The 288,358-nt window shown below is 38.1% G+C and overlaps 1 protein-coding gene across 2 annotated transcripts; it reads right to left on the bottom strand.

The window, feature by feature from the left end:
- Positions 1-131,969: 131,969 nt before the first annotated feature.
- Tusc3 (tumor suppressor candidate 3) lies at positions 131,970-278,948 on the bottom strand. 2 transcript variants are annotated; one of them, XM_075986549.1, is made up of 10 exons: positions 278,413-278,948; positions 225,698-225,867; positions 209,709-209,826; positions 204,764-204,904; positions 200,615-200,755; positions 176,422-176,511; positions 151,776-151,839; positions 143,877-143,951; positions 140,509-140,599; positions 131,970-132,429 (listed from the first exon to the last, which is right to left on the bottom strand). In XM_075986549.1, exons 1-10 carry the CDS (start codon positions 278,548-278,550, stop codon positions 132,414-132,416), a joined length of 1,044 nt encoding a protein of 347 aa, XP_075842664.1. In that variant the 5' UTR covers positions 278,551-278,948; the 3' UTR covers positions 131,970-132,413. The 2 variants fall into 2 exon arrangements, with proteins under 2 accessions (XP_075842664.1, XP_075842665.1); XM_075986550.1 differs by lacking the exon at positions 176,422-176,511 and having other exon boundaries at positions 278,413-278,747.
- Positions 278,949-288,358: the final 9,410 nt, after the last annotated feature.

Raw genomic sequence — 288,358 nt, 5'->3', positions numbered from 1 at the left:
TTGTAAGAATGCCATTTTTACTATGTTAGTTCTATCTACCCAAGAGCATGAAAGATCTTTCCACTTTCTGGTGTCTTCTTCAGTTTCTTTCTTCAAAGATTTAAAGTTATTGTCATACAAGTCTTCCACTTGTTTGGTTAGAGTTACTCTGAGATATTTTATGCTATTTGTGACTATTGTGAAGGGTGATGATTTCTGTTCTCTTTCTCAGCCCATTTATCTTTGTGTAAAGGAGGGGTACTGATTTTTTGAGTTAATCTTGTATTCTGCTACATTACTAAAAGTGTTTATGAGTTGTAGAAGTTCTTTGGTAGAATTTTGGGGTTGCCTATGTAAACTATCATATCATCAGCAAATAGTGAGATTTGACTTCTTTTTTCACAAATTGTATCTCCTTGATCTCCTTTTGTTCCTTACTACTCTAGCTAGGACCTTAAGAACTATATTGAATAGATATGGAGAGAGTGGACAACTTTGTCTTGTTCCTCTTTCAGTGGAATCGCTGTGAGTTTCTCTCCATTTAGTTTGATGTTAACTGTTGGCTTGCTGTATATTGCCTTTATTATGATTAGGTAATGAGAGAGGGGAGCAGGATCTTTATCTCATCTCCTATTTTATAGAAAGTAATATCAGTTTATCTATTTAGCATAATGTTTGTACTATCTAGCCTTAATTATTTTGAGATATGTTCTATCTATTCCTAATGACCACAGGAATTTATAATAATGCCATGTTGCCCTTTGTTCAATCCCTTTTCAGCACCAATAAGAGAATTATGTGGTTATGTGGCTTCTATCCTGATTCCTTTCATTCATATGGCCAGTTAATGTTTCTAGCAAATCAAGAAAAATCACATGCAACTAAATTTCAATTTCAAACAATAAGTTACAGAAGTAACGTAGGTTCTGAATTTCACTATTCCTACATACTGAAAAGGGTGCAGAGGAATTTTTGACATATCAATGTGAAGCTCACTAATTTGCACCTGTCATACACACAGCATGTTGTTGTATATATGGATTGGAGAGTTAATAGTCACCATGTTCAAAAATCCATTACATCCTAAACTATTGCCTCTCAGAAAACTTTTCTAGAATCTCCATTTAGATAACACTTTTGATACAGTGATAATGCTGGTTTAGTAAATAACTGTATGTAAAACTCCTGCATTATTGTGAATGCCAGCAGGAGTTTTTACTTTTAGCACTAGAGCATACCATTTCATGATCATTGTGGTCTTCTGTTTTCACGCAGCAATGTAACAAAAACATTGTAGGTCCTTAAAAAAATAAACTGCATAAATAAATAAGGCCATGTTCCTCACCTATGAAAATACATTTTATGAAATCAGATATGATTGCTCAGTCAACTAATGGTTGTCTCGTACTTACTTATACTGTTTATTGGATAAACCTGTGCGGAAAATTCATCAAAGTTTCATGGTTTGAAGTAATGAAAATAGCAACCAGGGTCTGGAGAGATAGCTCAGTGTGTAAGAGGACTTATTGATCTTCCAAAGGACCTGAGTTCAGCTCATCTACATCATGTTGCTCACAGCCACCTGCAATGCCAGTTCCAGGGGATCCAACATGTCTGGATTCCACAGGCACCTATACTCACATGTTCACACTCATTGGGACACACAGACACACACACACACATACACAAAATTTAAAGTAATAAGAATAAACTATTAAAATAAAATGAAAATATATTTTGGTATAATTTTCCATGGCATAGTGAATTTATTTGTATTATATTGAATTCAAGTTGAGCTTTTATTGAAAGAGTTTGACCATGGTAATATTTAATAATTGGTAAGAAATGTTTTTGTATATTCCCACCTGCTATCCATCTTTATTTTCTGTTTAGTTTTCTTCGGTCTTGCTTCACCCAAAGATGATAAGGCTATGCTCCTTGAATAACTTACTATGTTAATAGAGTAAGAAATTTTAATAATGGGAAATCCTGAAGAGTTCAGACATTCTTTCTACTTTGAACTCCCGCTAAAGACTGTAATAGAAAATCATGCTCATTGTTGCCTTTTCCACTCAAGTCCACAACTTTCTTATACAATTGTCATTTTATGCTAACATGGGGGATTGGAGTACCTTATTTAGTCATCTTACTTCTGTTAATTTAGTTTGGTCTGAAGTAATAGATAAAAGAGTTACCCTCAGTGAGGGAAATTATCCTAAGAAACCTTTCTGCTGCTTCTAAAGTGAGGGAGATGATAAATCAGTATTGCTGTTCGGTTCTCACAGATACTGGATGGTCAAGTGAAGGAATAAGAGCCAAGAGGAATGTGACCCAACAGAAAAATAAACGTGAATTCCGTAAGATTCTGCTTCTCAGCAGAAACAAAAAAGAAGAAATTTGTTTGCTTTTGGCCTATTTGAAGGGACTTCTAGCATTCCATGCTATGCCTCTCTTTGGTCATACTGATTAGACATGCTTCCACCATTCCCTGACATCGGGGAGTTCTCAGAGCTGCTCTCTGCAGACCATACAGTCTACCCCAGACTATGCAACTGTGTCCCCAGTTTGCCCCTGTGCTCTAGGGGACTCTTGAATAACCTTAAGTCCTAAACACAAACACGACTGTCAGCTGTAGCCCCAGAGCAGCAGTTTCATTTTCATCTTTGAAAGCTTCATCTGAGAGTATTTTCAGAAAACTCCCCCACATACTTCCTTCAGAACGGGAATTGCAGATGTTATGCATGAAATATGAGGGAAATTCCAAGACATAAAAATTACAGAAGGTAGCTTGCACAGAATGGGGGAGGAGTTTCTGTGGAAACAGTTTTTTATGTATCCCAACTTGATATATTTATGCATTTTATTGAGATCTGTTACGTTTTCTACTATACACACCAAATTTTCCCCCACCTGAACCTAAAAATGAATTTAACCTTTTAATATAACAACATTTTGGCACAACTTAGAAACGGTTGCTTCTCTATCCATATGTCCTGCAAGCTATGTACAAAGAGAGTTGAATCCAGGTAAATCTGTGCCATGTCTTTTTAGGCATAAGATCTCTTTTAAATTTCCTTTTACATAATTTAGATTAAATGTCCAAAAGAAGCTCTGTTAACTCCCTTAGGCATCAGGATCAGGTCTTTGCTAAACACCTGAGAAAGGATGAACATCTTCTCTATTCTGCTTACCTCTAGAAAACAGCAAGGACACACACTAACATGCACACAAACACATACAAACACATGCACATATACATTATATATTTACATATAAATATGTTATATAATGTCTCTGTGTTATGAACATGTATGTTTGTATGTATGTATGTATGTATATTTCCAAAACCCCCACTGTCTCTATCAGTTTGGTTGCTACAGTGAATTTTTACACACACACACACACACACACACACACACACACACACACACACGCCATCTTCTTTAGGGAAGCACAATGCAAACGAAGAACTCAGGTGTGCAGTCAGAACTGGAGTCAATGCTATCAACACCAAGCTGTATGATATTATGAAAACTAACTTCTAATCTTCGTTGTTTCAGTCGGAAAATTATATGATAGTAATTACTGTCCTTTTAGGGTTGGCACAAAAAAAATTGAATGAGATAATATACCTTGTCCTCTGGGGACTTATCTCTAATTGAAGATACTGTCCTCCTCAACACCAAGATTCCTGCATTCCAGGCAGTGACAGTACCATAGACAAAAAGCTTTGATAGGCTGGCAGAGTTTTCTTTTGTAAACAATGAACTTGGAAAACTCTCTAAACTCAGTTTTCAATTTGTTGAGAAGGTGACAGGTTGGGAGTTAAAAGACATAAAGAATAGGACCAGTGCAGGAGTTGCATGTGGTGATAGCACTCTGTAGGTTCGCCTTAGTCGTTGAGGTGTGCGGTGTTGCTTTAGTGTACGTTTAGCGTAGGCATTCATACTCTGCTTGGCTCTGGCTTCCTGCTCTGGAGTGTAAATCTCTTTGTTCATTGTCGATAAACTCTATAACCATTATGGTCTTTGTTCTATATGTTCTATGAATGTACCAAAGGTTAAACATCTTTCAAAAATACACACCCCAAAAATCCTTATATCTCAGAAAAATGTCTTGTGAGCAGAGGTAAGCGGGGGTTGTACTCCAACCTTTGGTATTTGAAATGTTTTGCACTTTAAGCACTTTCCTAAAATGTTTCAAATGTTGGTGTGTTTTCCTCACGTGTCCCCAATGGGAAGATCTCATTTTGGTAAGCTGAGCATGGCCATCCTTCTTCCTGTTTACGTGGTTCCCTGGGCATGAAAAGACTAAGAGAAAGACACTGAGGTTGTGCTTGTTGCCCTTGGGCACCTCCTTAGAGGAATGTTATTGGACACTGGCACTTCCAGTTGTGAAGGTATCAAATTGTTCCTGACAACCTGGCAATTAACTCATAGTACTCACCCAACAGGAGATTGTAAGCAAAAATAAATATAAATAATTAACCATAGAAGAATGAGTTCTCTGACTAACAGAACCCTGTGCTTAAATGCATACTTAGGTTTTAGCATATAGCACATAAATTGAAAGTCCATTTACTGGTAGAATCAGGCCACGAGAACCTGATAATCACATGACATTTCAATATTTTCCAGACATATCTTTCCCCTGAACTTTAATATCACTGAATAAGTCTTTTTTTTAAGAATTAGAAAAAGCCTTGGGCATGTTACACAGATAATTATGTAATTCAGTGTGTGCAGAAGTAGCAGACGAATACCTTACTGAGTAGAAAACAAGGGCATCTCTGGCATGAGTGAGCAAGAGCAGAGTCACAGCCTGTGTGAGCTAAGAGGCAGGAACCTAATGAGGGCCGGAGAAGCAAAGGCTTTCCCATGTGCTCCAGGACAAATGGGTTTTCTTGTTTTGTACTATGAAACACACTGCCTAGGTAATACTGGCTGAGGCTTCGTTTCACCCTTTTTCTAGCTGTCAATCACAGCTGAGCTCAAACCCTGGGGTTTCGTAGGAAAGCCTTCCTTGATTGACTGTAAATATTTTATTTTCTAATGATTCTAATATTCAACACAAAGCTATTTCTTTGTAGGAACTTAAATTGCCATAACATTTGTGACATAATATGGGATTATTGTTTAACAGACTCCACCTGAGTAGGAACACTTTGATTTTCAGACTTGCTTTCAAAATAACATACTAAAGTAGTGTACAGACATATTTCCTGAAAGAGCTCCTTAGAGTAGAAGAGCAATATTTTTTTTCAAACCCTTTCATTTTGGTCTGTGACCTCTTTTGTTAGAGAAATGGCTCTCATCCTGGAGGTGTAGTGGGATTCAAGGGGCATAATTAGCGGCATTGTCGGAGGATGGCAAATTGTTAGGGGAGATTGTTTCAGATTTTGTGTTTCTATCCTTTATTCTCAGAATTTCGAATCATCAAAAAGAGATGGTAGAAATAATAAGAAATCATTGAGGAAAGTTTGATATGTCATCTACTGCCATCATTAACTTCTATCTATCTCTGTGCTTCATTGACTAACAAGGAGGGCATAGGCGAAGGCACCAGAACTCCAGAGCACTGTGCCAGTTAGTGCATGGTCACTGTTCATGCAGGAGGGCTCCACGGGCTGTGAAGGAATAACATCACTTGGGTCTCTAAGATCAGTGATTCTGGAGCCAAAGAGATGGCTTAGTGGGTAAGTTATCATTCCCAACATTCACATTCAAATCCAACATCAATGCATATTTCTGTAACAATACAGAAGGGTACAGTGTGGGGAGAGACATATGGACCCCAGACGCTTATTAGCCAGGCAGTCCACACATAGTCTATCTCATGTAATAAGCCCCTGGTTCAGGAAAAGACCTTATCTCAAAATATAAGGTGGAGAGCAGCTGAGGGAGGGGGACACTTGATATCAACTTCTGACCTGCACATTATTTTTATATACTCTTACAATACATAACATATATCCCTTATATATAATTAAAATACTCTAGCTTGCATGGTGAAAAGTAATAATTATAATAATTATAAATTAGTAGCATTTATGAGTTTAAATGGACAGAATGGTTATTTCTAATATTTTATATATGAATTTAATGTATCTTCAAACATGAGTGGGTTTTTAACACAATCACATGAAAATATCAATAATATCTTGCTATAAATATCCAGTCAGCATCTCATTAATGTTTTAAAACCGCACATAGCTGTTGGTTAATGCATGTTTCAAGTCTTGTTGTGTCTATAACCCTCCTATTTTTCCCTGGTGTTATTTCTTGGGGAAATTGAGTTGTTGTTCCTGTAGTTCCCTTTGGTCTGTATTGCTCTGATTGCATCCCTGTGGTGTGGCTGAATGAGGTGCTGTGTTCTCTTATCCTTGTAAATTGGGAGTTGGATATAGATGTTACATTGTGTTCATGCTCACTACTTTCTAACACATCCCTTTCATAGCCAGTGGTTTGCCCTTCTGTGGTGTTAACTGTGCCTACTGTGCTCGATAGGCTTTGAATACTTTAAACATGCTTTCAACACTACAGCCTTCTAAATGAATATGTCAGAAAAATCTCTGGATTCCAATGTTTACCAAAAAAAGAGTTAATAAATCAGCACTTTAACATCTACTCATATAGTTTAGCCAGGTATTTTTGGATTCTGATAGCCCCCACAGACCTCAATTCCTGCAGTTGCCTATGCCACACCACCTCGCTTGTATCCCCTGAAAAGTCTCCTGTAACGCTGGAAAATTGCAACATTTCATGTAGAACCCTTTGCCTAAGTGGAAACCAATGATAAAATGAAGAATTTTGTTTATGTGATTGAATTGAAACAAGAAATCTGAATCAATTAGAGTAAAACAATAAAGAAATGCAACAGGGGAACCATTTGTCTAGAAAAAGAGGTATTTCAGCCAGATAAGATCAGAAGTAACATGTTTGAGTTTCTATTAAACCATGTGTATCAAATACAGTTAAAGGATTTATGGTTCAAATATACACTGTAGCAGAATGGCAGATCAGGTAGAGGACAGCCCTCTAGCCAGAATGGAGTATTTTAGACGGTTCAGTATAACACAGTAATGTATTTCATTTACTCTACTAACATCGAAGTATCATTTTCTAAGTATATTTTCTGGCAACCTGTATCTTATTTTAGTCCAGCCAGTTTACTGCTTGACCTGGCTACAATGCCTTAGCTATCGGTTTCTAATAGTAAGGCGTTATCAGGTATTCACGGTAGGTTCTCTGGGGACCTGAATCTAGCTTATTCATCGATAAACACAAAGAAGTTTAAAACGATAAGCTATGTGACAGAAGAAAATAAAAGTCACCAAACATCACCTTAAGTCCTGGTTAGAAAGCACTGGAACCCATAGAACAAATATTTTCCTCTGGTTAGCCACAGTGGTAAAACACTAGGGTCACTTTTGAAATCATGAAACTACTGTTAGTAACCACCGCATTCTACAGCATGCTGGTGTGTATCTCCCAAGGTGTACATGAATAATAAAATCCTTCTCCTGGGTTCACAGACATCGGCGTAGCAGTTCTTTACTTCATGTAAACTAGACTTTCACTGTCAGGATTTGGGGGAAGGGAGAACCTGAAATAAAGAAAAAAAAGGCCACCCCAAACGTGTGATTGTCATGCTCAGTGTGGTGTTCTAACAATGTTCATTAGGGACACAGCAGGCAACTCTAGCAGTGATCTCTAGGGAGATTCTCAAGGGAGTTATTTGTACCACAAAGTAACTGTGGGAGCTTTCTGTTCATTTGTCAGAAAAACTCACTCAGCACAGCCTTCCCAGAAACAGAGAGGCACAGGAAAAGATAAATGTCCTAGTACATCATCGCATTTAGACAGCATAGTAAAGTTATCAGACAAATTGCCTATTAAGTGCCCTTTATGCACTTATTTTTTATAAAATAGAAATAAAACACAGTACCCATTTGTTTGTTTTCTCGTTTTATTCTTTATTTGAATACCAGAGTCTAAGACTGAATTGCAGAATATTTTCAGATACAGTCATAACATTAAATATCCATAATATGTTTCAAATTGGTATGTATTCCTTATACAGTGCAGTAGTTTAGATAAGGATATTTCCATCTGGGCAGATAATATACTTAGATCATATTTCAGCCAAGACTTGCAAACTCTTCCTTCATTATCCATTTCCTCTTGTGTTATTCCTGTTTATTGACCTAAATAGCATTGCTTCTATTTTATGTATATATATGCAATATATAAATGTAAACTATTTTATGTATATTTAATATGTACATAAATATACCTACATAAAATATATATGGCATTTATACAATTTTATGTCTCTCTATACAATCTAGGAGTAGCAAATAAGAATAAATCATTCGATATTTGCCTTTCTGAGATTGCCTTAAAATGCTTAATTTTCTCCAATTGTACCCATTTTCCCACAGATAACAATTTTGTCCTTTTTATGCCTAAAAATCATTCTATATATGTGTATACATCTGCATGTATAAACACATAGATATACACACACATATTTTCTTCAGCTGTTCTCTGTGAACAGATACCAAGCTTGCTTCCACAGCTTAGCTATCATGAGAAGGGCTGTCAGTGCGAGTATCTCTGTGATGTTTTGACTTTGAATCTTTGGATAGATACCCAACAGTGATAATGTTGCTCTATATAGTAGATCTATATAGTAGCTCTATATGCAGCGTTCTGAGGAGCATGCATTCTCATTTTTATAGTAGCTAAACTAGTTTTTCTTTCCTCTATTAGTATAGAGGGGTCACCTGCTGCCCACATCTTCACCAGAATTTATTTATTGTCTTAATGAGTCTCATTCTGCCTACCTGACCGCTGCAGGAATCTCACGGTTGTGATAATCCCCAGTTTCTGTGGCTAATGAAGTTAAGTATTGTTCATATTTGTTTATGTTTATTCTTGATCTTTTGAGACTTCTGCTCATTTCAACAGTCTATGTGTCTACCAGAGTCTCAGATTCCTTGTTAGTTTGTATTTTAGCTCTTTATATACCTAAATATTATTCCTAGCAGATGTATGATTAACAGTTTCTCTTCCATGCAGGCTGTCTCTTCACTTGGCGGTTTCCTTGACTGTACTCAGGCTTTTGTGTGATTTCCCCCTTTTATTGAAAATAGATTCTTTCCAACCTAATGTACATTGATTATGGTTTCCTCTCCCATCTACTCCTCCCAGCTCTTCCTCACCTTCCCTCCCATGCAGATCTACTCCTTTTTTGTCTCTCATAAGAAAATAAATGGGTGTCTAAGGAATAGTAATAAAATAAAATTGAGTAAAAAAAATGAACATATTGGAATTGAAAAAACCAAAGGACAGAATGAAAAGAACCAAAAAGAAGGCTCAAGAAACAGAGACCTACTCATTTGCATACTAAGGAATCCCATAAAAGCACGGAACTGGGAGCCATAATATGTATGAAAGGAGCTGGGGCAGAGCCATGTGTGTTCTGACGCACAAGCTTTTTTAATCTCATGGGGTCTCGTCTGTCACCTGCTGTCACTATTGCCTGAGAACTGGAACCTATTCAAAAAGTCGTTGCCTATGCTTACATCTTGAAATGTTTTCCCTCTACTGTTTCAAAATTTCTGGACTTACATTATGGTCTTTGCTTTATGCAGGGTTGATTTTTGTATGGGGTGAGAGACAAGGATGTAGCTTTTTGGTTTTACATTTGGATTCCAATTTTTTTCAGAACCACCTGCTTAGGTGGTTCCCTACTGAACACTGTTGGCACCTGGGTCAAAAATCAGCTGACTAAAGCTGCATGGGTTTATACCTGCCTGTTTATACCTGAGCCCTCTATTCTATTTTTTTGGTTGTGAGCCTAGCCTTTAACGACTGAGCCATCCCTCCAGGCCCCTCTATTCTATTTTATTGGTCTAGATGTCTGTCTTGTGCCAGAACAATGCTGGTTTTGCTTAGATAGGTTCTGTATTATAACTTGAAATCAGGAATGGGGATAGTTCCATAATTAATCTTTATACTTGCAATTGTTTTACCTATCTGTGCCTGTTTGCAATTCCACCTGAATTTTTGTTATATTTCTATGTATTATGAAATATAATATATATTATGAATAGTGACATGAGAATTTTGGTAGGAATTGCATTGAATCTGTATATTGATTTTAATTAGATAAACATCTTTACCATAATCGTTCTCCATTCATGAGCATAAAAGAACTTCCCATCTTCTAGATCTTCTTCAATTTTTTTCTTCAGTGTTTTAGAGTTTTCATTACGTAAATCTTCTACTTCCTTGGTAAGGTATATTTCAAGTTTGGTTTACTTGTTTGCTGAAGCTGTTATGAATAGGATTGTTTCTCTAATTTATTTTCCAATATGTTTGTCATTGGTATTTAAGAAGGCTACTGATTTTTGTGTTTTACTTTGTGTCCTGTAACTTTGCTTTTGTTTTGATTGGTTATAATAGTTTCCTGGTTGAACCTTGAGGGTTTTTTATACTGAATTCTATTGTATGCGGTGGGGGTTCTATGACCTCTTTCCTGTCACTTTTGTATAGTAATAGGAGCAGCGGGTCTGTGTCCCTGGCACCCGGCTGCCCCCACCGGCTAGCTTATGCCCGAAATAACAACACACAAACTGTATTCTTTTAAACACTGCTTGGCCCATTTCTATCTAGCCTCTTCTAGGCTAATTCTCGCACCTGGACTAGCCCATATCTAATATCGTTTGTAGCACCTCAAGGTGCGCTTACCGGGAAGATTCTAGCCTACGTCTATCCTGGGTCGGAGCTTCATTGCATGTGTCCTCCCAGGAACAGGGAGCATGGCGTCTCTGTCTGAGGCGTCTTACCTCACTTCCTCTTCCTCCCAGCATTCTGTTCTGTTTACTCCACCCACCTATGTTCTAAGCTATGAGCCCAAGCAGTTTGTTTATTACTTAACCAATGAAATCAACAGATTGGTATATGACACTCCCACATCACTTTTGTATCTCTATCATTTTTGTTTCTTTCACTTGTCTTAATACCTATGCCTTTAAGTCCTATGCTGAATAAGAGTGAAGATAGAGACTCTTGACATGTTCCATATTTTAGAGGAAATGCTTTGCTATTTTTGCCCACTTAGTATAATGCTGGCTATTGGTGGTTTATATATAACCTATATTACATTGAGATGGGTTCCTTCTATTCCTTGTTTCTTCAGGGCTTTTATCATGAGATGAGACTATTAAGGTGTTTTGTTGTTTGCTCTTTGAATTTTGCTTATTTATTTGTTTTCAAGAGAAGATAAGGAAAGTGCTATGCAGATAGTTTTTTAAACAAATCATCATTGCATCCATTAAATATTGAAGAACATATCCATGGAGAGAAATGTATCTTAAAATTTTTACCAGTGGTGGTGGATAAAATGTTGTCTGGAGTGTCCGTCTTCTAAAAGGCAAATCGGAATCATCAGCAAGTCCTTTCCATACTGTGTAAGCTTTTTCTCTTTTGACAAACCACAGTCAAAAGAGCTCGGCTTGGTATTTGACGTTCCTACACTACTGAACTACTGTTAAAGATGGGAAGTCACAGTGTGTCTCAGCATCGATAAGATGAAAACAAGTGAAAATCCACCTTCTTAAAAATATGTTCTTCAATAGAAACCACATTTTAATTTTCACCTCTTTTATAATAACTGGTGTAGTAAAGGGGGGAAAAACACAACCAAATTAAATTTTCTTTTACATTTATATCTTTTCCATATTATAGAATTCAGAAAAGGGCTAACCAACTCCATGTAAACCACTAACTTTCTAAAGGTCTTCCTGCTATAAATAGACAGAAATCTACTCTCAAATTAAATATCATTAACATTAATAATAATATCATTAAATAAAAGCCAAACTTCAGTCTATTCCCCTTGGATCTAGCATACATAATAAAATAAGTTGGTTCTTCTTAAATTACCAAATCTCACTTAAATATAGTATTCTATTTTATGTGTCTTTAAAAGCTGCAAGGCCGTTTTAAAAAAAAAAAGTCTTTAAGGTTCTTCACTAAAGTGTTGATTGTTAGTCTGTACAGCTTGGTAATTTGTCCTTTGTGAATCATTCAAATTTTTATAGATTTGGACAGGAGGAAAAAAACGCTATGTTCCTCCAGATTATCCCAGTGTGTAAATTACATCTTGGAACCGAATTCAGTATGTTGAACAGAGCACTAACTCCTCTGGCCACAGGGGTACCATTGAGGAAATTAGTGCTCCAGCATGGTGTATAGCACCATAGGGGCCAAAAAATGCTTCCGATATCTCCCCAACTTATAAAATCAACCCCTGGGTGTGATTTATGCAGACAACGTTGCTAATTTGCATTTTAAATGTTATATTTGATGGTAAGTCCTTGATCCCTTTTGAATCCTTTTGGTTTTAAAGGTTATTTTAAGTTCTTGATCCTTTTTAAATCTTTTTATTTTAAAGATTATTTTTTTGGTGTCTAGCCCCAAATTACTCAGGATTGGTGTGGATAATCATCAATTCTTTCGGTTGTTAAAAGATGGTGCAAATTTTTCAAAGCTGAAAGATCACATGAGTGAATGAGATCTGTAAGTTCAGTGTGATGAAAGGTCAAGCAGGCCTTTTTGGTGGGAAAAGTTATGTCCTTTGGTTATCATAGAATAAATTGGGACTTTCTTGAAACAAAATGTAATACATAGGAATTTTCAAATACAGTTTCCTTTGGGGTAAGAGAAGCATTCATTAGCATTTTGGAGACTCTAAGGTCTCCCTTTCAGGAACCAGTTTACTGAAAGCAGCTGGTGTTGTCTGTCAGAAAGCCTTTTTAACCATTTCCTTTAGCAGAGCACAAAGCACCACAGAGGGGGTGTTTGGCAAAGGCAAAGTCCATATTTTCCATTCACAGTCTCAGATGGGTAAACCAAAATGTTTAATAAAACTGGTCTAAACCTGTTTAATGACTTGACAAAAGCCACAGAAGCAAGTGTGGAAAATACATACATTCTTGATCTTCATAGCCTTAATATGTGTTTGATAGCATGAATATTAGCTTCTCATTTGATAGAACTTTTCTTATCTTACAACTATACAGAAAAATACCAAAATAATCCTAAACTATGATTATTTTAGTGCCCAGTTAAATGTTCTGATATATCAAAGATCATCTTTTAAGACTAATATACTGAACTACAAGCTATGACCTTGGACAGGTTCAAACTTTTTCAACACAGGCATTAAAGTAAAATCCCAAGATAGAAGTAATGAGCTTTTAAAGGTTTTTGTTGAATTGGGTTGCTAAATCATAATAAAAATGTAACAAAGCATGTATTTCTATATGAAATGTTGAGAAATAGGCACTTGAAGCCATGTAGGATAACTGCATTGAAGACAAAGGGAACAACTACATAAAGCTTTAAAATTACATTGCAACATTTCATCATAAACTTTCATCAAGTGATTTTTTTCTTTTATTCTCTCATGCTTTGCATCTGAAATGCATTTTCCCCTCCTTCTACTCTTCCCAGTCCTCCTCCTGGCTACTTCCCCTTCCCACTCATCTACTCCCCTTCTGTTTCCCTTTTTTAAAAAAAAGCAGGTCTCTCACGGATATCAACCCAACACTGCATAACAAGTTATAATAAGACTAGGCACAAACCTTCATTGCAAGGATGAATAGAGCAACCTAGTAGAAGAAAAATGATCCAAGGAGCAGGCAAAAGAGTGAGAGTCAGCCCCAACTCCCACAGTTAGGAGTCCTATAAGAGCGCCCATTACACAAACATGAGGTACATGCAGAGGACCTAGCTCAAACCCATTCAGGCTCTGTGATTGTGGCTTCCATCTCTGTAATCCTATATGAGGCATGCTTAGTTGATTCTGTGGGCTGTGTTTTCATGGTGGCTTCAACTCCTTTGGTTTCAGAAATCCTTCTCCACACTGCTCCCTTGCTCCCCACCCCAGTTCCTCTGGGTTTCCTTGGGTCTGTCCAGTATTTGATTTTGAATATTTTTTACTCAACAAATATATGCTTTTATTACTCACTGTATCAATACTAAATGGATGAAGAAATTGATCATGTACAAGTTTTCCTGGGTTCTAGGCTTACCTTTGCTTCATAGAAGAGATAACATATATATAAGTAATATTGAAAATAAAACTGAAGTGATCATAAAAAAGATTTCATAAAATGTGTTGTGTGATTATAGACATTGGAGAGACACATGTTGTCACTGGAATACAGTAGAAGTTAGGTACAAAAGAGACATAATAAATGAAGATACGTTGGTAATGGGCTAATTCTCAAGGTGCTTATGTAACTCTCTGGAAGCTCTATGTACGTCATGTGAAACAGAGCTATAAAAAGAAACCATGATTTAAAACCTCCCAGATTAAAATGATTTATAATATATAAAATGATATATAATGTATTTGTAGTTGAAAAACAGAGTGAACTGTGAAGATTCTAGATCGATGTAGTTTGTGAACAGATGGTTTGTGTTAATTGGAGAGTAAAATAGAGTATGAATACTGTGAGACAGTGGTCTGCATCCTGTTGCTTGCATTTTAAATAAATGCTAATTGGCCAGTAGCCAGGCAAGAAGTATAGGCAGAGAGACCAAGCAGGAAGTAGATACAGGGCAATGAGAATAAGAGAATTTTGGGAAAAGTCAGTCTGCAGTCATTACTCAGCCACAGAAGAAGCAAGATGTGACTGCCTTGCCAAAAAAGATACCAAACTATGTGGCTAACACAGACAAGAATTATGGGCTAATATAAGGAGCTCACCAAGGCCAGCTGGACTGGGACTGAAAAAGCATGGGATAAAACTGGACTCTCTGAACATGGTGGACAATGAGGGCTGATGAGAAGCCAAGGAAAATGGCACTGGGTTTTGAGCCTACTGCATGAACTGACTTTGTGGGAGCCTAGCCTGTTTGAATGCTCACCTTCCTAGACCTGGATGGAGGGGGGAGGACCTTGGACTTCCCACAGGGCAGGGAACACTGACTGCTCTTTGGACTGGAGAGGGAGGGGGAGAGGAGTGGGGAAATGAGGAGAGGAGTAGGGGGGGAGGAGAGGAGTGAGGGGAGGAAGAAAGGAGTGGGGGGAGGAGGAGAGGAGTAGGGGGAGGGGGAGAGGAGTGGGGGAGGGGGGAGGAGTAGGGGGAAGGGGAGGGAAATGGGAGGCGGGGAGGAGGCTGAAATTTTTTCAATAAAAAAAGAGTTAATAAGAAGCCTGAGCTAAGAAGCCAATCAGTTTATAATTAGTATAGACCTCTGTGTGTTTTCTTTGGGACTGAACAACTGCAGGACCAGATGGGACAGAAACCTTGGTCAACAAATGGTGCACCCAATATGGGGCAACAACATCCACATAAAGCCTGAGAGAGCTTGGAAAGTAATTCTAGACATAAAATAATAGAGTTAAACATGGCTTATTGAGAGCAGAACTTTCCTGGGTGGGCTCTGTTTGCTAGAGGCAAATGTTCTCATTTAAGAGAGGCTTCCTGACTCAGCTGTAGCAGCAAAACCTTGCAGTTATTTTCAGAGGTCCTGCCACAAAACACTAAAATGGTGTTGATGCAACAGCTTACCAGTATGCTTTTAGGTAGTGTCAGGGATCTTGAAACCAGATAGAGTTGTGGCAATAAACATGGTTCTGGCTGGTTCCGCTGCCATGAAGCTAGTCTCTCAGAAAAAAGCTAAGGAATGGGCTGGATCCAGCTGTCAAAGCCATGGCTTTAATCCTAGCCATATCACTTAGCAAATTAAAGACTCATGTGGTCAGAAAAAGAGAGAAATACAGTAAAGATAGATTCAAAGATGAAGAAAACCTATAAAGTTTACTTTGTGTTTAAAAATATGTGTAGGCTTGGGGGAAAAAAGTATAAAGTCCTTAAAAGAAAAAAGAGAGAGTAATTAGATGTGATGGTATACAACTTTAATACCAACATTTGGGAAGCAGAGGCAGGTGAATCTCTGTGAGTTCAAGGATAACCTGGTCTACAGAATGAATTTCAGGACAGCCAAAGATAAACAAAGAAACCCTGTCTCCAAAAGCCAAAATTTAAAGGAAAAGTAAATGAAATAGAGTTTAAAATAAAGCCACGTAAAGATGAAAAATACACAAGGAGACTGAATACTGTATATTATTGAGTTGTCTTTAAATTGTTTGATATCTGAGGAAGGAACAAAAGCTGTTAAAAGACATTTGATTATAAATGCTGCTGGATTAATCCAATATACATATTTTGAAAATGCTTTGACTTTAAAATTTAAGTCAAAATATATGTTACTTTGGAGAAGTTCTTGCTTTTGTTTCCACAGGAAATGAGAAACTGTTGTGTAGTAATAAGGGCGGCGGGGCTGCGTCCCCAACACCCCAGCCGCCTGCTCGGCTAGCTTATGCCCCGAAATAATTACACACAAACTGTATTCATTTAAACACTGCTTTGGCCCATTTCTATCTAGCCTCTTCTAGGCTAATTCTCACATATTAATTTAGCCCATTTCTAATCATCTGTGTAGCGCCCCTAGGTGTGCTTACCAGGAGGATTCTAGCCTATGTCCATCCTGGGTCGGAGCTTCATTGCTTGCGTCTGCCTGGGAGCTGGGAGCATGGTGTCTCTCTCTGAGGTGTCTGCTCCCGAGAGGAGAGCTGTCGAGTCTGACCTCACTTCCTCTTCCTCCCAGCGTTTTGTTCTGTTTACTCCTCCCACCTATCTTCTAACCAATGAAATGGGCCAAGGCAGTTCCTTTATTAGCCAATGACCTTCCTCCATCACTGTTGACTCATTCTGCATCAAGAAAAATAAGGTTTGACCAAGAAAGGCGCCCTGAGAAATCTCTGATAGAAGGAATGGCCTAGATGTCTGAGTTCTAATCCAGAACAGTTCAAAGACTGCTACCTGAGATGATCAAGCCTCACAGGATACTCCAGTTATGATTTTATCACAATTCTAAATTTTATTTAAGTCCCCATAAGATCATCAGGGCCCACAATCAGCAGTAAGTATCCTGAAAACCTATGTGCACATTCCCAAAAAATAGATTATGAATGTTTGCCTTTGTTTAGAATGTTGATTACAAGTTGTTGCGGATAATGGTCAGTAGAAAAGTTAAACAAAGGAAATTCAAGTCAGAATTCCTGTTTTAAAAAGGAGGGGAATGATGTGGGACAATAGTCTGTACCCTGTCACTTGTATTTTAATTAAACACTGATTGGCCAAGAGCTAGGCAGGAAGTATAAGTGTGCGGCAATGAGAACAGGAAAATTCTGGGAAGAGTCAGACTGTAATTGTTACCCAGCTGCAGAAGCAAGATATGACTGCCTTGCCAAAAAAGATACCAAGCCACTTGGCTAACATAGACAAGAATTATGGGCTAATATAAGTTATAATAGTTAATAAAAAGACTAAACTAAGAGGCCAATCTGTTTATAATTAATATAGACCTCTGTGTTTTCTTTGGGACTGAATGACTGAAGGACTGGGTGGGACAGAAACCTCGGTCAACAGTGTGAAGACACACGACATTAGAGGAATGGTAGGTATTTCTTCAAAAATTCTTTTGAATACCTACTGTTATACCACTCAGTTTAGCCATAGACACACTGAAATATGTGGGCCATGTTCTTTGACCTTGAGGAAATTATCCAATAGCAAAGAAGAAGAAATTACAATGATAGGAACATTGGGGAAAAAAGCATACAGATTTGAGGGAACATGGATAATTAAATTGAAATGAATTCAAGTGCAGAAGTATAACTTTAAAAGACTAGAATAGTAAGTTGTATCAATTTCAAATTCCATGCTAAAAATTTGGAATATGGGTTCTGGAAAATCACCAAAAAAAAAAAAATTCTGAGCAGAAAGTGCTCATTAAATCTAACAAAACCCTCCTTTTTGTTCCACTAGTATTTTGGGCTCAAGAGATATATTTCAAACAACTGTTCTTTTCTACATACTTCATAGATAAGTAAAATATTCTGTTTTAAAGGTACATAACTTAACTAGAACACACACTATGCAAACCTAGAAAAATATCAGGAAGTCTTAGAAAACAGATGATCTCATCCCTGCTCTAGGGTCAGGAAAATGACATGGGGAAGTTATTACCTGAGAAAACTATCAGATTTCAAGTTAGGAAAAAAATGTCAAAAGCAGAACATATTCTAGAAGTAAGATGAGAAAAACTGGGGAAACTAGAGTCAACTCAAAGAGGTAGTATCATCATTAAAGAGTTTCAACTTGAGGAACTTTGTATTTCACTGAAGAGTCATGGAGACCCACACCAGTTGCTTGTAGTTGTGCAATGAGAGAAAAGATGGTCCACATAAGCTTATGACTGGAGCAAGGAATAGAGTGTTTATTGCTCAAAATTCATATGCTGAAACCCTCATCTCTGCTGTAATGGTATTTAAGGGTGATTAGGTCATATGGATGGTGTTCTCACAAACAAGATTAGTGCTGTTCAACACATTTGTTGTGTTCTGAAAAAATAAATTAGTTCTTTTTTTTTTCCCTTGTGAGGACACAAGATGTTGACAATATATAACACATAAGCGAGCCCTACCTAGCCCTTGATTGTGTTGGTATCCTTACTCAAGAATGGTGAAAAGCAAGAGTCTGTTGAGTACAAGCATCCTGGGTTATGGTGTTCTGTAACAGTCGCCAAAATGAGGAAGATGGCAAATTCAAACTAAGAGTTGTAGGATATTTGTAATTTTGATTATTTTAATTCTTCATGTAATTTCATTAGTTAAAATATTTCTGCATGCATTTTTATAATGCAACTTGTATTTTTTAATACTTTTATTGATTCTTTGGGAATTTCACACCATGCACCCTAATCCCACCCATTTCTAAGTCCTTCCATGTCCACCCTCCACCCTTGCAGCCTCCCTTACCCAAAGGAAAACTTTATAAAAAAAATAATTAAAAAAATAAATTTAAAAACCACTTCACTCCTCTTGTCTTTCCCACCACTCCATCATATAGTCATAGTGGCCAAGGTGGATGTGTTTGCTTCTAACTAGAAAGGTAGAGACGGGAGAATTCATGAGACTCACAGATCACCAGTGCAACCTAAGCTGTGAAACCCAAGACCCAGTGACAGATCTTGTCTCAAAAGAAGGCAGGGATGCTTAAGAAATGACTGTTGAGATTGATCTCAGCCCTCCACATACAAGTGCATATGAGTGCACCTTCACATGAATGAATGTGCATATACGCATGAGTGTGCACATAGATACACATACACATGCATGTACACAGACATAGAAACTCCCCTTTGCTTATAGATGCATGGTATTCACAAGAACATTGTTCTTTGTGTATAGTTATTTGTCTTTTAGCACATTCAGATTTCAGATTCAGTTAAGGACACCCCATAATTATTTAGATAGTTCCTTTTGGTATAAAACTTACCTTTATTTCTGTTGCTTTGTTTTATTTTTTTAATTATTTTGTTCAGTTGTCAGACGAAGGAGAAACAACTGAATGAAAATCATTCCATATCTCTTTAAATCAGTGCATTATTGCCATATGTTACATGAAAACAGCAAAGAAGTGATGAATATTAAAGCTATCAGCAATAATGATATTATATAATTCTCTTAGGTCACAATTGAGTCAGGATGCAGCGAGGCCTATCCACTTCTTGGACAGGTCTGCCTGTTAGTAAACCTAATAGGACAGGGCCATCTCATCACCCTGCAAGATAGATTGGGCTCATCCCCTTGGTGTCTAGGAACACAGAAAATCCAATGTACATGGCTTTTCATGGTTCCTTTGCATCATATTTGCAAAATCAAGTCAATAAACAAGGTCAAACAGTGTGGGCATGTCATCATGCCAATAAGCATAAGCAAAGTGGGCCGAACTTTTGCAGACAAACACACAGATAGCCTTCTCGAGGCCAAGGGTGTATTGGAAAGCTGGAAAACATTTCGAACATTTAGTATCTGCAGAAGACATGAGGGTAGAACTGACAATTATGCATTCTATGAGCCGGTGTGAAAGGCATGTGTAGGGAAAATGAATCTTCCAGTACGCCACAGAAGTAACCGGTGAAGAAGAATTTGCCCATGTTCTCACAACAAAGAATGAACACTTCTCTAACCTCTAGAAAACTTAGAAAAGTGGCAGCTACCTTCTCTTTTTAATTAACTTATCTCTTGCCTGGGTTGTTTAAAAGGGCAGGAAAATTGGAAGAGTGGAATGCATCCTCATTTTCTAATTAACTCGCCTTTCCCTTACAAGCGTGTAAAGGACAAGTGCTTTTTCTGGCCATCTCAGCACATTTGGTAGAGGCTCTGCCCTGAAGCTCTGATGAGGTGGCCCATGCCAGGTCATAAGTGAGGCCACTACAATGTTGATGTGACCCAGGGGATGGTGTATGGCGAGATGTGTTAAGAACACAAAACATACTTGGTAGATTAGACCCAGTTTCGAGCTTTTCTTAGTATTTTCCTCGTCTCCTTTCCAATTGCACAACTCATTCCTTTTATGAAGGAAGAACAAGCTTTAGGCTGGTGTGATGTGAATATTAGTCGTTTTTGTTTGCTTGAGACACAGAGATTGTAAGGACTTCTGAACTAGTGATTCCTCTGGGGAACAGTGCGTTAAGTAAACGATGCTCTATGATAAACTCACAGATGATAAACATTAGGAATTTTAATATATTTGTTAGGCTAGTTCTGGAGTTCTGTGCCCACATGTGCCACATCCATGGATTCTAGTGACTGATTTATGACAAGGGCTGGAGAGATGGCTCAGTAGTAAAGAGTACAAGGTTTCCTTCCAGAGGAGCTGGGTTTGACATCCAACAACCCTGTGATGGCTCACAAAAGTCTGTAACTCCAGTTTCCGGAGATCTGGCAACCTCTTTTGGGATTTATATCTACCAGGAATGCACATGGTACAAAGAAAAACATACGGACAAAACACTATAAAATATCATATACATAAAATAGCAATAAAAATCTATTTGGGAAGAAAGTACATCAATACTAAACACATGCACATTTATTTTTCTTTTTATTTTTTTCTGAGACAATGCAGTATAGTAACTGTGTGTATTACTTACATTGTATTGAGCATTGTAGGTCATCTAGAGATGATTTAAAACATATGGGGATATGTATGTGCATGATACATAAATAACACATCATGTTATGGAAGGGCCATTAGCATCTGTAGATTCAGAATGCCAGGGTCATGGAACCAATATTCATGGATACCTGGGGACAATTGTACTTTGATGCCTATTGAGTTTTAATTTCTTTATCAAGGAAGTGTTTCATTCTTGTTCCTTGGCTATAGGAAACAAGAAGTTCACAGTAAGTTGCATTCTCGACAAAGAGTTGCCAAAGTTGCCTGCTTGAGATCTAAGAATGGGCCCATTTGTTTGAAGGCCAAGCCCTCCTGAAGTCCTGAAGAGAAATTAACCTGTTATAGGAGCAGCCAGTATGGGAGACACAAAGTCTTTACATTGTTTAAGTCCTTCTGTCCAGCTTTCCTACATCCAGATAGGTTTTTTTTCTTTGCTATCTGATTTCTGGTTAGATAAGACATTAAATGTCTCCATCTGCTCCCGCAGTCCAAACTGCAGTTCCTTTCAGAGGGAACTGAATTACTCTGATTGTCATGCCAGGATGCTACATAAGTTAAAAAGATTATGCATTCTGTGATGGGGGAATCTATGATTAATCCCTTTCTATTTACTTGAGTTTTTCATTCTTAATTTGAGGGAGGGGGTTCTAAGCTTTACTAGTCAGAATCTTTAGGACAGCCACATTCATACAAGGCCCCTGCCACCTCCCCAAACACTGCAGTCAAGGTAGCCTTTCTTGTTTACTTATGTATTTACCCTCACACAACACTGAAAATGCACAATATTATCTCAGCAGGAGTGCAGTCCTTTGGCACATTTGGTAATATTTGTGGGCATGTGTTTCTGGGAGATATTTCTCTTCTCCACATATTTCAGAAACTAAGACCCATTTATTAGTGCCCAGATTGCAGTTAACAAACTGAAGTGTCAAACAATCAGGTAGGAAATTCTCTTAAATACTGAAAATTACCTCATTTCATCTGGCATATTGTCCATAGGTTTTATTGTTTTATATAGCTGGTATATTTTTGTTTTGGAACTTAGCAATTATGAAATTTTTATGTGATTATATTGAAGTCTTGAAGGGACTACCTGCTTTATTTCCTTAGCAGTTTATACAAGCGCAATCGCCTTTATATATTATGTATGTGGGCCATATTTTATTCCACTCAAACCAGAGTGCACAGTCACTAAAACTGAAATGGCTGCAACATTTTGTATTTTCTAATCAGAACTGTATGAACAAGTTTGGATTTCTGGTAAAAGTGGCTAGGAAATAGTTTAAATTACACTGGATGAATAATCTGAAGCTGCATGATGTTTGATAAAAATCAACACTAGCTACCAGATGCCCACCTAGAACTTGACTGCCATTACTTAATCCTAGGTGACACAAACCTTGGGGGAAATTTCTTGTCAGTGTCCTATGGATCCTTCTGTATGTGGGCTGTCCATCGGTAAATTTAGTAATTTTTTAATCTTAACCTACTTTTGGTTCATTATATACTCTACTGGCATTGTGTATATAAAACCTCTAGTACTGCTACCTTTCTAGATTTTCCCCTTTTACATCAGCATCTAAATGAATAAGTTTTCCTATGCTGCTATTAAACATAGTCCTTTGGATTTGCAGGCATTTCATGAGAAGGTGAGTCACTATTGACCTAGGCCTTTTTTTTTATTGTTTTTATTGTGCTATACATTTTTCTCCACTCCCTTTCTTTCCTCCCCTCTCCCCTTCTACCCTCTCCTGTGACCCTTATGCTCCCAATTTACTCACGAGATCTTTCCTTTTTCTCCTTCCTGTCCCTTTATGTCTCTCTTAGGGTCCTCTTTGTTTTGTTTTGACTTAGGCTTTTAAAGTTAAATTTGAGAATCTTTTTTCTTAGTGTCCTGCTTGCTCAGCAGTTCAAGGACACCAGAACAAATTCTTTGCTGTTCACATGACATTATGCCACAGTCATGGTGTGGCTGCCCAAACTGCAGACATCTTTTATTTATTCAAAACAGAAAGTGGGATAGAACTAAGTGAGAAAACTTAGAACACAAGAGTCATTCATTTAATCCTCAGAGTGTCTTCACAGTCCTACTCACTTGTCAAAACTCCCCCATTAGTCCTAATGGGAAGGCCTTAGGTCACTCAGAGGGGGCTATGCCATCTCAGGCTCTCCCTCTTTCTGACTTGTCCTCTGCTTGAAGACTCACAAGGTTAGCAGTTTGCTCAGTCATTCATTCTTGCAGTGATGGGCTATTTACCAGTGCCCCCCAGCAGTGGAACCACTCTAAATTGATATCACCTGCTGCAGGCTCAAATATTTGAAAGAGATCCAGAAAGTTCTAAAACACAAAATCTGAGTATCTTGCAGGTCAACTACTTCCCTGAGTACGATCATATGAAGTGGTGCAGAAAGACTCTTTTCTATTCCCAGAGACTTAGAAATGGCTTAGAGTCACAACCCTTCATACTTTGAGATTTGTGAAAATGTGTGCCATCTTGTAGAAAGGACTTGAACATTTGTACTTGATATTTGCATGGGGTCCTAGACAAAAACATTGCCCTGTAGATGTCAAGAGACAACCTTATGTGTATCATATAATATCATGTTGTTATGCACAAAAGGAAAGTCACAGTGTGTTCAAATTAAGCTGATTACTTTAAATGCATGGTGATTTGCATACTAACTAGCCTCCTATATTGTCTTCCCAGTATTAAAGTCAAATTACCATTGCAAAAATGAACGTTAGACCCAGCAAGTGGAGGGGGAATGAGCTTGAAGGACTATATTCCTGGTTTGTAGTCACACTGTCTCTTGGTCAGCTATTTGACCATGGAATGACAGGACATAGTACTTATCTATGTACCAGGTACAGGTAGAAACCATAGGTCAACTTGATGGAGATAATTCTATCCCTCCACCATGTGGGTCCAAGCATTGAACTCAGGTTGTCAGGTTTAGTAGCAAGTGCCTTTACCTGTAAAATCACCCAACTCACCCTATCTTGGGGGAAAAATATTTTCTTTTTAAAAATCAATATTCAATGTAAATTTTTTTCTTATGAGATTTTTATACTTAATTGTTTTTGTTGACTACCATACCTCCCTACTTCTCTTTCCCTGTCTCTCTGATGTACCCTTTGGCCTCAATCCTCCCTTTCATTTAGTTTTATTGTCCTCCCAACTCCCTTCTCTTGTAGGCTCTTTTTCTCAGTCTCATAAAACCCTTTCTAGTTTTCTAGCCATTGCCCATATTTCCTTCCATCTGGGCCCACCCATTTAGCAGTTCAAGCTGGAAGCCACGTGTGAGAGAGACTGTGCGGCACTTATCTTTCCGAGCCAGGGTTGCCTCACTTAAGTTCCATCCATTTTTATGCAAATTTCCTAACTTCCATTTTCTTTATGGATGAATAAAAGTCCATTTCCTATGGCTGCCACATTTTTATATCTAGTCATCTGTTGGTGGACATTTAAGTTATTATGTTTCTTTGCTAGTGTGAAAAGAGGAGCAAAAACAGGGATGCAAGGTTATCTCTGTAGTAAGATGTAGAGTTTCTAGGATATGTGCCCAGGAAGTTCTGGTTTTGTGTGTTTGTTGTTTGTTTCTTTGTTTGGTTGAGAAGCCTCCACCCTACTCACCTTAGTGGCCACTCCCATTTACACCCCACCAACACTGGATGAGGGTGAGGTCAGAGCATCACTTAAGGCAGGAAGCTGGAGGCATGAATTGAAGCAGAGGCCACAGACGGCTTGGACTGCTTGTTGACTTACCTATGTGGCTGGCTTAGCTTGTTTCTTCTGTAACCCAGGAATGACTACCCAGAGGAAGCACTGCCTACTGGGTTTGGACCCTCTTTCATCACACATAATCAAGAAAATATTCCACAAACTTGCTTACAGGAAAATCTGATGGAGGCATTTACCTAATCATACTTTTCACTTCCCAGATGACCCTAACACGTATAAGTTGAAAACAAAACAAAACGAAAAGAAAAAAAAACCAGATATTTTCCATGTGTCCTAGTTCCTCTAGGACTTTTATCATAAACATATTTTGAACTCTGTCAAACACCTTTCTGCCTCTATTGGGATGATCAATAATTAATGTGTTCAAGTCTATTGATGAGACATGTTGTGCCTGTGAATCTGAGTATGTTGCACCAATCTCGCATCCTTTGTGATGTATAGTTTTCTTTTTTATTAGCTTGAATTTGGTTACTGAGTATGCTTTTAAAGACTTTTTTTTAAGTCTTTCTGTATCAAAAAAGACTACCTACCATTTTCTTGTGCGTTTCTCAGGTTTTGGTGTCAGGGCTGTATTGTATTCACAGAATGCTTTCTATAATATTCATCACCTTCCTGTTCTGTTTAATAGTTTGAGAAGTTTTGGTTTCAGATTCTCCTTGAAAGTATGCATGTATGGTAGAATTCAGCCATGAAGCCATCTGGTCCTGGGCTTTCCTTTGTAGGAAGACATACTGCTTTAATCCCCTCCCTTTTCACAGCTCTGTTTCGGGTGTTTGTATCGACCGGCCTTATTTTCAGTAGGCAAGAACAGTCTGAAATTTCTCCATTTCTTTCAGAATTTCCAACTTGAGGAATGTAAGTTTTCCTGGATGATCCTCTGGGTTTCACTGCAGTGTTATAACAAATCGCTCTTCATCTGGAATACTATTAATTTGGGTCTTCACACCCTTCTGATTAGTTCAGTGAGACATTAGTCAATATTGTTAATCTTTTCAAAGAACTAGCTTTCTGGCCAACTCTGTGTGGTGTCTTTGCCTCTCTCTCAGCAATTTCTGCCCTGTTATTTATTATTTCTTGTCATCTGCTATATTTGACTTTGGCTTCCTCTCACCTTTCTGAAGCTTAGAAATGCCTAATTAAGCCATTTATTTGCAATCATTCTGATTTATTAATGCAAGCATTTATAGCTATCAACTTTCCTCTTAATACTGCCTTCACTGGGTCTCACATGTTTTGTGGGCTGTGCTATTATTATTGACTTCAAGAAGTTTTAAAATTTCTCCCCTGAGTGTGTCATCGATCCACTGTTTCTTCAAAAGTTTATTCTTCATTCTCCAAGTAGTTGTCTGTTTTCTGGGATTGGTCTTTCTCTTGTTTTCTAGTTTTATTTCCAATGTCTGAAAAAAATTAAAAGAATTAGTTTTGATTTTTGTATTAACTAAAGCTTGCTTTATGACTTGCAATGTGGTAAATGTTAGAAAATTCCATGCAATATTAAGAAGAACATACAGTTGCTATTTGTGGGGTAAAATGTTTTTTTATATTCTTGTTAAGTCCAACTAGTGTGTGGTACAACATAGCTCTAAGGTTTCTTTTTTTGTCTGTTTCAACTACTTATTTAGATATGAGTCCAGTGCTTATTTAGGTGTGAGTGAAATTCTTATTTACATCTAGAATACAGAGCTGAAGATAGCATTATTGCTATGTCTACATCAATGTAGGTTTTCTATCTATGCTTCTTGTTTGTTTAATGACATTTCTACTCTAAGATTTGGCATATAAATATTTACAATAGCAATGTTCTCATAATCACTTGTTCTTCTTACAAATATGTGGGGGTGTTCCCCATGTCTCCTGGTTGATTTTGTCTGGAGTCTATTGTATAAGTTATGGGAAATGCTATGCCAGGGTGTTGAAAGCTTCTGTTTGTCTTGTTCTTTGACTTTCAGCTTTTAATGCTAAGCTTTTGGATATCTTTCCTAGATCTCTGTGTTTCCTGGAGACAGTAGATAGTTGAGTGAGTTTTTGTTTCTATTTTATTTGATACTGCAGCTAAAGTGGCTTTTTAAAATAGTATGCTGCTTGACAATTTTTATTGAGCAAAACTTTGCTGACCTCTCTTCATAGAAGATAATACAAGTGATGAGCAATGGGGAAACTTGGCTTTGCAAAATGTCCCTTGCAAACACTTTTTTTCACCTTTGTCTGGTGTTTAAATTATGAATTCAGCCTAAATAATTAAAAAAAAAAGTAACTTGAATTCAGAGAGATGGTTCAGAGGTTAGGAGTACTTATTGTTCTTACAGATGACCCCTGGTTCATTTCCCAAGACCCACATAGCAACCAGTAATTCTAATTACAAGGGACCTGACATTCTCTTATGGCCCCTGTGGGATCCTACAAGCATATGGTGTACTTAAAACCAAAGCTTACATGCATAGAATTAAAGAATCAGTAAGTAAATCTTAAAATATTAACAGACATAGTGCTTCCAAAACAAAACAAAAAAAAAGGAACAAAAGAAACATTATCTCAAGAAATTTCAGGTTTGGGAATTGTTCCTTTGATCTGGAGAGCCCAGTCCATCTGTTGACCTTCCTGTGACACCAGGCAGTGCATCACAGCACCACAGAGATGAACCACTGCATGATAAATGCAAACTCTGTCACCCACCCATAGGTGGCGAAAAGCACTGTTAGCTTTCAACTTATGGGTTAGCAAAGATGGTCTTGGGATCTGCGTCAGGCCAAATTCCGATCAGCTAGCTCATTCTTTTTCACTGCAATAAGTTCTTTTTCTAAAGAGCACTGGCCCCTCCCTTGGGCCCACAAGGTCACTAAGACAAGAAAAACAACTCTCCTCTTTTCCTTCACTTTATGTCTATCCATTTTACTGCGGATCACCTGCTTACCTCAGCAAGTTAGCATGTAATCATGCAAGGAGTGCTTGTCGAATCTATCCTATCTTCCTTTGAGGCTGAAAGCACAGAGGAGATACATCATTGTTCTCAACTTTAAAGTCACCTTGGATTCTAAAAACAAGTTCTTAGGGACAGGCCACATCTCCCTTAAAACTAAAAGCCACTCCTTAGGAGAGTGAAACTCTACCATAGAGCATAAGAGATCATCTTGCAAAGGCAGACTGATGTTCTCCAGTGATAAAACCATTTTGTTCTCCTTAGACCACCTAGACAAACCAGGACCAGAGATGATGATGGATGGGATCACACCTTGACCAGAACTGCCTGTTGCCCAACTCTTCTGTTTAAATCTAAAGTACTTGTTAATCCCCCATGTTGGACTAAGGGTCATGTACCCCTCGACCTTTATCTCTTCTTCCCAACAGGGGAATACTGAATCTTCAATCAGCTTTTCACCATTACTTATCTCTTTAATTGGTGTACTGGGACAGGTATCCAAGACCAGTTGAACCCAAGATTTCACACTAAAACCCCCAGTTATATTAGTCTCTGACCTCTCTGTAACCTAGGCCTAGCTTCTCTCCTGACTGACTACTTGGTGCAGGGGGCTGACAGAGACCAGACAGTAATGAGTCACTTGAGTTTTGCAAAAAGATAAAGCTTTAATGTGGTAGCCAATGAGCAAGGCTAGGACAACTTAAGCTCAGCTCTGCTTCAAGGATTCATGGGTTGAAAGAGGATTTGGAGAGGAGAAAGGAAAGAAGTTGCATGTTGAGTGGAAGGCATGAAGAGGGACTTGCTTTTTAAAAAAATATTTATTTATTACGTATACAATATTCTATCTACATGTATGCCTGAAGGCCAGAAGAGGGCACCAGACCTCATTATAGATGGTTGTTAGCCATCAGGTGGTTGCTGGGAATTGAACTCAGGACCTTTGGAAGAACAGGCAATGCTCTTAACCTCTGAGCCATCTCTCCAGCCCCAGGGACTTACTTCTTTAGGGGAAAGGTATTATAGGGGTGTGGATTTTTAATTTATTTTATCATGAACCTGAGAGGCTAGCTTTTAATGCTCAAATTTATTAAAAAAAAAACTGGCTCTTGGTCCTAGGACTCATTAGCTTTTCCTGGAAGACAGCTTAAGAACTTTGCTACCGAAAGAAGTAATTCACAATATGTTATTAAGGCTTGCACAATTCATTGTTAATGGCTTATATGCCTTCACATTGAATGAGAAACAAATCTACAATTAATAATATGACTTAAGTCCTCCTCTAACATGGCCAGTCTTAGTAATGTTTAAAATAAAGCTACAAAAAACAGAGTGGTTTTGCATTGCCAGAGCTTAATGTCAAGGCACAATTCTAGACCGGGGGCTGAAGGATACAGATAAATTAGTGATAAGTCACACCAATTTCCTTTTCTCCGTTACTGTTTTCTCTCAGTTCTGTAAGTGCATGCTGTTTTTCAAAGTTCACAATCAGAATCTGTCTGTGCTTTTTAATTTTTGGCAATTGGACTGGTGAAAAAAATGTTAGGTTTAATTTTCATTTCTATAATTATAAATGAAGTTAGGGTTTTATTTTTGCTGTTACAGTGAACAGTCTGTTCATGTGCTTTTCCAATTTTTAAAAAGGTTTTTAATCTCTTTTATGTTAAAACTCTGTATTTTAGGAACAGATACTGCTTTATAAATTTCAATTAATTTGGCCTCTTTTATCATTTGATTTTCTTTTTTTTATTTTTTACTTTGATTTTGGCCAACCTTATTTATTTATTTATTATGTATACAACATTCTGTTTGTGTGCATGTCTGTAGGCCAGAATAGGGCACCAGACCTCTTTACAGATGGTTGTGAGCCACCATGTGGTTGCCGGGAATTGAACTCAGGACCTTTGGAAGAACAGGCAATGCTCTTACCCACTGAGCCATCTCTCCAGCCCCTATCATTTGATTTTCAAAATATTTTATTTGAAGTAATTTTGTTAAGTGTTTCTATATTTATTTACATTGTGCTTAATGCATTCATATTAATTTTTCTATGGGTTATGAAGAACCTTCCGTATTTTGGATTATCCAGATATTTATCTGTAATTTCTTTTCATGTTTATAGAATGTATTCATATATTTTGATTCATTTCACTCATACTGTTTACTTAGTGAATCAAACATTATAGTTTAATGATGTTTTTCAAAAACCACAGCCTCCCTATATGCTTTAAATATCCCTATATGATAGATAATTTTTCATTATCTATATATTATTTTTGTTTGTTTGTTTGTTTTTGGTTTTTCGAGACAGGGTTTCTCTGTAGCTTTGGTGCCTGTCCCGGAACTAGCTCTTGTAGACCAGGCTGGCCTCGAACTCCCAGAGATTCGCCTGCTTCTGCCTCCTGAGTGCTGGGATTAAAGGAGTGCGCCACCACTGCCCAGCCTATATATTCTTTTTTATGTGTCCTCTGGCCAGTCCAGCTTCAACAAACACCAAAGTGATTGTCACTATGATTATCTAATCCTTTTCCTTCTGTTGTCAGTGAAACTGCCTTTCTCTACAGTCCTGGATGTTTCAACAGCAGAAGCACACTCTAAAGAATAATTTGCTAGGTAATTTCACAGCTGTGTAAACACTGCAACATGTACATTAACATCCTAGGTGACGAAAGGTGGCTGTGCCCTTACTAAGTGATTAAGGTTACTTTGGGATCAAAGTAAGTAGTACTTGGTGGACATAATGTTGACCACATTTCACCAGCCTTCATATTGACTTTTTAATGATGATTACCTTACAGCAAAACAAAACAAGCAAACAAAAATTAGTCAACAACTTCCAATACTGTTTTGATTTATTTAGAATTCATTCTTTTTTTAAATAAATTTACACTTTTCTGGATTTCCTCCTTCTCCCCTCCCTCTTTCTCATTCTCCTCCTTCTTCCTTCTCTTCTCCCTCCCTCTTCTTTCCCCTCACTCTGTCCTTCCATTCCTTCCCTCTTTCCCCAAATCCTCCTCACTCTTTTTTCTCCCTCCTACCTCTTATTCTTCGTTCCTTTTCCATCCCTTCTCTCACCCTCCTTTCTCTTTCTCTTCCCCACATCTTGCCTTATTCATCTACTTTGCTGTCTTCTTTTCTCATATGTGTTTTGAATGTTTACGCACGGAGGTGAGATAGGACTACTCTTCTGCCCTTGCTGTTTTCAGTCTCACTCATCCTGAATGCTGCATTTAACTGCTGTGCATTTGATTAACTTCCATATCCTATTGACTTCCCCATCTCCCTTCTTCAGGGCAGATACTTCTTCAGCGTTATAGATGAACAGATTGAAATTCTTGCTGAGTATTTTCCATCACACAGATACCTCATTTTTAAAACTGAATCTGTAATTTTCTAACACCTCCCACATCAAATCATTTCGACTTCTGTGGATTTCTCTAGGAGAAACATGACAGCATCTATCCAGTTGTCAAAGTCAGAAGCATAGAGTTATTACTGATCTCTTCTGTCCTCTCCAAGTTAGCTTTGTATTCTATCAGTATCTTCAGAACTCTTTGGAGTTGGTCCAGTTTTTTAATCATTCTCATTGTCTTCACTTGCTTAAACCATAAACCATTTTTGTCTAACATTTTTAAATGCCATAATATATCTCAGCATCCCTTCTCATGTCTCTCTTTAATTTTATTTCTAAAATCTAAATAGGATCATATTTAAAATCGTTCTGTGATTTTCAACTACCATTAGGATTAGAAATAGTTATCCTAAGAAAATAAAGAAATCCGCTAAGCTATCTACAGTTCTCAGATGTGCCATGTCTGCCCCACTTTCCTCCCTCCCTTATTTCCTTCCTATCTATTTTTCTCAAGCTGTTGAGCATGTTACTCCTCATGCTCATTCCAAAGAAAAACAAACTAGTGTGATCAGATGCACATCATTTAGGATTCCACTCTGAGGTCTTCTTTATTTTGAAAACTCTTCTGACCTTGAAACTATACCTTTATATTTCAGTTCATGCACCATATATTGAAAGATTTGTCGCAGTATGATGTGGCAGATCCCCAGGAAGGAGGAGAGACATCCCTGGGTGGGAGACAGAGAGACACACCATGTGGAGAGAGCTTGGGCATAGTGTTTATTTAGTGGGTATCGGAAAGGGAATAGGAGTAAGAGGATTATGGAGAAAAGAGGAGGAGAGAAAGGGGGAAGGGAGAGGCAATAGTTAACTCTTCAGAAGAAGGACTGACAGAGAAAGAGAGAGGATGAATAGAAGGTACAAGATCAGTTTGCCTGGGTAAGAAAGGGGCAGAGATTGGGACTGGGCAAAGCTTGTATCTTAAAGGAACAGGGTACTCAGGTGACAGGGATGGTCAACAGAGTGATAATATTTCCATATTTTTCTCATAATAAAAAGGCGAGGAGTTAGGTATGGCAGGTTAAGGGGATGGGGCAGTTGAGTTCTCAAGACTGTTTCTTGTTGGTTTGTGAATGTTGGAGTCTTGGGAGATCTGAGAAAGCTGGGTGCTGGTCACATCTTGGGGTAGCTGGTTGCATCACTCCTGTCCGGGATCTGTGGTGTGAAACTGTCCAGTGGATCTTGCACTTGGCAAGGTGTTGGCAGAGCAGAGGACAAGGTTAAGTTTAGGAAGAAAATTTTTCTGTTTAGGTTGAGGAGGAGGGTGTCAGTACCAAGGAATTGAGAGAGGGGTGTGTCTGGCCTGTTTAAGGTGAATTTTTCAATTCAGCTCCCTGGAACTCACAAGAATTTCTTGAGTCTGTAAAATGTAAGCTTTAGACATATACATTGTATAAACAGCATCATATTTATACCAGATTGACTGTGACAGATGTTCTTGCACAATGAAAAGTATCTTTAGAAAATGGACAAAGAGAATTATCATCTTTATCTTGCAGTAGTGGTAGTACTCTGCCAGAGTTAGGTTAATAGCTTAGCAGCATTTTGTTGATAATTTTAAGATTATGAACAGTAGCATGAGAGAGAGATTTGATAACCTGCATTTGCCTTCAGACATTTATAACTTACAGGTACACACCTTAATGACTTGCATTTGTGTCTCTTAAAACACTCTTTATTTAGAACATGGTAATTTCTTTAGTGAGGTTCTCCTTTTTTTAACTGACAGAACCTCTCAGCTGTCAAACTGCATCAGAAATCTTTGAGAAAAAATAAAATTTTACTTGAGTTATTGATTTAAAGAAATGACAGAGAACTTACTCTATTGGCTTCCTAGAGCTACTCCTCAGGGTCCTCCATGAGGGCAGGAGCTTTCAGGGATGTATTTGCTTTCTGTTAGCACAGGGCCTGCCAGGCTTCAGAAGATCCTGTGAATTAGGAAATCTGTAGGAAGACAAGCCTCCTTACACTGAACAGCTAGACTGTCGATTCCACTTCTCTCTCCTTCAAACCCTATCTAGAGATCTTCAGGAGTTCAGATGAAAGGCAGTTCGTCCAGTGGTTAGAGCTTTCACTTGCTGATGCGAATAGCAGATGGATGCTGTTCTGTGTCCATTCTGTGCTGGTTTGTCTTCTTTGGAGAGATGGGGTGCTGCTACTAGGAGCCAACCTGCTTCTCTTTTATGAAAAGCCTTTCAATAATTAGACATTTAAATGCCATATTCTCCAGATCTCTGAGCACTTGAGGGTTGTTTATCGGGTATATGTTTAAAGTTATGACTACAATGTAGCATTTGCCTGGAGAGCTGGGTTCAAGTTTGACTGTATTGCTTTTTGACTTAACAGGTGAAGTTTATACTTGTGAAAGACAAAGAAGCAAAAGCTGTCTGCAATAGAAGCCTAACAGTGAAATTGACGGTGGTGGAGAACAGCTTAATGTATTTTGAAGCAGGGTTGGATTAAACATACAGTATGTTGCAAGAGATTTAAAAGTACATGCCAACTTAAAATATTTGAGATTTATTGCTTTCTTAGTCTGGAATGAGATGCAATGAACAGACTACTTAAAACATTTAGCAGTAAGTATACATATATTTACACATAGTTAAATTTAAGTTCCGCATAAAGTTAAATGAAAACTGAGCAAGAGAAATCTGGCTTTTTTTTATCTGGAAATTAGCGTCATTGCAGGGGTGGAGACGCACTGCAGATGGGTCTCTATGTGTAACGAATGCCTCGGAGGACCCTGCCAAGGTGAACCATCACACAAATACACAAATTGCAAGAGAACATGAAAGTAAGTTTTTAAAAACCATAGCTAATGGCTTAAAGGTAGCTAGTGACAGGTCATGTAGCTGGGGCAGCCTAGTCACTACCAGAGGGCAGCCGCTTATTAACAGGCAAGCAGGCTGCCAGCACCCTTTGGTTAGCTGCAGAACCTCATGTGGGAAACCTGCTGCGGGCACTGTTCGGTTAGGAGTAGAAATTTACGAGTCTATGGCTCCTCCCTTTCTAAAGCTCAAAGAAAATGGCAGTAGTTGTGGTTGCCCACATGGTGTAACTCTTGACATTTAATCATCCGCTGGTAGAAGTTAGAAATGTATATGGTTTTGCTAGCCTGTTTCCCACGTGAGGCAGAAAAATAAACAACTGGTTCAGGACGTTATCCATTTGTCCACAAATAATGGGGGCTGAGAAACTGCAGTCACCTGAGAGGCACAATGCCGAAAGGGGAATCATATCCTGGAGAGGATCCATAGATCCGAGGAATGAATGCACCCAGCATTCAGGTGCTGCTAGGGGACACAGGGCCTGAAAAAAATGAATGCATCGCCCATGAGTGCAGTGCTAGGGCAGAGCCTGAGAATCTTGCTTGTGGGAAGTGCTGGAGGTGATTGTTGGCAAAAACTGACGGGGAGAAGGGGATCTTACCAATTTCTCCCAGTGTGGAAGAGAAACAGGTTATAAGGCAAACAGTTTAGCTGCCGTGGGAGGCAGCGGGCAAGCAGTGGAGGTAGGAGAGTTTAGCACTGTGATTACGCGCTGGGAATGAAAGGCAGACACACAAACATAGAGAAAGGAGGCTGCATTTCCAACTAACAATCACTGGAGGAATGTAAGCCGATGATAGGCAGCTATGTAAATTGATATCTGAGGCGGGAGTCTCATGAGTGTGGCAAAATGGTCCAGAGACCAAACTCCAGCATCACAAAGGTTCAGCATGGACCGCAGCTCAAGCTGCCTTGGGTTGTCACTCATAAAAGTCCAGGGGCTGTGAGAACGGGTAGGTACAAACCGAACCCCTATGTCATCACGTGGAATTAGGGGCTTGAGTAAGGGTCTTTAAGTCTGGTAAGTGATTGACCAGTACTGGGTCTTTATATGTGGGGGAACCACTACTGAGTGATTGCACACTCATGGAGGCATGACCTGATGTGTGGGAGGAACCTACTGTTCGATGTTGGGTGTAGAATTCCAGCGATTTTAAAGGTTAGAGGTTATAGGATCCCTAGAAGTTCTCAACTACAAGGAAGAGCCTGCCGAGTTCATGTTACCCATTCACGGCGCTGTGACCCAGGCAGGTATCCTGGCAGGTGAGAGACTCTGGCTGGTGGGATACAAACAGATATGCTATGAGCAGAGAGCTTGGGTATAGAGTTTATTTAGTGGATGTTGGGAGGGTTATAAGGGTAAGGGGATTACAAGAGGGGGGAGGAAAAGGGGGAAAGAAGGGGGAAAGGAGAAAAGGGGGAAAGGGCGAAAGGGAAGGGGGAAAGAAGAAGGAAAGGCCGAAGTAATAGGCAATTGTAGAACCCAGACATGGGTTTAATAGAGCAATAGAGGCAATACCTGGTTCTGAAAAAGACCACAAACTGAGAGTACCCAGGCACTAACCAGGAATAGACCATTCAAAGGAAATTCCTAGCATTCCAACTGTTGTACGTAGGATCACCTGTCAGCACACACCCATCGCTTTTCACCTGAGTACCCCTAGACAGTTCTCAGCCAATCAGGCATCCTAAACCTTAGAAGCCCATCACGCCACAGCCTGCTAATGTAACTTTTTTGGGGTTTTGCCTTTAAATAATGCCCTCTAGAAGGGAGGAGTACCTTCTCTTGCTGTTGCTGCGCCAGTTGCTTTGTCAAGGTTTCTGCCAATTGTATTGTGCATGCAATGAACTTTGTTTTTGCATTTTGGTGAGCTGGCCTTTCTAGTGTCTTTGGGGGTACCATGGACTGGGCACAACAGCAATAGTTAACTCTTCAGAAGGAGGACTGACAGAGAGAGAGGATGCAGAGAAGGTGCCCTGCTGGATCAGCTTGCCTCAGTGGAAGCAGGGGTAGATAGAGCATGGGCAGAGCTTGTCTTTTAAAGAGACAGGGTACCCAGGTGACAGGGAAGGTCAGCAGGATGATAATACAAATGATTATGATATTTTTACATCTGTACTTTTTTTATATACAATATGAAAATTTCTCACACCAAAGTTTTTTGTTTTTTTGTTTTTATTCCCTCTAACGCAACTTTCAAGAGAACCTACCCACTAAAGAGTCTTGGTGACTGTCTCTTCTATGGGAAATCTTTTGCTGTATGCCAAAGCAACTCCTTCTAAGACGACTTTCAAGATGCTCAAATAATATACCAAAATCAGAGGAATTACAAACTGCAATCAAAATAAACTAAATATATTCAATAAACTGTAAAATGTTTGAGAATACAGATGACTTTGTGAAAAAGTCATTGTCTATACTTTTAGCTTTTGGGATGAGTGGGTATTTATAGAACCAGACTCAAATTCAAGTAGTCTCTTCACAGAATTAAGTTCACTCCCTACCCCCAGAGTTCTATTTGACTTTTCCCACCATAGAGTCCAGACCTGTATATCCTCAGCTTCCAATAGCTCCTTTCAATAGCCAGGATTACCACATACCTGTTCCAACGTTAAAATGTAGTTGGTACATTTCCAAGAATGTAATTTGTGTACGTGTATGTATTTTAATTGAAAATAATTTTTCTGTCATATTCTATGAGAGAAATATCATCAAGACAACAGCTTCTCCACCCTCCTCTCCTCCTGGCTGCCCCCCACCTTCCCTCTTCCCCAGAGAGAACAGCTAAACAGGACAAAACAAGATGCAAAAACACAATGCATTTTTAGTTAAATCCATTGAGAAACAAATTAACATATGAGTGACTGGCAGCACTGACTCAGTAAGCCCAATTAATTTCCATAATCCCCCCTCTATTTACAGGAAACGGTGTTCCTTGTGCGCCTTGTAACAAAGGGTTTCTAACTGTTGTGTGAACAACTTTTTCTATGGAGATGATGCACACATGTATACTCACCCAAGATAGGAAGCCCACAACAGACCAAAGTACAGATACTACCAAAGTCTGGCATGGCGAACCAATGAATTTTGTTGGGATTGTTTGCAGGAATATGAGTAAAGGTTTATTTACAGGAGCAGAAATTACTCAAATCCCCAGTGGCAACAGCTCACAAATCTGGAGAACCTGGAGCACAGTGCACAGCCTGAGACAGCTCAGGAGATTGGCATGTCCTTTCTAAGTGCATCAGTTGGTCTAGACCTCTTCCAACTATGTGGGCTGGTTTCTACTTCCTCCAGGTGGCTGTTCTGATCTCCAAATTTTCCTTGCAGCTTCTCTGAGGGTGATTCTCATCAGGTTTGCTGCTTACTTTGAGAAAGAGGAGCATAGAGAAGTTAATCAATTTCAGGAACTTCCTAAAGCTATTTTAAGCCCTTTAACTTTTGATGTAAGGGGTTTCCCTGCAAGATAGAATGTTTCAACCTCAGAGGAAAGTGTTACAAGACACTATCTCTTCACCCTCTGTAACTATCTCAACTACTTTTAGGTCTCCAGCAATTAATAATTTGCAAGATCAATTGTGATTAAATTCATAATCTGGAAGGAACAGTTTCTTCAATCTACCTGGCTTTTACTCCTTTTACTCCTCTTTAGAGCCTCCTACATAGAGCTCCATCTGTGTGTGAACTCTCAGGCTAACAAGTCTACAAAGCTCAATGAGTAGTTGAGTATTTTCTAAGAATAATGGGAAATATATTACACTTGTATCACTGAGGAACACATTCTCATAATTTTTCCCCCCCTTTCTTTTCCTTCCAGGAAGAAAAGATTGCCGCACAGATTTAAAGTAGTAATTCTCCAATCTCAGTTATATGTGACAACAATTACATATATCATAGGTCTAACTTATTTTCTAAATTCTTATCCCCTCAACTGGACTAAAGCAAGGACTATGGCCTTGTCACTAAGGAAGGAACCAAGCTCTAAATAGAATTGAGTAAATGATTGGAAGGAGAAAGAGGTGCATCAGTCAAATGATCTGAAGATTTCTACCTATAAATAACATTATCAGTTTCTCCCTTTGCTTGGGGAAGGTATTTTCCTTTCTTCAGTATTATAGTTAATTCTTCACTTTATACTATGGTTTCCATCTCACTTTTCTTATTAGTAAGTTGGAATCGTCAATGTTCTTTTACTACACACACACACATTCATGTGTGTGTGTGTGTGTGTGTGTGTGTGTGTGTGTATGTGTGTGTGTGTGTATGAGACATATGTTATGTCATATATAACATTTACTGTCCTGGTTTCTTCTCTTCAACCTACATGCCCCCTTGCTATTTTCTTCTCTAATGCTTATCCTTCTGGTGTTTTCATGCACTACATCTAGCCTTTCTTTCCTGATGAAGAAGTAAATGATGGTCTGCCTCCTGTCTCCACCTAATTCTGGAAGGTTTTGCTGTTGTCTTTTTGTTTGTTTGGTTTTGTTTTGTTTTATTTTAAATTATTTGGTTTCCAGTACCATCAGAAACTCACTAATGAACAAATCCTGTGTGCGTTTTCCAGCCTTTTATTGCTCAAACTGCTCAGCAAGCTTTCCATCATTGGCCACTCTTATTCTTTTCATATTCTTTTCACCTGTGAAGTCCATGACATCACAATGTTCCAAGTTTCTGGCACGATTGATTCTTCCTACACCTCTGTCACCCAGGTCTCTCCCGCTGGCTAATCTTCAGTGTAGAGTCCCTGCTGTCCTGTTCTCACCGTTCTCATCCCATTCCTTCTGCCAGCATGATCTTACTGCCACTATATGTACTTGAGCCTTTCATAGAAATTGCTTTTTCCAGAAGTCTAGAAAATGTGTTTTCTTTCTAAAGTAGACACACTCCTACATTACATACAGCATTGTAAGTTCACTTTCTCTACAACTGAGAGACTTGAACATTTGAACAACTTGTTCTAACTCTTTTATCTCTCTGGGTTTTATTTGCTTGAAATTTTAAAGACAAAGAACAAGTTAAAATCCTCATCAATTCTAATTTTCTGTCTTTCGTGATCCCCTTCACTTCCATCCCAAATCCAGTAATCCTCTCTAACTCCCTGAATAGTTTTCACATGTATATCCCTATGGTTACTGCTACCATATTTCCCTGTCCTTTTTACACTGAGAAGGACTGCAAGGTTGCAATATCTACCTTTCTTGTTTCCACATTTACATCTTATCCTCAGTTTTTCACTCTTGTGTGGCTATGATTTCCTGGATTATAAATCTAATGATGTCATTTTAGTTAGGGTTTTTATTGCTGTGGAGAGACACCATGGCCATGGCAACTCTTATAAAGAAAATATTTAATAGAGGATGCCTTGCTTATAGTTCAGAGGTTTGGTGCATTATGATAACCAAGTAGAGCATGGTAGCCTACAGGCAGACATGGTGCTGGAACTAAGAATGGTTCATCTTGCAGGCAACAAGAAATTCAGTATTCATGATGTTCTATAAAATGAACAATACATACTAAGATCCATATTTAATGAAACTATACTTATTCAAAGCAGAGAATTAGTCTGTGCTGCTAAACATGGAGAGAGATCAAGGATGTTGATGCACTGTTTGTGTGCTTCTTTCTAATTAAAAAGTCTCATATTCATAAAATAAAATTGCCATACATTGCCAGGCAGTGGTGGTACATGCCTTTAATCTAAGCACTTGGGAGGCAGAGGCAGACGGATCTCTGTGAGTTCGAGATCAGCCTGGTCTATAGAGCGAGTTCCAAGATAGGCACCAGAGCTATAGAGAAACCCTGTCTCAGGGGGAAAAAAAAAGTCTTTCCTTTATCTACTTTATTTGTGATCATATGGGTTTCAGTAATATTACGTTGATCATACAGAGTTTGAAATGTATGGAAGATGCTTTGTCAGGAGCCAATTTCCTCCTAAAATCATTACAGGAACCATCACCCTGGGGAGTCTGCAGAGAACCCCACACCCTTAATTGTGTTAGTAATGGTTCTATTGACAGCCTACCCCACACCCAAATTGGCTGTTAATGAGAGCTATCTGTTAGCGGAACCCACCCCACATTCCAAACTATCTAGGGAGCTAGGTGTGTCAACTTCCAGGCCTACAGTGACCTGACTGAAGATAACCTCCTGCCTACGTGACCAACTCGGACCATGTGACCAACGTGAACCACGCTGCAAGAGCCCAGGACCCTGTGCCCATCCCCCAACTCTTTACCATATATAAAGCTGTACCACATCTGTAATAAACGGAGGCTCTGACAAACTTTGCATGGCCTTCTTCCTGTCTCCTAGCCCATATCTTCCAGGTAGTGCCTCTCCGTGACCCTGGAATAACTGAACTGCCAGGCGGGCTACTAACCCTAGACTAAGTAGCCCGCCAAGGCAATCAACAATGCTTAAGAAGCCAACTTGAGAGAAAAATAATAAACATACATTATTAATTTTGCTCAAGCCAAATTCTTTCTAGCTCCTTATGGATATACTGACTTATTCATGATTTATTATAGATGAGTGCACTAGTCATTTCTGCTGCCATAATAAAACATCATGAGTGAGATAGGATGATTAATTTATTTGAGCTTTATGGTCCAGAGGCTCAGGTCCCATCAGCATCCAGGTAGGGATCACGTTAGTCAGCAGGCCAGCGTGGCTCTGGAGCAGCAGCCTGGGAGCTTATATCCACGCTCAGGAAGTACAGGGAACTAGCTCAAAAGTGCATGCTTCTTTGGAAATAGCCTCAGTACCATACTACCTCCAGTGAGGCCACAACTCCTAATCCTTCTCAACTAGCCAGCAACAGGGGACCAAGTTTTGAAATGCCAGAGACTTTGCCGGCGGCTCTCCTTCAAACCACGGATATCATAGCACAATAACATCGCAGCATATGCCGCATCACTGCATGTTTTACCTCTTTCATTCTGCTTAGCTCCTCCTTAACCCAAAGACTCCTACTTTCATCTTTGACCTATTTCCACCTCTTGAAACATTACTCATCCAGCGCGTACTGCCTCCAGGTGCTATCACTAATTCACTCACTCACTCACCTTCCACCCTGTCAACGAATTATCGCTGCTTATTTGTTTGGTCTACTTTTTTCTTCATGACTTTAATATATCTGAAATTAGAACCTATTTGTCTTTTTATCTTTAACTAAAAAGGAAGTTTCCAAAAAGTATGACAAGTACTATTTTCCACTCACATATGTATCTCATTAAATATTTATTGGAATGAGTGAACGAACAGTCATGGTCAGAAAATTTGAAGCATGCTGCTTTGATAGCATAATTACAGAAGTGCCTCGGCATCATTAAGTTGTATATAATCAATTAAAGACAGTCTTCATTTGGAGTCAATGTATTCCATATGTAATGTGAATAGATGAACATAATGCTGCATTACAAAAGTTTCCAAAGGCATGTACCAATTTTCAGTCTTACAGTAAAGAAATCTGTGGGATAAATTGTTTAGTGAGTTACTTGACATAACATAGTGACAAATACTTTATCAATACAACCTGAGCATTTTCTCTCAATACATTTTAATCACCCAGAAGGGGATATATTTTCCTGTTTACATAATTTGAAGCCAATTCACTTTAAGTAATGAATTGAGATTCTTATTTAAAAATTCAGCCCATTATTCCCTAAATTGGCTGACTACATTCTCCCACTGGTCAATCAATCGAGTGATCCCTAAGGCAGACTAGTATAGTGAAAAGGAGCACAGGCCTTGGCCTCAAAAGGCTGATGGCCCTGGCTCATATTATCCATGAGACTATGAGAACCAAGCAGGTCTCACAGATCAGAGAATGGTGGTAATAATCACATGACCTAATTAATATTTGCTGCTTGTTTTCAGTAATAGTTTGCTTTTAAGTACTAGGTGTCAAAGTACTTTTATGGGTTGTATCTAATTTGGTTGCTTTTTCCTCTGTTGGGCATGTTATCATCCCAAGTATATTCTAGATGTTTAATTATTACCCTAGGTGTCTCCACAGTTGTTCATCCTTATGTCGGCAGGTGCCTGGGAGGAATGCATGATTACATGCCGAAATCCTGTGTCCAGCTCTTTACTAGGGTAGTCTGTCTTTAGATTCTGGGATTTTGCTCCAACATTATCTTGCTGCCCAAACTTGGGTTTAGAAGACTTTCTAGACAATTTTGTCTTTTGGGTCCTCATTAAAATGAGTCACATACGTGAAATTCAGCTCAGTGCCCAGCTCCTGGTGGAGGTCCTTAAATATTAATTTTTTTCGTTTTTTTTTTTTTTTGGCTAGTTCTAATATACAGCCCTGCTCTTTTGAGCTTATTCCTCAAAATATATACTTTCTTTCCACAAGTACTTTAGGTCTCAGTGGATCATTCCACTGAGTACAGGTTTGTAACAGGATGGGTTACTAAGTAACAGTGGGTGTTACTAAGAATAAATGCTACCATTTCTATAATCGTTTCTGGCAGTCAGGAGCTGTACCATGGTCCGAATAAACTCATTACAAAAGCTCAAATTCTGCTTGTTAGACATTTTCTACGAAACCTTTTAGAATCATGTGATAAATGTCTTCATACTTTTGTTACTGTATTGGACTTGATTATCAGGGGACAGGAACTTCATTTTCCACCCACTCCACCACATCGCACATCACCAAGTAACCTACATGATTAGCAAAAGATTGATTCATTCCTCATCTATATTTTTAAGCACAGAAGGCTTTACTTCTTCCTTCTGAGTTAAATAGGCATTTGTTTCTCACTGTCTATAGCCAAGAACATGTTGTATCTGTGTTTAGGTTTTATTTAGCCAAACATCTCTAGACACCTTTGACTCAGCTACTCCCAAGGAATAAGAGGAAACAAACCTCTCCTTACTTGGAGAAACAGAAGAGCAGGATTTTCTTATTTTGAACTGAAGTAAACTTGCACAGATTAGCTCTTGTCTTTTGACAGAGGAAATAATAGTTATTTCTCATTTATGGTATAAAAGAGCAGGGGGTGTGACAATCTGGAGTGTCTAAATACTTCGGCAAGAGATTCAGAGTCAGATGCAGAAACTAAATAGTCAACTCTGATTTAATGGTGTTTCTACCTAAATTGTAACTGCTAACCATACCCAGTACAGGGATTCTTCGTGCGTTTTCTGGGCATTTAATGTCGTGTTTATATTAACCATTCAAAAAAACTTTTAGCATTCTCACCAACACAAAATCCATAGGTATTGAGTACAAGCCCTACCATAGTTGCCTTTATGGAGTGGAACAGATGAGTTCGCCAGCCTAGATGCAGACATGCAGTTTCTATTTTAGCATGTAGCTTTCCACTCTGACATAGTAATCAAACATAAGTTTTATAACGTAGTATTTTTACCTAGATGACACAGTTGGACATGTTGTGCTTCTATAATATATCAATTGCATAAAAAGTTGAAAATGTTTGGTGTCTTACGTTTCTCTAGGCTGAACAAATTCCTTGTTTTATAAAAATGCTAGACTTCATTTCTCCTCTGAATGCCCTACTGTTTTAATTAGGGAACTAGAGAAATTTCTCCCATGCCCATTCTTCCTGTCTCATTTGAGTCAGAATGACTGGCTTGACGCTGCTGTCACAGGGATGATATTTGGTCCTGCCCTGTCACATGGATAGCTCTTTTTCTCCATGGCAAAGCCACATCCATTTTTCTTTATGCTCATAAGTAAGCCAATTAGGGGGCAAGATGAATAAACTCTCACTACAGTCAGGAAAGAAAACTGCACACTGCTTGCTTAAGCTGCACCAGCAAATTAAGCGAGGAGGAACTCCTGATTACACCAGAAGGAGAGGTGACATTTTAACAATTGGCAGGAATTCCTGAGATTGTAAATACTCTAATTTTGTACCTGGCCCAAATATGTCAGGAGTGATCTACCTTTCACATTTGAAACACCACACCGTCTAACTGTGGAATGGAGTGGGATGCATTTGAAGTCAAGTTCTTAAATAAAACTTTTTTTTTAAAAAAAACTGCTTAAGGCTCTGCTTTCTCACAGTATGAGGAGCCTGCTTTTTCTTCTATGAACTTTTTTCATCGCCCACACTTCCCTGCTTAGTATGTACTAAGAAAAGTAGACTCATTTTTCTATAGTTTCTTTGGTTCAAGTTTAAGTTGGTAAGGATCAGGTCAGTCCAATTTTTTTCCCTACTTGGCAGTCTGAAAGCAATTACTTGATAGTTGGGTCCTTTTTTCTAAAACTTGCATCAGAGATGGGCAGTGAATACCTGCAGCATCCATCCCTGAGTGTATTTGTGTATATTCAGACACGAGGGAAATTCTGTTGAACTAAATATAACTATGCATTTTATTCCACTAAAGTATTTCATACCAGTTTCTGCAACTTTTATATTCATTAAATTATTTCATTCTTTTAAAACAGAAAATGTATCTTTTTTATATAATTTTTATCCTTAAGTTTTCTTTTGTGGATATTCTTATAGGCTATTCCACACATATATTATCCTAGGGATAGCATCTACTCTGAGAGTAATGTTAGCTATACTTTGCATTTGAAAAATTGCAAAAAAATAATAACCCCTATTATCAAAGAATATTTAATGATTCCTATGAACATGTGACTCTTCAAATTGTTAAGTACTGGCATAGTATGAGAGAAAACTAAACTATATTATATCATTTAATTTAAGATTACTGATTCTTAAGATGCAGAAATATATATACATATATATATATATGTATATACATGCTGTAGTTGGATCTTTGTATTTGCATCAGTGTAATGGGAAGAATAGTAAAAAAAAAAGAAAATACTTTTCTAAAACATGTGCCTAGTAATTCTGGATATAAACTGTCTATGGGTTATTTCTTTCTTTCACTTTAACTTCATCCTGATTATGTGACTAAGAAAAATCCAGTATGAAAATTTGTATCAATGTATTAGAAAACAATTTTTGAACACACAGTTTTCAGGTCTGTAAGGGGTTGGAACTTTAACAAGAGAACACATGTGAGATCACTCATAAAAGAGCATGCATGATCATCAACAAATAATAACTGCAATTCCTAAATTAATATGTGCAAACATATAGGGTTGAAATAAAGAGGAGCTCCTTGCTCTTTGGGCCAGTCTTAGCTTGGGATTCTCCTTCAGTGGCTTCAGTTCTTTACAATTCTCTTTATATCTCACATCCATCCTCCTGCTCGAATGAAAAGAATGAGCGTTCCTTTTATTTATTGTCTTGATTTAGGAAATACTGCAAATCAGGAATGTGATAAATACAACAGAGAAATTTTTCTACCTTTTGAAGTTTTCATGACCTGAAGTCTAGAGGAAGCATTTTACTACTGTTTTGAGCTAGTGATTTACCACCTCTACTCTATGAGTAAGACATGTTGCTTCTGGCTATAGAATATTATCTAGCCTTCTGGGTCGCTGAAGCTTGCAAGAAATGAAAGGTGTATATACAGAGTCCTCTAGTTTTGTTAAACAACAAATTTTAATCTTCCATCATTGTGTGTGTGTGTGTGTTTTCAGAGGCTGTTTGTTCATTTCCTGGCATCCCAGATCTGAAATAATCACACAGAAACTCTATTATTAAACACTGTCTGGACTCTTAGCTTAGGCTTATTCTTGGCTAACTCTTATATCTTAAATTAACCCATCTGCATTATCTGTGCATCAACATGAGAACATGGCCTACCAGCAAGGTTCCAACTAGCAGCTCATGACTTTTTCCTCCAGCAAATACATGGCTTCTTCTTGACTCCACCTACTCTCTCCTCCTCTATCTGCTTGGACCTCCTGCCTTACCCTGTTCTGTGCTGTTGTGCTGCAATAGGCCCAAAGAAGCTTCTTTATTTACCTATGGTATTCATAGCATACAGAAAGGAATCCCACATTATTCATATATATATATATATATATATATATATATATATATATATATATATATTATACCAGCTTTAAAAATGAGATGAATGAAGAATTTTCTCTTAATTAGTCTATTCATTAGAGGTGTTCTATAAATGTTTGCTTTTTTTTGTGGTGTCTAAAGAAATTTTTTAAACTTTCCTGGAAGCATTCTAGAAACAAAATGATGACATTTTAGCAAGCAAGTTGGTAAATCAAAGTAGGTTTGAAGGAGTGTGTTGAAAATAAGTAAGCTATGTTTTAAGTGTGCTCTGTGCCCAGAACATGGGAGCCAAGTCAAATACTTCAAGCCAGCCAGTACTTTTCCCTTTCTGCAAACTGTTTTGCTTCTTTTGCTCTTTTTTAGAACTGAGTCCACAATTGGTTGGAGAAAAAGCTATTTAACTGCAAAATCTCAGTAAGCAGTATTGTTCTAAAATTGAAAGGAATAGTCTCTGAGGAGGCAAACTTAATATTGTGTGAAGAGCTTCTCTCTAGGGTGAATGTTTCCCATTTTCAGTTCCTTACAACTCAGCCCTCTCTGAGGAAGTTTCCTAATACTTTTATTTATAATCTGAATGACACCTCTGATAGCCTTCTCTGACCTGCCACTCATTCCTGCCTCCCTATACAAGGGATCACAGAGGCGAGCATTGTTGGAAAAGAGCTTTTTCTAATTTTGGATATAAGCTTCACTGTAGTGAGCTAGTACTAGATAGAAATAAACAATCATATCTTTCCTCAGGCATATTTGTGGATTTTCAAATAGAAATAGTAAATAAATAAATAAAACTTCAAAGAGCAACGTTTCCACTGAAGTATTAAAGGGTTGCTTGTGCCACCAGTGTTTATTAGTCTCCCTCTGGCTGTTTGAGATCGCTGCATCAGGAATTCTAATGATCTAGATTTTGTATTTAATTGAATTCTCACTGTAATGTATTTAAAAAATTTGCAATTATTTCAGAGTGTACTGAAGTAGCTTCATGTGTATTTGAGATACATGGGGTAGGAAAAGGATGTGGCTATTGTTCTTTTCTATCTGATGGAGGTTAGTATAAAAGCAATCCCTGCCATAATGATGGGACCAGATTTCAAACAGAGACTCTTTCACTATAAATTTAGAGTGATTTATGTCTTAAAATTATTTTTATGATCATATACAACTTGATTGATACATACAAAAATCATGAAAACATAAAAGGGAGTATAATTAATTTTCTGGGCAAAAGTTCCCAATGCATAAGTTTAACACTTGTTGAAAATACATTCATACTATCTTACTCTGGAAAAGTCACAAATATACCTGGGGCAAAATACAATCATTTATTATCATCCAGCATGTGTTCAAAAGTGTCTTTCCAATCACAACCCCTTGAAGGAAATCTAATATAATTCCTATAAGACTAAATGATGAAAAATTCCTTCTCGTTTATATATTACAACTCTGTATTCAGTTGACCATAAGTGATAAATCTGTGTGAAAGAATGCTAATTTATTCCATAAATCTGACACAAATATTCATTTTATTTAAAGGTTTGATTAGTTTTATTTATGTGTATAGACATGCATATCTGTGTATGGGGAACCCATGGAGGCAAAAAGAGAGCAATGGATCCCCTGAAACTGGAATCTCAGCTTATTGTGATCTGCCCAACATAGCTTCCGAGAATCAAACTAAATTTTTCTGGAAGAGCACCAAGTGCTCTTAAGTGTTGAGCCTTCCCTCCAGTGCCTGTCCTGAATATTCTGCATGAATCTGGCATTTCATTTTCCTGTGTGGATGGTTCAGAGAGATGGTAAATACACAGAGTAGCCTTCAAGAAGTACAGAGCACACCATTTGCTTCTTTGGAGACAAAGAACAAGCTATAGTTCCAGGAACTGTAGTTGCGAGAGAACAGATCATGTTTGTATTTAATTATTTATTTGTGATACCTTCTAAATTTTGAATGTGTATTTGTTATTTAAACTTTTAGAAATATTTAAATGTATATATGTGTACATGCATGCCCTTGTAAGTTATGCTTGAATTTTATTTGGAGCCTATTCTTTCTCTAAAGATAAACTATCAGTTGACTTTCCTGTGACCAATGACAGCAAACAGACAACCAAGGCTTTGAAAAGTCCTGAGATGATTACTACTATCACAGCAAAGACTTGGCAAGCAAGAAGGTTGCTGATGAAAGAGGGTTTCTCTGCCTTTTTGTGCCGGAACTGAGACATAAGAGAGAGCTGAGTATCATTGGTACTTCAAGCCCCACTAGGCAAAGTCCATTTTCCATCCAAGAAAACAGCATGTGTTTCTTAATCAGGGAATAGGTGGAGTGAAATTCTCATATGAGAATAAATTTGAGTTATTCATAAATTTGAATTCTATCCCTTTCAGACCCACATTTTCATTCCTGATCTGCTTTTTAAGACATTCCAACAACTATCTAGTTTAAATGCTCTTCATGAACAGAGCTTGTCATTGTATCTGTGGACAAAATTGCTACATGCATTTTTTTTCACTAAAAAATTAGCTGTTTCCATGTGTTTCCTTACACAGGGATAACAGAATAAATTATATGCAGGTATATTTGTACTAAAATAAAATTATGTCAAAATGATTCAACTACAGAGAATGTGTTCACTGAATTTTCAGAAAGCAAAAGTTCTCATGATTCTAAATGATGGGATTCTAGACCTGTATTCAAATCTAAAGGCAATAGCATGCTGCCTATAAGCTGATGGAAATTCTGCTGCTGTCCTTTACTTAGAGCAACATGACTCACCCAACATCTACGAGAAGTGAAAAACGTGAACATTACTTGCTTTGTGATCTCCTCACCAACTCTCTCCCAGTACCAACCAGAAGACTGGATTTACACAGGAGAGAAATGGGAGTAAAGAGGTGGGTGGAGAGTGGTACCATTGAATAAAAGGTCGGAAGGAACTAATTGTGCACCTAAGAGCTTCAAACTCTGAGTTCTCTCCTGTATCTGAATTAAGAAAGTCTCATAAACTCTGTTTATTTTTCTTTCTTTTCTTTTTTTTATTGAGAAAAGGAGGAAAAAAAAACAAGTTTCCACCTCCTCCCAGCCTCCCATTTCCCTCCCCCTCCTCCCACCCTTCTCCCCTTCCTCCGACCCTTCTCCTCCTCCCCCCACTCCTTTCCCCCTCCCTCTCCAGTCCAAAGAGCAGTCAGGGTTCCCTGCCCTGTGGAAAGTCCAAGGTCCTCCCCCCTCTGTCCATATCTAGGAAGGTGAACATCCAAACTGGCTAGGCTCCCACAAAGCCAGCACATCACGCAGGATCAAAACCCTGGGAGAGAAAAGTATGAACTCTGTTTAAATTAGATGCAGAAAAACAATCTTGTGGGTGTGAATCTGGGAAATTATTCTTTATTTTCAGATCTGACAGTCTTAAGTCATAGATTAAATTCAGACAAAAATTCACCCCATGGGCTGGCCTGAGGATCTGATTTGGAACTCCAGAACCTACACAGTAGATGGAAAGAACTGTCTTCCACAAGGGCTACCCTCTGGAGAAGCCCTCCCACCTCCCATAGACACACACACACACACACACACAATACACATGTGCCCACACACATGCCCACACAAATAAACAAAATGTTTTTTTGAAATATCTACTAGGGTTGAACTAAGCAAGGTGACTTAGCAGGTCAAAGCACTTGCTGCAAAACCTGTTTTAATGGATGATCATTTCCAGTGACATTACTTTGTGATACATCTTGGAATAGATTTTTATATGTTTATTATGTATTCTAAAAATGCTGATCAAATTTATAATCCAACTATGCAAAGTAAATTAGTAGTGAATAGATTAATTTAATACTGATTAGGTAGTAGACTGCGCTATTAACAAAAAGAGTTAAAATCATATCTGTATTGTTATTAGCCTCTGCAATGTAAATACAATTTAATACAAATTAATATTTTGCAGGAATGTTCCCTACAATATGTCAGAAGGTGTAATATATTTTCTCAAAAAAAAATCCATAGTCTATTTTCCCCATTTCAAAGACAGATCTCTTTAATGCAAAAGTAGACTTTAACTAATAATAGCTTTATGGTAGAGTGCTAGCTTATAAATATACTAGAACAAATATTGATCAAAACCTAATGAACACAATCCCCGTGGCAATGGAGCTGGGAAGACACTGACATTGCTGATAGATGCTAATGGGAGAGGAGGCTCCAGGTTTTCTAAAACCACTAATAGGACAGCTTCTTCAAAGAGAAAAGTAGTTTTCACCAAGAACTCAGAGATTATATTATTTGGTTTGTTACTTATAAAGCAGAGGTTGAGAATATCAAAATAGATACAAAACAAACAAAAATTGATAAGTGTGAGTTGGGGAGGCACAAGTGATGAACTGAGACAATTAATCAATTACTAAAGACTTAATAGCAACTCCAAGCCAAATTGTAATCAACAAGAAGAAATCCACTTTTGAAGACTTTCACAGGAAGTATAAGGAAAGGTCAATCATGCTATCTTTCCATTTATAGTGACAAAGAGACATCTGTACATCTCTGTGACAGCACTGGATGGAAAGTTTATCTCCAAAATCCTAAGAAAAAAATGTGCAGATACTCTGAAATAAAACCCATGAGCATTGGAAGATTAGATACATAGTATTAGCTGGATTTTCAGATTCAGTTTCTGAAATTTAGAACTAATCCTGTTGAAGTTCTGAAGAAATGTAAAACTATTTGAAGGTAAAATGTCTAAGATTTTAAAGCATACAAAAAGAAATTAAGGGCAAAAACAATAATAACAAAATGAATATGAGGACACAAAAGCATATAAATGCTTATTTTACACAGTGGTGTTTTAGTTTGACAGGAGAGTAATTCCTTGAGGTTTTCTATTCTTTTTTCTATGTGATCTAAATAGTAATAAGTGCATGAGAAAACAAATAACCCAAGTTGTATAATATAACTTGCATTAAGAAGGCAAGTGTCTAACATAAGCTGTCTGTATCAAAATAGGAAAGATGAGGAAAAACAAGTCAAAGTAGCCATTAGCTTGAGAGACTGGTATATGCTGGAACTTAGGAAAAACAAACCAACAGAAAAAGTTGTGGGTAGCCTTGAATGTGTGAAGTCCTGAGTGAATGTGTATTGTTGACATGAGCTGGTCATAGCAAGACCCCTTGCCTGAGACCCTTGGGGAAACTGCCATGTCTTCGTCACCATGATGCGGCTCAGTGGAAAACGACTTGGCTTTCTCTTCTGATCCATGTGTGATTATTGACAGAGTGTGCAGAATATGTCCAGCATAGCTTTCTCCCCCTGGATAATGGCTGTGCTATAGACACCTTTTCTACTGAGACTAACTAAATCTCTTTCTTTGATTCAGCTGTATAGCACAAGCACTGCCTCCTTGTTAATCTGTAATAGCCCTGACTCCTTGTTAAACTGTATACAACAACCTCACCTTAGCATTCAACTCCATATAATTGCATGCTGACCTTCCTGGGTACTGTGGTTTCTCTATCAGAGAGCCCAGTTAACCTGACCACAGCATTCTTATGTGTATGTGTTTCTTTATTCCCTCATGCACCAGCCCCATCAGGTCCATCTTTGGGAGCCATTGCAACAAACAAACAGAACTCTTCTTTCTTATTTCTTCTACTGGCAAATGAAGCAGATTTCTATTTGAAACAGGTGGGATAAACACTGCAAAGCTTCAAATGTTTCCTCAGAAAGGAGAAATAACTCTTCCAAAAGAGGTCAAATGTTTTGCCTCATCGTTCAGAAATGTTGATCTGAAGGCATTCTATTTATGATGTATTATGTAGAAATGGAATTTGACAAGCCCAGGAATTTAAGGACACTGCTGAGGTAAGCAGGTAGCTCTATATACTGTACCATGCTTATAAGCGTGGAGAGCAGTGGTTGGAGCTCATCTGATTGCATCGGTGATTTTAAGAACTTGCTCCAAGTTGCCTTTGTGTTGAGACTTCTCATGCAGAAAGGAAGGCAATAGTGCATAACAGGGGCTTAAGTGAGGCATAAGCCCACTGTCTTCTCTGCATTCTAGGCCTTCTATCCCTTCTTCTATACACCCAAGTGCTATTAATTTAGTGTTACTTTTTGTGGCATAGAAATGTATGCTTGGTGTGCACTGTTGTATGGGAAGCAATCTCAAGTCAGAGACATGGTAGCATTCATTTTCGTCAGGGCTTTGCATAACAAACAAACTTGAGTTACTTGCCACTATGACAGCTTTTCACTTTCTTCCCAGTTGCTGTCTTTGGTGCCACAAAGGAAGTTGAAAACTACCTGCAAGGATTTGGGGAAGAAGAGGAGGACACAGAAAGTTTCTCTAGTAACACTGTGGTCTCACTCTCAGTTTTTAATGTAGATATGTTGGCAATAGAAAAAAAAAAGATACAGGGAATCTGCACGTCAGAAAATTCTGGTCTAGCTTTTGAAACCAAGAGGAAAAGGTCAGTTTCACTATGTCAAGATATCAGTGATGACAACTGTCCAGATTCTGGGAAGGAATATGATGGGGAAAGTAAATTAGCAAAATTGCAAGAAGTCACAGTAAAAAGAGAAGAAAACGCTTTTCTAATCTACTAAATTTAGGAAGTCTTCAGATTTCTGAGAGGTTTTAGCAGGGTTCTTATTGTTTCTGGGAAGCAAGTTAGATTGAGAGAACTTACAGGTCTATCTAGTAACTACATTCTTGAGATTTTGACCTTAGAAGTGTTGCTAAAATGTATACAATGACCTCTAGATTTGACCTCCAATCCTCCGTTTTTTAATGCCCAGAACTGGACAAAAACGTAGTAAGTAGGTTTACCAGTTCAAGACTGATAAGAAGCTAGGTGGAAGAGAGCATACATTTTCAGACCAATATCTGAAGTACCACTGTAATATGCACTGATGGGTTAGATCCAACAAAGCTTGTTTTACACAAAAATTTAACATTTAAACCTTAAAAAGTCAATGTCATTTTAATTCAATAGAGATGACATAGCTCATTATTGATACATATTATGAAAACAGAATCATGTTAGCTGAGAGTAAGAACCATATAAATTAACAGAAAAGTTTTCAACTCGATACATCTTTAGGAGCTTCAGAGGATGGTGATTAATTTTTACCTCTCTCACTCTTTCAGACTGCCTAGAAAAACATAGGAAGGGGGTGGGAAAGTGTCCAGAAGAGACCCATAGGCTGTAATGGTTGAGAAATTAAAAATCAAAACTGTTCTTCAATTTGGATCGCTGATCCTAAAGGAAACTCAAGACACTCAAGTTGTCTTCAAATAGTCAAAGGACTGCAGCATTAAACAAAACTTGAGTTATTATTTTAATATCACACGTAATAATGAAATAAATAGATAGAAGCAAAGAAACTAATTAGCTTCAGTATTAGAGAGGCTACTGCAAGAGACATGTCAGAAAGAAAGAAAAAAAAAAACATGGTTTGGAAAGATGAACTTTCCTGGTACGAACGGTGATCAATCACAGACCAAGTAATTTGGCTTGACAAAATGTTGTAGAGAAGATTTAACACAGAGGGCTGTCAAATATGATAACCATTCCATGGCATTTTAAAATTTGTTCCCGATAATATCAGAGTCTCCAACAGTGGGAGGTCTATTTGTCTGTTTGCTTGTTTGGATGCTTGTTGTTTTAAGCTCCCTAGTTGAAACTATCACCCAAAATTGGCAAACACTAGGTAATGTCTAAAGTCTTTGACAAGCATTAGATTTGATGATTAAGGCAGAAAATCCTCCTAGTTAATTGACAGTAATTAAAACGGTAAAGTAGAAACTTTAACAAAAATGAAGATTAGGGAAATCAATAATTTGCATCCTAGTTTTCCTACAGGAGGTTTATACAGAACATAATACTGCTTTAGAAGCCTTTTTGATGAGTTTATTATGCCTACATTTGCTACATGTGCAAATAAGTCAACCTCAAATACATAAATTGTGAATCTGAGTAGCTGACTAACTCTCACGGATGTCCCCTCATCCTAAAATCCCAAATGACCATTCATGTACTCTGATTATTTTCTCAGCGTTTCACCCAAAGCTTTATTTGTTGCTCCGACCATGCCGATTGTTCCAAGTTTCAGAAATGCATGTGTTTTGTGTCATCCTTAGATCAGTAAGAGGAAATTCAACAGTCCAAAGAACTGTCCAACTCGAGTAGCTACTGCAACCGTGCCAGTATCTCTACTGAAACTGATCTGAAGACCCCATGGTGAGCAGCTCGTAGCCACTGCTCCCTACACAGTCACCGTTTAGATGACATTATACACACAGCCATAGGCTTTCCTGAGAAAGGATGATGCCATTTTGTTCATTCTGCTTCAAACTCCCTGGTTTGTGAATATACACTCCACATTCACACTCCCCTGCTCTGGCTTTTATTCTAAGTAAGTAGAAGAAACTATGGTCAGCCTAAGAGGCCTGAGAGATAAGAGGCTGCAGAGGAAGTTTTGAATGACTCTGTGCCCGAAAGCGGAACTTCCACCTGAGCAATATCAGTCCTCAGCATCTGAGGTTGCTGCAGAACTCCGGAGGCTCACCGCCAGCAAGTGTAAACTGATTCCAGATTTAAACCCACCGAGTCAAACAAATTATTCTGAGGTCTTATCAATAGCAGAAGCCCTGTTCAGAGAGACCTACTTTATCCCCTTCTTTCTCCTCTACTAATCTTAACAGCTTAGACGCTTGTATTTTCTTCTAAATGCGAGTTTGAGGCAGAAGGGTCAGTATCCATACCGCTGACTGCTATATATAGTCCTGCTAAGGTACAAATGCACAGAAAGATTAATGGAAGCGACTCTTTTTGCCGAAATTTAGTATCATAAATTTACCTGAAATCGGTTTTTCTTTTTCTATTCAGTGTAGAAGGGAGACTAGTGAGCAAATTAAAGCTTTTTCACAGCTGAAATACTTCCCCCTCCCTCCCTCCCTCCCTCCCTTCCTCCCCACTCCCTCCTTCTCAGACTCTAGTGGAGGAATGCTCTCTACCTGTATCATTGCTTCCAGAGACTGTGTTTCTCCCTAGCAAGGCACAAGAGGCTTCCAGCCGGCCCCAGTGGAGGAGCTCTGCTCTGGAGCTCTCAGCATAAGCGCGGAGGCTAGGCAGAAACAGTGAAAAGGGGCATATTGGGAAGCAGCTCCCCACCCTCAATGGAATCTGAAAGTTTAAGGCACACTGCTTTGTAGTATAAACTTTGTATGATGGGGGCCACGTTGAGACAGAGGAGTAGAATGGGGGTGATCGCTGCATTGTGTCTCTCCTAAAAGTAATGGAAGCTTAAAGGGGTGATGAGCTATAATCTCAAAGCTTTGAAACACAACTCAATGTAGGGGGAAAAAAGGCACAAATTTAACCAGTCACCCTATCTGCAGATAAAAGGAAGTATCCAAGTTAGCAAGCAAGAAAAATTTAAAAAACAAAATTTAAATATCCAGACCTGAAATTGATTGACTCCAGTAGGTAATTTAGTAATTCAGTGCTATGGGACATGCACACATGAGTTAATAAAAACTCAAAATATATAGCCAGGCATGGTGGCACATGTCTTTAATCTCAGAACTCAGGAGGCAGAGGCAGGTAAGTTTGAGGTCAGCCTACTTTACAAAGTAAGTTCCAGGACAGCCAAGGCTAATACACAAGAAACCCCATCTTGAAAAGCCAAAATAAATAATTAACTGTAAAAGGAAAGAAAGAAAGAACAGAAAAAGAAAATATCCTTTCATTTTTACAAAATCGTAGAATTGTGATGGACTTACCACCTATAAAAATAAATCTTCATAAGGTTCAAATTGAATCTGATCAAGAGTCTGTTTTGAACTGCTAGTTTAGAAGAAATTTGGAGAACGAGAATGTGTCAAATGACAACATAAAGAAAAATGACTGAAGTCCAGTGCACCTCATTGGGGACATGGGCAAGTCCAGTTTCTCAGCTTCTTAACTGCAAGGAGAGCTAAAATTAAGGAAAATTTCTTAAAAATCTCTAAGAGTCCAAACTAAAATTTCACAAACTAAACATTTAAATAATCTCATCATAATAATCACAATAATTATATTATATGCAAAATAATCTCATAAAACATTTGACTGAATATTTGAACCTATGGAGAAACCATTGAGTTTTAAAAGCATACTGGGTTTCATTGTAAGCTATGTTGTACCAAGTCCTCTCCTTCACCTCCTTCTTCTCCCTCACCCCTTCCCCTTTGGCTCCTTTCTCTCTCTGTCTCTCTGTCTCTCTGTCTATCTCCCTCTCTCTCTGTGTCTCTGTCTCTGACTCTCTCTCTTTCTCTATGTGCCTCTTTATTTGATCATCACAGTTCTGAATGTAGAAGCTATCTCTTAATGGGAGTCTTGTTTCATTGCTTCTCTGAGGGGCCTTTAATATTTGATCTTATGATATTGTGTATAAAGTGATAGTTGAGACTTAAAATAAGGCGTCTGTGTAGCTGTTGGTGCAAAGCAACGAGGGCAAAGATAATAAAACTTCTGGATAAGGGCTTTGCTGTTACCGTAGTTGAATGCAACTACTCATTAGCTACTGTTGGTTAGGGGCAGGATGAGACCTTTCCTTTGACTGGTCCGACCAGAGTGTCTCTCTACCATTTTGCCCATTTTCAGCCTTCTACTGGTGCTGGAGAGAGATACAGAGAGACTTGGTGCACTTGCTCACCTCTCTATCAGAGTTCAGAGATGTCCAAGGGACCTCCGAGCCTCTACTATATGCTCAGCCTTCAATGGCTGCATTGGAGCTGACCATCTGCCACGTGGACCAGGTTGTACTCTTGTTCTTCCATCATCAGTCAGATGCTTTTCATTCCATCTGTGAGTGTTTTTACTTCCCTTCATTGCTCTGCTCAAAGTGAAAGCAGCTTTGGGTTTTTTCTCTCAGTATGACTTACCATATTCTGAAGATTTGTGGTTACTTTTCTTTGTTAGATATAATTTTTTTAAAAGTCACTTTGTAGATTGTAGGGCCCTGGTATCCCTTATTCCTGTGGTGCATTCGCGGGGACAGTTTATGATCAACTAACTAAGCTTCCTGTGTGTTTCTGTGCTACGCCTGCCCCGCCTGGTGGTTAGCTGCAGGGCATTTACTCCATTGTTAATATGGTAATTTCCCACCTGCCTGGGCAGAGATCCTTGTGCTGCAGTCAGGTAGATAAGAACTCCCCCAATGCTGAATAAAGCGGCATTTGGCTGATCTCCTTTCGAATGACCCTGGTCTCTCTGTGTCTTCTTTTCAATCTCCAGGCCCTTGCCCGACTCGCGTTCGGTACAGTGGCGCGCGAACTGTACCGAGGGTGTAACACCAAATCGGGTGTTACAGTAGATAACTTTATTGTGGTTTTCTTTAGAGAGTCATACTGTCTTAGAGCTTTATAAGGAGAGTGCAAATTCCTTGGCTAATTCTTTATTATATACACTTCTGGAAGAGAGAGTAGTTATTAATACTTGATACTTGTATTAAATACAATAATCATAGTCCGTGTGTTTATACCAGATACCTGCACAGGGCCTCAAGAGATCAATTGATACAGATATCAGTCATAGTAACTAAACTTTGGTTGGTTGCTAGAAAACCTATGGCCAATTAACAATTGAGCTTGAATCGATTAGCTAGTTATACACAAAGTTGTAGCCAACTAAGTTTGTTTATATGGTCCCCTCCACGCTTCTATAAATTCTGTCTACCTATGGCATTGGCTAAGTACTGTTTGTACCTGTCCTGAAGTTTCCTGATACATGAACCACATGATGCTTTATTTTAGTTCATCTTGCTCAAACTCTATTTGACACAGTTGGCTTAAGGAATGTTCCCTTTTAATGCTTGCCCTGAGGATTGGTTTATACAATTATCTTAAGTTTTAACCAGGAATATTGCTTAGAGGTAGAGCATTTACCAAACGTGCACAGGGCCCTAGGTTCAGTCAGTTTCTCTCACTCTCTCCATCTCTCTCTCTCTCTCTCTCTCTCTCTCTCTCTCTCTCTCTCTCTCTCTCTCTCTCGTGCATGTGCGTGTGCAAACACACACACATTCACACACATTTCTATGTTTTTCAGTGACAAACACAAACAGAGAGACAAATATAAAATAAAATATATTCAATGACAAGTTTCAAAATGTCAATAAAAAAAGGCACAGGGGCTCCAGAATTTGCTGTTGTTTTCTCTAATTCAAGGTAGACCTCTTTACCTTTGGTTCTAATTAAAAAAACATTGGAAAACATAGTGACAACAAGAAATGTCTAGAATGGCCTTGTCTCAAAAAAAAAGCAGGTGAACTTTTCAGAAATGTTATTGTGTTATTATGGTCTCTTTCAGAACAGGTACTTTAACTACAACCAGGTAAATTTCTCTACTTGTCGACAACCGGGAAAAACACTCTGGCCCTCCTTATTATGCTCCATGTGCATACAATCAACTAGAAATGCTTAATTCCTTCCAACAGCCTTTTGAATCTCTCCAAGTTACACATCTGAGGGCAAAGTAGAGCCTTATGTAACAAGAGAAAAAAATGGAAATTTAACTGGCCTGTGGTCCACCACGGTGATAGCTCACTCTTGGCTTCTACATCGGGTGTAGCTGTGATGGTTCTTTAGGAGTTAGGATGACTTTCAAGCCTCACAGTGCTTTTCTCTTTATAGTCTTATGACTCGGTACGATACTCCAACCACCTCCTGCTTCCAATGGTCTGCCCCTTGGCTCTGATTAAGGTCCTCTAGTTCCATGTCATTCCCTGGGAGAAATACCAACTCTGTACATTTTAAACTCTTTTCATTTTATTCCTCTTAACATATTGGGTATTAAATAGCATGAAGGCATCTTTGAACAAAATGTTTTTTTTTAACATTTTTTTATTGATAAAAGAAGAATAAAGAAAAAAAAACAAATTTCCACCTCCTCCCAGCCTCCCCTTTCCCTCCCCCTCCTCCCACTCTTCTCCCTCTCCTCCCACTCTTCTCCCCCTCCTCCCACCCCTCTCCCCTTCCCCCCACTCCTCTCCCCCTCTCTCTCCAGTCCAAAGAGCAGTCAGGGTTCCCTGCCCTGTGGTAAGTCCTAGGTCCTTCCCCCTCCGTCCATATCTAGGAAGGTGAACATCCAGACTGGCTAGGCTCCCACCAAGCCAGCAGATTGCGTAGGATCAAAACTGCGTGCCATTGTCCTTGGCGTCTCATCAGCCCTCATTGTTCGTCATGATCAGAGAGTTCAGTTTTATCCCATGCTTTTTTTGGTAATAGTCCAGCTGGCCTTGGTGAGCTCCCAGTAGATCAGCTCTACTGTCTCAGTGGGTGGGTGCACCCCTCGTGGTCCCGACTTCTTTGCTCATGTTCTCCCTCCTTCTGCTCCTCATTGGGACCTTGGGAGCTCAGTCCGAACAAAATGTTTTCAGTAGATTTTCCTTCCTTCATACTCCTCCTACCCCTAACTTCCCTTTGTAACTTCTCCGTTTGTTTATTTCAAACAAAAGGACGCATGAGTCATGAAAAGATTAATCCATTGCGAACAGCTTTGTCTGTTCAAAGTGTCCACCACCTTTTCTGAGCCTTTCACCTGAACCTAAGGCCAGGTGGAGATGAGAAATCTACCCCCATGGTTTCCTCCCGTGATAGCTCTTCTGAAATGAGTCTTGCTCACTTGAACTAACGTTGTAAGTATATGGCACCATAGACCTTTGCAAAGCAGAAAGAAAAAAGCATTAATTCTCTGATCTACAACCAAAGCACTTCTATCATCTCTCTCATCTCCAACCACTGACCTCCCGGCTCCAGTTTAATTCTGTCAGGAGACAGGAATAATTCCGACTGGAGTGACTCTCCTGGTGAAATGCCTCATTCCCTATGCAGGAAGCATTATCATTGCAACCTTGACCTATTTCACATCCAACCTGTGTTCACTTTTGAAGACCTCTGCTCTAGTTCTCTGTGCCAGAGTTTGTCACTTAACACCTACTTTGAATTTCCTTAATCTGCTAAAGATGATAAAGATTTTATTTAGTAATTGAATTCTAAAATACTCCTGTAAATTGGGAGTCAGACATGCCTACCCATTAGGGTTTTATTCAACATTATATTGTTGTTCCTTGCTAAAGTAAAGAAATAAATACAAATGAAAGGCTAAAACTATATCTACAGATATTACTAAGAAAGAATCTATACATAAGGTAGGAAATTAACTAAGGTTAATATACATAATTAATATTATGTAATAAAGTTAACATACAAGGTTATATTTTTGAGGAGCCAGAAACTAAAAAAAAAATTAAATCTTCATTACTTTAAAATATATGAACGTGTCAATATATAAAATAACTGCAAAAAAAGCCTAAGGAGATATGATCCAGTCATCTACGTGAAGGTTGTAACATATTGAGTGAAATTCTAGGAAGGCCAAATGGAGGAATAGATCACGATCAGGCATTATGGGTCACAATAAGTAAAGATACCAGTCTTCTCAAGGGCATTGCAGTCTGAGGCAAATTCAGAAGCTGTGTGGCAGTTAATAAGCTAACTATAAATATATGTAAAGGGAAATGAAAACACTTTAAAAGGAATAAGAGTCTGAAGTTTGCCCTGCTGAGTGTCAATATAACAATGAACTTAGAGGCATCCATGTCAGGGTCCAAAAAAGACAGGCAATGGGCTAGTGAGCAGAAGCACCCCCATGTGTGCACTAACAAATTGTTTTAATGTATGAGCAAAAAACAGTCAAAGCTTTATTAGGGTTCTAACACCTTTCCAGAGAATATTGTTTGTACAGATATTAAGTGGACTTCCTGTCAATTCCTTACATGATGAGTCAGAGAGTTGATTATAAGGTTCTTGTGTAATTATTGCAATTAATATTTTGATTATGGTTATTTTACTCCACCATAGCCTGAGAATCTGCAGTCATTATGTCAAAAATACTTTATTTCAAATCAATCAAAATAGCAAATTGGGTAGAAACAAGCATTGCTCAATGTAACTACTGCTTTTGTAGTAAAACCCCTTCTTGAATGGCTGTCCCTACATGCTTCTCACACCTCTTTCCCCAGTAAATGTGGCTTTTACTTTGGACTGTGTTGCTCCATTCCCTTCCTCTGCCCATAAAACTGCTCTTGTGTCCCCTTCCCTCCAAAATCCATAGTCTTCTTTTTAACTATTACTGTTATATGTATATACAACCTACTGAACCTATGTAGCATTGTTTGTATGAACATGTGTTCAGCACTGACCCTGGGGAACTTGATAATCTATATAGGAGCTTGGTCCTAGAGAGAATTGATTTCCTTCCCAATATCCATTGACTCCCTGTTGCTCTTCATCTAGGGTGGGACCCTGTTGAAATTTCCCCGGGCACACAGCTTGTCAAGTGGTGTTGTTATTGTCCCAATCTTGTCCGGGCAACCGTATCATTAAGATTTTATAGGTGTATTTTCCCTGCTGTGTCTATAAAACACTTTTTAGCATCAAGGGCTTTGGGTCTCTGTATTTTAAAATGATTTTATGGGGACAGTGGCATTGCAAAACTGTAGACTGACAATAGACCTGTTAATGAACAAGCCTAGGATTGGTTACTATACATAAGAAGGAAACCCCAAAAATCATTTCCAGGTGCATTATCCACTTAAACAAAAAAGAAATAATTCAGAGAATAGTTTCATAACAACCTTTATTCTTTCTTGAAAGGAACATTAAAAATCTTTACATATAATGGAAATGACTGTTAGATTTGACATATTAAAATACTCTTTTACACTTAAAAAATGATCAACATCCTTAGCCATCAGAGAAATGCAAATCAAAACAATTCTGAGACTCCATCTTACACATATAAGAATGGTCAAGATCAAAATCACTGATGACAACTTATGCTGGAGAGGATGTGGGGTAAAGGGAACACTCTTCCATTGCTGGTGGGAGCGCAAACTGCTACGGGTGCTTTGGATTTTAGTACAGCAAGTTCTCAGAAAATTAGGGAACAACCTACCTCAAGACCCAGAAATACCTCTTTTGGGTATATATCCAAAGGATGCTCAATCGTACCATATGGACATGTGCTCATCTATGTTCACACCAACAGTGTTTGTCATGGTCAGCACCTGGAAATAACCTAAATGCCCCTCAACTGAAGAATGGACAAGCAAAATGTGGTACATTTACACAATGGAGTACTATATAGCAGAAAAAATAATGACATCTTAAAATTTGTGGGCAAATGGATGGATCTAGAAAACATCATATTGAGTGAGGTAACCCAGACCCAGAAAATAAATATCATATGTACTTACTCATAAATGGCTGTTAGACATAAAACAAATGTATATTTATATACATATATATGTATACACTCACACACACACACACACACACACACACACACACATATCCAGCCTACAATTCACAATCACAGAGAACCTAGACACCAAAGAAGATCCTAAGAAAAACATACATGGATCTAATCTACATGGGAAGTAGAAAAAGACAAGATCTCCTGAGTAAATTGGGAGCATGGGGACCATGGGAGAGGGTAGGAGGGGAAGGGAGAGAGAGTGATGGGAGCAGAAAAAAATAAGCTCAATAAAAGCAATTTAAAAAAAATAAAATAAAGTGCTTTCTTTTTATCATTACACTGAGTTAAAGAACAAGCTTCATATAACTGACACATGAGCTATATCCACAACTGTTTTAATGCAGATACAGGAAAAGACAATCCAATAATATAAGTCAAAAGATACACTAGAAACTTAACAAAATCAAGTACATAACAATTAGTAAACAAGAAGGAAAACTGAGTTTCATTGGTCTTCCTACAAACCCATATTAAACATCATTGAGTTACCACCATAGACAAAGCCCAGCACCCAGAATTGTTAATAATGAAAACTCATCAAACTAGATATTAGCAAAGACCTGGACATAAAAAGAACTGTAGTGAGGAGCTGTGGGCTGCGTTCCGCCCAGCAGCTTCCGGCAGCCAGCTAGCTTATGCCCCGAAATAATTACACGGAAACTGTATTCTTTTAAACACTGCTTGGCCCAATAGTTCTAGCCTCTTATTGGCTAATTCCACATCTTGCCTAACCCATATTTAGTAATCTGTGTAGCACCAGTCTTACCGGGAAAGATTCAGCATGTCTGAATGTCTGACCTGGTGGCTTGCTTCATCGCATCTGCCTCAGCGAGGAGAGCTATGGCATCTGAGCTCACTTCTTCTCCTCCCAGCATTCTGTTCTGTTTACTCCACCCACCTATGTTCTAACCTATCAGGCCACGCAGTTTCTTTATTAATTAACCAATGACCTTCCTCCATCAAAGAACAACTAGAATTTTGACAGAATTTCAAAAATTGTTCCTAATAACATGCAAAATTGCTTGATGTTATCTAGATGCATATACCATGTGATATATATGTGATAATGCAAATATTGCATTCATAAATCTACACTCAATAAATTGTATGGGACTAAAATAGAACAGAATTTTTCATAATTGCATCCTTTGTAGGCTACCAACAGAAAACAGGCAAGATATTCCCCTGCAGTAGAAGGAGGTGTATATGGTGTTATGGTTTTCTTTAGAATCTCATAAAAAAAATTGCATCTAAATTCATGATTGCTATCGTCATCTTAGGGAATAGATTTCAGAAATATATTATTGAGCAAAAGAAGCCTGCTAAGAAAGATCACATATTATAGGGTTTCATTTAAACATCACTACTTAAGAATGCACGTTTCAGAGGCAAAACTATTTTTAAAAGCAGCCGTGTTAGAAAATAAGGTGAAAAAAAAAGAAAAGAAGATGAATAATGATCAGGAAAGCATAGGAAGGAAGCCTATGGTTAAAATCTCTCTTTACCCTATAGACATAACGCAAATATTTGCTTTGTAGTAAAAAAGCGAGCTGTGCATTTTTATTTGTGAATTTTATTAGATGTTCATGAATAACTACATACATTAGAGAAGAACTGCATTGTTGAATGGACCTTTATAGTTTAATAGAGGATTTAGAATAGGAAATTGAGAGACTATGAGGTAAAAATAATGCAAACATTGATAGGAAAATGTAAAGTCTATTAGCTGGAATATCAGTGAGAATAATCCTGTATTACTATAGCAGAATAAAAAGGAAATTTGTTCCTGTACAGAGAGAGCAAATGTTAGATTTGATCCTAAGGAAGTACTGTATGTTTTAAATGAAGTCATTTATGATGAAAATGCAATTAAAGAACACTCCAGCTAGGATGTTTAACTTGCAGATGAGACTACACGAAAACTTCTCATACTGAAGGTAGATCTTCTAAGTAAGTGCCAAGCGAATCAGAAAGAATGGTTCCTGGATGGGGAATGAAAACAACCATGTGATGGGAAGTGTAAGTTTATTTTACTGGGGGGGGGGGGAGAAAGAGATGGTACTTGAAGACAACAACATTCTAAGGAAATGGAAATGTTCACTTTGATAGAACCTATCTGAAACTGTTCTTTAGTGTTGGGAGCAGTGAGACCCCAGATCCTGAATTTCTTGTAATCCCCTGATCTGAGTGCCTACAGCTGCTCTAAGCATGAGACCTTCAGGAGTTCCTGATGGCAGGAGAGTGGTTTCTGGTGGGTTTGGCTGGGGCTTGGCTAGCTCTATATAATCTGCCCCTGAACACAATAGTGGGGGCATTCTTGGGGAATTCAAGGATGACCCATGTCGCTCTCTCTCTCTGTCTGTGTGTGTCTGTCTGTATTCTCAACCTCCAGCCCCTTGCCCGAAGCTGGCGAACTGAGGTCTAGCACATAGAGCGCAGACAGGGGCCACGGTGCGAGGCACAGGGGGAGGGGGAGGGAAATGGGAGGCGGTTGCGGGGAGGAGGCAGAAATCCTTAATAAATAAATAAAAAAAAAAAGTAGACTGTACCAGCTATTCGAGGTCCCTCGGCTTCCCGAATGCTGCGGGACCCTGCCATGACAGAATTAATAAAAATCCCATGCTTTTGCATCAAAAAAAAAAAAAAAAAAGAACATCTGGCCTGAGCTCATAGACTGGGGAAAGAGTCAAGAAAAATAAAAACAAGTAGCAATACGTATATTTTTTAATAGGAAAAAGTTCAAGCTTGGGGTATGATTCAGTGGTATACAGGATGTTCAGCATTTCCAAGTCGTAGAATCAATCTCCACTAAAGCACACACACACACACACACACACCAATTAGAAAGACAGAAAAAATTGTCAAGGAAAACATTTCAACTGAAAAAGGTTATTATAAAGTACGCATACTTATTAGCTACAAAACATTTTGTTAAATACTGATGAGCAGGGTGAAAGATTACCTACAAACGAGTGTGTATACCATGAATAATCATCATAGAGCCTCAACCAGTGGTTCTCGACCTTCCTAATGCTGTAACCCTTTAATATAGTTCTTAATGCGGTGTTGACCCCAACCATTAAAATTGTTTTGTTGCTACTTCATAACTTTAATTTTGTTACTCATATGAATCTTGATGTAAGAACCTAATATACCAGATATCTGATATGCAATCTCCAAAAAGGTCACAATCCATAGGTTGAGAACCTCGGAAAGCCTTTACTGGTTCCATTCTATGTTCGAAATATACCTTACTGGCACTTGCCTGAGAGAAGCATAGGGAATTAATGTGCAAAGTATGATTAAGGCCTCTAGGCAATCTGATAGGGACTGTTGGTATTCTGGATTTCACAGGCTTTCCTCCCCTGCCGCCCTCTCTCACAACATTCTCTGAGCCGTAGATGCAGAGTTGTGATGTAGAATAAGCACAGAGGCTGAGTTCCCTACAACCTGTTGATGTCTGCATCGTGTCTAATTGTGCTTTTCTATGAAGGTCTCCATTTAGTGGACAGACAGGCTTCTCAGATGAGAACTGATACATATATTTATCTGTGAGGATAAGCATAAGATTTAGAGTGTTGTTAGGGATTAGGGCACTTTACCTAAGGTCCCCATGAGTTGTTGCTCAGAGACCTCTGTGACAATGCAGACCATTGTGAGACTATTCAAGAAGCATACTGTGTATGATCTCAAATCATTTTTTTTATTTTAAATATTTATAGTATTTTTTAAAGTTTCATGCAATGTAGTTTGATCACAAGAACTTTGTATCCATGAAATTGATAGTAAGACCCTGTTGCTGAAGACACACTACACACTGGTCATGAAACATGGAGAACTCAAGCGGAACTGATCAGGAACGTTTATATTATTTAAAATCGACCATGAGTTTCCTTATGGCCTAACTTAGTCTTCCCTTTTAAATGTAACATATGCTCTTGAAAATGGGTGCTGTGTGGATGGAAATAGAAAACACTATCCTGAGTGAGGTAAGCCAGACCCAAAAAGAGCAACATGGGATGTACTCACTCATATTTGGTTTCTAGCCATAAACCAAGGACATTGAGCCTATAATTAGTGATACTAGAGAAGCTAAATAAGGAGAACCCAAAGAAAAACATATAGGCATCCTCCTGAATATTAACCTTCAGCAGGTGATGAAAGGAGACAGAGACAGAGACCCACATTGGAGCACCGGACTGAAATCTCAAGGTCCAAATCAGGAGCAGAAGGAGAGAGAGCATGAGCAAGGAACTCAGGACCGCAAGGGGTGCACCCACACACTGAGACAATGGGGATGTTCTACTGGGAACTCACCAAGGCCAGCTGGCCTGGGTCTGGAAAAGCCTGGGATAAAACTGGACTCTCTAAACATAGCGGACAATGAGGACTACTGAGAACTCAAGAACAATGGCAATGGGTTTCTGATCCTACTGCACACACTGGCTTTGTGGGAGCCTAGGCAGTTTGGATGCTCAACTTACTAGACCTGGATGGAGGTGGGGGTTCCTTGGACTTCCCACAGGACAGGGAACCCTGATTGCTTTTCGGGCTGGGGGGGGGACTTAATTGGGGGAGGGGGAGGGAAATGGGAGGCGGTGGCGGGGAAGAGACAGAAATCTTTAATAAATAAACAAATTTATAAAAAAAATAATAAATAAATAAATAAAACCATAAAAAAAAGAAAGAAAATGGGTGCTGTGTTGTCAGGGTATACACCACAGGTGTCCATCACCTCTAGATGGCTCAGTCTTCTTTATGACTTCGTTTTTGCTGTTGATTTTCTTCCTAGTTCTTTTCTTCATTACTGAAAGCAGTGAGTTAAAGTCAACATTTCTTATTGTAAAATTATCATTTTAACTCTCTAACATTGTCAGCTTTCCTTATATTTTAGGGTTGTGCTATTGGAGGTATGTGTTTATCATTTTCATGTCTTTGCAATGGTTAGATGCTTTATATCCATGTAAAATAATTGATTTTATGCACTGAGATTCTTATACATCATAGTACTAGAATACTCCACTGCTTGCTTTGATGCATGTCTTTCTTTTAAGTTAAAAGTTATTTAAAATACTATCTTCATCTCATGGCATAGTTAATACTAAGTTAAATACTAAACTACAGTATTAACCTATTAGCAATGTATGAGTTCCCTAGAAATAACTGTGTGTGAAAAGTGATCATCTTTGTCCTTCTGGGGCTTTCACAAAACTTTATGTCTACAATACAGAGGTTGGGCTTCTCAGAAGGTACTGTGCAACACAATGAAAAATTCTCAATGGAAGAATAAACTCTAGAATCTGGGTTCTAATTCTGATTCTCTTATCAAATGTTAGAGGGATAATGAGAGAATCTTGTTCCATGTCACTCTGAGAAAATACACTAGAAGTTATTTCCTAGGGCTGCTGTTATGATACCCCATTAATTTAGTGTCATAAACAGTAGAAATTTACTGTCTCACAATTCTGGAAACTAGCAATTCAGTATCAGTTCTGCAGCCTGCTTATGACTTCTGAGGATTGATGGGAGTTCTGAGTCAGGACAGATAAAAGAACTAAACTATCATTCAATGAAGTACTAACAACTTCGTAGAACTAGACTATTGAGAGGGATATAAACCTATTATTCCCACTAGAGGAGCTACTTGAGTGTTTCTTTCCACAGCTCTGTTACTCACAAAACCGTAGGTTCTCAAGCCTCTTGTGATATAGAAGTGGAAAAAAAGAAGGTTAAATGGTTTATTCTCATTGAAATTCAACTGCTTTTATAAAAGACACACTCCATGACCTGGTAGATTTTTCAAAGTTATGAAACTATTGGTTTTCAAAATTTTATAGATTTTTTTAATGATTTCATGAAAAAAAATTCTAGTGGTTTTTCCCATTCTATGTTGCTTCCAACAGAACTCTTTTTAACAGACCCTTCTATATCATAATTACCTACAACTATTCTAGGGCTAACTTTAACATAAATTATATATATTTCCATAATATGAGTAAATTTAGTTTTAAATAATTCTTTCATTTGTATGAAGACTTATACATTTTAAATTTTGCATATATTTCTATTTAAATAATTTGAAGCAAAATGAACTCTTATACATCGTACTGCAAATGTTGGCAAGATTTTGGAGACAAGTACCATGCATTCAGAAAAAGTACCTAGTGTTACAGGTGCTTGCTTCTCACTGGGTAGGGTTGCCATATGTTATGGAATCATGGTGCCAAGAAACATATACTGTCTATTTAGAATGATTTTTTTTGCCAAAAAGCTAAAATTATCTCCATGATCCAACCAGTTACAATCAACGAAATATCATATTTCATATAACAAGAAACTAAATGTATTATGAAAATAATAAATTAAATAAAGTAAAATGTCAGTATAAGGAAGCTACAAATTAAAATATTGCTATTTTTACCTGTGAAATGGACCCGGATACATGGTTGGCACTAGTCATATTTGCTGCTAGTCAGTTACAGGTTTTTCCAAAGATGAGCATCAGATAAAGATGTTTGGCTAAAGTAAGGAGGTTGTGGTTACAGGAAAATAACACTTATGCTGTCTGGAATTTTGAGTTCAGCTACTTCCATATACTGTACACCCAACAGACACCCCTTTCCCTTTCCTGCCCCGGTATTTTATCTATTATAAATTCTAAACATTGTTGATAGTAAATAATACTGATAACTACATTAGCACTTGAACAGCCATCAACTTCCCTCAACATGCACAGGTATCACTGTCCCCATAATCTAGAATTCTTGTTATACTCTAATATCAAGTTCTCTGAAACAATAACACAAAGATGGATCTCAAACAATTACAGCAAGCTGAGAAAAATCTAGTATAATGAAAAAAATTATTGTCAAAAAGTGAAAAAAGGAAGACAAATGATATTTATGAAAAAAGTCAGAAATATTTTCACTATGTTTACAGCCTGGTTTTGTTGTTTTAAGGTAATTGTTTTACTTTAAAAGTTTATGTCTGGCTCTCTCAGTGATTTTGCAAATAAAGTAGCATAATCAGAAATGCTTTCTTGTAGAAGAGATGATCTTCATTTGAATAAGAATCATTAGGCATGTTTGATAGAATCTGTGACTACTTAGAAAAAAGATATGAATAAATAAGTGTTCAAGAAAGTTAATTAGTACACAAATTTTATAATTTTGTAAAGTTTTATTCTAGTGCAAAGATTAAGCATGAGTAGTGGGCTCAACATTATTAAAGTTTACCCCAAATTTCTCATAATTCACTGCAAGGAAGGAATTGAAGGTGTTAACCACATAGTCATCATACAATGCCTCTATTCCTTTATTTTTCTTTATAAAATAACAATATTAACTTTAAAGTGTATTATGCTAAGCCTCAAGTGAGATATGTTTTTATATAGTTTTGTAAGTGCAATTGACTGAACTTCTCGTTTCAGTTCACTAATCTAAAAAATGGAAAAGGTACTCAAGAGGACTTGAGACTCTTTATAAGCAGAGAATCTTTGTCATGGGTCTCTTGGCTGCAGATCAGAGAAAACTACATCTGTCTAGCTTAGACACCTCAGGAAGTATATGTTCGTATTTAATGAAATTAAATAGGAGGTTAAATGTTAGGACTTAAAAAGGGAAGAAGCTGGCCAGTTCCGAAGACTGTGAACGAAATTTATCTTATTGTTCTGTGTTTGAAGACTGTTCTGATTCTCTATCTTAGCTCAGACTCTTTTGAGAAAGAATCCAATGTGTTCATCTGTGTTTCCTTCCGTTCTAAGGGATATTGTTAGATTACCATTAAAATAGCACAAACATAGAGGCTGACTTTTGAGATTTTCATAAAATTTCTGAACTTGTACTATTTCTACTTTGTTCGCTAACTTTACAAAACAGAACATACAATGTAGTTTGGAGATGTATCAGTATTAGCACAATAGAAAATAAAGCCTGTGATTTCATCACCTCTAACTTGTCCTGTGGTATACTTACAGGAAAGGTGCAAAGAAGCATTTGAAGATGATTGATAAGAAACCAAGGGCTCACCGCTAGTAGCCTGTTATCTGAAATATCCACTGTCATAATAGTTGATCTTGTCAACTTGACTAGATAAGAAACAAATTCGGAGTAGTTAGGCACACCTTTACTTCTGTCTCTAGGGATGATGCTTGAGACATTAGAGCATGAAAGCTCTGATAAATCAGTGAGTTAATGCCTTAAGTGTGGACAACATGATGGCATATTCAAGAGTTAAGTAAAAAATGGAGGAGTCTAACTGGATAAAGTAGCCATAGGGGGTGTGCCATGTTCAGTTGATATCTCTGGAAGGCCTACTTTTTTAAAAAAATGGAAATGGAGGAAGAGAATGGGATCTGGCTGAGAGAGAGAGTGGGAATGACTGGGAGAAGCATAGGGATTGGGATGTAATATATGAAAGAATATTAAAAAATACAAACCAGGTTTTAAGGAAAAGAATATTTGGTTAGCCAAATCATTTGGAAATTTTTAAGCATGCTTGATGAGTAATTGTTAACAATAATACTTCAAAAATAATTCAAAGAAACATGATTTTATTAAAGTCCAAGATAGAAAGAGTGGGAAATGTAGTGAGCTGGGGCTGCCTTTGCTGCAAGAGAATGGAAGTTATGTAAACAAAGTCACAGGTCCTTCCTTAGATTTACTGATGAGCACAAGTCCAAAATGGGCTAATTTACAGACAGGAAAGAAACATTGCTTTCCATATGAGGACAGATGCTCCTCACATAGCTGGGTCATGCTCTCCATGTGAGGACAGCAGCTGCTCACATGCCTGGGTCTTACTGTCCATGTGAGGGCAGTTGCTGTTCACATGACTGGGTCATGTTTTCTATATGAGGACAGCTGATGCTCACATGTCTGGGATGTGCCCTATTGTGTGTATGGTGGGCAGAAAACCTTGTCAAAGTCAGAAATGTACTCACTCGAGGAAAATAAGCATTTGTGGTTGTTCTTGTTGTTGCTTTCGGCTTTGTTTCTTTTGTTTTTGTTTTGTTGCTGTTTGTTTGCTTGTTTGGTTTTTTTTTTTTTTCAAGACAGTGTCTTGCTATGTAGCCTAAGCTGGAACTGTCAAACTTCTATTGCTTCAGCTTGCCAAGTGCTTGGATAATAGACATGCGCTTCCACATTTGACTTCAGGTGAATGATATTAAGAACAAAAGCTGGTCTGCTTGTTTTTCACCCATAACAACAGGAACCAAAAATCCAGAAAGTTTATTTTTGAATTGCCTGAAGAAAAAACTCTCAAACTAAATTTCTATAACCAGAAAAAAATCAGACTTCAAAACTAAATATATTAAACCCTCTTTACACAAAAGGATCATAACTGTAAAGGAAAACCCTTAGTTGAAGATAAATGATCCCAGATGAAAGGCCAGGTCATCAGAAGAAATAAACACCAAAGCCTCAAACATACTAATCAGTATAAAATAGGAAGCATTTCAATGCTTCATTGAAAGAGTATTATAAACAGTTACTAAAAATAGTAACTCATGACACAGAAAGTTATGTCCTAATTCAATATTAAATAGCATAAGCAACAAAATATAAAAAGTTACTGTTTGTAAAGTTTTCACATTAGGTTTTATGAGATATGTATTTATATATATATATATATATATATATATATATATATATATTGTATGTGTTTATAAATTGGTGAGATATGTATTTAATCTATGAAGGTACAAAAAATGGAAGAATTAACGAATAGGTGGTACTAAAAATCTACGAGGGAAACTTGATTAACCGAAAACATTTGTTTAATTTGTAAGAAATCAAAACCATAAATAGGACATGGTGCACAGCCTATCGCTCCAGCCCTGGGAGGCTGAGTCAGAAGAACTGGGAATTGTAAGCCAGTCTGCATGAGAGAACTAGACATTTTTAAGTCAAGAGAGGAAAAACAATGGGGAAAAGATTAGAGAAGACAAATAAAAGGAGAGAAGAATGGCAGACCCATGTCCAACCGGCAGGATGTTTTTAAAATAGGAAGGTGATTCCCAATCCAGTTTGACATTGTTTTGTGCTGTTGTATCATTAATGAGCAATTAGTGTCTTTCCATCTATGTGTCCACTGCAGTGTTTTATTCTAGAAGCACAACTGTAATTGGGATTTTATTGTACCATCATCCTTCCCAACTAAGTGTTACCTAACTGGGTAACTGGATGTCACCATGATATTAATGATACAGCTGATCCATTGCCGCAAAATTGTCAAAGCTAAAATGTAAAATTTCTAAGCACATTCTGCTCCTTGCACCGGAAATTATACAAATCTAGGATTTGGATCTGTTTTTTTTTTTCCCAAAAGTACAGGACACAACTGTATTTTGATCATTAAAACATTTCTACACTTGGGGTTTGCATTATTAGTTCATTTTCAACTTATATAATCTCGCCAAGAAAGACTCATAAAAATAGCCACTACAGGAGAAGTGCTAACGACATCTCCCCTGACCGCCAAGCAGAAGATGAAAGCAATTTCATTAGCAACACATCTAATTCTGAATTTGTTACTACACGTATTAAAAATATATTTAATATGAATCATATTACTTTATAGTAGGAATAAGTCTATGTCAATAGCCATTAATCAAATGTCAAGTAGAAGGCACTCAACCTTTCTCGCCTGGAGACATGTACGAAAATCTAAAATGAGCAGGGCGTTGGTGGCGCACGCCCTTAATCCCAGCACTCGGGAGGCAGAGGCAGGTGGATCTCTGTGAGTACGAGGCCAGCCTGGTCTACAAGAGCTAGTTCCAGGACAGGAACCAAAAGCTACAGAGAAACCCTGTCTCGAAAAATCAAAAAAAAAAAAAAAAGGAAAGAAAGAAAGAAAATCTAAAATGAAAATAGCTCTTCCCACTATATCCTGCTTGGACAAACTGGCCTATACCAGAGCTAGTAACAGCTTGGTTGTTTTTCTCCACTGAGGTTTTCCATCGTTCTGAATAGTGCAGAGTAGACAATTACATGCTTTAAAATGCTAATATACCAAACTTCATTATTTATGAATCATTTTTATGAAATAGATCTTTTAAGGGCAGGGTCACTGATCCCCTTTCTAAACTAATGAGTGAGAGTAACCAATGATTCTATCCCAGTGTTGATGGGTACTTTGTTTCTCCATAAAACCGCAATGGACGTGATTAAAATACAGAGGCTAATGAGCAAGGAAAGAACACAGAGACCCAATTTAATAAAAGAATTAATGGCCACAATTCTAAGACATCAGTTCTAACAAATAAAAGGAACACATTGTATCATGTCAGAGTGGCTAAAAACAAATAAATGATGTGGATTGAGACTCAAATCTGATTGTTTGCAGAGGATTGTAATTGTGAGCAGGTGAATGACTGTAACTAGATCCATGTCCTCTACTCCTCCGTCCACCAATTCTAATGAAATGAAGCAAAATGGTTAAGATAATGCCTGACCCTTACAATCCCTCTAATATGTTCTGTGAAGCTGAGCATGGTAACACATTCCTATAATCCCAGATACTAAGGATGCTGAAGGAAAAGGATCACTCAGGTGTTCAAAACCAGACTGAAATGCTAAGCAGAACTCTATCTCAAAAATAAAAAGGAAGAGAGAGGCATGTCAGTGACAAAACAGTTTCCTAAGATGCATAAACACCTGCATCTTATGAAACGCACACACGTACAACACGTACACATGTTCTCTCTCTCTCTCTCTCTCTCTCTCTCTCTCTCTCTCTCTCTCTCTCTCTCTCTCGTAGCAGATGTACAGATAAACCAGTGCCCTGAATAACACTAGTGGCATACAGTGAGAACAGTTTAAATGAGTAGACTCTACAGGGTCAAAGGCTTGTTGTTCCTGAGTCAGAATTGAAAGCATGGAGAAATCTTTTGCTTTTGTGTTTTGTCGCTTGGCCTTTGGCATCTAATTCTAGCCCTGTTCTAATACAAGAGCTCTCTTTGAAATTCCAGTTAACAGAAATACTCTCTAGATATAGCACATTATCAAATATATTCCAAGAACCTGATTTAGATATCTGAAGACTTTTTAAATCATTTCTGGAATTCCCTCTGTTCTCATACTCCCCATTGCTTAACCACCAAATGCTAATCTTGACCAATGCTAAAAGTCCTCCTAGTATATAAGGCATCTTAATCATATCTGAGCAGAACAGCTTCACATAAAGCCACACAACTCACAGAGCTCCAAATATGTGAACAGAGCCGTGGTCACAAGCAAGCGTGTTATTCACAGCTGGACTTTCATCCCATGTACCACTTTCTCATAGCCATCATAATACCAGGAAGTAAAAGAAATTGTACAGAAATAGGCAAAACTCTACATGTGAGTTCAGACATCATTGCCATGGTGCAGAGGGCGAAGGGACAGTCAGGTGATGAAAGTATAGATGACACAGAGATTCAGTGAATAACAAGGGCACAACTGGAATTAAAAAGGTGAGGATGGCTGAATGCACCTTCCCATGACTTCCAGACCTCACTTCTCCCCAGACGGTGGTAAATCCATGAGGAGATAAAGACTGCAACAAATCTGTACACCCTGGGCTTAGTCAAGGTTTCTATTGCTGTGAAGAGACACCATGACCACAACAACTCTCATAAACAATTTTAATTGTGGCAGATCACTTACAGTTTAGAGGCTTAGTCCATTATCACCATGGCAGGAAGCAAAGCAGTATGCAGGCAGTATGCTGGAGCTGAGAGCTCTTTCATCTTGACCCAAAGGCCATAGGAAGTGAACTGTCTGTTTGGGCATGCCTTCAGCATATATGAGACCTCAAAACCTGCCTCCACAGTGACACACCTCCTCCAACAAATCCACATCTCCTAACAGTGTTACTCCCTTTGGGAGCCATTTTCTTTCAAAACACCACAGATCTCTTTCTTAGCATCATATAATTTTCTAATTAAACACTGTTGAGTAGACTTACTCCAGAATTGTATATTTTTCACAATAAAGCTAGAAACTACCTACTAATATGGACAGTCATTGTCATCTCAAGTGCCTGTAATCCAGTGGTGGCTAATGTGCAGCTGGAACCTTGAAGGGACTTAGATCAGGTCCGTAAAGATTACCATCAATTACTCTGCATTGTATACCTGCTTAGAGAACTTAAAATATCAGATTCCAAAATCTGTAGGCTTTCCATGATCTTATATTCACTAGAGCAAAAATCATAAAAATCAATATTTCAGTCACTTATTTAATAAATAGCATCACTGCTTTGGGAAATTAAATGTACTACAAATAATATGTAATCTATTATTTTACCTCCTATAATAATGAGTCATAGTTTATCATGAAATGTAGGGTTTTTTTTATTATGACTCTTCAGGGACCACCAATCCATAACTTCTAGAGAAGCTTTAAAAATGAAAAATTCAGGATTCAACAATGTAACTGAATGGAAATTCTTGATCCATGAGACTGACTCCCCACATTCAGGGACATTTGATAGGAATAGATATCTTTCATGTTCACTGATGAGGTATTGTCCAGTAGAAGAGAGTATCTGAGTACCTGATAACCTCTAGCTTTGGTCTGCTTGAAACACTTCAAGTGGTAGCAAGACAATACACCTTGAGTGCACACCAATGTCTGGACACTTCTTCACAAGTATTTGAGTTAGGATTCTCACCATCGCATTAGGGAAGCAGTTCCATAAATCCATTCCCTTCCATATTATCTACATTGTGATGTGATCTAAAATGAGTTTCTTAAGCCCATGAAATTTACTAGGGTCCATGAACTATAGATAAGGCCATCAGCTTAGTGTTTTCCTAGGAACCAGGCTGGTAGATCAGATGCACACAAACAATACAGACTCAATCAAATATCAAGTGCATCTAGACCACTTATTTCTAATTCGTTTTGAAATACAATAAAAGTTCATCTCATGCTGTGTAAAGTAAAAAGAAGGTAATTGCATATACTGTTCATGTATTAAAGTGTAAACTATCTCATTTGTTCCACAATGACTTTTCCACGATCATTATGTTATTACAATGGTGTGGTTGCTTTAAATGAAGATTGTGTACAACAGTAAACGAAGAAAACAACTACATATACTATTTATCTGTCCTTTGTGTTCATTAGAAAGTTTTGCTAAATGTGTCTATGTCCACTTGGCTATATAAAGGGAACATTAATATGATCTGTTAGTATATTAAGAACATTGAGACTGAAACAAAACTGCCTGATGTGTTTTCTCATATGTTTATGCAAATTCTAGCAAATGTTTCGTGCTGCTTTCTAATTCTCACTGTTATATTTATGAAAAAGTAATAATTTATTCATATGTGAATATCTATGAGCATTGTTCCCTCCAAAAAAAGGATAAAGGCTTCAAGGTCTTTTATCACATTTTTTTTTAAATTTTCTTACCTAGACATCTGTTGGTAAACCACAATTGAATTGCTTGTTGACTACTTGGGAAAAAGACCATGAAAATATCTTAAGAGATTTTTAAATTTTTATACCCTAAATGGAAGAGATAAATGATTAAAATTGTGCCATAGAAAAGACTTACACTACTGTTTTATCAACACTTGCACCTGTCTCTCTTCTCCTATCTACTAGATGAAGTCTTGAGCAAAGCTGCCATATGAACCAAGATTAAGGCTAGACTAGAGAGATGCCCTAATCCTAAAATTATCTTTTATGAATAGCAACTTTTAAAAGATGCAAGGTCCTGTGCCCAGAGAATATATTTAACATTAATCTTTCTTAGGGACCATTGTCTCTTACTTGGTTCATTAGCAGGAAATGACATCATTGTGAAATTGTGGCAAAGCAGGTGGTCAGGCAATCAGTTCAACTGGATAAGTACCTGTCTCAACCAAATCCCAAACCAGCCAGCAATACTGACTGAGGTCAACTGTGCTTAAAATTCCATAGTGGAATTTAAAAAGGAAAAAATAATTGCTAAGTCTTCAAAATGGTATTTCTATAGGTAGCTTTTATCACTACCACAAGAAAAGCTTATTTGGCCCACAATTTACCTGAAATAAAGTATGCAGGCACAGAGTACTAAAAACTCAACATCTCATGAATGATGGTTTTGTTTGAGTTTGTGCTGTCTTTTTTTTTAAACACTAGAAGTAGAACTGTCATTTTCTCACGCCTCAGGATATCCCATGACATGATGAACTACTCCAGCAAAGTGAGTATCAAGGACGTATCTCTCAGAGAACAGTGTGTAAACACCTCTGATTGTTACTTTTTCAAGAAAGCTTCCTGGGCATAGCTTGTCTGTCATCTAAAGTTCTAAAGATAGACTTAGATTCCTTCTTTTTTCCTGAATAACTTTAGCACATACAACCCTAACACAGGAGCTGAGTATTGACTCTGGGTACAAAGTTTCTGAAATTTCAATTTTTTGCTTAATATTTATAAAATTGAGGACAAATTTCCTAATCCTTTAATACCCACATTTTTAAGCTATACTGGAAATAATATAATAATCTGGTCATAGTTATAATTCAGTTAATAAGTATAAGATGCCCAAAATATTATTTGCTATACTGTAATTAAGTACAAATTACCAACTTCCCACTTTTTCGTTTTAACCTATAGCAAAAACAAACATTAACCTTCTTTGGGTGCTGTGTAAAGACAGAGTAGGGAAAAGCAAGAAGTTATACAGATTATTAAAAATGAATATTCACTCTGTTTTCCAAGGCCAACAATAATGAGACTTGAATTAGATTACTGGTGAGCTTGGTGCAATTGCACAGACCTGAGTTAATTAGATAGGATTAGGGTGAGGATATTAGAACAAATAAACAATGAACTAACAGTGAGGGTGCTCATGATGAAAGACTGAAAGAAAAGTATGACTCTTCCTTCCTTTTATTTATCCTCACTGCACTTTCCTTCAACTAGTGCTAGGGTGACTGGATATCACATGGGGGTGTCAATGCAAAACGGGGTTGTGGGGAGGCAGCATTGTAAGCATTGGGTGTCTAAGGAAAATGAAGAGGAGAAGTAAGAAAAGAACGAATTTCCTGAGTTGTCATAAACCTTTTAAGAGTGCAATGACAAAAACTCAGGACAGTCATGACTGTGGGCATTTCATGTTCCCTTTCTCTCAGGACTGGGTCCAAGTCTGGCTTATACAGTTTGATATCTTATTGTTCCTAAAATGGTATCTTACAATATTCGTCACAATACAAAAAGCATCACCTAATAAAATTTGGCCTAAGGGAGATTGCAAAAGTCCCTGAGAACCAGGATGTTTGAAGTTTTCATAGAATGGTGGTATTAAACACTCCTTTACATTTAAGTATAATGCATTTATGAGAAAAAAAACCCTACCAGGTAAAATTATTTTGCTGTATTAGAGAAAACTGAGGATAGTAAATTCTGAGTAAAATTCCTGAGTGTGGCAGTTGTAGAAAATAAGAAAAGGAGCACGGTTTGGGGAGATATTAAAGAGCCTTTGAGAACAACGATTACATTTTCAACAAACAACCAATGAGAAGCTCCTAAAATCGAGGAATGTATTAGGAAGTCTACATTAGAAACAAGAAAAAAATTCAAGGCCAACAAGCTCATATTTGCAAGATAACAGCAAAATGAAGCAAAGTCAGTATAGCATGTCAGGACTGCACAGATGAGAAAGTCAGCTAACATTAATCTCACAGGTACTCAAGACCTGTAGTTAAAACTCAGGATTTGGAGTCAGAGTGGTCCAGGTTCAGTTTCTGCATAAACTTCCTGTTCCTTGGCCTTGACCAAAATTACCTGTAAAATAAGGTAACCTCATTTGTACAGGTTTGTGTGTTTCTGTGTGTAGCTCAATACATATTTGCTGTTTTCATTAAAATTCCATCAAATAATTACCAACTTGTTTTTTCTCTAGGAAACGAGGTCAGTAAAACCAGAGATTTTTGTCTCCTAGGGTGAATTAATATATCCCCATCTCTAGAATAGTGCTTAACACATAATATTTCTCAATATTTAATGTGTTTAGCAAGTTATTATTTTAACAGACTCCAAAAATAACAGAGTTTTAGTCAGATAGAGAAGTCAAAAGGGGAAACAATCTGGAGTCTACATAATGAAGTATGTTTTTAGTTCGTTGAATTTGAGCTAATGTGTTACTTTCCAGCAAGCACTCATTCTCTGAACCACACATGATCCCGCTGCTTTCCAGACAGACTCAGTTTCCAAATCCATCACCCACTGAAGACATAAAATGTCATGAACTGTGTTTCCCAGTCATCATCACTCTGGGGGAGAATCTGATTTTGGACATGAGGACAGCTTCGATAACAAGAACACATTGGAGGGATATGGACGATGTTTTGATTTATAGAAGCAAGATATGGAGTCATCCTGCTTCTGAAAAATGTCCACTGCTTTCCTTCCAATACACCCACTCATTCTTGTCTCAGTGACTCTTTACGTAATACTCTTTAAAAATTAGGTGGGGATCATTCACTCATTATTTATTGACAAATTATTTCATTGCATTCTTTTAATTAGTTTGGGTTAGAAATTTAGGGAAGACAAGTGGATTTTTTTTTTAAAGTCAGCAATAATTTCAGCCTATGGCACTGAAACAGGAATAGCATTGGAAAAGAAGACCCCTTTTTTAAATTTATTTATTTATTTATTAAGGATTTCTGCCTCCCCCCCTCATCCGCCTCCCATTTCCCTCCCCCTCCCCCGATCAAGTCACCCTCCCTCATCTGCTCAAAGAGCAATCAGGGTTCCCTGACCTGTGGGAAGCCCAAGGACCGCCCACCTCTATCCAGGTCTCCAAAGGTGAGCATCCAAACTGCCTAGGCTCCCCCAAAGCCAGTACGTGCAGTAGGATCAAAAACCCACTGCGATTGTTCCTGAGTTCTCAGTATTCTTCATTGTCCTCTATGTTCAGCTAGTCCGGATTTATCCCATGCTTTTTCAGACCCAGGCCTCAGGACCGCGAGGGGTGCACCCACACACTGAGACAATGGGGATGTTCTATCGGGAACTCACCAAGGCCAGCTGGCCTGGGTCTGAAGAAGACCCTTTTTTATAGAGTCATAAGGCTGAATATATGATATGATAAGTAATCAAATGAAATAATATTAGTCTAATGAATATCTCAGGAAATATCAGTTAAAATTACAATTAAAATTATATGAGAAACACAACTAAATTGCAATAAGCCTTTATAAAACCAAAGTAGAGGAACAAGCCTGAAATAGATTCACAGACAACAAATACTCATCTTGCTATGAAAGACAGTGTTTGAGTGAAAGCATACATTTTATATGCATATTAAAATCATGCAATAATAACAGGCTTAACATTTTATAGTCCCAGAACACACCATAAACTTAATTGAGTGAAACAGATTAAAATGAATGTTTCAGAGATTTAGTGTTTGTGAAACTAGTTATGGCCCAACCCTCTTTCCCTACAAGGATAAACAAGATGTAAGAGCTTGATAAATCACTACAGTTGGCCAAAGATAACAGATATGGAGGCAGAGGCCCCATAGGAATTTGAAGATAAATCGTATCAAATGTTACCTTTAATGGAAAAATACTCGGAATGCTCTCCGCACTTTGACGGCTTCCTTGAGGCTCTCATGAAATCCTGGTTTGAATTCATTCAGCTCTGTGCAACTCAGCTCAAAGGTCGCACAGTCTGTTTTCAAAATGTTTTGCTTCCTTTCTTCAGGCTCTAGTCCATAGGTGCAATTCATAGAGACAGGAACAAAGTTCCAGTCACTGAGCTCATAAACATAAGGTAAAGGCTGGCTCCATCACAGATACCCTTAATCAGGCCCTTACCTATTCTTGTTCTGTAGGCTGGCTATCAGAGTTTATGGGTATGTAAGCAAGACTGAAAGAGACAGAGGACTCTGCCCAAGGATGAAGGGGTGAAATCATATTTTGTTGCAAATCTGATTATATATTCCTTTATTGTAAATTTCTTTGATCTAGACCTTATAATTTATAAAGCTTTTATTTTACTTTATCCTCTGTGGATTCAAAAGTATATTCCTCCAGAGTCAAATAATTGACCAATAAGTTTTAACTAAGTTTCTGTATGCTGTGTCGTGTGTGTGTGTGTGTGTGTGTGTGTGTGTGTGTGTGTGTGACCATGAAAAAGCCAGGGCAGGGACTCAAGGCAGGTACCAGGAAGCAGGTTTATTATTGTTATCTAACATTAGTATTCTTATAAAAATGTATTCTTTCACTATGACACACTAAGGTTGTATATTTAATATAAATGTGAATGTTTGTGTTTAGTAAATTTGTTTCAGGCTTGTCTCACCAGAGTCACAATTCTTAATTTATAATTCTCTCATGAGCTAGTTAGTTTTTGCTCAATTTGACCCAAACTAGGGCCATCTGGAAAGAGAGAATCTCAATTGAGAAATGGTCTCCATCACATTGGCCTATAGGCGAATCTGTAGGATATTTTATAGATAGATAATTTATGTGCAGAAGCCCAGACCACTGTGCAAAGTGCCATCTCTGGACAGGTGGCCCTAGATTATATAAAAAGCAGGCTGACAAGTCATTGAGAGCAAACCGGAGGCAACATTCTTCCATGGACTGTGTGACCTGAATGTGTAAGCCAATTAAATCCTTTCCTTCTCAAGTTGTTTTGGTCATGAAGACACCAATATAGAAACTCATTTCTATATTGAAATTAATTGTCTTACATTTTAAAATAGTTATAAAGCTGGTATAAGTATTCCAAGATGTTCAAATTTGTAAAATTTCTCTAGGAAAGGATATTGTTAGTATTTGCTTTTAGGTATAAAATAATAGATACAATATAATTAGTCTAGAATATTTTTAACAGAACTAGAATAAATCATATTTGTATACTCTACATTGAATTTTTAAAACTTGACCAAACAGAACTTTTTTGCTTTTTAAGTCTTCATAGAGTCTATTAAACAAGTCTGAAAACTTCATATTTCTTGTCCTCATTGGATAACAAGGACTTGATATATTAATAGAGAGAGTTCTGGGCATGGGAGGGAGGTGGAAACATTTGATTTTGATATGCTTACAGTTCATTTAGAGAAGACATAGCATAGTGATATTATATTTGTATTTTAATAAATAAGGCTTGCCTAAGGATCGGAGTGCATACCTAAGCCCTAGAGGCCATGGAGTGGTGGCACACACCCTTAATCGCAGGATTTAGGAGACAGAGGCAGACTGTTAGGAGAGTTCTTTAAGTGCAAAGCTACCCTGAACTATATAAGATTGATCCAGAAACAGATCCAGGTGGTGGTGGCAGCTCATCCCTTTAATCCCAGTGTTTGGGAGTCATATGCCTTTAATTCCAGCACTAGGGAGGTGGAGAAATGAACAATATGGCTGGGCAGAGAGAGGAAATTAAAGGAAAAGTGACAGGAACTCACTGGAGTGTGGAGTCTGAGGTTTGGTGGAGGCACAGTGCAGTCTAGGCATTCTGATGATTGCCCCTTTGATCCGAGCATTGGTAGAGGGAAGAGGTCTCTCTAGTGGCTTACTACTCTGCTTCTCTGATCTTTAGCTTTAATCCTGCATCTGTCTTTGTGTTTTACTATTTTTTGCTTTATCTGACACCCAGCATTTGGGATATGAATTCAAGAAAAAGCCATTTTTCTGTGCCTTTACAGCCACCGACGTAGGCCAAAACCACAAGCAGCCAGAGTCACCACTCTATCTGCTAGGTTTTTTTCTCTCCTGGTAGGCTCTCCCTGAACCAACCCCCTTCTCAGTCACTGCCTGTAAACGACACTGCTTTTTCATTACTGCCTGCCCAGACCCGAATAATCACATAGAAACTATATTAATTGCAACACTGCTTGGCCAATCAGCTCAGGCCTCTTATTAACTAACTATTACATCTTAAATTAACACATTTCTATTAATCTATGTATTGCTATGAGGCTGTGATCTACCGGTAAGGTGTTCCAGTGTCTTTCTCTTTCAGCAGCTACATGGCGTTTTTTTTGGCTCTGCCTACTCTCTCTGTAATATCTCTGTTCAGATTTGCTCTGCTAAGTCATTGGCCGAAACAGCTTCTTTATGGTAAAGAAACAATGGTAAGAAACATATTCATACCATATGGAGGGGAATTGCACCTCAGCTGCCAAACTAAGTAGCTGCCTTGAAATTCAGTCATGTGTTTACAGTTCTGCACAGCAACAAAAAAGTCTTATATCTTCAGCAGCAGCAGCAGCAGCAGGTTTGTTAAGAATCAAAAATTCTTAAACGGAAGAATTAGCTAAAGGACAGACTTTTATTCAACATTAAATAAGGGAAACACCATTACAATGGAGGGATTTGGGTCTCTGTATGATGACACACTGGACAGTTTGAAAATAGGATGATTAAATGAGAGGATAATTAATTTATATGGTATTTATATAATGTCATTTGTAAATATTATCAGCTTCTTTTTATTTTACTATTAAAAAGTTAATCTGAATGCTAAAAGACAAGTTTTAGAAAGAGTTACTGAAACAGATGATAGAGATATTCAAATCCAGAAAGAGGAATTTAGTGGAGAACCAATTTCAGTGTTGCATTATAAGAATAGAGAATAATAACCTAAGGTTTTCAAATGACCAGTAACTTTACAGGAATTGCCGAATAATAGAGACTCTGTAAAAGCTGAATGGACTCCTGTGTCAATGTTATAATCAAGGAGATTCAAGAAAGCAATAGTCTCATATGCCATGCATTTAGCTTGAAGCAAATGGTATAATTGTGGTCAGTTTTTTAATAGAATTATCCCTAAAGACTGGATACAGTTGATTAAAGTTGTTTTAGAGCATGGCCCTAATGAAGTTCTTAATTTAGAGAAGAGGCCAAGACTACTGAACAATGGACTAAAGGCAGAGGTATAGAAATCTCAAATTCTTGGAGAAGGAGATTATGCTACTATAGAAAGGTACATATACCTATATAATGGTCAAATCCAGGCTTTATGTCATGCAGCAACTTTGACTGCTTAGGACAGAATTGAAGAAGTAGGAAAGAAGATTAAATCATTTACTAAAGTCATACAGAGCCCAAAAGAAACCTTTATGGATTTCCTTCAAAGACGGACATCAGCAGTAAATAGAATAATATCAAATTCAGAATCTAGAAAAAATGATAATTGAATCTCTGGATTTTGAAAATGCCAATTCTTAATGCAAACAGAATAATTAGGCTGTCAAAGACAAGGTCAGCACCTTTGGAGGAATGAATCTGAGATAACAATTATTATTGAATTCCATGACCATAAAGATATTTGTATAAGAGGTAATTTCTAGAAGTTTCAAGAAAAAAATGAAATGTCAAGTGTTTCAATTGTGGCAAACAAGGTCACCTTAAAAGTGATTGTAAACAGGGTATTCCTAGAAACAATTATTTTTCTAGTGATAATCCATTCAAAATACCCCTTCCTTCTGGGTTGGACAGAAGGTGTGACAAAGTCAGAGATTGGACTAACAGACCTCTGCCATGTTGGAAAGCCAAGCAGGGTGGAACTGCTCTGGTACTAACAAAGCCTACTTAACAGTTTACAACAGTTATAAAAAGCACCAACTACTTCAAGAGGATGATGGGCATTGAAGAAACTCATTATAGAATTTACCTTCAATGTGACAAAGCTAGCCATTTGGGCAAGAAACTGTTCTTGCCTGGACTACTTGTTGGTGGTGTGCTGTATAAACTGGACTTGCAGGACCCACAGAGAGATGACTGCTTAACTTGTCTAAAGAAGCTGAGACAGTTATTCAGCATTCTTGCTTCATGAAAGAGTCTGCCAGACATTCTGAAGAACACAGAAGAAAGTGACAGACAAACTGCTAATATAGGCAAAACAGTCTTCAAAATTTCCTGCTTCATGGAAAAGTCTGCCAGATACTATGGACCTGTAAGCTGAAGATGGATGTACCAACATTACAGAAGAATTTTTGGTGATTGTCCAGGCAGCAAGATGTCTCTGTCAAGTCTATAACTGTGGAAGTTGTGTGCAATGCAGTTCTTGTTCACTTAGGTAATATTACACCCTGCTAGAGGATTTGATGGACTTGAAAATGGATAGTTACAGTTTTCCTTAGTTATGATAAAAGATAAATTATAAATAAAACTTGAGTCTCAAAAATTATTGTAACTATAATTCTTGCTTGATACCTGTTTTATTATATGTAGTTTTACTATGTTAAAGTTAAAACCTTTCATTTTATTTAGACAGGGCAGATGATGTGAGATTCCCCTCTGTATGCTGTGAATATGTTTTATTATCATTGGTTAGTAAAGAAGCTGCTTTGGCCTATGGCAGGGCAGAAGAGAGTTAGGCAGGAAATCTAAATTGATTGCTGGGATAAAGAAGGCAGAATCAGAGAGACACTATGTAGCTGCCTAAGGAGACAGATGTCAGAATCTTTCTGGTAGGCTACAACTTTGTGGTGTTACATACATTAATTAAAATGGGTGAATTAAGGATGAAAGAGCTAGCTAGAAATATGCCTAAGCCATTGGTCAAGCAGTGCTGTAACTAATATAGTTTTGTGTGACTGTCCGTTCCCCCTAAACAACCTCTTCCTATCACTAGTATTAAATATATAATTTACTTTGTGCATAACACTATTGTGCTGTTTATTTCAAAAGCTTTGAAGAAATGATAAGAAATGATAAATTTTTTCAGAAGATAGTATATTTAATCTGATGTATATTTAGACACTAGGCAGTTCATATATGCAGGGAACATACGTGCCCCAAGTAATATAAATATAATTTTGTGCTTTTATGTATCAGTTATGAAATAATATTAATAAACACTGTTCATATAATTGTTATACTTTTTTAAAGAACTAATGTATGCCAGGCTAAAATTCAATTAAAAAATATCATCCATTGGATAGGGTAAAGGAGTCAGAACAGGTATATTTTGACTGCTTAAGTGTTCCTATTTCCTATAAATATAGACTAATTCATAAAAGGAATGTTTCCCAGCCTGTTGACTGCCTTGGCTCACCCTGTCTGCCTGCTAACCATGTTTCCTCACCTCCACAGGGTAAACAGGTCTTTAACAAACTATGATTATAGGGATCTTTGAAAACCAGCCAAGAATATCTGGGAGAAAATGTCTGGGTGAAGGGGATATTTGATCTTGATCACTATACAATCTAAATCATGATAGCTTTTACATTGTGTTACCTGCATGCCTTCAATCTGGACTTCCTCCAGACCATGGGAGAACATGTCTGGGTGAAGGGCATATTTGATCTTGCTCAATATGTAATCTATGTTACCTGCATTCATCACTCTGGACTTCCTCCAGACCTCCAGTCAAGAGTGGTAGAAACAGGATGAGGGGTCCTGTCAGGTGAATGGCTTATTGTTCTCAAATGCCTGCCATTTAATCAGTCTTTTATTTCAAAGAGAAATGTTCCAAGATCCTGCAGGCACTCAGGAACCATAGCTTAACAATGCAGAGACGATGCAGGTAAGAGAGACAAGGACCTTTTTAGAATAAACAGGTAAATTGGAAGCTGTTCTGCCATGATGAGCGTCGGGGCTGGAGAGGAATTATTGTTGCTGTTTCCACAATTCTCATCCATTTGGGGTATAAGATGAGTCTCCCTAGCAGGTGTTAGATTATTAGGGAAATTAAGCAGATGGCTTTGGCAAACCACACCTCACTTTCCCTCTGTTGCCAGGAATTGCAACCCTCTAGCTCAGCTTCATACATCCTTGTTTAGAAAGTTCCTGCCATTCAAAGAAATGGAGTCATTGTCATCATTTCACCATGTCTATAACCGTGAAGAAACAGCGTCATTCTTAGTCTTTCAGAACATTAAGCAAAAACCTTTCTTTTCTTTTATGTCACTCATAATGTGATATTAGATTCCACGGTGGCAGCTCATGTCACTGGCTTAGAGGAAGAAAGTATATTGGGCAGAAGCTGTCTACAGGGCTCACACTGTGAAACAGATCTTAGAACCTATGTCATCCCACAAGGAAAAGTAGCCAAGCCTTGCATCTCCACATGAGGAAATAGAATATAGCATTTCAAGAATAGTTCATCATGTTTTGAAGCCCAGTCTATTTTACAGTCTTTTAACTATAAATTCACGTAGCGTACCAGCCAGTAAATCTTAAGTGACAGCTTATCAGACTGACAGGATATCACACAGATGCCTACTTGAGGCCGTTAATGTAATAAAGCTGTAAGATATGAATTAGAAACATTCAAAACATTCAAACCATCCCAACAATAGTAAAAATAATCTGTGCCTATATGTGTATATTACCTTTCTATAGACAGGGATAGCAACTAAAATAATTTATTTTAAATATCTTACAATGGGCAAAATGTATATCATTGCTTAAAAATATACATTATTACTAATAGGTATAATTACGCACCGTAATGATTATAATAGGATTATATTAAATCAGAATGTTTCTTGCATTTGGAGCGATGACACGGTGAATAAAAATACTTACTGTATAATCTAATTTTATATTTCATTTTCTACCAATATATTTTACTCAATCCTTAACACTTTTGCTTATACATAGAAAAACAAATGACAAAAAAATGAAGCTCATTTGAGCTATGCCTTTCACTGTTAAAAACATTCCCTACTTGGCTACTTTGGCAAAGGGTTTTTGCTGTGTCTTGTTTGTTTGTTTATTTATTTATTTATTTATTTTGTGAGCCAAAGTTTCACATGTAGTCAAGGCTAGTCTTAAAATCACAACCTCTGCCTTAGCCTTCCATGTGCTGTGTTTACAGGCCTGAACCATTGCCCCTGGCTTCTACCACCCCAATCTAACAGCATAGCATGAAAAGGATCTATCACTCTACCCCTTGAGCTTACAAACTCTGCTTCCAACTGCAGATGAACCCATTCTCATCACCCCTTTGGCCACCCTTCATCCTGTACTCTTTTTCAGTGAGAAAACTCATTCATTAAAAGAGAAATTCAATGTTGAACTCTACCTGTGACTTTTTTCTCTTTCTAGGACATAAAAATAAGCAGACATGTGTGGTAGCTTGTGGGATTAATGACTATTTCTTAGCATTACCTTATTCTTTCCAAATAATAAGTGAAATTCTCTTTAGCCAAAACCCATATCCACATAACCCCTGTATTGACATAGCCTTAAGGAGAATGAGCATTTAAACACTCACTATATACCAAGCACAATTTTCAAACTTTGCAGTGGGTAAGAAGCAAACACCTCTGCTCTCACCTTTCCATTCTACTAAATAAGTAGTTTCCATGTGAAAGAACATATATTGCTCTGAAAGCTAAGTCAATAACAACAAAATCCTTGATACCATGCTGTGCACAGAGTTAAAACAGCTCATGTTCTTGAGTGGTCCTTGAGAGTGTTAGAAGACAGTTCTCAAGGATGATATTCATGTTGACTTGCTTATTTCAGACCTGCAACTGCATTGAATTTAGCCTGGAGAAAAATACACTCCCTTGATAAATAGACTCAAGTAACTAATGATGGAAAACCTCCGGAGGACCCACCATATCTCTAGCAATAGTGCTGCATCTTCTAATCAACTTCCCTCTAGTTCCAAGCAATGCTCCACTGTTTTTCTCAACATCTACTGGGAGTTCTGATCCCTGATTTATTAAAAAAAAAACTGCTGCAATTAGAAGGAGTTTTCTGTATTCATTACCAAATCTATTCAAATCTGCTTACACTACCTTTCCTCCTTTTGGAAGACAAACTTCTTGTGATCCTCTACATGGCATCCCTTTACTTGTGCACTGGTTCTGTAGCCATCTGATTTTCCCTAAGAAAGTAAGGCATACCTAAAGCTGTATGCCTCCCATTGTTTCTGTTCTCCTTGGTCAGTCCAATCACCCATCCTTCCATCCTGTCTACTTCCTTTGATATATACCTATATTCTCTATAAGGACACTGAGGTTCGATGTGATTTAACCTCAGCACTTTTATAACTTCAGCTCCTCCCTTAGCCCTCTCTCTACCTCATATCTTCTCTATTCTTGAAGTTCATCATAGCACAGACCTCTGACTTCATTGGCCCTGACCTAGCTTCTTCCTACACATTACTTGTTCCCTATTCTTTCATGTTCTTTACTCTCATGTTACTTAAGAGATATTCCTCATATTTTATTCAAAATTTTCCTCAATTACCTATTATTATTACTGCCTATGGCTGTTTTAGTGTATTAGTCAGAGTTCCTTAGGATAGCAAAACTTATAGAATGAGTCTATTTATACACATAGGCACACACACACACACACACACACACACACACACACACACATAAATATCACAGAATTTATTAGAACGACCTAAAAGCTTTTGTTCAGGTAATCTAATAATGGCTGCCTATATATGGAAGGTCAAAGAATATAGTAATTGTTCAGTCCATTAGTCTGGATGTCTCACCTAGTCTTGAATATATACCAGAATCCCAAAGCAGTGGGATCTAATGCCAGTGAAGCAATGGGCAGAGGGAAGTAGGCAAAGAGAGAACATCCTTCTTCCATGTTCTTTATGTAGGTTTCCAGCATAAATTGTGGCCCATATTAGAGGTGTGTCTTCCTACCTAAAAAGATCTGGATTAGAGGTGTGGGTTCTTAATTTAAGACCCATATTAGAAGTAGATCTTCCTACTCAAAATAATTCAATTAAGAAAAAAAAATCCCCTCATAGGTGTGCCCAAGCATTTTGGGCCTTTAGTTAATTCCCAATGTAGTCAAGTTGGCAACCAAAACCAGTCATCAGAGTTAGGGTTTCTATTGCTATGATAAAAAACCAAAAGCAACTAGGGGAAAAAAAGCCTTGTCTCACCATCTTGGCTTTATGGGTCACTTCAGCAGAAGTCAAGGATCAATTTTGTCCCATTGTATCTAATTGGAGGACACCCAACATATAGATAACTGCCAGAGCTTGCTTATAAATATTGTGTCTAAAGAGAAAAGTAAGAAAGTCCCCACTTTACACCGTAGCATAGATTCTGTATAGGATATGGTACTCCTGGAAAGACACCACTACTTATACTGTGGCTGCCAAGTATTACCAATATTGTTTTTGCTCAAAAGTTCCTAAGACATGGCTTCCTAACTGCCTGACAGTGCTTGCTGAGAGATTTTATGAAGTCAGTCTGGTCTATCTGTCCTTTCTACTCATTCTACAAGTGGAATGGCATTTGTTTGCCAGAAATGATCATGTCAGAACAGCAATCATACAACCTGGAATCATAGCAATGAGGCAAACCTCTACGGGCAGGTCTGAAAAGGGTCAGAGGGTCTGTAGTTAGTCTTCCAGCAATGGATTTGGTCAACACCCTAATTAATAGCTAGCAGAAACCATAAGTCTAGCTTGGAATAACAGACTCTGCACCAAAAATGTAAGGTCTGTTGGTGGGCACGTTACAATGTCTGACAGAAAAAATTACAGTTCTGATAGAGCAGACTTGGTCGATGCTTAATTATAGTGGTTTCACCTAAAAGCAGGGTCTTGCTGTGTAGCTCCATCTCAACACGGTAATTTGTAGCTGTGAACCATTGCCCTTATTCCAGTTCTCAAGGAGAAGTATCTTGAATCTGCTGGCCTGTAGTTTTTTAAGTGACATGTCAAACAGTGAGGCCACTGAAACAGTGTAAGAGTGAGCAATAATGTAACAATGAGCCCCAAAGACTTACTGTCCAATGCACAGACACTGGCCATGGGTTAGAACCACGGATCTGAGTGAATACACGCATTTACTTCAAGATCACTGAGAACTGAGAGCCTCAGTCACCGAAGAGATGCTGTTTGGACTCAAATTAGCCCACCCATTAGTGTTCAGGGTCCAGATGTAGAGGGGAATCCCAGTTCTGAATTGAAGCTGCCTCACTATCACTATCATTTTAGTGATAGCATAGAGCCTGCTTCCCAGTACTGTCTGTCTGCATCCAACTTTTGAGTTTCCTCTCACCAGTGTTCAGTGACAAAAGAACATTTATGAAGGTAAACATCACACCTTCAGTTTAGTCAATATGTCTACTACCATCTCCATGCATTGTCCAAAAATCTTCACTACTGGTCCACAGTCCTCATCTTTTATATTCTCAAAGTACATACTCCATACAAATATACACACGGATCCACACGTGCCCAAATACATGTGAAAACACATACACATGGGAACAAAAAGAAAAGAAAAAGAAAAATGGAGTGTTATAAGAGGCTGCTTGTTTGTTTCCTGGCCACTCAAACTCCTGAAATAACCACACAGAAACTGTATTAATTAAATTACTGCTTGGCCTATTAGCTCTAACTTCTTATTGGCCAGATCCTCTGCCATGTTGGATTGGGTGGAGCAAAAAGGCAAAGTGTGTGGTTTTGTGTTTCCTTTGCCAACTCAAGGTTTCTGGCCACAGTAAAGAAGATGAGGAATTCCTACTGTGGGATTTTTACTTGGTCTCAGTGGTTTGGCCTAGAGAGATGACTGAATTGGCAAAAATTCTTGATGATAAGCCTGATGATCTGAGTGGGTCACATGTATAAAGAAAAAAGCAACAACCTTCCACAATTTTTTTCTCTGTGTCTCTCTGTCTTCTCTCTCTCTCCATCACACACACACACACACACACACACACACACACACACACACACACACACACTATATATATATATATATATACATACATACATACATATACTATACATGACAAATGTAACTTTTTAAAAAAGGACTGTGGATTCTAAACTGTTAGGGAGAGAGATGCTATGGCTTGAACATGAAATATTGTCTATAGACTCAGATATTTAAACAGGAGATTCCAAGCTAGTGGTGCTATTTTGGGACCTTGTGGAAGCTTTTGTACAAGGAACATAGCTGGTAGGCAGCATAGCTGGCAGAAGGGGGCTGTAGGCTATAGAGGTGAGATATACGTGTGGCAGCCTGACCCTGGTTCTGCCCAAGTTTCTCCTTCCTGGCAGGAACCTGGAACAACTAGTGGTTGCACTCATTCCCTTTGGCACTGCCAGCTGCCATGACGTCATCATCATGCTAGCTTGCATTCCCCCGTCAGTTACCCCAAACAGATCTTTTCTCCTTCAATTTGCTTTTTTCCAGGTATTTGTTCAAAGCCATGAGAAAAGTGACCAATAAGGGGGCAGGGGAAGAAGGTACTACGTAGAGCCTTGGGCTAAATAAGTAGTTCGTATATTATAGGTTTAAATTACGGATCTCCTGATACATATACACTAGGTGAGAACTATTTCCCCCTCTTTTAGCACATTGCAATAGAGAGGAGCATTTGACTGAATTCAGATGACAGCTCACCCTGCTGCCTTCTCCTATATGTTGGCAATGTGTTTATGTTGTAACGCTGTGCTAAGTGCTCTGAATACTCCATATGATTTAATTCTTCCCAAGTAGGCTTATTGTATTTCCATTTACTGGGGTGGGATACAGTGGTGAAGGATGGCAGGAAAAGGTCAGTGCCCCCAAGTTGTAGCATTTTAAGTCAAGACCCTGAGTCAAGACCCGCCAGCATACATGCAAAGATAACCATCATACTTCAAGTTCTTCCCAAACCCTATGACTAACAAATTTGACTTAAGTTATGACATATTCTGCCAAGCAGCTAAGTCTAATGTTTCTCATTTTTCTATCACCAAACCTGATTTTCATCAACTGGTCCTGTAAAGGCAGGGCTGGACTTCATCCACTGCAGATAAGACATTTTCTTCAGGAAACATTCCAACTTCCCTTCTTCCAAGTACATATCCCCACATGCGCCTCTGTCTTCTGACCTTCCAGCGTTTAGCAGATTTAAGGCCTGTCACTCATGTGTTCAGATTCTACCCTGAAATTCCCTGGAATAGACAGAGAAAATCCTCAGGTGAAAAAATAGAGAAGGTAGGCACTTTGCAGTGACAGAGACATGCTTCAAGCTTCCAAATCCACATGTGAAAGGCCCAATTTAGTAAGAGTTTATTTAAAGTGTGGTTGAGCCTACCCAAATTTCATTACATCTATAAGGATAATTTAAAAAAAAACTTGAATAAAAGTAAATATTCACAGTGAAGAGTGTGACTAAGCATGAATTGGAGTCTATCTGGTAAGATACTAAAATCACAGAACCAGGACCATGCATTTCTATAAATAAAGTCTGGCAGGCTGGTGTGGATTCATTTATTATAATGTTTGGGATGGTCTGAACTCATTTCATGAATTAAAAGGAGTCCACAACAATGTTACCTGCAAATTAAAACGACAGAAAATATAAGTATGTTCTCCAAGACTAACACAATTGCAGCTACAATAATTACTGAGAGTTCACAAGACAGCCATCAACTCCAAGATCACCGCAGAGACATTTAATGAAGACATTGGATTAGCCATGCTGTCTCTTAAACAGTTCAGTGAGTTGGACTGACTGCTGTGCACCTTAACTTTTAAGAGATAAATTTTTACTATTTTGGCACAGGCCACTAAACCTTGAGAGCGTATGGAAAGATTGGTAGAGAGATTTGAGGAGTCAGTGGGGTGGAACTGAGAGGCGATGAAGGGACTGGCTCTTCCTGTCTTACCTTTAAGCCCTCACTTCAGAGTAACTGTCCTTGGGGAAGAATCTCGAGTTAACACATGCGTTGAATGAGGAATTAGGGCCTGTGAGCTGCAGGAATACTAAGCATAGTGCTAGCATCTTTTAATAAAGTGTTAGAAGGTATGGGTGACACAGGGAGAAATCCCACAATGAGGGCAGAAAGAGTCTCAGGCAGTCATCAGAGCATGCAGGAGTTCATGGAATTAATAAATGAAGACTGGCCATGGCCCCCAGGTGAATACCATCAAGCTTTTAGTAAACCTGAAAAAGAATCATTATGCAGATTCATTGTTGTAGAAAAGAATAGAAACACTAGTATTTGCAAAAGCTTGCATTGTTTTGCAGTCCTAAGGTTGGAATTCAGGGCTGTCCCACATGGCAGTTAAGTGCTTCTAATACTGACATACATCTCTAGCCCTCACAAATATATTTAAACATTTATTTTATGTATATGAGCATTTATCTGAATGTGTGAATGTGAACGCCCCCCCCCCCCCCACATCTGCCTGTTACCTCTAGAAGGCAGAAGAAAGCATCAGATCCTTTGGAACTGGAGATATAGGAGGTTCTGAATGATTATGCAGGGGATAGAAACTGCACTTCAGTTCTCTGTAAGATCACCAAGTACTTTTAGCCACTGGGCCATTTCTCTATCCCCTCATGAAAATCTTCATAAAATGTTTCTCTTAAGCCAGGCCTGGCAGTACACACCTATATTCCTAACAGTTGGGAGTCTGGAATGGGAAAATCATCTATTTCCAACCAGTCTGGGCTACGTAAGGAACATTACAAAATATTTTCCTCATCCAAAAGTCACACTTGTTTATTTAAAAATTATTATCTGTTAGACTGCAGACAAGCTTACCCTTTTGAACCTTCTACTTCAAACTATAACAGCTCAAGCAAAGGGAGGAAGTTGTGAGTAATCTTGGAACATTTGAAGGAACAGTTAAGTTTATAAAATACAAATCTCCAGTACATAAAGGTATACACACACACACACACACACACACACACACACACAGAGTGCACAGGCACACACAGGACGATTTGGAGATCTTACTGGACTTAATTTCTAAAGAGAGTTCTAGGGATGCTGGGAAAGAAGAATTGCCATGAAGATGGCCCTAATACCTCCTCTCATGGGGAAATTTATCCCCGTCATTGCTACGGCACTGTGACCATTCCACCCGACCTTAATTACTACAAAGGTCCATCTTTTGATTAGATCCCATTAGGAATAAGGGCTTCAGTTGGTGAGTTTAATGGAATCAGTCTACGTAGATGTCATTCAAGTCCCATAACTTATTCCAAAATGAAATGAAATGAATATGCAAAGGTATTTGCTCCTCTCTGAAATCAGAGTTGCCCAAGACAGGGTTTCTCTGCAGCTTAGGAGCCTGTCCTGGAACTAGCTCTTGTAGACCAGGCTGGCCTCGAACTCACAGAGGTCCATCTGCCTCTGCCTCCCGAGTGCTGGGAGTAAAGGTGTGGGCCACCACCCCCTGGCTTATTCTTTTTTTGGGGGGGGGTGGAGTTTGGGTTTGTATTTTTTAGATCTAATAAATAATAAAAAAGAATATTGTATATTGTTACTTAGTGTATTATGGAAGCAACATATTTTCCTCGTCAATATTAAGAAATAAAAACTTCTTTTAATGCTTGACCCTCGTGTAGACTGTTAGAATGGGAGTAGTATTAATACTAATTTTTATAATAAAAACAATAACAAAACAATTTATAAACCTACATAGAGGAAGAAACAAATTATCCAAGAGCATTGCTACTGTACTTTTTTACTATTTCAATTATTTGCAGGAAAATATATGAAATCTAACTAGATCAGCCATTTGTGGAAATAAAGAGGCTGCAATTTTCCATAAAAATCAAAAATCTAAATACTGAACATTACATTCTATCATACAATATATTAATAATAAATGTACATCTAATTATCAATTATTTCATGTCCTTTTCTGAAGATTTGGTGTTTGCGTAGTTTCAAAGATTTATCTTGCTCAAGTCCACATTATTTATTTGGACCAAGAATTGAACCAAAAATATACACTAATACTCAAATGAAATAATCATGTACTATTAACTATTTTGGTTCATCTGTTTAAATTATACAAAGAGTTGCCTTATCTAAAAACACTTTCCCTGAAAACACCAAATATTCCAATGGCTGTTGAGATGGCTCAGCACTTGCCACCAAAATTGAAGACCTAAGTTTGAGCTCTGGTACCCATGAGGTGGAAGAAGGAAAAACCAATTCCTTTGACTTGCTTTCTGGCATCCACTTGAATGCCCTGGTCCATGTTCACATATACAAAAATAAATAGTAAATGTAACTTTAAAAATTTAAAGAATGAATAGACAAATAGATTTAGAGGAGATTCCAACCAACACTTGATGTAGTGATTAGTCAGTGGAATCTTATCATATAAGTAATTTATACAAAATTACTGGAGCTAATCAGAGCTCAAACTGAGCACGTACATAATACTTAATAGTAGAGTTATCTCTGTGCTAAGTATTGCTGAATATGAGAGGAATATAAGGTATGTGTTAGCTATAATTATAATTGAATTGATAGTAAAATTCATCACAAAACAAGTTATTCAAAGACACATTCAAATTAAATGCTACTCCTTTAAGGGAATGTTGGTATAGCAAATGATGCACTATACCATATTAATATATTAAAGTATTTTGGTTGAAGGATAAATGGCAAGTGCTCGAAACATGAAAACCTCTGAAGGAAAGTGATTGTGAGCCATGACAGAAGATATTACACATGAGATCATGTTGAAAAATGCAGAGATTATTTTCTTAGAGATAAAACCGTTTCTCGAGAAGTCCATGGAAACAAATTCATAGATGCAATCATGACTGTTACGGGGATGGGGAGAGAAGACATCAATGCCCTGAAAAAGATGTACTTTCTGAGTGAGATAATTAGAAAGAATCTTTAGTATTAAAGACTGAGTCTAAATTTAGAGACCCTTGAAAGTAATAGATATGCATTTGATTATTAAAAGCTACTGAAAATTTTTGAATGCGTCAGTACTAGTCTAAAGCTCAAACCTAGAAATATATACAGGTGACTCAGCCATGGCAAGGAGAGATATAGGGCAAGTAGATAAACCTCACGCTATCTGCTATCATTGCAGGGTGATTTTTACCTATCCCTAGAGCAAACATTAGACAGAATTGTGCATTCATATCACCGGGAAGATGCTGCTTCTTATGCCATTCTGGAATGCTCATTTGTTTTCTATTTCTTTGAACAGTGAGTTCAAATCTCTTGATTCAGATAAATTACAGCTTAGTCCCTTATAAGTCATTCACAGACAGTGTCTCTGAATGTTTTCTAAAGGTGAACACTACAAATTATAGAAGGGAAAACCTGGCATTTTTTCTAGGGGAAAATGCAGAATAAATTGTCTTATAGAATGCTTAATGTGGAGGATGTGCACTTTAAGTGCCATCATGGGCCAATACATTGAAAGGCCTGGGAAAAATCCAATTGCTTTTTATGGCAAGACTGTCAAAAGAAGTGGAGGACTAGCATACTGAATCCAACTTCCAACAAGGCAATTCTCCTCGTGCATCTGGCAAGCTGTCACCAGGAATGGCAATTAGGGTGAATGACTATGTTTGGAAAAGTGCAACCTGCAGGGAAGTTTAGGAGACTCTATAGGGCCTTATCTTTGATTTTGCCAATGATAATGAGTTATATCCCAAGACTGTCTCAATAGATTTAGATACTGAGTTGAACCAAGGGTTTTAAGAAGGGTAAAAAAAAAAAAAGTCTCATTTCTTGATTGGTCTACCTCTTGCATGAATGGAGGCTGGGGACACTTGAATTTTTAGGAAATAATGCAAGGAATAGTAATGTATGTGTTTTAATTATTCTATCAAACTATTCTACTAAATGGTCAGTTTAGGCTCTCTTATAAATTATTTCTAGCAGCGAACAGCAATAAGTGAGGAAAGGAGGCACCCAGTCATGGGTAACCAAAGGCAAGGGGCAGAGTTGTCTCTTCAATTCTAGAGATTCATGGAGTTGCTGGCCCCACTTGTTGGGAGACGTAATTCATATGGTAATTTCTTTCAAACTGGTATTGCATTCAGTACAAGATCTTAGGGCATAGCTTTAATCCACAATACTTATCTCTAGCACTTGCAAGAAAACAGACACTTGTAATATAGAACTTCCCCAACACCTATAAGTTCTTGGACTAGCTGCACGCTTTGGCACGAAGCATTTGTTCAACATCCTTCAAATCTATGGCATTGGGAGCTGACAGTCACAGTGGAGGCTGAGCTTGTGTTTATAGCAGGATGCAGATTTATAGCACCCAGTGGCCCTGGTTTTCTTCTGTTATTACACATGAAGGGGAACGAGAGTGAAATCTTTATTTCTATTTTGGCTGCACCCAATCTCTCTCTCTTTTATTTGGTTGGAAAATAAAACCCAAGATAGGAAGGCCAGAAACTGAAACTGCTAATTAGTATCTTGGAACTTGAGGTAATAAATCAATCTGTAATCCCTTTATAATCTTGTCACAACCTGAAAGGGACAGCTTTTCACTGTAGACTCCTGCAATTAACAGAGTTATGTATGGTGCTCCTCATTCGTAAAAACACAAGAGACTTTTTTCTGTTTGTTATTTGGAAGTAACCACTGTGAAATTATAAATGAATATTCAGGTGGCTCATGATGTCTCCTGGCTGTCCCGCCTAATTTCTTCTGCATGCATAGAACTGGAGAATAAAGAAATCAAAACTTGAAAAGTGCAACCTCAAAGGATAACAACACAATACACTTACAAAATCACATAAAATCCCCCTAGAGATACATGAAGAAGGACGCTTAAAAGAAATCCCACACTAGCTCAGAATTGAGAAATAGATGGTTATTTCTTTAGGGGTAGACTCACAAATCAGAATCCTCTGCTTGAACGAAGTTCAGAAACTGAAATCCGCAACCAGAACAGAGAGGCCAGAAAAGAGGCCGGACACGTGCTCTACATCGGCATATATAGTATAAGAGGCCATGAACCAGTGGGCAGGTAACCACTGGCTATAGGACTTCCTACAGCAATAACGTGAGCAGAAAATGTATTTATTTTATTTTTTGCAGTCTTATAAGTGATCATTCAGCCTTTATGTAACCCTGTCCACAAGAAAAAAATATTGCATTAAACATGACTAAATACAGAAGCATACAAAACATCAATATATATCATGAAAAAATAAAGATCAAAAAATATTGTGTCTGTGCTTATGTTATTAAGTTAGCCTGTTCTCTAATGTAGATATTCTGTTGGTAGACGATTCTATTTACTTTACTGATAGCATATATTTTGAGACCCTGATAAAATGCCCTATGCCATCTATCATTCACTAAACTTGTATTGAGTGTCATCTGTAGATCCTGTTCGTTAATGACAAGCAGTTTAAAATCTTTTCTGTAGCACAAACACTAACTAAAAACTTGATGCAAGTCCTCAATTTATTCCTTACAAGTCTGTCCATGAAGTATTATCTCTGTCTTCCAAATGAAGAAATAGAAGAGGGAAAGCTGAAACAATTTGTTGAACATCTCATAGCTGGTATACTGAGATGCCGAACTATAAGTTTAGATAACTCAAAGACTAAAGCCCTGGCTCCTAATGGCAGTTCCATCTTTTCTTTAAAGGTTGGGAATTTGGTGATCACATGACATGCTTCTGGGTAAGCATGAGATATTGTGGGTTTGGACCTAGCCAATAGGTTAATTTTAATTAATATGGTGGCCATTTTGCCATAGACTCAAAGCCATGGACCAAGTGTACATGGACTGTTCTCAGGTAAATACTTTGTCAAAATGAAATGAAAAAGAAATTAATACAGAAAGGTTGAACCGAAGGAATGGGGCTGTTTCCACTGTTCTTGGTGGTGTGGTTCTTAAGGTGTCAGATCAGACTTTAGGAAGGATTTGAAGATTTGGAAGAAGCCAGAAAGATAAGCCCTTAAAGTGCTATAAACAGAGTTTAGACATTCTGAATATTTGGCCACGATCATTTCCCTTGTAAGAATTTGAGAGTGTACTATGAACTGAGCTTTTCCTTCAGTAGTAAACGAAAATACATTTTTAAACACTGTAGAGATTTTAGAAGAGTTAATCATATGAGATGTAGTTGAGAGAGTTCTCAGTTCCTTTTCAGATCTGTAAAACTTTCAGATGTGGCTTTATTGGGTTCTGCTATATCGTTTTTTTAAACATTAATGTTTCTAAATTTAAATAATATTTAGTTTTACATTTATTTACTTGCTTATGTGTGTGCATATGCATGCCATAGTGGAAGTATGTGATGATGTTATCTATGCATATCATAGTGCACATGTGTCATGATGATGTGTGTGCATATCCATACTATCGAGCATGCGTGCCATAATGTGAACATATGCAAGTCATATGCATCTGGAGATCAAAAGAAAATCTTGTAGGAGTTGGAACATTCCTTCTACTGTGTGGAACCTGGGGACTAAGCTCAAGTTGTCAGTCTTAGCAACAAGTGTCTTTATCTATAAGCCATCTCACTGGTCCCTCCCTTTTTTTAAATACAGAAAAAATTCATAGGCAAATCTTAACTGTTTCATTTCTTTTCGTTGTGTAAAATTTTAATCTGTAATTGAATGTTACACTAATTTTATCAACAAAGTACCTGAAAATCAAGTCGCTTTCCTAGATTTCCAGCCAACAGTACTGAGATTCCTTTTTGGTCTGACTCTAATTCTCGAGATTCCTGTACATGGCCTTATATCCATATCAGACAGCCAACACAGAAGGAAAGAGGTCAGCTGAAGAAAGTGCTGTAGTGAACAAAGAAAAGACAGATAAAAAGGGGAAATAAATAATACATAGGAAGTTACTAAAGGGTGGAATATGTAGAAGAACCCGGAAAATTCATTATCTGAGGGATTAAAGAAATTATGACATGGAAAAAAGGGATTAGGCAACAATATCTAGTCTGTCAAGATAACCAGAAAATTATTTGTCTTATTATTATTTTTAGTCAACCCTGTACTAAAGTGTGTGTGTGTGAGTGTGTGTGCACATGTGTGTGGTGAACACAGATGTTGCCTGCCTTGGCAATAGAATCATTAGACAGGATGTAGCAGTTAGTCCATATAGGAAGCTTCCTCAGCTAAGATAACATCATTCCTGTCATTTGCTTAGAGCTGAACACTCAGCTAAGTCAAATGCAGTTGTTCTCACAGATGATGCTTATGGGGAGATATGTCAGATCTGCTTCATAATTTGTCTTGCTGAACCCACTTGCTTCCGCTTTCTTTGACAGATATTGATCCCTACTAAAGACCTGGTGTTCCTACATTGCGTTTCAGGGCCTTCTTCCCGAAATCCAATCTATACCTCTAAAGTAAATTGTGGAAGTGTGAGAAGCAGCAAAAGCAGGTAAGCTTTAGTGGTTCTAGGATTAGGTCTAAGCCCCCGACTCACGCTGGGCTGTGGCTCGGGAACAGAATGGAGAAGCGCAGCTTCAGAGTCTAAGGGAGAAGAAAGCAGAGGATGAATACCGGTCACGGTGTCTGTAACACCTCAGATATAAGTTCTCGCACCTTAGAGAAAAACAGGGATGAAGTTTGTCAAGATGAATTAGAAGTGTGTGGTGGTTTGAGTAAGAATACCCCCCATAGGCTCATAGAGTTGAATGTTTGGTCCCCAGGGAGTGGCGCTAGTGAAAGGGTTCTGGACGTGGCCTTGTTGGAGGAAGTGTGTCCCTAGGTATGGACTCAGAGGTTTCTAAAATCCCAAGCCAGGCCCAGTGTCTCTCTCTTCCTGCTGCCTATGAATCTAGATGCACTACTCTCAGCTACCTTTCCAAAACTATCTGCATGCCATCATGCTCCCACCGTGAGAATGGACCAAACCTCGGAAAACTTGAAGCCAGTTCTAATTAAATGCTTCCCTTTTTAAGAGTTGTTGGGTTCTGTTGTCTCTTCATAGCAACAGGACACTAAGACATAGTGGAACCAAAAATAATGAGATTTTGTCATAAGGTGATGTCAAGATAAACTTAGAAGTTTCTTTTCCTAAGCTGACAGATCATAGTCATTCATCTTTCTCAGTGACCAAAGAGCCTGTGCACCATGTAATGCTTCCGCATATTACTGTGTGACTTCAGTAGAAATCTCTTTTGAATTGCATTTCCACTTCTTAGAGCCGACTCTTGTACCAATTATTTTACCTTCATTGGCATTTTAAAAAATACTTCAATATATTCTATTTTTGATTTTCACAAAATTGGCAAAATGGAATGTTTTAGATATGCTGATTGTAACACTTCAATCTAATCATTTCCCTCATTCTTGCCACTCAACCACTGCCTTTGACAGATGGTTGAAAATGAGTTTCTGAAGGATGCAGAGATCTTTCAGTTCCCAAACTCCCCGTGATTGACACCAAGCATACGAAAAAGTAAATTTAAGCATAACAGTACCAATGAGACAATTTCTCCTTTGTAGTTTAGAGCTCTGAAAGGCAACAGTAATTATTACATTATTAATAGAACATATATTTTAAGCTATTTATAATTTCTCCTTTTCACTGAGAATTGCATACATACATATAATGTATTTTCATCTAATTTACCTACTATTCTCTCACCCATAATTCCTGTCATACATCCTTTTTTTACTCCTGACTATATGTCCATAGATGTAGGATCATTCTCTGGAGCATGAATAACCTGTCAGGGTCCACATCCATTTAGAAAACATATTCTCTTTCCTATATGTGCTGTATTTAGCAATAAGCAGGGTCTTATCAACAAGTCCTGGAGGGTAGCCAAGAGCAAAGCCTTTAATAGTTAGGGTTGGGTCTCAACACCACTCTGAGCAACAACTCAAAAAGATCTATCCTATACCTGGTGCTTGGTTTGTTATTTGACAGTCTATGGTGCCTGGTGCCTGGAAGAAGCATTATTGTCCTATTATAGGTAACATCATCTGATCTCATATATATGTGCATATGTGAATGTGTTTATACATACATATATATATATATAACATGTATATGTTTCAGGAAGCTTGTACTGTATGATTTTACATTGGCTTTACAAATAATATAATATAAAAAATATAATTTCTCCTCTGCCTTTCCCTTCTTTCTCCAAACTTAACTAACCCTTGTATACCATTTTTCACCTTTCTCCCATAAACCATCCTCCTTCTCACAAAACCCACCACACCACACCCCATGTAGAAGATGAAACTAGATCCTTACTTCTCACCCCACACAAAACTGAACCCAAGTGGGTCAAGGAAATCAATATAAGATCAAACCTCTGGACCTATTTTAGTATAAAGTTGAGACTATGCTTCAACTTGTAGGTGCAGCAGTGATCTTTACACAAAGGATTCTAGCACTTCAGGTCTTAAGACCAACAATTGGCAAATGGAACCTCATAAGACTTAAAAAACAAAAACAAACTGTTTGTATATTAAAGGACACATTCACTCAAGTGAAAATGCAGCCTACGGAGTGGGATATTTTTTTAACCAGCCACACATCTAACAGAAAATTACTGTTTATCATATAAAACAAGCTTAAAAAAACTTAGTGGGGCAGTGGGGGCACACACCTTTAATCCCAGCACTCAGGAGATAGAGGCAGGCAGATTGCTCTGCAGGACAACTTGGTCTACAGAATCAGTTCCGGGACAGCCAGAGCTACACAGAGGAACTCTGTCTCAAAAACAAAACAAAACAAAAACAAAAAAACCTCAAAACAAACAAAACCCACCTAAACACCAAGTAAACAAACTACTTAAAAGTTGGGCATGAAATTAAATGGAGGTCCTCAAACAAAGAAATACAAATATCTCAGAGACATTTTTTAAAAAGTTCAACATTTTAGTCACTGGGGAAATTAAAACTACTTTAAATTTTTATCTTACTCCAGTCAGAATATAGAAGATAAAAACAGCAACAAAAATCAAATGAGAAACTCTCCCCAAAACAAAATCAATAAAGGAAACAAAGGCCAAATGACAACCAATGCTGGCATGGATGCGGGGGAAGGGAAGCACTCATTGTCTGATAGTGTGAGTGCAGAGTGGTACAGTTGCTCTGTAAAATAAGTGTGCTGGCCCCACAAAAAGTTAGAATAGATCTACCACAAGAGCCAGCTATACCACTCGAGGGAATATACTCAAAGGATTCTCTATCCTGTCATAGGGATCCTTGCTCATCCATGTTCATCCCTGCCCTATTCATAACAGACAGCAAGCAGACACAGCCTATATGTCCACCAGCTCATGAATGGACAGCAAAAACATTATGTGGTACACTGACCTAATGAAATAAGATTCAGTTGCTAAGAAAGATGAAATCTGATGGTAAATGAAGTTTGAAATTATCATCCTGAGTGAGGTAACTCAGACCCAGAAAGATAAACTCAAAGATTCTCTTTTCACAACTAAATACTATTGCTTTTCTTCCCTCACAAATGTGCATATTTGTATTTACCCCATCTTCACTTGTATTCCTTCTTCTGTGCATAATTTCTAAGGTAATGGTGAAGGCTTTATGTCAGTGTAGGCATATGTTTATTTTTTTCCTCCTAAGACAAGTAAACGTGGAAAAATCATTCTGTTTTTTTCCTCAGTGTTTATTTCTAGTGTTAGAGATTGAACACAGGATCTTGTGTGCATGAAAGATGAGCACTATCCTACAGAGTTAATTCTTCACTCTCAGGACCTTATCAATTGCATGATGGAAATTCAAAGTATTCTTGGTTCTAAAGCTTATTTCTTTATTCCTCAACATCAAAATTCATTTGCATTTCTCTGAAAAAAAATAGGTATACGAATATTTTTGCATCCTCCTATATAGAATGTTATTGGGCTAGACATCAGTGATCAATTTTTAACTAAAGGAAACCAGGCTTTGCTAGCACACAATATTTCACTGCTAAAAATGACAGATTACGTTCTATCTGGAGCTCTCTTCTCTTACTTGCTTTTCTCGCATTTGATTACCAGGGATAAACAAGAATTAGTCACAAGTCTGCCAAAAATGTAAGTTGTCATTTGGTAAATACAAACTACTCGTGTTGGAGGAAATCATGGATATTATCAACTGTAATATTATGGGAAAATAGACAGAATTTTTTCCACTAAAAAAGACCCAATTGGCTTGCCACCAACTAGTCACTTGATAATGTAGACTTTATCTATATATTTTTGTCTTTAGCTCAAAAGGATGAAGTTCACTTTTTTTCTACAGTCTTAGAAGATTAAGCTATGAAAATAAAAGTGCTTATAAGCAAGATGAGAATAACAATACATGCCTATGTACATCCCAGACACAGAAGACTAAGGCAGAAGGATTTCAGATTCAGGTCAGCCCGGGCTATATAGCAAGACGCTATATTGAAAATAAAGTCAACTCAATATGACTAAGGAAGTAGGAGCCTAACAGAGTGATCAATCTATTTAAGAATGTGGGTCTGAGTTCACACTATTTGCCATTTACCAAGCTATTTCACCCCCAATACCTCATTTTTCTCAATTGTAGTGCAGTTAGAAGAAAAAGTATCCTCTTGTAGAATCACACTAGTGGGACTGAGGGGAAAATGTCACCTATTATCATGGATGACACTGCTACCTTTGCCACCTAAATTCATTTAAGACATCTAAAGAACATAATGGATCTAAGGCTCTAACAGAAAAGTCGCCTCTGACCATTTGCATTATGGGTAACAGTTTAATGGTTACAGATTGAGAATTGCGGAGACTATAGGAGACTATATTGTCTATCTATTGCTCCTAGGTACATGGTCCATCAAATTCTGTTTAGTACATTGTTAATGCTAGAGACCATATTTTTTTGTTCCTGGAAAGAGAGGATTAAAAAAGGCTAGAATTCTTGCATTTCTAAATTTCTCTTTAGTAACACTCTACAGACTGCATACATAGTAAATGATATAAAGTGTTAAGTTCCAGGGAAAACAAAGGTTAGTGATGTGGATGGGGGTGGCAGGAAATGGGGGAAAGAACTTTCTTTTTTAATTGGGAGAGCAGATTTCTCTGGAAATGGTTACGATTTTTTTTTTTTTTGAAGAATATTGTTTTCTGGGAGTGGAAAGTGAGTGAGGATATATTTAGTCTGTAACTCCTGCGTTACTCTCGGTACAGTTTGCGCGCCACTGTACCGTTCGCAAGCTGGGCAAGGGCCTGGAGATGGGAAGAACACACAAGAGAACTGGGTCATTGGAAAGGAGATCGGCCGAATGTTGTTCATTCAAGCTTAGGAAAATCCTTATATACCTAGCTGCTTTACAATGGAATTTCCCCCGAGGCAGGTGGGAAATTACCACTCCCAAAGTGGAGCACACAAAGGCCTATAGCTAACCACAAAGAGGGCAGAGGGAGCACAGGAACAAACAGTATGCGTAGCTGGATGTCTGGAAACTGTCCTCAAGATGGGAGCAGGAGACCCATGGGTCCTACAGAAGTCAGTGTTAAATTTTTCATGAAATTACCATATTATTGTAATTTTTCATATTTAAAATACATTATTTCGCCGGGCGGTGGTGGCGCACGCCTTTAATCCCGGCACTCTGGAGGCAGAGGCAGGCATATCTCTGTGAGTTCGAGGCCAGCCTGGTCTAGTTCCAGGTAGTTCCAGGACAGGAACCAAAAAAGCTACAGAGAAACCCTGTCTCGAAAATCCAAAGAAAGAAAGAAAAAAAAAACATTATTTCATCAAAGTTTTTTTTTTTTTGTTTTTGTTTTGTTTTTTTCAGTTATGTGCTCATTCCCATATAGGACTAGACTAGACTGGATTAGACTTGACTCTTCTCTGGCTTCCTCCATCCCATAATATTTCTCCCACTGTATCTCAGATGCATTTTTAATAAAGGAATCCTAACCTTCCATGCTGATAGTCTGCACAGGATGAAAACTATTCGATTAGTCAAAGCAATCACCCTTAGCCAGGTTGCTTCTACAGTGCTTGGATTTCTCCCGGCAGTCTGCTCTTCATTTGCATTGGAGAGTTCAAGGTCATTTTTATTTTCCTTTTATTTACTTTGATCTTTGTGCTCAGAATTTACCATTGAAATTTCTGGGAGGATTGAATTTAGAAGTACATTTATACCATCAAAGTGCAAGTCAATTCACAATTCCATTTTAGGGAAATCATCTTTGCTGTTTGATTAAACTTAGTCCAGAAGGATAAGAAAACTAAAAAACTATTATGAGACTATTGTACAGATGCAGTGAGAGATATGGCCAATAGCAGCAGAGATACATAAATATATGGACATATTATGAGCATACTTTGAAATGCAACAGGGTTATGTGCTAAATCAGATATGGAGCTTAAGCAGAGAAAAGAAACGATCAGTTACACCTCTAAAGGTTTTCATTTTAGCAACTGGAAAGCAGATCCAGTCTTTAACCAAAAGTGGAATTACTATAAACTGGTTGAAAGGGGTCGCTCTGTCAGTAGATTAGCTTTGACATGTAAATTTATATCATACATCTAAAATGAGATCCAATTAGCAATCTACATATAAATCTAGATTTCTATAGGACCCAAGTCACAGACAAAAAAGACAGAATACATACTTTTCCCTTGGTTCTAAGAGTTCAGACTCTAAGATCCCGGATAGAAATGTTTTTCACTTTATTACCAAATAGAATCACCATTCTTGTTAAAAATCACAAATTCTGGGTCTGATTAATTAGGTCTTTGGAGAGACATAAAATTTGCATTTCTTACAGGTTTCCAAGGTGGGCTGCTTGTAGATCCCAGCAGCAACTTATTTGAAGAGCCAAGGCCCAGGGGTGTGAGTTTTGTCCCAGAAATGGACTCTGAGGACCTGTGTTAAGAGATGAGAAATTAGATGAAGAACAGCAAAGGAATCAGCAAAACATCTCGTGCAATTAGAAAACCAGGAGAACAGAGTCCTAGAAAAGATGTTTTTGAAGAGAAAGTGGTGACCCACTCTCGTTTATTGTTGATTTAAGTGAAAACAACAACAACAACAGAGCACGACATGGCATATGCCACCTGGGAGGCTACTGGTGGTCTTTTAAAGTGTCAGTTTTACTAAAAAATTTTGGGCAAAAGTCTGCAAATTACCTTTGTCGCTCAGTAACGCTTGTCACAAAAGGCCCTCTTTGGAGAGTTACACTCCTCAGAGGCTGTTCACAGTGGGGTTTCTGCAGAGTGTAAGAGTGTACAGATCAGCCAATGCAGTTTCCTTTTGGTTTTCTAAGTAAAACCCTCGAATGTAAATTAATACTTGGAATTTCTGCGTATGTTACCTGTCACATAAAAGATGGTTAAACCTGGGTCTGTGCTCCAGATCACCATCTCTAGTTTTGCAGTGGGATGAGTTTCCAGAGCTCATCCTGACTCCAAACCGAACAGTGGGCCCTACTCACACCCCATCTTTCTGCAGCCCACTTTGATTTTTCTCTCTTTACTTCTTATGTAGCTATAACCCCAGCTGAATGTTATGCATAGTTAAGATTCTAGAGTGTGTGATTTCAAAAGCCATGTGCACTTAAAAGTATATGCTTTTATGCTATGATATCATCATATTAGCAAGTTTCTGTTCTTCCACATTGTATAGGATCCTTGTCTTATAGTGTTAGAGAGAACTCATCCATTATTGCAGATTACTCCAAATGAAAACTTGATGTCGAATAATCTTTTTGTAGACTGTGAAGATATGTTTTTGCCTAGGTGCCTTTGATTGGTTTAATAAAGAGTTGGATGGACGATAGCTAGGCAGGAAGACATTAGGCAGGACTCGGAACAAACAGAGGAGAAGAGTTGAATCTAGGACAGAGAGAGGAAACAAGAGGTGCAAGATGGAAGAGGGGTAAAAAAGCCATGAGGTAAAACACAGGTGAATATAAATGGATTAATTTACATTCTAAGAGCTACTGGGACAAATTTATGAACTTTCATAATTAAAAATAACTTTCTGTATCTTTTTTTGTGAGTTGGCAGCCCAAAGAAAAATCTATCTACAAAAACTCCAACTGCATATTGAAGCATTTTGTTTATCAAAATCTGAACTCTGGAACATTTACAAATATAGAATATCAAAGAAATCTAGTATATAGGTGTTTCATGGTTTCATGGTGACAAAGGGATTCCCATCAAGATTGCAGGCGACCTGCAATTCTCCCACACATTTCCTGCCATTCTTGACTTAGAATGAAAGGTTATAGTATCTGTGTCTTATCTGTCTCCTGCCCTTCTTGGCCAGAATTTGATGCTATGTGATCTAGGGAAAGGAGAGAAAAGTCATCTTCTCTATCATGATTCATGTGAATACCATTACCCTAGTAACTAAGCTTCTCCAAATTCTATGTTCTTGCTATTATGACCTCTTGTCTCTACTGTTACTGTTTCTAGGAATTATAATTATTGGTGTGGGAGAGAAGCAGAGGACAATAACAATTTTATCTTTATATATGGAAGTTATGACTTTCAGTTTAGTGCTTTTATGGGCTTATTGAGTGTGTCAACAAGCGGGCCTCCATGTCTATATCTGTTTCTTGTGCTTTTTCCTGAGCTCCTTTTCTTCTATCTGTTTGATTCTATTTTGTTATGTTAGTTTTTGTTTTATCACAATATATTGTCTTAGGGTTTCTCGTGCTGTGAAGAAGATACCCTTATCTTGGTAACTCTTACAAAGGAAAACATTTCATTGGTGTGGCTCACCTACAGTTCAGAGGTTTAGTACATTGTCAGCATACTTTTTCCTACAAGAGCACACTTGCTCCGATAAGGCCTTACCTCCTAATAGTGCCACTCCCTTTGAGGGTAATTTTCTTTCAAACTACAGCATACATTTCAATTTATTACTATGCCTTAGACACCTATTTGTTTTCCAGTGAAAGACAGAATGAGAGTAGATCTGGATGGGAATGGCAGAGAGAAAGGAAACTCTAATCAGGATATATCATGTTAGAAAATATATTTATAATAAAAGGAATTACACAAAGGATTACAGACAGAATCTTCCATTTATCTTTTCTGAGTATTCCATAACCATAAAGCCATCCTTTTGAATGAACAATATGTAATAAATGATGCTAATAAAATGATTGATAGCCATGAATTATTGAACGGGTTAATTTTTTTAACTCAAGATGCAACAAAAGAAAGAATTCAAACAATAAAAATCTCTTTGTCTTAAAAAAAATGAAGGTATGAATTAGACATTAAAGCAAAATTTTCTAAAGTTATTCTGCTTTGACTGTTAATAAAATGGTACCAATATGCCATCTTCTACCTCACGTTACATCTTAGGTACACCTTTGCTGGTTCTGAATTAATTAAGGCATGCCCACAACGTGCTGTGCATGTGTTTAAATATGTGCTTATATCGTCCTTGTAAAATTTAGGGAATTAAGAATGTAATGTAGGGAAATAGAATTTGGGGCTACATTGACCATGTTTAAATTGATGAAGCTCTGATTCATTTGGGTTATCTGACTCTAAAAGGACCCAGCCAGCTGTATCTCAGCTGTAATCTTCTTACCTCCCAAATAGCAAGCTTACGATAGATGAACATCTATTATAATAGTTTATCTTCTAACGCTTTCCCCATTGGATTCTTTCCTAAAAATGTAGGCCTCTAGGTTTATAAAATCCACAATCAATAAATATAACAGCTATTTATAATGCTCTGCTCGCCCACGTGGGGCATCTGTGTTCTGCTTTGCTCAAGAGTTAATGATCCTGGGCTTGGATTTTTATCTGAACCGCTTTCTCCTGCTTTTGTGGTGAAGTGTTGCTGAAGTGTTAATGAACATTCAAACAAGAGCAAGCTGAGTCACCTTCAGCATGGAATCTGCAATCATCGCTTGAGGTAAAAGGCTGGGCAGGATTTACTGAATAATAAAGCCTCTGATATGGTCACACCAAAAGCTGTTGACATACAAGTTGCTGGAGATTGAAAAAGGAAGGGAGTTGTGGCTCAGGATTGATTCAAAGGCCTTATTTGACTTTCACCAGTTGGTCTTAAACTGGAAATGGGAAGAGAATAGGGACCGTTCCATATGGGAACAAATCCTGACTATTCTGGTTTAACAACTTATTGTGAATGTTATGGTCAGAATTCTGTAGTCATGCGTGACTTGGAATTTGTCTACTGATGCATTGACACTCACCTTTTGAGTTCTTCCATACTTTTCTCAATTCAGTACCCTATTCTCTGACTATTTTTTTATATGTATGGAGATAAATTAGAGGCTGTGGATATACCCCTCTCAATGATGCTCTGCTGCCAGAGAAGCACCTCTGGGATTCAGTATGGATTCTACCTCGAGTGAAACTTGGCACACATTCTGAAGAAATGTCTTCTTTAAGATGTATTAGCAAAGTATTTCGCAAATTATTTTTCAATAAATTATAGTGTTACAAGTTATACTCATGAATACACACACATATATGTATATATTCATTCCTATGTAAGTAGTAAAAATTGGGTCTAAGTGTGGAACCTCTTGGGTAAGGTGATCTAATGCTTAGACATTCCTCTTACTGGGGTTCAAAAAACAGTGATCAAAGATTGAAAAGAGTTTTTTTTCTGTACTATTGAGATAATGTGCAAATATTGAGTGATGACTGTATAATTAAAGCCTGTATTTAGTTTAATCAAAGTAAAAATGGCTTCATTAAATTACACAATAATTTTCATTAATCCCAGATCCAAATTAAAATTGTCTTACCATCATAGTATGTAAAATTCACTTTCATCTGTAGATGATGCTGATTTGTAATTTAGTCTTGGACTTTAGATCTTTTGTATGGAAATGTTTAAAGAATTTTTTCCCTTGGTTCTATCATTTAGTCATAATTTTATAAAATCAGAGTGAATCACACTCTGAATTTTACCATAATTGATAAGAATGATGTAGATAGTGAAATTTTGGACATTGACTTGATGTTGGGAGTGTATACGTGAAACTCAATTCTGTGATGAAGAAGACGTTTTGGGATATTGGAATACAGTAGGTGTATTTTCAGCATATATGAGCTACAAATTTGGGAAATACAGGATAGACTATTCTAAGAGTTATATCACTTACCATCTAAAACGCATTGATATACCAATAGTGTTTAGAAGGACAAGATAGTATTTGTAAATCGAATCTCTATTCAAGTCACTTAGGCATACTTTGGTCCATTTGTTCCATGTCCTCCTAACGGGAGAGTGGGGACTTTGAATACAGAGGCAGAAAGGCTTGGAGTGGAGATGACAGGAGAAGGACTAAGCTATTTTCCAGTGAAGCATTATGAGAGGCAACTAGAAGCTTTGTAAGATGCCCAGGACACATCCCCTGACCCTAGAGAAAGGGCTTGATCCTCTTAACATTTGACTTTGGCCTTTGGAATTATGAGACAAGACATACAGTTTTTCTAGACCTCCTACTTATGACATCCCTTGAATACCAATCTATAATTTAATAACATTTTCAGTTTATAGTTTTATCTTGAATTTTATTCTAGCATCTGCAAATGCTCTTACACTTTGATCTAATTCTCTAGTTCCTTTCTTTGTTTAAAAATACTGTTGAAGTCAAGGATGGGTTGATGACTCAGTAAAATTCTTAGAAATGGGCACTTGAGTTTGGATCCCTAGTACACATGTAAAAAGCTGGGCTTGGAAAAGTCGAGACAGGGAGATCCCTGGGATTTAGTGATCAGTAAGTTTGCCTAATAACTGAGCTCCTATTTCATTGATGCTATATCAAAAAATAAAAGGTAAAGAGTGACAAAAGAAACCAAACATCAATATCTATTATCCACAGATGCAATACCATACACATCAACATATGTATGTATACACCATACTATATATAGTACACACACACAGTAATTAATTTAAGATTATTACTGGGGTCTTGTGTTTTCTACACATTGCTCTTGCAAATTTCTAATAGCTGGAGTGTGTTATTCAGCTTTCATTTTATGAAATGATGAACATATGCACATTTTTTTAAGAAAAACTGAATTAGAAGGTCTTGCTTGGCTATTGCTTTTGGTTTACATAGAAATTAATGTATAAGAAAATGGGAAATATAATGTTTTATTTTAGAAAAATACAGAGCAAGTCATAGTAAAAGCTAATACCTCAGATTCAACTCCCCCAGTTAACTGTATTCCAGAGACAGAAGGTTGGCATGCCATCTTGGCACTTATTTATAACTTGGTGGCAACCCTGCTAGATGCTGGCTGCCTAACAAACCCACTGAAGCTGCAACATTCTCTTTTGTTTCTTTCTTTGCACATTAAGACTTATTATGCCATTTGTTTTGTCACCGAGGGAGGAAAAGAAGCCAAGCAAACAAATGCTGGAGGGAAAATTATCACTACATGCATGTGTTAAATATTTAAATTGCCGTTTCCTGCTTGGACAAAAAGTTTGAACTAGAAAAGAATCTAATTCTCCTACAGCTCGTGTAAGCCTCCCAATTCTTGTTTGGCTTATCAATTTTCTACAAATTTTCATTTGTGTATTATTCTCATATTTGCCAATTCCTTATTAATGTTATCATATACTTGTCTATTGTGTGTTCTATAATTTCATTGTGTGGATACTGTAACTTATTTATCCAGTTTTCCATTAATTATGTACTTTTATTTCCTACTGTGTTTTTTGATTTCTCATTTTAAATGATACTTTTAATTATGATTGTACAAAGATGAATGAACATGAGTTTATATTTATTCCCATTCTTCTTTCTTTTCTCTGTTCTCTTCTACAATATATAATTTCTTGGCTGTAAATGCTAAGACATCCATTCAATTATGTAATTGTAGTTTCTGTTTATTTGGAATTTACAGATAGATTTAGAATCAACAACCACAGCTTTTTCTATGTTCAGCCAAACTATTCTGATTTTGTTTTAATTCTCCTGCCATTGTTTTACTGTGTATAATATTCTCAATTATTGCCATTTCCCTGGGGACTGTTTGGAAGCTATTGTCTGGCTAGTTTCTAGTTCTGGATGGTGGAGTAGGTAACTCTGGTTTGGGTAATATAATTTTTCCATTATAAGTGAATTTGCCTTTGCTGATATTTGAAAAAGGATTCTATGTTCTACAAAATTAAATAACTTTTGTGGTTTTTTATTGATATTCTTTTTCTAATGCACAGTGGAATTTTACCAATAGAAACCTTCAATTTCAAAAGAACACCACTGATTTATACACTTTAATACATTATAGGTTCTACTGTATTGTTGCTTCTTTTTGTTAGGCTAATTATACATATATAGCATCTTACACTCTACTGTATAATTCTATTCTTTTCAGTTTTGTATTAAATTCCACTTGGTTTTGCTATTTTATACTTCTGCATTCCCAACCCACAATGCCAGTTTTCTTTTGTGCTATTTCCAGTTCTTTCTGTGTTCTGGTTCTGCAAACACTCTTCTGTCTGCCAGGCCCTCTCATACTTCGTCCTTTTCTGCTACACTATTATCATGTGTCTGAATTTGTTTTTCTCTTTGTAGTTCTCCTGCTTTAGAATCAAATGAGTCCTCTTTCTTTTAAAGCATTGCAAGAGGGAATTTGATTAAAATTCATATCTGTTCTATAATAACCACTCTCTGGAGAGCATTGTTATACCTTAACACTTTTGCATCATTTTGAACATCATGGTTTTCTCTAGCACCTTCATTTAGGTATGTTTTTATTATCTATCGTTGAATAAAATAGTATTTTCTTAAACCATATTTTCACTCTAACTTCATATGAAAGAAAAGAAGAATTGAAGGTTGCTTTACAACCTGACACAGATTTTAATGGATCTATGGGAGAGGTTGTATGCTTTACTTTCGTCCCACTTGCTGGAGATACTACATTCTGTGGATGTTTATTTGTTAAGACTCACTCTGTTTTCACATCTACAAACCATTGTCTATGAATGTGTCTTGTCTCCTAGTCATTGCCACTTCTCTGAAGATATTTTACTAGCTTAATGGCTATTCTTGGTTGTCAACCTGACTATATGTAGAACCAAAACCCAAATATGAAGGACATATCTGTGAGAGATCTTTGTTTAGTAATAGGTAGAAAGATCGACTTCTAATCGGGATCTGTAGGAAGACATATCTATAATCCAGATCTTGAGGCAGGAAGACACACCTTTAATTCAAATCTTTAACCTAGATAGAAACTGGGCTATATCTTCTGCTGGAAGCCTATACATGGTCATAGAAGAACAAAGCTTCAGTTCTTTTCCTGCATGCCCTGTCTTACTAGAAAATACATTTCTTCACTGGCATTAGAATCTACTGTTTTGGGATTCCAGCATATACTGAAGACTTGCTGAAACATTCAGCCTCGTGGACTGAGTAACTACTGGATTCTTGAACTTTCTGTTCACAGCCAGACATTGTTGAATTAGCTGGACCATGGCCTGTAAATCATTCTAACCTAAATCCAATTTTTTCTCTATATAGATAAATTCATTCTATAAGTTCTGTTTCTCTAGAGAACCACAACTAGTACACTAACATTCTTACATATTCCATTATTGTAAGTGGTAAATTTTATTTTAGTGTCTCTGCAGACATCATTCATGGGTCATATAAACAAGTGCCTGCTCTCTGACCCATTTTCCTCCCCACTTATATCAATACTAGAAAGACATTATAAATGCTTTGCAGTTTAGATTTTTCTTTTTTAATCAAGCCACAATTACTGTGCTGAAAAAGTGTTTCATTTCGAGAACTGGCCATAGATCATAATCGTGAAGAGTTGTCTTCCTTCACTACTCTTTCCGGACTGCATGATTAAACCCTCACTTTTATGTTCAAACCCAAATATTGATCTATTTCCAGTTCCAGAAGGTTAAAGTGCTCTCATTGGAAAGTTTTGCTTAAGTAAGAAAAGCGCAATAACTAAAGCAAATAATGAAAACTCTTAGATACCCATGGCAAGCGAATTTCTAAAAATGACGGGCTTGAGCATTGTGTAGTTTACACAATTTTAAAATGAGAGAAAGCAAAGCATGGTTATAGTGTGGGGAAAAGAAGGCGAACAGATCTCTAAGTTTTTAAGCCTAATCTTACTTTTGGTCAATATGGCTTATCATAATTTCTTAGAAAGAGAGAGATCCTACTTATCCTAGTCTTACTTCTGCTACTGTGATAACATTTCCTTATCAAAGGCACCTTTGTCGAAAAACCGTCCTTTCAAGGAGGTGAAGGCAGGGACTTAAGCACCACAGTCATAATGAAGAGTAGAGAGAGATGAATGCGCCCATGCTTTCTCATTTCTTGCTACAAGCTAGCTTTTTGCAATTTTATGAAGTTCAGGACCTCTGACCTAGGTATGATGTTGCCCATCATGGGCTGGGTCTCCTGACATTAATAAACAAACAGTATGCTCTCACATGGCTGGCCAACCTGATGCAGATAATTGCTCATAAAGGCTTTCTGCCAGGTAAGTGTAGGTCGTGTCAAGTTTACCTAAACTACATTAAAGGTAGTAATTTAAGAATGAGCATCAAGAAAAATTCCCATCACTTCTATGATTTTGCTTTTTTTAAAAACAATGATAACGAATCTCTCCTTATAAATTAAACATACACCCTTTTGCATACAATTGCTGCCTTGCATACTAATTCCAAATTACTAATTAAAAATATGGATCGGCCCCATGAACTTAAGTTAGTGCTTCAACCAACAAGAACTAAGTTATTAATTCAATACAAATTAACCTTTAATAGATGGATTACTTTTAAATAAAAAGATGTTTGGGTCCATTGTTTTATTGAAAGCAGTTACTAGAGGATATTTATCTTGTGTGTTTAAAAATCTATTATTGGCAGCTCTAGGAGTCCCTCTAGCCCAATTAAAACCTCTGCTTATATTTTCCATTACCTGAAGTTGCTCCATAGATTGACATTAATTACCACAGTCATCTAGCCAATATCTAAATTTATTGTGCATCTGTTGTTTAGCTTCTATAAATTTTAGATATGCATAAAATAATTTACTCTCACTAAAATGTGCATTTATTTTTAAAATTATTCTTACTTTGTATATATTCCAAACTGTGGTCATAAACCTTATATTCTATAGATTCAATCAAAGATTTAAGTTTAACACAATTAATTGTGGTAATTGATTTTTTTTTTGTGGAGGAGGATTTGCAGTAAATTATCAAGTACCCAAAGTCAAATTTTTTCTTATCTATATGTAAATTTTGTTCATTAGTTGTATTATAGTAAGTCAAATAAATATGAATTTTATTACATTCTTAGGAAAAAGTTAAATTGACTGTGGTGCAAAGAATTAGGGATTATCATGTTACTTGCGATTAGTGTAATAACAACAAACACTTTTCATACATGCAATTTTGGTTGAAACATGAACCATATGTAACATAACAAATCCAAGTGTTTTCAACCTGGGTCTAAGGTTTTAAATATGTCTCTAAAATGGTCTTTGAAATCTATACAAAAATCAATGATAAAATTAAATCTGTCCACTTTGTTAGTGGTTATTTTTTAACAGAAGCTTAGTTTCCAAGTATTTTATCTGTATTCCTAACCCCTGAGAGCAGCACTGCAATCAGTCAAAAGAAATGTTTCTGGAACACCTACTGCGCAATGAGCACTTTAGTGATCCATCAAATGGCAAACAGAAAAATTGGTACCTAGCAAGAACAGCTACATCTTAATATTGTGATGATGACCCAGATCAAGTGGTTAGAAGGACATCGCAATGTGAGAAGGATATGCGACTTCCGGCTGATCACCTACCAATCTGCACCTCAGCAGCTTCATCTAGACATTAGTCCTAATGTTGACATTATATGGTTATTGTGAAGATAAATATGATATTGTATACATAACAATAATTGGGACCTAATAAATCCTTGATAAGTTTTTGCTTTCTTGCTTTTTCTTTTTCAAGACAGGGTCTCTCTGTAGTTTTGGAACTTGTCCTGGAACTCACCGTGTAGACCTGCCTGCCTCTGTCTCCCAAGGGCTGAGATTAAAGACATATGCCACCACTGCCTAGTTCTTGATAAATTTCTAATTACCAAATCCTGCTGAATTTGGAACAAACTGATTATCCTTCAAAATGAGCTTTATTAGCAGAGAGAAAAAGATTGTCACACAACTACAGGAGCTGTGTTGGGCCATAAGGTAGGACAATGTAGGAAGGGAGAGAGCATAGTACCAGAAGCAGCACAACAAGCTGCAATGTGGGAGGCATCAAAGATATTGTAAAAATAGTAATAGAATTACTTAAAGGGAAGAGCAGGTGTGATGGCCACCATGGAGGGTGTGGGATGGGGTCCTAAATAGGAGCAGAAGAGAGGAGAGAGCGTACCCTAGAGCAGAACAGCCAGACATGAAGAATGAGAGATGAGAGAACCCCTACTTTTATAATCTTTCCTCAGCTGGTGGGGAGGCTGACCACAGATAGAAGTCTGTTCAGGAGCAGACAAGAGTACCTTCTTCAGCAGCAGTGATAACTATATTCAGTTTCCCATTATTCCTTTAGACCTAAGTGGCCATAGGTGTGGCGTGATTTCCAAGAGAGAGGTGTCAGAGTGGGTAGGTAGGCTGGCACAGTCAGTCAGCATATAAGCATACAACACAGAATGAACCATTATGCCTAGTTGCTCATATCAGAACTAGACATTTGCCCAGCCTTCCCTCTAAGGAACTTAGAATTCCCTTGCTCTCTGGTGTAAACAGGTCCTCTCTAGCAAGAGACTAGATTGGTCTTCCAGTGTTTAGACCTCTTTGGAATGTGAAAAAAAAATGGCTTCAAAGAAAACAATACCCTTATGTACTTTCAGTCAATTTAACTTTCACAGTTTTTACTTTTCAGCTGGCCTTTCAGAAGTCATCGACCCCGAAGAAACACAAGTATTCAAGTTGACTTTGAATATGTTTATGTTCAATAACTATTAAAGGTCCTTTGTCTACTGCAAATACATCATAAGGATACTGGCATAGGCTCCATGTTCTCTCTCTCAAAGAAACAAAGAGGAAACAGGGCTTGGACATCATCCATCCTTTACAAAGCAAGCTTGTGCATATTAAGCAGCTCTTGTTTTTCTTTCGTTTCTTCAGGTACCTTTACACAGGGTTCTCCCCACTTAGAATCTTTCGAATGGTTTCTTCAATACTAATTAAAAACATACCTTTAAAAACACATCTGCATCCAGTTTGTTTGAAAATGCTGTGGTACACATCCCTCATCCTGTTTGTAAAACTACACTGCAAGAAATTTTGAAGGACGTTCATTCACTGCTTACAAAATTTCAACTGTAAGGGACTAAATTGAAAGAATAAATGTCCAGCAATGTGGTCTCTAATTCTTAGGCAGATTAACAGAAGAGCTAATTGTTAGAAAAGCCCCCAATATAACCTCTTGATACTGGAGAAGGAAAATTCTACAGACTTTTAGCACATATGAATATAGGATAAGTATAGATATATCTCAACAAAGTTTCACAGACAAACTTTTAAAAAAGCTAATAATTAAGAACATAGCTTATCTGGTAAAACATGTGTCGAACACAAGTGTGGCAAACCGAGTTTGATCCCAGGAATTCATGGGGCAAGCTTGTTGTTTTAGCACTGGGGAGGTAGAGACAGAGTAATTCCTGGGGCTCAACTAGCTAAATAAAAGAGCCACAGGCCAATAAGATTGTGTCCCCCCAAACAAGGCAAAAGCTCCTGAGGGATAACATTTGAGGTGTCCTCTGCACATATGCATGAACAACCTTGCACACAAGCAATCTGTATTAGTCACTATTTTATTGCTGTATAGAGACCATGACCATGACAATTCATAAAAATACACTCAATTGGGGGCTTGCTTATAGTTCCAGAGTTTTAACCCATTATCATCATAGTGTGGAACATGGTGAAAGGCAGGCAGACATGGTGCTAGAAAAGATGCTGAGAGCTCTACATCCTGATCCACTTGCAGCAAGGAGAGAGAGAGAGAGAGAGAGAGAGAAGGAGGGGAGGAGGGAGGAAGGAGGGAGGGAGGGAGAGGGAGAGAGAAAGAAAACTGTGTCTGGCACAGGCTTTTTTTTTATTTTTTTAAATTTATTTATTTATTAAAGATTTCTGCCTCCTCCCTGCAACCGCCTCCCATTTCCCTCCCCCTCCCCCGATCAAGTCACCCTCCCTCATCTGCTCAAAGAGCAATCAGGGTTCCCTGACCTGTGGGAAGCCCAAGGACCGCCCACCTCTATCCAGGTCTCCTAAGGTGAGCATCCAAACTGCCTAGGCTCCCCCAAAGCCAGTACGTGCAGTAGGATCAAAAACCCACTGCGATTGTTCTTGAGTTCTCAGTATTCCTCATTGTCTGCTATGTTCAGCTAGTCCGGATTTATCCCATGCTTTTTCAGACCCAGGCCAGCTGGCCTTGGTGAGTTCCTGGCACAGGCTTTTGAAACCTCAATGCTCACCCCTGTCATTTCTTCCAATAAGGCTACTCCTCCTGCTCCTCAAATTGCTCCACCCCCTGACTCAAATATATGCATTCAAACGTATACAAATATAAGCCTTCAAATATATGATCTTATGGGGAATATTCTTATTCAAACCACAATACAATCCCTTAGTAGGATGTATATGTGTATCTGCAAATGCACACACACACACACACACACACACACACACACACACACACACACGTACTATGCATCATACATTGTATTTAACATAGAAAAGGCAAAGAGTCTCAGGACACACAACTCCGTCTTTGAGATTTCTGACTTATCTTTTCTTAAGATTTCTCCTGAATGTTAATCAAGCCACCTATAAATACTGCATGAAGTCTCAGGACAATTCTAAGCCATATTTATGTCATTTGTGTTGAATAAATCAATCTCTGTGGTTTGCTGAAGGATAAAAGAGAAATCTAATTTCTGTCAAACCCATTAGATATCCTTTCTCAAATATCCTTATCAAGTCCACTGAATCTATAAGTTTATTACTTTCCCAATCTAATTTTCTCTAAAGGGGCAATGATTCCTTTTCTCCCTTTCTTTTTCTTTTTGCTAGTAAAGCAGAATTCACGTGACAAATTGTTTTAAAGCTGGCATAGAAAAAACTAAAAGAAAAAGAAAAAATTCTCCAGAGTATTAGTTCTTAGTAAAGCTTTTATGTGCTTCTTTGGTTATGCTTGCACTTCATGGAGTAGGCAGAACTTTGATGTCGATGCTTCTATTAGTCATCCAAGAGGTGTCCACTGAGCTTTTATTGTGACCCACTGTGTTTTGCTAGTGCAAGAGAACAAGGCTTCAGAGTCTCCTTGAGATGACAGGAAAATAAACCATAACAACAACTCAGTGCTTCCACGAGTCAATGACAAGGACATCAGTGAAGAACAATAAGAGAGGGAATGTTTGGCAACCCTGACTGCTACTTTGGAAAAAAGGAAAAGAGCCTTAGAGGGAGACCACACACACACACATCACTCAGAACTGCATCACACATTCTCTCTGATGTTGCTAAAATAACAAAAAGATAATGGATACATATTAATACATAGATAATCTTTACTATTTTGGCTATATAGTCTAATCTACAGCTGTCTGATCTAGAAGACACTTTATGTAAGTCCTTGTATTTAGGGTTTAAGCTAATAAGCATGGTATCTTGTTATCAAAAAATCTGACAATGCCTGCTTACTTTAGGTTATCCTTCCATGGATGTCAGTGGATACATTAAAGACTATTCTAGGATCTCATTTTACTCTAAACGTAGCAACTTGATGGAGCAGTATGAACATCTGATACTCAGAATTCTTTCTGCATGCTCATGAGTGATCTTAATATTTTTCTATTGTTCATTTTATTAAGAGATATTTTGCCTTGACATTTTAAAGCAACAATAAAACTTTTTTAAATTTTAATAAAATAGATGAGAAATTTTAATTATAAATATTATTATCTACTTAATATTTTCAAAAGTATATATATCTACAAATTTACTGGTGGAGCTGGATGAGGCATAGTCATTGAACCCTGCAGCAGGTGGGGCTAGAGAGATGGTTCAGTGGTTAAGAGCTCTGGCTACTCTTGCAGACAACCTAGGTTTGATTTCCAGCATCCACACAATGTCTCACAGCTACATATAACTCCTGTTCCAGGGGATCTGATGTGCTTTTCTGATCTCCACAAGGACCAGGCACACACGTAGTGAACAGATATACATGAAAGGGAAAAAAATCAGTCCTTAAAAGTAAAATAAAAAAAAGATTTGACAATTAAAACTGAAAAGAAATGAAGAGAAGAGAAAACAAAACCCTACTAGTTAACTTGAGTCAGAATTCTTAGGCCCTTGCAATTGCTGAGATAGGGTGATAAAACTCATGAGATGTTGATGAGAGAGTCACAGGCATGCTCTTTGCTCTGTTCCAGGATCAGTTAAATATTTCAAGCGGCTTGAACTCTAAGAAAGATGAATGAGAGAATTCTCAGGTGAGAAGAGGATAGAGAAATTCCCTTGACATCCTAAACCAAGGTGCACAGCTGTAATTAATATTCACATGTGCACTTTCAGCAAGCGAGCCCCTAAATTACCTCTGAGTCCCTTCATTGCCCCGAAGTTAATGGCAACAGTGCCAGATGACCCTGAATGCTTCTTTGGCTCTAAATACTTTGAAACTGTGATTTTTACAGTGGGACTCTTAGACGTATTTTCTGCAGATTTAGGAAGTGTTTGGAGTGAAGCAAGTTCTTTGACAGAACGGAGGCACTTAAAGACCCAAGTTATCCTTTTTAGGAGAAAGTAGTCGTATTTTGTTTTGCTTCAGGGGTCTGGAGAAATGAACACAATGGAATACTCCCTTTACTCATATCCTGTTGATTTCTTCCACTACTGGTGTATGTATATTAACACATCGTTGCCTACCAGATTAACACTCATTTGTAAGATAGTCTCAAAACTTCTCTGAAAATAATTTCAATTTCTTGTTACAATTTTTAATTAATTAATTGTTTAGGTGCTGGGGCTTGACCCCAGCATCCAGTATGTTAGGCAACTGCTACAGTGCTGAGCTACTTCTCTGAACTTCAAGTTAATTTGATTAGGTCTGAAGTGCCAGGCAAAGACCCATGACCTAATTCTTTAACTGGGTGTATTACATAAGAATGGAAAACATTAGCAAATAGCTCAGACATTTCAACAGGATGTAAAAAAAATTTCATAGTGCATTCTTCCTTTTACCACCACAATCATTCCCAGCTCTCAGATTCACAAGATTCTCAACTCTGAGCTACTCAGTGTAAATCCCAATTTATAATAAGCAGAGAAAGCCAGGCGGTGGTGGTGCATGCCTTTAATCCCAGCTCTTGGGAGGCAGAGGAAGGCAGATCTCTGTGAGTTCGAGGCTAGTTTGGTCTACAAGAGCTAATTCCAGGACAGGCTTCAAAGTTACAGAGAAACCCTGTCTTGAAAAACAAAAACAAACAAACAAAAAAAATAAGCAGAGAAAACAGTTCATAATGCCTGACATTAGATATAGTGTTATCTATTTTGTTCCAGGGATTCTTAGGAGACTTCCTGGCAGTTCAATGGATAGTAGTTATTCATTTCATAATAGGAAGGAAAAGCAAAGTATGTATCGGGGGAGGTAGGGTGCATGGAAGTGCAGGTGCCTACAATGACCAGAAGCATTGTGGCATCAGGCTTTGAGATGCACTGTACCCCATGAGAAAATAAACTATCTCCGCAGAGCAGGCAGTGCTGTTGAGCCAACCCATGTGGGTCTTGGGAAAAAATCTGGGTCATCTGCAAGAGCAAAAAGCACTTTTAATCTCTGAGGCATCTCTCCAGCTGGTAATCTGGAGAATTTTTAACTACCGGATTCTGCCATGTATGTGATGGGGATGTGTGACAAGATGGGGAAAAAAAGAACAAAACTATTTTTATGTGAATTCTGTAGTAAATGGAGGGACTGATTACAATTGATAATTTTTTCTTTAATTCCAATAGTTCTATACAATACCCGAGTCTAATCCACTGCCTCTCGATTTCTCAGTCTCCTCTGTGGGTACAAGTTTGTCTCAAAGTACAGCATCTGTTCTCCCACAACTATCTCCTGAGTTCTTATTCTGGGCATGCCGAGCATCGAGGCTTTCTGCTTCCTCTGTGACCCTACACCACTGTGTCCATCTTTACCTGCCTGGAATTTCTACACAAAGCTGGATCTAGAAATCAATACCACTTTCTCTACTGTTGGCCTGAGAATTGGAGCGGCAAGAGTTGTGGTTTTATGGTACTTTTTCTAAGAGGCTCTGATTTGAACGTCTGACTTTCCTTTCATTAAGGTTTGGTGTCTAGAAAAGGTTATTTAATGCTCTGAGTGAGGTGCAGCGGAAGATCACACGTACAAATTCTCAAGTCTACTTTCTCACAGAGTACAAATTGGGATCCCCTTTATAGCACTGTGTCTAACATAAAGCCTGATGCCCCTAAATCTGTAAGCATTTGCTGATCATCTTATTTTGTCATGGCATTGTAGAAAATAAGTATGCTTGTTCATCATTTCAGCAAATATTAATGGCTTAAAATCACCCACTGGTAAGGATAGTGGTCAGAAAGACAATATGTGTTCGATTAGTTTTGTTTCTTTCTCTTTTGCCTGACTTCTTGTAGTTGGTATCAAGGGCTTCCACTTGTATCCCAGTATGATTACTAGTTTTCCTTTCCACCCTGTTTTCCCCCCAAGTGAAATTCATGCTACCTGTGCTCAGCACAGGACAATGGACAACACCTGACCTGTTATGGCTGGAGAACTTACTTTTGTTACGTCCCCTCCCCATGCAGGATAGCTCTCCAGATGGCCTTTGGCTCCTTCTGGTTTCCTGATGTGGGATGTTCTTCTGTATATGTGTTTCTTCTACCAGTTAATGAATAAAGCTGTGTTGGCCTATGGCAGGGCAGAATATATCTAGGCTGGAAGAGTTATAAGTAGAGATGATAGGTGGAATCAAAGAGACACCATGTAGCTGCTGAGGAGAAAGATGCCAGATTGAACTGTCCCTAGATCACAGGAATGTGGCAATACACAGATTAAAAGAATTGAGTTAATTTAAGATTTAAGAGTTAGTTAATAAGAAGCCGGAGCTAATAGGCCAAACAGTATTAAAATTGATATAGTTTCCATGCAATTGTTTGGGTCTGGGAAATTAATGAGCTCTCTCCAATTATGAAGTGGTGCCCACTATCTGGGGCATCATCCCTGCATCATCCTTGAACAGAACCTTGCATGCTATGGTCATATTAATAATATTAATTTTTACATGCTATAAATGTAAAAAGTTTTCCCATTTATTTGTGCTTTTTCACATTCCTTCCTAATCTTTTGTGACATTTACTCTTAAACATTTAGTTTTTTATGCCACCTTAGAAGGGGGTTTCTTAATATCTGTTTTCAGAAAGTCCATTCTTAGTCTGTTAGAAGAATATTTTTTTCTTAAATTTATACTGCTGCTTAATTAATCTATCAGTTTTAAGATATGAGATTGATCATGTGCTTTTGTTTTATTTCAGTTTTTCTATATGGTGGATTACACTTGCTGATTCTCAGTATGTTGATTCATTCCTGCATTTCTGGGTTTGAGCCTACTTGGTCAGTGCTTTTAACTGCTCGGCCATCTATCCAGCCTACCACTGAATGCTTTTAAAAAGAGAGTGACATGATCTTATTAGGACTAATTTTGTTGCTTTGGGTACAGTGGAAGAGTGGAATAAATTAAAGCATGGAAATGGAACTGTCAGACAGAAAAATTAGAAGGTACTTAAAATCCAAGAGACAGATAGCTGTGATCTGGGGTGGGCTGAGGAAAAGTGACAATTTTATCTGTTCCCCTATTTTTTTCAATTACAAGCTATATATTTTTATCGGACTTTTAAAATATGCATTTAAACATATTTTTAAAAATATGCACTTTAATAAACACACTTTAAAAATATGCAGTACACAAATTAGAAAATCTAAAGTGTGTCCTTATGATTCTCTGGAATTCCTCAGTGTCTGTTGCTATTTCACGCTTTTTGTTTCTAATTTTATTAATTTGGATCTTCTCTTCCTGCCTTTTAGTTAATTTAGCTAAGGGCTTATCAATGTTATTGATTTTCTCAGAGAACTCACTTTTTGTTTTATTGACTTGTTGGGTTTTTTTTTCTTTTTTTTATTAACTAATTAATTAATTTATTAAGGATTTCTGCTTCCTCCCCTCAACCGCCTCCCATTTCCCTCCCCCTCCCCCTCCCCAGATCAAGTCACCCTCCCTCATCTGCTCAAAGAGCAATCAGGGTTCCCTGACCTGTGGGAAGCCCAAGGACCGCCCACCTCTATCCAGGTCTCCAAAGGTGAGCATCCAAACTGCCTAGGCTCCCCCAAAGCCAGTACGTGCAGTAGGATCAAAAACCCACTGCGATTGTTCTTGAGTTCTCAGTATTCCTCATTGTCCTCTATGTTCAGCTAGTCCGGATTTATCCCATGCTTTTTCAGACCCAGGCCAGCTGGCCTTGGTGAGTTCCCGATAGAACATCCCCATTGTCTCAGTGTGTGGGTGCACCCCTCGTGGTCCTTAGTTCCTTGCTCGTGCTCCGTCTCCTTCTGCTCCTGATTTGGACCTTGAGATTTCTGTCCCGTGCTCCTCTGTCTCTGACTCCTTTCATCACCTGATGAAGGTTAATATTCATGAGGATGCCTATGTGTTTGTCTTTGGGTTCACCTTCTTACTTAGCTTCTCTAGGAACATGCATTATAAACTCATTGTCCTTTATTTATGGCTAGAAACCAAGTATGAGTGAGTACATCCCATGTTCCTCTTTTTGGGTCTGGCTTACCTCACTCAGGATAGTGTTTTCTATTTCCATCCATTTGTATGCAAAATTCAAGAAGTCCTTGTTTTTTACTGCTGAGTAGTACTCTAATATGTATATATTCCATACTTACTTCATCAGTTCTTCCACTGAAGGGCATCTAGGTTGTTTCCAGGTTCTGGCTATTACAAACAATGCTGCCATGAACATAGTTGAACATGTACTTTTGTTGTATGATAGGGCCTCTCTTGGGTATATTCCCAAGAGTGGTATTGCTGGATCCAGGGGTAGGTTGATCCCGAATTTCCTGAGAAACCGAAACACTGCTTTCCAGAGTGGTTGCACAAGTTTGCATTCCCACCAGCAATGGGTGAGTGTCCCCCTTTCTCCACAACCTCTCCAGCAAAGGCTATCATTGGTGTTTTTTATGTTTTTGTTAGTTTGTTTCTATTGATTTCAGCATTGCGTTTGATTATTTCTTGCTGTTGGGTGTAGCTTTTTTTTGTTCTAGAACTTTCAGGTGTGTGATTAAATTGTTAATATGAGAACTCTCCAATTTTTGTATGTAGGTGCTTAGTGCTGTAACCTACTCTTTGAACCAACTTCATTGTATCCAATAGCTTTGACTATGTTGTAATTTTATTTTCCATCCGTTCTAAAAAGTTTTTAATTTTTTTATTAATTTCTCCACACCCAGTTTTCATTAAGTAGTAAGGTTTTCAGTTCCCATGAGTTTGTAAACTGCATGGTTTTTTTTCCCCATTGTTGTTGGTGCCCAGCTTTAAACCACGGTGGTGAAATAGGATGCAAGGGGTGATATCAATTTCTTCAATCTATTGAGATTTACTTTGTGTCTAACAATGTTCTTAATTCTGGACAAATTTCCAGGAGGGCTGAGAAGAAGATATTTTCCTTTGAGTTTGGGTAAAATGGTCTGTAAATATCTGCTAGGTCCATCTGATTAATGACATCATTTAGGTACAGCATTTTTCTGTTGAGTTTTTGTCTGGATACCTGTCTGTTGAGGAGAGTGAGTGCGAATGTTACCCACTATCACTATGTAAGCGTCAATGTGTGATTGTAGCTGTTGTTGCATCTCTTTTATGTACATCGGTGCCCTTGTTTTTGATACATAAATGTTTAGAATTGCAACATTAAATGTGTCTTCTGATTAGCTTTGAAGTCTGTATTTGAAGATATTTAAAGGGCTACCCTGGCTGGTTTTTTGCTCAGCATATCATTTTTCTTCCTTCTATCCTGAAATGTCTATCCTTGATGTTAAGGTGTGTTTTTTGGATGCAGGAGAAGGATGGGTCTTGTTTGCTCATGCAATTGGTTAGTCTGTTCTTTTTTCTAGGGGATCGAGATCATTCATATTGATGGTTATCAATGAGCAGTGTTTGTTGATTCCTGTTATATTGTTGTTATGGTGTCACTTTGCTGTTTTCTTCCTCCTTTGATTTATTGGTCTGTGATTATTTATTCCTTGTGTTTTCTTAGGTGTGTTTAACTTTTTCAGATTGAAGTTTTTCTTCTAGCGCATTCTGTAGAGTTGGATTTGTATGCAGAGACTACTTAAATTTGGTTTTATTAAGTGATGTTTATCTTTCCTCATCTTTTGTGACTGAAAGTCTGGACTGCATCTGTGATCTCTTAGTGTGTTAGAACATCTATGCAGTTCCTTCTGGTGTTTAGAGTCTCCACTGAGAAGTCAGATGTTATTCTAATGAGTCTTTAAACATGGTTTTTTTTCCCTTGTAGGTTTTAACATTCTTTCTTTGATCTGTATATTTAGTGTTTGTTTATTACATGTGTGGAGAATTTCTTTTCTAGTCTATGTCATGTTCTATATGCTTCTTGAAACTTGATATTCACCTCCATTACATTAGGAAGATGTAGATTTATTTTTAGTTTTTTTTTCAGAATTTTCCACACTCACTTCCATGTCAGTTATATTATTGATATTGCCATACTAAGGTAAGACAAAATCTCTAAATTGTTTTGATTTGCATTTACCCAATTGATAGGAACAATAAATATTCTTTGAAATATTTCTTAGCCATCTTGAAATATTTTTGAGAGCTCTGTTTAGATACATAGCACATTTTATTTTTGGGTCATTTGCTTCAAGTTTCTTTAGGTTTGTTTATTTTTTGGCTTGGATACACACAAATATATGTGTGTATGATATATATAGACTTTCTCTGCACTCAATTGTTGCCTTAGCTGTGCAGAAGCTTTTTAATGTTATGAGGTCCCACTTGTCAATTGTTCACTTCAATTTCTGAGTAAATAGAGTTCTACCTACTCATATCATATAGAGTACTACCTATGACTTTTTTCTAGAAATTACAGCATTTGTGGCTTCACTTTGAGCTCTTTGCTCCACTTGGATCAAAGTTATCCTAAATAATTTTGATAGCATAATAAATAGGGGTCCAATTTCCTTCCATACTTAGACATCCCATTTCTCAGCACCATTTGCTGAGGATAATTTCCTTTCTCCATTGTATATTTTTAGCATCTTTGTCAAATATCATATATTTGTAGAAACATGCACTCATGTTTGGGTCTCCTACTTTGTCCCATTGGTCTTAGCATCTGTTTATGAGCTGGTAAGATATATTTTTATTATTATAACTCTATAATATATTGTGAACTCTGGAATGATCATCACTCTAGAAGGTTTCTTTTTGCTCACAATTGCTTTGTATTCCAAGATGTTTTGTGGTTCTATATAAATTTTAGAATTTTTGTATATTTCTGTGAAGAATGTTGGGGATTTGGCCTGGGATTGCATTGTATATATTGCTTTTGGCAGAGTGATTGTCTTCACAACACTAAGTCTACCAATACATGAGGTTGGGAGGTCTTTCTACCATCTAGTGTCTTTCTCAATCTTTTTTCTTAGAGATGTTAAGTGTTCTTGAATAGTTCTTTCACCTCTTTGCTTAGGTTTATTTCTAGATGTTTTATTTTCTTTGAAGTTATTGTGAATTGGGAGTGTGTCCATGATCTCCTTTCTCATGTGTTTGTAGTTGACGCTTAGAAAGGCTACTGATATTTGCAAGATTATTGGTATCCTGCCACTTGGTTGAAACAGCTAATCATTTCCACAAGTTTTCTGATAGAATTTTTGAGATGTCTTATGTATAATATCATGTCATATGGAGATAATGGTAATTAGACTTCTTCTTTTCCTTCTTGTATCACTTTGATTCCTTGCCTTATTGCTTCAGGGATAGTGGAAAGCCTGTTTGAGTCTCAATTTTAATAAGATTACTCTGTATATATATGTAGGTTTGTAATGGGTGGAATGATGTAGAACTAGAACAATATAGAACAAGAAAGAACAAGAAAGAAAAATGAGAAATGATAGATTGAAGAGAAAAGCATAAACAGAACCCATTGTGAGTAGACTTCTTAACCCTCAGATTTTTAGCCCCCATTTAGCTCAGCCTGGCTTCTTTAATTGAAGCCTGAATGGACACTTTAAAGGGTAGAACTTTTAAGACTCTTATTAATAGTCAGATACAGAGGAAGCAAGATGAGAATGCTTTCCTGAGAAAAGGCACCAAACCACATGACTAAACATAGTTTAAAAATTATGGGTTTAGTTTAAGTTGTAAGAGCTAGTTAACAATAAGCATGAGCAACAGGCCAAACAGTTTATAATTAATATAAAACCTCTGTGTGTTTTTTGGGAATAAATGGCTGTGGGACTGGGTGGGATAAAAACTTCCACTTTCAAATGGCATACCACTCACCTGGTGGTGGCATGTCAGAGGAGCAGTAGCTGGCAGTTGACTTCAGGATATCAGCCCACCAGCTTGGAAGGCACTGATAGGTGAATCTTGGATAGGAAAGACCTTAAGAGCCTTGACCTCAGAATGTCTCTTGCTACTGCTGTGTTTTTATATGTTTGACACTGCCACTTTTCTTTGATATCTGGTATGGTGTGAATAGGTACTTTTGATGTGGTGTGATTATCGTTCTACTTGGGCATTTTTTGCCTGTGGATTATTATGAAGATGATTTCCTCTTCAGCTACACTGTTTAACTGAAGCAATGATTTTAGACAATAATAGTGTGAGCTTAAATAGGACTTTGATGATTAAGTGTTTTTAATAAATATAATAAAGGATTATGGTAAGGTTAGTTCAGTGGAAAAACTAATATAGGTAAAAGCAGGATATGGTTTTACTCCTGCCTCTGAAAAAGCAGGGCTGCAGATGATAAAATGTAAGAACAAGGAAATGTCACAAAACTAGTTTTTCTTGAGGAGCTCTATAGACTGTGAATTAGTGCGGCTCACGACACCCATCTGTGCTCTGTGTGCCGGCATACCGTTTGTGAACCGGGCAAGGGACTGAAGATTGAAACACACAAAGATTCACAGACAGCACAGACAGAGAGAGACACGGGTCATCCTTGAAGCAAGAATGCTCCAAGAATGCCCCCTTTATTGTGTCCAGGGGCAGCTTATATAGGGATAGCCACGCCCCAGCCAAACTCACCAGAAACCACTCTCCTGCCATCAGGAACTCCTGAGGGTCTCGTGCTCAGAGCAGCTGTAGGCACTCAGATAAGGGGAAAATAAGTTGTTTCAGGATCTGGGGGTTCACAGCTCCCAACAACTTAGGCTTATGATTAAGAAAAACAATTGTGTTCCAGAAGCTGAGTTAGTTCACATTTTTTTTTTTTAGTCTTAATTGTTAAGAATTGTGTTCATGAGTTTTGGTGTACATCATAGCTAAAACAAAGCTTTAAATATGACTGAAGGCTAGGTTAAGATGTTTTGTTAATGGATTTTAGCTAAAAAAACAACAACTTGGAAACAATATAAAGTTCAGAAAGGCACAAGGTTGAGTAAGGGACTCGTTAAAGTCAGGGAACAAGAACAAGACATTCCAATTATTATTAGTTGACATGCCTTTCTTGTTAGGATGGGTTGATGATCAAAGATGATGATTAATTCTTTGTGCCTATTTCTGCACTCATATCTCTATCTATCTATCTATCTATCTATCTATCTATCTATCTATCTATCTATCTATCTATCTATCTAGAGATAGATCTGTCAACAAATGGGTATGCAACCTGAGGATTTAAAGTAGGTTATAGAGAGCCCTGGAACTGGTTCTAAGTTACCTGATGTGGGTTCTTGTAACGAAACCTGACATTAATGTTTACCCAGCTCTTTGTCCTTTGTGATTCATGATCTACTTGCAGCAAGAATAAGACACACGTTTGTAACAGTGCACGTCCTTTATAAGAGAAACAGCAGTAAGAATGTCCACACAACACATTTCATGCATATGGTCTAGCCTTGTACAATACTAATAATTCTTTTACATACATTCCACGGATTCCTGTACTAACATGTGGTTCCTTTACTAAAGGGCAAACAGTTCTAAAATACATTTTCATAGTTACACTGTTATTTATTTCACTCCTGTAGCATACACTGAATACTGGAAAAACACTTGATGTTCCATTGTGGATTACTCAATATTACATATCCACTTCTATAAATTAAATTTTTTAGGAAAATCCACAGTTTAAAAAAATCATACAAGAATAAGCTAGCGTATCACAATCAACAGAGAATGAATCCAAGAATTCCAAATAAGAAAATGTGAGGAACAGCTTCTCGTCACAGGAAACTCACTGTATGTGAATCCCACTTGGCTTCATTTAATTAAAAAGCTGAAAAAGAAGGGAAATTATTACACACTGAGCAAAAGAAAAACACAGCCAGCTACTCACTCCATTCTAAATCAGTGTACATAAATGTAACAAAAACACCATCATTATCATCAGCTAATTGAAACTTTGCCATCAGGGTCTGATTGTGAAACGGGCTCCTGTAACGGTGTCAGGCTTACAGCGAGGACCGTGTCAGAGGTGACCCAGCATGTGCTAAGTGAGCATCAGTCAGATCAGCGTTGAAAATGCAGGTGTAGGGGAACTAAAGGGAACGGACCTAAATAATATCTGAGTTTGAATTTCCTGAAGAAATTTTACATTCTTACTGAATTTATAATTCATTTGTTTACATAAAATAGTAATTACTTGCAACATTGTATGCAAGCCACTTTTAAAAGAAATATTAAAAGCAAAAATGAAATTAATGGTTACTGAAGCAGAGGAGATGTTGGAAAACTGTTCAACCTAGTAAATTTAACATTTCAATATTTAAATTATATCCTGACATGTATGACTTTGCCTTTCTGAATCTCTCTTTACTTATCAGTGATGAGAACACTTGTGGATAATCTAAAGTTTTGTCTAATGCTAATGATTTATATTAATGCTTAACTAAAACACATTGAAAACAACAATTATAATTATATAAAATATAATTTACATATAAAGATTTTACAAATGAAACATTATACACTGCTTTGATGTTATTTTATAATTTATGACTATATAAAGGTAACAAACGTAACTGTTTTTACAGAATTGTTACAGATAGAAATATGTGCCGATACCAGTATGCAATCATACACTGCTTTTGTTTGGGGGCAGCTCCTGATAACTGTAGTAGACAAGCGTCACCTCTGCAAGGAGGGTGATTGGTCATCCTTGTGGGTACAAGCTGCAGTTACTGCTGATTCCACACAAACCTCCACAGCAGCTGGCAAGGTGGAGGGGCGCTGTGTGCATGCACTCACTGGCACTCAGTTACAAGCTTGTTCAAAGGGAAACGTCAACTTGAGGATGGCTAACAAAGAGAAACCTTTACCAAATACAGTGTGTATACAATACAGTAAATATGCGGGTGTATGGACAAGAGCATGTGGGGATAGAGGCCAGAGGCTGGCGTCTTCTTCAGCATTCGCTGTCTCTTAGTTTATTGAGTAGAATCTTTCCTTGAACCTGGAGACAATTAGCTCAACTGGCTAGCTCTGGGGATTTCTGTCTCTGCTCTTGGTGTGCTGGGTTTACAAGACACACTGCCATGTTAGGCTTTGTATGTGGGTGCAGCGCACACTCTGTCTTATCCACAGAGTTTAGTTACAATTGAACAAGTGGGACCCTGAATCTGGGAACTGGCAAGTTAAGTGTTCTCTCTTTCCCTCTTTCTCCTCCCACCTCTGCGTACAGAAGCCAGAGAACAGCCTTAGCATTCCACAGGCACTGTACACCTTTCTTGTTTTGTTCAATTGACCAGCATCTTTCACTGGCCTGTAACTTCCTGTAACTAGCTGGGTAGAGAACCTCACTGATTGCTTTTCTCTGCTATCCGGACCAACGCCTCTGCACAGCTGACTCTGGTCTTGCTGCCCACTTGACCTGCCAGAAATGGTCTCACAGGTTTAGAAGCCTGTATATTTTGTGCACATATATACATGTAGTAAACACTCATACATATAAAATAAATCTTAAAAAAAGTTTCTTAGCAAAGTACCAGCTGTTATTCTCTGGGTGCTCACTCAGAATCTCATGCTTGGAATGCCCAAGATCTGTTTTAACATGAAAGCAGCATACTGAATGCATCACACTGGTATCAACAATCAATGGTTAGTATAATTTCTGTCTAGCTTGATCTGATATATCTTTTTATCTGTGCCTGCCTACTACTGCTGATGCATTATCAAATAGTATGATAGTTTTTTATATTTATACTTTGAATAGTGCTTGGATATTTTCCTTTATATTATTTGTCATAAATATGTATGTTTTTATATTGTACTTAAACCTAAATTACCAAATATTGAACACATTTCTCTTATTTGTATTCTTCAGTGCTATAAGTTTTCTGAAGGAGCAAGAGGCTGCCTTGGGTGCTCCTCAAGTCCTGCTGTCCCCCTAGTACTCTCCATCAGGAACAGGTCTCACTGTGACATCAGGACTCTGTATAATCACAGTACTGACTCCTGGCTGGCTGGCAATGTCAGCTGAGGTAACAGAACAAGCTAGAAGCTGATGAGCAAGGGAGTGAACTGTTCATATGGAGACCAAGCACTGGGTGGGACTTGTACAGACATAAACACTTCCTTTCCTTTAGTCTCACATATGGACCTATGCCCATGCTGTCTCTGAAGCTTTACTATTGCTCAAAGTATGGAAGGGGAGCTGAGAAACGCTAGTTTATAATGTAGAACAGGAGGATGATCTCAAGTGTAACTTTACGTTGGCTCTTTTTTATCACATACAACATTCAGAAACAAACATAAACCACCGCCTTTGACTTCCTCAGTGTAACATTCCAGAAGCACACTAGCCAAGTCCATTACTTAAAATCCAAAGTGACTTTATAGAGCATGACTCAAATTTTCTCAGATTATAGCCCCTCCCCAGAGTCATTCTTAAGCAGCAGTTTAGCAAAGTGTCGGTCAACTGATGAGTGCTTGGCACAGAAGGGGCTATAGGACGTGGAACGACAAGCCGTGTTCCTTACACTTCTCTAGAGAGAAAGTCCCAGGTATAGAGAGTGTCATTATAACAGCAACCGTGAGAAAAGAATATGAGGGACCTAACAGTACAGGACAAGAATGTGGGCTGAGTACAAGGACTCTACAAATTCCAACTCCTTTGTCAAGGAGAAGTGGTAGAACTTCATTTTGGATGCAGAGATGATGCTGACTTGGGACAAGTAGAAGATGAACTGCTCAGCTAATTATTTAGTTCTGCATCTCAGGGCTAATATATCTGACAGTGAGATAATAATAATAAAAAATAGAGTTTGAAGCTTGAAAGGAAAAAACTAGTCAATAAGTGATAGAAAGGTCCATCCTGATAGATTTTTCCACCTCTCTGCATTCACTGTCTGAAATGCCAGGGAACAGTGGTATGCCATTCCTTTTTGTTTTCACCTTACTATCTCTTCCTGATGTTTGGAAAACCCAGAATGTGCATTTTGTCCAACCGGGAAATAGTGAGATGTCTGACTAAATGAAATTTTTTATTTCCTGTTCTTCATGTTCTAAAGCCTTGGGAAGAGTCGGGGAGCTCTTGTGGCCAGGCAGGAGTCTCTGCCAAGAATCACATGTGTGGTAAAAGAGACGCTGTTGGGGAAAGAAGGACCTCACTTCTCCACTAAGTACAATATGGATTTTTTTTCTTGTTTCTTCTTGTTCCGGGTTTTTTTTTTTTTTTTTTTTTTAATATTTGAGGCAAGGTGTAGTCAAGACTGGCAATGAGCTCTTGATCTTCTGGCCTCCACCTCCCAAGTGCAGGTGCGCACCACAACCGACCACTAGTTGAACCTGTACTCCTGTAGTTAGTGTCTTGCTGATTCACTTTCTAATAGTTAATCCCCTACATTTGCAACTGTAAAATGGCATGCTAGTGAGAGTAATTATCGTCCTTAGTGAGACCTCATTAACCTAAGTCCTGAGGCTCTTTCCTTACTAAGGGTCTACAGAAGCCAGGAAAGTCTTATCCTTTGAAAAGGTCAAAAGAAATCCTGGCCTTTATTAGGAATAAGAGACCCTGGGGAAGGAGTTTCTCTACTCAGAGTTATAGAAGGTAAAAGCTACTAGGTTTAATAACTGGCAAGGTCAGTTCTCTACACAGTTTGTACACAGAGGCATACTTAGGATGAATTTTCATGATATGACTATTAATAAAACCAGCACATGTGTGCTAAGGAACAGATATGCTCCGCGTATAGTGGAGTTCCATGAGAGGGACCAGTGCTCTTCCCTCTGCTTAATGGCACCTCAAGGTGGACATTGTTTGGAGGAAAACAGATTCAATTAACAAGCACAATCCTTTGTGATGCAAAATGTTGTGTCAAGGCCCATTCATTCCCAAAATAGTCTTCCAGAAAGGAAAGAAATGAAACATGTGGTGGCTGAACTGTACATAAAAACTTAACAAAACAGTGTAGCGAAGTGATACAAAGTAAATGCTAAGGTCCTTGGTGCAGATGAAGAGAGGCTAGGTGAAGTCACTGAGAACCAAGAGTACTTCAGGGACTATACATTTATCCACAGGCAATTCTAAGGTTGGTGTGCATAATCTCATATAAAGAAATAGCCTGAACTATATAAAGAAAGATACTGAACAGGTACAGAAACGAGACACCTTTAACTATATGTCTCCAACTCTTTAAAAGTCAACCAGAGCCGAGCAAAAAATGACAAGGCAGTAGCTAATTCTAAGACTATATTATATTAGTAAATAGATCTAAGATATTTTAACCAGATTTTGTGCAACTACAAAGTCAGAGATCTAACCTGGAAACAACCTAGATGCCCTTCAACGGAAGAATGGATGAAGAAAGTATGGAATATATACATATTAGAGTATTACTCAGCAGTAAAAAACAAGGACTTCTTGAATTCTGCATACAAATGGATGGAAATAGAAAACACTATCCTGAGTGAGGTAAGCCAGACCCAAAAAGAAGAACATGGGATGTACTCACTCATATTTGGTTTCTAGCCATAAATAAAGGACATTGGGCTTATAATGCATGTTCCTAGAGAAGCTAAGTAAGAAGGTGAACCCAAAGACAAACACATAGGCATCCTCATGAATATTAACCTTCATCAGGCGATGAAAGGAGACAGAGACAGAGGAGTACGGGACAGAAATCTCAAGGTCCAAATCAGGGGCAGAAGGAGACGGAGCACGAGCAAGGAACTCAGGACCACGAGGGGTGCACCCACACACTGAGACAATGGGGATGTTCTATCGGGAACTCACCAAGGCCAGCTGGCCTGGGTCTGAAAAAGCATGGGATAAATCCGGACTAGCTGAACATAGAGGACAATGAGGAATACTGAGAACTCAAGAACAATCGCAGTGGGTTTTTGATCCTACTGCACGTACTGGCTTTGTGGGAGCCTAGGCAGTTTGGATGCTCACCTTAGGAGACCTGGATAGAGGTGGGCGGTCCTTGGGCTTCCCACAGGTCAGGGAACCCTGATTGCTCTTTGAGCAGATGAGGGAGGGTGACTTGATCGGGGGAGGGGGAGGGAAATGGGAGGCGGTTGCGGGGAGGAGGCAGAAATCCTTAATAAATAAATATATTAAAAAATAAATAAATAAAGTGCAAAAGCAAGCCCAAAACTTTCGTTCAGATATTCATTTTCTAATATTATTTTCTCATTATGCTACTCTGTCGCTCTGAGCCAATTAAGACTCCTCAGACAGTTAGCACAGTGCTGGAATGAATACAGACATCTCATGCTTTCTCCTTCTGCAGTAGAGGCTTTGATGATCCAAAGATGTTTTTAAGAGACATCTGCAGAAAATACTGGTTAGCCTGAGTGCCAGTAGAAAAGGCTGAGAAGATCATTATCTCTAAGCAGAGACCACCATCTTGCCATGCCAACATCCTCTTCTTAGAAAACAAAGCAAGGGAAAAGCCAATTCTTATTTAATATATAAATGAAGTCAGTGCTATCAGAAAAATGTCTTCTGAATTATATCTCAGATGGTAATTAGATAAAATCTCTAGGAATCCTGATATTTCACTGGTAAGTTTCAAGGGACTCTGGAGTCCAATTAAATTCATCAAAAGGTTCAGTGAAAACCTGCTCTTCACTCGAATTATGTAAACATGAGCCAAAGCTACTTGGTGTGCACTGTAAAGGAAACTCCATTAGAGAAAAGTAAAATATGAGTGTAAATATTTATATCAGAATTAATGATAATTAGCATTAAACATTTATAGGGCAATTAATTACTACTATATACTGGTATTCTAAGACATTTACATATATTATCTCCTATAAATAAAAAGGTGGTATATCAAACTGTCTTTATTTATAAGCAAGAACACCTATGGTTTAAAAAGTTTAGCAATTTGCCTATGGTCACACCTAGACTGGGATACAGGGTAAGTCTACTTATTGAGGTTTCAAAAGCGATCTGTGAATTTAGTTGTTGTACGAACAGTGTACTACAGAATACTCTTAATACTAACAAGGAGAAGCCTTAAGAAAGCAAGACAGATAAATAAAGTAGACTTTTATGCTTTTAAGCAGGCACATACATAAAGATAAAGAAAATAGAAATTTTAAAATTTGTGTGAAAAAATGTGTTGTGTGGGCCAACTTTACTTAAAATACAAATGAAAATGAATAATCAGGAAAGGATCACCATAGAGGAAATCAAAGGATATAGAATATAATAGAGTGATTAAAAATTGTGAGGAAAGGAGATATTGCAATGAAAGTCAAAATCAGGTCTTAAAGAAGACACTGAAAGAAGAATACTGTAATTGGATGTTTTTGTCCTGACTGCCTGCTCCTAAATACCCAACAGCTGCTCCCAAATTACCACACAGAGGATTATATTAATTATAAATGCTTGGCCGATGGTTTAGGCTTTTTAATAACTAGTTCTTACACTTAAATTAACCCATAATTCTTATCTACATTCTGCCATGCGACTTGTTATCTTTTCTCAGTATGGTATTCTCATCTTGCTTCTCTGAATTTGCCAGTGACTCTCTGACTCTGTCCTTCCTTTTTCCAGAATTCTAGTCTGCCTCTTTTGTTTAATCTCTTCCTGCCCAGCTATTGGCCAATCAGCTTTTTATTAGCAAATGAAAATAACACACATTCATAGTGTAGAAAAACTGTCCCAGAGCAGAATATTATAACATAAACCAAGAGAGTAATTTCTTTCTGAAACATACACAAGTGGGGTGACCCTCCTCCCCATGGCATAGCACAACACAGGTCTAATCCTTGGAAAGGCTGCCTTCTGCTCCTCACTCTGAACCCTCACCATTAGAATACCCTGGTTCCCAGACTCTCATGGACAGTTTGCTAGTTTTCTTTCTACTGATTCTACTGTTTGCCAACAACTCCTCATGTGTTTTCATCTAACCTGTTAAATGTCATATTCACAAACCAATTCTTACGTATGATTCCCACCTCTTAGTTATTTTTAAGAGAGTTCATCTACATTTCTATCCACATGAGTCCAACACTATAGAGTAGAGGAATCTTCACAGGGAATGGTCACCTTATACAGACAAAGCTCAATTCTTGCCTGTGCCATAGAGTAATTAGGCGGGGACACAGGTTCAAACGGTCCTATTATGTGTGTACAGGATTATCAATAGGAAGGCTTATGTTTAGCATTTGAAAACCTTCATTGCTGGGTGTTTTATATATTTTACCTGGTTTCAGAAAACAACAAACCCTAGCCAACAACCATCCCCAATGACAACAACAAAAAAAGCCTACATCAAACAAACCCAGAGCAGTGGAGTTACTGTATTAATAACAATCCCTCAGAAATAAGTATGCATACTGGAAAGCTAGTCATAGTAAAAATAGTGCTGTCAAATGTCACACTCTTATAACAAACTAAAAAACTGTATTTTCTCTTGTTCATAGACATCACGTTTGTATCTATATAGGCTATGACCTTTGAATACAATTTCATGTGCTGATGCACAGAAAAGTTATATTAATTTTCCCTTTACATTTCTTTACTGTTAACTAAATAAAGTTGAGAACTCAACGATGACTTCTGCTAGCCTTTCTATTTTTATAAAACCAGAGAGGCATTCTGATTTCATATTTTTGGATTCTTTTTTTTATTCTTGATTTAACTTTACTGTATATATCAGGACTCCATTTCTTTTAGATTTTCTGCAATTTTGTGGAGTATAAGTTTTTAAGTATGTTTTTATGATTCTCTGGATCCCCTTTCTGTCTGTTTCTATGTCTACCTCTGTACTTCTAAATTGCTTAATTTGCATCTTTTCTCACAACACAGATAAGAATCAATAGCTGGTATTATTAGCCCTAATGAGCCACTAAAATAGTTTAAATGAAAGCATCAAGATTACTATAAATGTCTCACCTGTATGGATAGCCGTGATACTTTGAACGGAATATTGAAAGTAGGAAACTGAAGAAGAAGACCACCAGGCCTAATCCCACGAGGCATATTACTAGGAAGACAGACAACACTGTTAGGGGCTGAAAACATGCAAATGGTGCTTTTGAAATGCATCCAGTATACAAATACTTACATGTCACAGTTCAGGCTCACACAAGTACTACAAATCAGACCGTTCACTATACAAACACTTACATGTCACAGTTCAGGCTCACACAAGTACTACAAATCAGACCGTTCACTATACAAACACTTACATGTCATAGTTCAGGTACACACAAGGACCACAAATCACACCGTTCACTATACAAACACATGTCGCAGTTCAGGCACACACAAGGACCACAAATCACACCGTTCACTATACAAACACTTACATGTCACAGTTCAGGCACACACAAGGACCACAAATCAGACCGTTCACTATACAATGTATTCATTACTTTCCACAATCTTCTCAATGAGAATGTACTATTTGGGGGTATGAAGACAACAACGCTGACTTAAGACTAGTGGTTATTTTCTTCTCTTATAAAGGCCCAGAGGGATCAAAACAGAACCAAATGTGACAAGTCACAAACATGACTGTCAGTCCCCAGATAATGAAGTCTGGCTACAGCAGAAGGAGCAGATGATGGCAGATGCTCAGAAAATCCTCTTCTCAGATGTGCTTCACACAAAAATGTAATTCCAGCTATTGGTTTCATGATCGCCTAAGTAGAGCCCATTTTATTTAGAAACACGGCATCTCAGCAAACACAAAGCTATGAACAAAATCCTGTGCATAGGGAACTTGTTAGTGAAAGCCAACGAGGAGAAGACCACTCCAGAGCAGGTCTCGGTGTCAGACTGTTGTTATAGGAGGGCTGAGGCTACCTGTGGCCTGGGCTGCAGTGCAGGCTTTCAACACTGCTGCAGTAAGTAATAAAACTGGAGAGCAGGGACATTGCTTTCTTAGTTTTCATTTTCTTCTCTTATGATTGGGAATAGATGACTAATAAAACAGATTAGCTCCTCTTTTCTTATACATATGGTATTTAAGCAAGATTCACTGCTATTAGTAAAATTAAAACCTGCTTCTAAGGTTTAAAATATATTAGTCATTTAAACATAGACACACTTAGAATAAATAAATCATATTTACATATGTCCATAAAATTAGGCATTGGTGTTACTTAAATATCAGTTATGAATAAAACATTTGTAAGATAATTAATATAGATTTGTTAGTCTGAGGGAATATCAAGAGAGTGGCATAATTAGATTAAAACATTAAGTCAGAAGAACGCTGCGGTCAAACAGATCTCTGTTTCTAAGGTGGGGAAGGAGTGGGAGGAAAGGCCCGACAGCAATGCTGAAATGACGGCAGTGAATGCACTGCCTGTGGACACACAGTCACTAATGGGCGGTTGTCTGCGCGGTTTTGTCAGGCATGTCAACCACTGTCTACAGCTGAAATTATAAAACATCATCCTGCAAAGGAAAATGCCTTTCAAAAAATATATATAATACACAAATATGAGTCCTAGCAGACCCAGGATATATACTACGTAAATTTCTTACAACTCTCTTACTGGCTTAGTTTTATTTCATACCTCCTCAAATACAGTATTCTACCACATACTTTTTCTTTCATACTTTCTTATGGGACCATTTAGAAGAGGAACAGAGCAATGGAGAAGGATGCTTCAAATCTGTGATCAAGCAAAGCTGATGGACTAACGTCACTCTATGCAGTGAGAGCAAAATACTGCTAGCCCAGTATCTGAGGATGGGATTGGAGAAGCCCGTGAGCTAATAGCAGGGGAGGAAGACCTCAATGAGGCCCACACTCTTGCACAGGGAAGAATGATAACCACAGCAGTTGTGCAGGTCAAAACCATCTCTTGTTCCTTTTCACATGTATCCTATCCCTTCCCATGCATACACAAAATTAATCTGGAGGATTAATTAAGGGGAACAGATGTTACAACAGGAACATCTATAAGATGGAAGTTCAGGGCAAAGCTTTCATAGATTCTGTATCATAGTTGTGAGATTAAATAATTCATTACATATCTCTTACTATAATTTACATTGGAGGAAATAACACTAATATACTCTACATTAAGCATATGGGTTCATAAAAATGCCTTGTCAGTGCCAAGAACATTTGTTTATAAGCATGTGCCACTTTATTGATGTCACCATGCTCACAGCAATGTGCTCAGTTCTGAGGTTTTTTCTATTAGTGTCGATAGCATCAGAGAACATTGAGGCCAGGCTCAACTCTCTACACTACCTCCAAACATTTCAATACTTCATGCTTTTAAATTTCTAGAAGTCACAACAGCTCTTTTACATACTCATAATATTAAAAGTACAGTAAAAAACAAATCTAGGTTTTTAGTTTTAATAAATTAATATTCTTTTGGGGATCATGTGCTTTTTATATCTAAATTTTACGTTCTAAAACAGCTCAGGAATTATACAGTAAAATGGGTTGCTGCAAACCATAGCGGTATTCATTGAATGATCTGCTGTAGGAAGCTATAACATTAGGTCTGGAAAACTCGGTGGCATGAAACTGTACCCAAGCCTCACTCTTTCCTCACAGCCTTCTCAGGGCAGCAGATACTCCTACATACTCTGCTGTGTTTACAACATCACCCATCAATTCAAGAGGTAAATTCTATCTACAATCCTTTGATATGGAACAGTCCCATCAAAGGATAAAAGTTAACTCCCTTCAACCTAAATGCTGGCATCTAACAGGGTTGTAAATCTGGGGGTGGAGAGGAATAGGAGATAAGCAAAGACCCAGGAACCGGCAATTCTTCCCTTTCCTGGAACAGAGATCCCTGTGGTCTCATAAATGTCAGTAAAAGACATGGAGGGATTGGAAAGTAATCAAGTATCTGTGCACAAAGGAAGCCTCAGCAGCAGCTCCCCGCTTCTGCACCAGCTTCAGTGAGATACCTGAGTCTCATGACATAAAAATACATTACTGCCAATAAAATCTCTGCAGACTGACCATCTGTGCCGTGAGGATGTTCTAACTGAGACCGGCTGTAGCAGAAATGGGCCAGACAGCGCCGACAGAGTGTTGTTCCCTCCCTCCCTCCCCTGTGCATACAACTCACAGAAAGCAGTCATGTGCCATCCTGAAGAAATGTTTTCAAGTTCATTCTCACATACATCAAATAAAGGGGGAAAAATGTAAAACAAAATCTTAACCTCCTTCAACATAGAACTCTTCCTAGGGAGGTCTATGTTTACAAAAAGCTGTTCTGTTCCCCCTTTGAATTAAAGACTAAAACAAAACAATAAATACAGCAACATAAACTTACTCCGTCTTTTTCCGACATCCCCTTTGGAAGTTGCTGCTTCATTTAGAAGAACCATCCCCATGGTGATAGCAGCATCTACAGTAGTTGTCAAGGAAACCATAGACAGGTGCGAATAAAATCTGCTATTCTTTTTTCCTGGATCTGAATATAATGTTCCGGAATGGTTAAAGGACAAATGTGAACAGGTGAATGCCAATCAATTCTTTGCATATTAAACTTACCAATCTTGGAGTTTGCTTTGACTTTTAAGACTTTCATTAACACATATGAATTACAGTTTTTAAAACCAGTTATAAAGTTTCATATCTTACATAAAAATACGTGCTACTTTTAGTACAGTGAAATACACTGCTGGCAAGTTGAGAAGAATGTATTCATCAGGAATTCTGTTTAATTCTTCTCATTGTCATAGCATGCCTCTGCACATGTATATAGTTCTAGAATTTTAAAAGTATTACTTATAGATTCTTTAACTGTTTAGAGAAATACCTAGCTCAGGTACCAAGGACAAGACTTATACAATCAAGCCAGAATATTATGATACAATCTGACCACCTGAAAAAGACATTTTAAGAATGGAAAACAACCATGCTGTTGATATTCATACTCACTGTCAACTTGACTACATTTAGAATCACCAAATAGCCGTAGCCCACACACACTTGGGAGGGTGTTCTTCTGAGGTCTTTTGGGCAACAGAAGACCTACTCTGAGTGTGAGCAACACCATCCTATGAGCCACGATCCCAAACAGAATAAAAAGAAACGAGGAAGGAAGCTGGCCGAACAGCAGAATTCCCTGCCCACTTCTGGACTGCAGGTGCAGCGCGGCCATGCCCTCCTCGCCATAAGGGGCTCTACCCTCCAAAAGTGAGTTAAAATCATCCCCCCTTAAGTTATTTCATCACAGCTACAAGAAAGTGGAGACTCCTCACCTACTTACTGTGTGCTTATAACTGACGATTTACTCAGACATGCTCACAGAAGCCAGGAGCTAAAGTGACGGGATCAATCACCTTCACAAAATAATCTTGTCAGACTATCAAAACACTTTTGATATTATCTACTGCTAAGATTATAGAACTTATTAGTGCTGGAAACATAGTATGTATCTGTTCAAACGACTAATGAATTGTAAGAAGTTAGAGAAAAATAAAAAGAATTCTGGTTTGGAATGTCATCCATCTCCTTGACTATGACTTCCTTGACATCCTGTGATGTAGAGGAAATAGCCAGTTATACTATTTTTGTCTGAGTTTGTGCCAGACCTCATTACCCAGTGTCTGGATGTAATATCCAACTCTTCAAGTTATTTTTTATGTTTCACTGAACTCTCCATGTAAATGATTTTCAAACTATTCTAATTACTATAGCACTGAAACCTTTTCTGGAAAAATAAACTAGGAAGCAAATCTTTGTTGGAGGCTGAAAATGACCAGAGTTGCATCCCCAGTCCTGTGTGGTGCTGTCTGTCCATCCTACACAGTCGGACAGTGCATGCTCCCACCAAGCTTTCAAGGGAGCCTTAGCACAGAGGCCTGAGTCCACGGGAGCTTGAAGGTCATAGGAGTCCTGGCTGTTGGTCACATAGCTCTGATTTTCTTATGACAACTGTCTTGAGAGTTAATGTGACAGTAAATACAGACTGCAACAATTCATTATTTCTAAAATGTTTTGGACAATCTGCCTGTATGAATTCCTCACAGTCTGCTATCACAGAGTGCTAATAACACATAATGGAAACATGAATTAAAACGTGTCATTTTTGTTCAGAGACAAAACTACTAGTACTCAGCTCTACCTTTTGTTGTAATTACATTAAAAATACTCTTGTGACAAATGAGTATGACTGATGTTGATCTTTAAGGGAGTTTTACTTCAATTTTTTAATTTTTTCATAATACTTATACTCATATATAAATTATAACCTAAACATTCACATATACACATTTGATAAGTGATAGTTCATACAGAATTCTGAAGAATTTTAACCAAAATAAAATTTTGTGAATATTAAAAATGTAGCTAAAATTTGTAGTATTCTATAGGTACTAAAACCAAAGCCAATATTCATTTCACAATTATATCTGATAAATAGCTATCTCAAATCTATCAATAAAATTGTGGATAAGGTGGTACAAACTAAATCTTCAAAACTAAAACCATGGCAATTTTAATGAACATAAAGCTATATGTAAAAATAGTTCCAGGGTCAAATGATATATAGACCACACAAATGTCTACTGTGTTTATGAACACACACACAGACACAGACTGGTAATCATGGTGTAGAGTGTATCTAAGTGGTGCAAGGCAGTGCAGGCCTAGCTGGGCAGTGGTGCAAGGCCGTGCAGGCCTAGCTGGACAGTGGTGCAAGGCCGTGCAGGCCTAGCTGATCAGAAAGACTGTTTCTCAAAGGAATTGAGCAACAGCACTTGCCTACTATGCACAAGACCTTGGTTCATTCTTCAGTGAGAGAAAAAAAAACAGTATGTTAATTCGATGAGTTTTCATTTTATTTTTACTGAGCTTTCCACTGTTGAACACTGAACTGCACATCTCATCTGAAATGCTTTCGAATTTCTTGCAAATTTAAAATATCCTGATAGAAGGTTCTAAGATTATTTTGTAACAGTATAAAATATTGTATTGCTTTCTCTTACTTAAGGCACTGGGGCTGTTCCACCACCATACTTGTTCTTACAAATCCTGCTGCAAAGAATTATCTCCATACAGGCCTCTTTGCATGTGTGCACAGACCTCCTGCACCCAGCTGCAGTGCATTTGAGGCTAGGTATGTGTGCCTTCCCACTTGTTAGTTATAATGGTCCTGTTCCGGAGTAAGGTTGAGCCTGCACTGTCCTTACCTTGCACGGAGGACTGCTGCAATGCTAATCTCAGCAAGCTGCTAAGGAAGAAGCAGTATGACCACTTGAGTCTGGGCCTCTGGGCTATGCTGATTGTTTCTGTCGTTTTTCTTCTGCCCATTTAAAGTGTCTGTATATTCCAATTAGGTATGTCTCCACTGTTTTTCTGAATGCTAGTTGAATAATGTATTATACACCGATTCTTCTAATTTATGTCTAGCATTTATTTCATCATGCAGAAGTTTCTAGTTTTAATGTGAACAAATTAATGTTGTGCTTGTTTTCTTGCTCATGAAATGAGTCTCTATCTCTAGGTCTTCCAATATTCCCTGATCTTTTCTTATCAGAACTTTAAAAGGTAAGACACACCATTGCAGGTCTTGTCCATCTCATTTTGAGGAGAGTCACAGGGGCTCTCAATGAGCACAAGGTCACATATGACTGAGACCTCAGCCCACTGCTACTAAATCATTCTCTTCCCTTGTTTACCCTATTCTGGTCCTGTGCAGTGACGTCAAGTCAGATTAGCCCCTGCCTTGAGATCGATGAACATATTATTCCTACTACCTGCAATGCTGTGAACGTTGCTTGTGACCCCTTCCCTCGGTCTCACCAGGCTTCTCTGTTCTTATTACCCGACCAAATTCTATTGGTTATGTTTGTTCTTCGACAACTCCACACATTGTTTACTCTCACCCCACTCTCTCTTATTCCTTACATAGCTCCTATATGCACATCTTTCTGTTTTGTTTTATAACCCACTGGATCATTTATGTGACCACAGGTTTGGAACCCAGTGGGGACACAAATGAAGAAAATAACAGTCTCTCTCCAAAAATCCATCAGTAGCAAACAGTTTACCAGGAGGGGAGGACCTTATGATCCCTCCCAATCCATAACTGACCCCACCTTACTTCCTAACAAAACACATGTTCCTGGGCACCATTCAAAGCATTTCTCTGGGCATCATAACACGTGTTTCCTGGCTGACATCCTCCTCTGACTTTGAATAAAGTCTTTTTCTCTCCTCACATTGAATTTGCTTCAATTTGCCTTTAGGTTAACAAAATAAAAATACTTAGGGATAACTTGTAATGTTGGGATACTAAAAACATAGAGTCAGCTACAATATACAATACATTTACATGTGGAAGACTAAGTAGTCATATAATAAAGTGACAGACGTTATTACTACTAAAGCAAGACAATTTTGTCATGCTAAATGAAAATAAAATATTGATGAACACATAATCGCACGTCTTTCCATAGAGATTCAGAGAAATGATGAGGAAGAGAAAGAATTTTTTAAAAAGCTAATTGTATCTATTCTTGGGGTAGCAAAACTGTAGATCTTTGTTTTCTTGACTGACTACTGGTTTTCTATATGGTATAAGATATAAAGGTGTAAATAATATTGGCTATGCATCCTGCATAATGTCTGTTGCTACCACTCATCTACCTGTTGTAATACAAAAAATGGTCATAAAAGTGTTTCTGCGTTCCAATGCAGCTATATTAAAGGACTAGCAGGCAAGGTAGATTTTGATGTGAAACCCAATCAATTTTATACAATAGGAATTTAGGACCAATCTTTTTAATTGAATTTCAAGTGTATGCCTTAGTAAATCCTTGTGCATTCAACCCCAAAGAGAGGTTAACCTGGAGGGATGACTATTTCAGGCTTTGTAAAACCCAAAGGTAAACTACAGTGTCAGCAGTCAGGGCAGCAAAGAGGCACAACTGCCTTCTTGAGTTTGTTGCGAAGACTAATCTAGGCTTTTAATAGAACACAGCAGCCAGACTAAAATTTTCTGGTTATAATGAAGACATATGGATTTAAGAACAACAGGTATAGGACATCAAGCTATGATGTCCTCTCTACCAGAACAGTTCATAAAGAATAAGGCAGCTCTCACCCTTTTATCAGACAAACTTCTCTATCTGCAGGTGGAGACAATTACAGAAAACAATTCCTACACAAAACCACAGCTCTCATCTTAAAGGGAATTAAAGACAGTTTATTATGGAAACATTTTGGGTGACCATGGTCTAGGAACACAGATTTAGGTTATCCTAAATTCACTGTTCCAATGTGGAAGAAGTTTCATGGTTTTATACAACAAAGACAGTCATACCAAGATAACTTAAAAGCAAACACTGGGTACATCAGACTGACACAGCAAGATGGTTGGGACACCTGTATAGGATGAAGATGCTGCTCTATGACATTCTTACCTACTGAGTGGTGAACATTATTGTTCTGCTTGGTTAATAGATTCCAAGACAGTTTTATTTACTAGTTACAAGATACTCTAACAATAAAGTGGGCAAATAATAATTCCAGAGGATTAGAACTAGTCTAAGATCAGGTAATTAGCTCTGGCATGCAGTATTCCAGTCTCTCCAGAACACCGAAGTTCCAGTGCACAGATATAGCTTCTTTCCAGGATTTCCCACACAACCACAGCTGGTCAAATGCAAAGAACAGCTGAGAGTGGGATGATCAGCCCCAGTAGACACATCTACAACAGAACTACTGCACCAAGGCTCAAAGAGTATCATAGAAGAAATGGTGTTAAAAGCTGGAGGACCAGGAAGGCTGCTGAGATTGTGTCTCCTAGAAATGACAGGGAAGCTACACTCATGACACCTCAACAACATGACAGCCAAAAATGACTTGAAGAAGTATACCAACAGACACACTAACATGGAAGGAGGAAATCTCACAGTCCCCAGCCCTAGACAAAGAACATCAGTTAACTGAGGACACTGTAGAGTGGGAGAATTAGTTGTCCTCAGGAGTAAGCTGCGAACTGTGTTATCTGATACGAAGAAACACTAAAAGGACACATACACACACACACACACACACACACACACACACACACACACACAGAGTGAGAACTTTCACGCCCCCACCTGCTGTCTGTAGAAATTCTTTTTATACCCCAAAGCACAACGGAAATTGGTTCAGCTTCTCCAGGCCGGGTGTTGCTTGCTCTATCTGCTGTATCACGTGGAGGGACTGCAGCAGACGCCCCACTGCACTGTACTGGGAGACACTGAAGCTGACAGACAGCGAGCACTGTTAGTTCTATCACTCCATGAAGATGGAGCTGAGCAACACTGAAAGAATTTTTCTGGGAGCTATATAAAGCATATGTCAGTGATTCTGGGTGTTTCAGACACACACCCTATAAAGTGTCCCCATGCCATTTATTACTTCTCATATAATTTTCCCCAAAACACGACAGAGCACTGCTTCCCCTCTCCTTTCTCCTGTGTTAACAATGCACTAGTGAGATGAAGAACTGTGCAGTGACAGGACATATAAATCCTTAACGTGTGACCAGTAGATTCATTCTACTTTCTCTTGGGCATTCAACCAAACTTTCTATAAAGAAACCTTTCTTAATGATGGGTTTTATATTAAAAAGAAACTCATAAAATCATTGTAAAATACTGTAAGACAAAATCAGTAGACTATTATTGGTAGAAATTAACATAAGAAAAATTTCAAAATGGCTCTTAAACTTTACTATTAACAAGTATAAGCTAAATTTAAAATAGTAGCCCTCCCTTTAAAGTTTTCTCTGAAGTAGGAATACACAGGACTAAGAAAGAAAAAATTGCCACAAGAATAAATAGAATGGGGACTTTTAATTGATTTATGTACTATTGAAAAATATATATAGAAGACTTCATACTATTTACGAAATATCTTTTTGTCTTAAATCTCAGTTTGATACCAATGAACCAGGAAATGAAATCCCAGAGAACTCCTAGTTACTAAGAAGGAAGACTTCCCACTAGCTTCTCACTGCTTGGTATTCCTCGTGGTCAACAGACTTGATACTTATATGAAGCATGCTGTAAACATGCTGGACCATGGGGTGGGGGGAGAGAAGAAATGGAAAAAGTCCAATCTGTAAATAAACAACTTACCAGAAACAAATACCTAGGATTTCCTTTCATTTGCTTCAAGCTGTATACCTTGAACTTCATGAACATATGTAAATAATTAAAATATAAACTCTTAGTTTTTAATGAGGAGTTGGTCACATCAACACATTCACAACTATTTCACTTTCCCACCTAAAGCCACTATGGTAAACAGCAGCTTTTTGCTTATAAAATTATACATTACTAAGCCAATGAAAGCAACAGGCTAATTTGACATGTAATTCAATATACGGATCCAACTGTGTCATCAGCAGATGAGAAACCGTGACAAAACAGATGAAGAAGATGGTCACCATGGCTTGGTGAATTTCAGAAACACATGGTTTCAGTGCCCCGGAATAATAAGCTAAACATTTAAAAATTCTTTAAATCTCATCTCAAAGCTCAGGTCTATGAAGAGTATCTTTTTTTGAACTACCCTGAAAGTGAACAACTGGAAGAGTTCCATCTCACTATGGAAGAATTTTTCAGCATTTTCCAGTATAGGCTTTATTACTGTAATGATACCAGGGGCTGTATTTTCCAAGTCATCTACATCTTTGTCATTTAGACCAATAAAATGTATCTCAGTGTTCAGTTTGTGACTGGTAAAATTCCAAGTGGGAAAAAAATGGAGATTAAACTAGTAGGTTTTTTAATCCTATGCTTTATGTGTGCTATATCCAGTCCAAACAGTAATATATTTCTGTCCTACTGTATATACCAGATACACAGTTCATTCTTCTATTAAGCTCCCATTAGAGGAAAATTATTTAAACACACACACACAGATGACACAAATGCAGAGACACACAAAGACATATACAACACCTACGCAGAGATAATCAATGCTTTGAAACTTAATAGCCAGTAAATTAATAATAAATTAATATAATTATATAATCATATTTATAATCTGTAAATGATTCAGCATAACAGAAAATATAGTGCAACAGGAAGAAACTGCACGAGAATTAGAAAAATTAGTTTTAAAGTTAATGTATTTTAAAAGTCTAGGTATTTACTGCCATAAAACAGCAATCTGTTATCTCTTCTTTACCTGCTTCAAAACCTCATACTTCAAAGGATACTCAGTACCAGAATGATGTGTGACTCTGCCACAAACTGAGCCTGGCTGCTCCCATGAATGTAGCTCTGTAAATGAAGAAAATAAGCAAAGAGTCACGAATGGGGAGAAAAAACGGATTCACAGTTCTGTCAGCCATGTAAGCCATACCGTCATCTATCAAGTTTCTACTTATAATTCTTATGAATAAATCTGAGCTAACTGTGAATAGATTGAAGTTTTAATGATATTGCTACAACTGTAGAACACAACTTGGTAGTAAGTCATCCCACATGTGTGAACTTTACTCCTTAAAATGTTACCACATACACAAGCACATAAGCAATGGCTCTACTGGAGTCCTTGTAAAAACACCGGGCAGAGTAAGGTAAAGATCAAGCAAGCAAGTTTTCAACTTCTTATTGTTTAAATATTGGCCCGCAGTGTCCAGCCACTCTTGGCCACATTCCCAACACCTGGAATGAGGAGTGAGCCTTAGAAAGGCACACAGGCCACTTACCCTGAAGCACTCTCTATGACCCCTTATGAAGGTCGGTGGTTTTTGAAGATGTTTTATTAGTTTTAACGTTTTTAGTTAGCAAACAACACAACAGATTTTATTCTAACCATCTCATGCACACGCTGTTGTACTACTGTTCTTACAAGCCATTCCAAATGCCCTGCTCTGTTCTCTTCACCCCATATGAGTAGTGCTCCCAAACAGTTAGTTTCCTTTTCTGGGTAATTGCTTTAAATAACAGTCCTTGTATAGGTTTCTCATGTTAAAAAACAAAAACACAGCACCTTGTAATACAAATAAGAATCCTAATTTTTTTCTATTATATACAGTACATAACTGTATTATTTGAGTTTCAAAAGGTCCCGCAATTTCTTTTGTTCAATTTTGTCTTGTGACAATAAACAAAATTCTCTGTGTTTTAATGATAAGCACACTTAACTAGGACCAGATTATTCCTTCCTGGTGCTATCCTTGGATAAGTTATAAAATAAATTCAGTATTTTCTCATCAATAAAATATAGAACTCTACTATGTACCTCCTAAGGTCTTTTTGAAGTCTAAATTTTTGTCATCATTATTGCTTTTGGTACTTTATTAGAAAATTTCCAGTTTTTTTTTTAAAAATTATTAATTATGTGTGTGTATGTGTGCACGTGCACAGTGTGTGTGTGTGTGTGTGTGTGTGTGTGTGTGTGTGTGTGTACACATGTCAGGGAATGCTTGTGCAAGTCAGAGAACAACTCTATGAAGCCAGGGCTTTCTTTCCACCTTAGAGTCCAGGATGCAGACTTAGATCCACAGGCATGCTCTGCAAAAGCTCTTACTTGCTGAGCCATCCTATTCTAATTCTTCTTTCATACATTGTACCCCAACTTCAGTTTCCCCTACCTCCAGTCCTTCTAGGTGCCCCATTTCCCTCCCCCTCGGATACACACCCTCTTGTTTCCCTTGAGAAAAGAGCAGTATTTCCTACCTAAATCCTTCATTTCTACCTCACATTCTAAGCAAGTTTCATTTCTACCCCAAATTCTAAGCAAGTTACAGCAGAGCCGCCTCATGGACAGATGGGTTTGTAAGCACAGCCACACTGAAGTCCAGACATGAGTCTTCTAATGCACTCATGGGATGACGTCTAAACCCTGCTATTCATATTCTCTCCTGACTTTATTTAATATTCTTCCATGAAAACTACTATGACTTTAACAAAGATAATCTAACAGCTAATCAAATAGGATTCATCCTCTCTGATACATGACAAAATACATGCATTATGACTAACTCATGGTAAAATTATTTTTTAGAAAAAGCCAAGCAAATAAAATACTATAAATTATAGTTGACATCAATTCTAGGTAAAGAGTTAAAGAACCCACAAAGACTAAGATTTTATTCATTTATTAATTGAATCATAAAGATAACAATTATATCTATAATAGTATAGTAATAGCTATAATTGATGGACTACTCATTCTGTCTAAGGCACTTAAAAGTTCTACCTGAAGCATGCAGAGGAATCTTAACAGCCCTATAATATATGGTGGTTTATTAAAGCCATTTTATAGATGAGAGGTGAAAAAATCTCCAGCTTTTTAGAAGCTTTGGGAATTGAACTTTGGTCTTTGTGATTCAAAATTTGGGATTTTATTCTACTGTAGTACACTGTCATTTGCTGAATGTGTGAGAAGATTATATAATTTCCTACTTTAATCTTTTAACAACCAAATAAAATAGTTATTACCTGTCATCTCCCTATGATAAAATAGAACCTAGAAATTTAATTCTTTGTTCAACATTGTATAACTAGTAATTATATACGTAATATCAACAAAGTTTTTTTAATTAATCCTTACTTGGCAATCTGATAAGCAATTGTTGAAACTTAAAGGAATTAAAACCAGTATTTCTATAACTGCCTAAAATAACTGACTGTATCGATTTATGATAGTAAGCCCAAACCTACAGAACAGTTTCAAGGCACCATGTGTATTCTAAAATACAATCAGGAGAAATTCAGGCTTTTCTTCTGCTTGTTCTAAGGAAGAGAATCTTCTCCAATAAAGCTTCTGTTGGGGTCACCGAGGAGAAACGACCATTTCACATAGCCCTCCTGGGACTGCCCCATTGGATCGTCCTATCCTTTTTAGTGACCATTTCCCCTCATTTCTAGGTTGCCACTCTTGAATCCACTTCACTGGAGCCTCTTGCTTGAAGCTCATGGCAGTCCCTGCCTTCCAATACTCAGCTATCTCCAAACTCCCTGGTATCTCCGAAAACCACAGGTTTGGGCCTCTTCTGTATCTCAAGGCATTCTCACCCAAACTTAGTACTTCAGTGATTAAATTTGTACGCACGGCTCTCACATTTTCTTTTAGACCCATAAGATATCTATTCCACTTCCACCAATTGTCATTAACAGATCCCACCTAGAAATCTGAAACTTAAAAAAGGGCTAAATAGAAACTTTTGATACACCTTCATTTCTACTCCAGAATTTGCTGTTTCTCTCATTTCAGGGAACAACAACTTGATTTATCTAATTGTTAAGGCTAAAACTTTGAAGACATCCTTGCGTCCCCCCATATATCCAACCATTCAGAAAATCTGGGCTCTACTTTTAAAGTCCTTCCCAATTCAGAATTCGTCAGCACCTACAGACCTGGCAAAGGTGCCTAAGGAGGAAGCCGAAGACTTCCTGTCAATCAGGCCATCGTCACCTCTTGCTGAGCTTGCTGCAAAGTCTTCTTCACTTTGCTCAGACTGCCCTATCAGTCTGTCAGTCAGATTAATCCTGTTTAAAGCACACCAGATCCTATCATTACCTTGCTCAGCTTCGATGCATTCCAAAATGTGTGCAGCAAATCTTACCACAGAATGCACTATTTCCAGCCACAACACCAGAGACTTGTGTACTTAACGCCAATTTGTATGTACAACCGTAGTTCAGAGAGAGAGAGAGAGAGAGACCCAATACCCAACAGACTTCTGTATTTTTTCTGACAACACTTCAAAGATGTCAGTTCTAGTCAGATGGATGTGGAAAAATAGGTTGTCTTCTGATATTTAAAATCTTTGAAATTCACTTTGGTTCTTTGAGATTTTCTACCAGGAGGGCCACAGCACTGCTGACTGACCCCACAGCCTGTATGAAATGAAAGATGTTTTTCTTTATGTAATAGAATTAAGTTCATAATGTGCTTCACTTTGCTCAGACTGCCCAAACAAACAAACCAACCACCATGAACTGGGGAAGCCACATGGATTGGAGACTGAAAAGTCCCAGGAGAACTAGTATGTAAGGAGCAATTATCTTGCCTTGGTTTCAAGATAGCCACCTTCCCACTCTATGCTCACAAGAACTCCTTGGTAAACCGCCAGTTGCTTAGTAAGCTGTCAGTTGTAGGGGGTGGTCTACTCTCTGCTCACAGAATAACTGTATGCTAAGTTATTCAGAATATATAAATTAATAATATTTCTTTTCAGATTCTCAGAATACTAGAGGTCAACAATGAATACTTTGGTTTTTGTAAAGACTGGATTGTTCTTAATGTTAGTCCTATTAAAAACTCTAACGGTAGCCTAAGAGTGTCCCACTGTGTCTAACTATAATCCTGCCTAAGGCAGAACAACTGAGCCTTTATGAAAAGCATGTAAACATGAAGCACATTTGAAAGAAGAAAGGAAGAAAGATAGGATGGTATGCAAGCAGGCAGGGTCGAGGAGACATTCTGGGTCAAGAAGATCACTATGCAAAATAAGTGGAAATCCCTCACTGGAATTTTAATAAAAGGTTCCTTTATCTTGAATAGCTACACATTTCCAGTTCTATCCTTGGAGTCGTCTTTGTATTCCTCATGTTACCTCAACTTCTCTAGGTAGGATTAATTTTTAGTAGGCAGCCACACTGCAGAGCAGATGAGCTATAGATAATAAAATGGCTAGGTCAAGTCCTTCTGGGTTTGTTTAAAAGAAGAGGTACAAATAGGTATTATCTACCTTCAGTATTTGATTTCCCTAGAGGTTGTTCATACCCTGTGCTTTAACCTTCTATGCATTTCATTAAATAATTGGTGCAAACTGAAAGAGAGCTAAAATATAAAATCAAAGTTCATGAAAACCATGATAAATTTCAATCATTTGTAACTGTCAACTGTCAGGAATAGTCTCAAATCTATTGTTACCTAAAAGATTATAGGCATTTTTTATTATTTTTACCTGCTATATTACCACAGAAGTTAACCTGGCTCAGGCATACTCTCAAAGGGTTCCTTAATTGTAACATTTCCCTTGATGAATAAAAAGGCAAGTATTTCTCAAAAGAAGTCTCAAATTGTGTGTGTATGAAATTGACCTAAGATATTTTCTTAAAAAAAGACTACGGGTTTTTATAACAGGGTAATACATTTAAAAACAGTCGGTGATGGGACAGAAATAGCATTTCATTATGCGGGAAGTTTTCTGGAAAGGAGCAATGTTGTAATCATGTATTTTAGAAAGGTTAGATGCTCAGAAGAAACATTTCACTACTATGGTCTTTAACACAACGAACAAACTGTCATTGCAAATGTAGAAATTTCTAGTTCATATCGAGTAATGGCTGAATATTGAACCGAATCAATAGTAGGAAACTACATGACATAAATCAGACAGGTAATACTGTCTTAGGATTTCTACTACGACAATGAAACATCATGATTAGAAAGCAAGTTGGAGAAGAAAGGGCTATTTGGCTTACATTTCCATTTCACTGTGTTTATCAGTGAATGAAGTCAGGGGTGATAGTGATACCATCAACAGTTTGGTAGAATTCAAAAATGAAGATTCAGAACAGAATTACTGTACATACAGCTCTAGTGTTATTTATATAAAGTTACTTCATAGGTTAATTACACACATCTTTGTGCTTGAGGAAAGGGCTACAGAACAATGTGATACTTGATTTTTGGAAAGAATTACCTAAAAGAGAGACACATTTAAAAACACACCGGGAATCAGTATATGTGTCGTCCTTCACCTGCCTTCAGTCAGCAATAAGATGCAGATTGAGCCATGCAGATTTGCTGTGAGCTACTCTGGACAGAACTGCTGCAGCTCCCATGAGAAGGTAGAGAGTTTATTAGCAGAAATTTCATCAATAAAATTTTAACATGTAATTAGTTAAGTGTATTTTAAAGACAGAGCATGTCCAACTGAACCTGTAAAGTCCTGTAACAAACAGTTCAATGGACTACGAATATCGTGCTATGTACTGACTGAGGTGTGTACTCCCAGCAAATATACCTGTTGGAATTCTTAACTCCAACAACCTAAAACATGACTAAGTGGAAAAAAGGCATTCAAAGAATTTACTTAGAATTAAATTGTTATGTCATTCCCTAATTCAATAAGGGGAAGCATCCTTGTACAAAGAGATGATGGCAGACAGGTAGAGAGAGAGGCTGTAGTGATATTTCATTTGTATTTTAATAAAGAAATCTTGCCTAAGACCAAAGAGTAAAAGAGTCACACTGGTCAGCCCATATGTACCATGCAGTGGTGGCCAGCATTAGAGAGGAATATAAGACGGGAGGAGACAGATCTCAGCTCAGTCTCATTCTGAGGATTCGTGGAGGCAGGATCACCATTTCGGTCTGAGGCAGAGGTAAGAGCAAGTGGCTGGCTATTTTGCTTTTCTGATCTTCAGGGTGAACCTAATATCTGTCTCCGGGTTTTTATTATTTGTGCTGCATCTATAACCTCAGCGAAGGGAAGCAGAATCTTGCTTACTGACACTTACTGACTCACTTACTGACCTTAGACCTCAAGATTCCAGCCTCTGTTCAAAAGAATTTATGTTGCTGAAACACCAGCAAGTGTTCCTTTGTTACTGTAATCCAGTACACTAATACAGGTTCAGCTGGCAAAAATCTAGTTATTTCTTTTCTAGAAGTATATTAATTGATGACACTAATGAATAAAATTATTTTTGCTGGCTTCCAGGAGAGTAATGTTAATGTTCGACTTTCCCTTTAAAAGCATTCATATTGACTACTCCTGGAAGTATGTATAGGTGAACACACACACACACACACACACACACACACAAACCTGAAATAGGCAAATAAAACTGATAGAATGAAAGAACAAAGTGGCACTTTTTACTACTCACGGTTTATGTTGTTGTTTTAAACTTCTACATAACACACACATATACACAAACACCATAAAACGATTATTTGGGGATCAATTTCATTTTCTGTCAGTGCTGGTTATAGACCCCACTTTGTGCATGCCACAAAAACTCCTATCGAACTATATCCTCAACCCAACATACTCTGTCAGACAGATATATATTCTTACTATCAATAGTGACAATATTACCACATAATATGAATTGTTTACAAATGCACACAAATTACTTTTTATAAATTATGGAAAAATATCAATCAAAATGACTTAACATGGAAATGCCCAAGTATCAACTTGATGGTACTTTACAGGCTCCTAGAGAAAATAAAACCAAATAAATTGATCTTAAGTGAGAAATGGGAAGATGGACAGAAGTGTGCAGTAACAAACTTCAAGAACAAACATGAATGAACTGAAATCTTTACTTTCTCTAATATTTTACAAAAGACAGAAAAGAACACAACAGAGCTTAACAGGATGCAGGATGAGCAGGAAGGGAGGGTGAAATAGGGGGCAGAGGCTTTGGGGAAAGAATCTTAAGATTCAGTTAGTATCCATCTGAGAATGTTTTAGAAAAACAAGAGGACAATAAGAGAAATGTAAAAAACAGGTCAGGGCTGAAGATCGGAAGAGACTAACAGCAAATAAGACCGCACTAGAGAGCTCTACCTTTCAAGTGTATGTCCTGCTGTTGGAGAGTTACAGGATCTGATGAGTGTCAGGAGGCTTCCAACTGGGTATGTATAGTGGGAAGACAGGCACAGAATTTAAGGGGAAAATGTTAACACAGAGACACCATGCTAAAAGTATAAACCTACAGGTCTCAAACAAAGGGTAAGATCTGTTTAACTGAGAACGTATTAGAAATCTTTACTACTCGTTAAGAACCCTGGGTCATATTTTTCAAATAAGTTATTAGGTGATTCATTCAGATAGTACATAGCTCAATCACACTTTCTAATGTGAGTACAAATGATATAACATATATATTATTCAATCCTAAGCAATACAAAGAAACTCCAAATCTACTTATTTTTTCTCTAGAAAGGGCTGAACAATTTTCACATAACATTAAGTGGAATTCATATATCATCTGTTGGCTGCTGCCATGTTTTTCTTAAAGTTCATAAAATTAGCTTCTCATTTCTTTTTTCTTTCAGTTCCCTAAACACTTCAAAACATGACTATAGCAAACTGTGAAAAGAGAAGTATACTTTTTACTATATTTTCATAGTAGAATCACTTTAATCCCTACTGAAAATTTTAAAATGAAAAACTCCCTCAAAATATAGGTAAATGTCTGTAAGCAGCATTATATTTATTGATATACACCAAGGAAAATTATACTGTTCACATAAGGATATATTTTATTTTTCAGACAGGCTGTCCCCTCTTTAGGAATGTCTATTCTGTTACCTCGCCTGGAGAATAGGTTAAATAACTGCCCCAAATTCATCGATATGCAATAGCTTGCAATGTGATTTGATTTGGAAGCAGGTGTAGGTGATGGTCAAGTATCCTAGTCAGGGACAGCCAAGGACACAGCGAAACAAAGAACTGGTATGCTGATGGAGGCAGAGATTGCGGTAGTGTACCAGCAAGTCAAAGAATGCCAAGAACTTCAGACAACTATCAGAAAATAGGGAAAGTACTGGTAATTTCCCCCCAGAACCTCCAGGAGAAGCCAAGTTTGCCAGTCTACCTGCATTTGGATGTCTGCTTTCCTGACCTCTAAGCATTACACTACCCAGTGTGTGGACAGCTTTAGAAAGTCAATATACATCAACATCATTATCCACTTGCAAAATCTCTATAGAAACTTAAGGGCCTGAGCTCTCACATTTCTGTCTTCACGTTCTGTACTTAAATGTAGAAAGCTGCTGTTCCAGTTCTGCTACCTCAGAAGGTATCTTATCATAGCTTTCCACTCTAACACTGTGAGCGTATCATCCTTTCATGCCCAGTATTGAGAGGGGTTGGTATAATTGATGTTCAGCTATTACTTTCAGAAGTTAAAAAAATAGAATTAAATACGACAATCTACATATCTTAGAAATTCTTACATAAATTCAGTTGATGAAAAGAATATTTGAAATCATCATTGAAGGACTGAAGAAACCAAAGCCCAACAACTTGAAACCAACAGCTGCATTTTCAACATATATTTACAAAGCTCACTGATAATGTCTCAGGATGCTTATTTTCCAAATACCTGTAATTTATATTTAACTATCATTTCATTACTTTAACAGGTATTAGGAAAGTCACTGAATCTCAAAAATAAGAATAACATCCAAAATTAGGCTATCTGAACATACTTTAAGTATACTATTAAATAATAGCATTAGGCTTTTGGACGTAACATACTTAAAACCACAACAAACTAATTATTTGAGAATTGAAGTATAGAGCCAACACCCTGAAAAGACATATCTTAACTGTTTTTATGTTGTTCTGTGGGCATGAATCAATGCCTAAGCTTCCACATACCTTCATTTCAAAATTTAAATTGCATAAACTAGAAAACAATGTTCAGTTGAACAGAGGGTGCCTCAGTACTTTAGTTTCCAATAACACTAAAACTGTCATACCCAGGTCCTATTCTTGTGCTTTTAAGAGTACAGTGTAGCTGTATTTCATCCACACAATGGAAGTTATGTAATATTTACTATTGTATTCATATTTTATATTATAACCTTCATTTCAACATGAGCAATAAAAATTGTCTATTCTCTTTAAACAAAGATAACACAGTCTAACTTTTCCTATGTTATAATTTGAAGTGCCTGTACTGACAGCTGAAACTATTTTCCATTATCTGCTTGAAGAAGAACACAGTCATCAAGAACAATTAGAAAGGGCTGGAGAGTTGTCTCAGTGGAAAAGAGCATTTGTTGTCCGCGAAGTGGGGAACATTTGATTCCTAGCAGCTACATGGTGGCTTACAACTGCCTACAACTCCAGTTTCAGGGGATCCGAGGCCCTCATTTGACCTCTGTGGGCATCAGGCATGTACGTGGTGCACACACATACATGTATGCCAAATACTCATCCACACAAAATATGAAAATCTTTAGGATTTTTTTAAAAATAAAGTTTTCTTTAGTAGCTAATTTAGAACCAGAAGTTCAGACTCTAAGAAGATGTTAGATTATTTAAGAATTTTTTGTGTCATTTCTTGAGAACAGCACTTCAAAGCATGGTATTTTTCCTAAGAAATAAGATTTTCTTTTGCATGCATAACTGACTTACTATTAAAATCAGAACAATACTACTAGGCTAGAAGATGAAAATAAGCCAATATATCATTTGCATATGCTATACCTATATGCCTGACAGTCATCTTATGATCAACTGAAAATTCACTGGCGCTCTGATACAAGAGGGGAAATACTCATGTCTGCACTACAACCGGGTGCAGTGAGAGACCCAGACAAGAATTGCAGTAGACTTCATGTTCCAATTTAAGGCATTCACCCATTTCTGATATCAGTGAGTTTAGAAACCAGACATCTGAATCTAAGCTTGATCACGAGTGCCATTGTGTCCTAACATAGGAAGTGAAGTTTGTAGGCGGATTTCCCTAATAAGAAATAAGATTGAAGAGTATGAAAGAGGTGATCCCAGCAGCAAGAGAAGCTCCTCTCACATTAGCTGTCAATGTCCCCTCATGCAACACCACTGGCATGGAGCAGTGACTGCAGTTGAGATAAGCAAAGCTTAGTTTCTAATATATTACAAACAACTCTGCTTGAGAACACTTATAGCCAGTCTTCTGAGAAACTTTCTACCAGACCATGTTAGCAACAGTCTAGTAAGAATTATTTTAAAGAAATCTGTTAGTTCTAACATTGCCAAAAATAGCTACCTAAAATTTTTCATTGAGTTGATATGAAAGGGGTTTATGAAAATTGCATATATTATTTCTTGATAGCCAATTAATTTAGTAGAATACTATATTTCCTATATTCTCCCTATAAATAGCTTCATTATACTGAGATAATAAAATGGTTTCATTAATAATGGTTTAAAATTGCAATAATTACGCTTAGTGTGTACATGTGGAGGGGGTGTACATGCATGTATACAGGTAACATGGCCTATGCTAAGGTAATGGGACAATATGCAGAGCTCCTCCTTCCACCATTTTGGTCCTGAGGATTGAATTTAGGTTTTCAGGCTTGGTCTTGAGTATCACTCCCTTCTGAACCATCAAGCAGACCCTTTTATAGCAATAATTATGTCTATACAGCATGTACAAGCATAATTTTTAAAGTATGTGATTAAAAAGTATCAATAGCACCATGCAGCTCTATTCAACTTAACAGGTGAAGAGGCAATTCAGGCACACACCTCCTTGAGTCACCAAAAACACATCTCTACATTCTTTCCCTCTGCACTGGGTGACCACCACTCCCAGCCCTGTATTCATGGAGGGCACGGGAAGGAAGCATGGAAATGGGTCCCTTCTAACTGTCTGAGAAGAGATGGGTCATGAAAATATAAATATCAGTGGTAATGTAAATAACAGCATGCAACTGAAATAAAGACACAGGGATTCTAGATAGACCTAGGAAATTATGTAACAAAAGATAGAATAATGACTTAAAAAAAAAACCAGAAACAAAAGGGTGAAAGGCACCAGGTGTTATAACACAGAAAAAAAAACTGATTTGAATTAACTGTTTTGTGATCAACATGTTTTGTTAAAGAAATCACTTGATCCTACTAATATCCTGGAGATCTAATATTACAAGTGATTTAAGATTTCCAAACCCAAATCCTGTAGCAAAGTTGAATAATATAAGAACGAAAGGTGTGAGACTGTAGATACATAGCTCTTGTAGGTAAAGACACTTTACAGCTGAAGACCTAAGTTCAAATCTCAAGCACTCTCAGAAGAGTCTATCACGTCAGCCAAAGTGATTCAGATTCCAGGGAAATGGGAGGTGGAGACAAGATTCTCAGTAAGTTTGTGGACAGCTGGTCTGGTTTATGAGCAGGGAAGAAACCCTGTCTCAAACAAGGAGGAGTGACCGAGGTTTGTATCCATCTGCTGTCCTCTTGTTCTCATGTGTGCATGACCACATCCACATCCATGAAGTCAGCAGCACTGAGTGTACACATACATGCATTCACACATTCGTTGTGGAATAATCCTTATGTACACTGTAAAGATTTGTCACTTGGACTGGTTTAATAAAAAGCTGATTGGCCAGTAGCCAGGCAGGGATTATAGGTGGGACAACCAAACCAGGAGAATGATGGGAAGAAAGGTAGAGTCAGAGGGGATACCACCCAGCCAGCTGCTGAGGAAGAGGATGCAGAGAAAATGAGGCAAGAAACCACGAGAGATGTGGCAAAAAATAGAAAAGAAATATGGGTGAATTTAATTTAAGAGTTAGCTAGTAACAAGCCTGAGCTACCAGCCAAGCATTTATAACCTTTTTTTTTTTGTTGTTTTTCCAGACAGGGTTTCTCTGTGGCTTTGGAGCCTGTCCTGGAACTAGCTCTGTAGACCAGGCTGGTCTCGAACTCACAGAGATCCGCCTGCCTCTGCCTCCCGAGTGCTGGGATTAAAGGCGTGCACCACCATCGCCCAGCTCATTTATAACTTATTAAGTCTCCAAGTCAGTGGAAAGCTGATGCTGGGTACATAGAAGGAACAGGAAACACTGCCTGAATACAAGGTTGTCCCACACTATTATTTTCAGCATCACTAATAAAGTACACATACATTAAGAACACTAAAAATTCAAAATCAATAGTTCCACTATAATCCAAAATACATGACATTTGTAGAAATTTCCATTTAGTCAAGAAAAAGGTAAATGAAGGTGTAGTTTCTTTTACTTCTCTTTCCAAAACACTACAGGCTATACTGAATTAGGCTCAACGAAATCTTTAAAGTTATACATGTACTAGTATCACCTGTTGTAGTACCCGGGGTGTTTCTTCTACAACCCTGGGTTCACAGAGTTTAGAAGGCACTTCCTTCTCTACTATGAATGTGCCCCACAACTATATGGAGATATAGTAGTCACTTGGGAGAATCTACATGCGGGAACTCGTTTATCATAATGTTGAGGTTCTAGTTAAATAATGGTGGCAAAGTCTCAGGGTTGCCTGTTTTGAAGAACTGTGTTCAGTTTCAGGAGCAGTAGAGGGTTTATTTCTCCCTGACTAAATTAATTACCAAGCACAGGACTCCCTTAGTAGGGCTAACTAAAAGCTACCTATGAATTTGCTGATAGCTTTTTCAAGTATAGTTCTGAAGCCACAAGGTCTTTAATAGATGATTACTTCAGGGGATGGTTTCCGGTTCTAGGGTACAGAAGCCTTCTTGTCCCTTATACACATTTCTCCACTCACTTTCAGACCATGTACACATGCACACACACAAATGTACACACACACACACACACACACACACACACACACACACACACACACTCTTTCCAACACAGAGCTTTCTATAGCTGTGCTGACTGTCTCATGAGGAAGGAAGTAACCTACCATCTCAATGTCAGAGATGGATCACCATTACTGCTTAACAAGGGACTTTGTATATGTGTTTTGTAAATAAAGTCTGATTTTTGGTAGCATAGAGATTTCTACCATCTATTAAATGTATTTTAGAAACGCTGAAGGATGAATGCCAAAGTAGGCAAGTACAGCAAGTGAACCCTAGGTGGTCATGAGAACACTGACACGGCTGCTCCAGCAATAATGGTTCTTCTCTTCTCACAACGGCGCTGTTAGTCTGAAAAAAACTCTGACAACCTGAAATCCATCAAAAACCTCCTGCATTATCACTGAGAACTGAGAACATCTGTGTCAACATGACTGAATAGTTTGTTTAAGGAAATCTTTGCCTGACAAAGATAAGACTATAAGCCAAAGAAATAACAATAGTGTTTGCTTCAGGAAATCTGTACAAATCAATTTAACATGAACAACAGTCCACACACCTGGTACGTAGCTCACTGCCAGAGCCTTGCCTTACAGTATCCAGGAAAAACAAAATGGAGTGTCATAATCTTTTCCAAATCCTATCAGCTGCCTGCCTTGGCATGCCCTTTTAGACCACGTAAGCCCAGTTCCAAAGCTCTGGGAAGATTCCATTTCTCTCTGAAGCGCCACACAGCCCTTCTTCCTCAGTAAGTGCATCCTCAGGTTCATGACATGCTCCTACATCTGTCCTAAAATGTCAACTACTGCCCTCACTCCCAAACACCTGCAAAAGATGTTATACATTTCTTACATTCCCAACTACAGAATAATAAATATTTATGTAATTTCCTATAGAATATACAATTTTATATATAAGAATTTAAACAAGAGTCTAGCTTAAAACTTCTCATAAAAAACAGTATAGTCAAGCAGCAGTATATTTTGTATGTAACATGTGAGCTCTTAGCTCCATGTTCTTTAAGACTCCTGTGTTTATGCCACACGTCGCATTTCTTGCTAGAAACCATATGGTCCTCCAGTTTCATTACTGGTTAATAGATTAAGTTCTAAAATGATGGGTTGCCTTCAGCAATGGTAAAACACTAAGTTTATTAAAAATGCTGCATGACTATAACTAGAAATCCCTGACTTGGAGTCACCTTCCATGTTGCATTATTTATGACACTCTTGTTCCTAGAGACCATCTTTGTCCTAGGATTTTCAGGCAACATTTTGTTTTCTTGTAATTACTGACTATGGATGAGGAAAGTGTGGAGATCTGAGTGCACAACTAGACTGCAGTGCAGATGGGTCCTAGAGAAAGAACAGAACAGTGTGAAACAATCCCACAGAAGGAGAGATGCATTTTTAAAGATGGATAGTTACATTCTGAAAACATAACCTAATATTTACTAAGTATATAAACTGAAATCTAATATATCTACACAATATACAGTTATTTCATATTTGAAAAGTTTCTATTACTGGGAAAATGACTTTTCATTCTTTCAGTGGAAAGGACAATACATAATTTTGCCTAACATTCTTGGCCCCTGACAGAATTTTACAAGGCTTGATGTAGGACACTGCCATTTTATTTAGTGAAGAAAATGTTTCTTTCACAGCAACTGTTCTTTTTTTCGCACCATTCACACTGCAGCTTTGCTGTGTCGTCCACTACACGGCTCACTGTTGCAAACAATGACTTTGCAGACTGCACATTTCAACGGTGTTTATTTGAAGTATAGGTTGATTGATGTGGAAGAAATCAGTATTAGATAGACATTTAAACATGGTATGTCACATATTAATTATAGTTTGACACAAAGCCTCATTTAAGTCTGAACTGAGTATCTTAGCTAAATATCAAGCTTTCCAAATGGATGAAGTTTTAGGACATGTAACAATTATAAACTATGACAGATAATTGATTATGCAGGATCAATAGTTAATGTTTCAAAGGTAGAAACAGTTTTGTAATAATAATCTATAAAGTCTGTGTAGTCAATGTTCTACTAAGTAAACTGTAATATATGTAATGCCATTACTTTTCCAGATTATTCCTAAAAGAATTAAAAAAATCAATCAAAAAATAAAGCAAAGTTCAAGGAAATTTATGAATGCACAGGTTTTATATCTAGTCTAGTTATTTTGGATGCATCTATTGGCACATTTTTCACTCAAGAGGAGAATAATTACAGCTTCATGAGAATTACAATGAAGTATTCTGGCATAGTGATCAGGTATTTTTACTTCATTAATGGACATGATTATGAAATGATATATGCTAAATTAAAGAGTTATAGCAAGCAAGATAATACCACTCAGAATAATATTCTCTCAAGAAAAACAAATACCTTTCACAAAAAAGTTGTATGTGAAATGTGTTAGAAAAAGAAGAGCTCAGGGAATGAAGGAAAGAGGAAAGCCATTATAAAACCACAGCAATAAGGAAATAAAACATGTTACGTGTTTACTGTGAACAAGAATTAAATTAAATACAATATATTGACTTATTCTTCTATCTCCATGGATTCTAAATTACTTAGTTATTTGAACATAATGATAATAATGGTTTAACACTGGAAGGAAGAAGGGAGCAAGTGGTGGGATGACAGAAGCTGAGAGAAATCTATTGACACATGAATTTTGTCAAGTATTCTTTAAATGTGAATTTTTCCCAATGCATACCTATTTATTCCCACAGTAGCATTATTTTGAAATTCTAATCATATATAAACCAAGCCTATAGGATAAGCAAATTGTGTTGCTTTTCATAGTTATTTGAATAGAAGGCAGTTAACAAATATTTTTGTTTTGATAACATGTGTAGCATATAATATGAGGTTAAAGTTTACAGAAGTCCTAAGGCATATAAAACACTAAAATTATATTATAGCAAATATTTAAAACTTACTCTAAGTTTTCATTTTGATGTATACAGAAGTAACATAGATAATACGAATACTAAAGTGACTGGTTTTGAATGTTTATTTACTTCAGATTTCATTACTATTATGAAATGTCAAATGGTATTATATTTGGTAGCATTCATAGATTAATGTCAATTAGTGAAATTTATAGGTCTTATTCTTAAATTTAATGATACACATTTAAAATGCTTTTCCTAGATTTCAAATTATATGCCAAGGCCAGGTAGGGAGGCAATGAAGTCAAAAGTAACAGGCAATATAGGGAAATATGTGCAAAAGATCAGACAGACATGGAGTTGACATAACAACCCTGCAGCATAGTAAGAAGCAAGCTTCTACAGATGAGACTCTCTGCTGACCCAAAGAACCGTACGCAATTCCTTTCTGGTTTATGAGGTGTCACAGTGAAGCTGTACCAAACATAACGTCTGACATTAGTGCCCTCTCAAGAAATGTTCACTGCACTGAAAAGTAACGGGATGAATCAACCAGGCCAGAAAGAAACCTGGTTCTAATCCCTAATATAAATGTTCTGCCCATCTTTTGTACATTAATTATATTGAACTTTCTGGGCTCTATTGTTTTTTAATAAATGTAAGATCAACATTTTTGTTGTAGATGATACCGAACAGCACTGGTAAACATCTCTACTCAAAATATCACAACAGTAGTTTCAGTACATACAAACTCCAACTTATAATTGGAGATGGCATTATACAACTAATAAGACCCTCAGAGATCTACCATGAGTATAACCTGAGGCATGAAAGTGATGAATGGCGATAGACATGGACCTATATTCATTCTTCTAATGTTGACATCCAGTTATGCCAGCACCATTTGTTGAAGATGCTTTGTCTGACATGGGGTTGGTGAGGATCCTTTCCTACTCTGCAGGCTGTCGTTTTGTCTTGTTGACCAAGTCCTTTGCTTTATAGAAGCGTCTCAGTTTCAGGAGGTCCCATTTATTTATTGTTGCTCTTAGTGCCTGTGCTACTGGGGTTATGTTTAGGAAGTGATCTCCCGTGCCCATGCATTGAAGGCTACTTCCCACTTTCTCTTCTATCAGATTCAGTGTGATCAGATTTATATTAGGGTCTTTAATCCATTTGGACTTGAGTTTTGTGCATGGCAATAGACATATGGGCAGAACACGAGGAATATTCATAACTCAATTGCAAAGCAGTGACAAAACCTGGATTACATATGACCAACAGCAGCAGTCCTAGGCAATAGCTGACATCTAAATCTTTTTTTAAAAAATATTTATTTATTTATTATGTACACAATATTCTGTCTGAGTATATGCCTGCAGGCCAGCAGAGAGCATCAGATCCCATTACAGATGGTTGTGAGCCACCATGTGGTTGCTGTGAATTGAACTCAGGACCTTTGGAAGAGCAGGCAATGCTCTTAACCTCAGAGTCACCTCTCCAGCCCACTAATGTAGTAATAGGAGCAGCGGGGCTGCATCCTGGCACCTGGCCGCCTTCACAGCTAGCTTTACCCAAAATAATTACACACAATCTGTATTCATTTAAACACTGCTTGGCCCATTAGCTCTGGCCCTTACTGGCTAATTCTGATATCTCGATCAACCCATCTCTAATAAACTGTGTAGCTCTGGTCTTACCGGGAAAGATTCAGCATGTCTGACCTGGCGGCTTGCTTCATCATGTGCGTCTGCTTGGGAGAGCGGAGCATGGCGTCTCCCTGAGGCGTCTGCTTCCGAGAGGAGAGCTGTGGAGTCTGAGCTCACTTCCTCTTCCTCCCAGCGTTCTGTTCTGTTTACTCCTCCCACCTATCTTCTAACCAATGAGGGCCAAGCAGTTTCTTTTTATTTAACCAATGACCTTCCTCCATCACACTAACATCTAAATCATAAAAGGAACAATATATTCGTTTACAGTGGGAGCAATAACCTAAATATAAACTTTACTGCTTTTATGCATTTTTCTTTAAGATGACTATCAACAGAAAGGTTTTGTGCCCCATATAACTATGAGTTGTATAGTTTCCCTTTAGCTACACAGTAATGATCACTTCCGTGATGCTTTCATGCTGTTAAGTGGATCATTAGTGCTTGACTTGTGCAATTACAGAGCATCTTAACAGTGACAAACAAACTCGCAATCAGCTCAGCACTCTCCTCCTGCACTATTAATTCTCTTACATTCCTCATATCATTTACATTGAACTAGAACTTTGTTAATAGTTTCAGCTTTTTAAAGTAGTGTTATTTCACAATTAATATGTCGTAATATGGAGAAAAACACTGTACTACAGATAGCTTTTATGTATAAAGCATTGAAATCAAATGAAAAAGTCAAAACAAATCGCAAATATGATTTTATTTTTATTAAGCTTGTTTTGTCCACTCTAGCTAGACTAGTTTGAAGCTTATGTGATTAAAGACAGAATATGATGTTCAGAACTGACACGTCATCTATCAATTACACGTACTTACTTTATATTACATACTGCTTTATCATGTGTGTGTGCACATGCATGTGTGTGTGTGTTTCAGTGAGAAACCACTCCACACATATAGAGATTTACAAACAAACAACAACAAAAACTAATAATAGCACTTGACTGGTCCTGGCTAATGCACACAGAAAACCAGCCTTAAACTGACAGTTTTACCGGCATATATGGGCTTACACACAAACTATCAATACATCTCTTTCAGGTCCAGGCCCCCGGTTATACTATGGACAACTAAAACAGAGATTGGAGACTGCAAGTCTGCCCATATGGGCTGATGATATTGTCAAAATTACTTCTTAAGCACAGCAGTATAGTTCTTTTCAGATGGTTGTTACCCAGGCTCAGCTTGCCCACCTTGGAGACTTATGATTCTCCTGAGAAAGGCTTAACAATATTTCCAATGCAAGTTTATTTGTAAAGCCATGACAGCCTCAATTTTGTGACTGTAAGTTCCTCCTGCAGCAAGACAGCATGTATAATATACTCTACTGATGGCCCCAAATCACAAGCAGTTATTACCAGTGTCTCTACAAATTTGCACTGGTGAGTGCAAGGGAAACGGGAAGGCAGAGCTTAGAGGACTGGACACCGATTATGAAGAGCGGAGTTCAAACAGAAATCCTACAAACTATCAATGATAAAAGTTCCATAAGAGAAGAAACTTTCCATCTGCATAAAACACTGATATGTGTAATAAATAAAATTAGAATAGAGATAGATCGTGTATACACCTACAATACTTTTCTCTGTAGGATTATTTATAAGACACGATAGTTTCTTTAAAGCAAAGAACTCATCATGATAGATACTTTTAAGTATTATTTAGCTAGTTTTTTCAGAGCATACTAACTTAATAAGATGAAGCTCTATTTTTTTCTTATCCTATTCGCTTTTATTTGGAATCTGAAGGGCTGAAGGAAGCATTGTTTATGAAGCGACTGACATGTGCAACCCCAGTCCCTCACTGCCCCCAGAACCTGTTCCTCTGTTTGCTTGGATTTCTTCTGATGAAGTTCAGCAGTGCCAGGAAACAATGTTTTAGCAGGGGACAAGCACACAACAAATGACTGACACGAGAACTAGCACCGCTCCCAAAGGGCTCCAACCACACCTGAGGGACGGCTCGCACACAGGCACCAAGAGCCAGTGGCTCACAGGAAGAATTAACCTGGCAGGAGAACATTTTCAGCTATGCTTCCTTTGTAGCTCGGCCACTTAACAATTCTGTTGTCTTCACCTCCAATGTGAACTATTTTCCACTAAGTCACTCCGGCACTGTTAAACGTGTGTGCACAGCTGCTCCCCACAGACTTTCCTGGGGGCCTCTAGCTTGTCCGGTTACTCCCTCCTTCATTGCACCGAGAATGAACCTTATGCAGGCCAGTCTCTGGTGAGGGTCTGGCATCGTCTGTTGCATCTTTCCCTCCTTGTTCCATAGCTCTGCTGTTCAGCAGGTCTATACTGCTTTTAAAAAAGTCAAGCACCATACTTTCTCAGACCGACAGGGAACTTTTCCGTTTAACAATCACACAGTGAGTGTAGAATTGGTCATTTTCCTATATATGGCTACAGTTTGTATTATGGGACATTGAGCGATGGCGTGTCCTTAAGCTAGCTGGCATGAGAGCTGCCATTGCAGTTATAACAGCCACAAATACACCTGATCATTCAAAAAACCAGGCTAGGCTGCAAGACTTGACGTCTACAGTCTAGACATATGTTCACGAAATGATTTCTGCCAGGACAGTGAAGTCCAGCATATAGTGCTTCACCTGTTCCCAGGGTTCCACACACTGAGGAAAAGTTACACCCTGATGATGGTCACCTACTATTTCAGATTCCAGAGTTACCAACTGTGGAATACCTAGCATCAATGGTCAGTGTATGATTCTGAAACATCCCTTAGTGGTGCTACATGGAAAGACTGTGCTGTTTATGCTGGGATCTTCTAGAAGGCTAATGTATGAGTTCCTAGTGTCACAAATACAGCAGCCTATGAAAGCAGGAAGACAGCACAAGACATGGCATGTGAACTCAAAATACTCCATGGAATAACAGATAGAAGTACACTGTTGAAAACACCAATTAAATTTTGATAAGTTTGCAATCCACACATTTTAAAACATTTCTCTAAAGTTTATTTATTTATTTATTTATTTTTTGAGATAGGGTTTCTCTGTAGCTTTGAAGCCTGTCCTAGAACTTGCTCCATAGACCAGGCTGGTCTTGAACTCACAGAGACCCGCCTGCCTCTGCCTCCCAAGTGCTGGGATTAAAGGTGTGCACCACCCCTCTCCTTGTAATCAATGTTTTTAAAGGACACTTGTAGCATGGTATGCAAAAGAAAAGTTCATAATTTGTAAATTTATACTTAGATGTATTCTCACTATGTGTTACGCAGATTAAAATATGCAGCAGAAGCCGCTAGAAGACTTCCTGTAGTTCCTCCGCCCAGCATGGAAGCAACTGCTCTTCTAAGGACTAACACACATTAGCTTTTGAGCATCAATAACTAAAATCTAAACACGGATACATCTCTGTGTTAGCCTTATTTTACGTGGTAGAGACGTGACTTTATTGTTACATGTAAAAGCCCTACTCTCTCATCCTGTGGTTTCCTTATTCATTTTTCTGCGAGACTGTTCAGTGGTTGTTAAGGGAATTAAGAATGGAGTTTATTATTATTATTGTACATCTTAAAGTCATACACATGTGTGTAAAGCTACGGTTTAAAAACACATGGCCATGGAGTATGAGTGTGATCGGTATTGCTACCTAATTTCAACCTTCCAGACACAAGCGCTAACATCTTACCTGGTTATCAGTCCTACTTATTTTGGTGAGTGTAGAGAGCACCCAATCACAGTTCTAATAGTTACACAATGGAAACTCACTAAGATGAATTTATTCATGTTAATGGTCGATTGCAAAACTTTTCTTAAAAAAAAAAGAAAAGCCACTTATTAGGCATTTTGGTCTGAGCAACACAGAAGTAACTGATATATGAAATTAGTACCAAGAATGTGTCGTTTCTCTGGTTGTACTGACCACATGACTCTAGGCTCTTGGAGCACATCAGTAAGAATGTGGCAATCTGAAGACATTAAGATAAAGGAACTCATAAAACACTGAGTTTTACCTCAACTAAACAGAAGACACTAGATTTCAGAACACCAGAACACTGATCAAACATAGACTGTAACTGTTCCTGAGGTTCCAGGTGAGAGCAGATTCCATCACGATCTGGACTGGAGGCCAATATGTTACATTTTGTCCAAAAATTTGCCTATGAAATTTGTGTGGGAATAAATTCTAAAGTAGCAGACAAATGGACTTGCAGCGCTCAAGCTTTAGAATGGTTATTTAAAAGCAAAACAAAAACCTGGGAGCAAAAAATCGGAGCAGAGAAATGTAAGATACATAAAATCTGATAGGAGTGCATTTTATATCAGAGGCAAAATAGTACAGGAAATAAAGCATCTGTAAACCCGATGTAAGGGAAACTCCCAAGAGTCTACAAGGATGGCCCCAACTATGACTCCTGGCAGCAAAGGAGGCATGATCTGAACTGGCCATCCCCTGTGATCAGATTGGTGACCACCATAAATGTCAGCAGGGAGCCTTCATCCAGCAACTGATTGGAGGCAGATTCAGAGACTCAAAGCCAAACACTGGACCAAACTAGAAGAGTCCAGCTGAGAAGAGGGAGAAAGGACAGCATAGAAAACCTCACAGAAATGGCTAGACTACCTCATGGGAATTCAGAGTGTGAACCAACAAGCAGGGATCCCTTAGGGAACCACTTAGGTCCTGTGCATACACGTGTCAGTGGTGTAGCTTGATCTATATATACGTGGGACTCCCGGCAAAGGGAGCAGGAGCTATCCTAGGTGCTTTGACTGGCTCTTGTGCATCTATTTCTCATGCTAGATTGCCTTGCCCAGCCTGAATACAGAGGGGAGGCACTTGATCATGAGACAGTTTGATATGCCATGCTTTGCTGGTACCCATGGGAGGTTTGCCCCTTTTAAAGTGAATACAGAAGAGGGGAGGGAAGGTAAGCTGTGGTCAGAATGAAAAATAAATAAATTAAAATTTAAGAAAGCATCTGTAATCTTTAAAGAGTAAAAGTAACATCAGTAAGGAGAAACTATGCTGTCTACAATAGGGCAGGAAGAAAAGCATCCTGAAGGCAAAACTCCATCCACTGAAAAAGCCAGGGTATAAAATGAAAAATCCATTTCAAAGACTTTCTTCATAAAGAAGGACAGCGGGCTGCTCTACTATCAGGGCCACTCAGGCAAGTGTCTTCCTGCTACGCCGCATAAGCACAGAGAGGACATAAAAACTAGGGCCCAAGGAAGCCTAGATACTTGTGCAGATGGGAACAGAACCTGGCATTGTTTATGTATGTTGGTTTTGCTGTACAGGATTTACAGGACTGGGAGGTTTGCACCTAGGTTTCCGAGATAAGCTGACGACATTCCAGGTGGAAAAGTCCTTCATGAATCAGTGCACGGAGATGTGAGCCCAAGACAGAACGGAGAACGCAGCATGGCAGAGATGCCAGACATATGAGAAGCCAGCCAAAGTGGATGGCCCAAGAGAAAAAAACACACATGAACTGAAAGCAATAGGGCCATAAATCTGAGGATGCCCAAGCTAGTGACACTTCACATGGCTTGACGGACAGATTTAATGTTAGCCTGCTAGTTTTCAGTTGTTTAAATTCTCCCATTTGGAATTGGAAAATTTACTCTGAGACATTGTATTTTACTTTTTTTATGTTTTTAAATTTGGCTGGGGCACACATCTAAGAGATTTTCTTGAATGTTCGTAGAAACGTGGTACTTCTAAATAGTCCAGGAAGTAAACCACCAGGGACTGCTGGTATTGAATGAATGCATCTTATGTTTAGAGACAATCATAAGACTCTGCATGGCAGAGGATGAGCACCATGCTTAGATGTCTGCCATAGACTCATGCTTTGAGCATGTATTTCCCAATTAGTGGCAGTCTCTTGAGAGGCTATTGATTTTTAACATGTGAGTGGTTTGCTGGAAGACATCAGGTCACAAGAAATAAGGTCACAAGGACCTTTGAGAGGTCCAAGTGCCCCTACTCTAGGGCCTACTTTCTCTGTTTCCAGGTCTGCTGTAGTGCACACAGACTCTGCCTGATGTTCCTGCTCTCATGGATTAGCATACCCTCAGATTGTGAGCCAAAGTACATATATGTCTTCCTTGAGATGCTTCTGCTGGGTGCTCTGGTGACAGCAGTACAACAGGAACCATAACTGGCTCCACATTGAAACGTTTACTCATGAGATCAAGAGTGAGCGCTGTGGAAAGATAACTGATCACAGGAATGGGTGGGATGAGGAGATAACTGATAGCAGTCTGCTGACCTGAATGGCATCCCTATGTAATCCAGTAAAAATCCTTCTATTTTTCCAAAAGGACAAAAAAGAAAATGAGAAAATAAAGCATATCTCTAAATATTTTTAAAACTCAGAAACAATATTAAACGTGCAGGGGGGGAAAGTGGATATGTAAATCTATTACAGTATTTCCTTCCCATCTAAATAAAGGGAATCTAACAGGCCAAGTCATATGAATTTGTAAGCTATTACTTATATAAATTCCACTACTTATTTTTAATAATTCATAAGTTTTTACAAGGTTTTCAACTCTACTTTTAAGTAGTAAAGGTTTCTTAATACTCTAATATGATGTCAGAATTCTTAATGATATTTAAATTAACTTCTGAAGGTTAAACTTATTACTAATGGGACACTAGATACTTGTTTAATTTTTCTTATGTTGTATTTCATGTTGCTGTCACAGTAATTTGCAAACCTGTAGAATACTGTAAGTATATGTGTGCATTCTGGAGTGGAGACAGTAATGTTTAGGATGATAACATCAAAAAAGTCTTTATACTACGTAATACATATTATATGTTTATGCATGTGTGTGTATATGGGGCCGAAGTAGTAAATGAAAAAATGTGTGGTTTTATGAAGAAAACCTGCTCTTACTTGAGGATAATCATAGCTTCATTTAAGAGGGATCTTGTTTATAGTATCGATTGATAGAAAACAAACTTACCACTTGTCCATTGTGTGGGTTCTTATGAGCATATGGAGGTCCACGGATATGATTCCACATCTGGCCAGACGTCATAGCAAAGACTATACACTGAAAACCAGGGTACAATATTTCAATACATAAGCCAGGGAATGGCAGAATAATGCATTTAAAAAGTAACACTCACCATTAAACTACCATTTAAGAATCATGTTTCAGCACACACAGTAAAAAAAAAATCATTTACTATAAGATTCTGAGAATTACTTTCTGCATCTTCAATTCCACAGCTATGAACCTGACTAATTTTCCCCGAGAGATACGGTGATGGCTAAATGACAGAACATGTTATGCCCCTGGCAGAGTGACAACCTGAGAGCCCTTGTGAAGCTGCCAGTCCAAAGAACAGCTGAGACAGGAGGCAGAGATAAAGAGCATGAGCCTCTCCATCTCCTAAACTTCCGTTGCATGCTGGCTGGGGGGCTGTCCAAAGCTGATGTTTTTGGGTTACCATAGCTCCACCCCCACTACTACTTAGCTGCTTTTGGCAAAGTGCCCACAACAAATCTAAATCTGTACAGATGGAAGAAGCTATGAAAACATACATTCAAGAAGAACTCCTAGAGATTATTTTTATACCTGTTGGCTCTATGCCAGAAACGTTTATTTGGAATATATTCTTGACAGTAACAAAGCGTTATTGGGGGGGGGCGGTTAATGAACAAGAAGTAACAGATTGGTCATGATAATTTATAGGTATGTGACTAATACCAAAATACTATTTTAAAAATTCATAAACTCAAAAACACCTCTAGAACAAAATGTGTGCCTGGGGTCAGAATGTTCCCTTTGGCCCTGTGATCTGACCTATCACTCTGCAGTTCAGCGGCCATCTCTGGAACTGACCTGTCTCGATGAGGTTAAATATAGCAATAAACAACTAGCCAGGTTTGTGCGGTTTGTTCGTTTTTTGTTTTGTTTTTAAAAAGAGGACACGAAGAAGAGCAGGATGTGGCACATCTTTAGAGGACAGAAAAACTCAGAGAACTAAGATGATTATGTGCGATAACTGCTTTTTGAACCAGAGTTTCAACAGAAAATGGAAAACTAGTTTAGAGATGTTAACTCTATCTTCTATTCGCCTTGCTGAAAGTAACTCTGAAATTAATTTGGTCTTCTTAGAAGCCAGAACTGACATGGGCAGAGTTGAGTAAGACATTTTCTGAAGCCAGATATTTATAAATATTTGTACAAAACTTAAGACTGTATATTAGAATACCAGTTCTACTATAGGTAGAAAACATATTTAACCATCTAAAACTACAGTTTATGATGAAATTATGTGAGGAAAATAAATTCTATATTTAATTCACATATTAGTGCCAGTGATTAGAGAGACTGGTGAGTTAAAATTTTGTGCTAAAGACATACAGTTCAGGTGAAAGGTATTTAGAAATCCCACAGAGATATAGTAGTGAAAAACACATTTAGAGTAGAATGGCTGACCTCTGCTACTGTCATAGACAGCCAAAGATACCAGAATCCTACTGGTTTGGGGCAAGGCCTTCAAAAGAACTAAATCTGCAAGTGAAACTACCCTGATGCACCTTGCCTTCTTGTACTGACTGCTTTGTTAATCCTACTTCCAGACATGGCCAAGGTTAGACTTCATGAAGAGACAGTACTTGCACTATGGAGAACAGTTTCGAGAAATTAGTAGGAAGAAATAATAGTGGCCTCTCCCCATGGTACTGATAAGACCTGACAGAAGGACAATCATATAAGAGGTGGAAACAGTGGGCCTTGACAGTTTATTGACATGATAGAAAACATACTCAAAGCTAAAACTAAGAACCCAGGTATCTGGCTTCTTCTTTATCTTTGAGGCAGAGTCTCGTAGTCGATGTATAAGCTCTGTTTGCATGAAAATAACTGCGTGGTCCAATCTGACTTGTGAGCTACAGTTTCCACCTCCTGGGGTCTAGGATTACCATGAACAAAATGTATGGGTAGGTTACTGGTTTCTGACTAGAGCAATAGGGTAATTTAAAGAGCTATGTAGAGATACTCAGAATGAGGTTTAGGCATGCAAGAGTAAATAAGGAGAAAGAAAAACTTGGAATTCAGTTTAAAAGAGTAAATACAATATGCCCATTTTGAGGAGCTGAAACAATGGCTCTGCAGCTAAGATCAACAGGCACTCACATATACACATAAAATCAAATCTTTAGAAAATTCATTTCCAAATGCACTACACATTATATAACAGCAGAAGTAAAGGAAAAGATGACTAGAGATGACTATGAGAAGAAATTGAATTTCTCAAAAACACAAGGTACGGTGAGATTAAAATAAAGTCTAAGAAGAACCCCAGAAGGTGACTCAGAAATACAAGTCATCACAGACGTTGGAACCTGCTGTGGAATAATCCTTCTGTATGCTGTGAATATGTATTACTCTCATTGGTTAATAAAACAATAATAGGCCAACAGCAAGGCAGGAAGTATAGGACAGCCAGAAAGAGAGAACTCTGGGAGAAGGGAAGAGTCAAAGGAGCAGCCAGCAGATGCAGAGGGAGAATGCGATAGATGTACTATGCTAATAAATGTATCATTACTTGGCAGAGCACAATTAAAAAATATGGATTAATTTAAAATACGAGAGCTAGTTAGTAATAAGTCTGAGCTAATGACCGAACACTTGTAATCAATATTAAGCCTCTGAGTAATTATTTGAGAGTGGCTGTGGGACAGAAAAACTCGATCAACAGGAACCCAGAGGTCTGATGTAGTTGGGAAATGCTACATAAATAGCAGGCAAACACAGTATTTTAAAAAATGAGGTCATAGTGGTCTGCAAACATCATAGTGGGGAGGGGGGGATCAAATATAAAACAACCTGACAAGTCTCAACATGGAAGTAGAAGGTATTTACCTGGGACATTTATATCAATCACCTCTCCAATACTCAGGACACATCACCATAAAGGGGTCAGAAAGAACACAAGAGCTCAAGGACAGGAAGGAGTGCTGTGAACAGCTGTGTGCTGGACACGACAGGATGTTGTACCAATGAACACAAGAGCATGGCTGCATGCACAAGACCTACATCCTCTGGGCCTATCAACAGCCCATCATAGGATTTTAGAAAGGAAGCTATTATTATACTCCGGCCGGCTGCACTGCTAGAGAATTAGTTACAAAGAGAAGATTTTACAATGATACTGAAGGAAGTGAGGGTTGTTAGAGTACTACTATTGATAAGTAAGAAGGGGGACAATCTAGCACATGAACAAGAGGTGTGAGCCTCACGTAGGAGTTGAATTTGTTCAGTGTTGACAGTAGTCCAAGACACAGGAGGTTCATCTATCAAACAGGGTGCTACAAGGGAGTCTGGGAATTTACATCAGGTAAAAACAAATCTTCAAAAAAACCCCAAATCTTCATTTGCAATCATAACAAAAATGCATAATCATTGTCAGCTGTGCATTTGAGTGCCAGATCAAAACCATTTTTGTGGCATGTGAACTACATTCAATAAAACAAATATAGAATTTTTCCTAAGATTTCCATGTTATAGAGTTTAGCCAATATTTGAAAATAAAGAATTACTGCTAAATTATGATACTGACACCATGATACTGTAAAATATTAACATAGCAATAGATACAAATATAAACACATTTTGCTCGTGCTCAAGAGAAAATGACCAAATTTTCTTAAATATAGATTAAGCAACAACACAATCTATGGTAGGTTACTTAAATTTTGCAAATTTCCTTTAGTTAATTATATACTCAGGTCCAGAAACTGGAATAAGAAACATAAAGGACCCTTAAGGAAAGCATGCTCTGCTGAGCCAGCTGAGGCAGTGACAGACATACTTCCGGAAATCTAGGACTCACAAAGTTCGGGCAATTTTCACAGGACACAAGAAAATCCTGAATGAACAATCTTCTAAAATTCATGGCTTGCTAAGTTTATCCCAACCAGCCTTTAAATGTGTCATGTTTTTCTCTTTGGCCTTAACTGCTAAAATATCACCATCTCAGTATACTCCTTAATGTGGATATTTTGGGGGGGGGGTTCCATTAATATAAGTGAGACTTTTATTAAATATAATATTCAGAAAACGCGTGATTCATGAGGACACAGTCTCTATGAACCATCACAACGAACAAGAACACAGTGCTAGTCTTTCGTCTTCTTTAAATATTTGGTTACCTGCCCTACTCTTATTGACTTGGTGAAGTTCTTTATACTTGTGAATACAGGTTTATTTTATTTTTTTTTTAAATACACAGAGAGCAAGTGAGACTTAGCAAAAGGATGCTATTCCCTTCATTATATTAGCGTCACATAGCAAACAGTTCTGAACTTTAATAAAGCTCATTTATTTATTCTATTACATTTCATCTTTTGTTCTAGGATATTCTTTTCTAACAATGCATACCTACACCTTCTGTTGAAAAACATTACACTCTCTAATAGATTGATAATTTAGTTTGCTGTCTTATACCAGGTTGTAGGTGAGAGATATGTTCATGTTTTTGGCACTTCCACTGCATTGTAAAACCTATTTGTCTCAAAATGCATGATTGTATAACCTTGAACATGTTTTTAGACAACTGTGTTCTGTGTATCTTGCTGTGAAATGAAGAAAATTTTACTAAGAATATACAGTTTATGTTGGTTTTTAAGTAGCATTTTTCAATCATTCTAGCTTTACTTTTATGTAATTATGCTTATTCTATTCTTTGCTCTTTGCATTTTCAGCAATATTAGTATCTCTTGTCAACTGTCACAAATATTCCCACAGTAAAAAACACATATTGTTACAGTGTGGAATCATCCAATTTGTGATTATATTCTACCTTTGCTTAAGTTCCTTTTCTTAAAATAATCTTTTAATAACAATCTTGGTATAGTTTACTTACCTTTTATTGGACTGACATGGGAGTGCTTCTGACAGTCTGACAATGTGTGATTTCTTTAAAACTTTCTTTTATTTGGTTAAAGCATCTGAATATTTTATATTGCTAATTTATGTATATTGAGTATATCAACCTTGCTGAATTACTCACTAGCTCTTGTATTTCTATCCATTCTCATTCATATTCTCTTCCCCCTCCATTTATGCACATCCAGAGCCCACGATAAAACTTCCAATAAGAGGCATCTTATTCTTCATCTCAGAGATGTCAAAATTTGTGAATTAAGATGTTCAGAGAATGTTTCATTGTCAGATTGACTGATCCCTTCCTACCCATCTTTCATTTACTTTTATGCCAAATGGTGCTAAATCTAGCAAATGCTCATATACATAAGATCATGATTCTTTCTTCATGTTAGTGTAGAAAATTTTATTAAATTTTTATATTAAAGTGGCCTTCTATTATTGAAATAAAAATATAACTCACATTACTGTTTTAATGATAAAAATCAAAATTTTGTTGAAAATATTTCCATTTATATTCATGAGAACTGACTTAATATTTTATTTTTAAATAACTAAAAAAGCAATTATTTTATTTCAGAAACCTAAGAAAATTTCTATTCTTATTGATCTAAGTATTTATATGATAAGACTATTACTTCTTAATTGTTTTGGGCGAATTAGCTATCTATTATATGAAGGTGTTAAGAATGGACTCAATAGCATATAATGCAGATATTCTCTCTCTCATGTCTCGATTTGGTTTGCTAAATTTACTCAAGTTTCTTAATAATTACCAATTACAATGTTGAAATGTGATCCCTTAATTAACAAGGTATCTACTGAATCATGGCTAGGCTACGACCCTGACAAAGTTCAAATCTATGTGCTATCATGTCTTGAACAGACAGAAACTGGATCCCAAACTGGAAGTGTCACATCATAGTATTAAAAAAAGAATCTTTAAGGCATTGAAGAAAGAAATTGAGGAGGATACCAGAAAATGGAAGGACCTCCCTTGCTCTTGGATTGGGAGGATCAACATAGTAAAAATGGCAATTCTACCAAAGGCAATTTATAGATTCAATGCAATCCCCATCAAGGTCCCATCAAAATTCTTCACACATCTTGAGAGGACAATAATCAACTTTATATGGAAAAACAAAAAACCCAGGATAGCCAAAACAATCCTATACAATAAAGGATTGTCTGGAGGCATTACCATCCCTGACTTCAAACTCTATTACAGAGCTACAGTAATGAAAACAGTGTGGTACTGGCATAAAAAACAGAGAAGTCGACCAATGGAATCATATAGAAGACCCGAATTTTAACCCACAAACCTATGAACACCTCATTTTCGATAAAGGAGCTAAAAGTATACAATGGAAGAAAGAAAGCATCTTCAACAAATGGTGCTGGCATAACTAGATGTCAACCTGTAGAAGAATGAAAATAGACCCATATCTATCACCATGCACAAAACTCAAGTCCAAATGGATTAAAGACCTCACTATCAGTCAGAACACATTGAGCCTGATAGAAGAGAAAGTGGGAAGTACCCTACAACAGATGGGCACAGGAGATCGCTTCCTATGTGTAACCCCAGCAGCACAGACATTAAGGGCAACATTGAATAAATGGGACCTACTAAAACTGAGAAGCTTCTGTAAAGCAAAGGACACTGTCACTAAGACAAAAAGGCAACCTACTGACTGGGAGAAGATCTTCACCAACCCCGCAACAGACAAAGGTCTGATCTCCAAAATATATAGAGATCTCAGGAAACTAGACTTTAAAATGCTAATTAACCCAATTAAAAAATGGGGCACTGAACTGAACAGAGAATTCTCAACAGAAGAACTTCAAATGGCCAAAAGACACTTAAGGTCATGCTCAACCTCCTTAGCAATCAGGGAAATGCAAATCAAAACAACTTTGAGATATCATCTTACACCTGTCAGAAAGGCTAAAATAAAAAACTCCAATGATAGCATTTGCTGGAGAGGCTGTGGAGGAAGGGGTACCCTCATCCATTGCTGGTGGGAATGCAATCTTGTACAACCACTTTGGAAATCAGTGTTTCAGTTTCTCAGGAAATTCGGGATCAACCTACCCCTGGACCCTGCAATACCACTCTTGGGAATATACCCAAGAGATGCCCTATCATATGACAAGAGCATTTGTTCAACTATGTTCATAGCAGTATTATTTGTAATAGCCAGAACCTGGAAACAACCTAGATGCCCTTCAATGGAAGAATGGATGAAGAAAGTGTGGAATATATACACATTAGAGTACTATGCTGCAGTAAAAAACAATGACTTCTTGAATTTTGCATGCAAATGGATGGAAATAGAATACACTATCCTGAGTGAGGTAACCCAGGCCCAAAAAGATGAACATGGGTTGTATTCACTCATAATTGGTTTCTAGCCATAAATAAGGGTCACGGAGTCTACAATTTGTGAACCTAAAGAAGTTAAGTAAGAAGAACCTTCATCTGGTGACGGATGGAGATAGAGACAGAGACCCACACTGGAGCACTGGACTGAGCTCCCAAGGTCCCAATGAGGAGCAGAAGGAGGGAGAACATGAGCAAAAAAGTTGGGATCACGAGGGGTGCACCCACCCACTGAGACAGTGGAGCTGATCTATTGGGAGCTCACCAAGGCCAGCTGGACTGTGACTGAAAAAGCATGGGATACAACCAGACTCTCTGAACATGGCGAACAATGAGGGCAGATGAGAAGCCAAGGACAATGGCAAGGGGTTTTGATCCTACTCAATGTGCTGGCTTTGTGGGAGCCTAGCCAGTTTGGATGCTCACCTTCCTAGATATGGACGGAGGGGGGAGGACCTAGGACTTACCACAGGGCAGGGAACCCTGACTGCTCTTTGGACTGGAGAGGGAGGGGGAGAGGAGTGGGGGAAGGGGAAGAAGTGTGGGAGGAGGGGGAGAAGGGTGGGAGGAGGGGGAGGGAAATGGGAGGCTGGGAGGAGGCGGAAACTTGTTTTTTTTTTCCTTTTCTCAATAAAAAAAAAGGGAAAAAAAAGAATCTACCTTGCATCTGGGGTTCTAAAAGTATTTTGTCCTTGGTAAATATGTTAAGACACTATATGCCTGAAGTGTTTGCTAAATTATTTCCTGAATTTTTTTGTTTCTCTACAAAACCAGATACTTGGGTATTTAAAATATAACTTTTTAAACACTGGATGAAGACCAAAAGTTGGGCTAAAACGGACACACTGTAAACAGCAACAATAAGAGTCACTCGGAGAATGCTGCTCATTCAAGGAGTAGCTTCAAAGGCTATTCCACTGGGAATTATTTCAGGCTCCTCAGGCTGGACCTTAATCCAGTCTAAAAGAAGTTCTATTTGGAAAACTAAGATTTGAGCATGCTATCAAAGCTCAATATAAAGCACAGCATGAGTACACACCCTACCTGACCTTCCTCACTGTACAAGGAGGATTCTGAAGGCAGGCTTTGTGTGCCGCTTTATCATGGCTCATCTTTGTGTCACCCTAAGTTCTTGAAAGTTCTCAGTACAAGGCAAATTTTCAGACTCTCTTGGTATTCAATAAACACCTGAACAAAGGAAAGGTAAACTCACAACTGTTATTCTGAAACTGATCTAAATAAGGTAGCAGAAGAAGGAAAACTTAAAATGTACTAACTCCTCAACTGGAGTCTAATAACATAGTTAGTAAAAATAACCATGTGTTCAAATCTAAACTGTCTGTTCGCTTTGCTTCCACTCTTTCAACAAACCCTTCCAGCACTGTCGTGCGCGCTCCCAAGTCTACAAAGACATACTTCTATCTCACAGTTACAAGGGATACTGACCTTTTGTCCTTGTAAACCTGGCAAGCATTCAACAGAACTCAATATATTGTGCCAACCCTCTCACAAAGAGAAGTTTCTAGAACCCTGTGATAAACAAAGAGTGCTGCTCCTAACATGTACGTTTATGCTTTCCAAAATGGGCTACTCAGCTCTGGAGGCTCTCCAAGTCCAAGCATGGTCCACGGCACTATACATTTAACAACTCAAAGCAATGGGCTTTCATAAGATCACTTGCTGAAACTGGTTTACATTTCAAATACTTAAAAAGATGAATAAAATAACAAAACACACTTTATCATTTCTCACTTCTGTAGCTGTTTCATAGATATATCTACTTAGCATCAGAGACAAACTTTAAAACAAGTTTTTTTTATCTTCTTATACAAAATTTATGGAAGACTGCAAGTATTTTCAGGCCTTGGAATTAATCAAATACTAGCTGTTAATGAAAAAAATTCAAATATAGTTACAGTTCTATATCAGTGAATTACACATGTAAATTCAATTCATCAGAAATCAGAAACGATTTTAGGAAATTTTGACTACTCTGAAACATGTAGACATATGTTTTCCATGGTATTTGTCCGTACATGGTAAAACGTGATAAGCATTTACATGGTACTTATTAACCTATAAATGATTCTAATGTAGACATTTACAGGACATTGAGCATCTGCAGACTGTGCTATCTAGATGCCTCCCATATAAAGTCTTTTATAGGTACGAAACAATGTAAGTATTCAGAATTCTAAGTAAGATTATATGATTTTATTATTACATATGCTTAAAATAAAACAATGCAACTGCTATTCCCAGCGATTACACGGATCTTCTCCTACATACAGCCTTCCTCTACCATCCGTTCGTTTCAGCGACCAACTCCTTCAGACAATCTCCCATATTCCACTCCAGCTGGCAGATTTGCAGAGCACCTATTGTGCCCTTCCTTCCTCTCTGCTCCTATTCCCAAGAGATGTCACAGATCTATCTCATTAACAGCCTTTCTCTAACACCCCATCCTATGTCTCAGCTACTCCCACAGACACTTCCTGAAAACACTTCTGCCATGCTGGCTAGGGAATCAGGTGGGCTATTTTACCTCTCCCTCTTCGCTGCCATTTCCATTCCTGGAGTCTTAACTCCATCCTTGTAGCAGACTACCTTTTGCTAATTCCTCTCTGCTCCTATTCCCAAAGGTCTACACAGGTCCTGGTCTCACACCAAGCTTTCTTCCCTCTACTCTTCAACACCATCCCTCTTCTAGGTCATCCCCACTTCTCAATGTTAGCTTCCAATACCTAGAAAGACATTAAGACCCCTCGTGGCCACACCGAGCAGGATCACAGAAGCAATACACAGTCACCACACTCTAAGAACCAGAGAGGGCAACAGAAACCAAGGAACAAAACACACACTTAGCAAACACAAGACCAGATAGCAATACCTACAATTATAATTAACCCAAATCCAGATGCCTAGACACCAACATAAAAATATATTTAATAATAACACCAGGACAATATATTGCTAAATGAAATGAAAAATTTAGAAACATGATGAGGAACCTCAGAGGCGAGCTTCTCCAACAAAGCTCAAGGTACAGAATAGAGATAGAAGAATGGATACCCCGGTTAAAGAAAATTTTACTTTAAAAAAATCCAGACACAAAAAACAGGAAATCTAGGAAACTATGAAAAGACCATTTGAGAATAATAGGAATAGTGAAGAAGAGGAAGAAACCTAGGTAAAGACAGAAAATTCCAAGACAGCCAGGGCTATACAGAGAAACCTGTCTTGAAAATCTAAAATTAATTAATTAGTTAATTAATTAATTAATTTAAATGCATAAGGGAGGAGATTTTTTCTACCCTCTGTGAAATCAGAGCCACTCAATATCTTTGAATGTTTATTCCAACAAATCACAATGTGTTTAAGGCTTAAGGGCCTTTCCTGAATGTGAAAATTGTCTGGGAATTTATACTAATCGTCAGTCTTTAAGCTTCTCATAAAATCTAAGTAATTAAACTGATATAATTTCTTTGAGGCGGGAGAAACATTAGGGTGTGAGAATCTACTAGCACAGCTCATCAGTAGGAGCAGACAGAAAGAACTTCTATCCCACTGTGATTTACTGCGATAATAAGGCTGGCTTATTAGACTTTTAATGATGTCTTATCTTTCATGTTTTTAATTGCAGATCCTTGGGATGTTTTCTCTTGTGTTTGAAATGAATATCACTATTCACCGCACTAATATTGCTTAGGTTAGAATGACAGTAATCTGAAAAACTAGAGGTGTCATGCAGCTCTGCACTATGCACTACAAACGACACAATTTTAACCCATTCTCGTATTTCAAGCAACACCGCTTTTGGAAAATTACAATCTTTACATTTGTTCTACGTTCCTTGAAATTATATACTACTATAACTCAGAATTGTATTCAATCATTCTATAACAACACCATAAATCAGGAAACGATTAATCCTCCAACTACAAGGAAAGTAGAATAAACGGAGAATGAACCAATGACCTGGGTTCGGTTCCAGGGAACCATTGTTGCCTTCAATAAATAGAAAGTATTTAAGAATAATTTTGTCTTCTACTCAAGAAGCTTATGAGACAGTAAAATCTACCTGTCTCACTTTTGTAATATAACTTAGAACCTAGGAAGCTATGAAATATGTATGTGTTAATACCTCCAGAGCTCATTTCCTCTTTGCCAGGAAGTTCAAATCTTTCTGTCCATTCTATATAAAAATCATGATGAATAATTTCCTCCTGTTTGCAATATACAGTATATTCTTATTCGAGTCATGAACCAAAAGCATAAAGTAAGTACAGTAGTAAATATAAATTTACCCTTACAGGACAGTGTACTCAGTGGTAAGGAGTTATAACACTAATTAATTTCTTGGGAAGCATGTTTTTAAAGATCATCTATAAAACATACACCTAGTAGTACCCAGACTTATTTCTTTTTCCTAGAAAATAGCACAGGGTAAGAGGCTGTTTCCAGACAGAATTTCTTTTTGTTACAGCTCTGGCTTTTTCTAGAACTCACTGTACTTTGATCAGGCTGGCCTTTAACAGAGATCCACCTGCCTTTGTCTCCTAAGTGCTGGCATTAAAGGTGTGCGCTACAATCTAAGGGTGTGAGAGTTTAATCTCTATATTAAAGAAAGGAAGAGATATAAAAATGTAGGCAGTTTACTTTTTTAAGATCAATTCATCATCATGATAGAACTGAAAATGTATTGTCTGAAAACGTCTGTTCTAGAATTCTGTTAGTGACTTCAAAATGGCTCTTATGGAGAGTGGTTCACATGCCAAGATTCCCTTGTCAGGTACGTATTTTTAAATGTTAGAATATAGTCTTCTATGCCAAGGTAACTAGTTCGTAAGGTTTCAAAGTAAAACTCAACAAAACTATGCATGTGATACAGATGTGTCCAGTGGACTAATAACCGAGATAAAAATAAAAAAAAATGTTCCTGATTTTAGACACAGCCAGCTTTCTCAGTAGAGAATACAGGTAATTTGGTTCAAATTCCAGTTCAGAGAGTTTCCAGCTGCATAAACTGTAGCAAGTTGATTTTAATTGACTCTTTGTTTTCCTGTAAAATAATAATATAAACTTCTTTGCATAATTCCTGCAACACACATAAATTCAATAAATAATAATATTTATCATTATTACCATCTGATACGCTATGAGAGTTCAGAGAAGAACACTGACCACTATTTATCCTTTTTGTTTGAAACAGAGGCCAGATTTGATATGATATTCTTTAAGTACTAGTGAATTGGAAAATTTCAACTGTTGGGTGAGACTGTTTGTTTATTCCCGGCTGCCAAGACTCCCAAAATAATCACACAAAAACTATATTATTTGCAATACTGTTTGGCCAGTAGCTTAAGGGTATTTCTAGCTAGCTCTTGTATCCTAAACTAACCCATCTCCATTAATGTGTGCATCACCACAAAGTCGTGGCCTATTGACAAAGTTTCAGTAGGCTCCATTGGAGGTAGCTATCTCTTACAGCTGTTACACGGCTTCTCACTGACTCTTACTGCTTTCTCTCAGCATTCAGTTTAGTTCTCCTGCTTAGCTCTATTCTTCCCATCACAGGCCAAAGCAGCTTCTTTATTCATTAACCAATAAAAGCAACACATATACAGAAGGTCTTCTCACATTATTCAACAACACTTTCAAAGACAAACTGTACTTTTACAAATAAATTTGGGTATTTGCTGAAATAAGCAACCTCAAATCCAGTCAAGACAAAACTTAACTTACTTTTTGACATGACACAGTTTACCCAATGTTTATTTATTTTCCTTTACTTTAACTCAATTAATAAAAAATAACGTTCTTAGATAGGTGTTGCCTTCTTTACTCTTAAAAACATGAATTTAAACATACAATATTTCATGATACTGGAAAGACACAGAGATTCTGTGTGGATATCTAAACTGCATGTTCCCGGAGAAGAGAGACCTGCTGAGAGCTGCCGAGAGTGCCTACTGCCCAGAGTCTCTCCTAGACTGCTCTGTGGGGTCTGGTCTGTGTGCTTTCAGTCCACCCTGTGAATCCCATCTCAGTTCTAATGATCCCTAATGACTTGGTGAAAATAAAATGTGAAGTATGAAGGATATAAAAGGCTATTGGATATAGGCAAAGTGAGAAGAAGCTGGACAAGTATACTACTAGATTATACATATTGCATTACACATGTCTGAATTTAATATGCTAACCATAGATAGTTCAGCTATCTTAACTTTTCACAATACTTTATTTTAATTGGAAATATTTATAGGTTTCACCATGACATTTTCAGACACACATATATCATGCTTTGACATATGTATCTAGTCCTCTAAGCTTTTCTTCTTCCTACAGGAAATGTAAGATATTTCACTACCATGTACTTTCTTCCTATTATAAAAGAGACTTAATTATGTATTCAAATTGTGCCATAGCTAAGACATCTATACATCAATACTACTAAAGTCTACTATTGTAGGTTCTTCAAAAACTGCCTTAAATCTTCACATGACAACTATATTAAAGTAAATCATGTCAATAATGAATTTCATTCTAACTTTTACCCTAATATTTTTATTGCACATATGACTAACTTAAAGAGTAAAATGAAGAATAATGAAACAAAATTAAGCATGATTTTAACCTTTACTACAAAGATGTCTACTATGGTTATTGCCAGATAAGCAGTGCCTAATTAACAATGTTCACATGAATTCACAGTTTATTAACCTTTTAAAATTGTGATTGATTATGATTTCTGTGGCATCTAATTATATTCACAATGACAATCTATTTCTCCTCTAAACAATTATTGTGATGTTTTACAATTAACAAGACTCATAATGCTTAACCTGTCACATGACATACTGCTTCCTATTTTATGCTTTTTATTTTAAAATTCTGGTGCTAATTTGCCATACTTCCTATAGGATTTCTGCTTTCATTATCATAAGTGCGGTTTGCAACATGCCTGGATACACTATGCTTTAGTCTTCTCTAAATTATAATATTCTTAAAATATTTTTAATATTGTAGCTTTTATTATTTACAGATTAATAACTGCTAAAGTTTCCATAAACTATGGCATATTCTCTACTTTATTTTTCTGGTGTAAACAGGATCCTTATTTATAACTCATTTAAAACTATATATGCGCATGCATCTATTGCTGTTTTTTGTTTGTATTATCTGTACGATTCATATATGGATATGGTTTTCTTTTCGTTAACTAGCCATTAGCCAGAGTTTACTCCGAGAAGGAAGCAATTTTCAAAGCTGGGTAGTCCATTTTATATTTTAAAGAAATCTACTGTTTCATTAAAATTCAAAACCTCAACATGGCCAGGCTCAGTGACACACACCATTAATCCCAGAAATCTGGTAGCAGAGACAGATGGATCTCTGTGAATCCGAAGCTAGCCTGGTCTACACAGTTCTAAGACAGGCAGAGCTACATAGTGAAATCCTGTCTCAAAGAAACCAAACCAAACAAACAAACAAAAAATAAAACCAAACCAAACCAAAACCAAACCTCAACACTACCATACCTCTCTCATCTACCACAACCCATCTAGGTACACAAAATTTTCAGTCACTCATTTCTCCATTGTCAGGGCCAAGACTGCTTAACTTTCAAGATCAAAGGAGAGCTATCATATTCAAAGCGGTGTGGCTCTACCATAATTAGAAAATCATGACATATTTTCCAATAATAACAAGAAGTTAATGGCATCAATCCCTTAACTCAAAAGACTGACAGACCAGATTTTAAAAAACACACCCCTCTACATATTGCCTGAACACACACTTAAAATTAAAGATGGAAAAGTTATTTCAAGCAAGTGCCACCAGAAAGCAAGCATGAGTATCTACACTAGTATCTCAGTACCTCATAAAAAAATTAAAGAGATAAAGAAGAGCAGTTCATTACAATAACTCCCTATCAGGACTATATATGACTGTATATAAGAATTACACACACACACACACACACACACACACACATATACCAAATATCAGCCCAAACAACTTCATAGAAAAAAACCTGTGCATAAAATCATAGACTGATCTTCACACATACCATTACTTTATCTGGACAAAGCATCAACAAAGAAGTTATCAGAAGTAAAGGGCAATTTGCATGATAACGATATAACAGACTTGGACAAAATATTCAAACCACAACATTGCAGAACACACCTTCTCAGTACTAGAAGACCACAAAACTTTTCTCTAAAACAGGCCATACTTGAGGATATAAGAAACTGAGGGATACCTTGCTTAGCTTAGATCTAGTGGAGAGGGCTTTGGTCCTGCCTTAATGTAATGTGCTAGACTTTGTTAACTTCTAGTTGGAAGCTTTACCCTCTCTGAGGAGTGGAAGGGGCATGGGGTAGGAAGGTGGAGGAAGGGGAGGAGTGGGAACTGAGATTGGTATGTAAAATAAGTTTTAAAAAAACGAAGGAAGAAAGGAAAGATGGAAGAAAAACTGAAAAAAAGTATTCACTGCACTTGATGACAATGAAATAAAAAACAAATTACAGAAAACATATATAAACTCACAGAAACAGAGCAACACATCCATCTCCACCTAGTAAAACTGTTCCTAAGAAATCAGGGGGCAAATTTCAAACTCCAAGAAATAAAGAAAATGAACACATAGAAAACTTTAATATACAAGAAGCTGTGAGATACAATAAGAATGGTCTTAAGAAAGAATATGTATAATTGCACGTCCCTAAATTTAAAGCTTAGAGAAATATCAACACATCTTACTAATGCATTTTAAGGTCTTAGAAAAATGAGGATAAAACAATATGAAAATAAATAAATAGAAAGCAATGATGATCAAGGCAGAAAATGAAGAGAAATTAAAATGACAGTGCAATGAAACAAGCCTTTAAGTGATTCACAAAAATTACCAAAACAAAAAAAGCAAAAGAAAAGTAACAAAGATGCCCAATTAATAAAAATAAAGTGAAAAAGAAAAACATTACAATAGATACTAATGAAATTAAGAGGATCACTATATTTTCCAGCAATTGGAAAATCTAAAATAGGCAAATTTACATCAACAAAATCAAACAAAGATAAAATAATCAATTTAAACAGAAGACTGAAATAATAATAAAAAAAGTTTCCAAATAAAAACTGCTAAAGTTCAGTTAGATGCATCATTGGATTCTACCGACAAAATAACCAATAATGCTCCTCAAACTATTACAATAGGAAGGAAAAAACACTTAAATCATTTATGAATCAATCTATTATTATTTTCATAACAAACCCAAGTAAAGAGATAACAACTATGAAAGAAAATACTGATGAAAACACATGGAAAATTGCCTGTAAGTACTGAAAAAGTATACACAATCACACATCAAAGGGAATATCCATCAGTCAAAAGGTTCAGGGATGTTTCAACAAATACAAATTTATATATGGTAATTATGTTCGAGGACAGAAATCAAATGATTTGAATACAACATCAGAACAAGCCTTCAACAAAGTACTTTCAAAATGAAAGCTCAGAAAAAGTAGGAATAGAAAGAACTTAGCTCAACGAAGTTAATTACTATACATGGTAAAATACAGTCAGCCAACTTTATACTAATTAGTAGAAAATGCAAAAATGTTCCTCTAAAATCAGAAACAACACAAAGATACAAACTTTCTCAGCTCTTATTCAATGGACAAAGTCTTAGCTTGAGCAATAAAATCAAAAGAAAAGGTAATCAGGAAAGCAAAAAGTCAAATTATCATCATTTGCCACAATACCAGTAATTCTATATGTCAGAGGTATTATAAACTCTATAGACAAGTCTTAGAACTGAAGAAGATTTTCAGAAGAGTACAGAATAAAAATATCTCATTTTATAAAATGGAAGAAAAGGAAATGAAAGGGAAGGTTATTATTAACCAACCACCTAGGAATAAAGTCTTTCAGCAATATTTAATTCATTTTGAGTTTTACCGTATTGTATAAAAATGGTCTCGTTCCATTATTCTGCATGATGATGTAGAGTTTTTCCAACATCGTTGATGAAAACACTATCCTTTCTCTAATATGTATTTTTGTTGCCCGTACTAAACATCAGCTGACTATACAGATGTAGAATTACTTCCAAGTTCTTTCTTCATTTCCATTTCTCTTTTCATATGTTTTCATATTAATAGCTTACTCTTTTAAATGTTTACAGCTTTGAAAAATTTTAAATCAGCAAGTGTGATGCCAATAGGTTTGCCCTTTTATCCAGTCTTGTGGTTCCATAAACCTTAATTGTACTATTCCATTTCTGTGTAAAAAGAAAAAAAGCCATAAGGGCTAATTACATTGAACCTGTACATTCCTCTGAGTTTTATCATTTTAACAATGTAAGTTCTTCCATTTCATTTTGCCTTTTTATATTACTTTCTTACCATCTTTATTTTTTAGTGTATGAAGTTTTTTTGTTTCTTTAGTTATCTTTATTATTAATTATTTTATTCATTTTGATACTACTGCAAGATTATTTTCTCTTTTAGATAAAATCTTATTAAGTGTATAGTCACTATTAATTTTTGAAAATATTTTTTGTTTTGTTTTTTCGAGACAGGGTTTCTCTGTAGCTTTGGAGCCTGTCCTGGCACTAGCTCTTATAGACCAGGCTGGCCTCGAACTCACAGAGATTCGCCTGCCTCGGCCTCCCGAGTGCTGGGATTAAAGGCATGCGCCACCACCACCCGGCTGAAAATATTTTATTAATTCTTTAGATCACCTATTACTGAAAGTTGTAAATACTGACTAAGGTTTTTTCAGTTTGGGTGTTGTTGGAGAAGGCCGCTTGTTGGTTTCCAGCTGCCCAGCTTGCTTAGACCCAAAATAATCACAAAGAAACTGTATTAATTAAATCACTGCTTGGCCCATTAGCTCTAGCTTATTGGCTAACTCTTATATTAATTTAACCCATTTCTCTTAATCTGTATGGTAAAGTTGCCAGCATCTAACTCTGGCGACTCTATGGCTTCTCTCTGACTCCGCCCTTTTTTTCTCCTGGCATTCAGTTAAGGCTTCACCGCCTATCTCTGTTCTACCCTATCAGGCCAAGCCAATTTTCTTTATTCATTAATGGTAATCACAGCATACAGAAGGGAATCCCTTGTCAGTGTATCTTTAGTTTTCTGTAGGGAAGCTTACTTCTTTGTGTTGTTGGTTTGTTTGTATAAATAACATCTATTTCTCTCTCGCCAAACTGCTCTGGTTATCCCATACAATGTTGAGAGCAGATGGCAGGGTCAGCATCTATGTCCAGGTCCTGCTCTCGGAGAAGCTTTAAGATTTTCACCACTCAGTATGAGGTAAATTCTAGTCACATAAAATTATTGTTATACTGAAAAACTTTGCTCCCATAGTAATTTTTAAGATTATATAATTAAAAGACTTTCAATACAGAAATAATCACAAGGATGTGAGTCTTCCTTCTGCTAATATTACATATTATTACCATGTATTTGCATATAATCAACCATATTACATCTGAAGATAAATCTTAAGTCTTATGTAATCACACTTGTGGTTTGCTAAATGTAGTATTGGTATTTGGTCTACCAATAATTTATTAACGATTTCTGAATCTATGCTATTCAGGAACATTGGCCTGTAGTTTCTTAGAGTATTTGGTCTGACTTTGGGGGTACTGGTGGTCTTATAATTTTTTGGAGTTTTTTTTAGTTTTGTAAAGCAAAAAATAGTAGCATTAATATTTTCATGTTTCATAGAATTCAGAGAAGCCATTTTTTTTCTAGTTCTAGACTGATAACACTCATCTATTTTCTCATTACTAGTATGTGCAGCCTTTCTATCCCTTCCTGGTTTAGCCTTCGTAGGTTCTATGTGTCTAGAAACATACCTACCTTCTTTAGGTCATCCAATTTGACAGTGTACAGTTTTCATGAGACTGAGGCGCTGCCTACTGCGCTAGGAAGGCACTAGTGTACAGTTTTATAGTGTTGCTTATAGTCCTTCTTATTAGTAAAGCACAGACTATGATGCAACCTCTCTTTATGTGAGTTTTTCTCATTGTTGTCATTTATCAGAAAAAAAAAAGTTTTATAGAGGCCTGGACTGAATTTGCCATCTATTCCAAGTCTTGCTGAAATCTGATTTTGTCTTTTATGAACTTTGACTTTCCTCTATCCTTTTTCTTTACGGTAGGCTGTTCATTGCAAGCTCTGGCTTTCTTGTGACTTGCTGTAAGTTCCCTCTAAAAGGGTTCTGCTGTGCTGCAAAGGTTTGGCTATGCTGCACTTGCTTTTAATTAAAATAAAATTACATTATTCTCTCCTTCCCGTCTCCCTCTGACCATTTGAGTTTACATTTTCACTTTTTAATCTCCTTCTTTGATCAGTAATTGTTCAGAAGTTTGCTAATTTGCAAATATTTGTAAATTTTCTGATTTTTCTGACTGCTAGTTTCACACCAATGTTGTCAGAAAAAAATACTTACTAAATTTATTACTGTATTACTAAATTTATTAAGACCTAATTTTGTATTCCAATATACAACCTATGCAAGAAAAAGTCTTCTGCGTACTTGAGAATAATCTTTATTCTGCAGCTGTTGCAAAGTGTTTCCTGTTTATGTCTCTTGAGTTCTTTTGTTCTATAGTGTTCCTCACATCAGCTGTTTCCTTAATAGTCTTCTGTCTGGTTGATTTCTCTATTGTTGAAAGCAGGGAACTGAAATCCCCTAAGGGAGGCTGACTATTTCTTCCCTTACTCCTACTAACATTTCTTTTCTGTACTTAGATCCTCCAAAGCTGTGAACATACCTTACAGAAGCATTAGTGAATTGGCTCCTTTTGTTATATAACACCCATCTTTCTTCTGCATTTTATATGTTAAGTATAGGCACTCTTGCTCTCATTTAATTACCATTTACATACAGACCCTTTAAGTCTTTTACTTTCAAGCTATATGCATCCTTAGCCAAAGGCTTAAACTCTTCATCTGCATTTACTTATTATGAAATAATAAGTCAATTATTTTCTATATGTCTTAAATTCCATTTGCCTTCTAGTCATCTTAGCTTTCACTGTTTAATATTTGAAGAGTTCATAGAAAACCCTGTGTGTTCATCTTTCAAGGTTGAGGTAAGTAATCGAAAGGGCTCACAGCAGTGGAGAACGGTAGAATGCCTCTCCTATGCTATACTTGGTATACAGTTACTCTATCACATGTCCTGGAGAAAGTTGAGTCAAGGATTCAAGGATGACAATACTAAGCCACCCATGCTTACATGAGTATTCTTGGTCATTTAGGGACCTCAGATAAGGCATTTATCAGTCCCATGGAAACATTATCACGAGACCTGGCTGAGACACCTTAGCTGAGTAACTTCCTCCACTCTCATTCAAGACTTTTTCCCTCCTAAACACTGCCTAACCACCCCACCCCCAAAATGCAGTTCCCTTTTGTAGGGCTTAAGACCAGCTGCTCTGCTGCTCTGCTGGTCCAGCCCGAGCTAGATTTGCCTTCTTCCTTATCTGGTACTCACACAGAAATGCTACCTCACACAGGCTCAGTAAGTGAGTAGAGGCTGCAACAGCTCTGTTCCCAGCCTTAATAGATGTGACAGCCGGAAACTCAATGAACTAGCATGTGCAGATGGAAGTACCTGAGCGGGATGCAGCTCATGAACAGCAAAATGCATCCTTTAGACATTCTAGGGAGTGCTACTGAAATTATGACGGACTCTGAGGGGCTCATTGGCACTTCAGAAACTGGTCCTAAGGACTGAAAGCACACGCCACCAGCAATGCTTAGATTGGACATGCAAAATTTTAGATCTGTCTGCTCCTTTAACTCCACATTCCTAGTCAAGTTTGCATACTAGATTATATGAGAAAACCTAGAAACTGAATTCTAAAAACAGTGGGAAACAACACAAGCCATTCTCATAGTCCTCTGACAACAGGGCCAAAACAGTCAGAGTTCCCAGCACTTCTTCTTCTTTTTTTTTTTTTGTTTGTAGTTTTACATTTTTAATCCAACCTTGAATCCTGGAGTACACTCATGCTCATACCATAAGCCATGATGTGTTTCCTGCTGATATTCAGGATTTTTAGTCTATCCCTAAATAGGAAGAAATTTCCTAATCATCCTCATGATGGAATGAGTAAGGTCCTTTTCTCTCTTAAAGACACCATGAGGCTTGGCCGCACTAACATAGAAGGAATTATAGAGAGCTGTGCAGGAGAAAGAAGGGTGTTCACACAGCTTCCTATATTTTCTTCAGTTGAAAGCTTACCAGCATGGCTAGGTGTGAAGTCACAGGCCAGTTCCACGCTACTCTAATCACAACAGCTTTAGGTAAGACAAAAATCATCTGAGGCCTCTGATTTTCTTCTTTTAGAAAAATTACCTCAATATTCCAAAGTTTTTGCTTTTCTATATGAACTTTAGAACCAGCTTTGTTATTTCTTCTAACAAGGTCATTTAAACATGAAGAAATATGATATGCAATACTAAACCTCATGCTCCTGAATACACTGGCCTGGTAGCATCCAGGCCAGTTTGCTACAGCATTAACGGATCCAGTCTGGCAACATCTGCTTCATCAATACATGCTAAACATGTTCGCACGTAATGCAATGGACACATTGATGTGACTGAACTTAAGTCTCTCATTTTTCTATGTCACATGGCTTTCTCCCTGTGTTGTTTCCGTGTCTACCTCTGTAGTAGTTTCCACTTTAACCCGTACCTTGAGTTTTTAACGGTATCTCTGTCTTTTTTCCCAACTATTCCTCTGAAGATTACAACATGCATCTTTTTTTTTTTTTAGTTTTTTTTTTTTTTTTTTTTAGTTTTTTGAGACAGGGTTTCTCTGTAGCTTTGGTGCCCGTCCCGGAACTAGCTCTTGTAGACCAGGCTGGCCTCGAACTCAGAGATCCGCCTGCCTCTGACTCCCGAGTGCTGGGATTAAAGGCGTGCGCCACCATTGCCCAGCTACAACATGCATCTTAAGCTAATCCCCATCAACTTAAATATGATACTGAACAACTTAAGACAGGGGAACAGTGCGTGAGCCAGGACCAAGTTAGCCTTTATCTGCTATTCCTATCATACGCAAACATACACATATATAAGACATCAGACAATTCCTTAAACCAGTGTTACAAATTTTGCTTTCCTAGCATATATTTCAAATTAACTGAAAAATGAAAATTTAATAATCCTTCATATATTTGGAAATATTTCTATTTTCCAGTAATAGTTTAAGCCTACTTCTATAATACAAATTTTGAGTCTCTATTTATAATGTACACTTTTTGAAGAGGAGAATTTTGTTTTTTAAAATATTTATTTATTTTATCTTCAGTGATTTGTCTGCAGATACATATGCCCACCAGAAGAGGGCATCAGATCCCACAAGGCAGTTGTAGACCACAGTTATAGATGGTTGTGAGATGCCATATGGGTACTGGGAATTGAATTCAAGACCTCTGGAGATTAAGCAGTGTTACTTCACCACTGAGTCATCTCTCCATCCTTGTAATCTATAATTTAATACTAATATTTCAACTGAGGTCTTAAATAGTAATCACGCCACTTTTCAAGGCGTTTGGCCTTTTATTGCACTAATTCTTAATATCTTATGCTTATTCTTTACGGGACATGTCAGAGCATGTAGAGATCGGAGGACAAGCTGCAGCTGTCACCCTCATTCTACAGACCGACTCTGAAGACTGAAGTAGGTGGACAATGCCAGCAGCAAGAGCCTCTACCACCAAACTATCTGGTTGGCTCCTTTATTAGCTAATTATTTTAAAAATAATAAAAAGGATGATTTTAGGTACAGACAAAAATCCAGCTTTGTAGAGCATGAAGTAAGAGCACATTCTCTGGATTAGTCTTTTTTTAAAAAAAATATTTATTTATTTATTATGTATACAACATTCAGTCTGTGTGTATGCCTGCAGGTCAGAAGAGGACACCAGACCTCATTACAGATGGTTGTGAGCCACCATGTGGTTGCTGGGAATTGGACTCAGGACCTTTGGAAGAGCAGGCAATGCTCTTAACCACTGAGCCATCTCTCTAGCCCTCTGGATTAGTCTTAACATGGCCTGGACCCATCGCCCATCTTTCAGAGACGCTCTCAGTCACTGCCCACTGCTGGAAGTGTAACGTCCTAACATCAGTTTAATCCCACGGTGTATGCCTAGAACGCCTTCTGTACTCCCCACTGCCATGGCACTGCACACGACAGTTCACTTTTATCTTGTTCTGCCCATCATTGTCCATAACTACTTCAGAATTCCATTGCTCTTCAAAATTCAGTTGCTGTCTCACTTTAGGCTGCCTGTCCAATTTTCCCTTCCCTTCCGGATGGCACCTTCCCTGTGTATTCCAAAACAGCCTATTCAACTTTGCACTGTACGTGTGTGTTTACCAGTTTGTAGCCCCACAGCTGGTTCATTACAGAAAGGTCTGTGTCTCATTGTTCTATAACAAGTGTAACAAGTAAGACAAGTGTACAGTGGAGGTAGAAGAACAATTGCTGGGGGAAACTGAGTACCTAAATCTCTATAGTTAACAAATTAGTCCAAACTGCTAATTCTTATTAATTCATTACCATACTTACAGACATGCTCAAGATACATTTCACTAACATTTAGAATGTGCCACATACTAGAGTCACTAAATTTTAATAGTAAAAAATGGAAGAAACCATATACATAGTTTAAGCTGAATAGTAAATTTAATCTATTTTACTTATAAAAGTAACATGGCATCTTATTTGGGTTATTTTTCACTGCAATAACAATCTGACTCTTTCTGTTACTATAAAACACAATTTCACAAGGAGCAGAGGCAGCAGGATATGTGATAACATACCAGAGATACCATGGCCCAACCAGTCTTGTTATAGATAAATTCCAAGTTGTTCCTCCTTAGATAGAGCAAGCCACCAACCAGCGATACTAACAGGGCCAGAGCAATGGTGCCGGAGTAGTTGGGTGGCCTGAAAACTCGAATCTGCATAAAGAAATGATAATCAAATGAGTGAAGAATAAAAACTAATACTTCTAATCATATTCTAGTCATCACCACTTTAACTAATTTATAGTATTCTTTGAGAAATACACACAATGAATGTATTTTGATCATATTTATTAACAACGCCTCCCTTTAGCTCCTCCCAGATGTGCCCTCAACTTTCCATCCTCTGTTTTTTTTTTTTTTAACAACAAGCTATTAACCCTCTTCTGTGCTGTCCCTCTCCAATGTGCTGTCCATAGACTACTGTACTGGGGCCATCCAAGGAAGCATAATTGACCTATAGTATTCCTAACCTTAACACCAAGAATTCAGAGAACTGACATCCTATTTTTCAGACCTAGTTTTGACACTATATTTAATGAGCTCTTAACAAATCAAAAATATATGCTTTGAACAACTTGGCTGTACAGAGATACTCTGTTCCTTTTACTTGTATGCTGGGGTCTATGCAGATGCTACATATGACGCCCAGAGCTATTCTGGATCACACAACAAACTAGCTAGTACACAGTAAGGCAAGATGTAGGCACATGTAACTTATCTCAACTAGAGATTTTAAATGCTATGTTTAACAAAGCTATTCAAACATAACTCAGAAGTGAAATTATTCTGTATGCACCCGAGTTGACCTCTACTTTCACAAGCAACTACAGCATGCATGAGGAGATGTGCCCACATATATGTTTGCAGGAATCTATGCTTTCATTACTCTTTCACAGATACCACAGAAGCTCCACATGCAACTGAAGACAGAGGAAGCTGTTTGTGAAATGCCAGCGCCAGTATACATCCTCCAGGAGCACAGTAATGTTCCCATTATTCTACCTCTCTGCCAACACCAACTATCCCATATCAGCTCTAGACAGCTTCCTGGGTATAATGCACTATCTCACTGTAGTCTGGGCTTGGATTTGCCTGCAATGTAACGATGAAGAACATTTTTCTCTGTGTACTTATGGGCCATATTTACATTTTCTTCAATGAATTGTTTATTCAGATTAATTTTTAATTGAGAGTTGGTATTTTGTTATTCAGTTTAAGAGCCACACATACACCTTGATATGTGGGTAAGTCTTCAGAAAATATGATATGTAAGTATTTACTCCATCTTGTAGGCTGTCAATTCACATCCACGTTAATGTACTATATAAAAGCTAGATTTACAAAGTTATACAATTGGAACAAACTCATGATTTAAAAATTTCAGACCGTTGTTGTAGTTACATTTTCTATTTAAAAGAACCAGGATACTCTGACGACATGGTTAATTGAATGCTAGGTAGAGTACAGAGAAAAATCAAGAGCTATAGAAAATAAATGTACCAGAAAATAAGGGCATGCTTTGAAAACAGTTATGAAGCCATGTCTCAGGAACCAGGAGCCTGGGGAAAAATGTGGGGGAGGGAGGACACTCAAGATAGTCAAATCTTGGGCAATTTTAGCACTCAGCTAATTAACAATAGCAATAAACTAGAAATAAGAGTAACAGGGAAGTGGCAGGGAAAATAAGAAGATAACAGATTCCAAAGGCAGGAAGTACTCCATACCAAACAACAACAACCATTGGGAGAGGAAAGGGGGAAGAAGGGACGGGTACAGGGAACGAAAAACAGGGAGATGTAGGAAGAGACAGGGATGATGAGGGGGAGGAGAGGAGGCAGGGAGAGAGATGCCAAGTGGAGAGAGAGAGAGAGAGAGAGAGAGAGAGAGAGAGAGAGAGAGAGAGAGAGAGAGAGAGAGAGGCCAAGTGGAGAGAGAGAGAGAGAGAGAGAGAGAGAGAGAGAGAGAGACCAAGTGGAGAGAGAGAGAGAGAGAGAGAGAGAGAGAGAGAGAGAGAGAGAGAGAGAGAGAGAGAGAATTAAGTGGCAAAGAATGGAGCCAGGGAAAGTTTAGGGCTTTTGATGTGTAATTTCCATCAGTAGGGCAAGAAAAGGATGGCCACAGTTTTTCCCCTCAGTGTGCACTGTGTAAATAGAGGGAGCTCTCACCCAGCCAGTTTATATCCAAGATATGGTGCTGGCTGGACAGAAAAGAACCACCAAGAAACGACTAACCTCAGAAACAACAGTCCCTTCTTAGGTAAAAAAGTTGTATTTGACATACAAAATCATACTACTGGACAATATTTTAAAAGAACACTACAAAAGAAATTTTGAGCAGATCATTAATAAACATAATCTTTCACAAAGTTAGTGGGTCTCCCACAATCAACAGAGTGGTGAAACCTAACAAGGAATTCAGAGAAAGAGCCAGAAATCTAGCCACCATGGTGACAAGCGAATTCAGGAAGAATTGGTAACAAATACTCTAAGAGAAAAATGTGATAAACAAGATTGTGGACACTGTCTTAATGAATATAAGCTATTAGATATAAAAGGACCCACAAGCTATCAAAATGCTCCAGATTAAAGGATATTTAAAAGACATGGTAACTAAATGAATGACTTGACTCTGAACTGGATCACAAAAGGTGGAAAACATTAAACATCATTTGACTGGATTCTAATTTGTATTGTGTCGCTTTTTATAAAATGTAAACCTTTGTGAATTCACGAGACTCCCAATCTCAATATGCTTATAATAAGCATAATTCATCCTATATAATTTTTATGGGAAAAAGTGAATCTGTATATGTAAATCAAGGCAGAGGAACTGGACCTGAATATTGGAGTAGAAATAAAAATCACTACAACGATAACAGATAAAGCTATGTAAATGATGTATTCTTAAAACTGGTACTATTGCCATTCTGAGTGCACTTTCAATTTGTAATATCTTCTATTTGTATTTTATAATTAATACAACTAAAGAATTAAATACACGTGTGATAGGTAGACAAGCCAGAATCACTTCTAATTGTTAGTATATCTTTAACTGACTGTAAATATTTTTTGTTTTTATTTTACATTTTCATTTATTGTTATGAATTGCGTAAAATAATAATGATCAAATTAAAATATATGTATTGTTTGTGTGTGTATGTGTGTGTATACATGTGTATGAATTTGATTTCAAATGCCCAAGGAGGAAAGAGGAGGGTATTTGGGCTCCTAGGCCTGGAGTTATAGGTGACTGTTAGCTGCCTGACCTAGGTATTAAGAGCTGAATTCTATGGCCAAGATCAAAAACACTGATAACAACTTATGCTGGAGAGGGTGTGCTCAACTATGTTCATAGCAACATCATTTGTCATAGCCAGCACCTAGAAACAACTTAAAATACTCCTCAAAGAATGGATAAAGAAAACATGGTATATTTACACAGTGGAGTACGATATAGCATAAAAAAATTATAACATCTTGAAATTTGGATGGATCTAGAAAACATCATATTGAGTGAGGTAACCCAGACCAAGAAAGACCATTATCATATGTACTTACTCACAAGTGGATTTTAGACAAAAAGCAAAGAAAAACCAGTCTACAATTCACAATCCCAGAGAACCTAGACAACAAAGAGGACCCTAAGAAAGACATACATGGATCTAATCTACATGGAATAGTAAAAGACTAGATCTTCTGAGTAAATTGGGATAATGAGGATCATGAGAGAGGGTCAAAGAGGTGTGGGAAGGGAGGGAGGGGACTGGAAACAATATATAGCTCAATAAAGCAATTAACAAACCTTAATTCTAGCCCTCTCTAAGAACAGTAAGGGCTCTTATCCTCTAGGCCTCTAGTATTTCTTGTAAGGAACTAGTAAGAGCAGCTGCTCAGTCCAGGTTTCACGGGCTGTAGCTGAATAGTAGAATATATATTCAGATATTCAGACTACATAGGTCCTGGGTTCAATCTAGCATGGCAAAAACAAAGTTTTCTTTAAGCAGGAAAAGTTTTAAAAGGCCACAGATAAACAATAACAAAAAAAATCCCGTTGCTTCATTACAACAGTCTAGCAAACCAAGCTAATCAACATAAACATATCTGAGTGTACGTATAATACATAGTCACATACACATATTTACTGTAGTGAGTAAAAACATACATGGACATCCGTTCTGTCTGCAATCCATTTTGCTAGCTGTTCAGCTGCAAATCCAATTCGTTGAAGGTCGAAAGTATCCGCTCTCTTGGGTCTGCCTTTGGAGGGAAAATGCATGAATGTGGGAGCAGAGTTCATGTTGAGCTGCAAAGCAAGTGATAAAATGCTAATTGTAACAACACCAGAATATTCCGTGTCATCCATCAACATCTTACGTGCTCTTATTTGAAAATTCAGAGGAAAGAATTTATTAGGAAAGTCTGCATGGCTTTCTCGAGTTTAATTTCTACTTTTATTCATCTTGATACACAATTTAGTGAAGCGGAATGGCTCAATTTGCTTAAGCTGTCTGAACTGTCACGTTTAACATACCATTCATGTCCCCAATTTGATATTTTGACTCGTTTTACTTGTCTCTCTAGACTTTTATGATAAAAAAAAAAGATGCAAAATGCCTGGAAGTGCAAACAAAAACCCTGCGATCTGCCAGCAGGTGGAGCACTGCACTCTGCAGCAGCTGCTGAAGCAGGGCAGAAGTGGGAGCACATGGGGAAACTGTGAGCTGTCAGCAGGGGGAGCACTGCACTCTGCAGCAGCTGCTGGAGCAGGGCAGAAGTGGGAGCACATGGGGAACCTGCGATCTGCCAGCAGGTGGAGCACTGCACTCTGCAGCAGCTGCTGAAGCAGGGCAGAAGTGGGAGCACATGGGGAACCTGTGAGCTGTCAGCAGGTGGAGCACTGCACTCTGCAGCAGCTGCTGGAGCAGGGCAGAAGTGGGAGCACATGGGGAACCTGTGAGCTGTCAGCAGGTGGAGCACTGCACTCTGCAGCAGCTGCTGGAGCAGGGCGAAAGTGGGAGCACATGGGGAACCTGTGAGCTGTCAGCAGGGGGAGCACTCCACTCTGCAGCAGCTGCTGGAGCAGGGCGAAAGTGGGAGCACATGGGGAACCTGTGAGCTGTCAGCAGGGGGAGCACTCCACTCTGCAGCAGCTGCTGGAGCAGGGCAGAAGTGGGAGCACATGGGGAACCTGTGAACTGTCAGCAGGTGGAGCACTGCACTCTGCAGCAGCTGCTGGAGCAGGGCAGAAGTGGGAGCACATGGGGAACCTGTGAGCTGTCAGCAGGTGGAGCACTGCACTCTGCAGCAGCTGCTGGAGCAGGGCAGAAGTAGGAACACATAAAAAAATCATTTCAGACCATCTCGGTCTCTTCTGATTGATTTGGTCTGACTTACGAGACATGGATAGAGGTGGGTGGTCCTTGGGCTTCCCACAGGTCAGGGAACCCTGATTGCTCTTCGAGCAGATGAGGGAAGGTGACTGGATCGGGGCAGGGGGAGGGAAATGGGAGGCGGTGGCGGGGAGGAGGCAGAAATCCTTAATAAATAAATAAATTAAAAAAAATTCATTTCAAGAACATTACAAGTAAGGCATATTTCTTACTAAAAATTTAAAAATTAGTCTTTGTTGATGGTTAATAAGCAACAAGAACAAGTATTTTTGTTATAAACAACTTGAATATATAAGAGATAAGAAAAATGTCTGATTGATAGTCTGGTTGTATTCAAGTTCTTAATAAGTTATGTCTAAATGTCTAAAGCATGAAAAACTTTTATAAAGAAAATTCTTACTCATAAAATACAAGAAAGAAAACACTGCATCTTGTGTTTATTAAAAATACATTCGAAAATAAAAGGGTATTTGATAAAAGAGCTAATTATAATATCAATGTATTAAATTTCTGATATCTGGGGATAAAATTTAAAAGACCTTAAGAGAAAAAGCAAAGAGATTCACTCAATGAGAATGGAAATCACAACCAAGTAACTTGGTAGAAGACAGCAGTCAACAGGTGAGGCTATCCCTGAACGCTTAGCTGTGAGGATGATGATGTTTACAATCCAGTCAAAACAGCTCCTGGCTCGTAAATAAATGCTACCTGTAGCTGTGTATTCACAGCTTAGCAAAGACAAACTGAAGTCTCAAAAGCAATATATCTATATAAAATATTTCTCATTTGTACTACTGTGAATGCTATCAAACTCTCATTTACCACCACATTACCGTAAATGCTCCAGGCGGATAGGGAATGCTTGATGCTTGGTCTCTGTTTGCCCTGGTTTCTGTTTATTCTCTCAACACACACACACACACACACACTGCTAAATTTAAATTGTCACTTGTAAAGTGGAACCATTATGATGGACACCTACATAAAAGGCCTCTCTGCTCTTCTCCCACGGCTACACAAGAGGGAGTTCTTCATACGCTGCTGACACTGTTGTGTTAGTCTCTGTGTCCTTTGTAACTGTGAGTCTATACACTTGGTTCACTTTAAATTGCCCACTCTGAGTTATTCTTACTCTGGACATTCAAAGACAGCACTTAGGCAATTAATTTTCCTAAAAGATATCTGGAGATTACATTTTTGTTGTTTCTTTTCTTTGTATTCATTTGTTTAGCCTTTCGACTCTTGCCGTACAATTTAGATTTAGCCAACATCTGCAAAAATACGCAGTGTGAGGAGGTTGACAAATGTATGCTAATACTATTGCTAATTTATACTAATACAATAGCAATTAGTAAACACATCTCGGGACTACACCTGAGCATCTTCACATGTTAATACCTCACTCTAATAATCCCCCAAATTATCTCTCCTGCTCCAGAGATAGCGCACAGACGATGAAAACTTCAAATCACTCAACTATGACGAGGTAAAGCTAGACTGTGACCTCAGATGTTCTACTTCACGCCCTACACTACCACTACAGCACAAGGCTCTGCAGAAGCAACTCCACAGCAACCATTTCATAAATAATAGAAATTTGAACAAGTTCATTATAAAACTAAATTACAAAACCAGTTCCTATAATGTGGTAAAAACCTGACAAATCCTAACATACCACAGCATATATCATATAACACATATCATATCATCAATAAATTGTGTATGCTTCGTATATGTATTTATATATGTGTCAAAGAGGAATAGGAATCTTCTCTGAATTGAAATAACACCTCCTGGAGAACAGAGGGAGGCTTGCGAGACCTGGGCAGTAAACAACCTTAAAAGCCTGGAGAGCTGAAACTTAAAGAATTCCCAAGAGCCTCAGGAAGGTTATAAAAGAGGGAAGCAACTGCTGTCAGAATAGGCTTTGGAGCTGTCTGCAGGAGACTGTGCACCCCCACCCTCCTGAAATGCCTGCAAGTCATACAAAGAGCTTGGGGTTTGCAGCTTTTATGAATCATCACTTATTCGTGACGTCCCTGGAAATCATCCCTGTTCATGCCAGCGAACTCTTATCCATACTCCTAAGGAAACCCAATAAACACACTGGCTCCCAAGTTGGATTTGTGTAGAATCATTATTTTGGTCTGTTATCAGTTCCCGATCTGAGGAGTAAATGTTCATTTTCATTTCTCCCCCAAAAGTCTCACACATAGGATGATACAAAACGTGTTTGTGTCCCAGCACTGTATCTTATTCCACATGTCAACAGATAACTATACTCTAGGCTAGGGATAACCATGGCAACAATACCATTTCTGACTGCTTCATTGGGCAGCATCACTCAGGAACACATATGAAACACTCAGAGTGTACTGCTGGTCAAAAGTCCGGGTCAGGACTCACGGTGACAGTCCCACCAGCGATGACTAGCATCCTCCTGCCCAAGTATAAGGTGGAGTCTACTGAGAAGACGGTATCTGAGGACACATCTACACGTGTTGCTGTAACTGAGTAGGTGACTTAAGAGAAGTTTGTTTTCTGAAATTTCTGAGGATTAATGTGTAAGATCTAGGTGAAGGGTGAGGCTGGGTTTCTGAGGAAGCTTCTCTTCCTAGCTCTCAAGAGACCGTTTTCAATGCTGGGTTTCCCATGTCTGACTCTGCGCTCCTGCCCTCCTGCTACTCTCACAAGAGGTAACGGTCCTACTTGATTAGTGACCCCTCCTTGGAAGTCCTTTAATGTTCTCTCACACACACATGATCACTGGTGATTTACAGTTTCATCACTGCCTGAGATCCAGGCCATCACAAGCAGAAAACACAGATAAAATTCTATCTGCTGGAGTAGAAAATAAGTAACTCGGGCAGCAGCTAAGTGTGTAGGGTGCATACTACAGAAGCATGGGCACCTCAGCTCAGATCACCTGTACTTGAACACAGGACCACATGTCTGCAGCCCAAGCATGGAGGCTGGGGTTTGAGATAGATCAACCCCATGAGTCAGCTGGTCAGCTAAACAAGCCAAACGGGCAATACTCAGGATCAGTGAAAAACCCTATCTCATAAACATATCACATAAATAGGGATCAGGAAGATGCCTTATGGTACAAACCAGGCAGCCTGAGTCCAACTTCCCTCCTGTCCCAAAAAATTTAACAGTGAAAACAGAGAACTAACTCTACAATGTTGTCCTCTGACATCAACATACAATTTATGGCATGCACACCAAGACATAGATCACACACACATGTACACATAATAACAATAAATAATATGGAGAGCAAAATGAAAATACTCAGCGTTAACTTCTTGTTTCCATATATGCACATATGCATGTACACTCACACATCATACACATGTACAAAAAATAAATAGGTTGAACTTATACTATATGAAATGTCATAAGCCTGTGTGAGATACAACCTAACCAATACATAATTATCATAGTACGGTTAATTCACATATATTGTCACTGTGTGCTAAAAAGCACATTTCCTCTAAATAAAAATGCAAATGCTTTTACTACAATATAAAGGCAAAAATTGTATAATGATGGAATTAGTAGTCTCCAAATATGAACTCTACTTTAAACACATCACATTACTTACTATGCTCACTCATTTACTCAGTGAGTTGTATTTATGTGGTAGACGAGATGTATCAAAACTAACAAACGCAGTTATGCATTTCAAAATCATATCTAAAGAGTTTTCACCTGCTGGAAAACATCTGTTCCTTCATCATAGTCCACCATTCCAAAGAACAGTTTGTTGCAGAAAGCAGATGAATAACGCCAGGAATTAGCCAGGATTTGATATTCCTCATTAGCTTGCCTGAAACAGATAGTGAGGCAAAAAAAAAAAAATTAGTATACAATGAACAGAGCCATCAACAGAACAAGTAATTCTGGGGTAGAGCTAACCAATTACTGTAGGGACCATAATCTCATTAATACTTGTATGAAATACAAACTAAACTACTATACAGCATAAAAAGATGAACAAATACTTTTTAAAAGGAAGTACATCAGAGTATAAGTTTATTGTTCATGAACATGTAGTTACAATACAGTTACACTTACTCATATGCATGGTACTGAATCCCTTCTATTTTTTTAACCAATATATACACAGCTTAAAGATTTAACTGTTTAGCCGGGCGATGGTGGCGCACGCCTTTAATCCCTGCACTCGGGAGGCAGAGGCAGGCGGATCTCTGTGAGTTCGAGACCAGCCTGGTCTACAGAGCTAGTTCCAGGACAGGCTCCAAAACCACAGAGAAACCCTGTCTCGAAAAAAACCAAAAAAAAAAAAAGATTTAACTGTTTATAGTATAGGCTATAAATGCTTCTAAATATTGCAACACTAAAGAGGGTTTGATATGTCAAAGTAGAGGATAAGAAGTAATGGAATTGGTGTGCTTAATTAATTTTTGTATATAAATCAGATAATCCTGAAACATCATCTACAATTAAGGGTCAGGAAACACAATGATGTTATCTGTGTTGTTAGTGCTCATCAAACGGAATACTCTAATGGTAAGGTGAGCTAAACTTTATCTTTCATAGGAGAAAACTTAAAGATCAGTTTAGTTTGTGACTATTATAATATCTAGACACACAGGGCCATCAAATCTTAAGAAAACATGGAGGAGCTACAGTACCAGGCTCTGGCTCAGCATCAGCAAATAAAGGATGCAAGGCCCATAGTATTAAAGCGATGGCATTGAGACAGTATGTAAGCACACTGCAAAATTCAGATATTTTATTAGAAAATGTTTTGTTATAGAAAATCAAACCTAGGAAAATGGAAAATCATTAAGAAGTAACATTCTTGTGATGAGAAAAATAAAATGAAAATCCACCAATATAAAATAAAGCAAGGGATAAAATAATATTTTAGATTTTTCAGCATCTGTGTATACAATAGCTTCTGATGAAACATCCTAAAACAGGCATTTCAGATTTCTCTATCTCATGTTCAAGTTGGTCCACGTATATCAGTCAATTAAATATGCATATGTGTACTCACAGTTCAATCAATAAATCCATACAAATTGAAAAACAATGTGCAAATGACAAATGACAAGCCCTTGACTTCAAGATGCTTACATTCCAGAGGGAGCTCTTACACAAACACAAACTATCAGATAATTTCTAGTTCTCTGAAGATTTCTTAATAAATCTGTGTTAATAAACCAAGGAATCAAAGGTGAGTTCTCTCTGCCTTTAAATTCTGCACCATTGTCATTCTATTTTTTCTAGAGTTAATTTTCTAACAACCACATTGTAAATCCACTACAAAATCCTCCACACCTCAGCCACACCCGTACCACAGCTCTAGAAACATAACACATTTGGTCTACTTCACAAAAATATCACGGTCATTCTTATAACATGCATTAGAAATTTTGTTTAGAAAGCCCTCTCTTCCTTCAAAAGGCAGTACAAATCTGCCATGTCTTTTGAAAGGCACTTCCAAGTCTACCCTTGTAAGCTTGCTGATGCTGCTGACTGAACAGCAACCCTCCACAAAAGCGAAGAAGGACTTGCTGCATGCACATTAACTGTTCCACTTGGAAACAGTGACTGTCCAGGGGTAGAACCTGGAACTTTTACCAAGTTCTGCTGTTAGTGATGCTGAATAATACTCTTTCCTCCGTGACTTTTTTTAAAAATAAAATTCATCTGCATTAGAGATTCTCAATCGTGGGATGTGACTAAAAGTCACATATTTCACTCTATTTAGGGGGAAAGAACATTAAACGTTTTATATATCTCACTATAAAAATAATATAATTATTCTCATTTAAGTTGGTTTCACTGAATACTTGGTTCACTTTATTTTTATAAACTATAACTACACAGTGAAATGTGGGGGGCATTGTGGTAACACCAGAGATATCATGGCCCAAATAGTCTTGTTACAGATCAACACCAAGTTGTACTGTGTTCAAAAGAGCAAACCATCAACAAGAGACACTAACAGGACAAAAGCAATGTATGCTACTTGAAAAATGAATGCCATTTATGACTCTCACCATGATAGTGAATAAATCATTGAGAGACATGTTAATGTCAATTTTATAAGCAAATGTGGAATTTAAAACATAAATATGTTTATATTCAGCATTTTAAGTAGATGCTGCAGTAACAAAGAGAAATGGCTGACACTGTCTACCTCAGAGGAGCAGACATACACAATCATAACACAGAAATAAGAAACACAGTTTTAAATGTGGCTTACACTTGCATACACTAGATGGGGAAAACAGATTAGAAGCACGGTCAGTGGAAACATCTGGGACAAACAAGTCTGTTCGAATGACTAAAGCTATGAGCAAGACTAACAGGAAGGAAGATAGCAAACCACATAAACGAGCCACTCTCAAATGCGTCCTATGTTCTACAGAATCTAGGCCTCATCCAGACAACAAGGAAAGGAAAGACTAAGAAAATAACTAGGAGTGAGGCTCCATTCTGTAAACAGTGACCAGCTTCAGGGGCTTTCGAAAGGAGTGTGTTTGCAAACAGTATCTGTGCTGTGTCAGATAACCACGTGTCTGAGGGAAAGTGCCATTATGATAAAGGTCTGGAGCCCATTTAAAATGCTCAAGATGGGAAAACACAGGTTCCTAAATTATTATACAATCATGTGACCTATCTTGTACATATTCTTCTTTGGAATCTAGAAGATCACAACATCCAACTAAAAATTCTATACAATCCTTAGATGGTTAGTTTTGATTGTAGACTTTATACAAGTACAATCACCTGGAAAAAGAATCTCAATGCATAATTATCTGGATAAGTGTAGCCTGTAGACATGCTTTTGAGGGCTTTTTCATAACTGGAAAAATGAAGGTGGGAAGATTCACTCTCAATGAGAGCAGCACTGTTTCCCGGACATGGTCCTGGGCTGAATGAAAAGGGGAGTGTATTAGTCACTGTTCTATGGCTATGAGGAGACACCATGACTAAGCAACATATAAATGAAAGCCTTTGAGGCTTAGATAAATTAGATAAATTTCAGAGGTTTAATCCCTCATCATCATGGTAGGAAGGAGACAGGCATAGCACAGGAGCAGGAGCTGAGAACTCTACATCCAGATCTACAAGCAACGTGAAGGGAAGGAAGGAAAGAAGGGGGAGGAAGGCAGGGAAAAAGAGAAGAGGGAAGGGGGGTAGGGACAGAGGGAAGCTGAACTTAGTAGCATGGAGTTATGAGTCTTCATTAATTCAACTGCTTTCTGCTTCGGACTTAACAAAGTGATGAGTTGCTTCAAGATCATGCTGCATTGAAATCCCCAGAATGACGGACGACAGCCTCAGATTGCACACTGAGCCCTTTCTGGCTTACTTTGCTCTCAGGGTATTTTATCACAGCAATAGGAAAAATATTAAGACTAATCCTCAGAAATATCTATAATCTGAATAAAAGATTCCATGAAAGCCAAAGCAAATTACAATTCTAAACTCAAATACAAAACTTTGAGCAAAGGTAATATTGGCAAAATAAACAAGGCTTTCTCCTGTTTGGGTACATTGAGTAAAAAATAGTTCCAAGGAACAAATCTATCTCTAAAACAAAACTAGAAATAATAAACTTCATAAATATGTACTACCAATGCTATATATTCAAAGTACAAGTCATTAATCAGAAATAAATGTGTCCAAAGATGTAAAGCCAATTATCTTCTATTTCCACTACTATTCTAACTTTTAAACAGGGAATTAAAAAAACCTAAGAACAACAACAAAAAAATCAGTGGAGCCTAGCCCATTTATCAGTTTATACTGAAAGCATACACAATTATTGGTGTGTATTAGCATACTGCATTCCTGACTGCTAGTCAAAATACAAAGTGAAAGCCACAAACACCAGGAGCTCAGACACAAATAACCACACCTTTAATAGTACCATCGGGGAGAGACGCCCAAAGGAAAATGAGGGTTCAACCTTAGGAACTGAGGGAACAGCATGAATTGTCCCAGTGTGCTCACGAGCCTGAAGAGGGCAGTCAAGCTGCATGAGAATGATCCAGGAGCGTTAAGTAATAACTGCAGGGCACTGTTCTGTTAAATCTCTTGTATTACATCTTCTCCATTTTTTATTAGAGAACAAGAAAAAAAAATCACTTAATTCAAATGCTATAACTTTTTACATTATACTCTTTTAAAAAGGTTATGTAAAACTTAAAAGGATTATTAACTCATCTATGGTTCGATATATTTTATATTTCCCAAGATGAATGTAATTTTCATCTTTAAGCATATAAAGGAATGTTTTAAGTCGTTTCTCTTCACAACATTATTCAAATTTCCTATCATATAAAAGACTCATATTAAAAGTACATGCCTTTATAGTTATTTATGATTAAATTACATATACATAAACATATATTACATAGTTATTTCAAAGTATGTCTTCATCAAGCCTCAAATAATTTCAGAAGACAGTGATTTGCACAGATTTGAAGCCGACATGCCTTTTAAAATGGCTTCTGGTATTACAGTTGGGGAGAATAAAAATAAAAAAAAACAAAAAGCATCATTCAAAGCTTGTAACTGCTTTTCTGGCTATGCTAAGCTGGTCAGTGTGTTAGGATTTTCCTCACTAAATCCAATGCAACTATGCTAAGGGAATATTTACTCGGGCTCACAGTTGTCATGGCTTTAGTCCATCACAGGTTGACTACACATTACATTGGGCCTAAGGGCAAGAAGAATAAGATAATGGCAGAAGCATGTGAAGAGGTAATGGACCTCGAGGTGCCCAGGAATCAGTGTACAGAAAGAGAGGACAAGACAAGAAATTCTTCCAGGGCCAGCCTCTTAGTGACATATTTACTCCAATCAGGCCACCTGCTACGATCCCACCAACTACCTACTCTGAACCCAGCAAAGAATTTATCCATTTATAAAATCATAGCTGTGATAATCCAGTCACTTCCCCGGAGCCACACTCTAAACACTGCTTGCATGAGATTGCACAAGGTCTTTTTTTTGAAACATGTCAAACCACAAAGATTTACATGTCCATGACAACACTCCATATCCATATTGTCTTTGTTTTTCAAAATAAACAGTAAAAAAAGTCTTCGTTTTTCAAAATAAACAGTGAAAAAATAGTAAAAATTTGAATAGAAATATAAAATAAAGATAAATACAAATGGTACAGATGAGAAACATAGAAATGCTTAAATATGGATATCAAGATAAATAACATACAGATAGCAAAGAAACAAAAAGATATACCACTTGCTCACTGAGCAAACTTTTTAAATTCTATATGGATAGTTCAGAGGAAAATTATAAATAAAGTGAACATAGTAATGAAGATTAAAAATAAATCAACAGATAAATAAAGTGATTTCTGATAAAAGGAAGAAATACTTCCTTATCTCAAAATATTCCAATACCTTCTAGAAACATAAAATTTAACTTAAGGATAGGAAATCATCAGTGAACAAGTTAAAATAACATACATTTTCTTTACCATAACATATTCACTGTGATCGCTATTCTTATCAACTTCACTACATGGCAAGATGCTAAAATAGCTAAAAAACATACTTCCAGGGGAGTCTGTGATGGTATTTTCCTAAGTATGCTTAGAGGAAAGACACAGCCAGACTTGGTAGCACACACTTCAATCTCAGCACTTTGGAAGCAGAGGTAGAGGGTGTCCTGGGAATTCCAGGTCAACCTGGTCTACATAATGAGTTCTAGGACAGCTAAGTTTACATAGTGAGATCCTGCCTCAAGAAACAAACAAAAAGGAGGGAAAACCGACCTCGACTATGAGCTGTATTATCTCATAGAAGGGGGACCAGAGCAGAGTAAAGGGGGAAAGCACAAAAACACTAGCAAAGTTATCCTGCCCATCGCATTTCCTGACACCATGACACGAGCTGATCTGCTTTGCCATACTCTTTCTGCCATGGGCCAAAATGTAGATTCTCTCACTTAAGTTACTGTTCTCAGATATTTGTCACTTAGACAAACAGGTTAGCTAGCACAGGGAATTAGCACTAGGGGAGTAAACTCAACTATGACATGGTAATTGCTGAGTACATTTAGTCAAGTTTACAGTGAGAATTGTCAAAAACACCTTCAAAAGATTTCTTGTATCTGATTATTGATATGTATCTGTCTAGTTTTGCTTTGGAGCAGGCGCTGATAACATATTAATTTTATTCCTGTTCACTAGAGAAATTTCAACACAGAAACTAAACAACTTATCTGTGTCTCACAGTAAGGAATAAATGGAGCAAGCAAGAACTCAGTCTCAATTGGAGAAAGCTTTATTGTAGGTGGAATCTCCTGTTCCAACCACCTGGTCCCCAATAACCAACTCAGAGGCTGAATATGAATTAGAAATGCTTGGTCAATAGCTCAGGCTTATTGTGAACTAACTCCTATAATTTAAATTAACCCATTTCCATCAAAGTACATTTTGCCATGTGGCTGGTGGTTTTACCTGTGCTTCAGCATGTCCTGCTTCCTCTCCATTTCCTGGCATCTCCTTTAAATCCCGAGTCTGTCCTTCATCCTCCCACCATTCTCCCTGTGCCATCTCTTTTTGTCCTGCTATCGACCAATCAGTTTTTTTATTAACAACGAGCATAATCCACGGCATTTCACTCTTTTTGCCTAATTAAAAAGGAAGGTTTCAACTTTAACATAGTTTAATTATATATAACAAAACAGTTATTAAGTAAGAATTACAGTAACAATATCCAATTCATTTATATTTGGCAAAAATTCAAGAAAATATTTTATCATCTATCTTATAAGCCCAAAGTTTTGTATCTAATTTGTCTTTTATCATAACTAAGGAAAATTAGAAGTATAACTATCTAGTCTTCAAATCCATCAAAGACCTCAGAATGGTGAAATGTTACCTAAGGACAGGGACATCTTGCTGCCTGGATAGTCACCCAAAGTTATTCTGCAATGCTGGGGCATCCAACCCTGGTTTACAGACCTAGCATATTTGAAAGAATTCCTGTGAAGCAGGGAATTTTGAAGGACTATACTACCTTGTCTTGGCAAACTTCTAGTCACCTTTCTTGTCTCCTGCTGGTACAGCTTGGATTGGACAGTATATTGTCAGTAACTGAGGCAAAGGCAGTTTCTTTGCCCATATGGCTAGCTTTTCACAACTACATTTGGCTATAAGAATATAAATATGTTCTCAATTCTCAGAACCACTCTCAGCCCACATCAGAAATCAGAACTTTTTCATACAATCCATTAAACCTGTGTCACATTAAGTTAGCTAAACCTTCTAATAATGTGTTTTGTAATGTATGTGTATATATTAATTTTTATACCAACTTTCTAAATATATTATTTATACACAAAAAAAGAGTTCTTAATAGAGAGCAATAAAGAACACTTTGAGAGAAGGATGCTTTTTACATCATACAGTGTGGATTGTAGCCTCAGAGGTCAAATAATTTGATGTGTGTTCAAAATAAAATCAATGTACAGAAGTATAAGTTACTATAAATAAATACAAAACTATGATACTAACACCTACCAAGTGTAGTGAGAATAGTCACACACTGCAGGCAGAATTTGAACTCTCAAGATCTGAACTTGAGAATAACTTTACAATTCATGCTGTACAAATCTAGAAATGTCATAGGCATTTTATCCCTCCCCTCTGTTAGCATGAAAATATGAGTAATTCCTCCCTCGAGGGTTGTTAAAAGGTGAAAGCATGAGGCATGTCAAACTCCTAGCTAAGTGACAAAGGGTTATAGAAAACTCCATGTGTCCGACAACTGCCAGAAAAGCGGATTACTCACACGCAGTTTCAAGTTTCTTCAACAGGTACTTCTCTCTCTCTGCACCAAGGCCCAAAGTCTTCTTTAATTTCCCTCCACAAAGTCGCCTTACTATTGACAAGTGTTTCCACATGTTCTTCTGTGATTCTTCTAAACTTTCTATACCTTACTATTGACAAGTGTTTCCACATGTTCTTCTGTGATTCTTCTAAACTTTCTATACCTTACTATTGACAAGTGTTTCCACATGTTCTTCTGTGATTCTTCTAAACTTTCTATACCTTACTATTGACAAGTGTTTCCACATGTTCTTCTGTGATTCTTCTAAACTTTCTATACCTTACTATTGACAAGTGTTTCCACATGTTCTTCTGTGATTCTTCTAAACTTTCTATACCTTACTATTGACAAGTGTTTCCACATGTTCTTCTGTGATTCTTCTAAACTTTCTATACCTTACTATTGACAAGTGTTTCCACATGTTCTTCTGTGATTCTTCTAAACTTTCTATACCTTACTATTGACAAGTGTTTCCACATGTTCTTCTGTGATTCTTCTAAACTTTCTATACCTTACTATTGACAAGTGTTTCCACATGTTCTTCTGTGATTCTTCTAAACTTTCTATACCTTACTATTGACAAGTGTTTCCACATGTTCTTCTGTGATTCTTCTAAACTTTCTATACCTTACTATTGACAGTGTTTCCACATGTTCTTCTGTGATTCTTCTAAACTTTCTATACCTTACTATTGACAAGTGTTTCCACATGTTCTTCTGTGATTCTTCTAAACTTTCTATACCTTACTATTGACAAGTGTTTCCACATGTTCTTCTGTGATTCTTCTAAACTTTCTATACCTTACTATTGACAAGTGTTTCCACATGTTCTTCTGTGATTCTTCTAAACTTTCTATACCTGGAGTGCACACCTGACACAGCACATACACTAGAAACATACCAAATAACCACAGCCAACAGACAAAAGAATATGCATGACATATTAATTTCCAGACATTCTCTACATCCAAATATGGTTTATGAATATTCAAATTAATAATAGAAAGGCATTGTCATTGATCTCTACTTTTCTTTCCTGATATTTATGAGTTTAGGAAAGTACTAATTTAAGGCATAAGTACTTGTCAAGGTCCAGAATTCCAAGTCTGTTCTGAGATGGAGAGCTATAGTGGATGAGTCTGTTCATGTTTATCTTCCCAGTATCCACCTAAATACCTTATATAACCACTGTCAGTAACTGTAAAAGACAAATTATAATCTCAGCAGAGGAATCTGGTAGTAATACCAAACTCTAGGGTGGTTACTACTAAGTTTATGAATGTTTCTTAACAATATAGTCTCCCATTTAATAAAGTTCTACTAAGCACATAAATACACACCTAACTTTGATCTTAAGCCCATATTTCCCATCCTCATCATCATCACCACCGTCACCTTTCCAAAATCCTTTATACAAAGGGCTTCCATACTTCTGTTCATATTTCAAGTTTATCTCCAAAGAATAAAGTTATAAGTAGAAAATTACATATCACTGTAAAATCACTGTAAAATAATTCCTTAATAATGATTTTATTTTACAAAAACAACAACAAATAAAATGATTTACAGTGATAAATAAAATGCTATACACAGAGACTGTATATGACCACCCTCAAAGGTAAAAGGGGATAAAGGCAGAGAATTAAAAGTAAGCAGCATTTTTCAGTTCAAAATCGAAAAAACTTCTTGGTGATGTGGGTGGCTGACTACATGAAGTGAAGTTCAGTTGGACCCAAGAGTCTCTAGTATTGGGGACACAATGAAAGAGCAACATCACCACTGCAGTCACAACCAATCAGTGGAGGTGGGGGTGAAGGGTGGCAACAGGCACTTAACAAGAGGTCAAACTGGGAAATAAATAGAAAGGTGGTCTGAAAGCAACTGATCTAGAAGCTATAGTTTAGCCAAAATTTGAGAAATATTCTGCATTTCCTAATATTAATTACTGTAACGTCGAGAAAATTGTTGCTTTGGAAAATAAAAAAATCATTTACATTTCAAACTTGGTGTGGTGGCAAACAGCTTTAATCCCAACACTAGGGAGGCAGAGTCAGGAGGATCTCTGTGAGTTTGAGGCCAACCAGGTCTACAAAGTGAGTTCCAGGACAGCCTGATCATACATTTTGTTTGTCACACCAAGAATTGCCATGCTGTCCTGGAAACCATCTGTCATGTGACCACATGTGGCACTGATGTGATAATGGAGCCTGATTCAGGGACACAAGTCACAGTTTAGCTTGTTTTCCTCCTAAGATCCATGGCACAGATGAAGATGGCCAGTTTTAGAAAACCCAGAGTCTCAGCCTGTATCAGGGAACGAGCATCAGAAGCAAGAAGTTTAGGTGCTGAAAACTCAAGCCCTGGTCCTGTTGCACACCCCGCACTGGGCAGTGCGCTGGGCCATCCATCATGTGGGCTCCTCCTTATGCTTCAAACTCTTTCCCTTCTCCATCTGCCTTACCTTCTTCCAGCCTTCTCTTTCTCTTTTCACCTTTCTCTTGTTCTCTCTCTATACTTTTTTAATGTTACTTAAAATTTTGTTTTACATATTTCATTTCTTCCTTTAATTCATACCATTTTTTAAATCCACTTTATAACTTTTCAGTTTGGAGTTATGCAGAAGGCAAAGCCAATGAGGTGTTTGCCACCAATACTGAGAACCTGAATTCAGTTCCTAGACCCACAGTGGAATCAGAGAAGCAATTCCTGTAAGTTGTTCTATGACTTCTACTTGTGCACTGTGGTGCACATGTGTGTATGCATACACACATGCACACCACACTTCTATGCTTACTGTATTGTATTGATTATTTTCAAAGCTATGGAGAGAGGTGGAATTAGTTTTTATCTATTTCTGGTTCATTTCAATTTGTTGCCATGACTATACTGCTCCCCTCTCTCCCAACCCCCAAGGCTGGAACACCTGAGAATACACTGTGCACGGTACATGTACTCTATTGATGACACTCCTAACACACCGAAGAGCCACAACTCTTTGCTCTGCCCACAGCTCACATTTTCGTCAAAAAGTTTAACTCAAAGATTAAGTGACATTTTGATATTAGTAAAAGTAAAACTACAAATGAATAGCCAATACTATGATTTAAGTAAGCCTGACTAGACAGTTTTGAAAACCCACTCTTGATTCTTGAACAAATACAGCAAAGCAAAGAAAAAACTAATAGTCTGGGGACAGTGTGCTTGATAAGAAAATTAGACATGATACAAGCAAAATCAGTAATTAAAAATACATATATATTTATCATAGTATTGTTCAATTTCAATAAGTATGAATTGTGCAGAGTAGCATCCCACACTAAGATAGTGTTCATGTGTTACTATTTTACTCCAATTAAATTTACTTACCCTTGATCTTCTTATCCATCTCCCATCACCAAACCTTTTACCTCCCACATCCCTATCATACCCAATTCACTTGGATTGCTATTTATTTCCTTAAAGTCATCCACACATAACTAACACATGCAATATGGCTCCTTGTGAGCCTGGTGTAATTTATCTAACATGATGACTTCTAATTTTCCTCATGATCCAACAATGTCCTTATTTTTACTCCTCTCTAGCTCTCTAGAACCATGGACCTGAATAAATGCATCTTCAGGTTGCCTTAGTCATGGTGTTTTATCTGGTATCAGAGAAGTAATAAGACAACTAAGTATCTTCCCTCCAAACCTACTTACAGCTCTCAGATATATACTACAACAGAGGAAAGAAAGTCTACTGGACAACACACAGATCAGAAGAGAATCACCTGCATTCAGTCTCAACACTCTACTACTACATGCCTCTTGATGAGAATGTATGAACGACCTTTATGTCACTCATACACTTAATTACACAAATCTAGTTGTAAGTAAAGTGAAAAAATCAAAGTGTCAATGTCTTTAGAACAAAACACCACAAAAACCATGTATCATGTGAGAGTAATATAAAACAAAAGAAACTAAGGTATGGCAATCACATATAACAGATCAACACTGACTACCTCAAAACAAACAAAACGAGAGACTATGTCAGAATGGCTTCATGCTTTCAAACTTTCTACCGAATTTAGGAATGTACTGACTGACTGCTCCAGTTCAGACACCTCTGCTAACAAAGGTTATTTGACTTTTACTTGAAAGATAAAAAAAAAAATTAAAGGCAGTAAATGTTACCCATTTGTAAAATCTTTGTAAAGAGTAACACTGGTGTCAATATTCTACTGTCCCAATTTCTTGTACGTTTGAAATTACAATAGAGATAAGGATCAATGATTAAAGCAAGAACTTAAATGCAAAATTCAGAAAACAGAAAAGAGCTCAGACAAATGTTACTGTATTTCCTTCATCAGCAAAAGGCATGGCAAAAAGTAAAGGAGCTGGGATTATACAACCTGACAAAGAAACTCTGAGAATACCAATAGACTGAAATTATAACATGTTGAAACATAAATTAAATCACCGAGCTAAGCAATAACTTCAGAATCATTTCTACTGTTAAATTAGTGAACATTTTCTCCAGAGTATCAACCAAGCCATGAGGCAGAAAATAAGTGAATGGCAGTGGAGTTTTCTAGTCTTTGGCAAACCTTGTTTAAGGAAGTGAACAAAAGAGTAAATTTAAAACAAAAGCTCTCAAAGACACATTATTTAAGGAATAAAAAACATGTAAGGGTTCAAGTCTCCATTTATAAAGTAATGTACCTAAAATAGCCTTTGGATAACATGCCAACACAATGTAATTTCCACATGGTTTTCATCTGCTAACTTGAGAACCTAATCTTACAAGTGACTTCACTGGAGTCAACAGAAGTCCGACGAGTTCTGCCCTGCATGGCTTCGGCTCAGTACACTAAATACTGTACCTGCTGCCTTAAAACAAAGTTTCCACAACCATTTGTTTAGGAATTGCTGGTTGATGCATCTACACCCAAAAATACCAATATTTCAGTTAAATATGCCAAGGCAAGACACAAGTTCCACCTCTAGGGCAAGGGCTATGATGAATCCATGCACTTGGGAGGCATCACACTCTAAGAGTTCTCCAGTCACAAAATCTCACCATGGAGTGCATTTAGCATTATGATTTCAGGAAAATTAGACAACCTCTCAGCTTTAATGTCAATGCTAAAATGGATTTTATCAGATATACCTTTCAGTAAGAGAATCACAAGTTTGTGTATGTATGCATATGTGTGTATAAAACACATAAGCACACATTTCTATGTTCATATGTGAATATGCACATATAGTCACTTAACATCTAATCAAAACATATCTGTAATTTACTATGTTTCAAATGAAGTACAATACTACATTAATCTGTAACACGTCATCAGGATTTGTTTATAAACTTTGTCTAATTCTAAAATGAAAGATTTTATTTTCCTTCTATTTGATTTTTTTTAAAAAAAAAATCTACTGATCCATATTAACAACCTTGAAAGAGGCTGCTTTGTTCCTAGAAGAGAGTCAGTTCTAGAGATGAGTAAATTTGTGCAAGAAAACAGCTAAGCAATTACGGAAATATTCTCTACAGTATAATTTAGCAACGGAAGTTTGGAGTTAACACTTAGAGGAGGTGAGAATTGTATTGAATAGTCATAATTAACAATTTTATTTGGCTAAGATCTTTGACGTTAACCGGGAGGGAGGTGAGAATTGAATTCTAAAGTTTGAGAATAAAGTGACTGTGAGGGAAGAGCAGGAAGACTGGGGAAGGACTTAAAGGAAGCCAGAAGCTCAGTCACCAGCCTCTCTGCAAGCAACCATACGTCTAAACAGAACTTGATGCTACGAGAAACTTCCTGTGCCTTAAAGAGAAGGAAAAGGCAGCAAAGGCTAAAATTGGAAAGCATATATTTTTGAAAACTAACTAGGAACCTTTCAAAACTATATAGAATTGTAAAATATTACAACGGAAGTGCAGAAACCATCCAAACTTACACTGACATAGAAAGAACCAGAAAAACTCATTCCTGTGTGGGGTTGGGGAGTGAGCAATCACTGCAGAAAGAATGATTTTCTCAAGTGTCTCCAAGTCCCCTTGAGGCTGTTTGTAATGCAGGTATATACAATCAGGCATGAAGACATATACCTAACTAACACTAGAGACTGCAAAATGAAGGCCAGTCAAGGCCCACAGCTAGTTTCAGGTTAGCCTCATCTACATACACAGTGAGCAACATACACCCACAACACACACATAAATAATGGCACATAACTCAGGAGGAACAATCAGTTAGCAATAGACAAAAGAAATGAAATGGTACTTCATCAAAGCTTTCTAGATAACAAACAAAAAAGATATTCAAAATTAATATGCATATAAAAAGGCATTAATCTTCTCCAGCCATTACGAAATGTTCAGTTGTTTTATTTGAACAAGCTGAATATGCTTTATTCGCAATGCTTGTTATAATGTTTTGGGTTTAGAATTATTTTAGATTTTTAAAATATGTACATATAATGTAAGAACTTGGAAAGGGGGATAAAATCTACATATAAGATTCATTTGTTTCATAACACCTGATACACATAACCTACAGGTAATTTTGCAAGTCTGCCTACCCCTTGACTATGGCCTATCACAGACACACTAATAAACAAACTGCAAAACATCTGCACTATAAAATTATTACTTGGTATTAAAAAGAGCATGCTGTTGATAAATGCAACATCTTGGGTGGTATTTGAAGGAATTATGCTAACTCAAAAAGAAGGGGTACAAAAGATTCTACAATGATTAAATATCCATAACAATCTTGAAATAACAAAATTATACAAATGGGAAATCAATTGGCTAGCTGCCAAATTCAATGCACAGAGTGCAATATGGAGTAGATAAGGCTGCAAAGAAATGGCGATCTAATCCCTCTATATTGTGACAGACCAATGCTAATTATTTACTTACAATGTGGCATTGTGGCTTTGCAAGATGTAACTACTAGAAGGTGTTGGAGAAACCATTCACAGGAAACTGTTTTGAATAAAGCTGTCATCCACTTGTGTGGTGAAGACACGGTAAGCAGCTGCTGGCACTGTTGAGTTACTTGGTCATGAAAGCTCGTAACTCCACATGTGTGTACATATACATAGTGAACATTATACATATTAGTGGTTTGATCCACTGAAAAATCCGGAGCTGAATGGGCTGTTAAGAGGTGGGTTTCTTATGTGGGGGAAAAAATAAGGTTGCTGGGCTATGCCTTTGAGAGCTTTGTTTCAGCCCTGGATCCTTGAAATACTTTTGGGCTGCCTCCCTTCAATGAGTGCGAGCCCCAAAACACAAATCCAAGTGAAAATAAAATGAAATACCCAAAATAAATGAAGCACCTTTTCCTGCGTCACATCGACTTTTCTCAGCTACTCTTCCACAGAGATGTAAAGCAACAGAGTCTCTGCATCACTTCTAACAATTCTACAATTATCTCTGAATTTACATGCATTAGATCTGTTCTTTCCAAAATTCCTTTCTGATAAACACTTTATTCCTTTCAAATTCTTTACCTCTGTCATCTACTAAGAAGTTTCTAATCATTAGGACCAAAAGTGAATGAACATCCCTGAAAAAAAAAAAAGTTCCTTTACAAGGAAGAATACCAGAGAACTACTTCATAGACCACAGATATTACCTACAGATCTATAAACAAAAAGACGTAACAATGAGAAGTCAGTTTTAACAGATACTTCTGACATTGGACATTGTCCTGATTCACAGCTTACTTTTACAATTCAGTAATATTTCACACTAAAAGTGTACTGGATTTTCTTATACATGTATATCGTAATACAAGCATATAAGCTGGGGCTATTGCTCTTTCCAGGAGTTTAAATCCATAAATTACCTGCAGACAGAACATTGCCGCTGAGGCTGGAGAGCAGTGAACATAACAATCATAGAGTAGTTCCGAGGTGGGGCCTTTACGAACTTCCGGAACTTGTCGCCATTCATTCGGAAGATCGAGCGCCTGGAACTCCATTCCATCAGCTGTTCTACTTTTTCAGCCAAAAGGTTCTGTAATTAAATAGAAAGAAACATTACAAGGGCATTCGTTCCCTGGAGTCACTCCCACTCTTGGGTGTTCTCACTTTCCCTTAGTAAGTCTGCATGTGCTGTGCTGTCTAAATGATTCGTGAGACGCTAATATGTTTCAATTACATTTTATATAGATAGAATTATATCAAGGCTATATTCTTAATTTAATGTTTGTTAATAGCCTTTATTTGGGCAAATATATTAGCCCCTTATTGATGTGACTTGCACAAATATTTCATTTTTTGCAAATGAAGTTAAAGTTTATAAAAAGGAGCCAGGCAGTGGTGTTGCACGCCTTTAATCCCAGCACTAGAGAGGCAGAGGCAGAGGCAGTAGGATCTGAGAGTTTGAGCCAGCCGGGTCTACAGAGAGAGTTCCAGTCAAAAGCTACACAGGGAAACCTTGTGTCAGAAAAAAAAGAAAGAGAAAAAAATAGAAAGCTTATTAAAAAGTTATTAAAGAAAATCAAATTTCTGCTCTCAGAAAAAAAATACAGCTAAAAATTGTCTTTATTCTATATATATATAAAAAAAAAGCCAGCCAGCAAAGAAGCTGGCACAGAAGTCTGTACCAAGCGGAAGACACACAGACAGGCAGGAGACTTGAAGATCTGAAGAACGACAAAGCAACAAGTTTCCTGCAGGTCTGGTCTGCTACCCCCTAGGATGGATGCTGAAGAAGCCAGCAACATAAGCACGTGAATGGTGCAGACAAAAGAGACTTAAGGAAACCTGCTCTGCTTCTCAAAGGGCAGGGAAAGGACATCTAGGTAAGATCAAATCAGCAGCGCTACCCAAGCTGACCACCATGGACACACACACCGCACACAGATAGGTGTATACACATTCTCTCCCTCCCTCCCTCCCTCCCTCCCTCCCTCTGCCTCTCCCTCCCTGTCTCTCTTTCTCCTTCTCTCCCTCCCTTCCTTACCATGCTCTCTAGCAAACTGTGGAGTGGGAGCATCTCCTTGACTAAACTTCCTTTACTTTTAAACATGCAATAGCAGAGAAATCTTCTAAGTATAAAAATCCATAAAAGACCGCTGTGTAATTTTATTTATAAAGGTCGCAAGCAGGAGAAATTCAATTGCAGTGACGGAAAGAAGGTGATGGACATGGGGCAGGCAGGGGAACAATGAGAAAGGCAGAGACTGAAAGATCACAGAAGAGGCTAGAGTTCTTCTGCCATTCTCGTCCAGAGTGGGTACCCAAGCTTCTAAGCAGAAGGCTCGTCCTCAGACCACTGACTGTCCCTGTAAAAGCCTGAAAAGAAACCCTACAAATGGATGTGCATCTGGAAGCAAGACGGCCCTTGTCCTTGCAGACCACACAGGTGTCAGGTCAGAACAGGCTGGAAGTGTTGCATCTAAGCCAGTTCCATATACAGTTTAGGGGGAGAGGCAATCTCGCCCCTTCCTTCGCAAAAAGAACGCTCACAGTGGCTCCCTATGAACTCTGCAGAGGTGGACATACACAAAAAGAGAAAGACAGATGTATCACCTGCCTTTTAGGGGAAAAAAAAGCAAAAAAAAACATTAGTGTATGCTGGTCCTACCAAGGCAAAGGGAAAAATTAAATCAAAAGAAATGGAAGAAGAGGGTGCAGCCTGGCTGAAGAGTGGGCAGAAAGTATTAAGGTTGGCATAAAAGGACAAATGTATGATAAAGAATTATGGCTAATTACTGGGTTAATTGTGTTTGTTTTTAAATGACATAATCTGGCTCTAACAAAAAGGCAAGAACTGAAATTAACTCTAACTTGAAAACAACCTATTTAGATACAGATGAATGTAACCATTAATTCCTCCTAAAGTCTGAGTACATTTTTATAAGACTAATAATCATATTAAAATAACTAATAAAAACTAATTGGGAAGAAACTTTTCAGCCCCATCAACAGCCCCAAAGAGTTTTAAGAACTCTACAGGCAGGGTTAGCTCTTAAGTCTTCATTCTGAGAAGACACACATTCTCAAGGTACAGAAAACTACTGGATATTCATAGGATTTAAGTCTTCAACTCTTCACGCTAAAGCTCAATGAATCAAGGTTGCCCAAAGTTCCTTTAAGCTTTTACAATTTAACTAACAGGTACAATATAAACGTAAAGTGTGTCTTAAATATTTGAGAATTGACATTTTAAAGCAAAAGCAGTCTTCAAAGCAGAAACTAAGCCGAGTCAAGTCAAATCCCTGAGGAAGCCTAGGAAACTAGTTTTAGAAACTGCTACCTCTCTGATTCCTAGGGGAGTTCCTAATGAGACATACTTTTCTCATTAAACACAAATATTCACAGCTCACTTTGAATTTCTTCAAATGATAGCTGCTGGAGCAGTTGAGTCACATAATTATACCAATATCTATCAGTTAAAACAACTGTTTAAATGCAAACTAAGTGTTTCAGTCTACTTATAACATATCATAACTTCAGAGACTAGAAAAAAATTCCCAGAGGTATTTCTCACGGTGAGAACGTAACGATGCCAACAGGAACCAAGTGACCTAAGTGAATGATGGACAATCAGGGGGTTTATCTGACAGCTCAAGAATCCAGAGCTTAGAAACCCGCAGTCTTTTGTTCTGTGTTTGTGTTTGTGGCACACAGACATGTTCATGTCAATATGTGCAGGGTGGGTGTGGGTGGGTGTGCTTGTGTATGCGGAGACGAGAATGGATGTAGTACGCTATTTTTTTTTTTTTTTGTTTTGGACAGGGTCTCTCACTGAATCTGAAGCTCATAATTCAGCTAGGCTGGCTGGAGCTTCATAGACTGTCCCATTTCCCAGTCACCAATTCTCAGGCTATAGGTGTGCTGGGCCGCTCTCAGTCTTTGCTAGGTGCTGGAGAACGGTACTCAAATCCTTGTGCTCGGACAACAGCTACTTTACTGAATGAAGAAGCTTCCCTGCTGTGGAAAGACCAAGCTTTTAAAAGAACTGTTAGCAAATCTGCCCAACGTTTACCCTGAAGAGAAAAAAAAGTTTCTGTTTTTATGGAGAAGTAAATCTACCCTCTGGCCAAGAGGGAGCTGCTATCCCAATCTTCGCAGCATTTTATATAATGATGTCCTTGAAAAGACAGCGCAACCACCAGACCTGTGCACAAAAACTCTGCTCAGACATGCATGACCATGAAACACAAGTGGTCCATGGAGAAGTGCTTCCCAGTCATACCGAGAAGTTTACTCTTTAAAACAGTCAATTTACAGACATAACCTAAATTTGAAAGCCTCAAATGTGACAGGCAAGCAGGGCATTTACGTCCATTTAGAAATTCAAGTTCCAGTTCTGGTGTGCATGTTTAAAATGGGTATGGAAAGATCAGTACTTCTGAGTAGAAAGGGGCATCTGACCTCCACCTCCCCAAACTGGGTTCCAAGACAGTTCTGTATTTGGCTTCTCATATTACATATCCTAAAATATCCTTGGCATCGCTGGCTAGTTTTTAGTTATTTTAAGGTTTTAAGATTTCAAAGGTAAGAGCCATCAACTACTCACATAAAAATATTCACCTATCTTAACAAGTATTCCACTGAGACCTGTGCTGCAGGAAACAAGGATGGAATCTGGGCTTCCCCAGCGCTATCCACCTTACGGACCAGCACCCTCAGAACCTGACCTCATCACCAATGAAAAGTCTCAGCACAGAGAAGAATTTATCTTGGTCAGTCTGGATTATTTTGACTAATATACTAATTTACTAATTACTATTTACTAATATACTAATTTCTAGTTCCATTCTCCCACAGATGATATAAATTTGTTCTTACCAGCTGAAGAAAACCCTATAGTATATGAGTGTGTGTTTGTGCATGTGTGTGTGTTTGTGTATTAACCATTCATTCATTTGCTGATAGAAACCTGGGATGAATCTATAACTTGCAAGGCTGCAGTAAATATGGAGAAAAAGAAATTTAAGGAAGGTCTGGAAGATGGCTCAGCAAATACATTCTCCCACAGATGATGTAATTTTGTTCTTACCAGCTGAAGAAAACCCTATAGTATATGAGTGTGTATTTGTGTATGTGTGTGTGTTTGTGTATTACAGAAATATTAACTTTCAAGAGAGAACAGCTGTAGAGATGGAGATGCTTAAAAGGAAATTTCATTTAAACGTCATTTTAACATAATGGAAAGTAAACTCAATACTAGGCCTAATACAAGGGACCTGGCTTCATGTATCAACTGTCAGGTATCACAGACTGTCAGTAGAGGAGAATGTTAATTTAAATTATAATGACACCCAAAGCAAGTTACACATTTTAAAACCATGATTTTTGTACTTATTTATCACAAAACCCTAAATACCTACTAACTGCTTACTGAATAAACGAAATGTGGCATATCCACATGATGGAATGCTGCTGAGGAGGAAACAGGCAAATGTCACATCAATGTTTAATACGGACAATCCTCAAAACTACTCGCTGAACGCAGACACCAGAGAACACAAAGTGCCGTGATTCCAGGACACGGGTCCAGGAAACTCTCTAGATACAACACTAAAAATCATGGGCTAGGGCAAGGAATCAAATACTTTAAACGGTAAATGTCTACGAGTCTCTTACTGGAAACATATAAATGCTATAAATCTTATTTCTGGGATAATTATACCATCCCTGAAAGTTACTAAATCACTGAATTACACCCTTGAATGAGTAAGTTTATGGAACGTAAAACACATCTAAAAGATAAGAAAGCTCCCTGTCATGAAGCAGGAAGGCTAGCAAGGATGAGAACAGGGTGCAGCACTGAATGTGCAGATCAAAATCTAGACTACTGTTCTGTGCTCGCCCTTGCATGGTGCTTCCGGGAGGTGATAAAAATGTAATGAAATGTGTTAGCGGGTAGTGCACAGAAAATGCTAGCTCCCAGAAGAACAGTTATTCTGATGTTATGCAATCTGAGGATCTCAGTCTTGCAGAGGAGAGAACATAATTTTCTGCACAAATCCATAGTGGATTTCCTTGGGCCTACCTGTAAAATATAGCTAGACAAATAACAGGAAAAAAAAACAACAAAGTTTAGTAGCACACATACATGGTAGGCACATATGAGACAACATAATGGAATAGTCAATCTCTAAAGCATATTTCAAAATCTTGAAGTTCTCCTGAGTCCCTCATGGTCTTTGGAGAGAATGATGACCATGAACGCCACCCTACTTTCAACTGAGGAATCAAAGAGGTGGAGACACTTTATGTCACGAAACTTGCTGCAATAAACAGACATCTGTGAAATGAAACAATGCAACCTGTAACAAATGGAGTCAAGGAGCTAGGGAGAAACTAGGAGATTAGAAGCACTCGTTGCTCTTAAAGGGAATCCAGGTTTGAGTCCCGAGGGACTCACATGGTGGCACATAATCACCCTTAACTCAGTTCCAGGTGACCCAAAGTGTTCTCTAACCTCTGGGCACCAGACTTAGACCTGGTACACATATATAGATTCAGGCAATCATATACATAAAATAATTATATCTTGAAAAGAATGCATATTTTAATTTTAAAAATGAACAAAGTATTTGATGTTCAAAATATGACTGAATTTATATGTATGGCAATGTATCCAAATTGTTTCTCTCAACCGTTTTTCATGCATAAAATTCAAACAAAATCTAATAAAGGTGTTGACAAGATTAAAGCATGGGAAATATTTATACCACAAATGACAACAAAGTCAAATTTTGTTCCCATCTCTTCAGGTAAAATTCTTTCAAAAGCATTGATAGGAAGCACATAAGAGACTATCTGTAGTTAAGATAACCTAGTTATTACTTTATATCTCAGACTTTTACAATGTTTTGAGTACTTACACTGCATGAAAAACATTATGTTACATTCACAAAATGAAAAACTGCTTCATAATTTGTGTTTTGTTTGGAAAATGGCATTACCAGTTTGATGGTTTTTACCATCACTTCCTAAGGAACGTAAAACAGATAATTATAGCAAATACATTTTAGCAGTGATATGTGGTGTTGGGGCTTTAGCGTATAAGAAAATGGCTGTGTGATAGTAACTAGAAAAAGATAGTAAAAATAATTTTATTTCTGTGACTACTAATTCACAGTGGCTACTTTCAATTTGCAACAACTGTTCTGCATCCAAATTAATTCTATCTAACACAGATACCATGTGTTTATCATAAGAAAGAATTGAGAAGTCTGTAACTGAGAAGCTTCAAGTAGGAAGCCCTACATAGTGCTTCCTGGTTCACACCATGTAAGCAAGATGTTTGGCGACTTCATACACTATGAATGGAGCAAGTCACCAGATGCCTTCTTGACCTGAACAATACCCATCCAGACATGGGCCAAAATAAATGGTCCTTTTTTACGCTCACTCTGAGTGTATTTACCACACTGACATGAAGGTGCATGTGTGTTTCTACTTCATAAATGCAATATTGTTGGAGTTTCTACTTTTTTTGCTTTACAAATAACAAAATGGAGAGCAGGGTGAGGCTGTCTGTTCTACTGCTATGAAGAGACACCATGACCAAGACCAAGACAACTTTTAGAGAATATTTAGTAGGGGTCTTACTTACAGTTTCTACGGGCTAGTCAGTGAAAGAGATCCTACCTCAAAAACAAAGTGGAGTTGTGACTGAGAAGGACCACCAGAGTCTTCTACTGGTCCCTAAACACACATGCACACCAACATGTATATATTACACAAAGAGAAAAAAAATTAAAAAAACACAGAAAGCAAAACAGTTAAGTGTCAATTAAAAGGGACCGATAAAACATCTAACAAAGACTAGATGAAAGCCAAGACTCTGCCCTCCAGTACAGAACAAAGCAAGTGTAGGTTTCAGCTCCCAAGACCATGCCGCATGCTCTTTCACCCTTCACCACCTGACTCCACTCTAGGAAACTACACTCAATGCAGACATATCGATTTCCTACTTCAGGGTAAGGGGTGTTGTCTGAGAAAACAAGAAGTTTCATAATATTAGAATTTCAACAGTTTCTACTATGTTTATCTTTGTTGACTAAAACCGTGGTTCGTTTCAGTAAGAAATGACTCAGAGAACACACCAGAAGTTCTTCAATAACTTAAGTTACATGTATGTCTTTGCTAAGAGACTGAAGAAAGCAACCCAGATATTGCAAATCCAATTCAGTTACCCATAGAAAGAAGCTACAAGAAACCAATAAGAACAACAAACACCACCACTTTTCTGGACTTACTAAGTAACATGACAGAAATGTTTAAAATGGGCAAATTTAGGGCAAAGTTACTGCAGAGTACTAAGCACCTTTGTGGTTGCACTCTGCCTCCGTAAATAACAGCCTGCTCAAAGACGGGTTTACCTTCCGTACACAACAGCCAGGCAGGTAGTCAGCATCAGTCCTGCATGTCAGTCCAGGAGAAGCGCACAGACACACAGAGCACGACACAGAAGTTAAACACATTAACTATAATATGATCCTTTTGTATTATAATAACTATTTTAAAAGGTTTGTGAACTGTTTTAATTCAGAAAGTATAAAAAATTAAAAGCCCAACCAAGTATATCTACCCAACGAAATGTAATTACCGCTCACTATCCTCAGTGACCTGGGATATTCTGGTTTATTTTAACATGAACAACTAAACTAAACAATTATGTGAATTCATTGTAATCTCTTCCATCTTTACTTCCTCCTGCCACTGGGAAGACCCTCCCCCAAATAATCTCAAAAATATATTTCACAAGTACATGTAAAATGGAAGATGTGAAAGACACAACTCACTTGGGTTACACAAAAAGAAACCTAGGAAGCTTTTTCACTATGTGCAAAGCTCATTTAATGTAGGTTGTATCCAGAAAAGTATATTGTAGTAGAATCCATAAGATATAAACAGCACTCAGTGAACAGCAGGGAATAAAACATAATAATTCATAGTTAGTTAAGTCCTAAATAATATAAATCAAAACAAAATTAAATGCTGGCTCTACGCTGCAGGTAATTCTAAAATCTGAGAAAGGCAAACTACAATTTAAAAAAGAAAATCACAGAAGACATATGAATAATGCGTTCATGGTTTATGTAGACCAAGTATTATTTGTAAAAGCTGACACAAAAGGAGCCTCAAAATACAGTAAATGATGTAAAGTCCTAAGTATTTACTTCTAGAACTCAAGTTTTCTTGATACATATGTTTATTTAGAAAGGAAAAAAGTATTGCTTAATGAATAAGCAAGGCATCCCCTGAGGAAGCCAAGCCTACGCACACATGTAGGGGAACAAAGGCTCACTGAGCACATGCTGCTGCTGAAGAAGAGACACTCACTCTAGAGCAGTGGTTCTCAACTGTCCTAATGCGGACACACTGGAACGCAGTTCCTCACATTGTGGTCACTCCAACCATAAAATTATTTCATTGCTACTTCATAACTGTAATTTTTCTACTGTTATAAATCATAATGTAAATATCTGGCATGCATGATATCCGACATGCAACCCCTTTTAAAAGCATCACAACCCACAGGTTGAGAACCACTGCTCTAGTAACTAGCATTATACAAATTATCAGCAGAAACATAAAATCTCTTAAGTACCCAGAAAAACGCATCTCAGGCCCATGCTATTTAGACACTTGAGCAGTCTCTTACTAATCAGTAATATTTCCCATATTAAAACTATCATCACTGTCTTCAAAATGCCAAAGGATACACTCTATCTCCCTTATGAGGTATCTGAGGCTGAGCCTGCATCCAATATGGGAGTGCTGCCCCCTCTGCTACAGAACCACTGATTTTATAAATGATAATAAAAAAAATCAAAGTATCCAAATTAAATCTCCATTGTTATAAAATTAATCCATGTACTACCCTGATCAGCTGTGATCAATGAATTTTTACTTTTTAGCTTTCTTAATGTAATATTTTATTCATTATTAGTTATTTCGGAATTTCACATCATGCACCCTATCACACTCACTTCCCAGTCCTCCCAAATCCACCTGGCTTTTAAACAAGCAAAACAAGTCAGGGCCTCTGTTTAGCTGTGATATGGTGAGCTGCCAGACTCGGCCACTAGGTGGAAGCGCCGCCATGAAGGTGGTGTTCAGTTGTCTAGGAAGGCTCCATAAATCCCTTCAAACCTTACCGCTTTATACACTTCAACCCTTCCCGTCTTTAGGAGACTACACAATGATGACAAAATGTTTGGGGGAAAATTTACAGGGAAAGGGAAATAAAACACTATACAATGCCAAAACAATATATAAATATAAAGAAGATATCCACAAAAGTAAGAACAGAATGCAAGTACTTCCTTTTAAAATAGTGGATAAAAGGCCCAGCTCAGTCTAGCTACCCATGAGACACATACACCTACCATTCACAAAGGGAACACAAACACTGAGGCCCACAATGTCATAGATTTGCACTATGAATTGCTTGTCTTGATTTTGGTGAACATGTTTAGTGCCTATACTATAGCTCCACTAACCATATGACAGTCCATTATATAGCTGTACACATTAGCTCAGATAATCAGTAGCATTAAGTAATCAGATTAGTCGTTTCTATTATTAAGCAATGCTAAGCTGCTAGTCCATTTTAAGCAAACAACTGGGAACAAAACTCTGAGTACGAGCAACAGTGCTAAGGAAACAAATACAAAGAAACTCAGATCACAGGATTTGAACAGTTCAATTAATTCTACTCTTGAACAGCAAAAGATCTCATGTCACAATTGCCAGAACTACACCGAGTTCCTTCCTCTGATGTCCATGTAAGTCTACCTCTCTTCCCCATATCACATCCCATTCATTTAACTGACAACCCATTAAGAAAAAGGAACCAATTAAACAGTATTTCCTATACACCAAGCCAATAGTTCCTTTACCCTGATACATTTCTGACTGTGAGAAAAAATGAGCACAAAACAAAATAAAGTATAAATAACAAAACCACCCAGAGCAACATGGAAGCCTGAAGAAATAAGACAAAGAATTGATATCAACTATGATCAATATGTTAAGTTAAAGAGCATGCAAGAAAAGACAAACAGGGAGGCAGAGGTGGGAACCCTAAAAAAGGACCAGAAGCAAAGACTAAAGACAATAATCACTAGATATTTAGGAGAAGCGGCAACAGGAGGCAGGATATGAATATGCTACCAACGAGCTTATTAGTCGACTGCAGGTAACTGAGGAAGGTCTCTGACCATGAGGCTACATGACCAGAAACCTGAAACTCTGAGGAGCAAGCAAGACTGAACACAACATGGCACACAATATCCAAGCACTGGAAGGTATGCATGAAACATTAACATCAATATAGTGGGATAGGACAGGAAGATAAAGCAAACAGGAGAAATGTGCAACAATAACAGCCAGAATTTCTCCAAATCAACTCAGAAGTAAAACAACAAATCCAAAGAGCTCAGAAAAACTACCAAGTACATCAAGTATCCCTCTCTCTCTCTCTCTCTCTCTCTCTCTCTCTCTCACACACACACACACACACACACACACACACACGTACTTAAAAAAAAGAAAAACCAAAGCTAAGGCACTATAGGGAGAGGACTGAAATGTTACCTAAAGAAAACTAAAGGTAAGGTTTACATCTGACTTCTCAGAATCTCAAGAACTAGTCTTAAATATTTCAGCTATCGGGGGGGGGGGGGATTTGAGAATTCTAAGCCCAAAGAAAAGATATCCTTCAAAACTGAAGTGAATAAAGACTTTCTCCAAAAATATAAATTGAGAAAATGTGTTACCAGCAGACCCTCCTTTCAAGACATACTACAGAACACACACTACATTGGTGGTACAGTGGTGAGCATAGCTGCCTTCCAAGATAAGCTACAGAATGTTCTTTAGAAAGAAGACAAGCACACAGTTTCTCCCCTCAATTTACTGAATGAAGGCAAAGATGGAATAAATAAAGATAGCACTAAAAAGCAAATAAAATGCACGCCTTTAATCCCAGCACTTGGGAGGCAGAGGCAGGTGGATCTCTATGAGTTCAAGGCCATCCTGGTCTATAAGAGCTAGTTAAAGGACAGGAGCTCAAGCAAGAACCTGGAGGCAGCAGCTGAAGCAGAGACCTGGAGAAACACTACTTACTGGCTTGTTCTCTATGGCTTACTCAGATTACTTTCCCGTACAACTCAGGACACAGGGAATGCTTCTCCCACATCAACCATAATCAAGAAGATATTCCACAGACATGCCCCAGGTCAATCTAATGAAGGCAATTCTTCAACTGAGCTTCAATCTTCCCAGGTGTGCCAAGTTGACAAAGACAATGTGAAAGAAGCACATCACACTAATCCGTACTCTTTCGTTTCTTTGTACCAATTATTTCAAGTTAATGTTAATATAACAATATAAAACACAGGACAAATTTTAGAATTCTTACACTTTAAATGCTTCAATACTTCCAAAACCAGCAGCCTTAAGGCTGATGATGGGTCAACTGGAAATAGCACTTGCTGCTCTTGCAGAGGACTGGAGTTCACTTCCCATCACTTACAAGACAGCTCACAAGCATCTGTAACTCCAACTCTAGTAGATCCAGCATCCTCTTCCAGCCTTTTGAGCACCAGCTATGCATATAGTGCATATACAAGCAGACAGACAAAACATTCATCCAGATAAAAAATTAAATTTACAGTATTAAAAAAGTCTCTTTACTGTTACCTCCTGTAAATTTCAAAATATGTGTTATACTTTCTTATTCCAAGAGGAAAAGAAACAGCCCCTTTACAATCAGGTCAAGCAAAATCCAAGAGCATGAACTATTGAGTGTCTGACAAATAGGATTCACTCTGATCTTCTGGACACAAAGGCCATGGACAGTTCCACTTCTTGTATCTGTGCCACCCTCAACACACACAGCTTGTCTCACAGGTTCTCGCCAGCTCCACTCCACCCTTGACACTGTCCTTGACTGTCATCTCTAATATGCTGGGTCTCCACTGCCACTTAGGCGGTGCCTTTGTCAAGTGCCTCTCCTAATTCTCTTTAGACTGACCCTGCATGAGGGTGGAAACCTTAACTGCTTCTCTACACAGCTTCTTTAATCCTGGAGCCCCCATACAACTGAGACGGCACCTTAATCAACAGCCTGTCCTACTCCCTCTTCAGGGAGATGCTAACCTGGCCATCAAGTACCAAGCCTCAGCTACTCTCCCGTGAGCCCTCTTTCCAATCCTTCAAACCAGTACCATATGCATGAGTCCTACACATCATTTGTCCAGGTCTGCTGTCAGTGTGATGTAGAGTCTTGGATTCCTTTGGATGACAGCTTCTATATGCTGACACCCAAAATTTTACCTCAATAACGCTGGCCTCTCATTAATCACAGCCGACCCTTCAGCCCCTGGTAACCAGGATCTACTGGCACAGTAAAGCAAAGGCTATACTGCCACAGTTCTTAATTCAAAATATATCAAGAACAGCTGTGACAGTCTTTGCTTCCCTCTGAAACTTCACAAGCCAGGCATTCATCCTCTGCACCTCTCTCAACATTCTATCTTCCAAGCCCCCACAACAGCTCATTAAGCTCAGAGTACTTTCTAGCTAAGGCTCCAAAAATCCTTCCAGAATCCTCCCAAAAAAGATACATGTCCGGGTTCATTACAGAACACCCTACATTCCTGATACAAGTTTTCGTTCATTTGTTCCCTGTTGCTGTGAAAAACTCTGCCTGAAAACAACTTAGGGAGGGAGGTGCTTATTACATTACCTCTTGCAAGTTACAGTCCCCCAGTGAGGGAAAAAAAGCAGGAACTCAAGGCAGGAACCTAGAGGCAGATATTGAAGCAGAGACAGGCAGGAATGCTCAGCTTGCTTTGCTATACAACCTGGTATCACATGTCCAAGGGTGACATTACACACAGTGTGCTGAGCCCTCCCACATCAATCATTAATGGAAACACTGCCCCATAGCAATGCCTACAGACCACCCTCAATGGATCCAGTCTACCCAGGTGACTCTACAGTTTGTGATAAGTTTAAAAAACACTCACCAGCACAGAGAAAATATATAGATTTAACTTCCCAATAGAAGAAAACAAACAAAAATCACAACAAAACATATGAAACTATAGAACAGTGCACATTAGGAAATAAAAAGGCATTAATATTGAAGAGAGAGGAAACACAGTGAGTTTTACTTCCTTTAGAGGGACGAATACAAAGCTGAGGCATGGGAGGCCATACCAACAGAGAGGCCAGGTGGCCAAAGAAACTAGAATCAAGGTAAAGAACTATTGAGTTATACAGAAATCTGAAAAACTCTATATCCTGAATACTCACCTAATTGTTGATCATATCCTAAATCTGAAGTTGTAACCGAGGCCATGAAAAGATTTAACTCAAACTACAATGATTGCTAATTTCTCCCTAGAAACGCAGGTCTGTCTAGGAGTGCTATATTACCAGGAGCCCAGAACAGGCTGCTTCCTAGGGTTCACTTAGGCGGTACAAGTAGGGAACAAATAGTCAGACTTGATGTACATGGGTACTTTACCTAAGCCCTGTGAAGGACAAACTAGGTGTCTGTTGTCCTTCCTGGCTCCGTGTAACAACCTGCTTCATATAACTTGCCACATGAATATTTTCCATCTCACTAGACTCAGACAATGGGTAAATAGTGCACAGTACATATGTTTAAGAAGAGCAGTTACTGACACTCACAGTCAAGAATAGCATCCGTTCCCAGCAGGCATGTGGAAAACAAACAAGCAAACAAACAAAAAAACTCCTAATTTAAGATGCATTAGTGAGTACTCAGAAGGCTTTGCCTCAGTAGAAAAGATTAATCTCTCTCATATGAAATGCTGTCCTGGTCCTGCCTAATAAATCTTATGCAAAACCTTAAAAGCATCAAAATACTTGCATCGCAACCAGAATAAACCTTAGTGATACTTCTAAGAAGACTAACATCTTGTATCGTCCAAGTAAAGCCTACATGGTCTGATTTCCATTCAAGCACTTCCGAACACAAAGCAAAACAGGACACATTTCAACATAAGAAAAGTAATCAACAAAAGCCACAACACAGATGGCAAAATTAGCAGTGAATGACAGTGAACTGCATTCTACACGCTCAAGACATCAGACATAAAATATAATAGTTATAGTCAATCTAACTTCTAGAGACACAGACATAATATCTACGACCGAGATATAACTAGTAGAAGTGTGTGTGTGTGTGTATACTTACATTTATAAGTAACTATAACATACAAGCTTGTAAGAAATTTTTTTAGAGTTTCTATTGCTCTGCTAAAACAACACAACCATCAACAGTTTGGGAAAGAAAGAGTTATTTCACTTACACATCCACATCACAATGCATCTACAAAGGAAGTCGGGGCAGAAACTCTAGCAGGGCAGAATCCCGGGGGCAGGAACTGATTCAGAGACCATGGAGAGGTACTTACTAGCTTGCTCAAAGCTTGTTCAGTCTGATTTCTTATATCATGCAGGACCACCAGTCTAGGGATGGTCCTATGCACAGTGAGTTAGATCCTCCCACATCAATTACCAATCAAGATGCCCTACAGACTTGCCACCAGGCAATTGCTATGGAAGCATTCTCTTAGGATTCCTTCTCCCATGTGACTCTAGCTTGTGTCAAATTCACATAAAAACTAGCCAGCACGGAAGGCTACCTTAAGACACATCTAATCATACTATCAACAGTAGAAACCAAAATTATAGACAGAAATAGTGATAGCATCAGATGATAATCAAACACATCAAGTATTATATCTCTCTATAATTGACTGACAACTCATGAAAGGGTTTTAACCACTACAATCACAAATACACAAAGAGTATGCTAAGCTTAGCATGGCTAAACCACAATGTTGGTAGAAGAGAATATATAGTTATAATTCAATGCCCACACTTTCCCTATACCTCTGTTACCCATGCCACCTTGCCATCGACCTTTCCTCATTTCCCACCATTATAGAAGTATTTCACTAATTTTCACTGTGTTTGTGTATGTATTGAGAAAGACAGACATAACTAGACATATGAATATTTGTGAATGTGCCTCTATTTACAAAGAGTTCAAGATTAAAAGACAATTGAAAAGGTACTAAAAATAAAATTTGACATTCCTAGTATGATAACTATGGCCAACAGTAATTAACTTTATCCTTCAAAATAGTAGAGAATATTTTTAATACTATCAATAAGGAAACAATTGTTCAAAGTGATTGATATATCCTTAACCCTGATTTGACCACTCTCTATTGTATACAAGCAATCAAATATCAGTGTTCTCTTCAGTACAGTTATATACCAACTGAAAATATATTAAAATATTAAAAATGAGTTAAATCAGTCATGAAAATATCCTTACAATAATCCATTAAAACTCATTTCAAAATAAAAATCCACTCTTCCACTTTCAAGTTTAAACCAATGGAAGACTTCCTGAAAAATTGTCAGAAAGCTTTATGTTTACATACAGTATAAATTTCTAAATAAAGTACAAAAGAAATCAGTGGGTCTAACATATTTCAAACAGTATAATAATTGGTCTGGAAGTAAGAAAAAACAGTAAAGAATATATGAATTTTAAAAAGCAGACAGTGGACTAAGCATATAGCTCATTGGTAAAGCACTTTTCATGTATATTTAAGGATCTGAATTTGATCCTCAACAGAACAAAGGATAAAAATAAGACATATTCCCCTAACAGTGATTACTGTTAGCATGCATGTTACAACATAATTGAAGAAATATAAACCACTATTGCAGCTACTTAATTTTGCAGATAAAAAACAATGGAGGATTTCTGAGCAAAAAGTCTCAGTTAACTGAATCAGTGCTCAACATAGCTGTGTTGAGTGATGTTTTACTCTTTTGGCTTTTTGAGGAGCCTACCACTCAGTTCCCAAATAAATCTCACACAGAGGCTTATTCTTAGTTATGAATATCTGGACTTAGTTTAGCTTGCTTCTTGCCAGCTTTCCTTTACTTATATTATCCCTGACTACCTTTGCCCCTGAGCTTTTATCTTTCTCTATTTCTGTATACTTTTCTTTACTTCTTTCTCTGTCACTTGCTTCATAGCTGTCGATGAAGACATCCTCTTCTCCTTTTTCTCGCCTAGCTCCTTGCTCTTGGGTCTCCTTCTATTTACATGCTCTGCCTGCTAGCTCCGCCTATTCTTGTCCCTGCCTCGTGATTGGCTGTTCATCTCTTTATTACGCACATCAGGTGTTTCTGACAGGCACAGTAACACAGCTTCAGAGTTAATTAAACAAATGCAGCCTAAACAAAAGTCATATATCTGAAAATAATATTCCCCAACAAGCTGTGAAATCAGTACTCAACCCCAGGCAGGTTTCTTTTCTTTTTTTTTTTTTTTTGGGTCCCCGTCGGGGAATTGCCCAGGCAGGTTTCTTATATAACATCTATGCTTCTGTGTTGTCTTCACTGCCTAGATGGAGCCTTTCCCCCCAACTTGTCTACAAGAAGCTCTAGTACCAGAATTTAAATACTGTGTTGGCTCAATCATTAAGTCACTTTCAGTGTCACAGTGACTCTATTAAATTCTCTGCTTACTCATTTTTAGGATAATAATAAAGATAAATAGTCTACCAAGTAGTCCAAAACAAGAAAATATTGAAATAATACTGTTCTTATTTTAAGGTACAAATGTTATTTTAAAATTCTATTACTATTCCTTTTGAATTCTGTCTTCAATTTTGAAACTTTCAATTTAAGTTTACACAAACTGCTCAATCTAAGGACATAGCTATAGAGCACAGAATTCTATGTAGAACTTTAGTAAGAATTTAGTATAGACTATAGAACCACTAGCTTACACAACTGCCATGCTAGTTGTGAATATCAATGCGGAGAAGCTAATTTTCCATCTCAAGGTAAATTTAATTAGTTTTCATTTTAATTTTTTTCATTATCCACTATTAATCTAACATTAAAGCTTTCTTTGAACTATACATTTCCTTCTTAGACTTCATGTTCAGTTTTCTAATTGGTCAATTATAAAAATCAATCTGCATCCTAATCTTATTTCATCTGAGAAAGCTGTAGTGTACACATGAATATCTCAGTATCTTGATAAAGCACAGGCTCAGAAGCAAAGCCCCTGAAGGGCAGGCTGCAATACTGCAGCCCTGAGCTCCTCTGTGAGGCTGGGGATGCTAGCAATGAATCACAGTGAACAAAGAGTATGAGCACCAACAACCTAGCAACAATTACCTGTGAAATAAAAGGGTTGACCTTGAGGTAATATATTACAAGAAGTTTTAGTTTGAAAATAATGAAATCAAGAAGTCATATATTTGAAAGAAATTTGAATATTTAAAGAATTCAAACATGTTAGAATAATGATGTAAAGACACTAGTATGTAATTATACGACAGTATCATTAGCTTACACCATGTTTGCTAATGCAGTTCAGGTTGAAAACATTTAAGTGTCAGCTCTCTCTTGAAAGACTGAGCAAAGCAGTCCCCAGAACTTCATTATCATTGAGCTCCGATACTTCTAAGAGCATAGACAGAAAAGTTCCTTCCAGCATGTTTACAGGGTCCAGAAGGAAATGAGGGATGCCCTAACAAAGGTTGTTCCCAAACAATATAAGTAAACTGGTGTGGGGAGTGTGTGAAATGAATATGGGTCACTTTCCTTAACATTTACTAGAAAGAAACGGGAACAAAACTGGAAGTAGTAATGACATATTAAATAGACACGATGCATTTCTGAAATGTTAGTGTATCTCTAAAAATATTTTAAAGCATAAAGGTCAGAGACAAAAGGACAGAAGATCCAGACAGATGCACAAACAGCAGCTTCATCAGCCTCAGTTCTGCATGGCTAAAGTAAACCTTATGTCACAAGCTAAGCATCGCCAATCCCAACACCTGAAATCCAATGTGCTCCAAATTCTAAAGTCATTTGCGTGTCAACAGGATCTCGCAGATGAAAAGCTCCATTATTATTTACATGTGACAGATGGTGTGTGACTTTTCCTGGAGAAACATACACAAACTCCTAGTCACATCAGACAGGACACTAACAACCCAAAGAAACAATTTCATGCAAGTCTAACTCAGTCAGCAAATCGATATATTTGGGCTACCTACAGGAGAAGGGATGATGGGCAGCTGCCTCGCCCAGCACAGGTTTATGACTCCCAACAGGAAAATCATATGGCTCCCCTTCACAGTCAACACCATCTCCATGTACCCTAGCTATCACCTCCACAAACCCTATGCAGCTGTGACAGGATTATGTGACGCTGGACAGATAGATAGTGAAGGATCTGATGATCCTCACTAACCCCTCCTCTAGGCACAAATGTTAATAGCCCTAATCTTGTCAGGACCTCCTACAGATAATCACAGCAATTGATGTCTCAAGGGAGTAAAGATCAGGTCACACCCAGAGGACAATATTCCTCAACACTATTTAAGATTTTACAAAATACCCAAATTAAAAACGTTTTGTAGATTACATCTACAAAAGCATCTAAAACATGAACAAATCACGAATGACATCCAGATAGGCCCACATAAGGAAGTGAAGGGAATTGGCTATTAACATATGAAGAGCAGTAGTTTTCAAAGTATAAATCCCCAACCAGCATTTCTCAAACTTTAGCATGGACCAGAATTTGTCAAGGAGCTGTTCTTTATTTAAATGGACATTTCAAAACCAGGTCAGTAGGACCTAAACCTTCTCATTCTAACAAGCTCCAATAAAGCTGGTTTTGCTGGTCTAATTGAGAAAGGTCACAGAGACCTACCTCTCCCTGCTGCTAAACTAAAGCAGCAAATCCCTAAGTACACTCAAAATACTTCTCCTTATCCCCACAAATAGGTGTAGTCCTCACCCTCCACCAAGAAAACTTCTCTTTGCAACAAAGACCTCTATAGAAAACCACAACGAACCAAAATGGAGAATTGTGGGGCCGTTCCAAAAGAACACAACTACAAAGCATTCCTACACTAAGGCTAGAGACTTAGGAAGATCTTAAAAGCCAAAGGATCAGGGAATTTGCTGTGAAGCTGTGTCCCTAGGGTGCCAGTCATTAATCTATCCCTGCCATTTTTTCCCTCTTGTAGATGGCATGGTGTGAATGGGGGTAGGGAGATCTCCACTGCCTTTAATGTGGTGTGATCATCTCTTGGAAATGTCCTGTCCTACTGGGCATTTTTACCTGTGAATTGTTATAAAGAATTTCCTCTTATGCTGTACTGTTGAAAACGTTGTCCTTCCTCAGGCCCTGATAAAACATGGGCTGCAAAGGATAGAAAATAAGAACAAGTAAGTGTCATACAGCTAGTTTCTCAAGGAGCTATATAGACTGGGGTTAGGTTAACGATTAAGAAAAACAACTGAATCCCAGAAGCTGAGTTAGCCCAAGTTCTTTTAATCTTAATGTTGACAGATGCCTTCATGGGTTTCAATGTGTATCATAGCTAACACAAAACTTTAAAAATGACAAAAGGTTAGGTTAAGATGTTTTTGTTAATAGCTTTGAGGTAAAAAACCTGTATAAACAATCTAAAGTTTAGAAAGGCACAAAGTTGAGTGAGAAACTCATCGAGATCAGGAAACAAGAACAAAGCAGCCTGGTTATTATTAGCTGACAGGCCTTTCTTGTTAGGCAGCTGGCGATCAAAGATGTTGATTAATTCCTTGTGCCCATTTCTGCCCTCAGCTCCCTGATATAAAAAACTGTTGACAAATGGGTATGCCCCCTGAGGATTTAAAGTAGAGATGACTGATTTTTTTTTCATATATAAAAGTTTAGATTTGTGACTCTTCTAAGATATCTTCTAAGATTACCTCTTAAGATAAATAAAAAATGATTGGCTCTTTCTTTGTAACCCCAAAAGAAATGGCTAAGAAAAGTACCTTGCTTGCTTACACTCTGTTAATGTATAACAAGTTGCTTGGATATGTGAGTTTTGGGGATAATTTGTTTTGCACCTATAATAAAAAAAAAGTTTAATCATGTAAGAGATATGGAAAACATGCTTTTTTATTTGTATTCATTGTCATCATTCACTTAAAAGTAGAATGTTTCCACATTATAATTTTTATACTACTTGAAAGATGTTGCTGCAATATATAAGCGGCAAGGGAAAAATAGAAAGTTATTTAGAAGCAGGACAGTAAGAGAGACAGAAGGAATACATCTGGATGGAAGACAAGAAATAAAGACCAGATAGAGAAGATGACAGAAAGATCCTAAGGGTGTGTGTTTCCCTTTTTCATCAGTCCCAGAGTTACGTATAGCCCCCCCCCCGCTCCCGCCCCAGCAACAGATAGAAAAGTCCAGTTGAGTGATTAGTCTGGCTCTCCTTCAATCCTTCAGCTGCTAGAGGTGGTCTTCACAGCTGCAGTATGAAGGAAGATCAGAAGCAACAGCACATGACTGCCTAAACATGAACTGAACAAGACCACCACCAACAGATAGGCCAAAGCTGACAAGGAAAGCAAAGTCCAGGAGGCCTCATTCCTCTAATGTAGCAAAGAACTACAGACAATTGAGGAATGCTGAAAACAGTAGATATTGTCATTCCCAAGGAAGAGAACATTAATTCGTTATCAAGTACCAAATAGAAAAGAACGGTATACAGAAGGGTTGAGGGAAAAAAGGGAAGATTAAAAAGTATTAAACTAATGCTATTCAGTTGAATAAATGCTACACTACTGCCCAGCTGCTCCTCCACATGAGCCCAGGATGCATAACAAGAGATGTGTTCAAACAGGAATGATGCCGGGTGGTAGTGGCACACTCCTTTAATCCCAGCACTCAGGAGGCAAAGGCAGAAGGATCTCTGAATTTGAGGCCAGCCTGGTCTACAAAAGCTAGTTCCAGGACAGGCTCCAAAGCTACAGAGAAATGTAGCCCCCATGCCACTACAGGTCGGTATGTGAACCAGGAAAGGGGTCTGGAGATTTAAACAGAGACAGACAGAGAGAGAGAGAGAGAGAGAGAGAGGGAGGGAGGGAGGGAGGGAGGGAGGGAGGGAGGGAGAGAGAGAGAGAGAGAGAGAGTGAGTACTTATATAGGCTCTGGCCACACCCCAGCCCTTGGGATCTTTCAGTCGCAGGCCCATGGGAAACCACTCTCCTTCCATCAGAGTCTCGAGCTCAGAGAGAGCAGCTGCAGGCACAGGTAAAGAAGTTGTTTTGCTCAGTTGACTCCAGCAAGCAAAGGATCTGAGGCAGGCAAAGAAAGTCAAGGGGCCAGGGGTCTGCAGTCCCCAACAGAGAAAAAAAACCAAAAAACAATAACAAATGACAAAGACCCAACCTATATCTAGTTATTTGACATCTACCTCATAGATTGAAGTGAAAATACTGCATAAAACCTCTCAGCATTGCGCTCAAATGTATAAAACAGTACTCTCCTCCTAATCTAGAAGTGTGACCCCAGTCCATCTGAGAAACAACCTGGTTAACTGGTTTCTAGAAACCCAGCCACTGGAGGATTGGTCTATTACTTTGCACTCTGCTACCCTACTAAGATGCGAATAGAAACATCCGCTACAAGGTCATGGGTTTGCCCCCAGGAGTCAGAGCTCTTTGCAGGAAGCTATGCAAGCACTGGAACATGGGGTGGAAGTGGAAGAGGGCAGAGACGAGGCGCTGTCTCTGCTTCTGGGTCCAGGCGCCATGTGAAGAGCCTCACCACACACCCACTACCACAAGTGACTCCAGGACTCTGCATCGTACTTCCTCGCCCCATGGACACAAATCCCCAGAACCAGGAGCTAAAATGAATGTTTGCTCCCTTGTCCATCACGTGTTTCGTCACAGGCACAAGTCGCTGATGAGCCGCTCTCATATTTCTTTCCTTACCGGGTCTCCATGATGGTCTCCATCTCTACTCCACCCATCCAGCACCCCTAAAAGCTCCTGCTTTCACGCTGTACTGACTTCCTGCCTCCACTGCTGTTCTCAGCCACACTACTCAGTCAAGCACTGCCAATAGCAACTTCCCCTCTTGTTTTTACCTGGAATTCACTCACTGACCTTATTAATTCCTGACGAACTGCAACTGACCTCTAAACGAGCAAATATGATGGATGGTTTGCTGATTTGCATCCTCTCTGAAAACACTCAGTCCCTCCATCAAAGAAACGCCTTTGGTTTTTTGAGTTATCCCATTCTCCAAGTTCTCTGAATTCCCTTACCATTTCCCAGGCTTTTTGATGGATTTTCTTGAGAATCCTGTTTGCTCTGTTCTCTGTTCTGCATGAATTCCTCAGGCACTTTTTCATACTTTCAAGGATTTAGCTACTGACTTACATAACTATGACACCTACTTCAATCTCAAAACTGTGTCTTTCAACTTCTATGGTGCCTAACATAGCTCGGTAACTATATCTTAATGTCAGTGACTTCTCCGCTTGTCTAACCTATATCTTTATTTTATTCTATCCCCTTCTCTCCATTATTATAACATCTAACTTTCATAATCCTTTCCAAATTAGTGCTACGATACCCTTAATCTGAGTCATATTTTGGAGCACATCAAGCCTAATATATCTTTCTACACTATTGTAACAATTGTGCTTTGTGAGCAGATGCACAGTGCCGCACATGTCTGCATTTATTCATTGAAATCTTCACATCTCCGACAATATAAATTCCAAATATTATAAGGTGTTCTGGTTTTTAAAATACCTTTAGCTTATACCTCTCCAGCCTCAGTTCATACTAACCTCAATAAGCCGTGCCCTTTCCCCTATCCTCTCCCTTGCTAAACTGTTAGACTGCATTCCTAATGCTAGCCACTTCTGTTATCCACATACCTAACACATACCTAACACTCAACACCCAGGACCAACTATCAAAACATCAAGGTCCAGTTATCAAAATTCATTTTTGTGATTGACCTAATTAAAATACCCAATCAGAACTTACCAATATGTCCTAGCTCATTCTAACACAGACCTCTTTTTTTCCTTTTTAAAATTAACACTTGCAAAGCTGTTTGCTGCTGTTTCAGAGTCAGCCACCTTGTCTCTTTGCCTTGCTTACTAAAGGATCTTTGTGTTTGGTTTGTTCTGGGAAATTGGCGTTTGGATGTGGTCTGTGCCTAATCCGGGATCCAGAAGGGACCCACAGTATGTTTGTTAGTCCCTTCGTTTGATGCCGTGTCTGGGACTGACCCTTTTCCAACTCTTTCCCCACACTTTCTAGTCCTCCTGATGCCTGATCCAATAGCAGCTGATTGGTAAGACTCCCATTCTTGCTGCCCTAAACAATCCCAGGTCATCAGTGAAGGCCCTTGAATGTCTGATGTCTGTGTAATCTGTGCCTAACCTAGGGTGTAAAGGGGAGCACCCTGCATTATGCAGGTCCCTTCACAAATGGTCTTAATATTTTGAAACCCTCTAAATTCATCCTAACAAGGTTGTTCCTTGTGAAGCCATTTCCACCTGAGTCTTCATAGACTGGTCATTTCTCAGCACCACCACAAACACACACATGCCACATCCAGTCCCCAGACAACTCAGGGATCAGTTTTTGTGTTTTTTTTTTTTTAAGTTCTACTGACCGGCCAATTTCATAACTACAAACCCGCACACTTGCTCTTTATCTACTTACCTACAAAGAATAATACTTTCATGAAGTTCACAACGGAGAATGCTAAAGAAATATTCAAAAACTTGAATCTCAGTAAAGCATCTAAGCATATTAAATTCCCGTCATTGACCATGTCAAAGGAGCAGTAGGTGGTGACTGAGGTTCAGGGTTGCAGCCCACCAGGAGCCAACCCCCATGGGTATTTCTCAGGTAAGCAAGCCTCTCCCACTCCAACACAAACCCCATAAAGCCTCTTGCTTCTGCTGTGACATTTACAAGTTTGCTGTTGCTCTACTTCTCTGGTATCTAGCATAGCTGAATTAGATGTGGGGAGATTCCCCATTGCCTGTAATGTAGTGTGTTTATCTCAGGGAAACACCCCAATCTACTGTACACTTTTACCTATGAATTATTATGAAGATGACTTTCTCCCTAAGATGTGCTATCTAACAGATAATAGTGGTAGCTTATACAGAGCTTTGGTGAACAAAAATAAATACAGGGATATGTTTCACAGCCAAGGACTATGAGTTACACCTAGAATCTGTTTTAGATCACAGGCTGTTCTGGGGGAAGCCAAGTCAGCCAAGTCCATCCCTGTCAGTCCATCAGAAGAGGTTGGCGAATCAAAAAGAAGAACATCAAGAGAGTATGTACATTTCTGCTCCTTAACCCCCATCAATAGAAAAGGTCTTAGCTTATGCCAACATCAGTAGTTTTCTCTCATAGCCCTGTGCTGCTGGAGGCTGGTCCCCAGACAGCAGTAAATTAGCACAGGAAAATAAGAATATTAAAACTGTTAGGTCATCACTTGTTGTATAGTAAATTGATGACCTTTGTTTCAAAACCATCGCCCCTGAGATGGACAAGGCTGAGCAAGGGACTTGACTCTACATGTGTCCTAGTGAGGTGATAAGTTCATTCCCAAATTTCTCTCAAAAACTGTATCACCAATTTAATCAAATCTCATCTCAAAAGTGTTCTTCTGGCTTTGGACATGGAGAGACATATAACATATGTAATATGTTCCTTCAAGAGCTGTCCCAGAGAGAGAGAAAACACTGGTTTAATAATTAATTATAGTTCCCCTCCACAAAACAATATAATTAGTAAAGTAATTAAAGCAATTTAATTGAAATCGCCAGACAATGTAGCATGTGGAATAAACTTACAGTGGATCAAAGGTGAACACTTCCAGTAAAAATCAATTTGCTCTGAAGCTGGTAAGATGGCCAGATGGAAACCTGGGAAAGTAAGTTTTATCCTTGCAGCCAATAAAAAGGAAGAATGAGAGAACACTCAGAAGCTGTTCTCTGACCTCCACACATATGCCATGGCATGTGTGTCCGCATACACATCATGCAAACACACGGTAATAAAAACAGCATGCTCTAATACTAGGAAGCAATTCCATTCTAAAACAGTAACATTCAGAAAGGCGTCCTTAAAGGAAATGAATGCATTAACCTAGGTAACACCAATACAAGACCAAGGTTCTTTTAGTATTTGTTTACTGCCTTTGTCCTATTGTGCTCTGCAGTAAAAGTCTTTGCTGTACGTGATATATTTTTTTAAATGTTCGGAAAACTATCATGAGCATCGACGTTTCCTATTCAAAGTAAAATTTACTAACTTGCAGTATTCCCCATGTAATGTGGCTTTCCTTGTTAGCATCTTTCAACTTTCTCTCGCTTTTAGACCCAAACTGATAGCTATTTGCTTTGCTACACTGACAATACAAAATGACAATGAATTCTGTAACACATGCTCCATGCCCTACTTCACCAGGAATTCCAGCCTGACCTTGTGTCTGTTCAGAACTTCCAGCAGGGCTGGTACAGAAGTGCAGAGAACATCAACCTGGACTCAGCAGAGAACATCAACCTGGACTCAGCTAATGCTGGTTTCAAGGAAACAAATAGATGCACAGCTGTATCAGCCACATTCACGCCATTTCTACCTCAAGACATGTCACAACACCTTGGCAGTGAATTTGATGTTAATAACAGCTTAGAAACCACTAAATTTATGGAATGAGATGCAATAAAGTCAGAGATTCTTTGCCAGTTGGCATGTATCATCTTTACGCCACTTATGAAGCTCCTATATTAACTCTATCATCTGACAGATGTAGAATGTGTCTTAAGAAGCTTTCTAAGGCATGATTTCCACGATGCTAAAGAAAGAAGCTCATTAGGCCATCTTGTCCAGCAAAACAGACCTTAGCAGAAAAGGAAGAGATTGTCATCAGCTAATGGACTCAGGCCAGAGCTCTGCAGGCTTCACAAACTGATACCTCACTTTCATACAAAAGTATTCTTTAGAAAGCTTAGAAGGAAGCGCTGATGATAAATTCAAATTAATATCTAATTGAAACGTATACATTTTAAAAATGAGATCAGTCTCAAAATCTAAAATCAGTAATCTTAACTGCTATGTCATTTAATACATATTTTAACAAATAAAACATGTATTTCTGATTCATTTTTAGAATCCTGCCTTCAATTGACAATCCATCTCAATCTTGGACAGTACAAACATAAAAGTACAAACATTAAAAGTACAAACATAAAATTTCTGCCAATAATGATATGAATACATACCTCCTTATCCACTAGGTGTAGATTTGAAGATGCCTGCTAGATATCTACACCAGAAATAGCACTAACCTCTAAGTCACTACCTGCTGTCCTGCACATTCACACTGGCGGTATGTAAGTTTAGCTTAGAAATTAGCTATAGTATGAAGTTAGCAGGGATTGGTAAAATTTAAAAACTATTAGAACAGTGAAACTATAATAAAAGTTCTGTGGATGTTACCCCTTTACCCTTCCTCTTCCCTGCCCCAGTTATCTGCCTATATCTGTTTTCTGTGACCTGACAACCCAAACAGCTAGTTGAGAGGCATACACATATACATATAGAGTGTGGATATACATATACAGTGTGGACATACATATAGAGTGTGGACATATAGAGTGTGGACATACATATACAGTGTGAACATACATATAGAGTATGGATATACATATACAGTGTGGACATACATATACAGTGTGGACATACATATAGAGTATGGATATACATATACAGTGTGGACATACATATACAGTGTGGACATACATATAGAGTGTGGATATACATATACAGTGTGGACATACATATACAGTGTGGACATACATATACAGTGTGGATATACATATACAGTGTGGACATACATATAGAGTGTGGACATACATATACAGTGTGGACATACATATACAGTGTGGACATACATATACAGTGTGGATATACATATACAGTGTGGACATACATAAACAGTGTGAACATACACAAACAGTGTGGATATACATGTACACATACAGTGTGGGTGTACATGAAATATACAGTGTGGATATACATTTACAGTATGGGATATATACATATATAACATGTATATAAACATACACTGTGTATACATGTACACATACACTGTAAATATACATATATACATTATAAATATACATATACAGTGTAAATACACATATACATGTTATTGTTTTTTATCTTTACTCTTTTTGCTTTTTTACTCTTTGGCTTTTTGCCTTTTTGGGGTGGGTCCAACACCCAGCTCCCAAATAAATCATTCACAGAGGTTTAAACTTAGTTGGAATGCCTGGCCTTAACTTGACTTGTTTCTTGCCAGGTTTTCTTAAATTATACTTTTTGCCTCTAGGCTTTTTCCTTTCCTTACTTCCGTATATCTTGCTTTCACTCCTACTCTATGGCTGGCTGGGTGGCTGGGTGGCTGGCCCCTGACATCCTCCTCCCATTGGTCTCTGATTGCTCCCTCTTCCTTCTATGCATTATTCTCCTATTTATATTCACTCTCTGTCAGCCCCGCCTATCCTTGCTCCTGCCTTGCTGTTGGCCATTCAGTTCTTTATTAGGACCATCAGGTGTTTTAGAAAGGCAAAGAATCACAGATTCATAGTAACAAATACAACAAAAACAGAAATCACACTCTTTAAAAGAATATTTCCCATAATATACATATACAGTGTGGATACACAGGGAAACTCACATAATGAGAAGGACATAGAACCGTGAGAGATGCTACTCAGACAGCACACAGTATAAAACTATGAGTAATTTACTGCTAAATTTTCCACTTAATATATCTGAACAGCAGTTGAAAGTGAGCAACTGAAAGCATCTAAAAAACAATGAAAGCAAGGGAGAATTGAATGATTGGAAGCATCACCCCAGCCCCTGGCCTGGGAGTTGCATTGGTCCGGACTCCAACTCCCCAGCCTGCCAAGCACTAACTCCTCCCTGAGGAGGGTAAGGACCACTCCCACAGGCTATTTAGGCTCCTGCCAGAAAAAGGAACACGTGGTTTCCAGGGTTTGTGTGGGCTCCTCTCCCTGCCATGCTGTCAGTTCACCTGAGAGTGCTGCATTTATTAAACATGGGCACTTTAATTTGGTCAAATCTGGATTAATTGGAGTTATTTGTGTTGGCAGAGAGGCTTTTCTTAAGATTAAATCAAACAAGAAAGACCATCCCTCAGGACATATTTTTGAAATAAAACATATAACATTCTCTTATAGTAAAACAATATGCATATACATATATATTACATATTTAATTATTTAATGTTTAAACTAGTTCCATAAATAATCCATTTTGCTTGGAAGTTTGAATATCATTACAAAGCAAAATCAAATGCTTTCAGTTTACAAATACTTTAACAACACTGATCACTTATATACATTCCATTATTTATGCAATTTAATTGACAATGATGTATTTTTTAAAAAATCAGTGAGTATACTGGGTACTTTGTTTCATTTTGGTGGCTGTTTTCTCTGCAACAGTACAAACTGACTCAAAGATACCCCTTCCTTTTTTTACTTAAAAACACTAAGTAGCAAAGGTTGGCCCAGGAATCACTCTAGCGCAGGCATGCCCTAATTGTTGGTCCTCCTGCCAAATCTTCCATGGTAACTGGGATTACTCATCTATTTCCTAGGCTTTGCCCTGCTTTTTAAAAGTATCTCAAAACTAAAATTTCCTAACAAACAAAAAAGTTTCCAAGAAACATTTCAATGACAAAGTACTCCACAGGAAGTAACCATCACTGAGTTAAACGTTAAACTACCTTTTCTTTCAAAATAACAAGGTAGTTAGTCTCTAATCTCAAAACTAAAATTTCCTTAAAAAAAAAACTCAAGAAATGTTTCAATAAAAAACAAAGTACTTTACAAGTTAAACTGTCTTTTCTTTCAAAATAGCCTGATCATGTAATAACAAAAGGATAGTTAATCTCTCTGGAGTCATCCCACATAACTCAAAGGTTAAAGCAGAACAGGTTTCTCAAGTTTTAAATTGGCTGCACCTTCTGTTTTTCCAGTGATGTACACCCAGATAAAATCTTGTGTGGACACAGAGTTTAACATCTACCTTAAAATGATATTTGGAGGCTGAGAGACTGCACAGAGCTCAGGAGCACTCTTGTTAACCCATGAGACCTTGCATTCAGATCCCAGAAGCACACACTGCCTAGTGGGCATGGTCACAGCTGTAAGGGCACCGATAAGGGCAGACAGGACTGCTGATGTCTGCTAGATACCAGACAAGCAAAAGAACTGCCAGCTCAGCTTTAGGGTGGTATTGCCTCAAAAGAGCATATACACTACACACATACCTACCAAAGGCAAGCGTACATACACATGCATGCGTGCACACACACATCAAAATAAAGAGTATTTTACCATTTGACTGATTCACTTTTTTGAGGTAGTATAAATTCAGATATGCAAGATCAACAGGTCAATCTTAAGTGTGAAATGAGAACCACTCACTGAAACAGCCATGAGGCAAGATCCAAAGTGTGACCTCTTTAAGACATCTTACCAAAGAGTTACCAAAATTATATTAAAGTCTGAAATGAATTGGTGAATAAAAATACCAGCAAGAATAAATAAATAAGCAAAACAGACATACCTAAAATTCCCTAAGGACAGGCTGAGTGTCAGTCCCTTCTCAACTCCACCTCACAGTGACAGTAAGTGCCTTTTCCTCTCCTGGAAGGGTCTATCAACAGTGTTAAGGGGGCATGCTGTGGGGACATCCAGTCTGCATGTCTCTCACAGCCCTATTTTGAAATATCTTTTTTTTTTTTTTTTTGGTTTTTCGAGACAGGGTTTCTCTGTGGTTTTGGAGCCTGTCCTGGAACTAGCTCTGTAGACCAGGTTGGTCTCGAACTCACAGAGATCCGCCTGCCTCTGCCTCCCAAGTGCTGGGATTAAAGGCAAAGGCGTGCGCCACCACCGCCCGGCTTGAAATATCTTTAAATAACTATTTGCGTAAAAGTTTCCAAAGCAGGGCTTCCCTCTGAGTCAGAGCACAAACTCTTTCCCTCCTAGAAGAAGGAGCTGTAGCTCCTGCAGGGCAGAGTTGAAGAGGTTTAGAGTACCTCACTCAAAACTCAGGCTAAGCTAGGGTTTCCCAGCTGTGACAGAGACCTACTGAGTACGTATTGCACTCAGCTTCACCGGTGTGTTGGGTCCTAAAATCCTACTGAAACCCACTTAGGCTCAAGGTCTCCCTTGCAAGCAAAATCCATGCAAGTGCAGCAAGCCAATCCCGGGCTTTCACCATGCTTCCCCTCAATATAATTGTTCAAGTGCTGCAAACACAGTCCAAATGCTGGCAGTTACTCAGTATTGCTGACAGAATAATCCTAAACCCCTTTGGGGTAAACAGAGAGCATGTCAAGAAAAATATACTATACAATCCTAAAGCAATATAGTCAACAGAGAAACAAAAATAAATAAATGAAGCACATTTTAAAACAACAGAGAAAGAACAGAAAGCAAAGTCTGCAAAATGTTTAATGTAAATAAAACATAAGATCACAACGATATTTTGAACAGTCAGCTGGCTTCAAACTGTACCTCCAGATCCCCAGAGAGTCGCACAAACACAATCGCTCCCTCAAGTCTAGGAAGCACAGAGAAAAGCACGGTTAATTAGGAGCAGCTTTGATGTCAATGCTGAACTTGTTGGCACAGTTGTTAGTGTCCTGATTTAGGGCAAATCCCTAATCTATATACAACACTCATTTACTTAGCTCATCTACAAAACAGGCTCACACTGAGGTATGCTGTGAGGTAATACAAAATAATTAGTGGGTGGCATACTGTGGGAACTATGTTGAGCTTATTAACAGTAAGTAAATTATTACATGCTTTAATAAAATCTATACAATTACATGTTTTAAAATCACCCCTGTGATGGCTAATCTTGACAAACTTCCCAATCACCATGGAAACAAGTTTCTGGTATGTTGTAAGTGATCGCCTAGAAGAGGTTCACTGTGAGAAGACATTTCATAACTCTGAGTGGTACTACCTATCCCATGGGCTAAGATTCCAGTGGAATAAAAAGAAGAAAGGTGAACTATCTAGAAATTGTTCCCTGCCTCCTGGGTATAGACACAAGGAGCGGTTGCCTCCTGCTCCTCCCACCACACGTTCCCTGCCACAGTGCACTGTATTCCCCAAACTGTAAGCTAAAGGAAAGGAGTTACTTTTATATTGCACCGTACTGTAGCAACAAGACAAGTAAATGCTATAATTTACAAAATAAGGATGGCAGGTAGGCATAAACCCCTTTAACTTTATATAGTTTTATATGTTATAAATATAGTCATAGCATATTCAAAAAAATATATTCTTTCATTTTCTATCAAGCCTCATCAAGAAGATCAGTCATTATCCAATCACAGAAATTTCTATACAAACACACACACACACAGACGCACGCACACGCACACACACACTCACACAATGAATATAAAACCATTGTTTTAACATTAGAAAAACACTAAAATGTATGCTAAGGTGTTCTATAGCATAAATTACCTTGTGGAAAGGAAGTATAACATGCTAAATCCAACTTTCACTGTGGTGCGTGAGTAAGTGATGGGCTGGGATGAGCAATGCAGGAGTGATGACGGCACACACGACTTTTCCTAAGCCAGGACTCTCTGAGGAGTACTTTTTAACCAATGTACTGTGCGCGGGATGCACAGTACATCTTCACAAATAAATGGATATGAGGCTTCATTTAGGTTTTAATGAAAATACCTTCTCAATTAATGAAAAGGTAGATGTGGTATGGTGAGTTGTAGAAATGAGCTAGCAGGAAAGCCATCAGCATACGACTCTGGTCCTACTCTGTCAGGCACATCAGTGACACAGTACTGACACAGAAGAATGCTATAAAGCTACACTAACTCCCCAGCGAAGTTACTCACACACTGTATACTCACTTTAAAGCCCTTTCCTGCCTCTTACTTCAGTCACCAGATGTCAGTTACCCCCGGAATAGCCTCACCTAACTTGAGATATCTCAGTAAAATTATTAATCATATCCTCTCTTTTACTCTCAAGTGTCACAGTTTGAACAATCAATTATACAGCCATCTTCCTTCTAAATAGCTGGCTCCTTCTGGCTATAAGCTATTAACTTTGCCCTCATCCAGATGTCAGGATAATTATATAGATATTCTGAGATGAGTTAAATAAACTTTATGTGTATGTTTTATGTGGCTTCATTAGCATTATGCTATAATTTGTTATCTCAAATTCATGAGGAATTTTCCTCCGATTCTCATTTTAATTAGTCTATATTAACAGGGTAGCTGCCTGCACATTTTCCAGCAGGGACTACAGGAAATGGTACAGATGAAAGCAGCAGAGTTCAACAGTGGAGTGACTGAAGAAGTAAGCTGCTTATCTATCTTACACTACTGGCTAACACAACACAAAAGCATCTCAGAGATGTTTCCACAGTAGCAAGGTTCAAACAATTTGTTTCACATATTCTTAATCCACTAATACTAATTTTAAAACTCTGTCAGTCACCCAAGGGTTGCTCATGAATGTAGTAATCCCAGCAGTCTGGAGACTGAAGTGAGATGATCCGCACATAGTCAAGGCCAGCTTCGGCTACACAGGAGCTTCACACCAGCCTGGGCTATGATGTATGGGCTACCATCTCAAAAACAAACAAAACACTATCATTAACCATTTATAATTTCTCTAATTTTGTTCATTCAATATGCACATAATCAAACAATAAGAGACTCAGCAGAATGATGTGATCTAAAGTGGATCTGCCCAGCAGCATGTACTATAAACAGTTACATCTTCATGTATAACTACAGAAAATAGTCAAAATGTTTAGCCAGAAAGAAAGGAAGCTAAAGCTTGACTGGCACATGAAGATGTGTGCTGATATATATATATATATATATATATATATATATATATATCAACCTGACATGAACTAGAGTCATCTGAGAGGAAGGAACCTCAACTGAAAAAACTTAAGATCAGGTTGAGGCAAGCCTCTACGATATTTTCTTAATTAGTGGTCCATGTGGGAGGGCCTTTGTGGCCCTTTGTGGCCAGTGTCATTCCTGGACTGGTGGGTCCTGGGTTCTGTAAGAAAGCAGGCTGAGCAAGCCATGAAGAGTGAGCCAGTAAGCAGCACTCCTCCATGCATACGCATCAACATCTAACTCCAGGTTCCTGCCTGTTTAAATTCCTGCTCTGACTTTCTTCAATGATGGACTGTGATATAAAAAGATAAGCAAAATAAGCCTTTTCTTCCCTAAGCTGTGCTTTGAACACAGCGTTTCATCACAACAACAGTAACCTTAACTAATGAATGAAAATGAAATTTATGCTATGGCAGTGCTGAGCACGCCTGGGCAGCCCATATATGGCAGTTCTGTTGAACTTGTACGTGGTCTAGGTTGATGAGGACAAGTGACCAGGTCTCTTCATCAAGAGAGCACCAAATCTCATTACAGATGGTTGTGAGCCATCATGTGGTTGTTGGGAATTGAACTCAGGACCTTTGGAAGAGCAGGCAGTGACACTTAGCAATTTTTCCAGCCCTTAACTAAGACATAGGGAAATTAAGGACAAGGTGATCTCCACCAACAAAATCTAAGGAATGGTTACCTAAACTTAAACATCAGAATTGAAACATCTTTCAGTCTTGAATTTCATATTCTTAATGAAAGATGAAAGAAACTGAAAATATATATGTTCATATTTATCAAAAGGCCTGGAATTACGAGGAATGTAATCCTAATTCAATCTAGTTTGAGAAGAGATATGTAAATTCACAAAATAAGGAAAACTGCTAGAACTGGGCTTAGGATGTGTAGATTTGACTCCTGCTGACTCCCCTGGCTACGGGAACTCAAGGAGCATGATTTTGCTATATTTTATTTTTGTGCTAGCCATGCCTAAAACAAAGACTGGCACAGACTAACGCAAAATATGCACTAACTGAATGACTTCTTTTGTGTTCTGCTTAGCACAGTTTTTTATGCCAGAAGTAATAAAAAATGGAAGAGGATATCTTCCTATTTCATAAGCAAATTAGCAAGGCCATCATCTAGCTAGTTTCATTTTGACTTTCTTTCTTCCTCATCCTTCCCCTCTCACACATACATGTGTATGCACACACAAACACACACACAAAAATTTAAATACTCAATATATACACACAAACTCAAAATGTGTGCATATACACAAAAACCTGTTTTTATAAGACTCACAAAGGACCAACTACTTATAAATGTATCCTGTGTCTGAACATCCATCTTTAGTCCTCCTATTATCTAATCAACCCATCATATAGCACAATTTTTGGTCACTGTTATACTTAACTAAAAACATGTTTAAGAAAATGATAGAAAATTACTCAAATTAAATGCAAAGCAAATGATAAGTGAGCATCTGACAGAATTATAATAATTAACATAGGAAAGGGGAAAAACAACAAGAATGAAGCCCCTAGGTACTTCAGAAGAGAACACAGGTATAAAAGAAGCCCCCAGGAAGGGGGAGAAAATGAAAGTCTCTGTTAAGAAATGACCTTTAGAAGGATGCCCACAGACTGCAAATATAGTTAACAGTACAACTCTTGTCAAGGGTAACCCTTGTCATAGTCTTAAGAAAGACCATGATTCAATTCCCAGTACAAAAATCAAACAAAGTCACCTATACCTACGCTCATGTTCCAAACTCTATAAACACAAACAATAACTGAAAATATCCTATTTAATTATCATACAATCTCACTGAAAAACAATCACCAAAAAAACCTACCAGCTTTGTTTTATTCTTTGTTGCTTTCCAAAAACCATGAAAGTTTGTAATTAAAAGCTAAATTTCAAAACCATGACCAATTATGAGCTAGAGAGAGGGCTCAGCAGTTAAGAGTATTTGCCTTTTTGTAGAGGACTCAAGTTCACTTCTGAGCATAGAATGGACAGTAATTCTGTCATCAGGAGATCCGACAGTGCTCTCCTGGCCTCTGCTGGCACCCATAAGCATGTGATATCTGTAGGAGAAGGAGTGGGCTGTGTCCCGCCGCCCTGCTAGCATAGCCCCAAAATAACCACACAGAAACTGTATTCATTTAAATACTGTCTGGCCCATTATCTCCAGCTCCTTATTGGCTAATTCTCACATATTAGTTTAACCCATCTCCATTAATATATATTGCCACTTGACTGTGGCTTACCAGCATGGGTCTAACCAGCGTCTGTCTCGGGCAGGAGAACCATGGCATCTGCCACACTGCCCTTCTACCCAGCATCCAGTTCTGTCTACTCTGCCTATCTAAGTTCTGCCCTATCAAAAGGTCAGGCAGTTTCTTTATTAACCAATGAAAGCAACACAAATACAGAAGGACCTCCTACACCAGATATCTACAATACCACCCTAGACACACCCATAAATACATAAATAAAATATTTTTTAAAAAATAGCTGTAAGATTAGTTATTAGAATGTCACCAGTTGAGAATGTAATTTTGACACATTTTTACAAAGACAATCCAAAGGCTTTTTTATTTTTCACTACGAAATAATGTTAGTCAGTTAAACTTCATTCCTAAGCAGGTCTCCTACAAAGCACTAAAGGAAAAGGAATCTAGTATATCTGAGGAATAGTTAGCTAGGTCTTTACTACTAAGTGAATAAGTACCTATTTGGGGGCACAATGGCAAACAAGGTTCCATGGAAGATTGGAAGAAAAAAGAGTACTATGAAACATACACACTGAAGTGTGCTCAGCGGGGTTAAGGAAAGGATTACAAAATTGAGGCATAGGTATCGTGAAAAAGATGTTACCTCCTGTCCTGTTTGGAAAGAAAAATGAAACTCAAAATAACATTTCCTAGTCTGCCCTACAGCATTTTTCAGTACTTTTACAGTAGGGGTAGACACTGAAATTTACTTCTAATCCATAGAAACATTCTTTTAGATGCTGTGATAACAAAATTCTGGCAACACAATTTCTGTATCTCATGTAAGAAGAAGACATCCATTAAACATCTATTGAGTCCCATGCTTTAGTCTAGACATGCATGCACATCCTCCTCCAAGTGTTCAAACAACACCATGTTCTGACAGTGGGCTCCAGAGAAGACAGAGAGTGCAGGTTCAGTGGCTGTTAATAAATACTAGAGAGAGGTGCATATTCTCCATGAACAGTATCTCCCAAGATGCAAACGCAGGGGAAATGTACTACTCTGAAGTGAGCGTATTTAAGTTCACAGAAAGAGATGGGATTTGGCATAGAGTTTTATTTTAATAAGCTTTATGAGTAAGAAACTGAATATTCTCAGTGCCTTCAAAAAACAAGTTCTATGGATAGCTATTTGGTCAGTGCAGCTGGTATCTTTACATCTCACCTCTAGGCCTGTGAAACAGTGACTTGTCACTGTTGGAGTCATGAAAATGTGGCACTTTGCACTAGGAAACAAACACAAAAGAAAAAAACTCAACGTATGAGCCAGGGCACGGGGAGATGCACTGCACAAAGGAATCTCTGGGCAGCACTTATGCTCGCTGCAGTGTGTGCGCTGTTTATTCAAGACTCGGTCTATCACCATTCCAGCATGGATAGGGAGGGGCCTGTAAGTTTCCACCCCTTTATGGAGGAAGGTTAAGTTTACAATTGTTGGGGGAGGGAGTTGCCCTTGCTCCAATAAATAACTTCCCACCCAGACTAGGACAAAAGCTCTAACTGAACCCAGTGAGTGGCACACAAAGAAACATGAAAGCAGCAGGCAGACTTGCTGAAAAAGTCACTAAGTGTAGGAGGAGAATGAGGTGACAATAACTAAACCCATCATGTGAGTATATGAACTGTCAAAGTAATGCTTACAAATGCTTAAAACTTCGTCCTCCAGAATTTGGTCTGCACACATACATAGGTTCCCACTATTTCTGGAGAGCAGTAGGAAAAAGAAGAAATGTCACATGAACAATGTCAGGGACACTTCCTCCCACCTGGAACAATGCCACCATGTGAAGATCAGTAAAAAGTTACCATCTATGAAATGCCAAATTCGATGACAAAACGATTACGGACACCCAGGCTCCCAGACTGACACTTCTACTGCATTGAAGCTAGTCTCAACTGGATAGAGGTCCCAATCGACTAAGTCGCTACCACATACATGTAAGAAAGCCGAGTAGCTGAAAGCAGCCCTGAGCCACGTTTCTTTTTTTTTTTCAAGGCTAATACACCCCTTCAATTTGCATTTCTTCATCCTACTCTTTGTCCCCTGGTTCTATCAATTTTCTCTTCCTTTTAGTTTCTTTTCCAGCTACCATCTGCTAAATTCTGCTCCCATTCAGAGCAAAATTGCTTGCTGCGTTGCTCTTTTCCTCACAGCCTACTTATTCACTAACTGGATGCATCCTGATCGCTACAATAAAATTATTCTTGTTAAATCCAAAGGATTTTTTTTTAACAATACAGCAGCCACCACTTGTTAGTAGTGATCTGTCCTTGAAGTATTCTCTTCTGTGACATCCACACTCAGGCAGGGTCCTTCCTAGCTCTCTAGCAGTACAGTCTTTGGTTCTTCCACATGGATACTATTGGTACAACACCAAAATACTGGCATGTTTCAGGATTTGGTATTAAGTCTTCAAGTATGAACAACCATGATTCAATAATTATGCTAATGAATTCTAAATTCATTTTATCATCCAAGCTGCACATACATTCTACTGTCACCAAACATGCAGCTTTGATTTTCATAAACGCATCTCACAAACTGAACACACTATCTTCCTTTCCATTTCCTATTTCAGTAAGCACAATCGTCCTTTAATCAAAAGGTATAATCACCATTCTTGTCTCCACCCTCACCTGACACAATTATCAATGCTGTCTTGTCTGGTTCCTAACCAGCTCTGCAAACCATCATCTTTTCCCCTTACTTCATTGCCACAACCAAGTTCAAGTCAACATTACCTCATACTTCTGCAATATCTCCTGAGAACCCACTGTTACTTTTTCTAATCTTGCAGCCCATCAAAGCTACTCTCCATATCACACTCAGAGAAATACCTCTAAATATAAACTTCACCTCCAAATACAAAACCCTTCCAGTCTACCCGCTGATTTCTAGGATGAAGATGTACACTTTTACATAGCCCTGTGGATTCCCTGGGTCTTGACCCCAAGCCTCCATTCTACTTGCAACCCATGATTCCTCCATATAGTGCTTATTAGTCTTACGAACGACTTCAAGTTCTTTAGATCTGCTATGCTTTGTCCTATTTTGAGCCCTTTAAAAATGCTTTTTCTTCCCATTTGCCTGGCACACTCTCCCTTTTCACCAGTTTACATCCCTTAGTATCTTTCCTGTTTTTAGATTCCCCCTATGTCATAGTGCACTTTCTGTTGCTGTGATAAAACACTGACCAGAGCAACTTGGGGAAGAAAAGGGTCAGTTAACCTTACAGTTTACGGTCCCTTCTGAATAGAAGTCAGGGTCAGAACCTAGAGGCAGGAACTGAAGCAGAGATCACAAAGGAATAATGTTTACTACCTGGCTTTTTCTGGTTTGGTCAGTTACCTTTCTATACAACCTAGATCCACCTGTTCAAAAATGGCTCCACAGTGACCTACACCCTTCTACATCAATTCGGTACTAAGAAAAAGACCAATCTGCTAAGGCACTCCTCAGTTAGGATTCCCTCTCCCCAGGTTTCTCATTTGTGGCAAGTTATTAAAAAAAATGACCCCCTACATGATATCAAAGTCCTCACTCAAGTTCATGAGTTCTCACACTCTATCTTTTCTGCATGAATTTTCTGTATAATTATAAACTATAGGAGACACCAGAAGCAGTAGTTGTCTTAGCTATTACCCTACCGCCAAAACTTTTAAAAATGATGCTCATATGCTTTGTTACTTCAACAGTATTATTTCTACTAAAATATTCAAAAAGTACGAGACATGAAAGTTACAATACACTTCAATTTTTTTAAAGTCATAGACATAGAAAGCAACAGCAAAGTTCGTATTTTGCCAATAAGTTTATTTTTTACTAAGAAATCACAACAACATGGCTTTATAAGAAGCTCCCTGAAATCCACTATCTATTCTATCATGACGAATCCTCCGAAAATGCAAAGCCAAAAAGATGGTACTCTGTAAGGTAAACCCTAACTCACAGGTAACCTGACAAAGAAAAGAGGTACAGATAAAGAGAAAGGATGCAACTATTCCCCTCCAGCCCTTTTCCAATCAGTAAGTATCCTGTACTTCTACTCAGTAAGTGTATTTGGGCCAAGTGCAATGGCTCACCTATAACCCCGCTGTTTGGTAGAAACAGGCAGAAGCATGAGATATCCAATAGCAATGGTTGTACCTAGACAAATTACAGCTTTTCTAAGTTTTCTGTCTCTCATGAGTAACTGTTTTTATTGTCTATAAAGCAATAGAAACTTGAAAACTAAAGTGGGGGCTGGAGAGAGAGCTCAGCAGTTAAGAGCGCTGACTGCTCTTCCAGAGGACCCACGTTTAGATCCCAGCACCCACATGGTAAACCAGAATCATCTCTATCCCCAGTTCCCAGGAATCAAACACCCTCTCTGAACGCCACGGGCACTGTACAGATATCCAAATATATAAAAGGAAAAATGAATAAACATTTTTTAAAAAGGAAAAAGGAAGCTTAGATGTAGCAATAACTTACATTGCAATAGGTGGCTTTATACACAGGTATTTGAAATGAGCAAAAATGAGACCATAAACGTGATTGCTATTTGATAGGCAAAAGAATTTAAATATAACAGTTCAGCTGTGATTAGTTCTTGGTACTCCGTAAGGATCACACAACTCAATTAAATTGTTGAAAATTGATGGCATTTATGATTTTCTATGATACAAAGGTTATCAGATCAAAGTATAACGGTTACCAGGAGTTAACTTCTAATATTTAAAATTAACTTTGATACTCTCTGAGTTAGGGTTAATATTATTGTGATACAATATCCTGACCTACAGCAATTTGGGGAAGTAAGGTTTTTTTTTCACTTATATATCCTTCCCACATCAATCACTAAATAAGAAAATCCACTATCTAGGCTTCCTGCCTACAACCAGATCATAGGAGGCATTTTCATAATTGAGGTACCCTTCTGAAAGATGGCGTCAGCTTGTGTCAATCTGATATAAAACTAGCCAGCACAGATGTGTAAAGAAATTGTCATTAATAACTCCATCATCATATTTCATAATTAAAAGAGGAAGGAGCTACATGAATATCTATACTAGTAGTTCATTATCATTCTATAAAGTAATAAAAAAGTTCAAGACCAAACTAATCCCAATCTGGCACTGGAGTCCCAGAAAATTCCCAGAGAGCTGCTAGCCTTCAGTCTATGTTAAAATCCCAGAAGTACATGCTAATACCAGGAAAGGGGTGTTGCAGCAACAGGATCAGTGAATGTGCCAGCAAGTGTGAGGGCTGGCAAGCCGAAGGAAAAGCATCCTTCTGCCGCATCCTTTCATGTGGTCTACCACCAGAAAGAAGATGTGGTTGATGTAGAGTGAGTCATCCCACCTCAACAGATCCAATCAAGAAAATCCCTCTCCCCTGTGTCCAGACGCCTGGGTTTTAGTTAGTAACAGATGTAGTCAAGTAGACAGCCAAGATTAGCAATCACAAGCAGTAAGCAGAGGACACAGGGGGCAAACAAGGGCTCATTCTGGGAATACAACCAACACTACACCTAGAAATGTAAAGGGTAGGGGTTGGGGGCTATCTCTGTGGGTAAAGTACTTGTTGTGCAAACATGATGACCTGAGTCACCTCCAGAACTGATGTAAAGTGTAGGGCTGAACTTGCCACCCTAGTGCTCCACGGGCAAGGACAGGTGCATCCCTGGAGCCAGCCTAAGTCTAAACAGGGAGCTCCGGGCCAATCAAAGAGCCCATCTCTCAAAAAGAAAAAAGAAGTGAAAGGCAGAAAAAAAAAAAAAGACACCAAAGATAGACCTCTGACCTCTGCATGTACCAGCAAACAGACAGATAGATTGACTGACTGACTGATTAACTGTGTCAAACTAACCAAAAGTATTTGGTAAAATGGGCCCTAACTTCTAGATTTGGCAAAGATACTGGGGAACACTTTACTTGGTGTTAGATATACTGCCTGGGCAGAAACGATGATCCCTACACTCTATGGTGACTAATACTGTCAGACTGACAAAATCTAGGAGCACTAGGAGAAACCTCTGGAGGGTGTGAGGGAGTTTGGTAGCGTGGGTTCACTTTGGTGTGCTGGGAGCAAAGACCTGTATTTGGTTATAGTCCTCTTAGCTCACAAGTTAAGTAAGCTATTCACCTCTGTAGGGCAAGTTCCAGACCCTTATCTCCCAGTGTGAGTTAAGAATGCCAGCAGACTTAGCAGGCCCCAGGGCTCGGAAGTAATTAGCATTTCCCCCCTGTAAACATTTACAGACCCTCAGCATTTCCTTATCTCTTCCTATCAGCTAGGGACCTCTCCAGACCTGACATTCCAGTATCCTACCCTCCCCACTGCCTTTTTGCTATATAATGCTCCTGAGAAAAAATAAAGGTGGCAGCTTGATCAGAATACAGACTTACTGTCCATGTCTCACGTCTCTTGCCCCTTTCATTCCTCTCCCTTCAAGGTTCTTATTCCCATTCATGTCGGCTAAACAGAAGTGAGAAGATCCATCTGAACCGTGAGCAGCACAGGTCCCTAGTCTGGAGGCCCCAACAACAAAAACCAATAGTAATAATGAGGACAAGCTGCCCACCAGCATTCATCTCTGTACTTCCTGGCAGCAGATGGAATGTGACCAGCCTTGTTATACCTGCTACCATGAAAAGTTGACCCTCAAACTGTGAGGGGAAATTAACACTTTCTCCCTTCCCTAAATTTGCATCCAGTATTTTGTCAAAGAACAGTATTTAATACACCTTCATACTCTGTAACCCACACAAGTTATGTAGTTTGACCATTACTTGTAATTGAGATCTACCTTGGCTTAATTTTACTTGTTTCAGCAGTTTATAGAAACAGATACCCTAAATTCAGAGACTGTTCTCAAAGTAGCCAAATAGGTCTGCTATATGGCTGCCTCAGTTTTAAACATTTGTCAGTATGAGCAAAACAGGATCCCAAAAATAGAAGAATGAAACCAGACTCCTGTAACTCAGGAGTTGGAAAAAAAATCAAAGCAAGGGATTTAATCAAGGTTTAACTGCATGGCCTGATAGTATAAAACCACCACAAGAAAACCGTCAAATGTGGTGGTGGTTTGAAAGACCCCTGAAGGTTCATAGGGAATAGGACTTTTTATGGGGTGTGGCCTTGTTGGAGTAGGTGTGGTCTTGTTGGAGGAAGTGGCTTACTGGGGGTGGGGTATGAAGCCTTAAAAGCTCAAGCCTGCCTAGTAGCTTACAGATCTCTTCCTGCTGCCTGAGGATCCAGATATAGAACTCTCAGCTCCTTCTCCAGCACCATGTCTGCCTGCGTGCTGCCATGCTTCCTGCCATGGCAATAATGGACTAAACCTGAAAATATTGGACCAGCCCTAATTAAATGTTTTCCTTTCCGAAAGTTGCCGTGGTCATGGTGTCTCTTCACAGCAACAGAAACCCTAACTAGGATAAATGTTTACTCACTGTAAACAGTCATTGAATGGCTAAAGATTTTTTTTAAGTTCTCAAAAGCATGAGAAAAAGCAAAATCAGACAAACAAAATTACATCAACTAAAAATCTTCACCACGCAAAGGACACAGTAATTAGAGTGAACATCCTGTGGAATGGAAAACAAACAACTGTGAATTACATGTACGATGAAGGGTTAACATGCAGAATATATGTACCCGAAAGCCACAAGAGCTAAAAAACAAAAATATATAGTAAGTAGACTTTAAAATAAGCCATAAAACAAAACAGAATTAACCAAAGGACATGCAAGAGGCCAGTATGTACATGAAAAGTTTACTATCTCTTTTAAGAGAAATCAAAACACTGAGCTATCACTTTACCCCAGTAAAATGACTACAATCAGGAGCTCAACAGTGCTGGAGAAAATATGGACAACCCATTCATATTGTCAATGAGAAGGTAAACCAGTACACACATTATGTAAAAACAACATTAAGTTTCCTCAATAAACTTAAAATAGAAAAGAAATCCTAAGGCTATCAGTCACTTTCACAGGAAAGGGAATCACTAAGTCATGGAAACTGCACCCACACACACACACACTGGCACGGTATTATCTGCAGGTGCGCGTGCGCACACTCACACACACACACACAAACACACACACACAAACACCACCTAAGTATCTTACAGACTGCTGACTGGATAAAGGAAATGTAGTACATGTACATACTGGAATGCTATTCAGTCATAAAAAGAATACAACACGGACACGGGAAGTCAGGTTCTGTAATCAACAAGGTGACTCCAGAGAAGTGCAGAGAACAGTACTGAGTGTGGCCTGTGGAGAGCAGATAGAGGCCAGCACTGGGAAAGATGGTCAATGGGTATTAACTTTGGCTAGTAAGAAGTTCTTTGTGCTGTTACAGGGGAGGCTGATTAAAGATAACAATATTTTAATAGGTTCATCATGAAATGATAAACACTAAGGGAAATCTTCTAAACCTAAGGCAAACATTATTTAACATCACTGGAGCCACTATAATTTATACAATTTATGTCTTTAAATACAAAGTAATATAAATTTAATTCATTTTTTAAAAAGCACACTTCAATGGAAAATTTCTTGAAGTATCAGCTATGAGAAGGAAAACAAAAGCATAGACATAACAATGATATTAAATGTAAAGGGATGCAGAGACCCTAAAACACAAGTCCCTAATAACCGAGGAAAGGAATTTAGAAACATAAACCCTACATAAATCAGTAGCTCTGATCTGTACTCCCATTCTGGTATTTAGTCTAAAATATCATAGTCCCACTCTAAAACTGCAGTTATTACCATGTCTGCTTTCTCTAACATCCAAGTATATGACTCCTATGGCTGGCAATGGGAAGCTACCCTGAATTATAGTGCCATTAGTAAAGTATGGGGCCTTAATTCATCCACTCTTCCTCCCTCTGGGGATTCCAAGAGAGAATTATACAGGAAATCATGGCCAGACACAACTCATCACCCCAAATTTATGACTATGAAAAAGGCCATCTCTCTTGGAGACTCAGAGTTCTAGCAAAAGGAGGGCCCCTCAACATACACTCCTCTATAAGACATGTCTCAATTTTATATTTTGCATAAGTCTATTTCAAAAGTTAGCCAGAAGAACATATCAAAATATGATCATTTTTGGAACTAGTGAAATGGGTCAATTTTTTTTAACATATGATCTTTTAAAATTAAACATGTATCTATGTCTTGGGCTGTTGCAAGTAGCAAGCCTCTTGTTGGTTCCCAGCTGCCCGGCTAGCTTAGACCCAAAATAATCACATAGAAATAGTATTATTTAAATCACTGCTTGGCCCCTTAGCTCTAGCTTCTTATTGGCTAACTCTTACATATTAATTTAACCCATCTTCATTAATGTGTGTATTGCCATGTGGCATGTCTTACTCTTGACATGGCTCCATGTTGTCTCCCCGACTCTGCCTCCTTTCTTCCAGCCTGCCATTTAGTTTTTCCCACCTACCTAAATTCTGCCCTATCAACAGACCTCGGAAGTTTCTTTATTCATTAGCCAATAAAAGCAACACATATACAGAAGGACTTTCCACACCATTGGGCAGGATGAATTGCTATAGCAAATTACCATATATGAAATGTCTTAGTTTGCTTTTTATTGTTGAGATAAAACAACAGTACTAAAAGCAATTTGTGGAAACTGTTCACAGTTTACAGTCCCCCTGTACAGTAAGCAGCTTACTGACTTTCTCCTACTGGCTTGCTTGGTCAACTTTCTTATACACCCCAGGGTGACCAGCCCAGAGGTGGCAGCACCCACAGTGGGGTCCGGACCCTTCAACATCCATAATTAATCATAAAAATGTCCTACACGCTTGCCTGCAGGCAATAGGATGGAGACATTTTCTCAACTGACTTTCCTCTTCTCAGATAGCTCTAACTTGTGTCAAGTTGACAAAAGACCAACCAGAACAGAAAAGGACTCAAAACAAGAATCTGGAACTCTAAAACCACATGTCAACATGGTCAGGCTCTGGTGAGGAGTCTCTCTCTAAGCTGGAAGATCACGGCATGGCAGAGAGAGCATAGCTCTCTGCAGTTGCTTTCATAAGGCTTGGGGAATCACTGATGAGTGGCTGAAAAGTCAGGACCTAATCACTTACCAACAAGGCCATTTCTACAGCTATCACATTGGGGGCAGGAATTGAAGCCGTGAGTTCTAGAGGGCACAAGCATTCATTCCACTGCACACTCTAAGTGAGAGCATACTGGAACTTGTTTGCTCTGCTGCTTCTTAGGTACTGTCTGCTAACATACTTTAACTCATTTTCCATTCCCAATTTGTTACATTTAGCACAGTATACTAAGGTATACTTATTATACATTCATTATTTTAACAGATCCCTAAGTTTATAAGCAATTGTATATCATCTTTAAATTTTGCCACAAAATCCCTACAGATAAAAAGATGTGACTTGCCCTTTAAGTCAGCACAGCTTATTTAGACTATACTAGTGTGCATCTTTCCATATGTATACTTGATTATCTAATGATAGCATAAAAGGAAATATGTGTCTTTCTCATCTTCAAATGTCAAACTCAATAAATAGTTTTATATAATCAACTAAAAGTATAATAACAACCATTCCAATTAGAACTTCCTTTCATCTTTCGGTCCTATTTTTCTGTTCATTGTTTTCTTTAGAGACTATTCTAGGTATATTAGAACCTAATGCTTTCAAATCACTCTATAAACTTACTGTTGACCTTTTCTTCCAAAGCTAAAAAGAAATATAGAGACAGACAGAGAGAACCCAATCACTAGGAAAAAACACTAAGGCTTTTGAATAACATTTTGCAGCTTTAATATTTGTTCTAAATATATGTGCTTATATATCTACATAAAAGTATGCTACTTTTAAGAAATGCTTCATAGTTCTTGAGTTCTCAGTAGTCCTCATTGTCCGCTATGTTCAGCAAGTCCGGTTTTATCCCGATGGAACATCCCCATTGTCTCAGTGTGTGGGTGCACCCCTCGCGGTCCTGAGTTCCTTGCTCGTGCTCCCTCTCCTTCTGCCTTACTAGACCTGGATGGAGGTGGGCGGTCCTTGGACTTCCCACAGGTCAGGGAACCCTGAGTGCTCTTCGAGCTGATGAGGGAGGGGGACTTGATCGGGGGAGGGGGAGGGAGATGGGAGGCGGTGGTGGGGAGGAGGCAGAAATCCTTAATAAATAAATAAATTTTAAAAAAGGAATGCTTCATAAACCCATGTATAAAGCCCCAGGAAATTTTGTGCAGCCAGCTTCCCAGTGCATTCTACCCAAAAACTCAGGATAAGAACTACCATGATACATATACAAGTAATTGGATAAAAAACAAACTCTTGACTGATGAGAATTATTTCCATTAAAATAGAACTATTAATAGAAAGGAGAAACCAGAAAGACCAGACCAGAGAAAAGAAAAAAGGATCCTTTTTAGAGTTGTTCAATGCCAGATGCCCAAATTTTGCCCAAAATATATAAATAAAAATTAACCTGATACCAGCAAAAACTTCGCCCATTGGTAACGCACATATATAACAACAAATATTTGGTTTTCCACATCATCTTGTTTTTTAACAAAGCTTGATTACTCCACTCCTACACTTAATCGAAGGGAAATTCGTTTTTTTTAAAGATTTATTTATTTACTATGTATACAACATTCTGCCTCGATGTATGCCCGCACGCCCAGAGGAGGGTGCCAGATCTCAGTACAGATGGTTGTGAGCCACCATGTGGTTGCTGGGAATTGAACTCAGGACCTTTGGAAGAGCAGCCAGTGCTCTTAACCTCTGAGCCATCTCTCCAGCCCCGAAGGGGAAATTCTTTATCTCAGTGAGATTGCCATGGTGCTTCAAGTCACAAGGCACTACAGCTCAAATCCAAGACCAGCAAATATTCAGGATGGCAAAGAGTAAAGAAGAAAGAAGATTAAAAGCAGTCTATGAGAATGCACATGCAGCAGACATGTGGCTGTGGATGAAAACACCCTCCTGATGATCCTTTTGACAAGGCTCCTGTCTAATATGACAATGCTTCTCTTCATGAAATTCTGTAGAACACGAGGCCCTCACACCCACAGATAAGCACTAGAGAAACCAGAATTGGTAAACACACAAGTTTTTTCCTTCAAGGGAAGAAACTGACACCTGTTTCCCTTGAAGGCTGAAGTGGATGTTGTTTGATAACCTGGTGATCTTTGCCAGTCTGTGGGGCCATCCCTCACCTGAATCCCCAAAATCCTAGGCACTGCTTCTCAGTCAACAGAACCCATCCTTGTGCTTATTATAAATCCTTCCTGCCTAAACCCTTATGCTGAGCACCATTTCTCAGTGAATAGAACCCATCCTTGTGGAAAAGGTCACAGGAGTTTGCTATAGAGATGTACTTTGCAAGGGAGTTTCGATGCCTTGGTGCCTTAAGCTTTGCTGTGGTAACTTTTCCAAAATCTTACTGTGTTTAAATATGTTAAAAATAAACCTCTTGGTTCCAAACTCCAGAAGCTTAGGCCAACACTGGCTAAGTTGTGTTGAACTGAACTGAGTTTCATTCTTACCTCACCCAGATCGCTCCCATGCTAGCTTTAGTGCTGGCAGGGACCCCCACAGGTTTCTACACAGCCTGTGACAGACTGACTTGGTTTTGAACTATCTTTTCAAAAATGCTTGTAAAGTATAGTCGTGATGGAGCCTGCACCCTGGAAGGGGATGAGGGGGAAGGGAGTTTCTCTTCAAGCTTAATAAAGATAATGTTTCTCTCTAAGGAAAAGGTCAAATTGCTCTCTTCAAAAGATTTGGGTTCCTTAACCTCAAGGTTCCTTTCCTGCAATGCAACTCACTACAAGGGTGAGTGACCTCTTTGGACAGTCCTTTCCTTGTTGTCTTCTGTCAAAGGAAGGTGAAGCAACTAGCAAAAATGCTGACACCCTGATTCAAATCTTCTGAGAATGGCAGTAAGTTTATTGAACTCTATCAAAATACTGCTGTTGTGAGTGATAACCTCGTGTGTGCTAGAGTCCTGGGATAATGTACCACAGGAAGGACAGAGAAGGGTGATCCCCGCCCCCATCCTGAGGGTTCACAGGCAATAGGGAAGAGCAGTCGGCTGAGTTGAGGCAGCAGCACTGTGGAGAAGCAACAAAAAGGAAATTTCCTAAAGACCCACAGAGTCAAAACAAAACAGCAGACAGGGACAGGCAGCGGCAGGGACAGCAAAAGAAGCAAAAGTCACAACACAAGAGCCACAGCAAAAGAGGCAGTTGGACAGTTCCAGAGTCACCGTGACAAGAATGCAGAAAGTAAGGAGACAAAAAGGCAAAGGCTGAAGGAAAGAAACTGTAGGGAAGAAAACCACAGGTACTGGAAACTAAAAAGGTTCCAGGGAGCTTAAAAGCTTAAAAGCCAAAGGTCTTAGGCACAATAGGCCAAGGATATGTAACACTGGCAACAGTCAAGGGCCTGGGAAATCCCAGCACTAGCAGCTGTCAAGGGCTGTGCTCTCAGACCTCCCCAATTCATTGCTGAGGGGTCTCAGTACCCTGGGCCTCCTCGATGCAAAGATGCACTGTGGGTTTGCATCTGTTACTACTGCTGTCCATAGCTGCTCATTGCTACCAAACACAACCACCACCAAATACAACACAAAACCGTCCGATCAGCACTGGAAGAGCTTTCCCTCGCCAACCCAGTATTTCTATATCCACAGAGCAAATGGACCACGGCTGACGAGAACAGACCATCCAGTGCTGTTATGAGGAACTGCACAGAGGCAGCATAGAGACTCAGTTTGGGCTGTTCACGATAAGGCCTGTTGTTTTCAATTAGCCTTCAACTCGCTGTCAGATCACAGCTAAATTAAATGACAATCTTGACACGTGTGTGGGTATCAGCCGGTTATTTCCTAGACAGTTTTGAAATTTGTACTATAGCTGCAAACTTTTTCCTCTACTTCAGTTTTTGGCTGAAAATATACTACTTACCAATATTCGGTAAAACATTCAAATCTCTCACAGATGAACCATTAGAAACAACTGGAGAGTATTATGCATTCCCATATAAACGCTCTTTACAGACAGACATAAAAGGCAATGGAAATGTTTCAGTGGGGACAGGGGAAAAACTGGTCCTCTCTCTACCTGTGAGCAATTCCGGCTTCCATACCACCTACTCCTGTCATCCACACACTGCAGCCCATTAGCGAGTCACATTCTGAGCAAGTGCGAGAGATTACTGTAACAGACACTTCTGATGTTTGGCAAAGTTATTAAGTACACTGCAAGGCTTTTTATAATTTATAATCATAAGAGGTCATTAAAAAATAAAACAATTCTAAATAAAGGTGATTAACTAACTGGTATTAATGATAAAGAAAACAAGAAAAAAGCAAAGTTTCCCACAAATTCTTATCACTTAGCATGAAAAGGGTTCAAAGTTGGTTGATAATGGCTATATTTAATGTAATTATAGGAAATAACTAAAAAATCTCCAATTGTCTCTAGCTACTCTGTTATTTCTCAAGTATATTCCAAAACAAAAGACATAACAAAACTCATTTTAAGGAATGTAAATGTCATTTCATGAAGAAATGTGTGCAAACGCATGTACAAGGTGTACAAAAACACACACCAATGCATGGACTATCACTAACTCTTATATGATGGAAAAGCAGGGCGCTTCAACAACCTAAGGATTTTAGATTTCAAGTGTTTGGCAATATGGTAATTTATTAGAGAGGCAGATGGTTTATTTTGTAGAGTTTACTAAAGAAAATAAAAAAATTAAAAAGAAAAAATCTAACTTTCATTTGAGAACCCCATCATATTATACTTCCCTTTATATAAACATCACATAGGAGAAGCCAGAACTATTTTCATTTGCTGGTATGTCTGAGGCACTGTGGTGGAATCTGTATACATACACTCTCAACCTCAGTATCCTAAGATGGACATACTTGGTGTCTGGATTTGAGAATAAGCACACTAAACTTCAAGATTAAGTACTTGCCAGGGGTCAAATCAGAGATCCAGTTGCAACTGGACCTATCTGTCTATGACTCAAAAATCCACAACAACTGTTGCTGTCATAATCCATATTAAAAGCAAACACAACCCATTTTGCCAGCTTAACTTTAGACTTCAACATGGCTTCCTACCTTACAAAGAAAATGTGTTCATCCCAAGGCAGCTACTCTGATACACATGTGAGTAACATCTATTTTAAATTGTGTTCTGACTACTGTGCTTTCTGATTCAATGTTATAGGATCTTATATTGGCAATTAGGTTCTTAGGTCAAGAAAGGAAAAAAAATCTACCAGAAAAAAAAAATGTTGGATTACCATTTCTCATCATTTCCAACAAAGTATGTTTTTCTTCCAGAATTAGAAGAAATCAAAGTCTGTGAATTAAATATCATTGAAAATACTCCAAGAGTTTAATTTCCTCTGTAATATCACCATATATTATTGGTTTTCTTGTTATGACAGAGGCAATTTTGGAAGACATCCCATTTCAATCTCGAATCATGGTTCCCCCATGTGTGTCTGTGCACATGTGTGTCTGTAAACATGTCAGCGCCCTCGTGTGAAAGTCAGAGGAGAGTTTCTAGGAGCTGGTTTGCTCCCCCATGAGGGTTCTAGAAATGGATTCACGTCATCAGGCTTGATGGCAAATATCTCTGCCTGCTGAGCCATCTCAGTGGTTCCTAATCTTTTCCTTTCCCAAAATATCTAACGAATATTTTACGGATTTTTAAGGGAAATATGCACTTTAAGCTTAATTATTTAATTATAGTAAGTTTCCCAACATTTTATGTATTGAGATGGCCTCAGAATTGGAGATGCTGAGAACCTATGAGCCTGTAAACGATCTAATATTTTCCCCTACGACTTACAGTGGTCCTGGTGACATTCTTAACGGCAAAAACAACACAAATGACAAGAAGTGTCTCATCCATTTCTATTGCCTTTTGTTTTGTATACACCCCCCCAAAAAAAATTGCCTACCGCAAATCTCCTACTTTTCTCATTTAAAAAATCTGGAAAATACGACACAAAACACAAAGTGCTGAAAAGTCTATCTAATTTGTGTATACAGGGCGATTTCAATTTACCAGCAGTTGGTCCCCAATCTCCTACCAAAATACCAACAATTTCGTATGCCTGACTTTTCATGCAAAGAAAAAAATTTCAAAAGGGGAGGGAGACACAGTCTTAATACCGAGATTGTTTCAAGCAAAGGTGAAGAGAAGGGATTGGGGAGGACTTCCCTGTTCAAGAGCACTAATTGCTCTTCCAAAAGATCTGGGTTCGATTCCCAACACCCATACAGTCGCTCATAACCCGCTGTGACTCCGGGTCTAGGAGATCAGATGTTAGAAACCTCCTGGGCTACCAGGAACCCAAGTGGTGCACAGACATGCATCCCAACAAAATACACATGTAACATTTAAAAAATCATTAATGAATGAAGAGAAGAAATTACTGTTTACTCTGAGACTGTATTCTCTCTCTCTCTCTCTCTCTCTCTCTCTCTCTCCCTCCCTCCCTCCCTCCCTCCCTCCCTCCCTTACTAAAGAAATGCTTGCAATAAACTGAACCAGAGTCAAATTATGAGACTCGTGTACTTGTCTAATTTAACAGTAAAATCATCTTCCGCCATAAAAACAAAGTACTCTTACCAAACTGGTCTACAATTAGAAATCCTAGTCACAATTCCACACTGAATGTTTTTATGAAACGACCAGACCAGACTTCCACATTAATTCTGTCAAATTGAGTTCACAAATAACTCTACAACTCACACAGATACATCAACTCTCACCCTCAAAATAATGGTGGGTTGAAATTGAAATCAGGAGACCCAAACTTCGCAAATAAGTATAGAGTATTAAAAAAATGTTATTGTTCTCTCTATTACACACTGAGTTAAACACAGAAATAAGCATTTAGTGCTAAAGGGTATAATTAGGAATGCAGAATAACACACTCAATATGACGTCTTAACATAAACAAGAGAGCTGAATAAGAAGAGGTAGAGTTCCCCTGCGCTTACAAGTGCTTCCAACGGGTATTTGCACACCCAGGATATTAAGGAACTGCAAAAGCCCGGCCTACACCTGAGGCTCGGGGCAGCAATGGTCCCTGAGGCACGGGCTTTCAGACTTCAGCCCCCACTTCCTGGATGCAGAACTAGGGTCACCCTCAGCATCCACAGCCTGAGACGCCCCAGGGGCACGCCCAGCCCGCTCCCGCCCACGTGGCTCCCGCCCCCGGGCGCCAGCGCCCACATCACCGCTGCCTAGCAACGCCACGGGGCTTCCTAGCAACGCGGCCAGCTCCAGCCCGCCCGGGCCCTGAGGCGACCGCCCGCGGGATCCCATCTACCTCCTTTTTCTTCTGTCCGCCCCCGAGCTGGATGCAGAGCAGCAGCAGCAAGAGGAGGAAGGGAAAGCTGCCTGTAGGCAGGTAGCGCAACCTGCGGCCCGCTTGTCTCCTGCGTGAAGGAGCGGCCCTGGCACCCATGGCCGCAGGGCTGTGTCTCCTCCACGCGCGGTAGCCGTGCGCGCCCAGCTCCTACCGTGCCCGCGCCCGCCGGGCCAGTCGCCAGCAGCCTCTTGGCCAAGGCCTCAGGGTGGCAGCGGCTTCTCCAGGGAGCTGGGTGGAGGCTAAGGACGCGGAGGAGGAGACTGACAGCGCATCCGGTTCACCGGCAGAGGGACCGGGAAAGGCGAGGGATGGAGCAGGAAGTGGGCGTGGCGAGGACGCGGCTTCTTGCGCGCGGCTAAGCTTGGCTCCCGGGGTCGTCGTGTGTGCCCGCTGGACGGGAGGGCTTCTGTCAGTCACCTCTGTCGGAGACTGATTCCCCTCTCCAAACACCCTGGGGCGCGGGAGTGTGCCATGAACCTGTTAATCCAAACTTCCATCTGGATCATGAGGCCTTCCCACTGCCTTCTTGGTTCTAGCAACCAGGAAGCTCCCTTCTCATTGAGAAGTAGTTAGGGACCTCCGTGTGCCCTTTGACATTCAGCTTAGTCCCTTGGATGCATAGAAAGTGTTCTACAACTTTGCCTTGGTTTTTTCCACCCTCCATCAAGGACCCTAGCAACCAACGTGGCTAAAAACCATTCACTATTGATGGAGTGTTGACATGGTCCTGGAGGCCTTCTGAGCAAAAATGAAAAGAATATAATGAATGCACTTGTACATCCATTCTTTTCCTCTACCTTTCACTTGTACAATGAACACCTTTGAGAATTTGATGAAGCCTAGAGACATCATTAAAAGTTCATTGAAATGAATATAGTTATACATAAAGAATTATCAAGAACTCAATTATAATGCAATATTATTAACATTAAAATAATTCACGTTTTCTGACCAATAAATATTTGTATTTGGGAGTTATCAGACAGCATTGTAGATGTGAGAAACAGCAGGTGAATGCTAGACTTAACGAAAAGTGGCGGAACTACAGGGACTTAGCCCATAAGTCAGGTGAGATCTAAATAACGCTACCACCTGCCGTCTAACAGAAGTTTTCATTTAGTGATTTTGAAGTAATGATCTCAGCATTCCATGTTACCTGCACCCACTGTGTCGTGACATGGCAAGGTAAGTTGTAGGAAAGTAATAGATACTGCTGATACATAATGTAGCCATTCGGAAAGTTCTAGAAAACATAGAGCCATTACAAATTAGATAAGTTCGCACTCAAGAGTTACGTGGTAAAGCTACGAAAGGGTGAAATATAAATCCAAGCTATGTCCGTGCATCTCTGAAACCAGGTATATGCTGCGTCACTTTTTAAAATGGTTTGTCTATTTTTATTTTTCTGTTGATGAGTGTTTACCTGAGTATGTGTACCAAGTGCATGCCCGGTTCTTGCGAAGGTCAAGAGAGGGCATCAGAGCACCAGAAACTGGTCGTCCAAGTGGTTGTAAGCCATCCTGTGAGTGCTAGGATTGAACGTTGTGCTCTGGAAGAGCAGCCACTGCTTTTAACCACTGAGCCATCTCTTGACCCATCACCTTTTTAAAGGAGTTCATGTACAAATGTCACTCTTGTGTCTCCTAGGATTTTGATTTCCTAAAATTGTGCGAGCATTCTGTTCATATTAATTAGTTGGTGTTTTTTCATGTTGTTTTTTAGACAGAATCCCACTCTATTGACATGATTATAACCAAGGCTAATCTTGAAACATGATCCTTATGCCTCTCCATACGAGGCACTCAGAATATACACATATACCTGCCATGCCTGGATTGATCACTCTTTGTTAAAGAAAACTTTCACAGACTTAACAATTGAGCATAAATAATTCATAATTCTAGCAGTACTTAGAACAGAAAAGTTTTGGAAAGCACACTTGCAAAATGAATTAAGATAAAGCTGAGTAAGGCTATTGCCTAGTTGCCCGTAGCTACGCATTTGACTTCTGAAGGCATGGTATAATTTGCATATGTGAATGTGATCTAATATGAGATCCTTGTGGTATAACCCATCCGCAGGTTGACTGTGTGACTATTGTCAGTGGTTTCAATACACACGCACACACACACACACACACACACACACACACAAGATATGGTGGTTTGAATAAGAATGGCCTCCTTATGCTCATATATTTGAATGCTTAGTCACCAGGGTGTTATCATTTCCGCCAGGGACTGGCACTAAAGAAAGGATTAGAAGAATTAGGAGTTGGGGAAGTTTGTCACTGGGAGTGTGCTTTAAGGTTTCAAAGTAGGACAAGCTCTCTCTCTCTCTCTCTCTCTCTCTCTCTCTCTCTCTCTCTCTCTTGTCTCTCGAGATATCTCCCCCCTCTCCAGCCCCCTCCCCACCCCCACCCTGTGTGGATCAGGATGAGGCTCTAGGCTCCTGCTCCAGCTTTTATCTGTGTGCTGCCACATTGCCAGCATGATAATAGACTAACCCTCTGAAACAGTAAGCCAGCCCCAAATTAAAGGCTTTCACTTATTTGCCTTGGTCAGGGTTTCTCTTCGCAGCAACAGAACAGGGACTAAGACAGAAGTAGCGTTTGTGTGTTAAGAATGTACTTTCACCCGATTTCCTGCCTCCTTTGGCTCTCGCTCTCCTAAAAGAATAGTCCCTCACTTTCACCATGAGGCATTAGAAAAGAACCTCAAGTTTTATCTAGTCAGAGACAAGAGAAAAAGTATAATTGATGGCAAATCTGCATCCATAGTCTAGATAAACTCAATATGATCAAAGTGCTTTATCCCACCCTTTATCTTCCAAATAGGTCTTAATTTCCTGCCATAATTAGCTTCACCCTCCCAATGACTAACGCTGAATGCCACAAAGCATGTTCCATTTCCCTCATTCTCCTAATGCAGGCTGCAGCTCAGTTTCCAGTTTACTCTACATCTGCGGTGCTGTGAGCCTGGTTTCCTTTCCAGCTGTGTAACTCCATCACTCTTAAGAAAAGCACCATTGTTATTAAAATTGCTCCTTCATTTTTAAAAACTCTTACCATCCTCCGCCATGTATAATCTGGAACTCCTAACCCTGCTTCCCTGCATTTTACACATGGCCCTTTAAAACAGAAACCTATATAAAGTATTTTTCTCTGTCCTCACTGGAGAAAGCATAGCATTCCATGTCCTCAAGAACTCATTGCCTCATCCATGATGATCTTTCCTAACTCATTTTCTATTTTCTCTTCTATTTTCTCACTGTGTTCTACTTAGTTGCTTTGTTTCCCTTAAATACATCATTTACACTCTGTCATTTGGCTCTGTACTGATGAGCTCACTGGTGTAAACTTTTTCACCTAGATAAAGGTTCACATCTATGCTGGCTGGTTTATAACACTTTAACACGAAGCAGTGGTATCTGGGAAGAGAATATTGATCAAGAAAGTGCCTCCATAAGATTAGCTTGTCAGTCAGTCCGTAGGGCATGTTCTTGGTTGACTGTTGATACAGGAGAACTCAGCACAGCAAACTGAGTATCCAGTGCACAAGACCCCTGCCTGGTCTCTGCATCAGCTCCTGACCCCTGCTTCTTGTTGAATTCTAGCCCAGATTTCCCTTTGCAATGGAGTGTGACCTGAGAGTTGGAAGCTGAAATAGACTCCTTCTCCCGTAAGTTGTTTAAGGTCATGACATTTCCTCACAGCAGTCAGTGAACTCCTTCACCTAGCCTTGTATTTATGATAAGGCTTAGAGCTCCTCAAATGTTACCTCCCTTTTTGAAAAACTATGAAAACACTAAAGTCTTTAAACTTTACATACACCCTACTCCTTACAGTATCACATGACCAGTACTGCCACTGCATACCATTGTTTCTGCTGCCCTCCTTAGTCTGTAATGACACTTTGTGTCCTCACAGTCTAATGGTGGCCCTGCCTTTTTCTTGCCATTGTCAGCGGTCTTCTAAGTAGCCACTATAATTGTGAATTGTCTCTTGAAAATTTCACTAGTCACAGAGTAACTATATGTTATACTAAGAAAACATGGAGGAACCAAGGGTCTCACCTGAAAGAGGTGCCAGTTTAGATTAAGAAGACACCATGAGAAGTCAGGAGGTTAATGGGTTTAGTGTGTTTTTTGAAGTTTTGTGCCTGTCAAACATGGGCAAATGGTAACTGATACTAATCAGAGACAAACAAAATGCTCTGACACTGGACAGAAGAAATGGCATAAGGCATTTCTCAGACTAAGAAGAGAGTCCTTGTACAGACTTGAAAGAGTGTCAGTAGGTTACTTTGCTCTAGAGAACTTGGATGTCTCATAATATTTCCAAGACTCAGACTTCTTTGACACTGACTCAGCATTGGAATTTTGAGGGTCTGTGTCTATTTTCTCCCTATACATGACTCCTCGTTACAGACTTGAAAATAAAATAGTCCAAAGATGTAGGTATTTCGAAGTTCATAGAGAAGCAATAAAGATCTGATCAGGTGACTGCCAACCCAAGCAGAATATGTACCTAAGGAAATGAATAATAACCAAAGAAAAGGGTTTGCAAGTCACAATCAAATATTAACCAAAACTCTGGCCAGAGTAAAATCCAGTCCCCACCATGGTCTAGTATTCTTAATGTAATTGGCTGCCATAGGGAGTGGCACTATTAGGAGATGTGGCTTTGTTTGAATAAGTTTGGCCTTTTTGGAAGAAATGTGTCACTGTAGGGGTGGGCTTTGAGGTCTTTTATATGCCCAAACCACACCCAGTGTCTCAGTCCACTTCCTGATGCCTTTTGATTAAGATGTAGCCAACACCATGTCTGCCTGCACACCACCATGCTCCCTGCCATGATGATAATGGACTATACCTCTGAAACTGCAAGTCATCACCTCTGTAAGAGTTGTCATGGTCCTGGTGTCTCTTCACAACAATAAAGATACTTGGCTTGTTTGCACACTTGAACATGTAGAAATTCCCATATTTTCCAAGTACACACAACTCTGCTGTAGAACTACCTTGGGCAAATGGTAACTGATACTAATCAGAGGACAGACAAAATGCTCTTACATTACAAAAATGTAAATATGTGTTACTCTTACTGGTTAATAAAGAGCTGACTGGCCTATAGCTGGGCAGGAAGATTTTGTGGGGGAGAGTCAGGCTAGGAAAACGCTGGGAAGAAGGAGGACAGAGTCTCAAAAGTTGCTGGCCAAACACAGGGAGCAGAATGTGTATGAAATGAGATAACAAGCCATGAGCCATGTGGTAGAACTTATATAAGAAATATAGGTTAATGTAAGTTGTAAGAGCTAGTTAGTAATACGCCTGACCTATCAGCTGAGCATTTGTAATTAATATTGGGTCTTCCTGTCGATTATTTGGGAACTGGTGGGCATGAAGGAAAAGTTCACCTACATCACTCTTAAACCTAGCATCTTGTTAAATCGTCAAGTGTGTCTGTAAACACACATATGGATCACACAGTCACTGTCAGCTGAAATGCAGCCTGTTTGAGCTTATTAGTCCCTTGTGATGAGATGGTAATACTGTAAAACCTGTAAAGGCTCAGAAATGATGTCAGAAGAGCCCATTCTGTGGTTTAGGCTTTATCTGCATATGTTCAGAAGAGTTTAAGAAAGTGTGTTTCTCCAGATGAGAGGTGTTAGACATGGGAGATTCCACAAAGGTGTGTGTTAATGACTTTGGTCTAGAAGGTGGGAAGAAAGGGCAGAACTAATGATCAAGAGGGAGCAGCTACATTTTATCTGCTGAGAGAGGTGGATGCTAGGCCAGTACTGATGTTTGGACAGTATTCTTGCTGTTTTGTATGACCTGACAAGATCTAGGAGGGTACTTATTTTTGTCTTTCTCAGTCATAGTCACAAAGTGCCTTTGTCCAGTGTTAGCCTGGTGTAGGATATGTTGCTAAACAGCTGGGGGAAGAGGTGCGACAGAAACCCTAATGAGTCGGGCCTCATGTTACATTGGCCTTCTGTTCATTTCTTATATTCAACAGGACAAAACATGTTCATTTTGCTAGTAGCTTCTTAAGAAACCATCGTCAAGAGGGGACTTAAGAGGTGAGTGAACAGCCACACAGCAGGATGCCCCATTCTCTAGGACCTCCAAGTGGGACAAAAGCCCGGACCCCTCTCCCAACTCCCTTCTGCTTTTCTAGCCAGCCAGCAGGGAGTTTCCTAGGCTTCCCCCAAAGGCAAACCCATCCACTGGACCACCCAAGCTACTAGCCACACCCTGCATAAGAGCTGAGAGCTTGCTATAATATTGAGGGTACCAAGAGCTTGCTACAACACTGAGGGCATTAAGAGAGAGCACCAAGAGAACAAACCAGGAGAGAAGACAAAGAGAGCAGGCAGGCGTATAGACCTCAGAGGCTTTCTGAGACAGACATTGACAGTACAGAGCAGACCAAGAAAAACTCCCAAACACTCAGACAGCCACTGTAAAGATTGGACCAAGACACAAAGACACTGCCGACCTCATTTGAAGGAAGAGATGAGTAGGTGCCAATGCAAGAATTCCTCCAACAACCTAAAAAGCAACATGGTAACACCAGAACCCAGTCGTCATACAACAGGAAGACTTGATCATCCTAACCCAGAAGAAGTAGAAGAAAATGACTTTAAACATAACTTTATGAAAATGATGGAATTGGGAGAAATTAATAAATCCCTCCAAGAACACAAGAAAAACAAGAAAAAGCAATCAACAGGTGAAAATCAACAAGATAGACAAACCCTTATCCAAACTAATCAAATTAACAAAATCAGAAATGAAAAGGGGGACATAACAACAGACACTCAGGAAATTCGGAGAATCATTAGTTCATACTACAAAAACCTGTACTCCACACAATTGGAAAATATAAAAGAAATGGACTTTGTTTTTACATATATACCATATGTCAAAATTAAAGCAAGACCAGGAGAGCAATTTAAATAGACCTATAAACTGCAAGGAAATAGAAGTCATCAAAAACCTCTCAACCAAGAAAAGCTCAGGGCTGGATGGTTTTAGTGCAGAATTCTACCAGAATTTCAAAGAAGAGCTAATTCCTATACTCCTCAAAGTGTTCCACATAATAGGAATAGAAGGGACATTGCCAAACTATTTATGAGGCTACAGTTACTCTGATTCCAAAACCACACAAAGACTCAACCAACATGTGATCACAATTTCTTCGTGTTTCTGACTTTAACATCCATCCCAGGTCCACAAACCTGTCTGGAGCAAGGCTTCCAGCATGAAATACTACATAGGTGTAAATATATACCATATAAAGAGGTTATATGGAGAAAAACTCCTGGTCTCTACGTCTTTGAAAAGCAATTATTGGAAGTAGCAATAATTAATCCAACCTGCCTCTTCTCATTTCTTTAATTATAATGATATGATAAGTTATCCAAATAATGCTAGTATTTTTAAACAAAATTTATTTAACTCAACATTTTTCTATGTGTTTCTTGAAAGTACTCTAAGTGATTTTGTATATTATGATAAATTTCTTTTAGTTATTTCTAAACTATATCTTATTAATAAATGAAATTTCAAAGTTCTATGTCTATAATCAAGAGCAATGAAGTTGTATTTAGTGCCATTATTAAAACCTAATGTCATATTGGATATTAAACTAAAATATTTTCTTTCATATAATTTCAAGCATTTGCCAAGAGCCTTCGTATATGGTCTACATCTCACTTGATTTGTGCCCTAGGATTTCTATCCAGGCTATTATACATTTATGTTGAAATATATTGTTAAACATTCTAGTAAAGAATTTACTAAGTGAAATTATAATAGAAAGAGCATAGAACCTGTGCAGTTGGACTTCTTTTTGTGTTTGTGTTTGGGGTGCTTTCAGAAACCCTTATCAAATGAACTGATTTTGTTGGACATTTCATTGTCTCAAACAAACAATATTTTACTTACTTTTCATAGCCCACATATCCAGAGAGGACAGTGGCATGCACATTAAGCCTAAGAAATATAATGTCAAAGAACTCTGAATTATTTAGTAGCTTTGGGGAAGGAAGAGTACTAAGCAGAAAAATATTATTTTCTTAAATTCTGCTCTATTACATACTCTAGAATCAACGTCCATAATATGATTTTTTTTGGCAGTTTGCAACCAGAATTTCCTCGTTCCCAATAAGAAAATTCATTTTATCTTAATGAAATGGTAAAGAGGCGGGTAGAGAACTGGACAAGTGATTGAAGCTATTCAATTCAAACAATCTGTAGCAATTTTTCTAAGAGAAAAAGTTCAAGCAGGTCACAGGAATGTACAGAGGCCATCTGTGAGATTCCGGAAATAATTGAAGAAGGATTCCACAGAGCCAAGGAAACATTGGAAAGGGAACTCTGAAGCCAGGTGAGCCACAGAGATAATGTTGCCATTCCTATTATGTCAAACAAATTGTCTTGGCTTCGATAGATGTGAGCTTGCTGCAGAATACTGAGCAGTGTATTCTGTTTTGTGCTTCTCTGGGTTTAAGAAATGCTATAATTTTTTAGGGAATAAATGGCCACCAGTTCAACTGCCTTTCAAAGCCCCCTTCTTTTGAGTTATATGTAAATGTTCAAATGGAATTCTTGCAATTAATGAGTAAACTATGCACCGAATCCTTGATTCAATAAGTTTCTTCTCAATTTATTTCGTATGCTCACTAAGTGAGCTAATAACTTATATGCCAATAATTTTATTTCACTGAATAAATGCTCATTTTAACCTTGTCATTTTCAAGGAAAGAAATGATGGATAGTTGGGCTTTTAAACATTGGAAATGCTGAGTTGGGTACATGCTGCTTCTATATTAACAAAATCAAGTGTTTAATTGGAATTATAATTAGTCATTAAGTTTTATTGTAGAATATTGTGACACAGTCATTTTATTTCCTGCCAAGTTCTTCATCTGTTTCACAAGCTAACTCATTGTCAAAAACTATGTCAAAGGAAAATATAATTCCTGAAATGAAGACTTCCCAGGAAGTTCTAACTTTTAAAGTGTATATTAATATTATTCCAAAACACCATTCATTCATATAAAAATTGTGTAACTGTGTGCGTATGTGAGAGAAAGAGAGAAAGAGAGAGAGAGAGAGAGAGAGTGAAAGAGAGAGAGAAAAGGTAAATGTGTGTGGAAGAAAATGTAAAGAATTACAGAACAGATTAAAATAAAATAAAACTTTCCCCAACCAAAATACAGAATATTTTTATTAATTATTTGTGAATTTCATGCAATGTACCAGATCACACTCTCTTCCCATCCCTCCCAGGTCCACCCTCCCACCCTGCCCTTTCGTTCCTCCAAAATGCACCAAGTTCAACTTGTATTGCTCATACACTTATTGAACCAGTTCAATGTTTCAGTGTCCAGCCCCTTAAAGATAACTGAGTCCTTCCCCACCCCACACTCTTCTCAGAGCCATCTACTGTGAAGAGCTACATTTCAGAGTCTTTATCACAATTTTTAAGCACTTCCTGTCTGGACTGTTTTGTTGTTTTTTTTTTTTGCGGGGGGGGGGATGTCACAGAAGACTTCAATGTCTGTCATTCTCATTTATGAGCCTACAGTCATCAATCCCGCTGCAAAAGAAGCTTCCTTGGGCATAGCAGCCAGCAGACCTCACAGTCATCTAGATATATGACTGCGTTTGCCTTCTAAGTGCTAGAGTTAAAGATCACCTTATTGGCCCCAATTATTTTTACCCGAAGGGTTTATTTTACTCAATGATTTGGCTATTTCTCAGTAGCGCTTGTTTTTTTTTTTTTTTGTGCAGAGTACCTTTCCGAATGAAAACAAAATCAGTTTTAGAAGCATTTGAGCTAACATAGAAAGAGTTAGTGATGTAGGAAATAACAATTTTAAATCTACAT

Source organism: Microtus pennsylvanicus, chromosome 9 (genome assembly GCF_037038515.1).
Source record: "Microtus pennsylvanicus isolate mMicPen1 chromosome 9, mMicPen1.hap1, whole genome shotgun sequence".
Taxonomy (NCBI): Eukaryota; Metazoa; Chordata; class Mammalia; order Rodentia; family Cricetidae; genus Microtus; species Microtus pennsylvanicus.
This window is presented reverse-complemented; position numbering and strand designations above follow the sequence as displayed.

What these genes read in the sequence shown, in the direction of transcription:
- Tusc3 (XM_075986549.1), bottom strand. Translation starts at nt 278,550, where the DNA reads ATGGGTGCCAGGGCCGCTCCTTCACGCAGGAGACAAGCGGGCCGCAGG. An exon ending in CGGCAATGTTCTGTCTGCAG is followed by an intron (nt 209,827 to 225,697) that starts GTAATTTATGGA and finishes TATCTGTTTCAG; the next exon opens with GCAAGCTAATGAGGAATATC. An exon ending in GTTGGGCCATGGTATCTCTG is followed by an intron (nt 176,512 to 200,614) that starts GTATGTTATCAC and finishes CCTGGTTTTCAG; the next exon opens with TGTATAGTCTTTGCTATGAC.